This window comes from Bombina bombina, chromosome 7 (genome assembly GCF_027579735.1).
Source record: "Bombina bombina isolate aBomBom1 chromosome 7, aBomBom1.pri, whole genome shotgun sequence".
Classification (NCBI taxonomy): domain Eukaryota; kingdom Metazoa; phylum Chordata; class Amphibia; order Anura; family Bombinatoridae; genus Bombina; species Bombina bombina.
In genome coordinates, this window is record NC_069505.1 from 503,522,155 (window position 1) to 503,810,512 (window position 288,358).

General features: G+C 38.6%; 1 protein-coding gene across 1 annotated transcript; it reads left to right on the plus strand.

Moving 5' to 3' along the window:
* Positions 1–56,533: 56,533 nt before the first annotated feature.
* On the plus strand, positions 56,534–174,265 carry LOC128666895 (cytochrome P450 2G1). The gene is made up of 9 exons (XM_053721706.1): positions 56,534–56,807; positions 74,907–75,069; positions 104,906–105,055; positions 109,871–110,031; positions 114,892–115,068; positions 117,781–117,919; positions 129,627–129,814; positions 133,740–133,881; positions 174,065–174,265. Exons 1-9 carry the CDS (start codon positions 56,628–56,630, stop codon positions 174,145–174,147), a joined length of 1,383 nt encoding a protein of 460 aa, XP_053577681.1. The 5' UTR covers positions 56,534–56,627; the 3' UTR covers positions 174,148–174,265.
* The last annotated feature ends 114,093 nt before the right edge of the window (positions 174,266–288,358 follow it).

Consider the following 288,358-nt stretch of genomic DNA (forward strand, 5'->3'; position numbering starts at 1 on the left):
TATATGTTTTGAGCTGCTTTCTACGGGTCGCTCTAGCTAGCAGTTTCCCCGGTTTATTGCCTCCCTCATAGTACTGTTGTTTTATCGCTAAAAATTTACACTGAAAGGACTCTCTTAGGTGGGCCTGAAGTTCCCTCCTAGTGTCTTCTAATTTATTCTTAGCCTCCATGTCCCCTGGGGCGTTTTTGTGTGCCGCTTCGAGATGTGTAACAGTGTTCAATAGTTGGGTATATTTTAATCTGTACTGTCTGTTAAGACGGGCTCTGTGTTTAAGGAATTCTCCCCGGATAACACACTTATGGGACTCCCAAAAGCTTATTATTGAGGTCTGCGAGGGGTCGTTATGCCGTAGATAATCTGTAAGGGATTTTTGGATTTCAGAGCTTATTGCAGGATTGTCTAGTAGTGTATCGTCAAGTCTCCATATATATGTCGTGGGAGGAAGATCGGGCCATTGAACTTCACATGTGACAGGGGCGTGGTCTGACCAAGTAATCGGGCCTATAGTGCAAGATGTTACCATATCAAGTCCGATAGAGTCTATAAAGCCCCTTTAATAATTTTATGTACCCTAAAATACCTTACCTTTATGGGAAATTGTAATTTTATGTTTATTGTTTTTTATTTGAAATAGTTGATATTGTTCATTAAAATCATCACCTATTGTTCGCAAGGATTTGCCCATAAAAATGGGCTGAGTCTGCATGTAAAGCTCTATAACATTATAACTCAAAAATTGCGACATTCAAAAAGATTTAAGCCCACTCCTTGTCTCCAGTATATACAGTATATATAAATATAACTGTTTACCTCTTGGTGCATAGAATGTGTTCATTTGTGAAGGATACCGGCATTACACAAATAACTTCATAATTTTCCTGAACAAACTTAAAGGGACATAAAACTCAATTTTTTTCTTTCAGGATTTAGATAGAACACACAGTTTTAAACAACTTTCCAATTTACTTCTATCAAATTTTCTTAGTTTTTTGTAATCCTTTGTTGAAAAGCAAGGATGTAAGCTCAGAAGTGTGCAGGAGTCTGCAGAACTATATTGCAGCAGTTTTGCAACAATGTTATATATTATCAAGAGCACTAGATGGCAGCACTATTTCCTGTCATGTAGTATTAATAATATACATTAGCAAGAGCACTAGATGGCAGCACTATTTCCTGTCATGTAGTACTAATATTATACATTAGCAAGAGCACTAGATGGCAGCACTATTTCCTGTTATGTAGTACTAATGTTATACATTAGCAAGAGCACTAGATGGCAGCACTATTTCCTGTCATGTAGTACTAATGTTATACATTAGCAAGAGCACTAGATGGCAGCACTATTTCCTGTCATGTAATACTAATGTTATACGTTAGCAAGAGCACTAGATGGCAGCACTATTTCCAGTCATGTAGTACTAATGTTATACATTAGCTATAGCACTAGATGGCAGCACTATTTCCTGTCATGTAATACTAATGTTATACATTAGCAAGAGCACTAGATGGCAGCACTATTTTCTGTCATGTAGTACTAATGTTATACGTTAGCAAGAGCACTAGATGGCAGCACTGTTTCCTGTTATGTAGTACTAATGTTATACATTAGCAAGAGCACTAGATGGCAGCACTATTTCCTGTCATGTAGTACTAATGTTATACATTAGCAAGAGCACTAGATGGCAGCACTATTTCCTGTCATGTAGTACTAATGTTATACATTAGCAAGAGCACTAGATGGCAGCACTATTTCCTGTCATGGAGTACTAATGTTATACATTAGCAAGAGCACTAGATGGCAGCACTATTTCCTGTCATGTAGTACTAATTTTATACATTAGCAAGAGCACTAGATGGCAGCACTATTTCCATTCATGTAGTAATAATGTTATACGTTAGCAAGGCCACTAAATCGCAGCACTATTTCCTGACATGTAGTACTAATGTTATACATTAGCAAGAGCACTAGATGGCAGCACTATTTCCTGTTATGTAGTACTAATATTATACATTAGCAAGGGCACTAGATGGCAGCACTATTTCCTGTCATGTAGTACTAATGTTATATATTAGCAAGAGCACTAGATGGCAGCACTATTTCCTGTCATGTAATACTAATGTTATACATTAGCAAGAGCACTAGATGGCAGCACTATTTCCTGTCATGTAGTACTAATGTTATATATTAGCAAGAGAACTAGATGGCAGCACTATTTCCTGTCATGTAGTGCTAATGTTATACATTAACAAGAGCACTAGATGGCAGCACTATTTCCTGTCATGTAGTACTAATATTATACGTTAGCAAGCGCACTAGATGGCAGCACTATTTCCTGTCATGTAGTACTAATGTTATACATTAGCAAGAGCACTAGATGGCAGCACTATTTCCTGTCATGTAGTACTAATGTTATACATTAGCAAGAGCACTAGATGGCAGCACTATTTCCTGACATGTACTACTAATGTTATACATTAGCAAGAGCACTAGATGGCAGCACTATTTCCTGTCATGTAGTACTAATATTATACATTAGCAAGAGCACTAGATGGCAGCACTATTTCCTGTCATGTAGTACTAATTTTATACATTAGCAAGAGCACTAGATGGCAGCACTATTTCCTGTCATGTAGTACTAATGTTATACATTAGCAAGAGCACGGAATGGCAGCACTATTTCCTGTCATGTAGTACTAATGTTATACATTAGCAAGAGCACTAGATGGCAGCACTATTTCCTGTCATGTAGTACTAATGTTATACATTAGCAAGAGCACTAGATGGCAGCACTATTTCCTGTCATGTAGTACTAATGTTATACATTAGCAAGAGCACTAGATAGCAGCACTATTTCCTGTCATGTAGTACTAATGGTATACATTAGCAAGAGCACTAGATGCCAGAAATATTTCCTGTCATGTAATACTAATGTTATACATTAGCAAGAGCACTAGATGGCAGCACTATTTCCTGTTATGTAGTACTATTGTTATACATTAGCAAGAGCACTAGATGGCAGCACTATTTCCTGACATGTAGTACTAATGTTATACATTAGCAAGAACACTAGATGGCAACACTATTTCCTGTCATGTAGTACTAATATTATACATTAGCAAGAGCACTAGATGGCAGCACTATTTCCTGTTATGTAGTACTAATGTTATACATTAGCAAGAGCACTAGATGGCAGCACTATTTCCTGTCATGTAGTACTAATGTTATACATTAGCAAGAGCACTAGATGGCAGCACTATTTCCTGTCATGTAATACTAATGTTATACGTTAGCAAGAGCACTAGATGGCAGCACTATTTCCTGTCATGTAGTACTAATGTTATACATTAGCAAGAGCACTAGATGGCAGCACTATTTCCTGTTATGTAGTACTAATGTTATACATTAGCAAGAGCACTAGATGGCAGCACTATTTCAAATTTTCTTAGTTTTTTGTAATCCTTTGTTGAAAAGCAAGGATGTAAGCTCAGAAGTGTGCAGGAGTCTGCAGAACTATATTGCAGCAGTTTTGCAACAATGTTATATATTATCAAGAGCACTAGATGGCAGCACTATTTCCTGTCATGTAGTATTAATAATATACATTAGCAAGAGCACTAGATGGCAGCACTATTTCCTGTCATGTAGTACTAATATTATACATTAGCAAGAGCACTAGATGGCAGCACTATTTCCTGTTATGTAGTACTAATGTTATACATTAGCAAGAGCACTAGATGGCAGCACTATTTCCTGTCATGTAGTACTAATGTTATACATTAGCAAGAGCACTAGATGGCAGCACTATTTCCTGTCATGTAATACTAATGTTATACGTTAGCAAGAGCACTAGATGGCAGCACTATTTCCTGTCATGTAGTACTAATGTTATACATTAGCTATAGCACTAGATGGCAGCACTATTTCCTGTCATGTAATACTAATGTTATACATTAGCAAGAGCACTAGATGGCAGCACTATTTTCTGTCATGTAGTACTAATGTTATACATTAGCAAGAGCACTAGAGGGCAGCACTATTTCCTGTCATGGAGTACTAATGTTATACATTAGCAAGAGCACTAGATGGCAGCACTATTTCCTGTCATGTAGTACTAATTTTATACATTAGCAAGAGCACTAGATGGCAGCACTATTTCCTGTCATGGAGTACTAATGTTATACATTAGCAAGAGCACTAGATGGCAGCACTATTTCCTGTCATGTAGTACTAATTTTATACATTAGCAAGAGCACTAGATGGCAGCACTATTTCCATTCATGTAGTAATAATGTTATACGTTAGCAAGGCCACTAAATCGCAGCACTATTTCCTGACATGTAGTCCTAATGTTATACATTAGCAAGAGCACTAGATGGCAGCACTATTTCCTGTTATGTAGTACTAATATTATACATTAGCAAGGGCACTAGATGGCAGCACTATTTCCTGTCATGTAGTACTAATGTTATATATTAGCAAGAGCACTAGATGGCAGCACTATTTCCTGTCATGTAATACTAATGTTATACATTAGCAAGAGCACTAGATGGCAGCACTATTTCCTGTCATGTAGTACTAATGTTATATATTAGCAAGAGCACTAGATGGCAGCACTATTTCCTGTCATGTAGTGCTAATGTTATACATTAACAAGAGCACTAGATGGCAGCACTATTTCCTGTCATGTAGTACTAATATTATACGTTAGCAAGCGCACTAGATGGCAGCACTATTTCCTGTCATGTAGTACTAATGTTATACATTAGCAAGAGCACTAGATGGCAGCACTATTTCCTCTCATGTAGTACTAATGTTATACATTAGCAAGAGCACTAGATGGCAGCACTATTTCCTGACATGTACTACTAATGTTATACATTAGCAAGAGCACTAGATGGCAGCACTATTTCCTGTCATGTAGTACTAATATTATACATTAGCAAGAGCACTAGATGGCAGCACTATTTCCTGTCATGTAGTACTAATTTTATACATTAGCAAGAGCACTAGATGGCAGCACTATTTCCTGTCATGTAGTACTAATGTTATACATTAGCAAGAGCACGGAATGGCAGCACTATTTCCAGTCATGTAGTAATAATGTTATACATTAGCAATAGCACTAGATGGCAGCACTATTTCCTGTCATGTAGTACTAATGTTATACATTAGCAAGAGCACTAGATGGCAGCACTATTTCCTGTCATGTAGTACTAATGTTATACATTAGCAAGAGCACTAGATAGTAGCACTATTTCCTGTCATGTAGTACTAATGTTATACATTAGCAAGAGCACTAGATGCCAGAAATATTTCCTGTCATGTAATACTAATGTTATACATTAGCAAGAGCACTCGATGGCAGCACTATTTCCTGTCATGTAGTACTAATTTTATACATTAGCAAGAGCACTAGATGGCAGCACTATTTCCTGTCATGTAGTACTAATTTTATACATTAGCAAGAGCACTAGATGGCAGCACTATTTCCTGTCATGTAGTACTAATATTATACATTAGCAAGAGCATGGAATGGCAGCACTATTTCCTGTCATGTAGTACTAATGTTATACATTAGCAAGAGCACTAGATGGCAGCACTATTTCCTGTCATGTAGTACTAATGTTATACATAAGTAAGAGCACTAGATGGCAGCACTATTTCCTGTCATGAAGTACTAATGTTATACATTAGCAAGAGCACTAGATGGCAGCACTATTTCCTGTCATGTAGTACTAATGTTATACATTAGCAAGAGCACTAGATGGCAGCACTATTTCCTGTCATGTAATACTAATGTTATACATTAGCAAGAGCACTAGATGGCAGCACTATTTCCTGTTATGTAGTACTATTGTTATACATTAGCAAGAGCACTAGATGGCAGTACTATTTCCTGTCATGTAATACTAATGTTATACATTAGCAAGAGCACGGAATGGCAGCACTATTTCCTGTCATGTAGTACTAATATTATACATTAGCAAGAGCACTAGATGGCAGCACTATTTCCTGACATGAAGTACTAATGTTATACATTAGCAAGAGCACTAGATGGCAGCACTATTTCCTGTCATGTAGTACTAATGTTATACATTAGCAAGAGCACTAGATGGCAGCATTATTTCCTGTCATGTAGTACTAATGTTATACATTAGCAAGAGCACTAGATGGCAGTACTATTTCCTGTCATGCAGTACTAATGTTATACATTAGCAAGAGCACTAGATGGCAGCACTATTTCCTGTCATGCAGTACTAATGTTATACATTAGCAAGAGCACGGAATGGCAGCACTATTTCCTGTCATGTAATACTAATGTTATACATTAGCAAGAGCACTAGATGGCAGCACTATTTCCTGTCATGTAGTACTAATGTTATACATTAGCAAGAGCACTAGATGGTAGCACTATTTCCTGTCATGTAGTACTAATGTTATACATTAGCAAGAGCACTAAATGGCAGCACTATTTCCTGTCATGTAGTACTAATGTTATACCTTAGCAAGAGCACTAGATGGCAGCACTATTTCCTGTCTGTAGTACTAATGTTATACATTAGCAAGAGCACGGAATGGCAGCACTATTTCCTGTCATGTAGTACTAATGTTATACATTAGCAAGAGCACTAGATGGCAGCACTATTTCCTGTTGTGTAGTACTAATGTTCTACGTTAGCAAGAGCACTAGAGGGCAGCACTATTTCCTTTTATGTAGTACTAATGTTATACATTAGCAAGAGCACGGAATGGCAGCACTATTTCCTGTCATGTAGTACTAATGTTATACATTAGCAAGAGCACGGAATGGCAGCGCTATTTCCTGTCATGTAGTACTAATGTTATACATTAGCAAGAGCACTAGATGGCAGCACTATTTCCTGTCATGTAGTACTAATGTTATACATTAGCAAGAGCACTAGATGGCGGCACTATTTCCTGTTATGTAGTACTAATGTTATACATTAGCAAAAGCACTAGATGGCAGCACTATTTCCTGTCATGTAGTACTAATGATATGCATTAGCAAGAGCAATAGATGGCAGCACTATTTCCTGTCATGTAGTACTAATGTTATACATTAGCAAGAGCACTCAATGGCAGCACTATTTCCTGTCATGTAGTACTAATGTTATACATTAGCAAGAGCACTAGATGGTAGCACTATTTCCTGTCATGTAGTACTAATGTTATACATTAGCAAGAGCACTAGATGGCAGCACTATTTCCTGTTATGTAGTACTAATGTTATACATTAGCAAGAGCACTAGATGGCAGCACTATTTCCTGTCATGTAGTACTAATGTTATACATTAGCAAGAGCACTAGATGGCAGCACTATTTCCTGTCATGTAATACTAATGTTATACGTTAGCAAGAGCACTAGATGGCAGCACTATTTCCTGTCATGTAGTACTAATGTTATACATTAGCAAGAGCACTAGATGGCAGCACTATTTCCTGTTATGTAGTACTAATGTTATACATTAGCAAGAGCACTAGATGGCAGCACTATTTCAAATTTTCTTAGTTTTTTGTAATCCTTTGTTGAAAAGCAAGGATGTAAGCTCAGAAGTGTGCAGGAGTCTGCAGAACTATATTGCAGCAGTTTTGCAACAATGTTATATATTATCAAGAGCACTAGATGGCAGCACTATTTCCTGTCATGTAGTATTAATAATATACATTAGCAAGAGCACTAGATGGCAGCACTATTTCCTGTCATGTAGTACTAATATTATACATTAGCAAGAGCACTAGATGGCAGCACTATTTCCTGTTATGTAGTACTAATGTTATACATTAGCAAGAGCACTAGATGGCAGCACTATTTCCTGTCATGTAGTACTAATGTTATACATTAGCAAGAGCACTAGATGGCAGCACTATTTCCTGTCATGTAATACTAATGTTATACGTTAGCAAGAGCACTAGATGGCAGCACTATTTCCTGTCATGTAGTACTAATGTTATACATTAGCTATAGCACTAGATGGCAGCACTATTTCCTGTCATGTAATACTAATGTTATACATTAGCAAGAGCACTAGATGGCAGCACTATTTTCTGTCATGTAGTACTAATGTTATACATTAGCAAGAGCACTAGAGGGCAGCACTATTTCCTGTCATGGAGTACTAATGTTATACATTAGCAAGAGCACTAGATGGCAGCACTATTTCCTGTCATGTAGTACTAATTTTATACATTAGCAAGAGCACTAGATGGCAGCACTATTTCCTGTCATGGAGTACTAATGTTATACATTAGCAAGAGCACTAGATGGCAGCACTATTTCCTGTCATGTAGTACTAATTTTATACATTAGCAAGAGCACTAGATGGCAGCACTATTTCCATTCATGTAGTAATAATGTTATACGTTAGCAAGGCCACTAAATCGCAGCACTATTTCCTGACATGTAGTCCTAATGTTATACATTAGCAAGAGCACTAGATGGCAGCACTATTTCCTGTTATGTAGTACTAATATTATACATTAGCAAGGGCACTAGATGGCAGCACTATTTCCTGTCATGTAGTACTAATGTTATATATTAGCAAGAGCACTAGATGGCAGCACTATTTCCTGTCATGTAATACTAATGTTATACATTAGCAAGAGCACTAGATGGCAGCACTATTTCCTGTCATGTAGTACTAATGTTATATATTAGCAAGAGCACTAGATGGCAGCACTATTTCCTGTCATGTAGTGCTAATGTTATACATTAACAAGAGCACTAGATGGCAGCACTATTTCCTGTCATGTAGTACTAATATTATACGTTAGCAAGCGCACTAGATGGCAGCACTATTTCCTGTCATGTAGTACTAATGTTATACATTAGCAAGAGCACTAGATGGCAGCACTATTTCCTCTCATGTAGTACTAATGTTATACATTAGCAAGAGCACTAGATGGCAGCACTATTTCCTGACATGTACTACTAATGTTATACATTAGCAAGAGCACTAGATGGCAGCACTATTTCCTGTCATGTAGTACTAATATTATACATTAGCAAGAGCACTAGATGGCAGCACTATTTCCTGTCATGTAGTACTAATTTTATACATTAGCAAGAGCACTAGATGGCAGCACTATTTCCTGTCATGTAGTACTAATGTTATACATTAGCAAGAGCACGGAATGGCAGCACTATTTCCAGTCATGTAGTAATAATGTTATACATTAGCAATAGCACTAGATGGCAGCACTATTTCCTGTCATGTAGTACTAATGTTATACATTAGCAAGAGCACTAGATGGCAGCACTATTTCCTGTCATGTAGTACTAATGTTATACATTAGCAAGAGCACTAGATAGTAGCACTATTTCCTGTCATGTAGTACTAATGTTATACATTAGCAAGAGCACTAGATGCCAGAAATATTTCCTGTCATGTAATACTAATGTTATACATTAGCAAGAGCACTCGATGGCAGCACTATTTCCTGTCATGTAGTACTAATTTTATACATTAGCAAGAGCACTAGATGGCAGCACTATTTCCTGTCATGTAGTACTAATTTTATACATTAGCAAGAGCACTAGATGGCAGCACTATTTCCTGTCATGTAGTACTAATATTATACATTAGCAAGAGCATGGAATGGCAGCACTATTTCCTGTCATGTAGTACTAATGTTATACATTAGCAAGAGCACTAGATGGCAGCACTATTTCCTGTCATGTAGTACTAATGTTATACATAAGTAAGAGCACTAGATGGCAGCACTATTTCCTGTCATGAAGTACTAATGTTATACATTAGCAAGAGCACTAGATGGCAGCACTATTTCCTGTCATGTAGTACTAATGTTATACATTAGCAAGAGCACTAGATGGCAGCACTATTTCCTGTCATGTAATACTAATGTTATACATTAGCAAGAGCACTAGATGGCAGCACTATTTCCTGTTATGTAGTACTATTGTTATACATTAGCAAGAGCACTAGATGGCAGTACTATTTCCTGTCATGTAATACTAATGTTATACATTAGCAAGAGCACGGAATGGCAGCACTATTTCCTGTCATGTAGTACTAATATTATACATTAGCAAGAGCACTAGATGGCAGCACTATTTCCTGACATGAAGTACTAATGTTATACATTAGCAAGAGCACTAGATGGCAGCACTATTTCCTGTCATGTAGTACTAATGTTATACATTAGCAAGAGCACTAGATGGCAGCATTATTTCCTGTCATGTAGTACTAATGTTATACATTAGCAAGAGCACTAGATGGCAGTACTATTTCCTGTCATGCAGTACTAATGTTATACATTAGCAAGAGCACTAGATGGCAGCACTATTTCCTGTCATGCAGTACTAATGTTATACATTAGCAAGAGCACGGAATGGCAGCACTATTTCCTGTCATGTAATACTAATGTTATACATTAGCAAGAGCACTAGATGGCAGCACTATTTCCTGTCATGTAGTACTAATGTTATACATTAGCAAGAGCACTAGATGGTAGCACTATTTCCTGTCATGTAGTACTAATGTTATACATTAGCAAGAGCACTAAATGGCAGCACTATTTCCTGTCATGTAGTACTAATGTTATACCTTAGCAAGAGCACTAGATGGCAGCACTATTTCCTGTCTGTAGTACTAATGTTATACATTAGCAAGAGCACGGAATGGCAGCACTATTTCCTGTCATGTAGTACTAATGTTATACATTAGCAAGAGCACTAGATGGCAGCACTATTTCCTGTTGTGTAGTACTAATGTTCTACGTTAGCAAGAGCACTAGAGGGCAGCACTATTTCCTGTTATGTAGTACTAATGTTATACATTAGCAAGAGCACGGAATGGCAGCACTATTTCCTGTCATGTAGTACTAATGTTATACATTAGCAAGAGCACGGAATGGCAGCGCTATTTCCTGTCATGTAGTACTAATGTTATACATTAGCAAGAGCACTAGATGGCAGCACTATTTCCTGTCATGTAGTACTAATGTTATACATTAGCAAGAGCACTAGATGGCGGCACTATTTCCTGTTATGTAGTACTAATGTTATACATTAGCAAAAGCACTAGATGGCAGCACTATTTCCTGTCATGTAGTACTAATGATATGCATTAGCAAGAGCAATAGATGGCAGCACTATTTCCTGTCATGTAGTACTAATGTTATACATTAGCAAGAGCACTCAATGGCAGCACTATTTCCTGTCATGTAGTACTAATGTTATACATTAGCAAGAGCACTAGATGGTAGCACTATTTCCTGTCATGTAGTACTAATTTTATACATTAGCAAGAGCACTAGATGGCAGCACTATTTCCTGTTATGTAGTACTAATGTTATACATTAGCAGGAGCACTAGATGGCAGCACTATTTCCTGTCATGTAGTACTAATTTTATACATTAGCAAGAGCACTAGATGGCAGCACTATTTCCTGTTATGTAGTACTAATGTTATACATTAGCAGGAGCACTAGATGGCAGCACTATTTCCTGTCATGTAGTACTAATGTTATAAATTAGCAGGAGCACTAGATGGCAGCACTATTTCCTGTCATGTAGTACTAATGTTATACATTAGCAAGAGCACAGAATGGCAGCACTATTTCCTGTCATCTAGTACTAATGTTATACATTAGCAAGAGCACTAGAGGGCAGCACTATTTCCTGTCATGTAGTACTAATGTTATACATTAGCAAGAGCACGGAATGGCAGCACTATTTCCTGTCATGTAATACTAATGTTATACATTAGCAAGAGAACTAGATGACAGCACTACTTCCTGTCATGTAGTACTAATGTTATACAATAGCAAGAGCACTAGATGGCAGCACTATCTCCTGTCATGTAGTACTAATGTTATACATTAGCAAGAGCACTAGATGGCAGCACTATTTCCTGTCATGTAGTACTAATGTTATACATTAGCAAGAGCACTAGATGACAGCACTATTTCCAGTCATGTACTACTGATGTTATACATTAGCAAGAGCACTAGATGGCAGCACTATCTCCTGTCATGTAGTACTAATGTTATACATTAGCAAGAGCACTAGATGGCAGCACTTTTTCCTGTCATGTAGTACTAATGCTATACATTAGCAAGAGCACTAGATGGCAGCACTATTTCCTGTCATGTAGTACTAATGTTATACATTAGCAAGAGCACTAGATGGCAGCACTATTTCCTGTCATGTAGTACTAATGTTATACATTAGCAAGAGCACTAGATGGCAGCACTATTTCCTGTTATGTAGTACTAATGTTATACATTAGCAAGAGCACGGAATGGCAGCACTATTTCCTGTCATGTAGTACTAATGTTATACAATAGCAAGAGCACTAGATAGCAGCACTATTTCCTGTCATGTAGTGCTAATGTAATACATTAGCAAGAGCACGGAATGGCAGCACTATTTCCTGTCATGTAGTACTAATGTTATACATTAGCAAGAGCACTAGATGGCAGCACTATTTCCTGTCATGTAGTACTAATGTTATACATTAGCAAGAGCACTAGATGGCAGCGCTATTTCCTGTTATGTAGTACTGTTATACATTAGCAAGAGCACTAGATGGCAGCACTATTTCCTGTCATGTAATACTAATGTTATACATTAGCAAGAGCACTAGATGGCAGCACTATTTCCTGTTATGTAGTACTAATGTTATACATTAGCAGAGCACTAGATGGCAGCACTATTTCCTGTCATGTAGTACTAATGTTATACATTAGCAAGAGCACTAGATGGCAGTACTATTTCCTGACATGTACTACTAACGTTATACATTAGCAAGAGCACTAGATGGCAGCACTATTTCCTGTCATGTAGTACTAATGTTATACATTAGCAAGAGCACGGAATGACAGCACTATTTCCTGTTATGTAGTACTAATGTTATACATTAGCAAGAGCACTAGATGGCAGCACTATTTCCTGTCATGTAGTACTAATGTTATACATTAGCAAGAGCACTAGATGGCAGCACTATTTCCTGTTATGTAGTACTAATGTTATATATTAGCAAGATCACTAGATGGCAGCACTATTTCCTGACATGTAGTACTAATGTTATACATTAGCAAGAGCACGGAATGGCAGCACTATTTCCTGTCATGTAGTACTAATGTTATACATTAGCAAGAGCACTAGATGGCAGCACTATTTCCTGTTATGTAGTACAAATGTTATACATTAGCAAGAGCACGGAATGGCAGCACTATTTCCTGTCATGTAGTACTAATGTTATACATTAGCAAGAGCACTAGATGGCAGCACTATTTCCTGTCATGCAGTACTAATGTTATACATTAGCAGGAGCACCAGATGGCAGCACTATTTCCTGTCATGTAGTACTAATGTTATACATTAGCAAGAGCACGGAATGGCAGCACTATTTCCTGTCATGTAGTTCTTCAGGCACGTACACGCTACCTACCTAGGTATCTCTTCAACAAAAAATATCATGAGAAGGAAGCACATTTGATAATAGAAGTAAATTGGAAACTTTTTGAAAAATTGTATTCTCTATGTGAATAATGAAAAATATTTTGTGTTTAATGTCCCTTTAAAGAGACATTAAACAGATGAGTCAAACAACAGTATTAAAGGGATAGTAAACCCATTTTTTTTTTCTTTTATGAATCAGACAGAACTTGAGATTTGAAGCAATTTTCTAATTTACTCCTATTATCAATTTTTCTTTGTTCTCTTGGTATATATATTTGGAAATCAGGAATGTAAGCATGAGAGCCGGCCCATTTTTGGTTGAGAACCTGGGTTGCACTTGCTTATTGGTTTGCTAAATGTAGCCACCAATCACAAGTGCTATTGATGGTGCTGAAACAAAATTGGGCCGGCTCCTTAGCTTATATTCTTACTTTTTAAAATAAAGATAGCAAGACAACGAAGAAAAATTGATAATTGGAGTAAATTAGAAAGTTGCTTAAAATTGCTGCTCTGTCTGATTCATGACAGAAAAAATGTGGGTTTACTATCCCTTTAAGGTATTGTTTTCCCTCCTGTACCTGCAGCTCTCTTCAAAACAATTCTCTTTTTTTTTAACCCTTTACAAGTACCGGTTAGTAAAGCTCTGTAACTTCTCAGAAAATATAGTAATTTGTCATTTCTCGCACCCTGTCACAGAAGAATTGACAAGACATTGACCCCTATTTATCAAACACCAGATGGACAAGGACTGCCCAAAATCGCAGAGACCTGCAGTTATCATTGCACAAGCAAATGCTTGTACAGCCACACCCTAGTGCTCTCACACAACCAATTGCGTGAGAGCAGAGGTTGTCAATCATCCCAGTCTATCTTAAAGGGACAGTTTACCCAAAAATGTCTCTTAAATTTGTTCCCAATGATCCATTTTACTAGCTGTAGTGTCTTAAATTGTTTACAAGTAGCTTGTTTACCTTTATTTCGGCATTTGAAATATGTGATTAAGCCTGTGGTATCCCCATCTATACTGAAAGTTTCTATACTACAAAACCCCATTTTTTTCTTTCATGATTCAGATAGAGAATGCAATTTTAAGCAACTGTCTAATGTACTCCTATTATCAATTTTTCTTCTTTGTCTTGATATCTTTATTTGAAAAAACAGGAATGTAAGCTTATGAGCCGGCTAATTTTTGGTTCAGTACCCTGGATAGCATTTGCTGATTGGTGGCTAAATGTAGGTGCTGAACAAAAAAACATTACTGCTTTTTTTCCAATAAAGACAGCAAGAGAACAAAGAAAATCACAAAATCCAAAGTGGCACATCTGTAGAGCAACAGCCCAGCAACCTGGTGACCCTTGTGCAACTCTAGGTGCATTGGATCTGTAATGGTACCGAGGCGTTCATCATCACACTGTGGACTTCAGATCTCAGACTTGTATATGTGTCCTTTTTTTGATTTGCCTGTGATTTTAATCATCTTGTAAGTATAATATAGCGAATGAGGCTACAATAAATTTGATGATCTACACTTGAATCCCTCTTTTTGCGCTTCTTTTCTACCTACATTCTTTAGACTTCTGTTCGTTTGGGGATATCAGAATCACCCGTATAAAAGGAGCAGCACTACGGATCTTTTTAAGGAGCCACGCTGTTTTTTTTTCTGTTTCAGCAGGATTCCAAGTATTTGACGTTATATGTCTATATATTGGGACTTATATACAAAGTTTTTTTTCTATGAACATGAATGTAATTGTCATTTATCTGTATTTGTAATTATATAGATTTAGATCTTTTTATATATGCATTTATATTTATAATTACTGTGGGTAATTACCATTATTGAAGCGCTACTTGGTGTATTTATACACTTTTCTTTCTTCTTGTATCTAACTAATAAGATGATAATTTTCCATTGTTCTCTATAAGTATTGAGCTTTGGTTTACAGACAAATAAAAGATAAGGAAGCAAGTATGTGTACACAAAGTGATAACATAATGATATCTGACTTTACCTGCAAGCTCAACCCATTGTAATAGGTTGTGGTATTAAAGCACAAAACTAGCTACTTTGTATACACAAATAAACCTGAAAATGTAATTTATTATACAATTTATACTGTGCAGTTGGTATAACAAGTCATTGGAAATATATTAAGGGAAAAACTAAATTAGTGGGCAGTCTGCAAATGCTTAGATACAAGGTAATCATAGAGGTAAAAAGTGTATTAATATAACCGTGTTGGTTATGCAAAACAGGGGAATGGGTAATAAAGGGATTATCTATCTTTTAAAACAATAACAATTCTGGGATAGACTGTCCCTTTAAGTTTGTTAGAGTTTCAGGCCCACTCGCGCAAACCTTTTTTTATATTTGTTATGCAACTAAACTGTGTAAATCAGGGGTGTGCACTCATAGGAGGCAGTGCCTACCCTGCCATATGTGGCCAAAGCTTAATTAAAAAAAAAAAAAAAAGTCCCAAAAAAAATATTTTCCCCCCATGTAATGCTATGGAGAGGCAGGTATAGGAACGCCACTTTTGTTTTGTCTATATATTAGCAGCAAAAATTGGTACCAATAGAAGGCACCCCTCTTGATGCCTCCTAGCAAGTGAAGGATATATAGATTAATCAGAAGGAGGATGCAGTGAGCAGGGTCATGTGACACAACTGGAAGCTGAGGTAACCTAAGAACAGATGACACCAAGCAGAAGAGTAAAGTAGAATTCTACATCTCTTGCGATTCACAAATTGTGTTCAGATACAGCTCATTAACAGGGGGGACAGTAAGTGAGTATAACCCAATACTGACAGGAAGTCAAAGGGTCAATTCAAATTTAAATCCATAATTTAAAACCCAGAGTTTGAAGTTAAGTGTGCAGTGTCCACATTATTTAAACTAAAGTTTTTGACATTGAATATTGCTAAGCCTCCCTTTTTCATGGTTATTTGATTTAATTAGGTACAAACTCCATATATGTTATGTCTGTTCAGTCAGAGGATGCAGTATCTATTTTTATTTTTCTCTGTGTCTCCATTTATTTAAAGACTGCTGTTAACTTGTAATTCACAAATCAATTGAAAGCTGTTGCATTGTGTTTTTAATATGTGCTGCTTTTATACAAGTTTATATTAATAAAAAGGAGATAATGAGTCATTGAAAAAATATATGTAATTATTGCAGTTAAATGTTTTTAGAAATAATGCCACTGTAAAGTAACTGGTTAAACACATAGGGGGGTAGTTATCAACGCGTCTACTTTACCTGCCTTCGCCGGTTCAATACGCCCGCCTAAGCTCGACCTGCAAAATTTTGCCTAAGTTATCAATAAAGCTGTCAAAAAGCCACGCACCAAGTACGGGGCGATGAGCAGCGGACTGTGAGAGTTATCACTCATCCGATCTCGCTGCTCTTCGGCTTTTTGACAGCTTTATTGCTAGCCTGTCACTAAGCACCCACACTAACTACACTGTTCTACCCCCTATACCGGCGCCCCTGGAGCCCCCCCGCAACTCAATAAAGTTATTAACCCCTAAACCGCCGCTCCTAGACCCCGCTGCAACTCTTATAAATGTATTAACCCCTAAACCGCCGCTCCCGGACCCCGCTGCCACCTACATTATACCTAGTAACCCCTATCCTGCCCCCTCCTATACCGCCGCCCTCTATAATAAAGTTATTAACCCCTATCCTGCTGATCCCGGACCTCGCCGCAACTAAATAAATGTATTAAACCCTAAACCGCCGCTCCCAGACCCCGCCGCAACCTATATTAAACTTATTAACCCCAATCTGCCCACCCTACACCGTCGCCACCTATAATAAATTTATTAACCCCTATCCTGCCCCCCTACACCGCCACCACTGTAATAAAATTATTAACCCCTAAACCTAAGTCTAACACTAACCCTAACACCCCCCTAACTTAAATATTAATTAAATAAATCTAAATAATATTTATCTTATTAACTAAATTAATCCTATTTAAAACTAAATACTTACCTTTAAAATAAACCCTAATATAGCTACAATATAAATAAGAATTATATCGTAGCTATCTTAGGATTTATTTTATTTTACAGGCAACTTTCAATTTATTTTAACTAGGTACAATAGCTATTAAATAGTTATTAACTATTTAATAGCTACCTAGCTAAAATAAAGAGAAATTAACCTGTAAAATAAAAACTAACCTAAGTTACAATTACACCTAACACTACACTATACTTTAATAAATTATTTCTATTTAAAACTAAATACTTACCTGTAAAATAAACCCTAAGATAGCTACAATATAATTAATAATTACATTGTAGCTATTTTAGGATTTATATTTATTTTACAGGTAACTTGGTATTTATTTTAGCTAGTTAGAATAGTTATTAAATAGTTATTAACTATTTAATAACTACCTAGCTAAAAGAAATACCAAATTACCTGTAAAATAAATCCTAACCTAAATTACAATTAAACCTAACACTACACTATCATTAAATTAGTTAAATAAATTACCTACAAATAACTACAATTAAATACAATTAAATAAACCCCCCCAAAATAAAAAAAAATCCCTACCCTATTCTAAATTAAAAAGTTCAAAGCTCTTTTACCTTACCAGCCCTTAAAAGGGCCTTTTGCGGGGCATGCCCCAAAGAATTCAGCTCTTTTGCCTGTAAAAGAAAAATACAACCCCCCCAACATTAAAACCCACCACCCACATACCCCTAATCTAACCCAAACCCCCCTTAAAAAAACCTAACACTACCCCCCTGAAGATCATCCTACCTTGAGTCGTCTTCACTCAGCCGAGCCACCGATGGAACCGAAGAGGAGATCCGGAGCCGAAGAAGTCATCATCCAAGCGGCGCTGAAGAAATCTTCCATCCGATGAAGTCATCTTTCAAGCGGTGTCTTCAATCTTCATCCATCCGGAGTGGAGCCAATCAGATTGAAATTCAATCCGATTGGCTGATCCAATCAGCCAATCAGATTGAGCTCGCATTCTATTGGCTGTTCCGATCAGCCAATAGAATGCAAGCTCAATCTGATTGGATCAGCCAATTGGATTGAACTTCAATCTGATAGGCTGATTCAATCAGCCAATCAGATTTTTCCTACATTAATTCCAATTGGCTGATAGAATCCTATCAGTCAATCGGAATTGAAGGGACGCCATCTTGGATGACGTCCCTTAAAGGAATATCCATTCGTTGGTAGTCGTTGGGAAGAAGAGGATGGCTCCGCGTCCGCTCATCTAAAGATGACTCCGCTCCGGATGGATGAAGATTGAAGACGCCGCTTGGAAGATGACTTCATCAGATGGAAGATTTCTTCAGCGCTGCTTGGATGATGACTTCATCGGATGGAAGATTTCTTCAGCGCCCCTTGGATGATGACTTCTTCCGCTCTGGATCTCCTCTTCGGTTCCATCGGTGGCTCGGCTGAGTGAAGAAGACTCAAGGTAGGATGATCTTCAGGGGGGTAGTGTTAGGTTTTTTTAAGGGGGGTTTGGGTTAGATTAGGGGTATGTGGGTGGTGGGTTTAAATGTTGGGGGGCTTGTATTTTTCTTTTACAGGCAAAAGAGCTGAATTCTTTGGGGCATGCCCCGCAAAAGGCCCTTTTAAGGGCTGGTAAGGTAAAAGAGCTTTGAACTTTTTAATTTAGAATAGGGTAGGGAATTTTTTTATTTTGGGGGGGGGTTTGTTATTTTATTAGGGGGCTTAGATTAGGTGTAAGTAGCTTAAAATTGTTGTAATATTTTTTAAATGTTTGTAACTTATTTTTTTTATTTTTTGTAACTTAGCATTTTTTATTTTTGGTAATTTAGGCCTAGATTTAGAGTTTGGCGGTAGCCGTCAAAACCAGCGTTAGAGGCTCCTAACGCTGGTTTTTACCGCCCGCTGGTATTTAGAGTCAGTCATGAAAGGGTCTAACGCTCACTTTGCAGCCACAACTTTTCCATACCAAAGATCCCCCTACGCCATTTGCGTATCCTATCTTTTCAATGGGATCTTTCTAACGCCGGTATTTAGAGTCGTGGCTGAAGTGAGCGTTAGAAATCTAACAACAAAACTCCAGCCGCAGAAAAAAGTCAGTAGTTAAGAGCTTTCTGGGCTAACGCCGGTTTATAAAGCTCTTAACTACTGTGCTCTAAAGTACACTAACACCCATAAATTACCTATGTACCCTTAAACCGAGGTCCCCCCACATCGCCGCCACTCTATTAAATTTTTTTAACCCCTAATCTGCTGACCGCACACCGCTGCCACCTACGTTATCCCTATGAACCCCTAATCTGCTGCCCCTAACACCGCCGACCCCTATATTATATTTATTAACCCCTAATCTGCTGCCCCCAATGTCGCCGCCACCTACTTACAATTATTAACCCGTAATCTGCCGACTGGAGATCACCGCTACTATAATAAAGTTATTAACCCTTAATCTGCCTCACTCCCACCTCAATAACCCTATAATAAATAGTATTAACCCCTAATCTGCCCTCCCTAACATCGCCGACACCTAACTTCAAGTATTAACCCCTAATCTGCCGACCGGAGCTCACCGCTACTATAATACATTTTTTAACCCCTAAAGCTAATTCTAACCCTAACCCTAACACCCCCCAAAGTTAAATATAATTTTATTCTAACAAAATAAATTAACTCTTATTAAATAAATTATTCCTATTTAAAGCTAAATACTTACCTGTAAAATAAACCCTAATATAGCTACAATATAAATTATAATTATATTGTAGCTATTTTAGGATTAATATTTATTTTACAGGCAACTTTGTATTTATTTTAACCAGGTACAATAGCTATTAAATAGTTAATAACTATTTAATAGTTACCTAGTTAAAATAATTACAAATTACCTGTAAAATAAATCCTAACCTAAGTTACAATTAAACCTAACACTACACTATCAATAAATAAATTAAATAAACTACCTACAATTATCTACAATTAAACCTAACACTACACTATCAATAAATTAATTAAATACAATACCTACAAATAAATACATTTAAATTAACTAACTAAAGTACAAAAAATAAAAAAGAACTAAGTTACAAAAAATAAAAAAATATTTACAAACATTAGAAAAATATTACAACAATTTTAAACTAATTACACCTACTCTAAGCCCCCTAATAAAATAACAAAGACCCCCAAAATAAAAAAATGCCCTACCCTATTCTAAAATTAAAATAGAAAAGCTCTTTTACCTTACCAGCCCTGAAAAGGGCCCTTTGCGGGGCAATCGGAATTCGAGGGACGCCATCTTGGATGACGTCCCTTAAAGGAACCGTCATTCATCGGGAAGTCGTCGGTGAAGATGGATTTATCCGCGCTGGAGGTCTTGAAGATCAGCCGGTCGTCATCGGATTGAAGAACATAGAAGATGCGGCTTGGATGAATATGTTTGCCGGTCCGGATGTCCTCTTCTGCCCGCTTGGATCAAGACTTCAGCCGGAGGATGGACGTCACTCTTCAGCCCCCGCTTGGGCTTGGATCAAGATTTCGGAGTCTTGGATCAAGACTTCGGTGGACGGATCGGTGAACCTGGCATGGTGAAGATAAGGTAGGAAGATCTTCAGGGGCTTAGAGTTAAATTTATTTAAGGGGGGTTTGGGTTAGATTAGGGGTATGTGGGTGGTGGGTTGTAATGTTGGGGGGTATTGTATGGTTTTTTTTACAGGCAAAAGAGCTGAATTCTTTGGGGCATGCCCCGCAAATGGCCCTTTTCAGGGCTGGTAAGGTAAAAGAGCTTTGAACTTTTTTAATTTAGAATAGGGTAGGGCATTTTTTATTTTGGGGGTCTTTGTTATTTTATTAGGGGGCTTAGAGTAGGTGTAATTAGTTTAAAATTGTTGTAATATTTTTCTAATGTTTGTAAATATTTTTTTATTTTTTGTAACTTAGTTCTTTTTTATTTTTTGTACTTTAGTTAGTTTATTTAAATGTATTTATTTGTAGGTATTGTATTTAATTAATTTATTGATAGTGTAGTGTTAGGTTTAATTGTAGATAATTGTAGGTAGTTTATTTAATTTATTTATTGATAGTGTAGTGTTAGGTTTAATTGTAACTTAGGTTAGGATTTATTTTACAGGTAATTTGTAATTATTTTAACTAGGTAACTATTAAATAGTTGTTAACTATTTAATAGCTATTGTACCTGGTTAAAATAAATACAAAGTTGCCTGTAAAATAAATATTAATCCTAAAATAGCTACAATATAATTATAATTTATATTGTAGCTATATTAGGGTTTATTTTACAGGTAAGTATTTAGATTTAAATAGGAATAATTTATTTAATAAGAGTTAATTTATTTCGTTAGAATAAAATTATATTTAACTTAGGGGGGTGTTAGGGTTAGGGTTATAATTAGCTTTAGGGGTTAAAAAATTTATTAGAGTAGCGGTGAGCTCCGGTCGGCAGATTAGGGGTTAATACTTGAAGTTAGGTGTCGGCGATGTTAGGGAGGGCAGATTTGGGGTTAATACTATTTATTATAGGGTTATTGAGGAGGGAGTGAGGCGGATTAGGGGTTAATACATTTATTATAGTAGCGGCGAGATCCGGTCGGCAGATTAGGGGTTAATAAGTGTAGGTAGGTGGAGGCGCAGATTAGGGGTTAATAAATATAATATAGGGATCGGCGGTGTTAGGGGCAGCAGATTAGGGGTACATAGGGATAATGTAGGTTGCGGCGGTGTACGGAGCGGCAGATTAGGGGTTAATAATAATATGCAGGGGTCAGCGATAGCGGGGGCGGCAGATTAGGGGTTAATAAGTGTAAGGTTAGGGGTGTTTAGACTCGGGGTACATGTTAGGGTGTTAGGTGCAGACATAGGAAGTGTTCCCCATAGGAAACAATGTAGCTGCGTTAGGAGCTGAACGCTGATTTTTTGCAGGTGTTAGGTTTTTTTTCAGCTCAAACAGCCCCGTTGTTTCCTATGGGGGAATCGTGCACGAGCACGTTTTTGAAGCTGGCCGCGTCCATAAGCACCGCTGGAATTTAGAGTTGCAGTGGCGGTAAATATGCTCTACGCTCCCTTTTTGGAGCCTAACGCAGCCCTTCTGTGAACTCTAAATACCAGCGGTATTTAAAAGGTGCGGGAGAAAAAAAGCCAGCATAGCTAACGCACCCCTTTGGCCGCAGAACTCTAAATCTAGCCGTTAGTTAGTTTATTTAATTGTATTTAATAGTAGTTATTTGTAGGTAATTTATTTAATGATAGTGTAGTGTTAGTAGGTTTAATTGTAACTTATTAGAAAAAGAGATTAGATAGAGAAGTTAGGGCGCAAATTATATATTAGATTAAAACTATAAAGTGTACCTGAAGGTCTAAAAATATAAAATGGAAATAAAATATTGAATTTAAGTTTAATACTAAAAAAAAGTACTGGATAAATATAGTATTAATAAATACAATTAATATGACAATACCACTGAATAGGAATAATGCGATAATGTGCTGATTTCCCTGTTAAGGATTCAGCAGCTTTGTGTATATTGACAAAAATACAGAGATATATATGAATCCTATATCGTTTGATTACTGGGCAAAACACTTAATGAGTGTACACCATATAGGCATTCAACAGTATGGTATAGATAAATGAAGGTCTTAATAAACTTCTTGTACAAACTTTAGACAGAGATGTGTCTTATCAAAAGTGAAAACAATTAAAACAGATAACAAAAGATAACAATACATATAAAAATTAATAAAATTAAGAATAAATAAACATAATAGTGATAATGGTGGAGACTGCCCTGATCCCGGAATGCAGGTCCCCCTAGGGAATCTACTTACACTCCTTTACCTCAATCAGTATGAGGTAAGTGCCGCGTAGTATCAGTAGAAAACTCCCTTTGATCTCCAGCTGTCCAGAAAATAGGGTAATGACTTGCAGGACTTTAATCAAGATACTTGTCTTTGTTGGAGTATTATTTTCCCCTCCAGATGGCCATGAGCATGAAAGACAAATAAAAATAATAATAGTGCAACCCCGTATATAAAGTGTAACAGTTTACTTTATTAAATACAGTGCACTCACATTTAAAAACCTCAAAAGTGTATGAGGTATTTATAAGCAATACAAAATCAAAGTCTAGCTGTTCCAGCCAGCAGAGTTTATCGAGTAATGTTCTCAGATAGTTGATTCACAGCTATCGTGAGCTAAAGTCCAAAACAAATAAATAACAGTCCTGATTATCCTATTAACACTTGTTGTTCTGTCCTTACGCGTTTCAAAGGCATTCACACAATGCAGCCTTCTTCATCAGAGGAATTTACAGACAGCTGCTGTATGGGCTGTATTTCAAGCGGAGCAGCGGCACACTCCCCCTGAAAACAGTAGTTTAATTGGATGCTTAGAAGTATCACATGAACGGCTGTCGGCGTATAGTGATTCCAAGTGGTGAATTAGTAACAGCTGTTTTCAGCCAATAGTCCCATTGTGGTAACCATAGTAATTACGCTAACAAAATCTAGGATATACATCATGTGCTAGCCAAAATGATGATAAATACTATAGTTTCCTATTATGTGTAATTCATTTTGGGCACTGAAATATACATTTGGGGTAAATTTCAAATGATTACAAATTCTCTATTAATATTATTAGATTGTACATTAGCAAAGAAAGAATTGATAATATAATATAAACAAAAATCCAAGAAAAATTAGTTCGTAAGAAGGATCGAAGTACAAATAAGTATGTAATAATTTTTTAAATTTTTAAATTTCCAATTCTAATACTAGCTTTGTGCTCAAGCGAGTATTGCATTTCCACTTTGAGATTTTTGATTTAGGTCTGATAGTAATATAAAAAAGTTAAACCTGCATATTGGTTTAATTTGCCACATACAAATAGGCTTTCCTCTACTGGCCCATTATGATTATATTTCTGTACGGATACATGCACCACCTTTGACATTTAAGTTAAATCTTTACTGTAAAAAATTGAAAATTGTTTACCCTTATCACACCACGAGATAGGAATATAATTGACTCCATTTGCATATATATAAATCTATTTGATCAGTTCTTAAATCAACTAAGTTTTCACATATTTTTTACTATGGAATATCAAATTGTGAGGTGCCGAATATGTATATTTAGGGTTCTAAATTCACTATTAAACAACATTTTATAACCATAGAGATCGCTCATGCAAAAATCTCTCATGTTTTATAGTTTCAAAAGCCTGCTATAAACATTAGCTATTTTTAACCAGTCTCCCTATAAGGGTAGTATCAGGGACTTTTAGTGATACTAATTACATACTTATTTGTACTTCGATCCTTCTTACGAACTCATTTTTCTTGGATTTTTGTTTATATTATATTATCAATTCTTTCTTTGCTAATGTACGATCTAATAATATTAATAGAGAATTTGTAATCATTTGAAATTTACCCCAAATGTATATTTCAGTGCCCAAAATTAATTACACATAATAGGAAACTATAGTATTTATCATCATTTTGGCTAACACACGATGTATATCCTGGATTTTGTTAGCGTAATTACTATGGTTACCACAATGGGACTATTGGCTGAAAACAGCTGTTACTAATTCACCACTTGGAATCACTATACGCCGACAGCCGGTCATGTGATACTTCTATGCATCCAATTACACTACTGTTTTTAGGGGGAGTGTGCCGCTGCTCCGCTTGAAATACAGCCCATACAGCAGCTGTCTGTAAATTCCTCTGATGAAGAAGGCTGCATTGTGTGAATGCCTTTGAAACGCGTAAGGACAGAACAACAAGTGTTAATAGGATAACCAGGACTGTTATTTATTTGTTTTGGACTTTAGCTCACGATAGCTGTGAATCAACTATCTGAGAACATTACTCGATAAACTCTGCTGGCTGGAACAGCTAGACTTTGATTTTGTATTGCTTATAAATACCTCATACACTTTTGAGGTTTTTAAATGTGAGTGCACTGTATTTAATAAAGTAAACTGTTACACTTTATATACGGGGTTGCACTATTATTATTTTTATTTGTCTTTCATGCTCATGGCCATCTGGAGGGGAAAATAATACTCCAACAAAGACAAGTATCTTGATTAAAGTCCTGAAAGTCGTTACCCTATTATCTATACCATACTGTTGAATGCCTATAAGGTGTACACTCATTAAGTGTTTTGCCCAGTAATCAAACGATATAGGATTCATATATATCTCTGTATTTTTGTCAATATACACAAAGCTGCTGAATCCTTAACAGGGAAATCAGCACATTATCGCATTATTCCTATTCAGTGGTATTGTCATATTAATTGTATTTATTAATACTATATTTATCCAGTACTTTTTTTTAGTATTAAACTTAAATTCAATATTTTATTTCCATTTTATATTTTTAGACCTTCAGGTACACTTTATAGTTTTAATCTAATATATTATTTGCGCCCTAACTTCTCTATCTAATCTCTTTTTCTAATATTCTTTCTTACCTAGGTTTGAGGGTGTAGGGACTCTCTTACCTTGGTAGATAGATCGGGGCAGCAATTCATTTTTCTACACTATTGCTACTATTTTTATTCCTTAGCTGAGGTTTCTTTTTTGCGCCAGATGCACACTTCTCTTTTTTTCCTTATATAAATATCTCCCTAGTGCAAGGCAGCATATAAGGGCCATCAGACATTTATTAATTTTTATTAATTTTTATTATTATTATTATTATTTTTTGATACTGTTTATATTGAATTAATTAATTTTATTCCTAATACACTGTATATATAGAATTTTAACTTTAAACAATCTTCTCTATAGCTATATCCAACAATGGAGTTGGAATATGGTAATTACTTTGATCCTAGTAGTAAATCTAGAAACTTATCAATTGCAGATGAACAGCTAGCAGAATCTGAAATACTCCAAATCATTGACCCCAAGGTTCTCTTAGGGGAATTGGAAAAACTCAGTAAGAAACAAATTCTCAATTGGCATGATAGCAACAACTTGGCACAATATAAAAAATATAATGTCATTCCTAAAGGTTTAAAATTAGCAAAACAATCAATAATAGATAGTTCTGAAGTGGAACTACTTACAGAGTGGGACTCAGCACTGGAGGAATGCTCCGGCAAGTTTATAGATATTCTTATAAGATTTAGAAATACAAAGGTTGAAGCTCTCACAACTCAAATAAAAGAAGTGAGAGAGAAACTTAACATCTTTAAAGGGGATGTGTATCATAAAGAATTAGATCGGGAGAATAAAACTAAAATTGAAAGATTCGACAAACTAGTTGAGGCCAGGAAACTCAATAAGTTTTATAGGGATTACAATTTAGATAAAAAAGATAAGGAACAAACTGATGAATGTATAGTCTGGGATGCCATTAGGCCCGAGACACCTTTAGGAGAAAAAGAGGATTTTGATTGGTTACAAATCGATTCTCCTAACTATTCTGTTAATCCGCAATATAGAGAACTAAATGAAAGCCTAAACAAACAGAATACACCGAGGAGAAAACCATCTAGTAATGAATTTACATTTAATTCTAAGACTAATGGACCAAAAATAAAACAAAGAGATGGTGCAAATTATGAAGGTAGACAGAAATACCACCAAATCAATACAGGTTATAGATATCAACAAAGGGATAATAGGATGTACAAAAAGGAAACCCATTATTTGGATAAAAACAGATACCAAAATCATCGGAATCCGTATCCAAATCAGATACAGGGATATACAAGAGAACATTCCTTTAGACCCCAACCATACTATAACTATCAATACAGATTTAACAACCAAGAAGATAATGGTTATCATGGAGGTTTCCATAGAAATAATCATTATAGACAGAATGTTCGACCAACAACATTTTATGACAAAAATCAGGGTATGTGGAGAACACCATACCATAAAAATGCCCAAAAGGTAGATAGCCATATGGAAAATAGATCTGAGCATAATTTTTTAGAGAACAGCCCAAAAACCACGGACAGAAACAGAAAAGAATTGCCCCAAATACAACCAAACACTCCTCAATGGAGAGCGAGGGGGCTAAAAAGAGGAAACGACAATTCAGAGGATGTAGAGGAGGAACTAAGAATGGGAGCAAAAAGGAAAAGACAAACACACATTCTACAAACGAAGATGTAAGAATGAAAATTTTTAACTTATCAAAAAAAAAGTCTATCAAAAGAGGAGCAAAAAACACTAGAAAAAGGCTTATCGTTTGCCCCAACGAAGGGCTCAAATCCATTTCAACTCTTTGTGGATTTCAATAAATTTACCAGAAATCTCACTTTAAAAAAATATTTTGAGAAACAAAAAATAGACAAAAATGTGAACACTTCAGAACTTGAACTAGAGACCCTGTTGACTCTAGAATCACTAGAACAAGAAAGCGATATCAATAGAGAGATGAATCAACAACAAAAGAACATCCATACATCTCTCAAACCACCTTCTACCTTTTTCCCGGTTAATTCAAAAGGAAATTGTATCCCTGTTTTCACTAAACTAGTCCAAGAGGATCTGGACAATCTCTGTAGGGACTACAAAATCAAGAAAGACAATCTCTCCAAAAGAGAGAAGGATTTCATTAGACAATTAGAAAAGACAATGACATCATAATTCGGGAAGCTGATAAAGGGGGAGGTATCGTTCTACAAGATAGAAGTGATTATTTAAAGGAGGCCAACAGATTGTTATATGACATTAACACATACAAAAAACTGAGATCTAATCCGACTAACTGCTTTTTAGAACAAAATAAGCATCTACTAGACAATGCAAGACACTTAAAGGTCTTAAACGAAAATGAATGGAACTATTTGAAAAATGAAACACCAGTAGTGGCAATATTTTACCATCTACCAAAAGTTCATAAATGCCTGGAAAACCCACCAGGTAGACCGATAGTGTCAGGTATTGGCTCCCTAACATCTAAATTGTCAGAATACATTGATTTTTTTCTACAACCGCTGGTGCCGGGACTCAAATCATATTTGAGAGACACACCTGATACGATACAAGAATTGAGCAGAGTAAAGTGGAATGAAGGTTGGTTATGGGTGACAATGGACGTTAATGCGCTTTATACAAATATCCCCCATGAGAAGGGAATACAAGCCATACAGTACTGGCTGGAAAAGATAATAAGCTTCACCACAACCAACAGATCTTTTTGACTGAAGCTATAAGATTCACATTGGAGAAGAATTACTTTACTTTTGAAAAAGAATATTTTCTCCAAACTAATGGCACAGCTATGGGGACAAAATTTGCCCCTAGCTATGCCAATCTTTACTTGGGCCAATGGGAGGAGGAGGTAATTTGGCATAATAACATCTATCTCCTCAACATCAAAGTATGGGGAAGGTATATAGATGATATCATCTTCATTTGGGATGGATCAGTAAGCCAATTAGATGATTTTGTGTCGAAACTGAATATTAATGATTTTAACCTATCTTTCACTAACAAAACAAGCCCTGTGGAAATTGACTTTCTTGATGTGGTTTTCTTTCATGAAAACAACAAGATACATACAAAACTGTATAAAAAAACGACAGACAGCAATGGCTATCTACATGCCAAAAGTGGGCATGATAAGAACTGGATAAATAATATCCCAACAGGACAATTTCAGAGACTCAAAAGAAATTGTTCTAAAAAAGAGGACTTTGATATGGAAGCAAAAAATTTAAGTGATAGATTTAAGGCCAGGGGATATAATTCCTATAAAGTGGGTGAAGCACTTGAGAAGATGAAAAAGATCGACAGAAATGATCTTTTAGAAACTGGAACGAGAAGAGGTTCCAAGATGAAAAATATGAAAGAACAATTTGTTAATTTTATTACAACATTTAATGAAGGGGCGCCAGAAATTAGAAAAATTATAACAAAACACTGGCATATCCTCAAGAAAGATACCCTCCTTAATTAGATAACAACTAAAGAACCAAGAATAATTTTTAGAAAAAACAGAAATTTTAAAAACATCTTGGCACCGAGTGAACTAAAAAATGTGGATGCAAAAGAAACAAATTGGCTTAACAAGGCCACACTTGGGTTTTTCAAGTGTAACCGAAAAAATTGTGTGGCCTGCACCCATCATTTTCTCAATAATAAACCAACGAAAGAAATAATTTCAACAACGACCACAAAAAGATACAAGATTCAAAGTTTATGCAACTGTCGTACTGAATTTGTAGTGTATCTCCTACAATATGGGTGTGGCCTTCAGTACGTTGGACGGACCACAAGGCACTATAAAAAGAGGTTATTAGAACATATTAACAACATAGAGTCTGGAGAAAAAACACACAATCTCTCAGCACACTACAAGGAAAAACACAATAAAGACCCCGCATGTCTAAGAGGAACCATTATAGAGTGTGTACAAAATAACAAGAGAGGTGGAGATAGAGAACTTAAACTCCGAAAAAGAGAGACATATTGGATCTACACACTAGGAACTCTAATCCCACAAGGCCTCAAAAAAGATATTGATTTGGCGGCATTTTTAACCAAATTTTTTGATACAATATCGGTTATTATATTTTACCATATTAGGCAGTTTTTTCCATTTTAACATTTCTTCTGGATTTTAACATTTCTTATGAATTTTAGTGTACATTTATAGTGTATATAGTGTTAACTTTTAAACTATTTTAAACTATTTTACTATTTATACGCTCATTGCTTCACTGTACTAATTTCAAATAGAACTCGTTATCTATATAGTCTAATGATATATAAGCACTCCCAAGAGTGAAGGTGATATAGCAAAAATAGTAATATATATATATATGTATAGGTTCATTCATTGAGTCCATAGTCAGACTATATTAATTATTTATTACCTTAATAGTAATTTTTAAGATCATAAGACTGTCAATTATTAATTATTGGATATATATTTTTTACTTATTTTTTATTTTATTCTATTTTATTTTCTTTGTAAATTACTAGAATTATTTATTTTATTTTATCTGTATAAACATAACTTACTTCTGGAGGCTTTACAACTCTAATGCATAGAAGAATAAAATAACTACTATACTCCTGGATATGCAGGTTTTGTTGTTTGCTGATAGTAGAAAAAGTTTTTAATAATTTTTTAAATTTTTAAATGTCCAATTCTAATACTAGCTTTGTGCTCAAGCGAGTATTGCATTTCCACTTTGAGATTTTTGATTTAGGTCTGATAATAATATAAAAAAGTTAAACCTGCATATTGGTTTTACTTGCCACATACAAATAGGCTTTCCTCTACTGGCCCATTATGATTATATTTCTGTACGGATACATGCACCACCTTTGACATTTAAGTTAAATCTTTACTGTAAGAAATTGAAAATTGTTTACCCTTATCACACCACGAGATAGGAATATAATTGACTCCATTTGCATATATATAAATCTATTTGATCCGTTCTTAAATCAACTAAGTTTTCACATATTTTTTACTATGGAATATCAAATTGTGAGGTGCCGAATATGTATATTTAGGGTTCTAAATTCACTATTAAACAACATTTTATAACCATAGAGATCGCTCATGCAAAAATCTCTCATGTTTTATAGTTTCAAAAGCCTGCTATAAACATTAGCTATTTTTAACCAGTCTCCCTATAAGGGTAGTATCAGGGACTTTTAGTGATACTAATTACATACTTATTTGTACTTCGATCCTTCTTACGAACTCATTTTTCTTGGATTTTTGTTTATATTATATTATCAATTCTTTCTTTGCTAATGTACGATCCAATAATATTAATAGAGAATTTGTAATCATTTGAAATTTACCCCAAATATATATTTCAGTGCCCAAAATGAATTACACATAATAGGAAACTATAGTATTTATCATCATTTTGGCTAAAACACAATGTATATTCTGGATGTTATTAGCGTAATAACTATGGTTACCACAATTTTCTTAGTCAAATTCCATTCCTTAGAAAATTATTTTACTGCACATACATTAATAAGCCTGATACCAGTCGCTTTCGCTGCATTTAAGGCTTTACTTACATTACTTCGGTATCAGTAGTATTTTCTTAGTCAATTCCATTCCTTAGAAAAATATTTTACTGCACATACCTTAGTTGCAGGAGACCCCGCACGCCATTCCCTTTCTGAAGTTACCCCACTCCTCAGAATGTGTGAGAACAGCCAGTGGATCTTAGTTACTTCTGCTAAGATCATAGAAAATGCAGGCAGATTCTTCTTCCAAATACTGCCTGAGAAAAAACAGCACACTCCGGTGCCATTTAAAAATAACAAACTTTTGATTGAAGAGCTAATTAAGTATAAAACACCACACTCCTCTCACGACCTCCATCTATGTTGAGGGTTGCAAGAGAATGACTGGATATGACATGTGAGGGGAGGAGCTATATAGCAGCTCTGCTGTGGGTGATCCTCTTGCAACTTCCTGTTGGGAAGGGAATATATCCCACAAGTAATGGATGATCCGTGGACTGGATACACTTAACAAGAGAAACAGCTGTTACTAATTCACCACTTGGAATCACTATACGCCAACAGCCGGTCATGTGATACTTCTATGCATCCAATTAAACTACTGTTTTTAGGGGGAGTGTGCCGCCGCTCCGCTTGAAATACAGCCCATACAGCAGCTGTCTGTAAATTCCTCTGATGAAGAAGGCTGCATTGTGTGAATGCCTTTGAAACGCGTAAGGACAGAACAACAAGTGTTAATAGGATAACCAGGACTGTTATTTGTTTTGGACTTTAGCTCACGATAGCTGTGAATCAACTATCTGAGAACATTACTCGATAAACTCTGCTGGCTGGAACAGCTAGACTTTGATTTTGTATTGCTTATAAATACCTCATACACTTTTGAGGTTTTTAAATGTGAGTGCACTGTATTTAATAAAGTAAACTGTTACACTTTATATACGGGGTTGCACTATTATTATTTTTATTTGTCTTTCATGCTCATGGCCATCTGGAGGGGAAAATAATACTCCAACAAAGACAAGTATCTTGATTAAAGTCCTGCAAGTCGTTACCCTATTTTCTGGACAGCTGGAGATCAAAGGGAGTTTTCAACTGATACTACGCGGCACTTACCTCATACTGATTGAGGTAAAGGAGTGTAAGTAGACACCCCTAGGGGGACCTGCATTCCGGGATCAGGGCAGTCTCCACCATTATCACTATTATGTTTATTTATTCTTAATTTTATTAATTTTTATATGTATTGTTATCTTTTGTTAACTGTTTTAATTGTTTTCACTTTTGATAAGACACATCTCTGTCTAAAGTTTGTACAAGAAGTTTATTAAGACCTTCATTTATCTATACCATACTGTTGAATGCCTATATGGTGTACACTCATTAAGTGTTTTGCCCAGTAATCAAACGATATAGGATTCATATATATATCTGTATTTTTGTCAATTTACACAAAGCTGCTGAATCCTTAACAGGGAAATCAGCACATTATCGCATTATTCCTATTCAGTGGTATTGTCATATTAATTGTATTTATTAATACTATATTTATCCAGTACTTTTTTTTAGTATTAAACTTAAATTCAATATTTTATTTCCATTTTATATTTTTAGACCTTCAGGTACACTTTATAGTTTTAATCTAATATATAATTTGCGCCCTAACTTCTCTATCTAATATTCTTTCTTACCTAGGTTTGAGGGTGTAGGGACTCTCTTACCTTGGTAGATAGATCGGGGCAGCAATTAATTTTTCTACACTATTGCTACTATTTTTATTCCTTAGCTGAGATTTCTTTTTTGCGCCAGATGCACACTTCTCTTTTTTTCCTTAATTGTAACTTAGGTTAGGATTTATTTTACAGGTAATTTTGTATTTCTTTTAGCTAGGTAGTTATTAAATAGTTAATAACTATTTAATAACTATTCTAACTAGCTAAAATAAATACAAAGTTACCTGTAAAATAAATATAAATCCTAAAATAGGTACAATGTAATTATTAATTACATTGTAGCTATCTTAGGGTTTATTTTACAGGTAAGTATTTAGTTTTAAATAGCAATAATTTATTAAAGTATAGTGTAGTGTTAGGTGTAATTGTAACTTAGGTTAGTTTTTATTTTACAGGTTAATTTCTCTTTATTTTAGCTAGGTAGCTATTAAATAGTTAATAACTATTTAATAGCTATTGTACCTAGTTAAAATAAATTGAAAGATGCCTGTAAAATAAAAATAAATCCTAAGATAGCTATAATATAATTATTATTTATATTGTAGCTATATTAGGGTTTATTTTAAAGGTAAGTATTTAGTTTTAAATAGGATTAATTTAGTTTTATAAGATAAATATTATTTAGATTTATTTAATTAATATTTAAGTTAGGGGGGTGTTAGGGTTAGGGTTAGACTTAGGTTTAGGGGTTAATAATTTTATTTCAGTGGCGGCGGTGTAGTGGGGGGCAGGATAGGGGTTAATAAATTTATTATAGGTGGCAACAGTATAGGGGGGGCAGGATAGGGCTTAATATGTATCATGTAGGTGGCGGCGGGTCTGGGAGCGGCAGTTTAAGGGTTAAACTATTTATTTCGTTGTGGCGAGGTCCGGGATCGGCAGGATAGGGGTTAATAACTTTATTATAGAGGGCGACGGTATAGGGGGGCAGGATAGGGGTTAATAGGTATCATGTAGGTGGTGGCGGGGTCTGGGAGCAGTGGTTTAGGGGTTAATACATATATTATAGTTGTGGCGGGGACCGGGAGCGGCGGTTTAGGGGTTAACATATTTATTATAGCTTGTGGTGGGCTCCGGGAGCGGCGGTTTAGGGGTTAATCAGTTTATTATAGTGGTGGTGCGCTCCGGGAGCGGCGGTTTAGGGGGTAATAAATGTATTTAGTTGTGGTGGTGTAGGGGGGGCACATTAGGGGCGTTTTGACTCGGGGTACATGTTAGGGTGTTAGGTGTAGACATCTCCCATAGGAATCAATGGGATATCAGGCAGCAGCGATTATGAACTTTCGCTATGGCCTGACTCCCATTGATTCCTATGGGATCCGCCGCCTCCAGGGTGGCGGATTGAAAACCAGGTACGCTGGGCCGGAAAAGTGCTGAGCGTACCTGCTAGTTTTTTGATAACTAGCAAAAGTAGTCAGATTGTGCCGCACTTGTGTGCGGAACATCTGTAGTGACGTAAGAATCGATCTGTGTCTGACTTTGCCCGGCGGATCGATGCTTACGTCACTAAATTCTACTTTTGCCGGTATCTAGGGCTTGATAACTAAGGCGAATCAGCCTCGCCACAAATACGCTGTGGAATTCCAGCGTATTTGAGGTTGACGGCTTGATAACTAGGGGCCATGGTCAAAGGGAGACATTTAAAATTAAACTTTCATGATTGAGGTAGAGCATGCTATTTTAATAGACTTTTCTAGTTATTTATATTTGAGAATTAGCATCAACTGTTACTGGCCCCATGTCAGCAAATCAAATTAGTTTTTGAAAGGAACATGAAAGTCATAATTACATTTCCATCATTCAGATAGAAATTGCACAAAAAAAAAAATAAACATTCTATTTTACTTTTATTATTATGTACTTCATTCTTTTGGTATCCTTTGGTGTCATTTGTTGAAGAGCATACCTAAGTGGGATGTGCACGTGCGTTTCTTGAACACCATATTGCAGCAGCTGTGTTGGCAGTATTGATAACTTGTCCTTTGTGTAAAACTTGTATGGTAAATTATTTCTATTTTTACAATACAGTAGTGAGTAGAGAAGAGATTGTGTATCATTATAATTGCTTAGTAACTGGCACTGTGCCATAGAATTATGTGAGTGTGTATGTGAGCAGAGTGTGTGTGGGTGTCAGTGAGCAGAGTATGTGTGCTTTATTCTCCAGGTAATCAATACATTTCCTATGAGATGGTGCTTTAGTGCAGTGTTTTTCAACTATGGTCCTCAAGTACCCCCAACAGGCCACGTTTTCATTATAGCTGAATCAGTGCACAGGTGAAGTAATCAGCTGATCAGTAACTCAGTGGTTACTAGCTTGTTCTCACCCATCACCTGATTATGTCACCTGTGCACTGGTTCAGCTATCATTTAAACCTGCCCTGTTGGGGGTACTTGCAGCCCTCTGTACATGTGTTTCTCCGGCGTATCATATGTAGTGCCTCACCAGCCTCTGACCTCACTGCACGTCACTGGTGTAAATTAACCACAAAAATAGAAAGTTTCCATTCTCTAATGTGCAAGGTAATCCAAGGTGCAAAGTGCAGCAGTCAAAAAACCACTAACATCATTGCTTTGTGAAAGCACATTGCCTATCACAGGATGCGACAATACGCGCGCTACAAGTTGAGCTAAAACTGGGTTTTCATGAGGTCGCAAAACAAAAATTCTACTGTCAGAAGTCATTAAAGGGCCATGATACCCAAATATTGAAACACTAGAAAGTGATGCAGCATAGCTGAAAAAAGCTGACTAGAAAATATCACCTGAACATCTCTATGTAAAAAAGAAAGACATTTTGCCTCAAAATGTCCTAAGTATTCACACCCCACTGTAAAGGACTTTAAGCAGCAAATCAGTATGTCTGTCCTGGGACAGGCAAGGGAGTGAGCCTCATGCACACTTGTGTTATTTCCCTATTCAGTTTAAGGAAGTTTACTATGAAATCTCATGAGAGTTAAGGGAAATCTCATGATATCACAGTAAAAGAGTACATGATCTCAGCACTGTTGATGCTGATTGGCTGCAGTTCATTTCTTCATTTATTTATTTTGACCTGCAGCTGGATAGCAGCTAAAGTATAACTTTTTACACAGAACTTACTCTGCTGAGCTGAGGAAATTGTGAGGTAAAATATCTTTATTTTTAACATAGAGATGCTCAGGTGATATTTTCCTGTCAGCTTTTTACAGCTATACTGCATCAGTTTCAAGTGATTTAGCATATAAGTATTATGTCCCTTTAAGCTTTTAAACAGTTTCCGATGGCACATCTCATAGAAAATAATAGATGCTGAAAAGTGCTACATTACAGCAGGTTTCTACTGAATGTGCAAACAGTTAAAACACTGTCAGAAGCCGTCGATAAAGTGTCCAACATTTCCACATGCTCAAGAGGAAATTTAGATATTAACGTTTTCCCTTAATAAATATTTTTTGATGGCCCAGGTATAGGACTAGTTAGAGTTATGTTCCCATTTAAATATCAATATGTATTTACATCTAAAAATATAACCCAGCACATATCTCCATTATTCCAACTAGGCCTATGCCTAGGCCAGCACAAAATATTACATACATCAATTAATTTTAATGTTTAATAATGTTCAATAAAAAACAAACAAATGTTTTTTCATTAAATAAAATAAAATTTAGTTATATAGTTATCAAGCCGTCAACCTCAAATACGCTGGAATTCCGCAGCGTATTTGTGGCGAGGCTGATTCGCCTTAGTTATCAAAGGCTACAGACCGGCAAAAGTAGAATTTTGTGACGTAAACTTCGATCCGCCGGACTCCGTCCGACACAGATCGATTCTTTTTTTTTTTTTTTTTTTTTTTTTATTTTCATATCAGCAATCATGTTACAACATCAAAGTTACAGTAACAATTACAAGTCAATACCTAAGTCAAGATATATTGAGATCCTCTTCTCCTCTAAACCCTGGAGAGGGATCCTATACAAAAAATAAGTAATTCCTTCAAAATACGGTTGCTGATTTGTTTTATATTTTTTTTTTGTTGTTGTCTAACATATTATCCACCTCGGCCCAACAAAAAAAAAAAAAAAAAAAAAAAAAAGGAAGAATTTCCAAGGATGGGGAATGTTCATTCCTTCTCTCGCGTCTCCTCCCCTACCACATCCCTAACTGTACCAGCTCAGTATTTCTAAATGGAAAGATTATATTCTCTATTTCATTTACTGGGAAGCTTTTAATGAGTTTTGACCATTTATTAAAAAATGTTTTTATGTCCTTCTCATTGTTCATACTGACATCTCTTTGTTCTAGAATACATTGTTTTTTAAGGCAATTTTTCACTTCTATTAATGCTGGGGTTTTATGTTTTTTTCCAGTTTTTAACAATTAGGTATCTAACTGCTAGTATTGTTAGTATTACCAATTTTTCCTGAGGGTGTTGTCCTTCTCCCTGACCTAGGCAGAACACTATTTGCATAGGTGTGAGATCCAGAGGGGATAATCCAAGTGTGATGTTGAGCCAATATTGGATCTTTAGCCAAAGTTGGCTAATTTTTGGGCAGCTTCAGATCATGTGTTTAAAGTCTGCTGCCATAAATGAGCATTTTGGGCATTTGTTAAAATTCGGGTTGTGTAATTTGTAGCCCTTTTCAGGGGTAAAATATGCTTTGTGCAGTATTTTTAGGTGTGACTCTCTCCATGTTGTGGAGAGTGTGGCCTGGTGAACTTTGTTTATAGATCTTTGGATAACCTGTGAATCTATGGTGCTAGGGAAATTTAAACTGTTCCACTCAGAGGCCACCTGTTCCAGTATAGGTAATCCCTTAGTTCCATTCAAAGAAAGATAACAATAGGTAATTGCGGTGTGACCAGCTCTGGTGAGTATTAAGCAGTTTTCCAATTTACCCCAGCTCCAATCCCAACCCACTTCTCTTATCAGATCTGTGATATAATGCCTTAGTTGTAGATATGCGAAGAATTGATTATTCGGTAGCTTAAATTCATTTTTTATTTCGTCAAATGATTTTATACATTTTCCATCTAAATTAAGAAATTGTTGGACTGTTTTTAGGTCTAGTTCATGCCATTTGGCAAAAACTGTCGAGTTCATCCCTGGGTGGAACTCAGGGTTCCCCTTTATTGGGAGATACTTTGAAGCTTTACTGTTAATCTTCAACCGATTGGCAATCTTCCACCATGCTTTGATGGGATTAAAGATAGTTTTATATTTCTTAATTACATTGGGTAATGCTTTTGGTGAACAGTGAGTCAAACCTATTGGATGAAAAGGAAAACATATGCTTTCGTCCAACAGGTTGTTAGTTACATAATTTTTAGTACATATCCAATCTGTTATTGTTCGCGCAAGGAATGCTAAGTTATAGGATCTTATATCTGGGAGAGCCAATCCTCCATATTCTCTTCCCACCGAGAGCTTAGATAATGATATCCTCGATCTCTTGCCTTGCCATAGGAAGTTTCTAACTGCCGAGTTTAATGAGCGAATATCTTTTTCAAACATAAATAAAGGGGTATTTTGTAACACGTACAAGAGTTTAGCGAGGAGAACCATCTTGTAAAGTGCGATTCTCCCAGAGAGAGAGATTGGTAGGTTAATCCAAGTTTTCAGCTTCTCAAATATGGTTGATAAAGTTAAAGATATATTAAGTTTATATAAGTCCGCCGAGTTAACTGGAATATTAATACCTAAGTATTTAAATGACGTTGTTACTTCCTTAAATGGACAGTCACTGATTGAGTCTGACTTTTTTCTAAGCCAGTAGATTTCTGATTTTGATGCATTTATTTTGTAACCTGAGAAGGTACCATAGCTAGCTATTATATGTAAAAGTTTAGGAATATTAATCTTTGTATTCGCAATATAGAGAAGGATATCGTCAGCATACAATGCAATTTTTAATTCATAATCGGATATTCTAACTCCTTGCAAAGTCTGCCTGATCATGATTGCCAGGGGTTCTATGGCTATGTCAAATAAGAGGGGGGAGAGTGGGCACCCCTGCCTCGTACCCTTTTGTATATCGATATCTGTAGACGTAAGGTTATTAACTATTAAATTTGTTTTAGATCTTTTATATAAATTTTCTATGAATTCCCGGAACTTACCTAAAAATCCGAATTTATCCAATGATGTGAAAATGTGAGTGAATAGAACCGAATCGAAGGCTTTTTCTGCATCAATTGCCACTATGGCGAGGTCAGGTGCACCCATTTCTCCCCCCTCTCTGTCTAACCTTTGAGAAAAATATTCGGAAATCACCAGCGCTTCTCTAATTTTTGAAGTAGAGTTTCGGTTCTTCAAGAAACCTGCTTGGTCTCTATGAATTATATATGTTAAACTATTTTGAAGTCTTTCAGCTAATATTGAGGTCAAGATTTTATACTCTGAGTTCAGGAGTGCTATAGGGCGGTACGACTCTCTTTGGGTTGGGTCTTTACCTGGTTTCAAGATTAGCGTTGTAAATGAGGCTGAGAAAGTCACTGGGACCGGATTACCATTGACATAAAAGTTATTATACATACTACATAGATGGGAGGCTACTTCCGGGGCTAAGATCTTATAAACCTCATTAGGCAGTCCATCTGGGCCTGCACCTTTATTAAGTGACAATCTTGCTATCGTTTTATTTACATCCTCCTCCGAAATTGGTTTGTTTAAAGTGGTTATTACTTCCTCTGGAACTGTAGAATAAATTAACTTGCTCCAGAAATCTCTGGATTGCTCACTGTCAGCCGTTCTTAGTGAGTAAATATCTCTGTAATAATTTGTGAAACTCCTTAAGATATCCTCTGAGTTTGTGTGTGTCTGACCTTCTTGTTGTATTCTATCTATCCTAAAGGGCTTTTTTTCTCCTTTTACTAGATTGGCAAGTAATTTGCCTGATTTGTTGCCAAAACGGTACATTTTAGCCCTAAATTTGAGATCTTTTTGAGTTTCCTTAAGAAGTATTAGGGCATGTCTTTCTTTTTTAGCTTTAATATATTTGGCCCAGTTAAAAGATGACTTTGTTAAGAGGAACCTATTGTATGAGTTTATCACAAAATGAATGGCTTCTTTCTCCCTTTTTCTTAGTATCTTAGTTAACTTGGCAGCATATGCTGTTATTTCCCCTCTAATTACTGCTTTTGCTGCTCCCCAAAAGATATCCGGTCTATCTATGTAATCAATGTTAAATTGTACATATTCCTTAAATTTGTCTTTTAAAAATTTTTTAAATTTCACATCATTTACCAGATAAAACGGAAACCTAAATCTCAATGGAACATCTCTTGGGGGCTCTAGTTGAAACTCGAGTGATATTGGAGCATGGTCTGAAATAACTATTGGAGTGATTGCTGCTTTTATTTTTCTGGGGCAAAGTTTCTCATCTATTAAAAAAAGATCTATTCTGGAGAGCGTTTTATGCGCTCTAGAAAGACAAGTGTAATCCCGTAAGTCAGGGTTAAGTACCCTCCATATGTCTCTTACCATTAAGTTCTGGTATATGTTCTTGAATATCTTTGTTTCTAATTTATCCTTTTTATTTTTGAGTTGTTTACTGTTAAATCTCTTTCTGTCTAACCGAGACTGTGGGGCCATATTAAAGTCTCCCCCCATAATCAGGAATCCCTCTGAATGCAACAGTACCGTGGATTGAATTAGATTCCAAAAGTCATAATCAAGCTCGTTAGGCGCATATAAATTTAGCAGTGTGTATACTTGTTTAAAAATTCGTGTTTTCACCATTAGAAATCTCCCCTCTGGATCCCTCCTTGTTTGTAGTATCTCTGCCTCAATTCTCTTACCAAACAGTATTGCCACTCCCCTCTTTCTCCCAATACTGGGTGAGGCTACCACCTCCTTAACCCAGGAACCCTTGAGTTTCATTGTTTCTTCCATGCCCAAGTGCGTTTCCTGCAGAAACACTATGTCAGCTTGCATCTTGCGCGTGTGAGAGACAATAGCTTTCCTTTTTATAGGAGTTGTTATTCCTCCTGTATTCCATGAGACTATTTTAAAATTTCTAGAGCAATTAATCATCTAATTTGGGTGCCTAGTAAAATTTTTGATATGAGGGGAGGGAGAGGCACGAGGTGGAGAGGACAAGGGACGCGGACGAGGGAGACGCGAGAGAAGAGAGAAACAAAAACAAAAAACAAAAAAAGAAAAGGTGTATGTAATAAAAAACAACAACAAAAAAAAAGAAAAAAAATGGGGAATTTGAGACTCAATTTTATGAAAGGGGAGAGGAACCTGTCCTCTCTTTTCCCTTTTGTTGTATTCCCCCCTAGCTTCAGAGAGGTCGCTCACCATTAACTGCATATTTGTCATAAAGAAAATAACATACCTTAAAAAAGGAAACATAAATTTCTATTGCGCTTTTACTTCATAAATTCCCCTGTATAGAGGGGTGTTCAACTTGCTTTTTCTAGTTCAGCTAGCAGACTCTCAGCATCTTTTGCATTATCCACTATGTATGTACTCTCAGGAGTAAAAACTTTGAGTTTAGCTGGGTAGATAAACATTGCCCTATAACCCTTATGAATTAGCTTTGTGCATAGAGGTGCTAGCTCTCTTCTTCTCAGGGAAGTCTCAGCCGAGAAGTCTTGAAACATGTAAATTTTAGCTCCCTCTATGGTAATGGGTTGTTTCTTCCTATATTGTTGCATCATGTTAATTTTTGTCTAGATAGTTCAGGAAGTGTACTATCACTGGCCTAGGTCTGGTGTCAGAATTATTGTCTGCCTGGGGTGGACCAATTCTGTGGGCCCTTTCTATTATTATCTGTGTGTCCTTAATACCAAGAGTTAGAGCTAGGGTGTTGGTTATAAATAAGGATAGATTTTCAAATTTCTTTCCTTCCGGAATTCCTATTATCCTAATGTTATTCCTCCTGGATCTATTTTCAGCGTCTTCTAATCTAATCTGCATTTTTTGTAATTTAACTTCTGTTTCTTTTATTCTTGCCTCATGTTCAATTGAGAGATCCTCCAAATCTGATACCCTTTGCTCTGCCTCTTGGAGCCTACTTGAAAACTGTCTGACTTCTTGAGACAACATGGCGATATCTTGTTTTATTTCTCATCTTAGATCTTCAAATTTAGGCGTCAGGGCTTCTGATATATTAAGGACCAAACTTTGCATACTAAACATCTCATTTATTGGATTTAAATTTGTTGTTGGATGTGCCTCAGCAATACTTTCTACAGCTCCTTTAGATTTTTTATCTCTAAGTTTACCTGCCATTCTTGAGGGAGAGGGCTTGTGGGGTGTGTTGAGGAATTTGTCCATGTGCTAATTGTGCATAAAAAAAGGGGGGAATTCGGAGAGAAGAAAAAAAAAAAAAAAAAAGGTGGGGGGGGGAAGGGAAAGAGAAAATGAAAAGAAAAAAGAGTGAGCCAACCAATTAAGGAGATTCCTCTCTCTCCTCCTCCCTTCCTTCCGGTATGTGCAGGTGGGATTTTCTTTTAGGGTGTGTGATCAAGAATTGACAGTTTTTTGACTAAATGTAGGTGTAATTTAAACGAGAAGTTTTTCTGGTTTTTTTTTTTTTTTTCCTTTTTTCCTGCTTACCAAGTCGGAGCTTAAGGCTTCCTATCCTCTCAACTGTTTAGATTTTGTTTTGTTTAACCCTAGGTATTTACAGCGTATGAGATTCTGAGGATAACTGCTTGTACAGTTCTTAATTTAATATGCAGTTTCTCTTAAGTTATGTTTATGTCGTCTACCTTCATTTACTCCTACTCAAAAAGTACTGAGAATATTTGAACTATATTGCTGTGATGTGCTTATTAAATTTACTTTGTTAAATTTTCATATTAAACTAGTCAAGACAGCAGATATAGAAAACAACAAAAACAGAACAATAACAACAAAAACTATGCAACATTAAGAAAAATAGGAAAAAATGTAAATGTGAAAGGGAGAGAATAAATGCAATTTTAAGTCTAGCCTCTAAGGATTAATAAACAGATATGTGCTGATAATATTAAGGGTGCAAGATCAATCCTGTTGTCAGACATATCCATATAAAATCATTGTCTTCTTTATCTTCTCTGTCCCTTCCTCCCCCTTTAAAACTTCCCCTTTTTTTCCTCTTTACTTCCTTCCTTACTTTTCCTTTTTCTTTATTTTGCTTGTGATGAAGTGACAGAGCGAAATAGGGGGGGGGAGTGCGAATTTTACAGAGCGATAATGTTCTCTTTGAAAACTTTCAAATTCTTACGTCACTCCAGATGTTCCGCACACAAGTACAGCACAATCTGACTACTTTTGCTAGTTATCAAAAAACTAGCAGGTACGCTCGGCACTTTTACGGCCCAGCGTACCTGGTTTTCAAACCGCCACCCTGGAGGCGGCGGATCCCATAGGAATTAAAGGGAGTCTGACCATAGCAAAAGTACAAGTTCGCTGCTGACAGACATCCCATTGATTTCTATGGGAGCTGTCTACACCTAACACCCTAACATGTACCCCGAGTATAAACACCTCTAATCTGTCCCCCCCTACACTGCCGCAACTAAATAAAATGATTAACCCCTAAACCGCCGCTCCCGGAGCCCACCGCAAGCTACTCTATACCTATTAACCCCTAAACCGCCGCTCCCTGACCCTGCCTCAACTATAATAAGTGTATTAACCCCTAAACCGCCACTCCCTGACCCTGCCGCAACCTATATTAAATTTATTAACCCCTATCCTGCCCCCCCTACACCGTTGCCACCTATAATACATTTATTATCCCCTATCCTGCCCCCCACTACACCGCCGCCACTGTAATAAAATTATTAACCCCTAAACCTAAGTCTAACACTAACCCTAACACCCCCCTAACTTAAATATTAATTAAATACATCTAAATAATATTTCTATTATTAACTAAGTTAATCCTATTTAAAACTAAATACTTTCCTATAAAATAAACCCTAATATAGCTACAATATAAATAATAATTATATTGTAGCTATGTTAGGATTTATTTTTATTTTACAGGCACCTTTCAATTTATTTTAACTAGGTACAATAGCTATTAAATAGTTATTAACTATTTAATAACTACCTAGCTAAAAGAAATACAAAATAACCTGTAAAATAAATCCTAACCTAAGTTACAATTAAACCTAACACTACACTATCATTAAATAAATTAAATAAACTACCTACAAATAACTACAATTAAATACAATTACATAAACTAACTAAAGTACAAAAAATAAAAAAATCTAAGTTACAAAAAATAAAAAAAATAAGTTACAAACATTTAAAAAAATATTACAACAATTTTAAGCTACTTACACCTAATCTAAGCCCCCTAATAAAATAACAAACCCCCCAAAATAAAAAATGCCCTACCCTATTCTACATTAAAAAAGTTCAAAGCTCTTTTACCTTACCAGCCCTTTTGTGGGGGCATGCCCCAAAGAGTTCAGCTCTTTTGCCTGTAAAAGAAAAATACAACCCCCCCCAACATTAAAACCCACCACCCACATACCCCTAATCTAACCCAAACCCCCCTTAAAATAACCTAACACTAATCCCCTGAAGATCATCCTACCTTTAGTTGTCTTCACTCAGCCGAGCCACCGATGGAACTGAAGAGGACATCCGGACCGGCAGAAGTGATCATCCAAGGGGCGCTGAAGAAATCTTCCATCCGATGAACTGATCCTCCAAGCGGCGCTGAAGAAATCTTCCATCCGGGCGAGGTCATCTTCCAAGAGGCGCTGAAGAAGTCTTCTATCCGAGCGAGGTCATCTTCGAAGCCGGGTCCTGAATTTTCATCCCGCCGACGCGGAACATCCTTCTTTCCCGACGGACTACAGACGAATGAAGGCTCCTTTAAGGGACGTCATCCAATATGGCGTCCCTTCAATTCCGATTGGCTGATAGGATTCTATCAGCCAATCGGAATTAAGGTTGGAAAAATCTGAGTGGCTGATGGAATCAGCCAATCAGATTCAAGTTCAATCCGATTGGCTGATCCAATCAGCCAATCAGATTGAGCTTGCATTCTATTGGCTGATCGGAACAGCCAATAGAATGCGAGCTCAATCTGATTGGCTGATTGGATCAGCCAGTCGGATTTAACTTGAATCTGATTGGCTGATTCCATCAGCCAATCAAATTTTTCCTACCTTAATTCCGATTGGCTGATAGAATCCTATCAGCCAATCGGAATTGAAGGGACGCCATCTTGGATGACGTCCCTCAAAGGAGCCTCCATTCGTCGGTAGTCCGTCGGGAAAGAAGGATGTTCTGCGTCGGCGGGATGAAGATTCAGGACCCGGCTTCGAAGATGACCTCGCCCGGATAGAAGACTTCTTCAGCGCCTCTTGGAAGATGACCTCGCCCGGATGGAAGATTTCTTCAGCGCCGCTTGGAGGATCAGTTCATCGGATGGAAGATTTCTTCAGCGCCCCTTGGATGATCACTTCTGCCGGTCCGGATGTCCTCTTCAGTTCCATCGGTGGCTCGGCTGAGTGAAGACAACTAAAGGTAGGATGATCTTCAGGGGATTAGTGTTAGGTTATTTAAAGGGGGGTTTGGGTTAGATTAGGGGTATGTGGGTGGTGGGTTTTAATGTTGGGGGGGTTGTATTTTTCTTTTACAGGCAAAAGAGCTGAACTCTTTGGGGCATGCCCCCACAAAAGGCCCTTTTAAGGGCTGGTAAGGTAAAAGAGCTTTTTTTATTTTTTTGTACTTTAGTTAGTTTATGTAATTGTATTTAATTGTAGTTATTTGTAGGTAGTTTATTTAATTTATTTAATGATAGTGTAGTGTTAGGTTTAATTGTTACTTAGGTTAGGATTTATTTTACAGGTAATTTTGTATTTCTTTTAGCTAGGTAGTTATTAAATAGTTAATAACTATTTAATAACTATTCTAACTAGCTAAAATAAATACAAAGTTACCTGTAAAATAAATATAAATCCTAAGATAGCTACAATGTAATTATTAATTACATTGCAGCTATCTTAGGGTTTATTTTACAGGTAAGTATTTAGTTTTAAATAGGAATAATTTATTTAAGTGTAGTGTAGTGTTAGGTGTAATTGTAACTTAGGTTAGTTTTTAGTTTACAGGTACATTTCTCTTTATTTTAGCTAGGTAAGCTATTAAATAGTTAATAACTATTTAATAGCTATTGTACCTAGTTAAAATAAATTGAAAGGTACCTGTAAAATAAAAATAAATCCTAAGATAGCTACAATATAATTATTATTTATATTGTAGCTATATTAGGGTTTATTTTATAGGTAAGTATTTAGTTTTAAATAGGATTAACTTAGTTAATAAGAGAAATATTATTTAGATTTATTTAATTAATATTTAAGTTAGGAGGGTGTTAGGGTTAGTGTTAGACTTAGGTTTAGGGGTTAATAATTTTATTACAGTGGCGGCGGTGTAGTGGGGGGCAGGATAGGGGTTAATAAATTTATTATAGGTGGCGATGGTGTAGGGGGGGCAGGATAGGGGTTAATAAATTTAATATAGGTTGCGGCGGGTTCAGGGAGTGGCAGTTTAGGGGTTAATACATTTATAAGACTTGCGGCGGGGTCTAGGAGCGGCGGTTTAGGGGTTAATACATTTATAAGACTTGCGGCAGGGTCTAAGAGCGGCGGTTTAGGGGTTAGTAACTTTATTTAGTTGCGGGGGGCTCCGGGGGCACCGGTATAGGGGGTAGAACAGTGTAGTTTAGTGTGGTTGCTTAGTGACAGGCTAGCAAGAAAGCTGTCAAACAGCCGAAGAGCAGCGAGATCGGATGTGTGATAACTCTCACAGTCCGCTGCTCATCGCCCCGCGGCTTTTTGACAGCTTTATTTGATAACTTAGGCGTATTTTTTCAGGTCCGCGGCGGCGAAGGTAGGCGAGCTTAGGCGGGCGTATTGGGCCGGCGAAGGCAGGAAAGTTGAGACGTTGATAACTACCCCCCATTGTATCTTTGCTTTTCTCTCTCTAGAGGTGATCACAGATAAGCGCAGACACAAATGTAAATTTGATAGTGTAAGGTCCAGTTACCATAGCATCGATTTTGTTATGGCAAGATTTTCGAGAAATCAGACTTGGATTGAAGCGTTTACACAGTGTTAACTTACACCTTCATGAAAAGACACTGCATGCACTGCAAAATATTTCCATGAAAAATTGAGCCGTAAACTACTCAAAACAAACAGTAAACTTTAGAGACCATCCTGGAGTCATTTGATGATCATCAAACTACTTTAGAAGTCATTTGCAAATCATCAGACATCATCAGGCTTGTAAAGTCATCAGCTAAGGTAAAGAATTCTGGGTGATAACTTCAGAGTGATGATTAGCAGATTACCTTACTGATTTACTGATTACATCACAAGCATGAACAGCCAGTGCATGACTCTAGAGTCATCTCAATTAAATATTTTGGCCTGTGGGCCTACTTCAGGATGGCTTCTGATGACTAGTCTGGAGTCATTGATTACTTCAGAGTGACCCCAGGAAGATCATCCTTTATGACTAGAGTACTTTTAGCAACTTCGGTAGCATACGCTCTATTTTTAATGTCTCAATGATAACGAGCCCTTAGGATGCAGAACTTTATCAATTGGCTTCTGTAATGGATTAAAATATCAGAACGTCTTCAAAGAAAACTTTCTCATTCAGGAGGAAAGGCAATAGTGTGGGGGATAGTAACCCTTCTACAGAAGTTTTTCCCAGCAGTTTAATATCTCTTTAAACTGAAAAAGAAAAAAAAACTCTGCATAAAATCTGCACAAAATAAAAATAAACAATAAAAAAAGGTTAAAGAGAAATAAAAATGAGAGAAAATAATTGAGACAAATTCATTATCTTAACAATGGAAGCCACCACTGCAAAATAAGATACAACTTAAAAGTAATGAATTCTGAATGATGGGCCTAAGTGTTAAGTGAAAACTCCTGAACTTGAACCTAGAACGCTCAAGAACACCCACATCCAGCCAAGGAGGCACCTTACAGTTTATCCAGCAAAAATGCTTTACCATAACAGAATAGACCAGAGAATATTCTACAATTAGAAACATTTAAATACAGTATACCATTTTGCACATATTTTCTCAGAAGAATTGTGTTTGTATTATTGTTTTTTAATGTTGCTAGTGGTTTGCCTTTGATTTGTGAGATATTTCGATTTGGGCACTTCATAAAACTATAGATGTTCATTGTAGAAACACACGCTAAAATAGGTATGCTCAAAGAGAATCTATGGGGTCAATTTATCAATGTGTGGACGGACATGATACGATGTATTGTATCATGTCCGCCGCACATCAATAAATGCCGACACCATACGCTGTCGGCATTTATCATTGCACCAGCAGTTCTTATGAACTGTTGGTGCAATGCCGCCCGCTGCAAATTCGGCTAGCAGGGGGTGTCAATCAACCCGATCGTATTCGATTGGTTTGATTTCTGTCCGCAGCCTCAGAGCAGGCGGACAAGTTATGGAGCAGTGGTCTTTAGACCGCTGCTTCATAACTTCTGTTTCCGGCGAGCCTAAAGGCTCGCACGGAAACAAGGGCCATTCGGCCCTTGTTAAATCTACCCTTTTGAATCCAAGTCGATTTTTCATGGCTCAATTCTCTAAAGCTATTTGTGTACCTCGTTAAAGCAGGGATATCAAGTTAAATGTATCTAGGGGCCACTGGCCAAGTGTCCTTTTCCCTTGGTGGCCGCTTGAATTGAATAAGTGCTCCGGAACTGGATATACTAAGAACTGGAAGTAACATTTACCCAAGTAGAAGTGCATGTTGTAATTGTAACCCACAATAGACATACACTGTTGTGCATGGTGGGAGTCTACACTGGACACTTGTCTTTATATTATCTTGTGTGTGACTATATAGAACATCAACTAGTTACACCTCTTAGAACCCCAAACAAAATTGACAGCCCGAATGAATGGTTTACCTATTAAACAAGGGAGGGCCAGATGAAACTATCTTGAGGGCCGCATATGGCCCTGGGGGCGGTACTTTGAGACGACTACATTAAAGGGACATTAAACAATAATTTGTTTTTAGAAGCATAGAATTGAGGTTATTCCACACTTCCCTATTTTCATTGTGCACTTTTCTAAAATAGCATCTCATTGCCATATGATAATGCAGCATACGTCCCTAAGCGAGACACCCTGTTTTCAAGGTAAAAAGTGGCTTTATAGAATACCACCAGGGATCTCACCAGCCCAGAGAGCTTTAAAGAATATACCCCTAACTCTCTACATCTGTTTATCTTGTCTTTTCTACCTTCTCTCACTTTGGCCCGATTCTAAAAAAAAATGCCTATCAAGATTTGGTTTTCCACACCAACACTCACAGGAGCAGCCCACATGGAGTTCTGTATAAAAGGGGCTGTCCTTGCAAGTGGTGAGATGTCTCCCATACAAATAATAAGAGCTCTCTGCTAGGTAAAGGTTCACAATGGAGGGCAAAGGGGAAAACCGTCAGGTTTTAAAACAGGAATATTGCAATAAATACAAATTAAGTTACACTGATTAGCTGTAATTTTCATATGCATAGATTTTCCTTTCAGAATAATTAGTGTTTTGAGTATTTTGGTGAAAACTCAACACTTTTTAACTTTTTGAAATGTTTATAAAGTTTCACTGGGATTTGAGAGAAAATTTCATATACACCCATGGACGTCCATGGTCAGCCCATTTTTTCGAAAAAACAGCAATTACACTTTGTATTTTTAAGTAAAAATAGTTTTTTTGTGCACATCCAGTGTACTTAAATTATGATTTGCAATGTGCATAGTTAATATGATTTATTCCTGTGTAATTTACCTTCAAATGTTTAAGTGTTTTTAAAAAGAAATAACAATACAAATTTTTCCTGCGTATTTTTGTGGGAATTGTTAAATTATACATTTTGTATGACTTTTAAAATATAAATGTTACTGTGCATTTTTGTAATGTATGCATCTCCTTCCCATATGAAAATGCATTACCCCTCTTAGCGAGACACCCTGTTTTCAGGGTACAAAGTTGCTTTACATAATTCCACCAGGGAAATAGAAGGACTGGTAAGTATTCTTATAGAATCTCAGCAGTCTAAAGAGCTTTTTTAGAATTGGGGCCTAAGGGGCCGAATTATCAAGCTCCGAATGGAGCTTGAAGCCCTGTTTTCCGCCAGAGCCTTCAGGCTCACCGGAAACAGCAGTTATGAAGCAGGGGTCTAAAGACCGCTGCTCCATAACTGATCCGCTGACTCTGAGGCTGCAGTTTTCAATCCGCCCGATCCTATGCTAGTGGCCGATTAACCGCAAATTTGCAGGGGGCAGGATTGCACAAGCAGTTCACAAGAACTGCTTGTGCAATGATAAATGCCGACAGCGAATGCTGTTGGCATTTATCGATGTGCGGCGGACATGATACGCTACATCGTATCATGTCTGCTCGCACATTCATAAATCGGCCCCTAAGTCTCTTGTTCTGTACTTTCCTTATTATTTCTCTCTATTTCTCACGACTGCAATCTATCTCTCACTCTGCTTCTTTGGCCCCTACTTATCAAGCTGTCAACGTACCTGCATTCGACGGCCCCAATATGCTCGCCTAAGATCACCTAACATCGCCGCCGCAGACCTGAATACGTTCACCAAATTTATCAAGAAAGCTGTCAAAGCCACGCACCATGCGAAGAGCAGCAGACTGTTGTTAACTAACAGTCATCGATCTCGCTGCTCTTCGGCTTCTTCGCAGCTTTCTTGCTATACTGTCACTAAGCACCCACACTATACTATACTGTTTTATCCCCTAAACCGCCGCTCCCGGAGTCCACCGCAACTAAATAAAGTTATTAACCCCTAAACCGCCGCTCCCGGACCCTGCCGCAACTATAATAAATATATTAACCCCTAAACCGCCGCTCCCGGACCCCGCCACAACTATAATAAATATATTAACCCCTAAACCGCCACTCCCGGACCCCGCCACAACTATAATAAATATATTAACCCCTAAACCGCCGCTGCCGGACCCCTCCGCAACTATAATAAATATATTAACCCCTAAACCGCCGCTCCCGGACCACGCCGCAACTATAATAAATATATTAACCCCTAAACCGCCGCTCCCGGACCCCGCCGCCACCTACATTATACCTATTAACCCCTAATCTGCTGCCCCCTATACCGCCGCCACCTACATAAAGTTATTAACCCCTATCCTGCCAATCCCGGACCCCGCCGCAACTAAATAAATTGTTTAACCCCTAAACCGCTGCTCCTGGAGCCCACCACCACCTACATTACATTTATTAACCCCTATCCTGCCCCCCTACACCGCCGCCACCTACATTAGATTTATTAACCCCTAATCTGCCCCCCCTACAACGCCGCCACTATATTAAATGAATTAATCCCTAAACCTAAGTCTAACCCTAACACCCCCCTAACTTAAATATAATTTAAATATATCTAAATAAAATTACTATTATTAACTAAATTATTCCTATTTAAAACTAAATCTCAGCCTCTGACGAAGAAGTACTACGAAAACTTCAAAACACGTAAGGTTATTTACAAAGTGTGGCAGTGCAGTTTTTCATCCATTTATGAGTGTGACCGGCTTTTTTGGGGAACGTGTTAGTTCCAGCAGCAGACCTTGACTTAGTGCTTACTATTCTAACTACATACAGTCTGCCACTACCCTGCTTTATACTCACGCCGTATAGAATTCTATCAGGATTGTTTCACCTGTTTTTAATCATTGATGTATTTTTTAAAAAAAGTTTTTACCGTTCCTACTAAAGACATTGCTCTAATATGCAAGTAATATCTGACACATGAGAAGTGTGCTTATACTTTTATATCTTTGTGTCTTGGGAATACATTGTATATATTAGATTGACACTTGTATCCAGACCCAAATACCCTCTGGAAGTATTTTTCATTGTTGGGGATTATTAACAATTCCTTTTCAACTTGCAACTCTACTGAATTCATCTACAACACACCAACCCAAGGTGTATAAATATATGTATATGCCATTTTCTTACCTCATAACCGATTGAGGTTATTATATGTGAGTGCATTTCTTATCATTGTTATTTGAAATAAATTAATGTTTAAACAATATTACGCTATGTACTCTTTCTTTTTCTTCACTATACTCCTCTGAGTTTCTGGAGTCCAGAGGACACGATAGAAGTACCATACTCCGGGGGAGACACCAAGGCATCGACACTAAAGTCCTGGAAGTTTCAGAACAGACAAGTACCATACACAAGATCGCACAGAACAACGGATATCTTCAACATCATAAATCCATCCCTGATGGGAATACATCACTGCAAATGCAAATATTTATCCAGCAGCAAAACCACAGGTAAGAGCTTCAAGGAGTAACTACCAAACATAAGTAAACAAAAAAGAGGTAGAAGCTCTCCAGTATGCCAAAGATTCAATTCTTTATTAGAATCATGTGCAGAGTCAAACAGCCACGACGTTTCGGGGTACCATGCCCCTTAATCATGTGGGAATACATCACTGACCAGAAAGGAGGTAACAGATATTTGGTTGACGATTATACATTACCTTATACGATTGAGGTAAACTCCGGTAAGGAGACACCCATTCTTCTATTTCATCATTATTGTTATACTTATCTACAATAAGGACTTGCCATATGAACTTTTGAAAAATTAAAGTATTTATATGTATATTTCTGCTTATGTTTAAGGCCTGATTGGGGATTATTCTGCCTTTTTTAGATTTGTATTGGTGGCGCTGAATTTCTTTTGATTAAGACTCTTGCTTTCAACAAAACTAAATACTTACCTATAAAATAAACCTTAAGATAGCTACAATATAACTAATAGTTACATTGTAGCTATCTTAGGGTTTATTTTTATTTTACAGGCTAAAATAAATAAAAAATGACCTGTAAAATAAATCCTAACCTAAGTTACAATTACACCTAACACTATACTATAATTAAATTAATTAAATTAATTAAATACAATTACAGAAAATTAAAAAATTACAAGAATTTTAAACTAATTACACCTAATCTAAGCCCCCTAATAAAATAAAAAAGCCCCCCAAAATAATAAAATTCCCTACCCTATACTAAATTACAAATAGCCCTTAAAAGGGCCTTTTGCGGGGAATTGCCTCAAAGTAATCAGCTCTTTTACCTGAAAAAAAGAAATACAACCCCCCCAACATTAAAACCCACCACCCACACACCCAACCCTACTCTAAAACCCACCCAAATCCCCCTTAAAAAAACCTTACACTAACCCCCTAAAGATCACCCTACCTTGAGCCGTCTTCATCCAGCCGGGCCTAAGTCCTCAACGAATCCGGGCAAAATGGTACTCCAGATGGGCAGAAGTCTTCATCCAATCCGGCCAGAAGAGGTCCTCCAGATGGGCAGAAATCTTCATCCAGGCGGCATCTTCTATCTTCTTCCATCCGACGAGGAGCGGCACCATCTTGAAGACATCCAACGTGAAGCATCCATAGATCCAGACGACTAAACGACGAATGACGGTTCCTTTTAATGACGTCATCCAAGATGGCGTCCCTTGAATTCCGATTGGCTGATAGGATTCTATCAGCCAATCGGAATTAAGGTAGGAAAAATTAGATTGGCTGATGCAATCAGCCAATCGGATTGAAGTTCAATCCGATTGGCTGATCCAATCAGCCAATCGGATTGACCTTGCATTCTATTGGCTGATTGAATCAGCCAATCGGATTGAACTTCGGATTTTTCCTACCTTAATTCCGATTGGCTGATAGAATCCTATCAATCAATCGGAATTCAAGGGACGCCATCTTGGATGACGTTATTTAAAGGAACCGTCATTCTTCGTTTAGTAGTCGGGATCGATGGATGCTCCACGTCGGATGTCTTCAAGATGGTCCCGCTCCTCGTCGGATGGAAGAAGATAAAAGATGCCGCCTGGATGAAGATTTCTGCCCATCTGGAGGACCTCTTCTGACCGGATTGGATGAAGACTTCTGCCCATCTGGAGGACCACTTCGCCCGGATTCATTGAGGACTTAGGCCCGGCTGGGTGAAGACGGCACAAGGTAGGGTGATCTTCAGGGGGTTAGTGTTAGGTTTATTTAAGGGGGGTTTGGGTGGGTTTTAGAGTAGGGTTGGGTGTGTGGGTGGTGGGTTTTAATGTTGGGGGGGTTGTATTTCTTTTTTTCAGGTAAAAGAGCTGATTACTTTGGGGCAATGCCCCGCAAAAAGCCCTTTTAAGGGCTATTTGTAATTTAGTATAGGGTAGGGAAATTTATTATTTTGGGGGGATTTTTTAATTTATTAGGGGGCTTAGATTAGGTGTAATTAGTTTAAAATTCTTGTATTTTTTTATTTTCTTTAATTTAGTGGGTTTTTTTGTACTTTAGTTAATTTTAGTTAATTTTATTTAATTGTATTTAATTAATTTAATTTATTTAATTGTAGTATAGTGTTAGGTGTAATTGTAACTTAGGTTAGGATTTATTTTACAGGTAATTTTGTATTTATTTTAGCTAGGTAGCTATTAAATAGTTAATAACTATTTAATAACTATTCTACCTAGTTAAAATAAATACAAACTTGCCTGTAAAATAAAAATAAACCCTGAGATAGCTACAATGTAACTATTAGTTATATTGTAGCTATCTTAGGGTTTATTTTATAGGTAAGTATTTAGTTTTAAATAGGAATAATTTAGTTAATAATTGTAATTTTATTTAGATGTATTTAAATTATATTGAAGTTAGGGGAGGGTTAGGGTTAGACTTAGGTTTAGGGGTTAATAACTTTAATATAGTTGCGGCAGTGTGGGGGGCAGGATAGGGATTAATATGTATAATGTAGGGGCGGTGGGCTCCGGGAGCAGCGGTTTAGGGGTTAAACATTTTATTTAGTTGGGGCAGGGTCCGGGAGCAGCTGTTCAGGGGTTAAACATTTTATTTAGTTGCGGCGGGGTCCAGGAGCGGCGGATTAGGGGTTAATAAGTATAATGTAGGTGGCGGCGGTGTAGGGGGGGCAGATTAGGGGTGTTTAGACTCGTTGTACATGTTAGGGTGTTAGGTGCAGACATTTCCCATAGGAATCAATGGGATATCGGGCAGCAGCAAACATGAGCTTTCGCTGCTGTCAGACTCCCATTGATTCCTATGGGATCCACCGCCTCCAGGGCGGCAGATTGAAAACCAGGTACGCTGGGCCGGAAAAGTGCTGAGCGTACCTGCTAGTTCTTTGATAACTAGCAAAAGTAGTCAGATTGTGCCGAACTTGCATTCGGAACATCTGGAGTGACGTAAGTATCGACCTGTGTCGGACTGAGTCCGGCGGATCGTATGTTACGTCACTAAATTCTACTTTTGCCGGTCCGTAGGGCTTGATAACTATGGCGAGTCAGCCTCGCCACAAATACGTTGTGGAATTCCAGCATATTTGCGGTTGACAGCTTGATAAGTAAGGACCTTTGTATCTACCACTTTTTTCTCTCTCTGTCCTCTCTCCTTTTTTTCTCTCTCTCTCCTTTCTATTTTTTCTCTTTCTCCTCTCTTTTCTCTCTCTCTCTCTCTCTCTCTCTCTCTCTCTCTCTCTCTCTCTCTTTATCTCCTCTCTCTTTTTTTTGTCTCTCTTTTTTCTCTCTCCTCTCCTTTTATTTCCTTGCTCTCCTCTCTCCTTTTTTCTCTATCTCCCCTCTCTCCCTGTTTCTCTCTAATCTTCTCTCTCTCTCTCTCTCTCTCTCTCTCTCATCTTTTTCTCTCTCTCCCTCTTCTCATTTTTTCTCTCTTTTTTTCTCTCTCCCCCCTCTCTCCTTTTTTCTCTTTCTCTTTTTTTTCTCTCTCTCCTTTTATTTCTCTCTCTCCTCTCAAGTTTCTTTCTCTCTCTCACACACACACTTTTTTACTGTCTTTGTCATTTCTATGCCCTCCTTTGTTGCTTTTCTATTTTTTCTCTATTTCTTTTTCTCTGCTTTTTGTATTTTTCTCCCTTTTTTTCTCTCTCTATCTCCCTTTCTATACCAAACTATTTATCTCTTGCTCTTTTTATTTATTTTCTCTTTCATTGCCTGTCTCTTTTCTATACCAATATTTTTCTCTCTCTCTTCACTAATGTTTATTTATTTTTCATTCTCTCTCATTGTGCCAGTTTTTATATTACACTATTCCCCCTTGCCAGAGTATTATGAGCTGCTACTCCCACGCCCTGGGTTTAAATACAAAAAATGAATACCAATTATTTGCTGCATTAATGCTGTGTAGTATGTTAGGGATACTGTGGGCCTGAAAATAGAAACTGGCACAGTGCAGCTCACTTTTTGTAGAAACAAGCTTCATGTAGGCTACGCCTCTTTTTACAGAAAAAATTGTTTTGGATCCAGATGAACTCTGTCCCCCAGATTTATTGCTGGTTTGCCAAATGCAAGCTGAAGTCTAAAGCAAAAACCTCAGAAGAACTGATATTTCTCATTATTCAGTGATTGCTGAAGACATGTTAGACCTCAAGGACTCTGTAGTTCTCCTAGGGACGTTCAGCTGTCTATTGCTAATTCTCTTATTCATAAAACTGATATGGAAAAGAAGGCAGATGCCCCCAGGACCATTCCCACTTCCTATCATAGGCAACTTTCTACAGGTTCATAAGCATGGACTGGTGCCCTATTTAGTGAAGGTAAGTTCAGGGGTAAATGGGGGAGAAAATATGTGTTAGTGGCTGTATATATATATATATATATATATATATATATATATATATATATATAATATATGCTGAGGGTTTCATATTGTTTATTAGGAGCTCAAACTAGAAGTGCACTAATGACAGAAACATATTTATAGTCTATTTCTCTGGACCAAAATGTACTAATGGCAATTACATGTTTATGGTCTCAGTCCCTGTTAGGACCAACATGTTCTAATGACAGTGGCATGTTTATAGTCCAAAGTGTAATAATAATAGTGACATTTTTATGGGCTCAGCCGCTACTAGGTCCAAAGTGGACTAATGACAGTGACATGTTTATAGGCTCTGCCCCTACAAGGTCCAAAATGGACTAATGAGAGTGACACCTTTATGGGCTCATTAATTGTTATTTACGAAGTGTACTAATGATTGTGACATGCTAAAGAGTTCAGTCCCTGCTAGGACTAAAGTGTACTAATTAGTATATAAATACATAAATAAAAGTAACCTATTTATGGGCTCAGTCTCTGATAGGACTCGGTGTACTAATGATACTGATATGTTTCATGGCTCTGTTCTTGCTAATACCAACATTCTATGATGTTTAAACCCATAAATACATGTTTTATCCATAAAATATACAAATAGGAGGTTAAAAATTTACACTAAACAAAAAATGTTAGGAACATAGTTATTTTGTAATAAAATGATTATATAACTTATTATTTAAATTAAAGCATTGAAAACATAACTTTCTCACATCACCGATCACATGGCGTATTCCATCATGTGACATCACAGGTTGTATCAGAAGTGAGTAGTTATGTGAATCTTTCATAACGAATATTAGGAAAATGTGTTCGTTTTTTTTCCTGAATATTCGTGTGCTGCACTATTCGATATTAATTTTGTTTAAAACGTAACAAATACTGAATATTTGTGGAACATTTACATTAGTTTTGGTTAAAGAACGTAAATGTCTTTTCTAGTCACAGAGTCCTGGGACGCACGAATCCGCCCTGCTAAGTCTCCTATTAGCGCGGCCAGGGTCATGTGAAGAATGTAAAGCTTTGGAGTCTGAACATTTTAGGTTCAGCGCCATGGATAGTGCTTGCTTATTGGTGGCTACATTTAGTAAACCAATAAGCAAGCATAACCCAGGTTCTGAAGCAAAAATGGGCCTGCTCCTAAGCTTTACATTCCTGCTTTTTAAATAAAGATACCAAGAGAACAAAGAAAATTTGATAATAGGAGTAAATTAGAAAGTTGCTTAAAAAGACTGTAGTAATTCTGGTTATTAAAAAAACAAAAAAAAAAAAAAAAAAACTAAAAACGGACACATTGACCTAGCACCTGACATCCACGGAGAGGTCTGCTAATGTTATTTGTAACCCCATTATTTATGCTCATCTTCATAAAATGACAAATCATGTTGCATTAACGGGACACTAAACCCATTTTTTTTCTTTCATTAATCAGATAGAGCGGCACTTTTAAGCAACTTTCTAATTTACTCCTATTATAATTTTTTCTTTGTTCTCTTGCTATCTTTATTTGAAAAAGCAGGAATCTAAGCAAAGAAGCCGGCCCATTTTTGGTTCAGCGCCCTGAAGAGGGCTTGCTGATTGGTGGCTACATTTAGGCGCTGAACCAAAAATGGGCTGGCTCCTAAGCTTACATTCTTTTTTTAAATAAAGATAGCAAGAGAACAAAGAAAATTGATAATAGGAATAAATTAGAAAGTTGCTTAATATTGCTGCTCTATATGAATTGTGAAAGAAAAAAAATGGTTTTAGTATCCCTTTAATTAAACAAACACAAAACACATCTTTTAGATACATCATTTAAATGTGCAGTAAAGTCAAAATTCAGCGTTCATGGTTCTGATTAAAACATGACATTTGAAACAATGTTCTTATTTACTTCTACTAGATAATTTGCTTCATTCTTTTGGTATCCTAAGCATACTTAGGTAGATTCATGAGCGGCAATACTCTACAAGGACAAGTTACTGATTGGTGGCTGTACATAAATTCCTCATGTCATTGGTTTAACCAATGCGTTCATTGATTGCTGCACCTTCAACAAAGGATAGCCAGAAAATTAAGAAAATATAATAATTAAATAAAATTGTATGACCAATCTAAATAATGAAAGAAAACAATTGTGAGTTTCACGTCCCTTTAAAACACATATCCTATAACAAGCATTGGATTATTTAACTGTCAAGTGTATGTTTCATTTTCACTCTATAAAAGCTGGTTAATAATTTAACCTGTTCCAGTACAAGATAAACAGACAGATTGATAGGAACGCCGACTAACATTACTTTGGGGGGGGGTATATGCAATTTTACAGGCATCTATGATTCTAGACCTATGGGTTTTCTATTACTGCATAAATATAAGTAACCTCTTGAAGGGACAGTCTACTCCAGAATTGTAATTGTTAAAAAAATATAATCCCTTTATTACCTATTCCCCTGTTTTGAATAACCAACAGTTATATTAGTATACGTTTTACCTCTGTGATTACCTTGTATCTAAGCCTCTGCAGACTGCCCCCTTATTTCAGTTATTTTAAAAAAACATGCAGTTTAGCCAATCAGTGCTGACTCATAAATAACACCACTGGAGTCACTACATTGTTATCGACATGGCAAACATGAATGAGCACTGTCTAGCTGTGAAAAACTGTCAAAATGCAGATAAGAGATAAGAGACGGACTTCAAGGGATAAGAAATTAGCATATGAGCCTACCTAGGTTTAGCTTTCAATAAAGAATACCAAGAGAACAAAGCAAATTTGATTATAAAAGTAAATTGGAAAGTTGTTTAAAATTGCATGCCCTATCTGAACCATGAAAGTTTAATTTTTACAAGACTGTCCCTTTAAGCCTAACCCAAACATCCATACATTAACCCTAACCCTATAATTCATAATCACAAGCAATGCAAAAAGTAACATACAATTGACTATATATAAATTGCACGTGACATTTGTTCGCACATTTCAAGAAATAATAACAAGTTACTTAGATATTTTTTCCCCTGCACGGGGCCTCAAACAACCCAGTTGACTACATGACAAGGAATCTTTTTTTTTTCTAGCACGGAAGTATTCCAGTAAATAAAATTCCACATATGAGTTCTGTTTTTGATTTTTTTATGTTTCTTTCTTATTTCAAGGGACAAACTCACATTTCGTTAAAAAAAAAATATATATATACAGGGCTAAAAACTTTCCACCAACCCACTAGCCATTGGCGAGTGGAAATTTAACGGTGGCGAGTGAAAGTTAGTTAGCGAATGTTGAGGGGCCGAATTATTAATCTGCGAATGCAGCCGTTTCTGCGCGAGCCTTCAGGCTCGCCGGAAACAGACGTTAAGAAGTAGCAGTCTTAAGACTCCTGCTCCTTAACTCGTCCACAAACTCGGATACGATCGGGTTGATTGACACCCCATGCTAGCGGCCGATTTGTAGGGGGATTCATTGCACAAGCATTTCACTAGAAATGCTTGTGCAATGATAAATGCCGACAGCCTATGCTGTCGGCATTTATCGATGTGCGGCGCACATGATCCGCTACAGCGCATCATGTCCGCCTGCACATTGGCAAATCTACCCATGAGTCTGAAGTATGGTTGTAAGGAGCAAAGTTGGCACATTGTACAGTATTTGCAGAATGTACATTCCTATTGCAGCACTGACAAACACACATTTTGTGCTATGTGCTAAAACGATTATCTAAAGGGATAGTATATAGCCATGAAAGTGCAAGGATATATTATACTTCTAGCGTTGTAGGGGCCCCATTAGTGCTTAGACCAGTGGCGTATTTAGTTTTGTGCACAGGTTTTAGGCTTTTTTTTAGCCATAATACTTTTTGGTCAGGGTGTAACATGCCTTTTTTATTTTTCATTGCATTTTTAAAGGGACACTAAACCGTGATAAAAACTAATCTCCAATTGCAAGATGAATATATTTTACATATATTTGTAATTGGCTTTGCGTTTACAATTACTCGCGTTTGTTATATATCTTACTTTGAAAATAAATTGTTTTCCGAACCCACTGCTGGCTAGTCTTTATCAATCTCCAATCGTGACCAATAACCTAGGTTATGAAAATGACGGACAGATGTTGCTTTGCGCATGCGCGATATTCCTGACTCGTCATTGCATACGTCACACAGCATCAATCCAGCATCAAGCATTATTCCAACAGCATTCTAAGGCTAAGTGTGGTAATATATGCGCATACTGGAGACAGCGGGTCGCAATGCGCATGTGTCAAGTAACGAAATGTAGTAACATATGCGCATCCGCGAGACAGCGGGTCGCAATGCGCATGCGTCGAGTGACGAAATTAACAATTAATGATATGCAATAGATCGCATTCCGATTGGCGATGGAGTTTGCTAGGGAACGGCCCATAAAAGAGGGTTGGATTAAATGATGTCACCATGAAAATATAAAATATAATTTTAAAGTATTATGAACTATCGTTTTGCTGTAAGAGTCGGTAATTTTGGCAATATAAACGTTTGTGTTTGGAAAAGGATGGTCATGTTGTGCCGATAATATTAAAGTTTTGGAATCCTATAAACTAAATCAGAATAGTGGAGGGAGAACATGGAAGAGAATGGAAATATACCAGTTAAATGTGACAGCAGCCAATTTGCCAAAAAGAAATACACATAAGCACTCGTACTCTCACAAACACTGACACTCTCACATACATACACAAGATACTCACTTGCACACATAGACACTTTTACACACACAAAAGACACACATTTATAAAGACACTTTCACGCACACACAAATACACAAACACAAAGATACAAGAACAAACAGACATGTTCACACTCATGCATACACAGACAGACACTTACACAGAAATAAAAACATCTTTACACTCACACACAGACAAAGACACTTTCACACTCACAAAGACACACACAGTGTGTGTGAGTGTGAAAGTGTATTTTTGTCTGTGTGTGTCTTTGTGAGTGTGAAAGTGTCTTTATGTCTGTGTCTGTGTGTGTGTCTTTATGTCTGTGTGTAACTTTGTGTGTGAATGTAAGTGTCTTTATGTCTGTGTGTAACTTTGTGTGTGAATGTAAGTGTCTTTATGTCTGTGTGTCAGACAAAAATACACTTTCACACTCACACACACTAAGACACACACACATAAAGACACTTACATTCTCACACAGACAAAGACACACACACACAAAGACACAGACATAAAGACACTTTCACACTCACAAAGACACACACAGACAAAAATACACTTTCACGCACACACACTAAGACATAAAGACACTTACATTCACACACAGTTACACACACACAGACATAAAGACACTTACACACTCACAGACATAAAGACACAAACTCTCTCACAAACACACACTGGGCATTATCCATTTGGCACCATCACAGTTCAGTTTGTGTAACAGAGCAAAGTACTATACTATTCTTTTTCTTTTTTTTTTAAGAAAGGGGAACAATGCACACTTATATAACCTTTTAGCTTTCTGGTGCAATTAGTGTCCAATTAAACTTACTAATAAGTCCCTTATGCTGCCCTTTCTCCGGTCTTTAAAAGCACACAGTATAATTTATCTGCAGTGGAGAAAGGCCATAAAAACTGCAGGGGGAAAAAAACACACATCATTTTAAAGTCATAAACATACCTTGCCTCATGATCTGGTCTTCTCCATCCTGAAAGCCCCAACCCTCCCTGTCTTCACTGCTACATTCCAGCAGGGAAGTTAGACAGCATGAGAAACTAGTCCAGCTGTCAAAGGTTCCCCCCCCATCCCCCCCGCACCGGCCTGCTGGCAGAAGTATCACTCTGATTCCTGCACTTAGGGCTAGATGTATTAAAGCTGAGGCAGACAGGGGCGCGTATACGCGCCCCTGTATGCCTCAGCTCGCCTGTGGTGGGGCGAAATTACCCGCAGGTATTCGCCATTGCACACGAGCGCAATTTTGCGCTCGTGTGCAATCCCGCCCCCTGCCCGCGCACAGCCAATCACGCATGGGCAGGAGCTGTCAATCTCCTCGGTCTGACTAGACCGAGGAGATTGGATTTCGCCACCTTAGAGGTGGCGAAGATGTTAGGGAAGCGGCAGCCTAGTGACCGCTGCTTGATAAATGACGGCGAGCAAGTTCTTGTGAGAACTTGCAGCCGTAGGGCTTTAATAAATCTAGCCCTTAGTGTCTAAAGTGTACTGTTATCAATGCTCATGGCACATGGGGCAGAATAAAAAATACAGCCTTTTTAATTAGCTCAGTTTGCATGGCTAATATACTGCCGCAGTATATTAGCCACGCAGAGCACATTAAAAAGGCGGTATGTTTTAATATAGAGCCAGCCAGGATGTTACCTCTCCTTATTTTCCTCTGCAGGTTGCGGCCCTTATTTACCCCCTGCTCCCCAGTCTACTGCCGGCTCTCTTGCCACTATAAGTGGACCTGCTCCCAACACACACTCCCCTGGCCTCTAGGAGGCGATACATTGCATGCAGTATCAACTTTAGTAGGGTGCACGGCTGGATACGCAGCTGTTTGCTGTTACATAGCAAAATAAAAAAAAAAATGTTTACTCACCGATCCCCTGATAGTTACCCTTAGATAGCCGCCCGGCTGACAGCATGTCAAATAGTGCCGCCCCTCAAAATATGCCGCCCTAGGCACGGGCCTTGTGTGCCTAGGCCATAATGCGCCCCTGGCTTAGACTGTTAATTCTGAGAGCGTAAACAGGGCCGAGAGAGAGATTGGAGAAGAAGGTAGAGTTAAGAGAGAATGGAGAGAAAAAAAGAGTGAAGAGATATAAGAGAGGGGAAATAAAGATTGTAAAGAGAAGATATGGCCTGAGAGAGAAGTGAGAGGGTACAAAGAGAGACTGAAGAGATGAGGGAGTCGAGAAAGAGAGTTAAGAGGGAGAAGGAAGAGGTGATAATTATTTTTAAAAAATCTCCAGGTCTGCTATGAGCTTCCATGAGAGTCAGCACTCTGTTCAACAATTTCCTTTTCCTATCCAGCTGTTGTCTTCCCCAGAACATCTAGTTAAAGTTTCAAACTGCTATGCACTTATTTTTGTTAATTGATTACTGTATGTAGCATTATTTATTTATTTTGTAATGGTATAAAATAAAAACAATATTACAAAATGTTTCACAATGGCTAAACATATGCAAAGAGGGGGTGAAGTAGTGGGTGTGGTGTGGGTGGGATTAAAAGTAGTGAGTAACATTTTGTCCTGGCCAGTAGCGGAGCACACACAAACACACCAACATTAAACAGACTTTCATGTGAGGGCATTAAAGGGACACGTAAAGGGACAGTCTACACCAGAATTGTTATTGTTTAAAAAGATAGATAATCCCTTTATTACCCATTCCCCAGTTTTGCATAACCAGCACAGCTATATTAATCTATGTTTTACCTCTGTGATAACCTTGTATTTAAAGGGCCATAATACCCAAATGTTTAAACACTTGAAAGTGATGCAGCATAGCTGTAAAAAGCTGATTAGAAAATATCACTTGAACATCTCTATGTAAAAAAGAAAGATATTTTACCTCAAAAGTTCCTCAGTAGCCACCTCCCATTGTAAAGGATTTCTAAGCAGCATTTTAGTGTGTTTGTCCTGGGACATCTGAAGGGACTAGCATTGTGCACTCTCATATTATTTCACCAATCAGGTAAAGGAAGCTTACTATGAAATCTCATGAGAGTTAAGTCAAATCTCATGAGATCACAGTAAGAGTTCATGACCTCAGCACTGCTGATGCTGATTGGCTGCTGTTCATTTCTTCATTTTTTTAAATTTTTTTACCTGCAGCTGGGAACAGCTGAGTATAACTTTTTATACAGAACTCACTCTGCTGAGCTGAGGAGATTGTGAGGTAAAATATCTTCCTTTTTTACATAGAGATGCTCAGGTGATATTTTCCTGTCAGCTTTTTACAGTTATACTGCATCACTTTCAAGTGATTTAGCAAATGAGTATTATGTCCCTTTAAGCCTCTGCAGACTGCCCCCTTATCTCAGTGCTTTTGACAGACAGGCAGTTTAGCCAATCAGTGCAGACTCCTAGATAACTCCACGGGAGTGAGCACAATGTTATCTATATGACACACGTGAACTAGTACTGTCTAACTGTGAAAAACTTTCAAAATGCTCTGAGCTAAGAGGCGGTTTTCAACGGTTTAGAAATCAGTTTGAGCCTACCTGGGTTTAGCTTTTCAAAAATACCACCAAGGGAACAAAGCAAATTTAATGATAAAAGTCAATTGGAAAGTTGTTTAAAATTGCATACCCTATCTGAATCATTAAAGTTTAATTTTGACTAGACTGACCCTTTAACAACTGATAACAATCATTAAAAAGAATGTTTTCTTATGAATTAAAATCAAGTAATCACTACTGTCTAGTTTATTTGTTCACCTTACCCCAAAGTGTTGAAAAAAATCGATTTGAAGATGAATGCTAATAAGGTGCATGATTCTCCCATGTAAGGTGCTATATTAGAATGCACGTTACACTGGGTCACAGCAGTCATGTGACTCAATGCAGAGTCACATGACACATACTTCATATCTCCATAGAGTCCCTATAATTTATGCATATAAAAAACACAGCAGCAGCACTCAATGTTATGCAGACAATGCTTGTGCTGAAGTTTATGTTACAAATCTGTTACTGGAATAAAACATTTTATTATTATGTTTTTCTATGTAAATAAAGTTTACTTTTCAAACGTTACCACTCTGACATTCCTAATGTGTGTGAATACTCGGCACTTGGCAGGGTTATAAATGTAAATCATTCTCTGACAAGCTCCGGTCTGGAGAGGGAGGGGCCAAGGGGGGAGAGCAGAGAGACTGAGACTCCAGTCCGTGGGAGAAAATAGACTGAATAACTCATACTGCAAATACTTTTTCCTGAAGATTTGTTCTATACAATATTTAGCTTTATTTGCATACATCTACATTATAAATATAAAGTAATATATGTAATCACCTCTTCCTTCTCTCTCTTAACTCTCTTTCTCGACTCCCTCATCTCTTCAGTCTCTCTTTGTACCCTCTCCCTCAGGCCATATCTTCTCTTTACAATCTTTATTTCCCCTCTTTTATATGCACAAATTATAGGGATTCTAGGGAGATATGAAGTGAGTGTCATGTGACTCCTGCGCTGTTAAAATATGGCGGCATACATAGCTGCATCAAGCCCTGGATTTGTATACTAATAGAAACAATTTTCTTGAAATGTTTTGTGTAAGCTGAAGTTAAAGCATAAAGAGTTGTACTCAGTTTTTTATTATTACATGGTAGAAGTTAGTTTGAATGATTTTTAGCAGTCAAGTGTTTAATGTCCCTTTAAAGGGACAGTATACTATAAAATTGTTTTTCCTTAATGTGTTTCCAATTACTTTTTTTACCAGCTGCAGACTATAAAATGTATGAGATTTGCTTTTTAAGGCTTATTTGTGTATATGAATAAGCTGATTTTGTGTTTTGAAGTCACAACCTAATAAAATGGGTTGAGCTTGTAGGTATAATCAGATATCATTACTTTATCACATTGTGTACATATACCTGCTTCTTTATCTTATATCTGTCCATAAACCAAACACCAATACTTGGAGAGAACAATAGAACATTTTCATTTTATTACCTTATCTCTTCTATAACCCACTGGGAGTGTAATTTCTTCTGCTGGCTGAGTTGACACAGCTTGGCCTTGAGGCCAAAAACTTTTAGGATGGGTAGGGATACCACAGGCTAAATAAACTATTTCAAATGGAAATATAAGGGTAATGAAAATACTTGTAAACAATTTATACACTCCAGCAGGTAAAGTGGATCATTGGGAACAAATCAAAGGGGAGATTTTTTTTGAGTAAACTGTCCCTTTAAGGAGGAAGACTCCTGTTGCTGATTAGATAGATAGTCAGAAATAGACAAATAAAATCGCATAGATAGCACTGCGGAATCTGTTGGCGCTCTACAAATAAACAATAATAATAAATAATAGATAGATAAAACGTCATAAATAAACAGAGCTAGATAGACATAAACAGATACATAGAGATAGATAGATAGATAGCTATACATGTGGACATTAAGGAGGAAGACCCCTGTAGATAAACATAAATCGATAACAAGACATAGATGATAGATAGATAGATAGATAGATAGATAGATAGATAGATAGATAGATAGATAAAAAGATAGAAATAAACAGAAAAAACAGAGATAGATAGACAAACAGATACATAGACATATATAGATAGACATGTGGACATTAAGGAGGAAGACCGCTGTAGATAAACATACACCGATAACAAGAGATAGACATAAGCAAAAAAAACCACACAGAGATAGATATAAACAGAGATAAAGACATATATAGATACGGGGGGCGGAGCATAGCCATGCAGGAACATGGCTGCAGTCTGAGAAAGCTCTGTGGCATGTCCTGAGATTACAACTTCAACCTGGCGAAATAGGGGAATAAATACCTCTTATAACAACAACCGATACACTACCGAACACTAATGGGTCATCCTGTGAGGTGAACGGGTCCACGATAGTGGACTTCCGATACAGCACTGATACCGCTGAATTCTCCAAGAACAGGGAAAGGAATCACCCCAGACATTAGACCCACTCCTGGAGGATATCGGTAGACTCAGGGAGGCTGGTTCTTTACCAGACTATTACCATAACTCAGCGTCCGCCTCCATAGCTGTGAACCACGTGGAAGACATCTGAGACTTTCTGACGCACTTCCATAAACAGACGGAGTCTGGAGGAATCTTCTTGCCTCGAGAAGCGACACCGACTAAAAGAGTAAGCAATTTGTTTCATCCACTTACACCTCCCGGTAGCCCTTCTGCAGCCACAACATGGCCTAAATGGTATACATTGATTTCTGTTGCAGCAAAAATCTCCCTGCTAGATAACACCTGTTGGCAGGAGTACTCTAAGCCCTCAACTACTATAAAACCCCCCATCACTCACGCAACAGACATCAGCCCACAGAACTGAGTTTGGTACTTACTTTAGCTGCTGACACGAAAAATTTATCAACGGGTACAATGGCGGCTAGAAGGAATATTAAAAGTGATAAAAAAAACTCCCATCTACATCCGGCAACTCAGTGAGCTCCTTCTTTCATAAACATGACCCTGACAACACAGACCAATCTTTGGAAAACATGGCTACTAAGGACAATCTATCAGACCCTCAGCTTCAAACACCCTCCTCACAGAATGATCAATTGGCCCTTATCCAGTCAACCATTTCAATGTTACCATCCAAGTCTGACCTTGCAGACCTGAAATCATTTATTAAACGGGAAATTACTTCTTTGAGAAAACACATTAACGAAATGGGTACTAGGTTAGAATATTTAGAGGAAGGGCAGGACACACTGAATAACATGGTGGCGGATTCCAACCACCAGCTGATGCGCCAAGAAACCATCATACAATCTCTTCAATCGAAAGTTGAAGACCTAGATAATAGGAGTAGGAGGAGTAATTTACGGATAAGAGGGGTTCCAGAAGAAGCAACACAGGAATCATTACCCTCCTATCTCTTACAACTATTCAAATAAATATTATTCCATCCCTCAAACTCACAGAAATGTCTATGGAAAGAACCCACAGGGCACTGAAACCTGTGCCAAAACCACCTAACCCTCCAAGAGACAGTATTATTAAATTTACAAATTATCTAGACAAAGAGGCAATTTGGAAACAAGTCAGGCTACAAAGGGAGATTAATTTTCAAACATGCAGCATACAGATTTTTCAAGATATCTGCCCTGCGACAATTGAAAGGAGAAGGGAGATACGCTTTATTATACAAACCCTGCAAGACAGAAAAGTGAAATATCGCTGGGGGCTTCCTTTTAGTCTTATAGTCCAAAGAGAAGGTAAAACACATATTTATAAAGACTCAGAGGATTTGGACTCCTTCTCTAAAGGCTTAAATATCGCTTTTACTCCACCAAGCCTTTCCACGTCAAGTGTGTCTGCCTCCAGAAGTGAACCAACACCTAAACCTCAACGACCACAATGGATTACAGTCAATAACAACAAGAAGAAAAAATCTACTGATTTCACGGATGCCCTATGAGCTATGTCTTCTTCCAATAGACATTTTCACACCACGTCCTTACTCATGAGAAAAGATCAGGCCGTGTGACATCCCATAGACAGATAAGTATACATATAAGTGTCTGAAAATATGTTTTTCTACTTGTAATGCACCCAATAGACGGGTTACTCTTGATACCTACAGATATCAAATGACTGTGCAGGACTACCCACTATATTGTCACTTATTGGTGACACAATTCTCAATCGATGCTTACATACCAGGTGGCCTATTGAACCTGATTGACTGGTTAATCTTTCTTTAGCTGGCCTAAGAACCTTTAACTGATCTCAAGATATCTTGTTTTGTTAGTATAGTTGATGTATAGTTCATGATATGTTTGTGTTTACAAAAGTTTAATTGTTAATAAGTATTCAACAGAAGTTACGACCCATGAATACTTAAAGATAGATGACATATATTGGTTAAGATGGAAGATAATATCCATACAGGCACGGGGGATTGACTGGGCTATGTTTGCTTTGTCTAAGGACTTACTAGACATAAATGTAACTCCCACTGCCCATAACTGCATTTTAATACGTATTAAAAACACAGGCTTGCTGGTCTGTCCTCATTAGTTTACAACGACCAAGAACCTTGACGAGCAGATAACTCGACAGGCAATAAAGACGGCCAACAATACATGTAGTCGTTGCCTATTACTTAAAATACTTCCATCTTCATCAATTTTCCTCATAAATATTCGGATAAGACTTTATTAGATTAAAAATCGTTTTAGACTACACAAGATTAACTATTATTATTCACTAAAAAGACGTAGCGACCCATGGACATAAAGGAATAGATTATACATATAAACTAGACGGTTAATAATAAACACGTTGACACAGGGTTAAACAGATTATACTCGCTTTAACAACTGACCTATAAATTATGAAATACAACTGAAACTGTCCACAACTGTACTCTACTATTTAAAAACTACTGGCTTACTTGTTCTTCCACAACAATTTATAATGGTTAAGAATTGTATCTTGTCACATGATGTTTTGTTTTGCTGCTATGACCAATGTATGTTTAAAACCAGGGTCCCGACTGTTAAAAATTCCTGACCCTGTTCATTGACAGAAAACCCTCACCCGCTAATAACTGGACAGTGGCTTTATCACTAGATACTATGACAGACATAAGGATAAATAAAGCTGCCTGTACAAGTACTCTAATACTTAAAATATCACTAATTCACTTGTTCTCCCCTACAAATACACAGACAAAAACTAGTCCATCGACTTCACTTAGTAAATAGATACAAGTTAACTCCACCTCAAAATTAACCCCCACATGATGCAGGCTCGACATAGCTCACCTGGACATACATAGCGGGACATTGTTTCAAATATACTATCAAACTCGCCCGACTACATAGGCCAAGACTAAAGACTACTTTGTCACATATAAGGAGTACCTTTACTCTAATATATACACATACAACTGACTCTGGTGGCATACATCATGCACCACTAACGGTACGCAAGAGAACTGCATAGATGTCACTATCACAGAATATTTACAGACTGATGGATGTAAAGTAAGGTTAATGGGCACTGACCACATAGGATTAGATACTACCCCTACTCGTTCATCATTATGGTAATATAACGGAAGTTGTGCTTGGGGACATGCTACCCTATTGTTGGTAATGTGTCACTACTTACATTTTACATTTTCTATTTTTTTATTTTTTTTATTTGTTGTTTTATTATTTTGTCCTTAGGTCTTGTCTCGGCCTCGTTCTGTACTCCTGCTTTTAAAAACATCCTACACAGGTATCAAGTACACTCATATTTAATGCACACCTCATCCTTATACTATATAAAATATGACTAACTTTCGGAATCATCCCCACACAAATAATAACCTATGCATATACTCGGTTAACGCCAAAGGTTTGAATATACCCAATAAAAGATCTAGGCCACTAGAGATTTTCATAAAGCTGACCTGGTGTTTCTACAAGAGACCCACTTCAGAAAGGGTAAAGAACCTTCCACTTTCGCACGTACATATGGCACATGCTACTGGGCGTCACATAACAAGATTAAGAAACAAGGGGTAGGGATAATCATTAAAAAAGGCATTCCCTTTGTGGAATTACAAATCATAAGAGATAAAGAGGGACGTTTTATTATTGTGATAGGTCTGTTATACAATAGACCAACTACCCTCATATCTATATATGCCCCTAACACGGCACAACACACTTTCATGAAAAAAATATCCAACTATATAATAGATTATCAAAAAGGTACACTTATAATGTGTGGAGACCTTAATGTGGCACTAAACCCGGACATGGACTGCTCAACACACCACTCCTCGACACCCCTGTCACAACTTGCAAAAGTTAACTCCCACCTTAAAAGTATAGTCGCACAGGATGTGTGGAGAAACTTGAACCCTCATCGTAGGGATTATTCATTTTACTGATACCCCCACAAGATGTACTCTAGAATCGATTATATATTTACGGATGTAGGTAGTCTCTCACTTTTTCACTCTGCAAAAATTATGCCAATATCATGATCTGATCACGCCTCTATTATAAGTTCTCTAACCTGGCCATCCAAACCTATAAAAGACTATATCTGGAAACTAGACGAACATTTACTGACTGACCAACAGATCACCTTAAACTTATCAAAAATACTAGACGAGTACTTCCAGCTCAATGCCAACCCTGACACATCCCCACAAATCTTATGGGAGGCCCATAAGAGTGTAATACAAGGCGAGTTGATGGCTATAAAAGCCCACATTAATAAAACTAAACAGGAATTCGTCTCTTCTATACTCCTTAAAATTGAACACCTAGAATTAAGAAACAAACAATCCCCATTAAATAAAGACATATTGACTGAATTAACCCGCGAGAGGCAAACGCTTGCATCCCACTTAGCTAAGGAACATAAAAGAAAGTCCCTTCACACACAACAAAAATATTACGAAAGTCACAATAAATCCGGACGTCTACTGGCTAGATACCTAAAACATAAAGCACATAAGAAGTACATATTACATATGAAAGATGAAAGGGGTGGCTCCCAGAGATCCACGGAACAAATAGCACTTATTTTCCAAAAATACTTCCAGAAACTATATAACATCAAGAACTCAAATACTAATCAAACAGTAGAAACCGAACGGAGAACACAGCTTATAGATACCTTCTTGAAAGATTTGAAATGACCTCACATTACTACAACTCAAAAAGATAATTTAGACGAACCCATTACCGTTGAGGAACTAAAATTAGCTATAAAAGACCTTCCGACCGGAAAATCCCCAGGACCAGATGGTTTCGGCCATAAATACTACACCATATTTCAAGATATACTAACCCCACACCTACTACAATATTTTCAGTACATTGATACCTCCAAAGCCTTTTCCTCTAGAGCCCTAGAGGCCCATATAGTTCTGCTGCCAAAACCGAATAAATCCCCAGACCTCCCCTCAAATTATCGTCAAATTTTATTGTTAAATACCGATGTTAAACTGTATGCAAGAATACTATCCCATAGACTAAATAGAGTCTTACCCGACATTGTTCATTTAGATCAGGTTGGTTTCATCCCTGGAAGGGAGGCTAAAGACAGCACGGTCAGGGTCTTAGATCTGATACAATATGTTCGAAACAAGAATATACCGTCAATTCTTTTATCAACAGATGCGGAAAAGGCCTTTGACCGTGTTGCCTGGGACTTCTTAAAAGCCACCTTAATACATATGGGCCTTTGCCCCCAAATAATTACCAGAATCCTCTCATTATATTCCCATCCCAACGCTCACATTCTAGTAAATGGGACACTATCATCACCCTTCACTATAGCTAACGGGACCCATCAGGGATGCCCGTTATCCCATTCCCCACTACTATTTACATGTGTTATAGAGACCGTCGCTGTTAAAATCCGACAAAACCCAAAAATCACTGGTGTTAATGTGGGTCCCAAGAAATATGTCGTCTCCCTGTTTGCAGACGACATGCTCTTCTCACTTACAAATCCCGAACAATCGATCACACAATTACTTTCGGAATTTGAACAATTCCACACTCTATCAAATTTTTCAATCAATATATCTAAGTCAGAAATATTAAACATAAATCTGAACAAAACTTCCCTAGCAGAAACTAAAAAAATCACTCCGTTTACATGGTGTACACACTCTCTAGGCTATTTAGGAATCAAACTCACACCAAAGATTGAAAACATTTTCGAACATAATTACCTACCAATCAAACACACCATCGTTAGGGACCTTTCGTCATGGAGATCCAAAAACCTGTCATGGCTAGGGCGAATCAAAGTCATTAAAATGAATATATTCCCCAGAATACTTTATATTCTCCAGCCATTGCAGATCCCACTACCTAAGCTTTACCTACCCTCCCTTCAAAAAGCATTTAGTGATTTTATATGGCACAAAAAACCACCAAGGATAAATCAACACATAATGCAATCTCCCAAGCTACAGGGTGGACTAGGTGTACCAAACCTTAAACTGTACCGACAAGCTATATTCTTACAAAGAATAGTGAATTGGAACATTAATTTTCACCATAATCGTTGGGTACCATTGGAACACCTCATTGTAGATAAACCTCACCTTGGAAGGTTGTGTTGGGGTAGTCACATCATGCTTAAGCCCCTTTCATACAAAAACCCCTTGATCCAAGAAACGTTTCAAATGTGGGATAAATCTATAAAAACATCCCATTTTGTCTGTTCTATTCCATCCCCACTGACCTCCCTGATTGAAAATGGGGAATACACACACAGTTAGGCCCTTCAAGACTATCAACGTGACAAACACAACAAACAGAGACTTTACAATACACTCGCTAACCAATAACGAGACTTTACTATCACAAGCTGAATTAATAGAAAAAGGTCATGGATGCTTTAATAATTGGTTCACATATAGACAAACAAGAGATTTCATATTTAAACACAAGGGGCACAAGAATATGGTTAGACCTCTGACTAAGTTTGAGTCCCTTTGTGTTCGCATCCCACCTACCCAACACACCCTGTCCTCCATATATAGAATACTAGTACAAAACCCACCTGGATACATACCCCCATATTTAGAAAACTGGGAAACTGACCTAGGAATTGTTATTCTCCCTCAAACAAGTAAGTGTTTCTATGTTCCAGGCCACAATGAGATCCTCAATCTCCTCCTCCATTTTGGAGATAAACTTCAAGTTGTTACATAGATGGTATCTTACGCCCAAAAAGTTACATCGCTTATATCACACATGGAAGAACAAATGTTGGCGCTGCGGACATGTGGGTAGTGGCGCCGCACATATGTGGTGGTGGTGTAACACCATACAAAACTTTTGGAGGTCAGTAATTTCCGAAATTGAAAAGATACTAGAGGTCCAACTCCCATTAGAACCCCTGTTATGGCTATTGAATAAAACACCTAAAATTAAATATAAACCTCACCTTAAATTGTTCTATATTATGACCAACAGAGTAAAGGCCTTGATCTCCAAAAATTGGAGACATAAAGACGCCCCATCCCTAACAATGTGGATTGGGAAAGTGTACGATCTAGTGGATCTGGAGGAATACTACTATCTTAAGAACAATAGAATGGAAATATATGCTGAGATCTCACACACCTGGAATTATTGCATTCAAACAAAAAATGAAAGAACCTTGCAACTTTAAAAATGTTTATTGGGTAAAATTGGGGAAACAACACTTGAAAACCATAAATTAAATATATCAGACGGGGGTGTAGACGGGACGAGACATAGAGACCACCTGTTATTACTTTTATTTTTAGAAATGTAGCAGTCTAATCATGTTTTTTGAGTTTAAGATACAGATTATTTGTCTCATTTAATACTTCTGCAGATGGGTGAAGCGTATGGACCTGTGTGCACTGTTTATATGGGTTCACGACCTACAGTGGTTCTGACTGGATACCAGGCAGTCAAGGAAGCCCTGGTTGACCTTGGAGATGACTTCCTTGGACGAGGGCGTCTTCCTGTGTTTGAGCGTGTATTTAGTAATGGTGGTAAGTAATATTTTAAAATGGGACAACAAAATAAAAAAATAAAGCTTCATTGTTCAGATAAAGCATTTCATTACAATTAACTTCAGTTATCAGATTTACTTTGATCTCTTGGTATCCTTTGTTTTGCTAGGTAGGCTTAGGCTCAGGATCAGCAATGCACAAGTGGGAGCTTGCCAGTGATTGGTGGATACAGACATATGCTTCGTGTCATTGGCTACCTTGTCTACTCAGCTAGATCCCTGTAATTAATAAACGCATAGTTAAATGGGGGCAAAACAATGCAAAAGTTAAATGCTATAACATACTACAGGATTTTCTTTTTGTACTTTTGCCCTTTTAATTCTGTTAAAACCTGAAATACAGAGGATTATGTTAAATAGAGATACTTTAGGCCATTCAAATACATCAAAATTCCCACACAAAAGTAAATTGTATCGTTTTTTACTTTTTTTTTTTTTTTTAAGGGACATGAAACACAAAAGGTTTCTTTCGTAATTTATGTAGATTATACATTTTTAAACAACTTTTGTTATCAATTTTGCTTCATTCTCTTGGAATCTTTTATTGAAGAAGGAGCAATGCACTGCTTGGAGGTAGCTGAACACATTTTAAGCCAATGAAAATGGGCATAGAATTTCAGCCACTCCAAGCTCCTGAACCTATAAAGATATGCTTTTCAACAAAGGATACCAAGAGAATGAAGAAAATTAGATAATAGAAGTACAGTAGTTTAAAATTGTATGCTCTGTCTGAATCATTAAATAATATGGCTCTCATACCCCTTTAAATATGACACCATTACAATCAATTTTAAATTCCCACTATGAAACATTTATCTTACACTGTTCAAATGGATTTTTGCTACAAAATGTCTCTCAACTATCATCAATACTGCAGGATTGTCACAAATGGGGAGGTCCTTCTGAAATTCCCTCATTAGGCAAATATTTTGATTTCCTGACACTGTCTTAGCTCCACCTACCACTAGGGATGGGCGAAAGTGGTGAAAGTGCGATTTGTTTGGTAGAACGACTAGTTCTGTGGACATTCGTTTTGGAAAATCGAATGTTGATAAGAATGAAAATCCATTAAAATACAGTAATATAATGTTATTTCTGGTTTTCGAATGTTACTTTTGTTTTCGAACGTTCATAATTTGATCGAATATCCACCTTCGATTTAACAAATACTATTCAAAAGTTCAATAGTTCACGTGGTAGGAAATTTAGTAAATTGATACATAATAGATACAAATAAATCAAATCAAATATTTCTATTTCAAATTTTTCATAATTTGAATATTTAAAGAGAGCGTTAGAAAGACTATTATAAATATATCAATTTTAATTTTTCTATTTTGAATATTGCTTAATTAGAATATTACATTTAAAGAGAGGATTAGAAATAAGACATGTGCATTCATTTTTGAAAACGAAAAACCGAATAAATGCAGCAGCGAAAATTTAAAGAACACGAAAAAAAAATACTGATGAAATTTGCCAGTACTTATTCCTTTCCTGTAAAATTGATTTTTAAGGCTTACCCTAACATGCTCTGGAGAGCAAGCTAATCAGATCCTATCCTTGCCAGGTCCCTCGCTGCGCTAACAGAAGGACTTAGTGCGCTTGGCACTCAGAACGTGCACTAACTTTAGTGTAGGTCCTGGGAGCTGAACTGCTAAGCCTGATGTTAGTGCGGCTAGGGCTCTGGCAATAAGAGGATCGGGTTAGCTCGCTCCCCAGAGTGTGTTGGGGTAAATACGTAGCTACAGGGGAACTTTTCACCTGCAGCTTCGAAACATTTACATTAGTTTAAATGAAAACAAACATAAATGTTAATGGAAATTCGAATAGTGCAGGGGATGAATATTCAGGGAATATTATAATATTCGTTATGAAAATTTTGTCCGATACAAAAAAATCCCCCTGCACATCCCCATTAGAAATACTATTACAAATATATTAATTCAAATTTTTCTTATAAAAATTCAAATCAAATATTAAATTTAAAGATAGCATTAAAAATACTATTACATTAAATGAATGTTAGAATGTTGTGCAAACATACGAAATTCAAAATGAACGAACAAATCTGTTACAATTTGTTGAAAAACATTCGCCCATCTCTAAATACCACATGACCCGACTCCACTCAAACCCACAGCCCACCTGGCTCTGCACACAGAACACAGAACACGTGACCCTATTGCTCTGCCCTTCCTATTACAGCTCTGCCCACACAACATCATGATTCACTACCCACTCCTCACCCACCTATCCCAGAAAGCCTCAGGGAAATATTGTGAGGGTATGACTCTCCCTATTCATTGAACATGTCAAATTTGACAGTGAGATACATACTCCTGCTGACACTTTGCTGACCATTGGCTTGAACTCTGACTTTGGATTGGAATATCCCTTCAAGTACCTAAATTTTGGTCATGTCTTGAGTCCTACCCTCCGTGTTGGGATTGTGTTTACTTAGTCAATTCCCAACCTTAGGGTCCCTTCCTGGACAGACATTATACTACCCATGACAGTATATCCTGATCATAAGCATTTGATGATAGGCACTTCCTGTTTGTGGTCAGTTGCATTAGAAAGAAGTAGACAACTTATACTGCAGCGTTAGTTTAAATTTAAAATTTAATAGCTGTTAATTTATATTCTCAGGCAAAAAAGAAAATCATGAATGTTTACATGTTCATCTTATATTTGTAATAGATATTATCTAAACACAATAATTTGGTGCATACTCAACAGTATTCTCAAAGTCATGGTCATAGAGAATAAAGCTTGGGTGCGTTTAATCCCTCACATAAAAGATTTCTATGAGGACGCTTAGCAGAGAAGAAGAATTTTTCTTCAGATCTTAAAGGGACATGAAACCCAAAAATTTTCTTTTATGACTCAGAGCATGCAATTTGAATTTTTTTCCAATTTATTTCTATCATCTAATTTGCTTTTTTCTTTTGGTATAATTTAATAGAAAGAATGCCTAGGTAGCCTAATGCACTACTGGGAGCTAGTTGCTGATTGGTGGCTGTACATAAATGCCTCTTGTCATTGGTTTGCCCAATGTCGTCATCTAGCTTCCTGTAGTGCCATGCTGCTCATTCAACAAAGAATGCCAAAGGAATTAAGCAAATTTGAAGTAAATTGAAATTGTATGCTGAAACATGAAAGAAGAATCTTGTGTTTCATATCCATTTAAATAGCACTAAATTTGACAACTGTAGTTTAGATTGAGCAAAAACTTAACTCACCACTTGTAACACGACCACAATGAGTTCACTAATGGTGCTGTTTAAGCTATACCTGAAAATTATAGGGCACACTAATATGTTTCTACTGACAATCCACTTGTATTACCAGATTGGGCATTATTCTTTGCAAAAGCACAAAACATTATACACCTTGCGCTATTGACTGTGCTTCACTTGTAATCTATCTCATTAACGCAATAAAAAAAGTGATATCATGCAGAAGATATGATTTTTTTTTTTTTTTTTTTTAAAAGCCATATCTGTTAAAATAGAAAAATTGAAAGTGACAAATACTATGAATAGGGTTAAAGTGTTTAGCAATCATTTTTAACCAATAAACATGGATTGTTTGGCATAAAGGGGAGCACCCCCTAACAGGTGTTATTCTATGATTACGGTTAACATGACCGAAACCGGTCAGAGTTTATTTGCCTTAACCTACCCCATGTAGCTGTATGTCCCATGCATACTTCTTTTATGGAATAAATGAATTTTATTATCCTTGCTTCGTTTTTGGAATATTTTTTTCTACTATGAAAAGCTATTCACAAATAGTTTTTCAAATAATTCAAATTCCATCATAGAATTGTCTCCATGCAAAGCCATCCATTTATCCGAGGCCTAGATTTGGAGTTTTGCGGTAGCCGTGAAAACCAGCGTTAGAGGCTCCTAACGCTGGTTTTAGGCTACCGCCAGTATTTGGAGTCACTGAAAAAAGGGTCTAACGCTCACTTTTCAGCCGCGACTTTTCCATACCGCAGATCCCCTTACGTAAATTACGTATCCTATCTTTTCAATGGGATCTTTCTAACTCCGGTATTTAGAGTCGTGGCTGAAGTCGTAATTCTAACGACAAAACTCCAGCCGCAGAAAAAAAACAGGAGTTAAGAGCTTTTTGGGCTAACGCCGGTTCATAAAGCTCTTAACTACTGTGCCCTAAAGTACACTAACACCCATAAACTACCTATGTACCCCTAAACCGAGGTCCCCCCACATCGCCGCCACTCGATTACATTTTTTAACCCCTAATCTGCCGACCGCCACCTACGTTATACTTATGTACCCCTAATCTGCTGCCCCTAACACCGCCGACCCCTATATTATATTTATTAACCCCTAATCTGCCCCCTCAACGTCGCCTCCACCTGCCTACACTTATTAACCCGTAATCTGCAGAGCGGACCGCACCGCTACTATAATAAAGTTATTAACCCCTAATCCGCCTCACTAACCCTATAATAAATAGTATTAACCCCTAATCTGCCCTTCCTAACATCGCCGACACCTAACTTCAATTATTAACCCCTAATCTGCCGACCGGAGCTCACCGCTATTCTAATAAATGTATTAACCCCTAAAGCTAAGTCTAACCCTAACACTAACACCCCCCTAAGTTAAATATAATTTAAATCTAACGAAATTAATTAACTCTTCTTAAATAAATTATTCCTATTTAAAGCTAAATACTTACCTGTAAAATAAATCCTAATATAGCTACAATATAAATTATAATTACATTGTAGCTATTTTATGATTAATATTTATTTTACAGGCAACTTTGTAATTATTTTAACCAGGTACAATAGCTATTAAATAGTTAAGAACTATTTAATAGTTACCTAGTTAAAATAATTACAAAATTACCTGTAAAATAAATCCTAACCTAAGTTACAATTAAACCTAACACTACACTATCAATAAATTAATTAAATAAAATACCTACAATTACCTACAATTAAACTTAACACTACACTATCAATACATTAATTAAATACAATATGTACAAATAACTACAATGAAATAAACTAACTAAAGTACAAAAAATAAAAAAGAACTAAGTTACAAAAAATAAAAAAATATTTACAAACATAAGAAAAATATTAGAACAATTTTAAACTAATTACACCTACTCTAAGCCCCCTAATAAAATAACAAAGACCCCCAAAATAAAAAATGCCCTACCCTATTCTAAATTACTAAAGTTAAAAGCTCTTTTACCTTACCAGCCCTGAACAGGGCCCTTTGCGGGGCATGCCCCAAGAATTTCAGCTCTTTTGCCTGTAAAAAAAAACATACAATACCCCCCCCCAACATTACAACCCACCACCCACATACCCCTAATCTAACCCAAACCCCCCTTAAATAAACCTAACACTAAGCCCCTGAAGATCTTCCTACCTTGTCTTCACCCTACCAGGTTCACCGATCCGTCCTGAAGAGCTCCTCCGATGTCCTGATCCAAGCCCAAGCGGGGGGCTGAAGATGTCCATGATCCGGTCGAAGTCTTCATCCAAGCGGGGCAGAAGAGGTCTTCCATCCGATTAAAGTCTTCATCCAGGCGGCATCTTCTATCGTCATCCATCAGGAGCGAAGCGGCAGCATCCTGAAGACCTCCGACGCGGAACATCCATCCTGCCCGACGACTGAACGATGAATGACGGTTCCTTTAAATGACGTCATCCAAGATGGCGTCCCTCGAATTCCGATTGGCTGATAGGATTCTATCAGCCAATCGGAATTAAGGTAGGAATATTCTGATTGGCTGATGGAATCAGCCAATCAGAATCAAGTTCAATCCGATTGGCTGATCCAATCAGCCAATCAGATTGAGCTCGCATTCTATTGGCTGTTCCAATTTTAACTAGGTAACTATTAAATAGTTCTTAACTATTGTACCTGGTTAAAATAATTACAAAGTTGCCTGTAAAATAAATATTAATCCTAAAATAGCTACAATGTAATTATAATTTATATTGTAGCTATATTAGGATTTATTTTACAGGTAAGTATTTAGCTTTAAATAGGAATAATTTATTTAAGAAGAGTTAATTAATTTCGTTAGATTTAAATTATATTTAATTTAGGGGTGTGTTAGTGTTAGGGTTAGACTTAGCTTTAGGGGTTAATACATTTATTAGAATAGCGGTGAGCTCCGGTCGGCAGATTAGGGGTTAACAATTGAAGTTAGGTGTCGGCGATGTTAGGGAGGGCAGATTAGGGGTTAATACTATTTATTATAGGGTTAGTGAGGCCGATTAGGGGTTAATAACCTTATTATAATAGCGGTGCGGTCCGCTCGGCAGATTAGGGGTTAATAAGTGTAGGCAGGTGGAGGCGACGTTGTGGGGGGCAGATTAGGGGTTAATAAATATAATATAGGGGTCGGCGGTGTTAGGGGCAGCAGATTAGGGGTACATAAGGATAATGTAAGTAGCGGTGGTTTACGGAGCGGCAGATTAGGGGTTAATAATTATATGCAGGGGTCAGCGATAGCGGGGGCGGCAGATTAGGGGTTAATAAGTGTAAGGTTAGGAGTGTTTAGACTCGGGGTACATGTTAGAGTGTTAGGTGCAGACGTAGGAAGTGTTTCCCCATAGGAAACAATGGGGCTGCGTTAGGAGCTGAACGCGGCTTTTTTGCAGGTGTTTTTTTTTCAGCTCAAACAGCCCCATTGTTTCCTATGGGGGAATCGTGCACGAGCACGTTTTTGAGGCTGGCCGCGTCCGTAAGCAACTCTGGTATCGAGAGTTGGAGTGGCGTTAAATTATGCTCTACGCTCCCTTTTTGGAGCCTAACGCTGACATTATATGGACTCTCAATACCAGAGTTATTTTTATGGTGCGGCCAGAAAAAAGCCGGCGTTAGCTACGCGGGCCGTTACCAACAAAACTCTAAATCTAGCCGCTAGTGTACACAGACAAGATTCTCAGAAAGTGAGGATGTCTGCCCCCTTCAGGACTTCAGTTGCAGAACATTTAAGATTTTGGGATAGATTACGAGGGGTGCGATAACTGTGCTAGCGGAAAGGTCTTTATTACGGCTCTTTATGCTCGTTGGAAGTAACACACATATAACCAGTTGAAAGTTAAATCAAACGCGTGAGCGCAATCGCAATTTACGCTTGTCGGGTTAGAGTGACTTCAGAGCTCTGGTTAACTGTTAAGCTCGACTAAAAGGTTGCACAAAACACATCAAAAATACATTACACGGTACAGTTACACTCACAATAACACTATCTGATAAAAATAATGAGATAAAAAATCCATAAAAAAGCTATAAGGGTTTAAAGACACGAGGTCTCAGGTGTTTGAGGGGGAAAAAAGGCAGGCAAAGGGCTTTAACATAGAGATACATACATATAAATATCTAAATATATATGTATATATTATGGAGCCCCAGAGATGTAACAAAAGATTTTTTTTTATAAATCGTGAGCACATTTTGCTATATCGTGCGCACAATTTAGTTAAATCATGAGCACAATTTAGCTAAATCGTGCTCACGATTTAGCTATATAGTGCACCCGATTTAACTATATAGTGCTCACGATTTAGTTATATAGTGCGCACGATTTAGCTATATAGTGCACCCGATTTCACTATATAGTGCACCCAATTTCACTATATAGTGCTCACGATTTAGCTATATAGTGCGCACGATTTAGCTATATAGTGCACCCGATTTAACTATATAGTGCTCACGATTTAGCTTTATAGTGCGCACGATTTAGCTATATAGTGCACCCGATTTAACTATATAGTGCTCACGATTTAGCTATATAGTGAGCACGATTTAGCTATATAGTATTCCCGATTTAGCTATTTAGTGCGCACGATTTAGTTATATAGTGCGCACGATTTAGCTATATAGTGCGCACGATTTAGCTATATAGTGCGCACGATTTAGCTATATAGTACTCACGATTTAGCTATATAGTGCGCAGGATTTAGCTATATAGTGCTCACGATTTAGCTATATAGTGCGCAGGATTTAGCTATATAGTGCGCACGATTTAACTATATAGTGCTCACGATTTAGCTATATAGTGCGCACGATTTAGCTATATAGTGCACCCGATTTAACTATATAGTGCTCACGATTTAGCTATATAGTGCGCACGATTTAGCTATATAGTGCACCCGATTTAACTATATAGTGCTCACGATTTAGCTATATAGTGCGCACGATTTAGCTATATAGTGCGCACGATTTAGCTATATAGTACTCACGATTTAGCTATATAGTGCGCACGATTTAGCTATATAGTGCGCACGATTTAGCTATATAGTGCGCACGATTTAGCTATATAGTGCACACGATTTAGCTATATAGTGCGCACGATTTAGCTATATAGTGCGCACGATTTAGCTGTATAGTGCGCACGATTTAGCTATATAGTGAGAATGATTTAGCTATATAGTGCTCACGATTTAGCTATATAGTGCGCACAATTTAGCTATATAGTGCGCACGATTTAGCTATATAGTGCGCACAATTTAGCTATATAGTGCGCACAATTTAGCTATATAGTGCGCACAATTTAGCTATATAGTGCGCACAATTTAGCTATATAGTGCACACAATTTAGCTATATAGTGCTCACTATTTAGAATTAATTATAATCATGCTATTCCTTTAAGCATGAATCCTCCCACTTACAGATTAGGCTCACCAGCTAATATTATTTTCATTTTCAGTTCAGTAAGTGTTGTGTCAGTGAAGATCAATACAGACAGACTGGTAAGTGTGCACCTTATGTTCAATCTCATGGATTTCTAATAGCATTATGTTATGTGACAAACACTTAGCATTGCACTGCTCACAACGCATATTTATCCTTTCACAGTACAATTATATTCAAATTATTGGAGGTGGAATAGGTGTACATAAATTATATTATATTTTAAATATATATTGAACACAAATTTGTTAATTATTCAGGTTAAAAACTGGTACAGTTACACTCACAATAACACTATCTGATAAAAATAATGAGATAAAAAATCCATAAAAAAGCTATAAGGGTTTAAAGACACGAGGTCTCAGGTGTTTGAGGGGGAAAAAAGGCAGGCAAAGGGCTTTAACATAGAGATACATACATATAAATATCTAAATATATATGTATATATTATGGAGCCCCAGAGATGTAACAAAAGATTTTTTTTTATAAATCGTGAGCACATTTTGCTATATCGTGCGCACAATTTAGTTAAATCATGAGCACAATTTAGCTAAATCGTGCTCACGATTTAGCTATATAGTGCACCCGATTTAACTATATAGTGCTCACGATTTAGTTATATAGTGCGCACGATTTAGCTATATAGTGCACCCGATTTCACTATATAGTGCACCCAATTTCACTATATAGTGCTCACGATTTAGCTATATAGTGCGCACGATTTAGCTATATAGTGCACCCGATTTAACTATATAGTGCTCACGATTTAGCTTTATAGTGCGCACGATTTAGCTATATAGTGCACCCGATTTAACTATATAGTGCTCACGATTTAGCTATATAGTGCGCACGATTTAGCTATATAGTATTCCCGATTTAGCTATTTAGTGCGCACGATTTAGTTATATAGTGCGCACGATTTAGCTATATAGTGCGCACGATTTAGCTATATAGTGCGCACGATTTAGCTATATAGTACTCACGATTTAGCTATATAGTGCGCAGGATTTAGCTATATAGTGCTCACGATTTAGCTATATAGTGCGCACGATTTAGCTATATAGTGCGCACGATTTAACTATATAGTGCTCACGATTTAGCTATATAGTGCGCACGATTTAGCTATATAGTGCACCCGATTTAACTATATAGTGCTCACGATTTAGCTATATAGTGCGCACGATTTAGCTATATAGTGCACCCGATTTAACTATATAGTGCTCACGATTTAGCTATATAGTGCGCACGATTTAGCTATATAGTGCGCACGATTTAGCTATATAGTACTCACGATTTAGCTATATAGTGCGCACGATTTAGCTATATAGTGCGCACGATTTAGCTATATAGTGCACACGATTTAGCTATATAGTGCGCACGATTTAGCTATATAGTGCGCACGATTTAGCTATATAGTGCGCACGATTTAGCTATATAGTGAGAATGATTTAGCTATATAGTGCTCACGATTTAGCTATATAGTGCGCACAATTTAGCTATATAGTGCGCACGATTTAGCTATATAGTGCGCACAATTTAGCTATATAGTGCGCACAATTTAGCTATATAGTGCGCACAATTTAGCTATATAGTGCACACAATTTAGCTATATAGTGCTCACTATTTAGAATTAATTATAATCATGCTATTCCTTTAAGCATGAATCCTCCCACTTACAGATTAGGCTCACCAGCTAATATTATTTTCATTTTCAGTTCAGTAAGTGTTGTGTCAGTGAAGATCAATACAGACAGACTGGTAAGTGTGCACCTTATGTTCAATCTCATGGATTTCTAATAGCATTATGTTATGTGACAAACACTTAGCATTGCACTGCTCACAACGCATATTTATCCTTTCACAGTACAATTATATTCAAATTATTGGAGGTGGAATAGGTGTACATAAATTATATTATATTTTAAATATATATTGAACACAAATTTGTTAATTATTCAGGTTAAAAACTGGTACAGTTACACTCACAATAACACTATCTGATAAAAATAATGAGATAAAAAATCCATAAAAAAGCTATAAGGGTTTAAAGACACGAGGTCTCAGGTGTTTGAGGGGGAAAAAAGGCAGGCAAAGGGCTTTAACATAGAGATACATACATATAAATATCTAAATATATATGTATATATTATGGAGCCCCAGAGATGTAACAAAAGATTTTTTTTTATAAATCATGAGCACATTTTGCTATATCGTGCGCACAATTTAGTTAAATCATGAGCACAATTTAGCTAAATCGTGCTCACGATTTAGCTATATAGTGCACCCGATTTAACTATATAGTGCTCACGATTTAGCTATATAGTGCGCACGATTTAGCTATATAGTACTCACGATTTAGCTATATAGTGCGCACGATTTAGCTATATAGTGCGCACGATTTAGCTATATAGTACTCACGATTTAGCTATATAGTGCGCACGATTTAGTTATATAGTGCGCACGATTTAGCTATATAGTGCTCACGATTTAGCTATATAGTGCGCACGATTTAGCTATATAGTGCGCACGATTTAACTATATAGTGCTCACGATTTAACTATATAGTGCTCACGATTTAGCTATATAGTGCACACGATTTAGCTATATAGTGCACCCGATTTAACTATATAGTGCTCACGATTTAGCTATATAGTGCGCACGATTTAGCTATATAGTGCACCCGATTTAACTATATAGTGCTCACGATTTAGCTTTATAGTGCGCACGATTTAGCTATATAGTGCACCCGATTTAACTATATAGTGCTCACGATTTAGTTATATAGTGCACACGATTTAGCTATATAGTGTGCACGATTTAGCTATATAGTGCTCACGATTTAACTATATAGTGCTCACGATTTAGCTATATAGTGCACACGATTTAGCTATATAGTGCACCCGAATTAACTATATAGTGCTCACGATTTAGCTATATAGTGCGCACGATTTAGCTATATAGTGCACCCGATTTAACTATATAGTGCTCACGATTTAGCTTTATAGTGCGCACGATTTAGCTATATAGTGCACCCGATTTAACTATATAGTGCTCACGATTTAGTTATATAGTGCGCACGATTTAGCTATATAGTGTGCACGATTTAGCTATATAGTGCACCCGATTTAACTATATAGTGCTCACGATTTAGCTATATAGTGCGCACGATTTAGCTATATAGTGCGCACGATTTAGCTATATAGTACTCACGATTTAGCTATTTAGTGCGCACGATTTAGTTATATAGTGCGCACGATTTAGCTATATTGTGCGCACGATTTAGCTATATAGTACTCACGATTTAGCTATATAGTGCGCAGGATTTAGTTATATAGTGCGCACGATTTAGCTATATAGTGCTCACGATTCAGCTATATAGTGAGTCCACGGATCATCTCAATTACTGTTGGGAACCAATACCCAAGCCATAGGACACGGATGATTAGGGAGGGACAAGACAGGTAACCTTAAACAGAAGGCACCACTGCTTGAAGAACCTTTCTCCCCAAAAAAGCCTCAGCTGAAGCAAAAGTATCAAACTTATAAAACTTCAAAAATGAAGCTTCTGTGGAACAGATTTGCACACTTTTTCTAAGGCCCAAGATCAGGAAACAGCCCTTGTGGAATGAGCCGTGATTTTCTTAGGAGGCTGCTGTCCAGCAGTCTCATATGCCAAATGAATAACACTCCTCAACCAAAAATAAAGAGAAGTAGCCATAGCTTTCTGACCCTTGCGTTTTCCAGAAAACACAACAAAGAAGAAGACTGTAAATAATATTTCAATGCACGAACCACATCCAGGTTGTGCAACAAACGCTCCTTCTGAGAAGAAGGATTAGGACACAAAGAAAGGAACAACAATTTCTTGATTAATATTCCTATCCGAAACCACTTTTGTAAGGAAACCTACGGCAGTACGCTGTACCACCTTATCAGAATGAAAAATAAGGAAAGGAGATTCACACTGCAGTGCTGAAAGCTCCAAAACTCTTCTAGCCGAAGAGATAGCCACCAAAAACAAAACCTTCCAGGTTAACATTTTAATATCCAAAGTATGCATAGGCTCAAACGGAGCCTGTTGAAGAACTCTAAGAACCAAATTAAGACTCCATGGAGAAGTAGCAAACTTACATGTAGGCCGGATTCTAACCAGGGCCTGACAAAAATACTGCACATCTGGCACATCTGCCAGACACTTGTGCAACAAAATAAATAAAGCAGAAATTTGACCCATCAGGGTACTAGTAGCTAAACTCTTCTCCAGACCCTCCTGGAGAAAATACAAAATCCTAGGAATCCTAACTCTACTCCAAGAGTAGCCCTTGGATTCACACCAATAAAGATATTTACGCCATATCTTATAGTAAATATTTATAGTAACAGACTTGCGAGCCTGAATCATAGAATCAATGACCGATTCTGAAAACCCAAGCTTAGATAAAATCAACTGTTCAATCTCCAAGCAGTCAGCTTCAGAGAAACGAGATTTGGATGAAGGAAGGGCCCCTGAAGTAGAAGGTCCTTGCTTAACGGAAGACTCCAAGGTGGAAGAGATGACATCTCCACCAGATCTGCATACCAGATTTTGCAAGGCTATGCTGGAGCAATGAGAATCACTGACACCCTCTCCTGTCTGATTCAAGCAATGACTCGTGGAAGGAGAGCAAACGGAGGAAACACATACACTAGGCTGAAATTCCAAGGAACTGCCAGCGCGTCTATTAGCACAGCCCGAGGATCTCTTGACCTCGACCCGTACCTCAATAACTTGGCATTCTGATGAGATGCCATGAGATCCAGCTCCGGCTGCCCCCACTTGCGAACCTAGTTGGCAAACACCTCCGGGTGAAGTTCCCACTCCCCCGGATAAAACATTTTGCTGCTCAGAAAATCCGCCTCCCAGTTGTCCACTCCTGGAATGTGGATCGCAGACAGACAGCAATTGTGGGACTCTGCCCACTGAATAATCCTGGCTACCTCTGTCATGGCTAAGGAACTCCGAGTTCCTCTCTGATGATTGATGTAAGCAACTGACGTTATATTGTCCGACTGAAACCTGATAGACTGGGTTGAAGCTAACTGAGTTATATCCACAATGAGTAGCTGCAAAGAATTGTATTTATTGTTTCAACACAACAACATCAACAGCGACGTCTCGGTATTGCTACCTTAATCATGCTAAATATAAAACTGAATTGATTCTATTTATACTTGTTCCCCACTAGGTGGCACTACAGAGTCAACATAATATTAACCCTTTTCATACCATTATACTCAAATAATTTCAAACTAACATCACAATTGTTTTTAAAAAAAACATCATACATGTACATTGCCCTAGAATCTATCTAGAGACATAAAATGCTAATAGAAAAATAGAATCTTAGTAGAAAACTTTCATATACAGATATACGTATATAATAATTAGAAAAAACATCCTATAAGAATACAGACATATCCAGATGTCTATTTAACCCATTGGGCTCCATTGTGCCTAATTTCCAAATCCAAAAACATTCACGCTGTTTTAACAAAAGTTCTCTATCACCTAATCTACGGGGCATTAGCACTTTTTCTATTATCTGAAACCTCAACTGTCCTATTGCATGCCCTCTTTCAATAAAATAATGAGCTACAGGGGCTTTGATATTTTTAGTTCTAATATTGCTTTTATGTTCAATTATCATGTCCTTGATGACCCTAGTTGTCTCTCCTACATAACTCCGCCCACAAAGACAATTATTTAAATAGATCACAAATGATGTATGACATGTGTGGTAACCTTTAATTTTAAACTTTTTACCAGTAATTGGGTGGAAAAAATTAGGCCCTTTAATCATGTTATTACAACACGAAAAGTTAAGGCAAGGATAACTACCCTCATTTCTACAAGTGATGTAATTTTGTTTAGATTTAATATTAGAACCAACATCAGCTTTAACTAATTGCTGTTTCAAATGCAAGCCTTGCTTGTATGCCGGCATAGGGAAATTTTTTAACTCTTATTTCAGGATTACAATCTGATAAAACTGACCAATATTTTTTAACCATACGTTGAATCTGGTTAGATTGTGAGTTGAATTCAGATACAAACACTAAACACTCATCCTTCTTACTATTTTTCTTCATAGGACTCAACAGAGTCTCTCTAGAAATGGATAAAGCATGCTTAATTTCTGCATCAATCACTTCAGAGGGGTAACCTCTCTTTAAGAATCTATCTGCCATTTCTTTGAATCTTAATTTTAATAAATTATCATCAGTGATGATTCTGCGTGATCTTAAAAACTGACTTCGAGGGAGGGCCTTTAGAAGGGATACAGGGTGAGCACTCTCAAAATGCAATAAACTATTCCTATCTGTCTCTTTCCTAAAAAGATCAACTTTTAAGCCCCTTCCATTTTTTATTACTTTAGTTTCCAGAAATGTAATATCACTTTCGCTCCAAGTTAATTTAAATTTAATATGCCCAGAAGCTTCATTTAATTCAGTCACAAATGCCAACAGGGATCCAATGTCGCCCCACCATATCCCAAAGATGTCATCGATCTAGCGCTACCAACAGGCGCCATACCGATGAAACCTAGGATTGCTGAAAACAAATTTCTCTTCAAACACATTCATAAAAATGTTAGCATAATTTGGGGCGACGTTGGACCCCATGGCAGTGCCCTTCACCTGCAAAAAATACTCGTCTTCAAACAAAAAGTAATTGCAGTACAAAATCAGTTCCAACAGTTGAAGTAAAAAATGAGTCTGAGCTTTTGAATAATTTTTATCCATTCTTAACACCATTTCTACAGCTCCCATTCCACTTTCGTGGGTAATGGAGGTGTAAAGGCTCTCAACATCTAAACTCAATAAAATATAATTTTCTGTTACCATATCCAATGCGTCTACCTTTCTAAGGAAATCACTAGTATCTTTTACAAATGAATTTTATATTTCTACATATGGTCTCAAAATCCGATCTAGAAAGATAGACACATTAGTTAAAACAGACTGGGTACTAGCAACAATTGGGCGGCCTGGGGGGGCCTGCAAGTTTTTATGAACTTTTGGTAAAGTATATAGCACCAGAGTGCAAGGATGTTCAATATACAAAAAGTTATACAGATCCCTATCAATTAGACCATATTGTAAAGCTTTCTGGCATACATTACTCAATTCTTTCTGGATAGAGAATACAGGGTTACACAGCAATTTCTTATACACCTGGGAAGCATTTAATTGCTGTTTAATTTCTTCTACATAATAGCTTTTATCTAAAGCAATGATAGCTCCGCCCTTATCGGCTCTCTTCAGAATAATATCATTTCTGGACTTTAAAGATTTTACAGCAGCTACATTATTGAAAGTAAAATTACTTATTTGGTTTTTAATATGCATATTTGTATTCACTTTGCATGATGACATTTCCTTTCCACCATATTTACCCTTAATGACTTTTCCCTGTAGTTTAGCAATATCATTTTCTACTAAGTTGATATATGTTTCCACACTGGTTACTCTGTGGAGGTAAAACAGTGCTTTTGTTCTTTAACCCTAGCTGTGCTAAATTAAAGGCAGCTTTCTCTTTCTTAGTAGTTTTACCATATATTGGGTTACATATAAAGCTTTTTAACCTCAGATTCCTAAAAAATCTAAACAAATCTTTGCTCAATTGAAAAAAAGCTAACTGAGGTCAGGCCAGAAGAGTATTGAAGATTGCCCTCAGCTCTAAGATGTTTATGGGAAGAAACGACTCTTCCAGAATCCATAGACCCTGAGCCTTCAACAAGCCCTAGATATCTCCCCATCCCAGCAGGCTGGCATCCATAGTCACAATCACCGAGGAAGGCCTGTGAAAGCAGGTTCCCTGAGTGAGTTGTTCCTGAGACAACCACCACAGAAAAGAATCTCTTGTGATCCAGAACAATTCGCGGAGACAGATCTGCATAATCCCCGTTCCATTGTCTGAGCATGCATAATTGCAGAGACCTGCGATGGAACTGAGCAAACAGAAAGATATCCATAGCTGACACCATCAGACCGATTACCTCCATATACTGAGCCACTGACGGCCGAGGAGAGGACTGAAGGGCAAGACAAGAATTGAAGATCTTTGTTTTTCTGGCTTCTGTCAGAAAAATCTTCATCTCTAGTGACTCGATAATGGTTCCCAAGAATACCACCCTTGTAGATGGAACCGAGAAACTTTTTCCTAAGTTCACCTTCCAACCGTGGGAGCGCAGAAAAGACAACAACAACAATTCCGTGTGGGAGTTTGCTTGTTGAAAAGATGACGCCTGGATCAGAATATCGTCCAGATATGGAGCTACTGCAACACCCCACAATTGGAGAACTGCTAACAATGCTCCCAGAACCTTTGAGAAAATTCTGGGAGCCGTTGCCAGACCAAAAGGAAAGGCCACAAACTGAAAATGTTTGTCTAGGAATGCAAACCTCAGAAACTTGTGATAATCCTTGTGGATGGGAATATGTAGATACGCATCCTTTAAATCCACCATAGTCATGAACTGACCTTCCTGAACCAAAGGAAGGATGGAGCGAATAGTGTCCATCTTGAAAGACGGAATTTGTTTACACTCTTGAGATCTAGAATTGGTCGGAAAGTTCCCTCTTTTTTGGGACCCACGAGCAAATTGGAATAAAAACCCAGACTTTGTTCCTGAATTGGAACAGGAACTATTACTCCCAGGTCGGACAGATCCTGAACACATTTTAAAAATGCCTCTTTTTATCCGGTTTACAGATAACCTTGAAAGATGGAACATGCCCCTGGGAGGAAAACTTTTGAACTCCAATTTGTACCCGTGGGACACTACATCCACTGCCCAGGGATCCGAAACATCCCGAACCCCAGCCTGAGCGAACAGGGAAAGTCTACCCCCCACAGGATCCGCTCCCGGACCGGGGGCAGACTCCTCATGCTGACTTTGAATCAGAGACAGACTTCTTAGACTGCTTCCCCTTGCCCCAGGCCTGATTGGACTTCCAGGAGGACTTGGACTGTTCCTGCTTAGCAGAGGAAGGGGAAGGTTTACCTGAAAAGTTTTGAAAGGAACGGAATTTTCTCTGGCGACCCTTAGTCTTATTTCTCTTATCTTGAGGGAGAGAATGACCCTTACCTCCCGTTATATCAGAAATAATTTCAGCAAATTCTGGTCCAAACAAAGTTTTACCCTTGTAAGGAATAGACAAAAGCTTAGATTTTGACGAAACATCCGCAGACCAGGACTTCAGCCATAAGGCCCTGCGAGCCAAAATAGCAAAACCCAAAATTTTTGCTCCCAACCTGATGACCTGCAAAGAGGCATCCATGATGAATGAATTAGCTAACCTAAGAGCCTTAATCCTATCTTGGATCTCCTCCATAGGCGCATACGTCTGAATAGAATCAGACAAAGCATCAAACCAATATGCTGCAGCACTGGTAAAAGTAGCAATACACACCACAGGCTGCCATTCCAGACCCTGGTGAACATCAATCCTTTTAAGCAACGCTTCCAACTTTTTATCCTTGGGATCTTTAAAAGAACAGCTATCCTCAATGGGAATAGTAGTCCTCTTGGCCAAGATGGAAATCGCTCCCTCCACCTTGGGAACTGTCTGCCAAGACTCCCTAACAGAATCAGCGATCGGAAACATTTTCTTAAAAATACGAGAAGGGGAAAAAGAAACCCCTGGCTTCTCCCACTCCTGTGCAATAATCTCAGAAGCACGGTCAGAAACAGGAAAAACCTCCACCTCTGAGGGAACATCAACATACTTTTTAAGTTAATTAGATTTCTTTGGAATAACTACTAACGTAGTATCAGAATCCTCCAAAGTAGCCAAAACCTCTTTATGAAGCGCACAGAGGTGTTCAAGCTTAAATAAAAAAAATCACAGCTTCAGAATCAGAAGAAAAAACCATACTCTCTGAATCTGAAATTTCCCCCTCAGACGCTATGGAAGAATCCTCCTCCTCAGACCTATGGGAAGAAACATTCAGCATATTTTCACAAACATAGCAAGAAAGTGGATTCCCCAAATTGAGGGGTTTCCAAAAGTCTAGGCTTAATGAGCACAACCGTTAGTAATAAAAACTCAAGAAACATAAGTGTCAAAAAAAATAAAAATATCCTTTAATAAATCACACAATTCACAAACATACCACATTCATGCATGGGATCCCAGTAATAAAAAAGTCAATGGACTAAGAACAAACTTCTGGTGCACCAGGGTGAACTGGATATGTGTATGTTAACCAGTGGTATTAGATATTTGTAATCCACAAAGAAGATAGTTGCATATCTTTAGAGTCCCCAAAGTGCCGCTCTGCTGAACTAGCCAGACCAAACCCTCGACCCAAAAAAGTGATCAAGTCACCTTTCAAAGCATACTTTTTCAAGCCGTATATGTTATTCACAGGTACATCAACTGTCATATCCTTCTTGACCACATTTGGTAAACAGTACTACCTGTGTTCGTAGTGCCGACGGCAGAATCTTCAATGCTTACATGGAGCGCGGTCTTACAGGGCAGGTCGGGGCTAGTCGGGATCCAATGCTGCGGTAGCTCACAGATATGGAAAGGCTTCCTCCCTCCATAGACCCGTGGAACAAATGAAGGACTGACTAAAGTTAATCAGGCATTCAGGGTAGGGCAGCACCAAACATGAAAGGCACGGTGAAATGAAAAATCCCACCAGTTTTCAAGTGCTCAAAAGCCACCACAGCTCTACTGAAGAGACTGATGTGGAACACAGCTAGACCCCAGTAAAAAACAGAACAAACAGCTCTGCTTTAAAAATAATAATCTCTTGATTGAAGAATCTACAGACACCTAAAAACATTACCACTTCCTTGCATAGGCAAAGAGAATGACTGGGGGTTATGGGTAAGGGGGTGGAATTTAACAGCTTTGCTGTGGTGCTTTTTGCTGCCTCCTGCTGAACAGGAGTGATATCCCAACAGTAATTAAGATGATCCATGGACTCACTATATCTTAGGAAAGAAAACTATGTATTGTACAATTTCAAATACATATTTTTCTATAATTTCTCTATAAAATATTGTCACATTCTTCTGTCTTTTTTTAGGCATTATAATGTTGGTTGGCAATTCATTTTTTATTAATACTATGAAAACATGTATTGTACCATTTCAAATACATATTTTTCTATCATTTCTCTATAAAATATTGTCACATTCTTCTGTCTTTTTTTAGGCATTATAATGTTGGTTGGCAATTCATTTTTTATTAATACTATGAAAACATCCAATTTGATTCCACTACCTAAAGAAAAAAAATGGCAGTGAGAACTGTACACATTTTCATAATGGTCTGAGCACAATAGAATCATGGAAGCCTGTGTTATTGTACACACAATGCTGTACATTGCAAATATTATAAAAAAGATAGGGATTGGATTCCAAAGCAGTAAGCTGCAAAATGTTTACATTGAGACTACCTGTCTGAGTACAGTGTAAAGTTTAAAGGGACAGTCTACTTCAAATGTTTTATTGTGTAAAAAGATAGATAACGCCTTTACTACCCATTCCCCAGCTTTGCACAACCAATATTGTTATATTAATATAATTTATAAGAACTTAAATCCATAGCATTTTATAAGTTTTTCACAGCAAGACAAAAGCTAATTAATTTGTACCATATAGATAACACTGAGCTGACTCTCGTTGAATCGTGAGAGATCACTGATTGGTTAAATTCAAGTATGGGGATTGGTGCAAAGCCTTAGATACAAGGTAATCACAGATTATTTAGCATTGTATTGTGAAAGGATAAATATGCTTTGTGAGCATTGCAATGCTAAATGTACTGTTTGTCTCATAACATAATGCTAAATGTACTGTTTGTTACATAACATAATGCTAAATGTACTGTTTGTTACATAACATAATGCTAACATTGGGCTTTTAGAAATCCATGTGACTGAAGCTGAGGTGCACAGTTACTTACCAGTTTGTGCTGATCCTTACTGACACATAGGGTTCAATTTATCAATCAAGTGGCGGACAGGGGTGTACATATTCACCGTTTTCCGCTCCAGCTCTCCACTGGTGGGCAGCAACCTACCCACACACAGCCATTCACACGCGGGTAGGAGCTGTCAATCTCCCTGGTTGGACGAGAAGAGGATAGGGAAGCAGCGGTTTCATGGCCGCTGCTTGATAAATCATGACAGTAGGTTCTCTTGTAAAAACCTGCAGTCATAGGGAGGAGAAGGGCTTCATAAATCGAGCCCATAGTGATGTCCAGGTCATGAACGATGCAGTAGAATTACATGATTTACAAGTGCATAATAAAAAGACAATGCAAAAACACTTACTCTGAATTTCAAATAAGCAGTAATTTTATTCTGACAAATTCATTTTTTATCTCATATTCCGGCCCCTGTATCATGTGACAGACATCAGCCAATCACAGACTAGTATATGTATACCATGTGAGCTTGTGCACATGGTCAGTAGGATTTTGTTCCCCAGAATGTGTGAATATAAAAAGACTGTGCACAATTTGATAATGGAAGTAAATTGGAAAGTGACTTAAAACTGCTGCTCTGTCTGAATCATAAAAGGTTATTTTGACTTGAATGTCCCATTTAAATGACTCCTTTGCCATTAAACACTCTGTTAACAGTACAATGATTCAACTATCAGGTAACAGCGGTTCTCAATAGACCCCTGCCTTTACCCCTAACTGCACCTTAACACTTTGAGTGCTAATGACGGCTCTGAGCCGTCACAGAGTTTCTCACTCTGGTGCTAATGATGGCTCAGAGCCGTCATGAGCACTCTCCCACCTGTAGAGTAACAGGCATCGCCGGGGCTTCACGTGATGCGCGGTGACGTCACCCGCAAATTACGTGATGACGTCACAGCGCAACTTTATTTATACTTAACAATGTTAAGTATAGGAGGAGGGGGCATGCTGCTTAGAAGCCCCAAGACCCACTGTTGGAAAGGTAATCGCCTAACCTTTCCAACAGTGTAAGTCTTGGGGGTCTGTAAAAAAAAATAAAAAGGTTAAAAAATTTTTTTTTACAAAATTTCAAAAATAACAAAATCTATAGTAAATATTAGCACCCAGGTGGGAAATGGCTTAGCAGCCAAAGGGTTAAATGAACCCTTACTGTTCCTTACTATAAATACTCCTCACCATAACATTACCCTAATGACCCGTTAACCCTAACTGCCCCTAAATTAACCCCAAATATTGCTGTGGAGCTCTGGGATAATAGTTATTGTGTTAATGTAAATTTATTATAATACCTATTAGGTAATTAAAGTGGGGATCACTCCCCTGTGTATGATCATGGATAACCAGCCTTTTGTCAGATATACAACAGTACAAAATGCAGCATACTCTCTTCTATGCACCATGTTGTATGCATTTGCCCTGGTTTTAATATACAACATGGTTATCCATATGAAATAGGTAAGAACTAGATGTAACGCTGCAATGTGTGTCAGGACGAGTCGGACAGTGACTCAGGAATCGGATCAGTGGAGCATCTGTAAGAGGAGAATCTGCAGCTCGTCTCTCATGCATCACGTGCCCATCAAGTGAACTGATGAATTGGTTCCTGAACTGGTTCAGTTAAACGAACCGTCTGAAATGAAAGGATTCCTCAAGATGAATCAGACTTCCCATCTCTACTGACACACTGAACTGAACTAAAAGTACTAGTAGCTTGTGGGCCGGAGCTCCTCCTCCTGTAGATAGGTCAACAAAACATGACAAGCTAGGGAGGAGCAGGCTGATCTGTAAGGGGGAGGATTCATGCTTAAAGGGACACTAAACCCAAATTTTTTCTTTTGTGATTCAGATAGAGCATGCAATTTTAAACAACTTTCTAATTTACTCCTATTATCAATTTTTCTTCGTTCTCTTGCTTTCTTTATTTGAAAAAGAAGGCATCTAAGCTATTTTTTTGGTTCAGAACCATGTAAAGCCCTTGTTTATTGGTAGGTGAATTTACTTACCAATCAGCAAGAACAACACAGTGTGTTCACCAAAAATGGGCAGGCATCTAAACTTACATTCTTGCATTTCAAATAAAGATACCAAGAGAATGCAAAGAATTTGATAATAGGAGTAAATTAGAAAGTTGTTTAAAATTGCATGCTCTATCTGAATCACAATAGAAAAAATTTGGTTCAGAGTCCCTTTAACAGTATACACCAGGGACAGTATACACCAATTTTCATATAACTACATGTAAAAGACACTACTACAACGAAGAATATGCACAGATACTGATCTAAAAATCCAGTATAAAACCTTTTAGAAACTTACTTAGAAGCTCCAAATTTAGCACTGTTGATGAAAATAGCCGGAACACCCAGTGAAAGGGGCTGGGTGCAGATACTCTCCCCCCCCCCCCCTTCCCTGCATATAAAAAAAAAAAGATTAGGCAAACAGGATTCAGCATTAGACTGTCAATGCACATATACATCTGACACTTTGGGGTTTGGGTAGGAGTCTGAAAACTAGCACAATGTTATTAAAAATAAGCACAACTATACATTGTTACAAAAAAACTCCCAGGTGTACTGTATAAATGGATCATCTCCAAACATTTATACAAAGAAAAATCTAGTGTATAATGTCCCTTTAAGGTGGAATAGCACGATTATAATTATTTATAAATCGTGCTCATGATTTAGGTAAATCATGCTCACGATTTAGCTAAATCGTGCTCATGATATAGCTAAATTGTGCTCACGATTTAGCTAAATTGTGAGCACCATTTAGCCAAAAGGTGAGCAAGATTTAGCTATATCGTGAGCACGATTTAGCTATATCGTGAGCACGATTTAGCCAAAATGTGAGCACAATTTAGCTAAAAGGTGGTCACGATTTAGCAAAACGTGTGCACGATTTAGTAAAACATGCTCACGATTTAGCAAAATGTGCGCACGATTTATAAAAAAATCTTCTGTGACATCTCTGGGGCTCTGTAGAATATATATATATATATATATATATGTGTGTGTATGTGTGCGTGTACATATACATATATATATATATATTAGGGCTGGGCGATATGGGCAAAAAAAATAAATCACAATTTTTAAAAAAAAAAAAAACGCGATTGCAATTTCTTATAAATGACTATAACACCTTTATTTTGCATTCTAAAGTTTATTTAACACTACAGAATCTTAATGCACATGTTTCTCAATGTCCAATACACTCTTGGAGCATAAAAATACAAAACAAAAAATTGTTAAAATAAAATTTGCTGCCTGTGATGTGATTACATAGTAGCCACTGGCCAGTTTTTAGGTCTTATGACACACAACATTGTCAAGTTTTCTTGGACAGTAATTCTAACTGTGGACAGTGGTATAATTAACAAATGAAGCAGTGTAAGCCACATACACACACAAATATATATATATATATATATATATATATTTGTGTGTGTATGTGCACATATATATATAATATACAATCACATACACAGTTACACACACACGCACATATATATATATTCTTTTTTTCTTCTTTTTTTAAACATTTTAATTTGACTGAAAATGAGCCCTGCTCCTGTCCAGGAATCCAATACAGTCATACTAGCAGTAGGGGTGGGGGGCTGCTCCTTTCAGAAATGCTGTGCCTTGCTGATATAAAATACATTGTAGATGCAGTTAAGTTAACCCAGCAGCAGAGAGGACTGCAGTTTTAGCCTTTTTGGCAGCCGTGAGGTTAACTGCATCTGCTATGTATTTGAGCTGTTTCTCAGACCAGGAGATTGTGTGGGAGGTTCCATAGTGATTACATACCCTAAGTTTCAGACTGCAGACGTCCCTAGGGGGAAATATAAGTAAGTGGCTTACTTTTTAAATACATATGCAAACATATGAGGACTGCAGTTTTAGCCTTTTTGGCAGCCGTGAGGTTAACTGCATCTGCTATGTATTTGAGCTGTTTCTCAGAGCAGGAGATTGTGTGGGAGGTTCCATAGTGATTACATACCCTAAGTTTCAGACTGCAGACGTCCCTAGGGGGAAATATAAGTAAGTGGCTTTCCCTCCTCTTCATTCCTGCATGGGCTCTGCTTTTAGACTTCTAGATAGATCGGCTGCTTATGAGAACAGAAAGTGAAAGTAAAACAGCCATTTTGCAAAAGTGTGCTAAAAGCAACCACTAGATGGCACTGTTTTGCAAGAAATCACATACAAATCAATGTATTACAGCCACTTCTGAGGATTTTCTTTAAGCAAAAAATCGCAACTCTCGCGGTTTTTAAATTGCGGCGATTAATCGCGGTTTTAAATCGCATACGCGATTAATCGTGCAACCCTAATATATATATATATATATATATATATATATCTACATATATGTGTACAGATGTATTTATATGTGTATACATGTATTTACAGACAGATACACATTTAAATACATTAAATACATATGCAAACATATGTATGTTAATTGGAGCCCTTTGCAGTCAAGTAGCTGAAAAATTAAAAAATCATATTTATGCTATATTCATATTTATAGTGACTTGAAACCCCACATTTTTCTTTCATGATTCAGATAGAGAATACAATTGAAAAAAAAGTTTTCAATCTACTTCTAATATAACATTTGCGTTGTTCTCTTGTTATTCTTTGTTAAAGAGGTATCCAGATAGGTAGCATGCACATATCTCGACAATTACATGACAAGAAAAACAGCTGCCATCTAGTGCTCATGCTAATGTATAATATTGTTATAAAACTGCTGCCATCTAGTGCTCTTGCTAATTTATAACATTGTTATAAAACTGCTGCAATCTAGTGCTCTTGGTAATGTATAACACTGTTATAAAACTGCTGCCATCTAGTGCTCTTACTAATGTATAACATTGTTATAAAACTGCTACCATCTAGTGCTCTTGCTAATGTATAACATTGTTATAAAACTGCTGCCATCTAGTGCTCTTGCTAATGTATAACATTGTTATAAAACTGCTGCCATCTAGTGCTCTTACTAATGTATAACATTGTTATAAAACTGCTGCCATCTAGTGCTCTTGCTAATGTATAACATTATTATAAAACTGCTACCATCTAGTGCGCTTGCTAATGTATAACATTATTATAAAACTGCTGCCATCTAGTGCTCTTACTAATGTATAACATTGTTATAAAACTGCTGCCATCTAGTGCTCTTGCTAATGTATAACATTGTTATAAAACTGCTGCCATCTAGTGCTCTTGCTAATGTATAACATTGTTATAAAACTGCTGCCATCTAGTGCTCTTGCTTATGTATAACATTGTTATAAAACTGCTGCCATCTAGTGCTCTTGCTAATGTATAACATTATTATAAAACTGCTGCCATCTAGTGCTCTTGCTAATGTATAACATTGTTATAAAACTGCTGCCATCTAGTGCTCTTGCTAATGTATAATATTGTTATAAAACTGCTGCCATCTAGTGTTCTTACTAATGTATAACATTGTTGCAATCCGGGTGACATATAGTACTGCAGATACTTACACACTCCTGAACTTACTTTTCTGCTTTTCAACGAAGGATAACAAGAAAACAAAAAAATATAATAGAAGTAAATTGGAAAGTTGTTCAAAATTGGGTGCTCTGTCTGAATCATGAAAGAATCATTTTGGGTTTCATGTCCCTTTAACCCCTTAATGACCGAGGACGTGCAGGGTACGTCATAAAAAAAAAGACAGTTAACGCCCGAGGACGTACCCTGCACGTCCTCGGGCTGGAAAGCAGCTGGAAGCGATCCTGCTCGCTTCCAGCTGCTTTCCGGTTATTGCAGTGATGCCTCGATATCCAGGCATCCTGCAATAACACTTTTTGGCCATCCGATGCAGAGAGAGCCACTCTGTGGCCCTTTCTGCACCGGACATCAATGGCCGGTATCGTTGGTGGGTGGGAGCCGGTGTGGGAGGCGGGTGGTGGCCATCGATGGCCCTTGTGATGTGGAGGGGGCGGAATCGTGGACGGGGATAGCCGGGGGCGCGCATGTGCACGGGGAGGTGGGGGCGGGCGCGTGTTTTCCATTTGTCAGCCAAAATTATAAAGTCTTTTAAGGAAGTTAAAATATATAAAGATAGCCTTTCATTTATGGTATGCTTTAATTTCATTGGCTTAAAAATTGTATATAAGCTTTACATTTGTATGAGGCTATTGTTATCTTCTGCCTTCAGATTTCAAGGTATGTATTAATCTTGTTGTGATTAATAAATGATTTATGTCAACTAATATTTGATAAATATGAGTATTAATTTAATATGTTAGATACCCCAGATTAAATATGTGTCTATAGCTAATTTTATATATAGCCAAAGCATATTAATAGTCCTATTAAGAATAATTCTTACAGTATCTCTCTATCCTCTTTTGCGAGAATCATACATATACATCTGTTGCTAAATACTCATTTAGTGACAGGCCAGCCCTAAGACTGAGGTATACGACAGGAACCGTTACACTACAGAAAAACTTGGGTTAAAAGTGGGAAAAAGGGGGGGGATAGATTTTATAAAAAATGATCAGGCAGGGGGACGGGGGTTGGTCTGTGGGGGGGGGGGGAAGCTACACTACAGAAAAAAACAAAAACAAAAAAACACATTGTTTTTTGCAAACTGGGTACTGGCAGAGAGCTGCCAGTACACAAGATGGCCCCCAATAAGACAGAGGGGGAGGGTTAGAGAGCTGTTGGGGGGGGTAAAGGAGGATCCTACACAGCAGCATATGTAAATATGCTAAAAAAAATTCAAAGATACCTTTTATTTTAGTACTGGCAGACTTTCTGCCAGTACTTAAGATGGCGGGGACAATAATGGGGTGGGGGAGGGAAGGGAGATGTTTGGGAGGGATCAGGGGGTCTGATGTTTCAGGAGGGAGGCTGATCTCTACACTAAAGCTAAAATTAACCCTGCAAGCTCCCTATAAACTACCTAATTAACCCCTTCACTGCTAGCCATAATACACGTGTGATGCGAAGCGGCATTTAGCGGCCTTCTAATTACCAAAAAGCAAAGCCAAAGCCATATATGTCTGCTATTTATGAACAAAGGGGATCCCAGAGAAGAATTTACAACCATTTGTGCCATAATTGCACATGTTGTTTGTAAATAATTTCAGTGAGAAACCTAAAGTTTGTGAAAAAATTTGTGAAAAAGTGAACAATTATTTTTTATTTGATCGCATTTGGTGGTGAAATGGTGGCATGAAATATACCAAAATGGGCCTAGATCAATACTTTGGGATGTTTTCTAAAAAAAAATATATACATGTCAAGGGATATTCAGGGATTCCTGAAAGATATCAGCAGAGGCGTAACTAGAAACCACAGGGCCGAGGTGCAAGAATCTAAGAAGCCCCCCCCCCCCAAGGGCAATAAATACAAGTGCTAATTGTATTTATTGCCCTATAACTTGCTAAAAAAGCAAAGAACATGTAAACATTGGGCATTTCTAAACTCAGGACAAAATTTAAAAACTATTTAGCATGGGTGTTTTTGGTGGTTGTAGATGTGTAACAGAGTTTGGGGATCAAAGTTAGAAAAAGTGTGTTTTTTACAATTTTTTCCTCATATTTTGTATTTTTTTATAGCAAATTATAAGATATGATGAAAATAATAGTTTCTTTAGAAATTCCATTTAATGGTGAGAAAAAAAGGTATATGATATGTACAGTAAATGAGTAAGAGGAAAATTACAGCTAAACACAAACACCGCAAAAATGTAAAAATAGCCTTGGTCCCATACGGACAGAAAATGGAAAAGTGCTGTGGTTATTAAGGGGTTAATAAAGTGTTTACTGTAAATATTTCACATTTCAATGTTCTTCACATAAGGGAATATGTTCTAAGTATTTATAAATAAATATTCCTATATATATCTGTATATATGTTATTACGATATTCTAAGTTCATCATTTTGTGTGCGCCAGTTTAGCGCTTGTGCAAAAAACGTTTTATTTTGCACTTGTAAAACACACGCTGCAAAATAAGCTTACTTCTAACGGAGTTAACATGCGAGCGGGAGTGCAAACTACCGCTTCACTCCTAATCTAGCCCTTTATGAGTAATTTCTTGTGCAACCCGGCACCCTGCTCTTGTGCAAGTAATTGCATGAGAGCAGAACTTGTCAGTCATCTCAGAGGAATGAGTCTAACATCTGCAACTTCTGAGATAGTAAATATGCTAAGAAGCAGTAGTTGTACGTCTTAAAGGGACAGTCTAGTCAAAATTAAGCTTTCATGATAGGGCATACAATTTTAAAGAACTTTCTAATTAACTTTTATCATCAAATTTGCTTTGTTCTCTTGTTATTCTTTGTTGAAGGCTAAACCTAGGTAGGCTGATTTCTAAGATCTTGAAGGCCGCCTCTTATCTCAGTGCATTTTATTAGCTTTTCACAGCTAGACAGTGCTAGTTCACATGTGCCATATAGATAACATTGTGCTCACTTCCGTGGAGTTATGCATGAGTCAGCACTAATTGGCTGAAAAGCAAGTTTGTATGATGATAGGGCAGTCTGCAAGGGATTAGATACAACGTAATCACAAAGATAAAAAAATATTAATGTTTTAGTGTTGGTTATGCAAAACTGGGAAATCTGTAATAAAGGGAGTATCTATCTTTTTAAACAATAACAATTTTCAAGTAGACTGTCCCTTTAACTTTTGGATGCAGGCTTCATGAGCGAGCCTGGCCCGTAACGACGCAGAAGAGAAATTACAATAAAAAATAGTGGGAAACTGTTTTCTAATGGACTAAATTGCTGTTGCTTGTGACAATGTCACAAAATCCAATTCTTATTGTAAAGATATATCTTATACACCACACCATTGCTTTTTGTCATTATTACAAATCTTGTCACGTGCTGCACTGAGCTCTAGGACAAATCTTTCTTCAGTCCATGTAGAGGACCTTCTTAATGTCCACAATCCAACAATATCTGGAGCAAGAAATATTTATAAATGTATATACCATTCAATATTCTGGTTCATTTATAATGTAGAAAATAGTTTCCACAGCACCAAGTAAATCTTACACACTCTCAGGCGATGTTTTGGGTTTATTCACCCTTAATCATGCCATGTCATTTATAATATTCTTCAGGCTTAGCAATGGTTAATGGAACAGCTTGGAAGCAACTAAGACAATTTAGTTTGATGACGCTCCGTGATTTTGGGATGGGAAAAAAGACTCTGGAGGAACCCATACAGACCGAAGCTCAGCATCTGGTAGAGCACTTCAGAAGGTTAAACAGTAAGTACAAGAATAAAGAGAACAAAGATAACAGACAGAGTCTCTATAGAAGTGCGCAAATGGTCACAGCATGTGGCAGATGGCGGATTCGGCAACCAGCAATCCAGGCAGCTCTCTTAGAAATAGTAAGGTGGACAACGGGAACCTGTGGATGACAGATGGAAGAGGCGCCTCATGGGACAAGTATCGTTTTGGGCAACAGAGGGAAACACAATAGCAGCGGACCCCCCACACAGAGTGTTACTCACAAGAGCGGCGGTACAAACGTGTACCCAGACAAGCAGGACGGAACCAAAAGTCGCCCGTCAGACAGGCGTAAGCTCGGTACGCTAAGGCAGACGTCACTCAGCAGGCAGCGTCAGAGTCGACCCAGCAAAGGAACCAATGGAGTGGAAGGAAACTCGACACAGCGGACCTCCAAAGGGGAATCAGGAGCGTATCCAAATTGCTCCAGCGGCAATAATAATAGAAAACAGGCAGGTGTGATGTACTCAAGGATATATTTATTGAGTACAAACAGATAAAAACATGCGTACAGCAACGCGTTTCTCAACAAATAGTCGTTTCATCAGGCTGATACTAATACATGGATGTACCTGCTCTATTTATAACACACCTGTGTCAATCACAGAGCTCCAGCTGCCGACACACCTCCAAGCGAGGATAGCTAGGTGATAGGATGTGAATCGAGTAGGAGGTGTCTCAGGAGCCGGAGCTGAGGATGGACTGCGAACAACAAATGACATGCACAAATATTTCTAACATTCTGAATTTGAAACATATGTTCATAATTTATCTATCCTTACAAAAAATATATACACATTCATATCATACATATAATAAATATTTCTGTAACAGCTTACAACATGTGAGATTGTGGAGAATTAACGCTCACAAATTAAGATCATAGTTTAATAAAAAGAAATATTAACAATAATATATCATAATATCCCAGTATCATTAAAAGACTCAAAACAGATAAATAAAATGATAATGGTCCAGTTTAATAAAAAGGGGCTGAATAATAATTGTTAAAAAAATTATTAAATAGAGGGTGAGGGAATTGTTTAATAAAAAGGGGACGATCCTTGAAAGAAAAAGGGGATAAGACTAGAAGGACCAGCATAAAAAGGACAATTCCTAAGTCCAATAGATAAAAGGGGTCCTAAAAAAACCTACTAATAATAACTAAAAGCACCAGAAATAATAAATCAGACAATATTATTCTTAGTCGCTGACTATACTAGGTGCTCAGATGTATATAAAAAATATGGATTGAGTGACTGGATACAGCTCTAGTGGATGGCCCTAATTAGTGAAAGGCTGCTAGGTCAATACACAAATTTAACCCATCAGGATGCATACATTTCAAAACGTGGATCCAATACGTTTCTCTTTGTCTTAGTCTAAAATACCTATTATAGATATAAGATTTAGGTATATGTTCTAAAGGGGTCACGGAGAAGCAATTAGTATCACCATTGTGCATGATGTTGCAGTGTCTAGAGACACTATGGTACTTGCAATTCTTCTTCATATTACGTTTATGTTCAGACCACCTTATGCTGAACCGCCTACAGGTTCTGCCCACATATTGGATGCCACACAAACAGGTGAGTAAATATACAACATAGGTTGATGCACAGGAGATATGTCCAATGATCGAATAAGATCTATTAGTGATAGTAGATCGAAAGGTTTTTTGTTTGGTGTCAATCGAATGACACATCTTGCATCTGCTCGCTCTACATCTGAAAGCACCAAACTTTGGTGCAATAGACTTCGGTGTTGTAAGGGCTGGTTGTCTCTTATGTTTGACTATCTTGCTGGGAGCAAGCAGGGTCTTTAAAGTAGGAGCTCTCCTATAGACCACTTTTGGTTTGGTACCTATCGACTTACCCAAAATGGGATCCTTAGTTAGAATGTCCCAATGTTTAGCCAGCACATTTCTAATCAGTGCATGATTAGAGTTAAATTGCGTGATAAAAAGAGGATTTTCATTAAAGTTATTAGTTACTTGTCCCGAATGTTTATTTGAGTTGAAAAAATATCCCTTCCTATCATCTAATCTAGCCCTTCTGTAACCTTTGTCTATAATACTAAGTGGATAGTTCTTTTCCAAAAAACGTTCCCTCAAGACCTGACTTTGGGAATCATAGATCGTCAATGTATCATGGGTACCAGGTTCGCCCCTAGTTACGCGAATTTGTTCATGGGTCATTTTGAAAATCGTTATATATATGACTCACACTATGGGGTGAGCCTGGTATTCTATGGCAGATACATTGACGATCTGATATTTATATGGAGGGGCAATGAGGACTCAGCCACTTCTTTTGTGGATTATTTGAATTCCAACGATAGGGGCTTGACCTTCACTAGTTCAATAAATAACAAATCAATTGTATACCTGGATCTGAACTTGAGCTTTAATGAAGGAAAGGTGACTAGTACAACCTATTTCAAGACGGTTGACTGTAATAGCTATCTGGATTTCAAAAGTTGTCATTTTCATGCCTGGAAACAAAACGTACCATATGGTCAGTTCAAACGTATTCGCCGTAACTGCAGCACGTTATCTGACTATGATTCCCAAAGTCAGGTCTTGAGGGAACGTTTTTTGGAAAAGAACTATCCACTTAGTATTATAGACAAAGGTTACAGAAGGGCTAGATTAGATGATAGGAAGGGATATTTTTTCAACTCAAATAAACATTCGGGACAAGTAACTAATAACTTTAATGAAAATCCTCTTTTTATCACGCAATTTAACTCTAATCATGCACTGATTAGAAATGTGCTGGCTAAACATTGGGACATTCTAACTAAGGATCCCATTTTGGGTAAGTCGATAGGTACCAAACCAAAAGTGGTCTATAGGAGAGCTCCTACTTTAAAGACCCTGCTTGCTCCCAGCAAGATAGTCAAACATAAGAGACAACCAGCCCTTACAACACCGAAGTCTATTGCACCAAAGTTTGGTGCTTTCAGATGTAGAGCGAGCAGATGCAAGATGTGTCATTCGATTGACACCAAACAAAAAACCTTTCGATCTACTATCACTAATAGATCTTATTCGATCATTGGACATATCTCCTGTGCATCAACCTATGTTGTATATTTACTCACCTGTTTGTGTGGCATCCAATATGTGGGCAGAACCTGTAGGCAGTTCAGCATAAGGTGGTCTGAACATAAACGTAATATGAAGAAGAATTACAAGTACCATAGTGTCTCTAGACACTGCAACATCATGCACAATGGTGATACTAATTGCTTCTCCGTGACCCCTTTAGAACATATACCTAAATCTTATATCTATAATAGGTATTTTAGACTAAGACAAAGAGAAACGTATTGGATCCACGTTTTGAAATGTATGCATCCTGATGGGTTAAATTTGTGTATTGACCTAGCAGCCTTTCACTAATTAGGGCCATCCACTAGAGCTGTATCCAGTCACTCAATCCATATTTTTTATATACATCTGAGCACCTAGTATAGTCAGCGACTAAGAATAATATTGTCTGATTTATTATTTCTGGTGCTTTTAGTTATTATTAGTAGGTTTTTTTAGGACCCCTTTTATCTATTGGACTTAGGAATTGTCCTTTTTATGCTGGTCCTTCTAGTCTTATCCCCTTTTTCTTTCAAGGATCGTCCCCTTTTTATTAAACAATTCCCTCACCCTCTATTTAATAATTTTTTTAACAATTATTATTCAGCCCCTTTTTATTAAACTGGACCATTATCATTTTATTTATCTGTTTTGAGTCTTTTAATGATACTGGGATATTATGATATATTATTGTTAATATTTCTTTTTATTAAACTATGATCTTAATTTGTGAGCGTTAATTCTCCACAATCTCACATGTTGTAAGCTGTTACAGAAATATTTATTATATGTATGATATGAATGTGTATATATTTTTTTGTAAGGATAGATAAATTATGAACATATGTTTCAAATTCAGAATGTTAGAAATATTTGTGCATGTCATTTGTTGTTCGCAGTCCATCCTCAGCTCCGGCTCCTGAGACACCTCCTACTCGATTCACATCCTATCACCTAGCTATCCTCGCTTGGAGGTGTGTCGGCAGCTGGAGCTCTGTGATTGACACAGGTGTGTTATAAATAGAGCAGGTACATCCATGTATTAGTATCAGCCTGATGAAACGACTATTTGTTGAGAAACGCGTTGCTGTACGCATGTTTTTATCTGTTTGTACTCAATAAATATATCCTTGAGTACATCACACCTGCCTGTTTTCTATTATTATTGCCGCTGGAGCAATTTGGATACACTCCTGATTCCCCTTTGGAGGTCCGCTGTGTCGAGTTTCCTTCCACTCCATTGGTTCCTTTGCTGGGTCGACTCTGACGCTGCCTGCTGAGTGACGTCTGCCTTAGCGTACCGAGCTTACGCCTGTCTGACGGGCGACTTTTGGTTCCGTCCTGCTTGTCTGGGTACACGTTTGTACCGCCGCTCTTGTGAGTAACACTCTGTGTGGGGGGTCCGCTGCTATTGTGTTTCCCTCTGTTGCCCAAAACGATACTTGTCCCATGAGGCGCCTCTTCCATCTGTCATCCACAGGTTCCCGTTAAACAGTAAGTAAAAAAAATGTATAAAAAAGTAATCTTCTCAGATGGTTATGTTAATTGGATGGAATGTCACAGGGGATTCAAATCAGATGCTTTCTATGTCTATCATAGATCCCATGTTCTTTGTATGCAAATATCTGATCATTTTGTAGATGGTTGTACAGGGGAGATGTTTTTATCATATAGTTTTGCTCCTCTTTCTTCTGCAGAGCAACCAGCAGATCCAAGTGTCATCATGAACTGTGCTTCATCTAATATCCTTGCTTCAATCCTTATTGGGAAACGTTATGAATACAGTGACAAGAAGTGGATGAAAATTCTCAACAACTTGCATGATGCATTTCATATAATCAACTCTACATGGGGGCAGGTAGGATGGGTATATTTCAACAGAGAGCTAACATTATCATATAAAGAAAAAAATATTCTTGTACAAATCAATCAACATATTTTAAGGGTTTTGTTCTTTTTTTGTCCATGAGTCAGAATTTGCTTGTTAATTAAAATATGTGTGTCCCCTATTGTAAAGATAATAAGATATTACCCCATGTGCAAGAGATAAGTGAGAAGCTGATGACTGTAGAAATAAGAGTAATCAGAACCCAGGTATTGAAGTCAGAGGAGTAGACAGAGGAGTAGTCAGATTTCAGGTCAAGTTTAAGAACTAGTAATTCAATCTGTAACCAGGTTGTGATACTCAGGGGAAAACTAGAAGAAGAATCCTAAGTACAGGTACAAAGGGCAATCGGTGGGAAGTCAATAAGAAACAGGCAGTATAACCAAGGAGGAGGAAAGAAGCAAAATCCAGAGAAAGGGGTAGGGTCACACCAAATAGAAGTCAGGAAGAGTAATACCAGGAATATCACTAAGGAATAACCAATCTTAAAAATAGCTTTCTTAAGAGCCTTTAAAAACTTTCTGAACCTCTTTTGGTGCACGGTCTGCTACAAGGTCACTTCCGACGTTCAGGCCGCAAATTATGGTGTCTTCCATACAGACTTCACGGTCTATACAAAATTTAGTCCTGCTGTTGCTGTGACTCACACCTTTATTAAAGGGACAGTCTAGTCAAAATTAAAGTTTCATGATTCAGAAAAACTTTCCAATTTGGTATTCTTTACTAAAAGCTAAACCTAGGTAGGCTCATATGCTAATATCTAAGCCCTTAAAGGCCACCTCTTATGTATTGTATTAGCTTTTCACAGCCAAGACAGTGCTAGTTCGTGTGTGCCTAATAATAACACCGTGCTCACTCCTGTGGAGGTATTTAGGAGTCAGAACTTATTGGCTAAAATGCAAGTGTCTGTCAAAAAAACTGAAATAAGGGGGGCAGCCTGGAGAGGCTTAGATACAAGGTAATCAGAGAGGTAAAAACAGGGGAGGGCTGGCAGCCTTAGGCCTGGGTGGAAAATCCAGTCAAGTGGCCCATTGCACCAATGAATCAGCTCACAGCCACAGGACCCACAGCAGGACCCATAGCCAGCAGGACCCACCAGGAATAACCTTTACTGAAGGCAACTGACACAGATAGTGCATGTTCACTTCCAATTCTTGGAATTAGAAAACACTTCATTTTCAAATTCTAATTGCAGAAAAGGGTGCAAAATAATTAAAGTTTAGGGCAAAGGTGTTTTACTAGACTTTATTTAAAATTTTGTTTTGTAATCTCAAAGTGTTTACATTCCTTAAAAAATGTGGGCTGGTGGAATGTGCCAGCCAGGGGATTTTTTTTCAGGGGTTAAAGAAAAGCTTTTGAGCAGTTTTTTTCTCTGCAATGATTTTAAACCACTGATTTTTTTTTAAATGTTTTTTTTAGCACATTCATTGCCTCTTTAAAAATATGGTGACCAAGTAGGCTGGTAGAATTGAAGGTCTGTACACACCGGATTAACAACTAAATAAAAAAAAAGGATCTAACATTTCTTCTAAACTAAATAAGCTACAGTTAGAGCGATCACGTTACCTATTATTTTTCATGCTGCATGGAGTGTGTGCAGCCCTCATGTACACCTTAAGCAATGTTGTTTTCATATTTAAATTACTGATCTCTCGTATTAACACCTTGAGGCCAATTTATCAAAGGTCTTGCAGACCTGATCCGACAGTGCGGATCTGGTCCGCAAGACCTCGCGCTGAATGCGGAGAGCAATACGCTCTCCATATTCAGAATTGCACCAGCAGCTCACAATTCATACTTTAGCCAAAAAAATATCATGCCTGCGACCATGTCAAGGTAGACTCTAGCAAAGGGAAAATAAAAGACTTTCTAATATTTTTTTTCTTTACATATAGTAAACAAGAGTCCTTAAGTTTAATCTTAATACACTGGAAGGGATATGACACCCAATTTTTATCTTTCACAATTCAGACAGAGTTTACCATTTTAAACAACTTTGCAATGTACTTATATTGTGACATTTGCTTTGTTCTCTTAAAAAGTATATTAACATAACTGTGTTGGTTATGCAGAACTTGGTAATGTGTACTAAAGGGATTATCTATCTTTTTAAACAATAAGAATTCTGGAGTAGACTGTCCCTTTAAGTCCTGAATAGCATTACAATCACACTATGTCCATCAACTTCACTAGACACAACACTGACCTTTGAGCATGTTGGAATCTTAACAGCGCTATGCCCCCTGTGCCCCCTGTTTTGCACAACCAATTGCACAAGAACAGGGCTCGTTAATAATCTCAAATGGATCTGTCCAGGATAATTTACCTTCTCCATTCTTTAGGTGGTGGAGAGGTTACGCAGCAATGGTAAAATAGATATTTACATAAAAAATTGTTGTGTGTAATGAAACAACTTTGAAATATATATTTCATATATTCTAATTACATTTTCCCCCTTTCCGTGTGATTTTTCTCTTAAAAAAATGTGGATTTTCTCATTGTCAGAACGTAAAGGGCAATCTAATGACTTATTAAGGCTAACCCTGCTACACATATTTCCCTAATTGGATTTAACTGATAACTTCAAAACATGCATTTTATATTAACATTATGGGGCATATTTATCAAGCTCCGTATGCTCTGAGGCCGCGGACAGAAATCAACCCGATCGAATACAATCGGGTTGATTGACACCCCCTGCTAACGGCCAAATGGCCTTGAATCTGCACGGGCGGCATTGCACCAGCAGTTCACAAGAACTGCTGGTGCAATGATAAATGGCGAGAGCGTATGCTGTCGGCATTTATCGATGTGCAGCGGACATGATCCGCAATATTGGATCATGTCCACTCGCACATTAATAAATAATTTAACTGTGCTTAGCCTTATTGTCTGCAAACGCAAGCCCAGATTAACAACTCCAAATACCCCAAGTGTTGGGTAGAATTTGACTACTGAAAAACTAGTGCAGTAAACATAATGTTAATTTGTTTTAAAAATGTTTAAACTTGGCTGGAAACTCATTTTTTATCAACACAGGAGAAATATCTTGCAAGTACAAGGTGTTTATAGGCTATTGCTTGCTCGAATGAGGTGTCTGCAGCTTCATAAATATATCTCAACTTATTCCATCCTTATAACTAATTGTTCCATATATCCTTTTAATATAAATTATTTTGTTGCTCATTATAACCCCAAGAACTATTCCTGTTACTCCATCTAACCCCACTCTCTAACTTGCCTTATTACATAGTAACATAGATGAGGTTGAAAAAAAGAAGACAGAAGTCCATCAAGTTCAACCTATACAATTCTTGATATACTTACAATAAAAACTACAGTTAATCTTAAATTGATCCCATTAATAAAGTTGACCAATTAACACCATCAATCATATCCCTGAATTCTATTTCTAGCCAGAAATGTACCTAAACCATTTTTAAATGTATCTAGGGTATTGGCATTCACTACCTCCTTTGGTAAAGAGTTCCAATATTTGATTGCTCTTACAGTTAAATAATGTTTCCATTGCAGGAGATTAAATCCCCTTACCTCCAGCCTTAAACTGTGACCTCTTGTCACACAGAATTTTCTTGAAATAAACAGAGCTTCTACCATCTCTGTATATGGGCCCTGAATATATTTATAGAAATTAATCATGTCACCTTTTAAGCCCTTTTTTTCTAGAGAAAAGAGACCCAGTTTGGCTAACTTCTTCTCATAGCTTAAATTCACCATTACCCGTATTAGTATTGTGGCCTATATTTTTTGCGATCGGTCCCCAGAACTGCACTCCATACTCAAGGTAAGGTCTTACCAGGGATTTATATAGTGACAGAATTATGCTTTCCTCCCTTGAATCAATGCCTCTTTTAATACATGCTAGTATCTTATTAGCCATAGAAGCCACTGCCCTGCAGTGTGCACCCATCTTTAGCTTATTATCTATTACTACTTACAAATCCAGGGCTGGACTGGGAATAAATAGCAGCCCTGGAAAAATATAAAGACCAGCCCTATTTTCCGTTGAGTCGGTAGAATGCACATGCATCATTTTTTTCAAAGGGGGTTACTGGGACACTCCTTCCCCAGTATTATTTTAAGAATTAAATTATATTACTTTGTATTAAATAAAAATTTCAGATTTAAGTTATATAGGCACCCTACAACCCAGTTGCATCCATTAGTCAGCCCTTTAAATTGTAGCTTTCCAGCCCCAACTGCTGCAGCCCACCGGGAAATCTCCTGGTATCCTGGTAGGCCAATCCGGCCCTGTACAAATCCCTTTTCTCTTCTCTTTTGCTAAGTTTAGTCTCATTTAAATAATAAATCACCGGCTTATTTTTACTTCCAAAATCTAGAACTTTGCATTTCAAGTATTTAATCACATTTTCCATTTACCTGCCCATTTTTGCTCCATATAATAAGGGATAGGAAAGTCAAAATTAAACTAGCATGATTCAAATAGAGAATGTAATTTTAAGAGACACATTTAAATTCACTTGTATTTTCAAATGTGCTTAGTTCTCTATGTATTCCTTGTTGAAAAATAATACGCACATATCCTACACTAGTGGGTGCGAGCTTCTGATTGGTGCCTGCACACATTTGTCTCTTGTAATTGGCTAACTAGATGTGTTCAGCTAGCTGCCACTAGTACAGTGCTGTTCCTTCAGCAAAGGATAATAAGAGAATGAAGCAAATTTGATAATAGAAATACATTGGAAAGTTGTTTAAAATTGCATGTACAGTCCAAATCATGAAAGAAAATTAAGGTTTTGTGTCACTTTAAATCAACCACTTGTTCTTGATCACATTTTCATTATTCTACAGCTTTATGACATGTTGCCCAATATCATGAGAGTCTTGCCTGGACCACATAACAAAATATTTACTCTTATTCAAGATCTTGAGGATGTTGTGAAAGAGAGAATAAACTACAACCTTGCTACACTTGAACCGAACTGTCCTCGTGATTATATTGATTGTTACCTTAATAGAATGGAACAGGTAAATTGTAAATGGAGATATAGCACAATACATATATGTTTATTGTTTTACTGTTTAACTGAAATATAATTAAAGGGATATAAATAAGGTTTCCATTTGTGTGTCTGGGTTTGAAGCTTAGTCAGGACTGGACAAGCACATTTCTGGGTAACTGGGTTTGGTTGGAAATGTGGTGCAAATATATGCTGCCTAGTAATACTGTACTAGTACTGTTGTTCTGAGTGACAGCTTCTATAACATGCTTAGCTGTGACATAAGTGTGTGCATCTTTGTGTTTGTAAGTGTTTGTGTTAGTGTGTGTGAGAGTGTGTATTTATGTGTTTGTTAGTGTGTGCGTGTGTGTATGTGTTAGTGTGTGTGATAGTGTGTGTATCTTTGTGTTTGTTAGTGTGTGTGTTTGTTAGTGTGTGTGTTAGTGTGTGAGAGAGAGACAGAGGATGTGTGAGAGAGAGAGTGTGTGTTAGTTTGAGAGTGTGTGTATCTTTGTGTTTATTAGTGTGTGTGTGTGTGTTGGTGTGTGAGAGAGACAGAGAATGTTTTTAAAGTGAGAGTGTGTGTATATTTGTGTTTGTTAGTGTGTGTGTGTGTTAGTGTGTGAGAGAGATACAGAGAATGTGTGTGAGAGAGTGTGTGTGTGTTAGTGTGTGTGTGAGAGTGTGTGAATGTATGTGTTAGTGTCTGAGAGTGTGTGCTTTTGTGTGTTTGTGTGTATTTATGTGTGTGAGAATGAATGTGCTAATGTGTGAGAGTGTATGTTTGAATGTGTGTGTCTGAGAGTGTATGTGCTAGTGTGTGAAAGTGTGTGTGTACGAGAGTGCACGTGTGTGAGTGTGTGTGAGAGTGTGTGAATGTATGTGTTAGTGTCAAAGTGTGTGTGCTTTTGTGTGTTTGTGTGTATTTGTGTGTGTGAGAATGAATGTGCTAATGTGTGAGAATGTATGTGTTAGTGTGTGTGTCTGAGAGTGTATGTGCTAGTGTGTGAAAGTCTGTGTGTACGAGAGTGCATGTATGTGAGTGTGTGTGTGAGAGTGTATGTGTTAGTGTGTGAGAGTGTATGTGTTAGTGTGTGAAAGTGTATGTGTGCATGAGTGTGTGTGTGCATGAGTTTGTGTGTGAGAGGGTGTGCATCTGTGTTTGTAAGTGTGTGTGTTAGTGTGTGTGAGACAGAGCATGTGTGTGTGTGAGAGAGAGAGAGAGAGAGAGAGAGTGTGTGTGTTAGTGTGTGTGTGTGTGATAGTGTGTGTATCTTTGTGTTTGTTAGTGTGTGTATGTGTGTGTGTGTTAGTGTGTGAGAGAGAGACAGAGAATGTGTGAGAGGGTGAGAGTGTGTGTGTTAGTGTGTGTGTGAAAGTGTGTATATCTTTGTGTTTGTTAGTGTGTGTGTTAGTGTGTGAAAGAGAGACAGAGAATGTGTGAGAGAGTGTGTGTGTGTGTGAGAGAGTGTGTATTGTTGTGTTTGTTAATGTGTGTGATAGTGTGTGAGAGAGAGACAGATAATGTGTGTGAGAGAGAGAGTGTGTGTGTGTGTTAGTGTGTGTGCTTTTGTGTGTGTTTGTGTGTATTTATGTGTGTGAGAATGAATGTGCTAATGTGTGAGAATGTATGTGTTAGTGTGTGTGTCTGAGAGTGTATGTGCTAGTGTGTGAAAGTGTGTGTGTACGAGTGAGAGTTTGTGTGTGCTTGAGTGTGTGTGAGTGTATGTCTTAGTTTGTGAGTGTGTGTGTGCATGAGTGTGTGTATAAAAGAGTTTATGTGTTAGGTGTGAGAGTGTGTATGTGTGAGTGTGTGTACATGAGAGTTTGTGTGTTAGTGTGTGAGAATGTGTGTGTCTGAGCATGAGTGTCTTAGTGTGTGTGAGAAAGAGAGAGAATGCGTGTGTTAGTGTACAAGATTATGAGAGAAAGATATTTACATGTTCACACATTCTCTCTGTGACAGTTTGTGTTTATGTGCTATTATACGTAGTGTGTACGCTGCAAAAAAAAAGCTACTGTGCATGGCGCAAGAGTGTTCAGGTTTGGCCTGAACTAAAGGTGGAAACCCCAGATATTAAACGCCTATCGCTTTTGTGTAAATGTTGTGCTTGTGCCATATTCCCTAGTGAGCCCAGAAAGCAAATTCTGCAACTTAGGTTTTCAAAATACTGTAAATCAAATAGCTAGTTTAGGCAGTTTGCAGCATTTTGATAACCTAAGATAGCATTGTTTTGCGGCCTTTCGGGGTCACACACACAAACAAGGCTCTTAGGGGCATATTTATCTATGTGCGAGGGGACATGATACGAAGTAGCGTATCATGTTCGCCGCACATCGATAAATGCCGACAGCATACGCTTTCTGCATTTATCATTGCACCAGCAGTTCTTGTGAACTGCTGGTGCAATGCCGCCCCCTGCAGATTCACGGCTAATTGGCCGCTAGCAGAGGGTGTCAATCAACCCGATCGTATTCAATCGAGTTGATTTTTGTCCGCCGTATCAGAGCAGGCGGACAAGTTATGGAGCAGCGGTCTTTAGACCGTTGCTTCATAGGCTCACTGGAAACAAGGGGCATCAAGCTCTTTACGTTTCCAGACCATTTCATTAAAAGACAGGACATTTAAATTCAGAAAATATGTTCTATAATTTGAGACTTTTTCATTGTTTTCTATGGTCTAAAAGATACCAAATAAGTGATCTTCCTTTGCTGTATGCATTTTTCATTGTTTTCTAAGGAAAAAGATCCCAAAACACCATTTACTAAGATGAATCTTGTGGCGACAGTTACTGATATGTTAATGGGGGCTTCCGAAACTACCGGCATTACACTCAATTACGGCCTTTTGATTCTTATAAAGTACCCAGAAATTCAAAGTAAGTAACCTGTGGCCTTATTTATTATTATTACATTTAAATATTTTTTATATTTGATACATTTTCCACATTTTTAAATGAAAAAAAAATTATGTTCTAAATTTCTATTATTTTTTCTTGAGATTTAAAAGAGTTTGGCCTAGATAACAAATAGAGCAGAACAATAAAAGCACTTTGGATCGCGCACAAACAGAGCAGATCAGTTAGTGTGCTTATTACAAGTTGAAAGTAAAGCTTCAGGCCTTCAGATGTTGCATCCGTGCTAATTTTTTACCGCTTGTGCACTTACCCGAAACTGGGCTTGCTTCCATTGAGTCGTTAAAAATGGAGCCGTAAGCTACCGAAGCGGCCGACAGCTAAAAGTAATTTACGGCTCCATTTTAGTACCAGGTTTCCATTGAAATATTTTGCGGATAACGTGCAGTCGCTCTTTTCGTGTAGCTGTAAGTTAATGTTGTGTTAACGCTTCCATCTGATGTCGGAGTTCTTGAAAATCAATTAGTTGCTAAGGTAACCCGACCTTACGCTATAGAATTTATGTTTAACGTCCGTGCTCCTTACCGGTGATCACCTCTCAAGAAAAATAAAGATACACTTATCCATATTTTTAATAATCAAATACTATTTTCTAATATAATTATATTTACAACTTCATAAATATAAGTAATATTTATTGCTGCCCTAGGCATAGGTCTAGTTTGCATTCTGTAGATATGTTCTTGCATATATTATTATATTTAAATATATACTGATATTTCTATTAGAATATAAGTTCAACTATTTCTATACATGAGACAACAATAAATATTACTTATTACAATTTATTTCTACATTAAAACACTTGCATTATTTACAAGTTTTATAATTTCAATAGAAAATAGGTCTCAAAAAGCACAATTTTCCTCCTTTACACCTAGTTGAGCTGGGGGTAATATTTCTCAATGTATCGACAGCCTCCGACAGTGTATTAACGGTTAGCGCTTTCATTGGAAACCTAGTATAATTTATCGATTAACGGCTTCTATTACTTTCTTTGGGACGCGAAGATCTTTTCGGCAGCCGAAGTCCGGCTGCCGAAATTGAGGTATAACGTGCCATTGGAAACAGTCGATAAACGATATTGCTTTCGACAGCATATTTAACGGTTTGCGAGTGCACGCAAACTGAATAACGACTCAATGGAAGCGAGCCCACTGTGTTAGACCTACAGCACTAAACTCCAATATATATATATATATATATATATATAAACACACAGAAAAAGTCCAGCACTCACTCACAAGCTCTCAACTAAGATAAAAAGCAGCAATGGAAGAATTAGTTACCGCATCTGGCCAAATGGGAAAAGCCCAGGTACCTCGTCAAGGTTTCTTCCAATAAACCTGGGTCCCTAACCAGCCACACAATGCAGGCTCACAATCAAACAACTGTGAAAAAAAGCAACTGTGAAAAAATGGAGGGTGCACAGGCTTATGTAATTTCCCCAAACATATACAAAACACGGGGGTGTTATTAAAATATTTTTTTGTAATTTTCCCTGTTTGGGCCTTGCACCCAGGCCTGACTGGGGTTAACTGCCTGTGGCTCTGGTAACAGTGCAGCTTCCTGAGAGTGCTGGTTTGCACCCAGGGCTGTGCATGTTGCAGGGTCATAGGATGTGTACCCGGTCCGGCCTGAGAGTGCTGACCCCACCCCCGTGTTTTGTATATATATATATATATATATATATATATATATATATATAGAACAGAATTCAGAAATGAAGGGCACGATTTTCCCGGTTTTGGTGAGCATGGCTGATTGCCGTTATGAGTTTTGACTTGTCTTGATGAAGGCTTCTGCGAAAGCCGAAACGTCGACCTACAAATTTTGTTACTAAGAACAATAAATGAAAACCTTTTGCTGACACGCAATTATCACAAACCCTGAGAGTGCCCTTCATTTCTGAATTCTATTCTACATATTTTTTGAGGATTGCACCCAGGTTCTGAACTATTTACCAAAGTTGGAGTGCTGGAACACCCGCTGCTTCAACTATATTTATATATATATATATATATATATATATATATATATATAAAAATAAAGCAGTATAGACAAGCACTCCAGACTTTCAGATCCAATGCAACAGATAAAGTACATAAACAGCAGCAAAGAGTGCACTCACCAGGACTTTGAGAAATAGTTTTTACTAGAAAGTGAATGTTTTCGGGGGTTTAACCCCTTCCTCAGACATACAAGTACATAGATAACTTACCCCAACACCAGACACCCTAAATACTCAACAGTGCAATCCCACACGCTCTCCTGGGTAGGACGCCACCCATTAGTGACGTCACATCCCTGGCAATGATAGGGCAACATTAAAAAACAAAATTAGTAATGTAAAATACAGCAATCCCTCAATATAACAGTATAATAATATAAGGGACTGAAGAAATATATTGAATAGTTTGAGCAGAGCAGCAAAAAACATCCTATACCCGGAAGTAATCCCAGTCACCATGGTAACCCGCCTAACAAATTAGCCCAAACAGCGTAAGCCACAGTCTACCCTCAAAACATACAATGTACACAATCAAAAGCATAGAGAAGCACTATTAATGCCATAAGCATAGCCCAACAGAGACCGCAACCGCGGTATCGAAAACACCCCTGTAACAGTAGGGGGAGTGTCAATAACCATATGCTCTGGATAGCCCCGATCCGTACAACCAATAAGAATGCCTGTATAGGGACAACACCCCCACTCGCGTCATAAGCAAAACACCAGGCTGAAACATATCCAGCCATAATTCGTCAGCACAATAATCAAACAGCATATAAAGGAATGGTTCACGCAAGACATGTGTGTATAACCCACACGCCCAAAGGGAGAAAAATGCATCTAAATGTACCATCAAGACCCAAATTAGATAATCTGCCAACAAGGTAATATAACCTAATGTAATACTCAAACGTCTAATGCGATATCAAGCTAACATATCAGCAAGCCTATAGAGGAACACACCTTAACGTTCTATACCAGCAACCTAGTATGTATAGCAATCCTATTGCCCTAATATATCCACATCCTATCCGGAGCCTGTCAGAATGTACCAAGTAAATCAAAGAAGCCAAAGACAACCCTATAGCAGGTGGAGGGTATCCATGAAAACCAAACATATGTCATAGATCCTTACAGTCAAGCACCACCTGTTCACATCCGGGACAGAATAACAACATCAAAGCAAGTACTAAAGTACCAACCTTAAACGAGTAAACAAAGTGTCCAAAGCCAGTTACAAACTAGGAAACAGACAAATTCCCCATAACAATCGCCTGGACCACAAAATCCAAGCATAAGGGGAATGGTAAACCCATCAACAGTCCCCAAAGGGGGAGCCAAGACTGAATATATAGTTGATATCATACAGACCAACACTAGAGACTGATATATCCAACCTGGAGCTAAAGAGCGAAAAAGTAACAAAACAATATCCAGTAATAAGCCACAGCTAAAAGAAATATAACTAAAGAAATATATGCTATTGAGTTAGGCAGGGCACTATCCAAAGGCCAGAGGCAAAACCAGCAGCAAAGCATTAAAGTGTCCAGATTAGACCAAAAAGGGAGGGAAAAGGATGGTAATCATAGGCATCTATATAATGAGGGTACAAGCAATAGGGCAAAAGCTATAAGGCTGAGCCACGGTGACAAGTATCACTAAGTAGGTGGACCACACTGCTCAAAAGATAACCTATATACAGAGGGACAGAGCAACATACAAGGCCGTATTATACAAATGCGTAGTATTAACAAAAGGATAAGAGTCCAATCAGAAATATGGAGCACCAGAAAACTATACTCCGTAGCAAGACCTACAAACACACTTGCCAATCCAAATGGATATTCAGACCATATGGAATTAGTGTGTTAAGCACATAAGTCCAGCAAGCTTCTCTTCTTCTTAGGAGTTGTGTATTTCTGTCCCCACCCCTGGGCATGGGTGGGACATGGTCAATGATGGTATACTTTAGGTCTTTGACCGTGTGCTGTTTCTCCAAAAAATACCGGGCCACAGGTTGGTCCAACATACCCCACTTAAGCGCTGTCCTTATAGATGACCAATTATTTGCCATACGAGTACGTAAGTCATCTGTGGTCTTGCCCACATAAAAGAGGCCACAGATGCAGTGCAACAGATAGATGTGTGTGTAGTGGTACATGTCAGTCTGTATTTGTGAAAGAATTTTTGGCGTTTATGTGGATGGGTGAAGTATTGGCCTTGTCCACTACAAGTGGTGCAGCCAATACAACGAAACATACCTTTTTTCTCTGTCCTAAGCCATGTGCTCTTGGTATAGCTCATTATCGGGTCATTTTTCACCAAAATGTCTCTGATTGATCTTGAACATCTGAACCCAACCCTAGGGGGAGCCATGTGGGAAAATAGCAAGCTGGTGTCGGTAGCTAGGATGTGCCAGTTGTCCCCCAATCATGCGTTTGTCACCCATATAGGTGGTGACAAAAATCATCCTCTCCCCTGAAGTTTCTTCAGTAATAAGGGCTTGAGCATTCAACAGGGCCTCTTTCTGCTTCCTGAGTAGTCTTGGGGGGTAGCCTTTTTGGATAAATCTACTCTCCATCTCAACCAGCTGTTTCTCTTTATTGGCATCCACAGAGTTGTTACGGATGACTCGTTGTAGTTGAGATTTCGGAAGGGCACTTTTCAGTGCTGGTGGATGACAGAAGGTGAAATGTAACAACAAATTCCTGTCAGTTTCCTTTCTGAATAGGGATGATTGGATCTTATCCCTTTCCTTAAATAGGCATATAACCAGAAAATCAATGGACTGTTTAGAAAATTGCATTTTAAACTTTAGGGCCTCTGCCACCGTATTCAGTTGTTCAAACCACTGTTGTAGATCTTGTTCCGTTCCGCTCCAAATAAGCAGCAGATCATCTATATATCATTTGTAAAACTTTATACAATGATCCTTAAACAGCTCAGTATTGGACATTTCAAATTTCGCCATGTATAAATTGGCATATGATGGGGCCACATTCGACCCCATCGCTGTCCCCTGGAGCTGTAGAATAGTTGGACCGTAAACAGAACTCCAAAAGATGCATCAGCACTGTAACCGGAGGACCCACATATGGGTATTTGTTTAGATGTAAGCGGGTTGCGTCCAGACCCTCCGTATGGGGTATCACCATGTATAGACTGGTGACATCCAAGGTCATCAGTAGATCTTCCTCTATACATGTAATGGTGGACAACTGTTCCAGAAGCATAGCTGAATCTCGCAGGAAGCTGTCCATGTCCCTAACCAGGGGTTGTAAAAAAAGAATCCACGTAGCGTGCAATTGGTTGTTGGATAGAGCCTACAGCAGACACTATCGGTCTGCCAGGAGGACTGGGAAGACTTTTGTGGATCTTTGGTAGGGTATACAGGATAGTAATCCTTGGATGGCTGACAATTAAATAGTCCAAGACATTTTGGGAAAAGATGTTTATCTCAAATTGTTCCTGCAGATAGGAGTCAATTTCCTCCTTATATTTGGTAGTTGGATCACCAGGCAACTTTAAATAAGTCGAGACATCATCAAGCTGGCCCAATATTTCAGATCTATAGTCCTTGTAATTAAGGAGAACCAGTGCACCATCCTTATCCGCCTCTCTAATAATAATAGAGGTGTCCTCTGCAAGGCTTTTCAGCTCCACTCTCTCCTCCTTTGTGAGGTTGTTAAATGTGCTCCATTTCTGTTGTTCGATAGTCTGTGTCATACCCAAATTAATCAGTCGGGCATATGTTTGGATGCTCACAATCTGTGAAGCAGGGTCAAAGGTGGATTTCTTCCGAAACGTTTCCATTTCAGTTTCTTGGTTCTGGAATTTTTCTTTCAAGGGAAGTTGACGTTGGAACCTTTGTGTGTCAACATATAAGTTGAAATCATCTGTACTACAAGTGGGAATAAAAGACAGTCCTTTGTTAAGTACCCGATGTTCAGTCGGGGTTAATATGTGGTCACTTAAATTTACCACAATATCAACATTTAGTATCTCCGCTGTCTTGGGGGTCTTCTGAATGAACCCCCCCCCCGCCTTGTGTAGGCCCTCTGCCGAGTCCATTTTTTGATCTCGTCTGAAACCCACTAGGCATCTACATGGTATCACTAGACTGGCCAGAGGTCTGATCCCCCTCCGAGCCTGATCCAGAACTGTCCACGCTATTTAAATGGCATGGTCTTTGGTACGGGTGTCATCTGGGGCAAGAGTAATGGTCCCTCTGTCTCTCCTGTCCAGTTTGTAACCATCTATAATACCCTTTTGTCATGATAGTCACTGATCACAATTTCCATTTTTATTATTTTTAAAATCAATTAGGTCTGCCTCATATTTGTTTAGGTCCTCCTTCAGTTTATTCAGCCAATCCGTGGAGTTGTCCAGTTGTAGTTTGTTCAAATGAAGTTGTTCATACTGTGTGATTTCAATCCTAGACTGAGCTAGCAGTCTTGTCACCTCCTGTATATCCAAGAGTAGGAAGTCCATAGAGCATTTATTCAATATGTGACACCATCTATCACAGAAGGCTCTGCCCAGTGTGGGCACATTTCTAATCCTGAAGCCCTGAGGTATAAAGCCTTTACGGTAGTACAAATAGGTGCCATGGAGCACTAAATCTTTCTCTCTTTGTTTCAACTTAGTCAAATGAGTGAAAACATACAGTGGTTTGTCTGTTGTGGGGCCAGTCGGGAGAGCCCCGAAAAGAATTTCTGTAGCATCTGCCTCAGTGAAGTGGAAAGTTGTGGCTCCAGCCACCGTGTCCTTTGTATGAATTAACCTTTCTTGTTCCATGTTGATAACTTAGTGTATACCCGCTGTAACAACGCTGCCAGTGTAGTGTGCCAATCACCAAGTGCAAATAGACAAATAACAGTTATGTCTGGCGTTATAATCCAATCTTGTCGGGTCCTGTAGCCAAAGTTAATATAAAGCAGTATAGACAAGTACAGATCCAATGCCCGGGTGCAACAAATAAAGTACATAAACAGCAGCAAAGAGTGCACTCACCAGGACTTTGAGAAATAGTTTTTACTTGAAAGTGAACGTTTTTGGGGGTTTAACCCCTTCCTCAGACATACAAGTACATAGATAACTTACCACAACATCAGACACCCTACATACACAACAGTGCAAGCCCAAACGCTATCCTGAGTAGGACGCCACCCATTAGTGATGTCACATCCCAGTCAATGATAGGGCAACATTATAAAACAAGTCTGAACGCAACCCGCTTACATCTAAACAAATACCCATATGTGGGTCCTCCGGTTACAGTGCTGATGTATCTTTTGGAGTTCTGTTTACGGTCCAACTATTTCAAATATAAAAGTCAATTTTTTCTACAGCTCCAGGGGACGGCGATGGGGTCGAATGTGGCCCCATCATACGCCAATTTATACATGGCGAAATTTGAAACATCTGATACTGAGCTTATTAAGGATCATCATATCAAGTTTTACAAATGATATATAGATGATCTGCTGCTTATTTGGAGCGGGACAGAACAAGATCTACAACAGAGGTTTGAACAACCGAATACGGTGACAAGGGCCCTAAAGTTTAAAATGCAATTTTCTAAACAGTCCATTGATTTTCTGGATATACCCCTATTTAAAGAAAGGGAAAAGATCCAATCCACCCTGTTCAGAAAGGAAACTGACAGGAATTCATCGTTACATTTCACCTCCTGTCATCCACCAGCACTGAAAAGTGCTCTTCCGAAATCTCAACTACAACGAGTCATTCGTAAAAACTCTGTGGATGCCAATAAAGAGAAACAGCTGGTTGAGATGGAGGGTAGATTTATCCAAAGAGGCTACCCCCCAAGCCTACTCAGGAAGCAGAAAGAGACCCTGTTGAATGCTCAAGCTCTTATTACTGAAGAAACTTCAGGGGAGAGGATGATTTTTGTCACCACCTATACAGGTGACAAACGCATGATTGGGGGACAACTGGCACATCCTAGCTACCGACACCAGCTTGCCATTTTCCCACACGGCTCCCCCTGTTCAGACGTTAAAGACCACTCAGAGACATTTTGGTGAAAACTGACCCGATAATGAGCTATACCAAGAGCACATGGTTTAGGACAGAGAAAAAAGGTGTGTTTTGTTGTATTGGCTGCACCACTTGTAGTGGACTTATAACAGGCCAATACTTCACCCATCCACATAAACGCCAATAATTATTTCACAAATACAGACTGGCATGTACCACTACACACATAGTCTATCTGTTGCACTGCATCTGTGGCCTCTTTGACCATGTCCCACCCATGCCCAGGGGTGGGGACAGAAATACACAACTCCTAAGAAGAGAAGCTCGCTGGACTTAGGCCCTAAAGTTTAAAATGCAATTTTCTAAACAGTCCATTGATTTTCTGGTTATACGCCTATTTAAGGAAAGGGATAAGATCCAATAATCCCTGTTCAGAAAGGAAACTGACAGGAATTTGTTGTTACATTTCACCTTCTGTCATCCACCAGCACTGAAAAGTGCCCTTCCGAAATCTCAACTACAACGAGTCATCCGTAACAACTCTGTGGATGCCAATAAAGAGAAACAGCTGGTTGAGATGGAGAGTAGATTTATCCAAAAAGGCTACCCCCTAAGACTACTCAGGAAGCAGAAAGAGGCCCTGTTGAATGCTCAAGCTCTTATTACTGAAGAAACTTCAGGGGAGAGGATGATTTTTGTCACCACCTATATGGGTGACAAACGCATGATTGGGGGACAACTGGCACATCCTAGCTACCGACACCAGCTTGCTATTTTCCCACATGGCTCCCCTTAGGGTTGGGTTCAGACGTTCAAGATCAATCAGAGACATTTTGGTGAAAAATGACCCGATAATGAGCTATACCAAGAGCACATGGCTTAGGACAGAGAAAAAAGGTGTGTTTCGTTGTATTGGCTGCACCACTTGTAGTGGACAAGGCCAATACTTCACCCATCCACATAAACACCAAAAATTCTTTCACAAATACAGACTGACATGAACCACTACACACACATCTATCTGTTGCACTGCATCTGTGGCCTCTTTTATGTGGGCAAGACCACAGATGACTTACGTACTCGTATGGCAAATAATTGGTCATCTATAAGGACAGCGCTTAAGCGGGGTATGTCGGACCAACCTGTGGCCCGGTATTTTTTGGAGAAACAGCACACGGTCAAAGACCTAAAGTATACCATCATTGACCATGTCCCACCCATGCCCAGGGGTGGGGACAGAAATACACAACTCCTAAGAAGAGAAGCTTGCTGGACTTATGTGCTTAACACACTTATTCAATATGGTCTGAATACCCATTTGGATTGGCAAGTGTGTTTTTAGGTCTTGCTATAGAGTCTAGTTTGCTGGTGCTCCATATTTCTGATTGGACTCTTATCCTTTTGTTAATACTATGCATTTGTATAATACGGCCTTGTATGTTGCTCTGTCCCTCTGTATATAGGTTATCTTTTGAGCATTGTGATCCACCTATACCTGTCACCGTTGCTCAGCCTTATAGCTTTTGCCCTATTGCTTGTATCCTCATTATATCACCACCCCCACCACATATATCCCATGTTGCTGATGTGGAAATGTATCTCAAATAGGCCCGTGCCAAGTGGAGAAATAACAGACCAAATTATCCAGACAATGGTTAATCTTTATGGACAAATCTTTTATTTTCTGCTAGCTGGACTTCCCTTACAGACAGACAGAAGAGAAGCAAGCTCTTGCTACATTTGACAGCTTATATACTAGTAAAATTCCTAGATAACAGACATATATGGGATTAAACATTTATGAATCAAACCACCCAGCCTCATAAAAACCGTTGCCAGGCAAAAGACAGAGAAAGAAGCATTTTATTTCTCTTAGCAAAACTAAGTTCGCTATTGCTACATTTCATGTCATGGGGTTCCCTGCAGACAATACTATGGGCCTGATATTCAACATGTTGCCAGCATAGAAAGAAACCTCACAAAATCTTTGTGATTTTTTTAGACCTTGTATTGTAACGTAGGAGTCTCTGTTTCACATAAACTTCATAGCAACATAAACTTTTCTCAAGATAGAATTTGTGTTTCTAAATTATTTTTAAGGTCAACACTCCTTAGTATATCTCACCTGAGCTGCGAGCTTTGAATATTAGGCCCTATGTGACCATGGTGCTCTGACAAAATGCAGACGGACATTTGGCAGACAGCATTCTGTCAGACGGACATTTGGCAGACGGACAGATTGCCGAAGCATGTTCTGATTTCGGCCGAGGGCAGATACGCTCCAGAGTGCTCTGTTATAATCAGAGCCTTGGGCACCGCAACTGCCTCTGGGAACCTTACCATGGGTCCCAGCCAGCATGTCTTGTAATTCTCTGTCTGGGAAATTATCTATCTATCAAATCTATCTATTTATCTATCAAATCTATCAAATCTATTGAATTTATCTATCGCATCTATGTATCTATCTAATCTATGTATCTATCCATCTATCAAATCTATCTCGTAGCCGGACTGTTATCTGACAGTCACTTGTATGTCAGACTATTGTCCGTCAGCCAAATGCCCGTCTGCCAAATGTCCGTCGGCTAAAAGTCCGGCCACGGTGACCATACATCTTGGGAAAATTTAGTTTCATAGAAGAGTTACAAAAGTTGGTCAAAGCAGGCTAATATCAAATATTATATAACATTGCACTTGTTGCGTTTATGAGGGAAATAGGTTGTGTAATTTTTGTGGGGTATAATATCTCTATAAAAATCTTGAAGTACATTTCCAGTGGCTGGACAATTTCATCTTATTTAATAGTTTTAATAGAAACATAAAATTGGACATTAGACAAGAACCAAAAGGCCCATCAAGTCTAGTCATATGCATGTAGGGATGGGCGAATGTTTTGCAACATTCGGAAAATAAAACAAACTTTAACACGTTCGTTCCAGATTTTCGAATGTTTGTACAACATTCTAACATTAATTTAATGTAATAGTATTGCTAATGCTTTATTTAAATCTAATATTCAGTTCAAAATTTTCTAGTTCAAATATTGCATAATTCGAATCAAATTATGTAATAATATCAAAAAATTTGAATTGATATATTTATAATAGTATTTCTAATGCTCTCTTTAACTGTAATATTCTAATTCTGCAATATTCGAAATAGAAAAATTTGAATCAATATATTTGTATTTATTACGTATAAATTTACTAAATTCTGTACCAAATGAACTATTTAACTTATGAATAGTATTTGTCAAATCGAATATTATATTAAAACATTTGAAGGTGGATATTCAATCTAATTATGAACATTAAAAAACGAAAGTAACATTCGAAAACTGGAAATACTAAATTTTAATGGATTTTCGCTCTTATCAACATTCGATCGTCCAAAACAAATTTCCACAAGACGATTCGTTCTACCAAGTGAATTACACTTTCACCACATTCGCCCATCCCTAATTGCCTGTTAGGTGTTTGTTAGGATAGCAGTATGCAGAATACAGTTGTGTTAACCACCTCTTTTGAAAGTTTATTCTATGAATTCACCACCCTTTATGTAAAAAAAAAACCTGCTACCTCATGTTACCCCACCTTTCCATTATTCTTCACTGCTAAGATACAATTTCCCTTTATACCCCCCTGGATTTAAATACAGCAAAGCTACAAAAGGAGATTGATCAGGCAATCGGAAACGGTCGGGAACCAGTAGTGGAGGACAGAAATAATATGCCCTATCTGAATGCGTTTATCCATGAGATTCAGAGATATTCTGATGCTTTTCCAACTGGCGTAATGAGATCTACTACTAGAGATTTGTTTCACTGTGGATATTTTATTCCTAAGGTACTAAGTCCATGTATCATCTTATAAGCTTAAAAAGATCTTAAAGGGAAAGTTTCCTTGAAAATGTTTATTGTTTAAAAAGAAAGATAATCCCTTTATTACCCATTCCCCGGTTTTGCATAACCAATACTGTTATATTAAAGGGCCATAATACCCAAATGTTTAAACACTTGAAAGTGATGCAACATAGCTGTAAAAAGCTGACTATATATATATATATATATATATATATATATATACTGTATATATATATATATATATATATATATCACCTGAACATCTCTATGTAAAAAAGAAAGATATTTTGGGGGGTAGTTATCATCGCGTCAACTTTCCTGCCTTCGCCGGCCCAATACGCCCGCCTAAGCTCGCCTACCTTCGCCGCCGCGGACCTGAAAAAATACGCCTAAGTTATCAATAAATCTGTCAAAAAGCCGTGCACCAAGTACGGGGCGATGAGCAGCGGACTGTGAGAGTTATCACTCATCCGATCTCGCTGCTCTTCGGCTTTTTGACAGCTTTATTGCTAGCCTGTCACTAAGCACTCACACTAAACTACACTGTTCTACCCCCTATACCGTCGCCCCCGGAGCCCCCCGCAACTAAATAAAGTTACTAACCCCTTAACCGCCGCTCCTAGACCCCGCCGCAACTATTAAAAATGTATTAACCCCTAAACCGCCGCTCCTAGACCCCGCCGCAACTATTAAAAATGTATTAACCCCTAAACCGCCGCTCCTAGACCCCGCCGCAACACTTATAAATTTATTTACCCCTAAACCGCCGCTCCCGGACACCGCCGCAACCTACATTATACCTAGTAACCCCTATCCTGCCCCCCCCTATACCGTCGCCCTCTATAATAAAGTTATTAACCCCTATCCTGCTGATCCCACACCTCGCCGCAACTAAATAAATAGTTTAACCCCTAAACTGACGCTCCCGGACCCTGCCGCAACCTATATTAAATTTATTAACCCCTAATCTGCCCCCCCTACACCGTCGCCACCTATAATACATTTATTAACCCCTATCCTGCCCCCCACTACACCGCCGCCACTGTAATAAATTTATTAACCCCTAAACCTAAGTCTAACACTAACCCTAACACCACCCTAACTTAAATATTAATTAAATAAATCTAAATAATATTTCTATTATTAACTAAATGAATCCTATTTAAAACTAAATACTTACCTATAAAATAAACCCTAATATAGCTACAATATAAATAATAATTATATTGTAGCTATCTTAGGATTTATTTTTATTTTACAGGTAACTTTCAATTTATTTTAACTAGGTACAATAGCTATTAAATAGTTATTAACTTTTTAATAGCTTACCTAGCTAAAATAAAGAGAAATTTACCTGTAAAATAAAAACTAACCTAAGTTACAATTACACCTAACACTACACTATACTTTAATAAATTATTCCTATTTAAAACTAAATACTTACCTGTAAAATAAACCCTAAGATAGCTACAATGTAATTAATAATTACATTGTAGCTATTTTAGGATTTATATTTATTTTACAGGTAACTTTGCATTTATTTTAGCTAGTTAGAATAGTTATTAAATAGTTATTAACTATTTAATAACTACCTAGCTAAAAGAAATACAAAATTACCTGTAAAATAAATCCTAACCTAAGTTACAATTAAACCTAACACTACACTATCATTAAATTAATTAAATAAATTAACTACAAATAACTACAATTAAATACAATTACATAAACTAACTAAAGTACAAAAAATAAAAAAAGCTAAGTTACAAAAAATAAAAAACATAAGTTACAAACATTTAAAAAATATTACAACAATTTTAAGCTAATTACACCTAATCTAAGCCCCCTAATAAAATAACAAAGCCCCCCAAAATAAAAACATTCCCTACCCTATTCTACATTAAAAAAGTTCAAAGCTCTTTTACCTTACCAGCCCTTAAAAGGGCCTTTTGTGGGGCATGCCCCAAAAAATTCAGCTCTTTTGCCTGTAAAAGAAAATTACAACCCCCCCAACATTAAAACCCACCACCCACATACCCCTAATCTAACCCAAACCCCCCTTAAAATAACCTAACACTAATCCCCGGTCTACTTTTGCCGGTCTGTAGCCTTTGATAACTAAGGCGAATCAGCCTCGCCACAAATACGCTGCGGAATTCCAGCATATTTGAGGTTGACGGCTTGATAACTACCCCCCTTTACCTCAAAAGTTTCTCAGTAGCCACATCCCATTGTAAAGGACTTTTAAGCAGCATATCAGTATGTCTGTCCCGGGACAGCCAAAGGGATGAGCCTCGTGCACTCTCATGTTATTTCCCTATTCAGTTTAAAGGAAGTTTGCTATGAAATCTCATGAGAGTTAAGTGAAATATCATGAGATCACAGTAAAAGAGTTCATGACCTAAGCACTGCTGATGCTGATTGGCTGCTGTTCATTTCTTCATTTTTTTTTTTTTTTTTTTTACCTGCAGCTGGGCTGCAGCTTAGTATAACGTTTTACACAGAACTTACTCTGCTGAGCTGAGGAGATTGTGAGGTAAAATATCTTCCTTTTTTACATAGAGATGCTCAGGTGATATTTTCCCATCAGCTTTTTACACTTATACTTCATCAGTTTCAAGTGATTTAGCATATGAGTATTATGTCCCTTTAATACACATTTTACCTCTGGGAGTAGCTTGTATCTAAGACTCTGCAGACTGCCCCCCTTATCTCAGTTCTCTTTAAAGACTTGCATTTTAGATAATCAGTGCTTACTCATAAATAACTCCATGGGCGTGGGCACAATGTTATCTATATGGCACACATGAACTAGCACTGTATAGCTGTGAAAAAACTGTAAAAAAAAACTGAGATAAGAGGCGGTCCTCAAGGGTTTAGAAACAGGCAGATATTTTAAGCAACTTTTCTAATTTACGCCTATTATCATTTTTTCTTTGTACTCTTGCTATCTTTATTTGAAAAAGCAGGAATGCAAGCTTAAGAGCTGGTCCATATTTGGTTCAGAACCCTGGATAGCGCTTACTGATTGGTGGCTACATTTACCCACCAATCAGCAAGAGCTACCCAGGTGCTGAAACAAAAATTGTACGGCTCCTAAGATTACATTCCTGCATTTTCAAATAAAGATAGCAATAGAACAAAGAAAAAATGATAATAGGAGTAAATTAGAAAGTTGCCTAAAATCTGAATCACGAAAGAAAGAAATTGGGTTTGGTATCCCTTTAAAATGTTTACAATGTTGGTTGTGCAAAGCTGGGGAATTTGGTAGTAAAGATGTTATCTATCTTTTTAAACAATAAAAAAATCAAGTAGACTGTCCCTTTAACAGTTCTTCTAATCTTGAAATAGACCATCAATACAGTAGGCAAAAATAATAAATTAATTAGTATAAAGATTTGAAATAATTACAAACATATTGTGAATCTAAAAAAAGAATGAGCTAATATACAACTTTGGTCTTAAAGGGGCAGTAAACCTAGCAAACAATGTTATATAATTTTGCACATAGTTATTTAACATTAGCTCCCGCTACCAGACCAGAGCGGGAGTGAGCTACATTGAGTTTAATAGCGCAATCGGGCATGTTGTGACTAGACAGTGTGCCCACGATGCACTTAGGAAAAGAAAACAGACTTGCTCAGTAGAGCCAGGAGCGGCGTTCTGTTTTCGTTGCAAAATATCTATATAACCCTTTGCTTTAAAAACATAGCAGCAAGCTAATATTATATAATTCTGCACCTTTAATACAAGCAGGATATATATAGCGCAGAATGTAGCATGAAGGATAGAAGTTATATTTATATATAAGTAATAATATAAAGAAAATATTAGAAATTATAATAGTAAATATAGTTGTGTTTTATTTTCTATTGGTTCATTGCTAATCAGTGATTTTGATGTTTCTATAGGGAACTGATGTTATTACTCTGTTAACCACGGTGTTAAGGGACTCTTCACAGTTTAAAACACCTGGGGAATTCAACATCAAACATTTCTTGGATGAAAATGGCAAATTTAAGAAAAATAATGGTTTTCTGGCGTTCAGTGCAGGTGGGTATTGCACAAGCATTAAGGTCCAACTTACAAATGAAGCTGTATTTAACGCTCCCACTCGAGGGTTAATACCGCTGAAAAGAAAAAACAAATTATGCTTACCTGATAATTTCATTTCCATCTGTGGGAGGAGAGTCCACGGTTTCATTCATTACTTGTGGGAAATAAGAACCTAGCTACCAGGAGGAGGCAAAGACACCCCAGCCAAAGGCTTAAATACCTCCCCCACTCCCCCACTCCCCTCATCCCCCAGTCAATCTGCCGAGGTAACAAGGAAGAGTAGGAGAAATATCAGGGTATAAATGGTCCGCCCACCGGAGAAACGGGCGGGAGCCGTGGACTCTCCTCTCACAGATGGAAATGAAATTATCAGGTAAGCATAATTTATGTTTTCCATCTTAATGAGAGTTTAAGCAAAAATATATAGGGTCAAGCGCTTAACCTCTCCTACTCAGCCTGACTTAGTTAACTACCTCCTCCCTAGGTAGTTCTAATGTTAGGTCAAACAGAAAATATATAAGTCTGCCGCTTAAAGCCGTAGGATATATAGATTATTTGTAAATTACGTGTTATTCCTATACCCAAACCTTATTTGTTACTTAGAAGTGAAATTCAGCAATCAGTTTACGCTTAAGATAGTAAATTTTATTTTTATACTCTAAAATTTATAAAATAAAACTTGCATCAAAGTCTGTCGTTCAAACCACATTCACACTAAATTATACAATTCAATACTCTTGTATTAAATAAAATGACAGTATATAAAAAATGACAGTGTATATACAATAGTATACTTCATATAAACCTCTCAATTAATGATATCTATGTTACAATGTTTTAGAATGTCCCATGCTTAATTCTCCAATAGCAAGTGTCCTCTGTAAACAGATTTCAATATAGAAAATTATCGATGATGGCTCACTGAGTTAGGCTGTAAGAGGTGCTTTTTTGTAAATTCTCACTTTGTATGTTAGCACCTAAACTTTTCTCCAGTACTTAGAGTTTTTAGAAAAGGTTCCCTGTATCAGCTTTCAGAGTATTTAGGTAAAGGCTCTTTATTTCAGCGTGTGCTCCGGTATAACAAAGTCTCAATCGGCTTTCAGTATTAGCCCCTGGTTAATTTAACCAACAAAAACAAGTTGCTTTAATTAACCGACTCAAACAAGGTGCCTTCTCACCTTGTGTTTCCAGGCGCTATAAGCCGGCTCCCAGTCTCCGGGTACAAGTAGTGAGGTTTCTCTTACCTCTTAGTCGTGTCCCCCAGTCAGTATCGCTACCTGACCCGACAATCCGGCTTCTCCTCTGATCCTCATGCTCCGTTGATGACGTCACCTGTGTATCCGGTTTCCACAGGTGGCTACTTCACTTGCGCAAGTTAGATAGATGTCTCCTGAGCGTTCTCTGCACTTAGTACATCGGGTACGCAGAGTTAGTTGATCCTTCTTTTCCCTTGTTCAGGAACAATATCACAGATAGCAGGACAGACCTTCTACACGTTTCAACCCAATTTGTGGGTCTTTATTAAGATGCTGTTACCTGCCAGTTTCGCCTTTAAATACTCTTTTGTTCCAGGTGATTAAAGAGCCTCCTACTTCCTCCCAACAGGTTTCTTAATGGAGGGAAAATTTAAACACATGATATCCATTGTTCAACATTGTATATCAAGCTTAATGGGACAGTCTTTATTTTAGCATTTCTAGACATTCATAGCTCTTTTCACTGTCATAATTCATAAGGTCAATTCTTTTATTTCAGCATTTCTTTAAGAAAATGTCATAATTCAATTGGTTCATAAAACACTGTCATTATCCTATCTATGGATTTAGCAATTTTCAATATCAAAAATAAAAATAAAAAATAAAAATAAACACCAAAATCTCACATCACCTCATAAATTAAATAGTTAAAATCATAAAATCTTTCGCTTATTAATAATGGAATCATATATCCATAAGGGGGATATTCTCAGACTTAATATTATATCATATTATGATGAATTTAACTGTCATAATTCTATTAATTCATAAGTCACTGTCACTGTCCTATCCATGTGTTTAATAATTGTTAATCTCAAAATATAAATCTAAAATAAACTCCAAAATCTCACATCACCTCATAAAATAATTAAATAAATGATTAAGATGGCTATAAAATCTTTCGCTTATTAATAAGGGAATCATATATCTGTTAGGGGGATATTTAATATTATATCATAATGTAACACAGAAAATTTAAAAAATAGAGATTAATTCATATTACATCACTAAAAATATATATAAAAATGGTAAAAAAAAATCATAAAACTACATAAAAAGGTTATTTATAGATCAATAATATAACATCCACTTTGATGTAACAAGGAATTTTAAATAAACCTAGGGACTAGTTAATAATATATCTAAAAGTGTCAGTGGAATATTTTAGTTTAAAGGACCATTCTATTAATAAAAAAATTAAAAAAATTAAATTAATTAATTTAAAGAAAAGGGGCCAGTTCCAGCTCTGAATTTAATCCTTTGGGATAGAGGGTATTAAAATTATAAATTAATTCAGCTTCTTTCTTTAAAAGTTTCCTTTCAAAGTTTCCCCCTCTCCAATCTTTCCGTACTAAGCACAGGCCCCAAAATTTAAGATCTTTAATATTATTTCTGTGAACCTCCCTAAAATGTTGGTACCGGTGGGTCTCCAACTTTCCCTTCTCTATCTGCCATAAGTGTTCCCTTATCCGATCCCTAAGCATCCTAGTCGTCTCCCCTATATATAACAGATGACAGGAGCACTGTAGCATATAGACCACACCTTTATTACTACACCTGATAGTATCATTAATAATGTATTCTTTGTCTGTATCTGGGATCTGAACATTCTTCTTTTTCAACCCACACCTGCAAGCCTTACATGTGGCACAGGGAAAAAAACCTTTTATCTCCTCCCCTTTTAGATCTTTTTCCTTAATGACACTTTTCTTTTTTCTTCTGAATTCGCTAGGGGCCAGTAGTGATTTAAAATTTCCAGTCTTCTTATACACTATCCTAGGATACGGAGGTAACTTGTCTCCAATCACTGGGTCATTTTTTAATAAATGCCAGTGTTTCCTTAAGATCCTTTTCATAACCCTGTGATCATCGCTATATGTATTTATAAAGGGATCCTCTAACATATCTTTCTCATATGTCACCTTCTTCTTATACTCCAGAAGGTTATCTCTATCAGTGTCTCTAGCTCTTGTTACAGCATTCTGAATATTACTTTCCCTATACCCCCTTTCTTTAAACCTCTCTTCTAGCACTGTTATCTGATCATTAAAATCACTTATTCTGGAACAATTCTTCCTGATCCTCAAACATTGTCCAACTGGTATGTTATCAATCCACTTCTGATAACGGCAACTAGTTGCGTGAATATAATTGTTAGAGTCAGTGGGTTTAAAATGGGTTTTGGTGACAAACTCCTTATTGACAACCATTATATCTAAATCTAAAAACGTTATAAAATCCCTACTCATCTCATAAGTAAAGGTGAGGCCTCTGTCATTATTATTCATAGTTTTAAATAATTTTTTAAGGCTATCCTCACTTCCACGCCAAATTATCAGAATTTCATCTATATATCTCTTAAAAAGCACGAGACTCGCACCGAGCTCTGCAAACTGGAGAAAGCTCCTTTCCCAGTTACCCATAAACAGGTTTGCATAGCTCGGTGCGAATCTCGTGCCCATTGCTGTCCCCTCAATTTGAAGAAAATAACTACCATCAAATGAAAAGTAGTTATGTTCCAAAATATAACGTATACCATTCAATATGAAGTCTCTCTGTTCTTTCACCATATCCTCATCTTTAGACAGAAAACTCTCTACCGCTTCTAATCCTAAACCATGCTTAATATTAGTATAAAGCGATGACACATCGCAAGTGGCCATCAAAAATCCTTCTTCCCATTCCATTTCTCTTAGTAGTCTCAAAACACTTGTTGAATCCTTCAGATAGGAATCTAGAGTAACCACATACTTCTGCAAGAATTGGTCCACATACTCAGAGAGATTGGCTGTAATAGAGTCTATCCCTGAGACTATAGGTCTTCCGGGAGGGTTAATTAAACTCTTATGGACTTTTGGTAAGAAATAGAATACCGGGATCTTAGGGTACTGTGGTTTAATATGCATGTATTCTTTTTCTGTTAAAATCCCTCTCTCTCTCCCTTTATCCAACATTCGTTCTAATTTTATTAAAAATGTATTCGTTGGATCCATCTCTAATTTTCTATAGGTTTTTTTATCACTGAGTAGTCTTTCAGCTTCCTCCTTATAGTCTTTACTATCTAGGATGACGAGGCCTCCCCCTTTATCCGCCATTTTTATGGTGATATCATTATTACTTTGTAGTTGATCTAATATTTCCCTATCCTTTCTATTTAAATTCCTTTTAAATTTATTCTTCCTACTTACACTTTTTCTTAGGTCAGCTAGAACCATTTTTTCAAATGTATCCAAATTACTCCCATCTTAATGAGAGTCCACAGTTTCATTTATTACTTGTGGGAAACAAATACTTAAGCTCTAGAGGACACTGAATGAAAAAAACAGGAGGGCAAAAAAGGAGGCAGACCCTATTTTGAGGGCACCACAGCCTGCAAAACCTTTCTCCCAAAAGCTGCTTCCGCCAAAGCAAAAACATAAAATTTGTAAAATTTTGTAAAAGTATGTAAGGAGGACCAGGTAGCCGCCTTACAAATCTGCTCCATAGAGGCCTCATTTATGAATGACTATGAAGAGGCCACAGCCCTAGTTGAATGAGCCGTAATCCTCTGAGGAGACTTGTATCCCGCTGTCTCATAGGTCAAGCAGATCACGCTCCTCAACCAAAAGGATAGGGAAGTGGAAGTGCCCTTTACGCTTCCCCGAATACACAACAAATAAAGATGAAGTCTGTCTGAATTCCTTCGTGGCCTGAAGATAGAACTTCAAGGCTCGAACCACATCCAAATTATGAAGCAACCTTTCCTTTGAAGAAGAAGGGTTAGGACACAAGGAAGGAACTACTATCTCTTGATTAATGTTACAATTAGACACAACCTTGGGAAGAAATCCCAACCCAGTGCGGAGAACAGCCTTATCGGCGTGAAAAAACAGGTAAGGAGGCTCACATTGCAAGGCCGCCAACTCAGAGACTCTGCGTGCCGAAACAATAGCCAAAAGAAAAGGAACCTTCCAAGAAAGTAGTTTAATGTCAAGCGAATGCATAGGCTAAAACGGAGCCCTCTGCAAAATCTTAAGAACCAAGTTTAAGCTCCAAGGAAAAGCGGAATGTCTAAACCAGGCCTGATCCTAGACAGAGCCTGAACAAAGGACTGAATATCAGGAAGCTCTGCAAGCTTCTTGTGTAACAGTACAGATAAAGCCGAAATCTGTCCTCTTAAGGAACTGGCGGCAAGTCCCTTCTCCAAACCATCCTGGAGGAAGGACAGGATCCTGGATACCTTGACTTCATGCCAGGAATATCCATGATCCTCACACCAGGACAAGTAGGTCCTCCACACCTTGTAATAGATGCGACGAGTTACCGGCTTTATGGCTTGAATGAGAGTATCAATCACTCCCTCAGAGAATCCTCTCTTGGCTAAGACTAAACGTTCAATCTCCAAGCAGTCAGCCTCAGAGAATTGAGATTTTGGTGCAGAAAGGGACCCTGTACCAGCAGATCTCTGTGACAATGGAGGAGACAATGACATCCCCACCAGATCCGCAAACCACCTCCTCCACGGCCACGACAGAGCAATCAGAATAGTCAATGCTTGCTCCTGCATGATGCGGGCCACTACTCAAGGTAGAAGTGGCCACGGCGCAAATATGTAGACTAGGTTGAACCCCCAAGGCACTGCTAAGGCATCTATCAGCTCTGCCTGGGGATCCCTGGACCGCGACCTGTATCTGGGTAGCTTGAAGTTGAGTCTGGACACCATGAGATCTATCTCCAGCATCCCACATCTGTTGCAAATCTCCACAAACAACTCGGGTGGAGAGACCATTCCCCTGGATTAAAGGATTGTCTGCTGAGAAAATCCACTTCATAGTTGTCCACACTCGGAATGTGGATTGTGACAGCGAGCAGCCCATTCCAGAATCCGAGATACTTCCCTCATGGCTAGGGAGCTTATCATTCCCCCCTGATGGTTGATGTAAGCCACCGAGGTAATGTTGTCCATCTGGAATCTGATGAATCGGAATGACCTCAGGAGGGGCCAAGCCCTCAGAGCATTGAAGATTGCTCGAAGTTCCAGAATATTGATCGGGAAAAGCGACTCCTCTCGAGTCCACCTGCCCTGTGCCCTCTTGACACAGGGATAAAAAATTGGAATATTAGCCATCTTAACGGGAATGGGGAAAGTCTGAGGTACCACCCTGTCCTCGTACACCTTATCTAGCTTAGGAATCAAAGGTTCCTCTGGTAGTTTCAACTCCAACGTAGCAAGCACCTCTTTCAGCAATTAGTGCAAATCCTAAACCTAAAGTCTGGTTCCCCCGCAGCCGGAGGTCTAAATGTCACCGATTCCGACCCAGAAAGAGCATCCTTTGACGAGTCGGAGTCGTCTTCATCAGCGTATAATCTGTCAGAGACATCCAACGGAGTAGATGACCCCTGGGATGGATAGACATGTTTCACCTTTCGCTTGCGCTTAGCAGGGCATGGTAAGGCACTTAAGGCCACAGACACTGCCGTTTGCAACTGATCTGCAAAATCTGGCGGCCAAAGGACCCCTCCCATGGGAGAATTAGTAGTGCCCTGGGGAGCTGCATGTGTAATCGGAGATGAATGTAGGGAATGCACCTCACGGGATGGAGGACCCTCAGAGGTGGACGGCTGAGATGTACTAAATATCCTATTCTTTTTAGATATTGCAATCTTATCAAAGCATGTGGAACATAGTTGAGCAAGCGGATCTACCGGAACCTCATCACAATAAATACAGGTATTAGATTTGGTTAAAGAGGGAGTACCCTCTAATGCATCAGAGTCCTCCATAGCTTGCGCCTTTATTATGGACTAGATAGAAATTTTAAATGGCACCTTTATACCCCAATGGCCGGGGCACTCACCACCTCCTTTGACCCGGACCCACAGAGAAACCGCTTTGTCTCCTGCAACTGACGGTCAAGAAAGAGGAAGTTGAAGAGGCCACACCCGGTCACATGGAGTGCCATGCAGGCCGCGCCAAAATCTCCCAAGGAAAACCTGACGGTCCGCACATTGCCAGAGCCTCATCTCAAAAAAGAAAGAGGTGTGTATGAGAGCTACTCAAGTGTCAGAATGTAAACTGAACCCAAATGCCACACTAATCTCTCAAAAATGTGTGGTGAAAAAACTGTGTAGCTAGTGAGGAGGAGTGGGTTAGCGCTCTGCTGGAGAGCAAAACTGACTCTGATAGATAAAATTTGTGTCAGACTGATTAGCCCTGTTAAATTTGGGAGGGGTAGTGCTATTTTGGGATTGATAAAGCACAGATGTTAAAAACACACAATGGTATATAGGTAAAAAGTAATATACAAATTTATTTAAGGATGGGATATTCACAGTATCAACAAATAAGTGCCGGCACTATAAAATTCTAGCAAGAATTGATCTTTAAACCATAAAACATTGGAATCATATGGGGGTATATTTAAAAACCCCAATAGCAAAGAATAAGCAGCTTAAAACATATACATAAAATTATACATAAAAATATGCTTAAAAGTCTCAATATGGCTTTTTTTAGCAGCAGTGCCTTAGAGATCGTTAGTAACGATGTGTAGCTGAGAAAAGTCGCTATTATTTATACAGCTATAGATCGTTGGAAGATTGCTTTTATTTGTACAGCTAAGAAAGTATCTTCTGATACAATGTGTCGAACTGTGTCCGTAGTTAATGTTCCTCTGTTTTCTTCTATGTGAAGCTAGTAGCCTTTATGCTGATGATGCCAGGAGCTGGGCCGCCATGCGGTTCCAATCAGACTCGTCTGTCAGCTGTGTAAGATAATCCAAGTAATCCAAATGAGCAGCTTGTGCCTTGGAGTGGATGAGGAAAAAAGAAACAGGAACAGAGATTCTCACTGAAAGTGCTAATTAACGGTATTGCTGTGTTAAGTTCCTCATATATAACAAAGGGACAATAAACACCCATTAAACACTATGAGAGTCAGCATTCAAAAGTGAATCCGAAGTACATTAAATGATGGGGTACCAGGTAGAAAAGTGTATCTACGCGTTTCGGCTGTAGGTCAGCCTTTATCAAGATGTCCACCTTAGTTACCTGGTCGCCTTAAATAAATGAAATGATTTCAATGGCCTATGATTGACAAGTGTTTGGGCCAATCAAAAAAGGTTCACACAGGTTCCGGTTAAAATACAAAGCTGTGAGTTAATGGATTTGTATCCAACTTACTTATGTCTGATTCTTATAGGTATATTTACCTAAATACAAATGTTGCAATATCGTCCTCTACACACATATATTTTAGGTGCTAATAAATCCCATACACTATGTTCTAATGTAGGGGCTAACAGTTATTATTATTAAAAATTAAAGAGACATAAAAAAGTTTCTGAGGGTGACAATTTTTACTTGGAAAATATATATAGTTGATAAAATGAAAAATAAATATAAAAAAAAAAAAAAAAGAAATCTGTGGAAAAAACTTACGCCTAGATTACGAGTTTTGTCGGTAAAGACCCGCGGTGCTAACAAGCCTTTTTTTTCCAACGCACCCTTAAGACAACGCTGGTAATACGAGTTGTCTGAATGGCTGCGTTAGCCTCAGAAAAGTGAGCGTTGAGCCAAATTTAGCTCCACTTCAACTCTCTAGCGGTAAGCTGGAAAAACGTGCTCGTGCATAGGAAACAATGGGGCTGAGCTGGCTGTAAAAAAACCTAACACCTGCAAAAAAGCAGCGTTTAGCTCCTAACGCAGCCCCATTGTTTCCTATGGGGAAACACTTTCTAAGTCTACACCTAACACCCTAACATGAACCCAGAGTCTAAACACCCCTAACCTTACACTTATTAACCCCTAATCTGCCGCCCCCGCTATCGCTGACACCTGCATTATACTATTAACCCCTAATCTGCCGCTCCGGACACCGCCGCAACCTACATTATAGCTTTGAACCCCTAATCTGCTGCCCCTAACATCGCCGACACCTATATTATATTTATTAACCCCTAATCTGTCCCCCCCAACGTCGCCACCACCTACCTACACTTATTAACCCCTAATCTGCTGACCGGACATCACTGCCACTATAATAAATGTATTAACCCCTAAACCGCCGCACTCCCGCCTCGCAAACACTATAATACATTTTATTAACCCCTAATCTGCCCTCCCTAACATTGCCGCCACCTACCTACAATTATTAACCCCTAATCTCCCGCCCCCAACGTCGCCGCTACTATAATAAAGTTATTAACCCCTAAACCTAAGTCTAACCCTAACCCTAACCCCCCCTAAGTTAAATATAATTTAAATAAAACAAATTAAATTTACTATAATTAAATAAATGATTCCTATTTAAAACTAAATACTTACCAATAAAATAAACCCTAATATAGCTACAATATAACTAATAGTTACATTGTAGCTATTTTAGGATTTATATTTATTTTCAGGCAACTTTGTATTTATTTTAACTAGGTACAATAGCTATTAAATAGTTAATAACTATTTAATAGCTACCTAGTTAAAATAATTACAAAATTACCTGTAAAATAAATCCTAACCTAAGTTACAAATACACCTAACACTACACTATCAATAAATTAAATAAATTACCTACAATTATCTAAACAACTAATAGTTACATTGTAGCTATTTTAGGATTTATATTTATTTTCAGGCAACTTTGTATTTATTTTAACTAGGTACAATAGCTATTAAATAGTTAATAACTATTTAATAGCTACCTAGTTAAAATAATTACAAAATTACCTGTAAAATAAATCCTAACCTAAGTTACAAATACACCTAACACTACACTATCAATAAATTAAATAAATTACCTACAATTATCTAAACTAAAATACAATTAAATAAACTAAACTATAATACAAACCCACCCCCACTAAATTACAGAAAATAAAAAAAATTACAAGAAGTTTAAACTAATTACACCTAATCTAAGCCCCCTAATAAAATAAAAAAGCCCCCCAAAATAATAAAATGCCCTACCCTATCCTAAATTACAAAGTAATCAGCTTTTTTACCAGCCCTTAAAAGGGCTTTTTGCGGGGCATTGCCCAAAAGTAATCAGCTCTTTTACCTGTAAATAAAAATACAATAACCCCCCCAACATTACAACCCACCACCCACATACCCCTACTCTAAAACCCACCCAAACCCCCCTTAAAAAAACCTAACACTAACCCCCTGAAGATCTCCCTACCTTGAGTCGTCTTCACCCAGCCGAGCCGAATTCTTCATCCAAGCGGGGCAGAAGAGGTCCTCCATCCGGTTGAAGTCTTCATCCAAACAGGGCAGAAGAGGTCTTCCATCTGATTCCATCAGTCTTGATCCAAGCGGCATCTTCTATCTTCATCCATCTGGAGCGGAGCGGCAGCATCCTGAAGACCTCCGACGCGGAACATCCATCCTGGCCGACGACTTCCTGACGAATGAAAATGATGATGTCATCCAAGATGGCGTCCCTCGAATTCCGATTGGCTGATAGGATTCTATCAGCCAATCGGAATTAAGGTAGGAAAAATCTGATTGGTAGATTCAATCAGCCAATCAGATTGAAGTTCAATCCGATTGGCTGATCCAATCAGCCAATCGGATTGACCTCGCATTCTATTGGCTGATCTGAACAGCCAATAGAATGTGAGGTCAATCCGATTGGCTGATTGGATCAGCCAATCAGATTTTTCCTACCTTAATTCTGATTGGCTGATAGAATCCTATCAGCCAATCAGAATTCGAGGGACGCCATCTTGGATGACGTCATTTAAAGGAACTGTCATTCGTCGGGAAGTCGTTGACCAGGATGGATGTTCCGCGTCGGAGGTCTTCAGGATGCTGCCGCTCCGCTCCGGATTGATGAAGATAGAACATGCCGCTTGGATGAAGACTTCAACCGGATGGAGGACCTCTTCTGCCCCACTTGGATGAAGAATTCCGCTCGGCTGGGTGAAGACGACTCAAGGTAGGGAGATCTTCAGGGGGTTAGTGTTAGTTTTTTTTAAGGGGGGTTTTAGAGTAGGGGTATGTGGGTGGTGGGTTGTAATGTTGGGGGGGGGGGTATTGTATTTTTATTTACAGGTAAAAGAGCTGATTACTTTGGGGCAATGCCCCACAAAAAGTTATTTTAAGGGCTGGTAAAAGAGCTGATTACTTTGTAATTTAGGATAGGGTAGGGCATTTTATTATTTTGGGGGGCTTTTTTATTTTATTAGGGGGCTTAGATTAGGTGTAATTAGTTTAAACTTCTTGTAATTTTTTTTTATTTTCTGTAATTTAGTGTAATTTTTTTTGTATTATAGTTTAGTTTATTTAATTGTATTTTAGTTTAGATAATCGTAGCTAATTTATTTAATTTATTTATTGATAGTGTAGTGTTAGGTGTATTTGTAACTTAGGTTAGGATTTATTTTACAGGTAATTTTGTAATTATTTTAACTAGGTAGCTATTAAATAGTTAATAACTATTTAATAGCTATTGTACCTAGTTAAAATAAATACAAAGTTGCCTGAAAAATAAAAATAAATCCTAAAATAGCTACAATGTTACTATTAGTTATATTGTAGCTATATTAGGGTTTATTTTATAGGTAAGTATTTAGTTTTAAATAGGAATAATTTATTTAATGATAGTAAATTTATTTTGTTTTATTTAAATTATATTTAAGTTAGGGGGGTGCTAGGGTTAGGGTTAGACTTAGGTTTAGCAGTTAATAACTTTATTATAGTAGCAGCGACATTGGGGGAGGGAGATTAGGGGTTAATAATTGTAGGTAGGTGGCGGCGATGTTAGGGACGGCAGATTAGGGGTTAATACAATTTATAATAGTGTTTGCGAGACGGGAGTGCGGCAGTTTAGGGGTTAATACATTTATTATAGTGGCTGCGATGTCCGGTCGGCAGATTAGGGGTTAATAAGTGTAGGTAGGTGGCGGCAACGTTGGGGGGGGCAGATTAGGGGGTAATAAATATAATATAGGTGTCGGCGATGTTAGGGGCAGCAGATTAGGGGTTCATAGGTATAATGTAGGTGGCGGCGATGTCCGGTCCGAAGATTAGGGGTTAAAAATTTTTATTATAGGGTTTGCGATGTAGGGGGGCCTCGGTTTAGGGGTTCATAGGTAGTTTATGGGTGTTAGTGTACTTTATAGCACAGTAGTTAAGAGCTTTATGTTCCGGCGTTAGCCCATAAAACTCTTAACTACTGACTTTTTTTGCGGTTGGAGTCTTGGCGGTAGAGGGTCTACCGCTCACTTCTTCCAAGACTCGTAATACCAGCGTTAGGCAAATCCCATAGAAAAGATAGGATACGCAATTGACGTAAGGGGATTTGCGGTAGACTTGAGTCGCAGAAAGAAAGTGAGCAGTAGACCCTTTCCTGCCTGACTCGTAATACCAGCGTTAGATAAAAAGCAGCGTTAGGACCCCTTAACGCTGCTTTTTAAGGCTAACGCAGAACTCGTAATCTAGGGCTTAATTTGTCTTTGTGCTAAATTTACATGATTTACATAGTTGGCATGGGAAGAACCCTGAGATTTGTTTAAAACCCATTAAGATTCATGATTTTACATCTATGCTTATTATTTATACTTTTGTATTCGCTAGGTGCTAAATAGTTCTTTACATTTGTTGCTTTTCTGAATATCGTGTCTGGTTTGTTTTTTACTTTATCACCTATTATTGGGTCTTGTTTTATGTGGTTCCAATGCTTATTCATGATCTTTTTTTATTTAAAAATATTGCGAGCTGTATCTGGTGATAAATTGTATTTTTAAAGATTCCTTTATTTGCTCATTTGAATTTTCTTTTTTATCTTTCACTTTTTGTCCTTTAAGAATAGTCTCCCTATCTATAAGTTTAACCAAATCTCTTGTTGAACTTACTGCATTTTTTATCATAGCATTTGTCATTGAATCTATCAGTACGTTTGTTTGATTGTTCTTCATAAGTTTTTAGGTCTGTACAATTTCTTCTTATACTTAAGAACTGACTTTTAGGAATGTTGGATTTCCAAGGATCAAGGTGACAGTTTTTATGATGTATATAATTGTTGGAATCATTTTTTTTAAAAAAGTTTTAGTTTTTATATTTTTATATACTATTTCTACCTCTATGTCCAAAAACGTTATCAAACAATTTCTCAGCTCATGTGTAAAGCTGAGACCAAGATTCTTGATATTCAAATCTTCAAATCTTTATTAGCTGTACAAATAACAGCGATCTTCCAACGATCTTTCAGCTGTACAAATAATAGCAACTTTTCTCAGCTACACATCGTTACTAACAATCTCTAAGACACTGCTGATAAAAACAGCCATCTTGAGACTTTTAAGCATATTTTTTTTCTATAATTTTATGTATATTTTTTAAGCTGCTTATTCTTTGCTATTGGGTTTTTTAAATATATCCCCATACGATTTCAATGTTTTATGTGTTAAACATCAATACTTGCTAGAATTTTACAGTGCCGGCACTTATTTGTTGATACTGTGGATATCCCATCCTTAAAGGGACAGTCAACCCAAATTTGCAAATAGGTCATTCTTATAAAGTTGCTAACGATATTTAGTTTGCACTGTAGCATATTTTATTATCCTAAATAGTTTATAAGCATTACCACTTACTTGTTTGTTACTTGCTGTTTAAAATGCCCGCCTGCCCCCTCCCATATTTCGTCATCATGATCCTCAGTTTCTTCAGTGTCCAGCTCTAACTCGGATATTTCTCGCAATTCCACGCTCCCTGTGATTTTGCGCATGCGCATTGCGTTGCTAACACTAGGGGGAAGGAACTCAAAATACTCTCTCATGTTCCGACACGTCTGATATTTCAGACGTACCAGTGTGCTGCCAGTCATCTGTGAACAGTCTCCGGCAGTGTGTACTAATTGATCTAATAGAGGGTACATAGGAAGCAGCTAAATGATGTCTAGAGCTCTATCTTACATTAGTACATTACTGCAATTATTGCCCACCACCACATCTGCATGTTTTAAACATTTAGCTGTAACGCATCGCGTAGCAGTTCTCTGGTAACAAAGAATGTGTTGTCTTTTCTGTGTAACAGAGACAGCTGTTTATTGGCAGCTGAGTGTTCTTTCGATAACTGAATAAAATACAATTGCCATTCCTTTGACCTACCCTAGAATCACTGTTAGTAATCACCTCTTCTTGCAATCCTTCATACTTGCGTGACCTCTCTGTTACTACTTTCATTTTTACTAAAAAAAATTTATAGGCTGTATTGATCTTTATTCCGTTGTATCCTATTTTAGTATAGCCTCTTACTACTGTAAGTCGTTTGTCATGTTCCTTTATTATTTTGTTTTGGTACATTTGGTGCAAAACACATCACCAAGTCTCCCCTGCCTGAAGGATTTCTAAGCTCCCTCTATTCCCTCAATTATCGAAAGAAAACTCCGCTGCCAGTAAACAGCTGTCTCTATTACACAGAAAAGACGTAAGAGGATATTTATTGCCCACCACTGCATCTATTAACCATTTAGCTGTCAAGACATGTTGTATTATACATTTTGTTGCAAACCAATTTTCCCCTGCCTTCTCTGGTAACAAAGAATGTGTTACGTCTTTTCTGTGTAACAGAGACAGCTGTTTACTGACAGCGGAGTTTTCTTTTGATAATTGAGGGAATAGAGGGAGCTTAGAAATCCTTCAGGCAGGGGAGAATTGGTGATGTGTTTTGCAAAAAAATGTATGTGTGTTATTAAATACATACATGTGAAAAGATTAAATATATAATAGATAAGAATAGATGAACTAAGTATACTATTATCACCATCCCTCTCTTCTTCTCTCATACGTCTATAGTTATTTTTTAGGAGATTTATAAATAACTAGTAGAATATGCTGCACACATTTGAGTAACAGAGAGTCTGTTTCTAATTACTTGTACTCCAGCTGAACTTTGGCGTTTCATTTGACTTTCTACCTAATGTATGTGAGCTGTGTGCCGTGCACGGCAGAAGTGTATTCATAGACACTAAGGCCTAGATTTAGAGTTCGGCGGTAGCCGTCAAAACCAGCGTTAGAGGCTCCTAACGCTGGTTTTGGGCGCCCGCTGGTATTTGGAGTCAGTGATTAAAGGGTCTAACGCTCACTTTACAGCCGCGACTTTTCCATACCGCAGATCCCCCTACGCCATTTGCGTAGCCTATCTTTCAATGGGATCTTCCTAACGCCGGTATTTAGAGTCGTTTCTGCAGTGAGCGTTAGAGCTCTAACGACAAGATTCCAGCCGCCTGAAAATAGCAGGAGTTAAGAGCTTTCTGGCTAACGCCGGTTTATAAAGCTCTTAACTACTGTACCCTAAAGTACACTAACACCCATAAACTACCTATGTACCCCTAAACCGAGGTCCCCCCACATCGCCGCCACTCGATTAAAATTTTTAACCCCTAATCTGCCGACCGCCACCTACGTTATACTTATGTACCCCTAATCTGCTGCCCCTAACACCGCCGACCCCTGTATTATATCTATTAACCCCTAACTTGCCCCCCACAACGTCGCCGCAAGCTACTTAAAATAATTAACCCCTAATCTTCCGACCGCAAATCGCCGCCACCTACGTTATCCCTATGTACCCCTAATCTGCTACCCCTAACATCGCCGACCCCTATGTTATATTTATTAACCCCTAATCTGCCCCCCTCAACGTCGCCGACACCTGCCTACACTTATTAACCCCTAATCTGCCGAGCGGACCTGAGCGCTACTATAATAAAGTTATTAACCCCTAATCCGCCTCACTAACCCTATCATAAATAGTATTAACCCCTAATCTGCCCTCCCTAACATCGCCGACACCTACCTTCAATTATTAACCCCTAATCTGCCGACCGGAGCTCACCGCTATTCTAATAAATGTATTAACCCCTAAAGCTAAGTCTAACCCTAACACTAACACCCCCCTAAGTTAAATATAATTTTTATCTAACGAAATAAATTAACTCTTATTAAATAAATAATTCCTATTTAAAGCTAAATACTTACCTGTAAAATACATCCTAATATAGCTACAATATAAATTATAATTATATTATAGCTATTTTAGGATTAATATTTATTTTACAGGCAACTTTGTAATTATTTTAACCAGGTACAATAGCTATTAAATAGTTAAGAACTATTTAATAGTTACCTAGTTAAAATAATAACAAATTTACCTGTAAAATAAATCCTAACCTAAGATATAATTAAACCTAACACTACCCTATCAATAAAATAATTAAATAAACTACCTACAATTACCTACAATTAACCTAACACTACACTATCAATAAATTAATTAAACACAATTGCTACAAATAAATAAAATTAAATAAACTATCTAAAGTACAAAAAATAAAAAAGAACTAAGTTACAGAAAATAATAAAATATTTACAAACATAAGAAAAATATTACAACAATTTTAAACTAATTACACCTACTCTAAGCCCCCTAATAAAATAACAAAGCCCCCCAAAATAAAAAATTCCCTACCCTATTCTAAAATACAAATATTACAAGCTCTTTTACCTTACCAGCCCTGAACAGGGCCCTTTGCGGGGCATGCCCCAAGAATTTCAGCTCTTTTGCCTGTAAAAAAAAACATACAATACCCCCCCCCCCCAACATTACAACCCACCACCCACATACCCCTAATCTAACCCAAACCCCCCTTAAATAAACTAACACTACCCCCCTGATGATCTTCCTACCTTGTCTTCACCATGCCAGGTTCACCGATCCGTCCTGGCTCCAAGATCTTCATCCAACCCAAGCGGGGGCTAGACATCCACTGAAGAAGTCCAGAAGAGGGTCCAAAGTCTTCCTCCTATCCGGCAAGAAGAGGACATCCGGACCGGCAAACATCTTCTCCAAGCGGCATCTTCTATCTTCTTCCATCCGATGACGACCGGCTCCATCTTGAAGACCTCCAGCGCGGATCCATCCTCTTCTTCCGACGACTAGACGACGAATGACGGTTCCTTTAAGGGACGTCATCCAAGATGGCGTCCCTCGAATTCCGATTGGCTGATAGGATTCTATCAGCCAATCGGAATTAAGGTAGGAATTTTCTGATTGGCTGATGGAATCAGCCAATCAGAATATAGTTCAATCCGATTGGCTGATCCAATCAGCCAATCAGATTGAGCTCGCATTCTATTGGCTGATCGGAACAGCCAATAGAATGCGAGCTCAATCTGATTGGCTGATTGGATCAGCCAATCGGATTGAACTATATTCTGATTGGCTGATTCCATCAGCCAATCAGAAAATTCCTACCTTAATTCCGATTGGCTGATAGAATCCTATCAGCCAATCGGAATTCGAGGGACGCCATCTTGGATGACGTCCCTTAAAGGAACCGTCATTCGTCGTCTAGTCGTCGGAAGAAGAGGATGGATCCGCGCTGGAGGTCTTCAAGATGGAGCCGGTCGTCATCGGATGGAAGAAGATAGAAGATGCCGCTTGGAGAAGATGTTTGCCGGTCCGGATGTCCTCTTCTTGCCGGATAGGAGGAAGACTTTGGACCCTCTTCTGGACTTCTTCAGTGGATGTCTAGCCCCCGCTTGGGTTGGATGAAGATCTTGGAGCCAGGACGGATCGGTGAACCTGGCATGGTGAAGACAAGGTAGGAAGATCATCAGGGGGGTAGTGTTAGGTTTATTTAAGGGGGGTTTGGGTTAGATTAGGGGTATGTGGGTGGTGGGTTGTAATGTTGGGGGGGGGGGGTATTGTATGTTTTTTTTTACAGGCAAAAGAGCTGAAATTCTTGGGGCATGCCCCGCAAAGGGCCCTGTTCAGGGCTGGTAAGGTAAAAGAGCTTGTAATATTTGTATTTTAGAATAGGGTAGGGAATTTTTTATTTTGGGGGGCTTTGTTATTTTATTAGGGGGCTTAGAGTAGGTGTAATTAGTTTAAAATTGTTGTAATATTTTTCTTATGTTTGTAAATATTTTATTATTTTCTGTAACTTAGTTCTTTTTTATTTTTTGTACTTTAGATAGTTTATTTAATTTTATTTATTTGTAGCAATTGTGTTTAATTAATTTATTGATAGTGTAGTGTTAGGTTAATTGTAGGTAATTGTAGGTAGTTTATTTAATTATTTTATTGATAGGGTAGTGTTAGGTTTAATTATATCTTAGGTTAGGATTTATTTTACAGGTAAATTTGTTATTATTTTAACTAGGTAACTATTAAATAGTTCTTAACTATTTAATAGCTATTGTACCTGGTTAAAATAATTACAAAGTTGCCTGTAAAATAAATATTAATCCTAAAATAGCTATAATATAATTATAATTTATATTGTAGCTATATTAGGATTTATTTTACAGGTAAGTATTTAGCTTTAAATAGGAATCATTTATTTAATAAGATTTAATTTATTTCGTTAGATAAAAATTATATTTAACTTAGGGGGGTGTTAGTGTTAGGGTTAGACTTAGCTTTAGGGGTTAATACATTTATTAGAATAGCGGTGAGCTCCGGTCGGCAGATTAGGGGTTAATAATTGAAGGTAGGTGTCGGCGATGTTAGGGAGGGCAGATTAGGGGTTAATACTATTTATGATAGGGTTAGTGAGGCGGATTAGGGGTTAATACATTTATTATAGTAGCGCTCAGGTCCGCTCGGCAGATTAGGGGTTAATAAGTGTAGGCAGGTGTCGGCGACGTTGTGGGGGGCAGATTAGGGGTTAATAAATATAACATAGGGGTCGGCGATGTTAGGGCAGCAGATTAGGGGTACATAGGGATAACGTAGGTGGCGGTGGTTTACGGAGCGGCAGATTAGGGGTTAAAAGTGTAATGCAGGGGTCAGCGATAGCGGGGGCGGCAGATTAGGGGTTAATAAGTGTAAGGTTAGGGGTGTTTAGACTCGGGGTACATGTTAGAGTGTTAGGTGCAGACGTAGGAAGTGTTTCCCCATAGGAAACAATGGGGCTGCGTTAAGAGCTGAACGCTGCTTTTTTGCAGGTGTTAGGTTTTTTTTCAGCTCAAACTGCCCCATTGTTTCCTATGGGAGAATCGTGCACGAGCACGGTTTTGATGCTGGCCGCGTCCGTAAGCAACTCTGGTATCGAGAGTTGCATTTGCGGTAAATATGCTCTACGCTCCTTTTTTGGAGCCTAACGCAGCATTTGTTTGAACTCTCGATACCAGAGTTAAATTTATGGTGCGGCCAGAAAAAAACCCGCGGAGCGTTAACAGCCCTTTTACCGCCGAACTCTAAATCTAGGCCTAAGAGAATGAAAAGTCCAGACCGGCTCCTTTTGGTGCCAACAAAAATGAGGGCTAGCAGAATGTATTGACCAAAGGCAACACTTTGCTATTCACCCTAATTAGCTCAAATTGCTCCTTCGCACCAGGGATCTGAGCTCAGTTTTTTATTCCCCGAGGCTTTGCAGGAAATGCCTTTTGCTTTACAACTCCTTTATTTTTTTGCTTTAGGACTCTGCTGTCCAGAGCTTATATTAAAATATAGTACATGCTTCAACATACATGACTGTTCTGAAATAAAACTGTTATTTTATATTGCGCACTGCTTCTAATCAGTAACTGTAAGGCATATGTTGAAGCATGTACTATACCATTTACCATTTTATACAGAATAGACAATAAAATTCACTGAAATGGTTCTGTAACTTTTATACTGAAATAAATGTATCTAATTATTGCGGAAAAAATAAATATGTGGAGTTATCTGCATAAAACATATTTTTTCGGTAAGATTAATAATGATACTAGCTACTAGATGTAAAATATAGTTGTGTAGATAGACAGCCAGACCGTGTGATCATCATTATCTTCAATAGAAGAATGCAGTGCTTGCACAGTAAAGAGTGTGGCAAACACCCTAGAATTATGACTGACATAATATAAGTATTATAGTTTCCCACAATGGAATGCATGAAAATGACAAGCTCGACTTTTTCTGGGATTCATGTGTTGCTTGGTAACCAAGTGAATAAATAGTCCAGGGAAAAACCCACTGGTTTATATATAAAAAGCAACTGATATAGGACAACACATAAATACAAACACATCTGCAGTTCTGCACACATGAATCCCAGAAAAAGTCGAGCTTGTCATTTTCATGCATTCCATTGTGGGAAACTATAATACTTACATTATGTCAGTCATAATTCTAGGGTGTTTGCCACACTCTTTACTGTGCAAGCAATGCATTCTTCCCTAGTGCGAAGGAGCAATTTGAGCTAATTAGGGTGAATAGCAAAGTGTTGCCTTTGGTCAATACATTCTGCTAGCCCTCATTTTTGTTGGCACCAAAAGGAGCCTGTCAGGACTTTTCATTCTCTTAGTGTCTATGAATACACTTCTGCCGTGCACGGCACACAGCTCACATACATTAGGTAGAAAGTCAAATGAAACGCCAAAGTTCAGCTGGAGTACAAGTAATTAGAAACAGACTCTCTGTTACTCAAATGTGTGCAGCATATTCTACTAGTTATTTATAAATCTCCTAAAAAATAACTATAGACGTATGAGAGAAGAAGAGAGAGATGGTGATAATAGTATACTTAGTTCATCTATTCTTATCTATTATATATTTAATCTTTTCACATGTATGTATTTAATAACACGCATACATTTTTTTGCAAAACACATCACCAATTCTCCCCTGCCTGAAGGATTTCTAAGCTCCCTCTATTCCCTCAATTATCAAAAGAAAACTCAGCTGTCAGTAAACAGCTGTCTCTGTTACACAGAAAAGACGTAACACATTCTTTTTTACCAGAGAAGGCAGGGGAGAATTGGTTTGCAACAAAATGTATAATACAACATGTCTTGACAGCTAAATGGTTAATAGATGCAGTGGTGGGCAATAAATATCCTCTTACGTCTTTTCTGTGTAACAGAGACAGCTGTTTACTGGCAGCGGAGTTTTCTTTCGATAATTGAGGGAATAGAGGGAGCTTAGAAATCCTTCAGGCAGGGGAGACTTGGTGATGTGTTTTGCACCAAATGTACCAAAACAAAATAATAAAGGAACATGACAAACGACTTACAGTAGTAAGAGGCTATACTAAAATAGGATACAACGGAATAAAGATCAATACAGCCTATAAATTTTTTTTAGTAAAAATGAAAGTAGTAACAGAGAGGTCACGCAAGTATGAAGGATTGCAAGAAGAGGTGATTACTAACAGTGATTCTAGGGTAGGTCAAAGGAATGGCAATTGTATTTTATTCAGTTATCGAAAGAACACTCAGCTGCCAATAAACAGCTGTCTCTGTTACACAGAAAAGACAACACATTCTTTGTTACCAGAGAACTGCTACGCGATGCGTTACAGCTAAATGGTTAAAACATGCAGATGCGGTGGTGGGCAATAATTGCAGTAATGTACTAATGTAAGATAGAGCTCTAGACATCATTTAGCTGCTTCCTATGTACCCTCTATTAGATCAATTAGTACACACTGCCGGAGACTGTTCACAGATGACTGGCAGCACACTGGTACGTCTGAAATATCAGACGTGTCGGAACATGAGAGAGTATTTTGAGTTCCTTCCCCTAGTGTTAGCAATGCAATGCGCATGCGCAAAATCACAGGGAGCGTGGAATTGCGAGAAATATCCGAGTTAGAGCTGGACACTGAAGAAACTGAGGATCATGATGACGAAATATGTGAGGGGGCAGGCGGGCATTTTAAACAGCAAGTAACAAACAAGTAAGTGGTAATGCTTATAAACTATTTAGGATAATAAAATATGCTACAGTGCAAACTAAATATAGTTAGCAACTTTATAAGAATGACCTATTTGCAAATTTGGGTTGACTGTCCCTTTAAATAAATTTGTATATTACTTTTTACCTATATACCATTGTGTGTTTTTAACATCGGTGCTTTACAAATCCCTAGATAGCACTACCCCTCCCAAATTTAACAGGGCTAATTAGTCTGACACAAATTTTATCTATCAGTAAATGTTATCTATCAGTCAGTTTTGCTCTCCAGCAGAGCGCTAACCCACTCCTCCTAACTAGCTACACAGAGCCTCATCTCACTCATGTCGCAGCATCAAACACAATAAAATAACATTATGTATAGATCCTTGTTTGCTAATTCAGCAAGCAACATTCAACAAAACTACCATACTCCAGGAAGACTCAAAGGAACATCAATCTTCTGGTGGCTAAGGGCTCACCACTCAAATGCGGAACTCACCTCATATAGATTGAGGTATTTCTGAGCAAGTAGAGGTTCATAGGAGTTTACAGTCCACAGGAGGAATGGTATAATTTATTTATACACAGGAACTTGTCTACAGAGTGAAAATGGAACTATATGAAAGCTATACCAATTTTACTGCTCTGTACTAAATGGATTATAGTTCATATATTTATTCATTGTGTTTAAGTAGACTTTTAATGCTTTTATCCACCTCTTCCATGCATGTCTTTGTTTATATACACACAGGAGAGACTATATTTATCGTATATGAGTAAGGATTCTTATCAGTTTTAATATCCAATATAATATTTATTTCAGTTTGACCTCTTTGATTTCAGGCTGGTGTAGAGCCTGTGTGTCACTAAATAATTATATATATATATATATATATATATATATATATATATATATATATATATATATATATATATATATATATATACATATATTATATATATATATATATAATATATATACAATATATGATAGCCCTTTCCAATTAAATACCTTGTCATATACCATATAGATTTGATCCCTTATAACTATTGCAATTATGTATATGAGTACTTATTAGATAGTGTATATATGTGAGTATCAATGTTTATTTTAACCCCTTAATGGCCGACGTGCAAGGTACGTCCTCCAAAAAAAATTACACTTAATGCCTGAGGATGTACCCTGCCCGTCGTCCGCTTCCAGACGCTCTTACAGTATTGCAGCGATGCCTCAATGTCGAGGCATTCTGCAATACTGTTCCCGAGTGCCGGGACCGGATTGATCACTACCCCATGAGTGAGCACTTTCAGTTTTGCTCCACGTGGAGCCGGCAGTATAACAGAGCATCGGAAACAATCGGACACTCTTCCGATGCTCTGCTTATGTGCTAAGGGCCTTGGTAGGTCGAGGCAATTAGTTAGTTATAAAATAATTAAAAAAAAAAAAAAAACATTGCATACATAAAATAAAAGCCCCTATATAGCCCCCCCTCCCCCACGAGGCTTCCAATATGGCGATTCCCAGTGCATCATGGGGCCTCTGGGGGTGTCCCTAGCCTGCCTCATCATTGGGCAAAGCTAGGGTCACCCAATCTGAGCCTTCCCACACAAATGTTTTTTTTATAATAAAATATCCCATTTGTCTGATGATGTCAATATTTGTAAATACTGACTTTGATCAGTGTGGATCACCCTCCCTCTCCTCACTTGCGATTTTGATGCAGAGAGAGAGACCTGTGTTTAGGAGAGAGAGATTTATTTATTTTATTTTCTAAAAAATTAGAGATCCAAGGGCTCTTTTCAGAGCCCTTGGATCGTGTTATTGATCACTATAAATCACTGGCAGTAGCATAGCTGCACTTTTTTTGCTGTCTGTGCATTTTTTTAGGGGTTAATGTTTTTGTTATTGATCCCATCCTTCACAGCAAATCCTGGCATACATATAGATGTGGCAGGTTTTAGCCCCCAACAGTTTCTGGAGGTGTTTCTGGGCGATGATGTATTGGGGAACATTGTTGCCCAAACTAATTTATATGCCCATCAGTTCTGTGCTGCAAAGCCTGAAACATATTTGGCAAAGCAGCAATGGGCCCCCATCAATGTGCCAGAATGTAAAAAAATTCTGGGCATTGACTATGCTGATGGGCATCATAAAGAAACCCTCTGTTCGCTCCTACTTGAGCAGTAGCCCCATCTGCTCTACCCCCATTTTCTCCCAGAGTATGTCAAGGCAGAGTTATGAAATGATTTTGCATTTCATGCACTTCAGCGACAACAGCCTGTGCCCCCCTAGGGAGTATCCCCAATTTGACAGGCTGTATAAAATCCGCCACCTGATTACCCACTTTTCTGTCAGGTTTGCAGAGGCTTATACACCTGGAAGGAATATATGCGTTGATGAATCCCTGTTTAAGTATAAGGGAAGGCTAGGATTCAAGCAGTATATTCCTTCCAAGTGCTCCAGGTTTGGGGTAAAGGTGTATAAGCTCTGTGAGAGCGAGACTGGGTATACAAGGGAAATGATAGCCACCTTGACCCTCCAGGTTGCCCAGAACATATGGTAACCACTGGCAAGATTGTCTGGGACCTGATATTACCCCTAATGAACAAAGGGTATCACTTGTACTTAGACAATTTTTATACAAGTGTCCTTTTGTTCAAGCTACTGTATTGTTTTGATACAGTAGCTTGCGGTACAATTAAAAAGAACCACACAGGTTTCCCAGGACAACTTGTACGCACCCGGCTACGAAGGGGGGAGACCTCAGCTCTGCGCCAAGAGGAGCTGTTGGCACTTAAGTACAGAGACAAGAAGAATGTATACCTTCTTACCACCATCCACACAGAGAGGACGGTGGTGTTCTCTGTACGTGGCAGAGCTGAGATCATAAGGAAGCCAGTGTGCATCAAGTCTTATAAACGGCATATGGGTGGGGTTGATCTGGCAAGATTAGCTGCTGCAGCCCTACCTAATTATGCGGAAGACAAGGGCCTGGTAAAAAAAAAGGTTGTAATTTACCTAATGCAGATTGCAACCCACAACGCTTTTTGTTGTTCAAAAAAGAAAACGCAGGAATGAAACAGATTTTTTTACAGTTTCAGCTCCAGATCATTTTGGGGATTTTGTACCAAGATGCACCTGCTCCCTGGGCAGTGATGGGAGAGAGCAGAGTTGGGGCTACCCATTTTATTTTTAAAATCCCCCCTACTGCCGCAAAGCAGAGACCACCAAAAGAATCTGTACCAAGAGGGGGCAGAGATGGGACACCATATATCACTGTCCTGATTGCCCTGGACAGCCTGGACTCTGCATTGGGGACTGCTTCAAGCGGTGGTCAATTTAAAAAAAAAAATTGCTATAATTTTTTTTTTGGTTATATTTACTGTTAGATTTTTTTTTTGGTTGTTTTTTTTACTTTTACTGTGCCAGATTTTTACATTTCACTGCTCTATTTTTCACTACTTTTTTCTAAAATTGGGCCTGTTTTTTTTTTTACCAAAACCCCTGTCAAACCTATGCATGGGGGACATAGGTGTTCTTAGGGTGCCTTGCAGAAAAAAACTTGAAGTATTATTTTGCAATAACTTACAACAGTCTCTCCTAAATCATAGTCAAAAAGCAGACACCTAGATTACGAGTTGTGCGTTAGGCTTAAAAAGCAGCGTTGGACGGTCCCAACGCTGCTTTTTAACGCCCGCTGGAATAACGAGTCTTGCAGGTACAGGTGTACCGCTCACTTTTTTGGACTAACTTGGAAATACCGCAAATCCACTTAAGTCAATTGCGTATCCTCTTTTTTCAATGGGACTTGCATAGCTCCAGCATTACGAGTCTGCCAAAAAGTGAGCGGTAAACCCTCTCCTGTCAAGACTGGTACCGCATTTTAAAGTCAGTAGTTAAGAGTTTTACACTACAATGCCGTAGCATAAAACTCTTAACTAAAGTGCTAAAAAGTACACTAACACCCATAAACTACCTATTAACCCCTAAACCTAGGTCCTCCCACATTGCAAACACACACAAAAAAATAACCCCTACTCTTCCAAACTGGACATCGCCGCCACTATAATAAATATATTAAAGGGACAGTCAAGTCCAAAAAAACTTTCATTTTTCAAATAGGGCATGTAATTTTAAACAACTTTCCAATTTACTTTTATCAACAATTTTGCTTTGTTCTTTGGTATTCTAGTTGAGAGCAAACCTAGGAAGGCTCATATGATAATTTCTAAGCCTTGAAGGCCGCCTCTAATCACATGCTTTTGTATTTGCTTTTCACAACAGGGGAGAGTAGTTCAGGTAAACCATATAGATAGCATTGTGAGCACGCCCGTGGCTAGTGGCAGAAACTGCACTAACTGGCTAAAATGCAAGTCAATAGATAACAACTAAAAGTCATGTGATTAGGGGCGGTCAGAAGATGCTTAGATACAAGATAGTCACAGCAGTAAAAAGTGTATTAATATAACAGTGTTGGTTATGCAAAACTGGGGAATGGGTAATAAAGGGATTATCTATGTTTTTAAACAAAAAAAATTCTGGTGTTGACTGTCCCTTTAACCCCTAAACCGCCGCACTCCCACCTTGCAAACATTAGTTAAATATTATTAACCCCTAATCTGCCGGCCCTAACATCGCCGCCACCTACCTACATTTATTAACCCCTAATCTGCCATCCCCAACGTCGCCGCCACTATATTAAAGTTATTAACCCCTAAACCTAAGTCTAACCCTAAACCTAACACCCCCTAACTTAAATATAATTAAAATAAATCTAAATAAAATTACTATAATTAAATAAATTATTCCTATTTAAAACTAAATACTTACCTGTAAAATAAACTCTAAGATAGCTACAATATAACTAATAGTTACATTGTAGCTATATTAGGGTTTATTTTTATTTTACAGGTAAGTTCGTATTTATTTTAACTAGGTAGAATAGTTACTAAATAGTTATTAACTATTTAATAACTACCTAGCTAAAATAAATTCAAAAGTACCTGTAAAATAAAACCTTAACCTAAGTTACAATTACACCTAACACTACACTATAATTAAATTATTTCCCTAAATTAAATACAATTAAATACTATTATCTAAAGTACAAAAAACCCCCACTAAATTACAGTAAAATAACCAATTACAAGATTTTTGAACTAATTACACCTAATCTAATCCCCCCAAAATAAAAAAGCCCTACCCTACACTAAATTACAAATAGCCCTTAAAAAGGGCCTCTTTTACCTGTAAAAAAAATTACAAATCCCCCCAACAGTAAAACTCACCACCCACACAACCAACCCTACTCTAAAACCCACCCAATATCCCTTAAAAAACTAACTAACCACTTGAAGATCACCTTACCGAGAGAAGTCTTCATCCAACCGGGCGAAGTCCTCAATGAAGCCAGGAGAAGTCTTCATCCAAGCCGGGCGAAGTGGTCCTCCAGACGGGCAGAAGTCTTCATCCAGATGGCATCTTCTATCTTCATCCATCTTCAAGACATCCGACGCGGAGCATCCTCTTCTGGCGACGGCTCTTCTGGAATGAAGGTTCCTTTAAATGACGTCATCCAAGATGGCGTCCCTTCAATTCCGATTGGCTGATAGAATTCTATCAGCCAATCGGAATTAAGGTAGAAAAAATCCTATTGGCTGATGCAATCAGCCAATAGGATTGAGCTTGCATTCTTTTGGCTGATTGAAACAACCAATAGAATGCCAGCTCAATCCTATTGGCTGATTGCATCAGCCAATAGGATTTTTTCTACCTTAATTCTGGTTGGCTGATAGAATTCTATCAGCCAATCGGAATTGAAGGGACGCCATCTTGGATGATGTCATTTAAAGGAACCTTCATTACAGAAGAGCCGTCGGATGAAGAGGATGCTCCGCGTCGGATGTCTTGAAGTTGGACCCGCTCCGCGTCGGATGGATGAAGATAGAAGATGCCATCTGGATGAAGACTTCTGCCCATCTGGAGGACCACTTCGCCCGGCTTGGATGAAGACTTCTCCCGGCTTTGTTGAGGACTTAGGCCCGGTAGGATGAAGACTTCTCCCGGTAAGGTGATCTTCAAGGGGTTAGTGTTAGGTTTTTTGAAGGGGGTATTGGGTGGGTTTTAGAGTAGGGTTGGTTGTGTGGGTGGTGGCTTTTAATGTTGGGGGGGATTTGTAATTTTTTTTACAGGTAAAAGAGCTGATTACGTTGGGGCAATGCCCCGCAAAAGGCCCTTTTAAGTGCTATTTGTAATTTAGTGTAGGGTAGGGCTTTTTTATTTTGGGGGGCTTTTTTATTTTGTTAGGGGGATTAGATTATATGTAATTAGTTTAAAAATCTTGTAATTTGGTTATTATTTTCTGTAATTTAGTGGGGAGTTTTTGTACTTTATATAATTATATTTAATTGTATTTAATTGTATTTAATTTAGGGAAATAATGTAATTATAGTGTAGTGTTAGGTGTAATTGTAACTTAGGTTAGGTTTTATTTTACAGGTACTTTTGTATTTATTTTAGCTAGGTAGTTATTAAGTAGTTAATAACTATTTAGTAACTATTCTACCTAGTTAAAATAAATGCAAACTTGCCTGTAAAATAAAAAATAAACCCTAAGCTAGCTACAATGTAACTATTAGTTATATTGTAGCTATCTTAGGGTTTATTTTACAGGTAAGTATTTAGTTTTAAATAGTAATTATTTTTTAATTATAGTAATTTTATTTAGATTTATTTTAATTATATTTATGTTAAGGGGTGTTAGGTTTAAGGGTTAATAACTTTATTATAGTGGCGGAGACGTTGGGGATGGCAGAGTAGGGGTTAATAAATATAATTTAGGTGTCGGTTATGTTGGGGGCAGCATATTAGGGGTTCATAAGTATAATGTAGGTGGCGGCGGTGTCCGGAGCGGCAGATTAGGGGTTAATAAATATAATGCAGGTGTCGGCGATGTCGGGGGCGGCAGAATAGGGGTTAATAAGTGTAAGATTAGGGGTGTTTAGACTCAGGGTTCATGTTAGGGTGTTAGGTGTAGACATAAAATGTGTTTCCCCATAGTAATCAATGGGGCTGCTTTAGGGAGCTTTACGCTGCTTTTTTGCAGGTGTTGATTCCTATGGGAAAATCGTGCACAAGCACATTACACCAGCTCACCGCTAACGTAAGCAACGCTGGTATTGGAGTGAGATGTGGAGCAAAATTTTGCTCAACGCTCACTTCAGCCAATCAGGTTGACCTTGCATTCTATTGGCTGTTCCGATCAGCCAATAGAATGCGAGGTCAATCCAATTGGCTGATTGGATCAGCCAATCGGATTGAACTTCAATCTGATTGGCTGATTGAATCAGCAAATCAGATTTTTCTTACCTTAATTCCGATTGGCTGAAAGAATCCTATCAGCCAATCGGAATTCAAGGGATGCCATCTTGGATGACGTCCCTTAAAGGAACCGTCATTCGTCGCTAGTCCGTCGGTTCAAGAGTATGGCTCCATGTCGGCTGTATGGAAGATGGCTCCGCTCTGGATGGATGAAGATAGAAGACCCCGATTGGATGAAGACTTCTACCGGATGGAGGACTTGCCCCGCATGGATGAAGACTTCTACCGGATGGAGGACCTCTTCTTGCTCCGCTTGGATGAAGAATTCAGCTTGGCTGAGTGAAGACGACTCAAGGTAGGGAGATCTTCAGGGGGTTAGTGTTAGGTTTATTTAAGGGGGGTTTGGGTGGGTTAGAGTAGAGGTGTGTGGGTGGTGGGTTTTAATGTTGGGGGGTTGTATTTTTCTTTACAGGTAAAAGAGCTGATTACTTTGGGGCAATGCCCCGCAAAAGCCCTTTTAAGGGCTGGTAAAAGAGCTGCTTACTTTGTAATTTAGAATAGGGTAGGGCATTTTTTATTTTATTAGGGGGCTTAGATTAGGTGTAATTAGTTTAAACTTCTTGTATATTTTTTATTTTCTGTAATTTAGAGTTTGTTTTTTATGTATTATAGATTAGTTTATTTAATTGTATTTTAGTTTAGCTAATTGTAGGTAATTTATTTAATTAATTTATTGATAGTGTAGTGTTAGGTGTATTTGTAACTTAGGTTAGGATTATTTTACAGGTAATTTTGTAATTATTTTAACTAGGTAGCTATTAAATAGTTATTAACTATTTAATAGCTATTGTACCTAGTTAAAATAAATACAAAGTTGCCTGTAAAATAAATATAAATCCTAAAATAGCTACAATGTAACTATTAGTTATATTGTTGCTATATTAGGGTTTATTTTATAGGTAAGTATTTAGTTTTAAATAGGATTAATTTATTTAATTAGATTAATTTAAATTATATTTAAGTTAGGGGGGTGTTAGGGTTAGACTTAGGTTTAGGGGTTAATACATTGATTATAGTTACTAGCGGCGAGGTCCGGTCGGCAGATTAGGGGTTAATAACTGTAGGTAAGTGGCGGCAACATTGGGGGCAGCAGATTAGAGGTTAATAAATATAATATAGGTGTCGGCGATGTTAGGGACAGCAGATTAGGGGTTCATAGCTATAATGTAGGTAGCGGCGGTGTCCGGAGCAGCAGATTAGGGGTTAATAAGTGTAAGGTTAGGGGTGTTTAGACTTGGGGTTCATGTTAGGTGTAGACTTAGAAAGTATTTCCCCATAGGAAACAATGGGGCTGCGTTAGGAGCTGAACGCTGCTTTTTTGCAGGTGTTAGGTTTTTTTTCAGCCAGCTCAGCCCCATTGTTTCCTATGGGGATATCGTGCACAAGCACATTTTTCCAGCTTACCGCTACCTTAAGCAGCGCTGGTATTGAGGGTTGAAGTGGAGCTAAATTATGCTCAACGCTCCCTTTTCTGAGGCTAATGCAGCCATTCAGACAACTCTAAATACCAGCGTTGTCTTAAGGGTGCGCTGGAAAAAAAAGCAGCGTTAGCACCGCGGGTCTTTACCGACAAAACTCTAAATCTAGGCGATTGTGTGTGTAAAAATGAAAATTGAAAAATTACCACCATACACTTTCTCCAATTTTTTGGGCTAAAACGGTTGCATCAAAGGCATCAAAGCACACCATATACAATACCTTGGGGTGTCAACTTTTTAAATATATGCACATTCATGGAAAGCAAATAAATTGGGGTATGTTAAAAGACCCCCAAAATAGACGATAGGCAAAGAAAATATGTTAAATGTGAAAAAAAATCAAACGCATGTCAGACATTTGGCATTGCACCCCCCAAAAAAGCCAACAAACCTATGCATAGGTGGTATCAGTGTACTCAGGAGATGTTGGTGAACACATATTGGGGTCTACGTTGGCAGTAACACATAACACATGTCTAAAATATGTGTGTAAAAAATAACACAAAAAAATGAATGCCCAATAGTTTGACAAAGACTGGTGGTTGAATTAGTGCATGGAAAGTGTTAAAATACCAGCATTTGAAATACCCTAGGATGTCTACTTTTCAAAAATATATGGTTTGATGGGGGTAAATTACATTGGCTGGCTTCAGAAATGTTCTAAATTGGACATTGGTGCATGGGATGTGAAAATTCCAAGTTGTAAAACTGGAATGCGCCCCCTAAAAATAAGGCCTTTTAGCCCCCAGAGAACCCAACACATATATAAATGGGTGGTATCACTGTACTCAGGAGATGCTGCTGAAGACATATTGTGGTGTTATTTGGCAGTAACCCTTAACATTCTCAGTAAATGTATTCTTAAATTGCTAAAAAAAAATTGTCTTTTTCAAACTTTGGCATGGATTAGTGGTAAAATCGTTGCAGGAAAAAAATAAAAATACGCCAAGTTTAATACCTTAGGTTGTCTTCTTTTTAAAAATATTTACATTCCTGACAGATATCAGTGTTACAATGTAACTATCGCTAATTTTGACAAAAATAAATGGTTTTGAAATAGCATGTACTTATTGCCCTATAACTTGCAAAAAAGCAAAGAACATGTAAACATTGGGTATTTCTAAACTCAGGACAAAATTTAGAAACTATTTAGCATGGGTTTTTATGGTGGTTGTAGATGTGTAACAGATTTTGAGGGTCAAAGTTAGAAAAAGTGTGTTTTTTTAAATTTTTTCCTCATATTTTATAATTTTTTTTATAGTAAATTATAAGATTTTATGAAAATAATGGTATCTTTAGAAAGTCCATTAATGGCAAGAAAAACGGTAAGAGGAAAAGGAAATTCAAGCTTACCTGATAAATTTATTTCTTTTACGATACAACGAGTCCACGGATTTCATCCTTACTTATGGGATTTATCCTCCTGCTTACAGGAAGTGGCAAAGAGCACCCCAGCAGAGCTGTATATATAGCTCCTCCCTTCCCTCCACCTCCAGTCATTCAACTGAAGTTAGGAAGAGAAACCAAAGTTGGCAGAGGTGACTGAAGTTTATAAAAATAAGTACATATCTGTCTTAAAAATGACAGGGTGGGCCATGGACTTGTCGTATAGTAAAAGAAATTAATTTATCAGGTAAGCATAAATTTCCTTTTCTTTTACAAAGATACGACGAGTCCACGGATTTCATCCTTACTTATGGGATACAATACCAAAGCTATAGGACACGGATGAAAAGGCAGGGACAAGATAGGAACCTAAACAGAAGGCACCACTGCTTTAAGAACCTTTCTCCCAAAAACAGCCTCAGACGAGGCAAAAATATCAAATTTGGAAAATTTGGAAAAAGTGTGAAGAGACTACCAAGTTGCAGCCTTGCAAATCTGTTCAACAGAAGCATCGTTTTTAAATGCCCATGAGGAAGCCACAGCTCTAGTAGAATGAGCCGTAATTCTTTCAGGAGGCTACCGTTCAGCAGTCTCATATCCAGACGGATGATACTCTTCAGCCAAAAAGAAAGAGAGGTAGCCGTAGCCTTCTGGCCCCTACGCTTTCCAGAAAACACAACAAATAATGAAGATGATTGAGGAAAATCCTTAGTCGCCTGCAAGTAAAACTTCAGGGCACGGACCACGTCCAAATTATGTAACAGACGTTCCTTCATGGAAGAAGGATTAGGACACAAGGAAGGAACAACAATTTCCTGATTAATATTCTTATTAGTGATGTCGCAAACCTAAAAATGTGGGTATGCGAACTTCCCCAAAAGTTCGCGAACGGGCGAACCGGGCGAACCCCCATTGACTTTAATGGGCAGGCAAATTTTTAAACCCACAGGGACTCTTTCTGGCCACAATAGTGATGGAAAAGTTGTTTCAAGGGGACTAACACCTGGACTGTGGCATGCCGGAGGGGGATCCATGGCAAAACTCCCATGGAAAATGACATAGTTGATGCAGAGTCTGGTTTTAAGCCATAAAGGGCATAAATCACCTAACATTCTAAATTGTTTGGAATAACGTGCTTTAAAACATCAGGTATGATGTTGTATCAATCAGGTAGTGTCACCCCAGTGTCACTGGGGTGACACTGTGCCCTGGCAGGCAGGCCTGAAACGCACACGTGTGAAGGAAACTGACTGCTATTATTTAACACAGTCAAAAAGTGTTGTTTTTTTTAAATCTACACTACTGTTACACCAGATATGAGTTGCACTGGGGTGACACTGTGCCCTGGCAGGCAGGCCCTGAAACGCACACGTGTGAAGGAAACTGATTGCTATTATTTAACACATTCAAAAAAGGTTTTTTTTTTTTTTAAATCTACACTACTGTTACACCAGATATGAGTTGCACTGGGGTGACACTGTGCCCTGACAGGCAGGCACTGAAACGCACACGTGTGAAGGAAAATGACTGCTATTATTTAACACAGTCAAAAAAGTGTTGTTTTTTTTAAATCTACACTACTGTTACACCAGATATGAGTTGCACTGGGGTGACAATGTGCCCTGGCAGGCAGGCTCTGAAACGCACACGTGTGAAGGAAACTGACTGCTATTATTTAACACAGTCAAAAAAGTGTTTTTTTTTTTAAATCTACACTACTGTTACACCAGATATGAGTGGTGGCACTGGGCAAGTGGGCACAGTATAAGCTGTGAGCCTGACACACACGCTGGCAGGCAGGCAACTGCAATTAGATTACACAGGAAAAAAAAAAAAAGCAGACTGATGTTCTAGCCCTAAAAAGGGCTTTTTGGGGTGCTGTCCTTACAGCAGAGATCAGATGAGTCCTTCAGGACTGTATTGGACACTGAATACACTAGCCTAGCTATCAATTTCCCTATTAAATCAGCAGCAGCTACACTGTCCCTCCTCTCACTAAGAATGCAGCTTCCAAATGAATCTAAAATGGATGCTGTCCAGGAGGTAGGAGGGTCTGGAGGGAGTGTCTGCTGCTGATTGGCTGGAATGTGTCTTCTGACTGTGAGGTACAGGGTCAAAGTATTACTCAATGATGACGAATAGGGGGCGGATCGAACATCGCATATGTTCGCCCGCCGCGGCGAACGCGAACATGCTATGTTCGCCTGAAACTTCGCCGGCAAACTATTCGCGACATAACTAATTCTTATTAGAAACCACCTTAGGAAGAAAACCAAGTTTGGTACGCAAAACCACCTTATCAGAATGGAAGATAAGATAAGGTGGGTCACAATCTAAAGCTGAAAGCTCAGAAACTCTGCGAGCAGAAGAAATAGCAACCAAAAATAAAACTTTCCAAGATAATAACTTAATATCTATGGAATCCATAGGTTCAAACTCAAAAAACTCAAACTCCAAGGAGGAACAATTGTTCTAAATACAGGCCTGATTCTAGTTAGAGCCTGACAAAAAGATTGAACGTCTGGAACATCTGACAGACGTTTGTGTAACAGAATAGACAAGGCAGAAATTTGTCCCTTTAAGGAACTTGCTGATAACCCTTTCTCCAATCCTTCTTGGAGAAAAGATAAAATTCTGGGAATCCTAACCCTACTCCATGAGTAGCCCTTGGATTCGCACCAATAGAGATATTTATGCCATATCTTATGGTAAATCTTTCTAGTAACAGTTTTAGGTGCCTGTATCAAAAGTATCAATAAACTGATCAGAGAACCCTCGCTTAGATAAAATCAAGCGTTCAATCTCCAAGCAGTTAGCTGCAGAGAAACTAGATTTGGATGAAGGAAGGGTCCCTGAATGAGAAGGTCTTGCCTCAATGGAAGCTTCCACGGTGGCAGAGAGGATATGTCAACCAGATCTGCATACCAAGTCCTGCGTGGCCACGCAGGAGTGATTAATATTACTGAAGCCCTCTCCTGTTTGATCCGAGCAATCACCCAGGGAAGGAGAGCGAACATTGGAAACACATAAGCTAGGTTGAACGACCAAGGCACTGCCAAAGCATCTATCAGTTCGGCCTGAGGATCCCTGGACCTGGATCCATATCTTGGGAGCTTGGCATTCTGACGAGACGCCATCAGATCCAATTCCGGTCTGCCCCACCTGAGAATCAGAGTGGCAAAGACCTCCGGATGGAGTTCCCATTCCCCGGATGAAACGTCTGTCTGCTCAAAAAGTCCGCTTCCCAGTTGTCCACTCCTGGGATGTATATTGCTGACCGATAACAAGAGTGGGTCTCCGCCCACCAAATTATCTTGGATACTTCTGTCATCACTAAGGAACTCCTTGTTCCTCCCTGATGATTAATGTAAGCCACAGTCGTGATGTTGTCCAACTGAAACTGGATGAATTTGGCTTAAGCTAACTGAGGCCAAGCCTGAAGAGCATTGAATATCACTCTCAACTCCAGAATATTGATTGGGGAGCAGCGACTCTGAGCAAGTCCACACACCCTGAGCCTTTAGGGAATTCCAAACCGCCCCCCAACCTAGTAGGCTGGCATCCGTTGTCACTATCACTCATGAGGGTCTGCGGAAGCACATCCCCTGGGACAGATGATCCTGCGACAACCACCAAAGAAGAGAGTTTCTTGTCTCCAGGTCCAGATCTATCTGAGGAGACAAATTTGCATAATCTCCATTCCACTGTCTGAGCATGCTCAGTTGTAGAGGACTGAGATGAAAACGAGCAAACGGAATGATGTCCATTGCTGCCACCATCAATCCAATCATTTCCATGCACTGGGCCACTGAAAGTCGAGGATTGGACTGAAGAGCTCGGCATGTGTTCAGAATCTTTAACTTTCTGACCTCTGTTAAGAAAATTTTCATGAACACAGATCTATCAGAGTTCCAGGAAAGGAACCCTTGTCTGTGGAATTAGTGAACTCTTTCCTACATTCACCTTCCACCCGTGAGTCCTTAAGAAGGACAGAACTATGTCGGTATGAGACTTTGCTAGTTGATAAGATGGCGCCTGGATCAGAATATCATCCAGATAAGGCGCCACAGCAATGCCCCGCGGTCTGAGAACCGCTAGCAGAGACCCTAGAACCTTTGTGAAGATCCTGGGAGCCGTGGCCAGTCCGAAGGGAAGAGCCACGAACTGAAAATGTTTGTCCATAAAGGCAAATCTTAGAAACTGGTGATGATCTCTATGGATAGGACTGTGAAGGTATGCATTCTTTAAATCCATGGTAGTCATATATTGACCCTCCTGGATCAATGGAAGAATAGTTCGGATAGTCTCCATCTTGAAGGATGGGACTCTTAGGAACTGGTTTTAGACTTTTGAGGTCTAAAATGGGTCTGAATGTTCCCCTCCTTTTTGGGAACCACGAAAAGATTTGAGTAAAACCCCTGCCCCTGTTCCAGAATTAGAACCAGACAGATTACTCCCATAGTAGAGAGGTCTTTTACACAACGTAAGAATGCCTCTCTTTTTGTCTGGTCTACAGACAATCGTGAAAGAAGAAACCTCCCTCTTGGGAGAGAATTTTTAAACTCCAGTCGATACCCTTGGGACACGATTTCCAGTGTCCAGGGATCTTGAACATCTATTATCCAAGCCTGGGTAAAGAGAGACAGTCTGCCCCCTACGAGATCCGGTCCCGGATCGGGGGCTGCCCCTTCATTCTTTCTTGGGGGCAGCAGCGGGCTTCTTGTGTTGTTTACCCTTGTTCCAAGCCTGATTGGGTCTCCAGACGGACTTGGTTTGAGCAAAATTCCCTTCCTGTTTAGTGGAAGAGGAGACTCCCTTGAAATTTCGAAAGGAACGAAAATTACTCTGTCTACCCCTCTGCTTAGATGTTTTATCTTGAGGTAAAAGATGGCCCTTACCTCCCGTATTGTCAGAAATAATTTCCTTCAAGTCAGGACCGAATAAAGTCTACCCTTGAAAGGAATAGATAACAGCTTGGTTTTAGAGGACACGTCCGCAGACCAAGACTTTAACCACAAGGCTCTGCACGCTAGAATCGCAAAACCTGCATTCTTAGCCGCTAGCTTAGCAATCTGAAAAGCAGCGTCAGTGACAAAGGAATTGGCCAATTTCAGTGCCTTAATCCTATCCATTATTTCCTCTAAAGAAGTCTCTGTCTTCAGAGATTCTTCCAAGGCCTCAAACCAAAAGGCAGTCGCAGTTGTAACTGGTACAATACAGGCCGTTGGTTGTAAGAGAAAACCTTGATGAACGAATAGCTTCTTCAGCAGACCCTGTAATTTTTTATCCATAGGGTCTTTGAAAGCACAACTGTCTTCAATAGGAATAGTTGTACGCTTAGCCAGTGTAGAAATAGCTCCCTCCACCTTAGGGGACTGTTTGCCAAAAGTCCTTCAGGGTGTTAAGTATAGGGTACATTTTCTTGAACATAGAGGAAGGGGAGAACGGGATACCCAGCCTTTCCCATTCCTTGGTGACAATCTCCTAAATTCTCTTAGGAACCGGAAAGGTATCTGAGTAAGCAGGGACTTCCAGGTATCTGTCCATCTTACACAATTTTTCTGGCGGGACCACAATAGAGTCACAATCGTCCAGAGTCGCTAGGACCTCCCAAAGTAACAATCGGAGGTGTATCCAGTTTAAATCTAAAGGACATAACGTCCGAATCTGGTTTGGGGCAAAGCACTGCATGAATCAGACAGTTCTCCACCAGACAGAATCTCCTCTCCATCCAATTCAGAGGACTGGGAGGGTACTTCAGAAATGGCCATCAAAGCATCAGGAGCTACAGGGACCCCCTGCGTTTCTGCCCTGCTACGTTTGCCTTGTAACCCTGGCAACTTAGACAAAACCTCAGTGAGAGTAGTTGACATTACTGCCGCCATATCCTGCAAGGTGAAAGAAGTAGATGCCGCTGCAGATGGCGCAGCTTGAGCTGGCGTTAAAGGCTGTGATGCTTGGGGAGAAGATTGCGGCAAACCCTGAATCTCATGGCTAGAGAATCATTTTTAGACAAATCCTTATTACAAAATAATTTATCATTACATTGCAGAGCTCTGTCCACACAATCTTCACATAGTGTGACAGGTGGTTCCACAATAGCATCCAAACACATGAGACATGTACTTTGTTCCATGTCTTCCATAATAACAGATGCAAAAACTCAGGTCCCTTCTATAAAAATAGAAAATAAAAGGATACTGTTCCTTTAAATATTAATGAAAATCTGTGTACTGTGCTTTGTTTTTAATAAAACTTCAATTTTATTTAGCCAAGATTTATTTATAAATTTCACCTGGGCCCCGTTTAATATGAAAAAAACCAATATAAACTTCTGGTCACCCTGCCAAAGCTCCGCTGCGGCTCCTACCTGCCCTCATGCAACAGTAATCCGCTTGGCTGAGAGAATGTTCTCTCTCTCTGAAACCGTTCCTCCTCTACTGCTTGTAGCGCATGTAAAAAGCGCACTCAGGAGCTGACAGTACACAACACACTACCACCGGGTCTGATTAACTACGTAATAGCGCAGCAAAAAAGCATGCAAGCAAAGCCCCGCCCATCATGGGCGTCAACCAACCGGAACCCAGGAAAACCGGGAAAGAAAGTTTTTAAACCGCAATGTATACATCCCAGCGTCAGCCTAATAAATAATAAAGGCAAGCCCAATGTTTATAAATAAAATATCCAGCGCTTCTGGGAAAAAGAAAAGCCTGATTGTCTGAGAAAATCTACATTAAAAGAAATGTTAACATCTCTGGGAAGTATAACAAAATGTGCCATTTTATGTAATAAAGGTATACTCTGAAGGAAAACTATTTTATTAAAATCCTTCTCAACAATACCTTAACAGTGTACAGTTAGTTCTGAGTATCTGCTGCAAGCCCCAGAAATTAAAACTGCACCTACCTCATGCTGAGTAACAGCATGAAACCCATTCACAGTGTCCAGAGGTCCGCTGTCCCCCTCCAGAGGTCCTAGTGGATAAGAAGGGACTTAGGCAAGCTCACTAAGACCATCTCCAGGCAGCACCAAAAAGGGGAGGCGCAGTGAGTGTAAAAACCCACCAGTTCCCCACAATTGGGCTTCAGAAGCTGCCCAGAATAAAAACAGTACACATAGGCACCATTGAAAAATAAAAAATTCTTGATTGAAGAATCTAAACTAACACCTCACTTTACCTCTTCCTATCACTAACACAGGCAAAGAGAATGACTGGAGGTGGAGGGAAGGTAGGAGCTATATATACAGCTCTGCTGTGGTGCTTTTTGCCACTTCCTGTAAGCTGGAGAATAAATCCCATAAGTAAGGATGAAATCTGTGGACTCGTCGTATCTTTGTAAAAGAAATTGCAGCTAAACACAAACACAGCAGAAATGTAAAAATAACCTTGGTCCCTAAACGGACAGAAAATGGAAAAGTGCTGTGGTCATTAAGGGTTAATGTACTTATGTTTTCTTTGGTGCCACTTTTTTTTAACCATAACCCTTTATGCCAAAAATTCAGTGAAATACGTTTCTCAAAATATTCGGTGGCTGCACTATTCGATATTCTTTTAGTTTTAAAACAAAATAAATAAAAATGTTAGTTAAACATTTACTCACCTACTTACCTTATTGGGCTCTGGACAGCGAGCTAACTCGATCCTCTTTCTTGGCATAGCCAAAGTCGCGCTAACAGCAGGCTTAACGCTCTTGGTTCTGGGAACCAAATGTACTAAGCTTCCTATCAGTGCGACTGGGGCTCTGGCAAGCAGGAGGACCAGGTAGCGCACTCTCCAGAGTGCATTGTTTAGTTTTCTTTCATTTTCTATGTGCATTTATTTGGATATTCGTTTTGGTAAAATGAAAATGAAAATCTGATTTTCTTTATGAATGTGCATTCGTGACGACATGAATGTGCATCGCTATTAACTGGTGTGTTATATGGTGCAATAGAAAGGAGGAGATGTAAATATTTATGTTGTTGTGTTATGATAAGCAGATGTTCCAGTTGTCTAATGTCCTTCCTTTCATGTACTCTTCCAGGGAAGAGGGTTTGCATTGGGAAAGCCTGGTTCGGATGGAGCTGTTCATATTATTCTCTGCAATTCTACAGAAATTCACCTTAAAGGCAACTATCGACTCAAAAGATCTTGACATTAGCCCTGTAGAATGTGGCTTTGAGACTATACCCCCTGCCCATAAAATCATCTTTATACCTCGAGAATAAAGAGTTCTATAAATCTACATGCATCATATCTTTATAATATCACCTGGATTACATGATTATGTTAATAGCTTAATGTTTAGCTGACATGGTATGCCTTTCATTGAAAAAGTAAGTTTCTGCAATGATAATGCAAATGTAGGATTAGAATGTTGGGTTTTATTATTTATGGCAAATTACCTCTAATAGAACATAAAAAAAAAAAAATAGAGACTGCACCCTAAGTGACACCAGCACAGAAGTTTTTCTAAAAAATTTCTATCTCAGTTGAGTGGTCCTCTCTATTTTCTTTTTGTAAAAACACATCATATATACATTTCCAAAAAGTAGAGCCTTTGATATTTTATTGGTCAACGTATATACTTTGAGTTGATGCAAATATCGATGCTCACAGACATACATACCCACATACACAAAATAAAAATATATATATTAAAACAGACAGACATCTATATAAATTGTGTTCTAAATGAGAACCTATATGTCACGGATACTTTGCTGCAGGGATTGATCCCTTAGCCCCCTATGACCTCACCCCTGCTGTCTCTCGGCGGTTTTGGGCTCCTCAGAGCAACCGTGATTCCCCAGACCTTCTGTTCCTGTTGTTTTGTGTATTGAATATCATCTTGGAAGAGCTGGTCGCTGACCGTCACTTTCCCCTTCGGCTGGCCGGGCCCCTGGAACTACCGGGTCGGCCGCATCATCCAGGATTACCGGTGCCCTTTGAGCCCAGGTCGCTCCAGTGACCCTTTGTCCCAGAGCTCATGCTCTTCTGGGGTTTGCCTGCCTCTCAGGGTGGGCCAGAGGTGGGGTGATTGCCTGAAGGGCGCTCCCTTGGGAACCAGGGGTTCCGGTTACCCCTATAACCCCTATTCTCCCTGGACTTCCAGGTGGACGTTTAAACCAGCATAACTCCGGTCCCCAGCCACAGATCACATCGCTTTTTGGACTGTAGATTATGGGGACCAAGGGATTTAAAATGACAGCCTGGAAGTGCCGCCACTCCCCCGGGATCACCCTGAAAACCGCCACCTCTGGGTGTTGGGAATCTGTAGGATCATGGCTGCTATGGCCGGCGCCAGCCTGTCTGGAGGGGCGGGAATGGCGGGAAAACTGTGGCATTGTCTCATGCCTTATAAAGATGAGTTGTATGTATAAAAGATGTGTGTTTGTCACAATAAAGTCAGTTCTTATTTCACCTTAATGCTAGTCTGCCTAGTCATTTAGGTGGGCTCCTGCTAGAATCACTTTCCTGTGCTACATAGCAGCTTGTTCCAGGCAGCGGAAGGACCCATTTGGTGGAGCTACCCAGTTGGGGTAGCCGGGGATCCGTCACATTGGTTGGCAGCGGTGGGATGCTTCCGTCTATCTGGAACGTCCAAACCACCAACTGAAGATCTTGCCGGATGGAGCAGTACCATGGGCTCCGGAAGTAAGAATTGAGAACGTTGCTGCAGGCTAGAGGGAAAATCGCTGGCAACAAGACAAAGGCAGTGCTCATAGCCGAACTGATGGAGGACGATCGGGCTAGCGAACAGGCTGGTGGGTCGGACAGGGACCAAAGCGGGGGATGGCCCAGTACAGTCTCCACTCAAGGGACTACAATGTCCGACCTGCAGCGGCAGATGCATTGGGAACTGGCTCTCTATGGACCTAACCCCCCCGAGGAGATCATTACTCGGATAGTGACTGACGCCACCAAGGTACATATGTTGGAGCTTCAGAAGTCTATGGGGGGGTCATGCTGGATCCCCTGGACCCCCCTTCCCGGCCCAAGAAACTACCTCACAAGGCTTTCTGAACATTCCAGGATGATGAGAGCAAGGATATCGACCGCTGCCTACAGCTGTTCGCGACCCAGTGCCGGATGCATGGGATCACTGATGCCGACAGGGTTATTATCCTCATTGGGAAACTGTCCGGTAGGGCCCTGGAGGCTTTCCACACTTTCCCTTCTGGGGATCAAGACAACTATGACCAGGTGAAGGAGCGTATCCTTGCCCGGAGGCTCACCGGCTAAGATTCCAGGGGCTCCAAAGACAAGAGGAGCAGCCTTTTACCGAGTTTGCCCACCCCTTAGCTCGATCCTTTTACTCCTCGGTTACTGGGTGCCACATCACCACCCTAGATAGAGCTGTTCAACTCATCCTCCTGGAGCAGTTCTACAACCGCACTCCAGCGGAGATAAGGGACTGGGTAAAGAACAAGGGACCCAGAACAGCTGACCAATGTGGATGCCCGGCACCAGGTGGCCACTGACCTCCGGCCAACAACTCATTCTACTCCAGCCCAAGCTCGACCTCGTCTACCCGGCCGGAGGCAGCAATTCCCAGGGGTGTTATGGGTGTGGACACCCCGGACATGTTATACGGAACTGCCCAACTGTAACTCCACATTTGTCATATATCTCATCACCTGTGTCACATGTAAGAGGCAATATGTTGGACAAACTACTAGAGATGTAGGATCACGTATTAGAGAACATTTCTCTACAATCACAGTAGGGAAATCTATGACTCCCCTAGTCCAACATTTTGCCTCACATCATGACAAGAGCATTGACTCTTTCAGGTGGCAGGTCATTGATAAGAGTGTTCTCCCCAAAAGAGGGGGTGACAAGCATAAAATTCTGAGCAGGAATGAAATGTATTGGATCTTCAGGTTGGAGACCAGAGTCCCACAGGGCTTCAACTCTGAATATGATCTAATCAATCACTGGCAAGTTTAAATCAGTCTAGTCTGTAGATTAACAGAGTAGTCTCATCTTTCTCATACAGACTGCATAACATCATTATGTGAGGTAGTCTGAATTTTTTCAATTTATCTTTAAACATTAACTTATCGATGAATCAGTTACTTTTGGATGAGATGGTCATGTACTGTTATTACACCCCTACCTAGACCTCCTTTTTTACTATTTAGACATCATAGTCAGTTTAATTGGGGACATCTCAACTTACACTAATACCTTATTTTTTATATCCTCTTGTCTTCTTATCATATTCTTTCTCTTTACATTTAGAGTTATAATTTTAATCTAATATAATTTTCATATAATGTTTATCATTATTTAATTTAGTACCTTTTGTACAGATGTCCTAAATAGTTGATGGGACAGGAGATTTAACAACATATAGTGTAAGTTCAAGATGTCCCCAATTAGTATGTTGGGGTGTCTTTATTCTTTATTGTGTCATCTTGATAATTATGTCTATTTAATGACATCATTTTCTAATTTTAAGCATCTCTGCAATTTAACATATTGCATATCTTAGAGATTTGAGTCTTATAAACTGGTAATAATGTAATTATAATCTATACTAGATTCTAGCCAGCAGCATTCTCTACAATTTAATTTTAACTTTTTTGATAGAGCTTGGATATTACTATGGATTCCCCCCCCCCCCCATTTTTTCTCTTTTCCTTTTTCGTTTTAACTATCTATATCCTAGTTATACAGAGGTTTCCAATAACACTAGGGTGGTCTAGTGGTTAGATCTCTCACCCAGGGACCAACAGGTTGCAGGTTCGATTCCCACATGAACTAATAGAATCAAAGCGTGTGTGTATATATATATTTTTAACCAAGTCTGTACTTAATTATATAGCGATACTTTGTTCCACTAAGTTTTCTATTTATCACGGTTCATTATTAGAATGAAATAATATGTCTTTTGACTTATCCAATTATTTACTATGTGTATCATATTTATTACAATTCAGTGTATATTGAGGGTAGCTTTATCCCATTACTATTGGGCGATCATGGTTTAATAGGTTTATATCAGTTTACAATATGGTGGTCAAATCAGCTGTGTTCAATTATGTATCTTGTTTTAACCAATGGCTGTGGAATGGGGGTTATTTAACAGTATACCTCAGTTAAGCTATGTATACGGCTCAAGCCGAAACGCGTATGCCCTAATCCACAGCTGTTTTGTACCTTGAATTTTGTATGTGTTTTTATGGTGGAGTGCAATTTGAACTTTTAATACCCTGATGGGAAGAATAAATGTTAAGTTTTATACTTTGGACTGGCTCTATTTCTCTGTTTTCTACGTGTTATGGGTGTGGACACCCCGGACATGTTATACGGAACTGCCCAACCAAACAAAGAAACCCCCCAGCCCAGCCACCAAGGAACCCTGCACCAACTTCATGGGGGACTCCTCAAGCCCGCACCTATCCTGACACTGCCCATTGTGCACATACAGTGAGCTCTGACCTCTATGCTGAGTGGATAGGAGAAGAAGTGGGTGTCTTGCACCATGTCAGCTCAGTGGACCAAGACAACCGACAACAACACCGGCAAGATGTCTGGGTCAATGGGCAGACGGCTCAAGGAATGAGAGATACTGGGGCCAACATTTCTTTGATTCATCCTCACCTCGTTCCCCCTCTGGCTGCACTGGGCGAACCCTTGCTGTGGGGGTAGCAGGAGGTGCTGTTCTGAGGGTTCCTACAGCCTGGATCCATTTGGACTGGAAAACCGACGCCTGCAATGTAGAAGTAGGGGTTATGCAAAACATCGAAAGAGAAAGAACAGCACTCCATGAGATAGAACAGAAGCTGGAATAAATTCCATGCATGTTCATTTTTATTGTAACTCCTCAGGGTGCACGTTCTTTTTGCACACTATGCCTCTTCACAGAGAAAAAATATCCTGAAGCATATCAGTCTGACCCTGCCCAATGACAGTCCAGCATCGAAATACCAGGCAATTCTGCTCTGAACAAAGGAAGCAACAACCCCAGACGATCGTTTCGGCCTCCTATGGGCCTCGTCAGTGAGGTGCAGTTGTATCTCTCTAAGGGCAAGTGTGCATGGAGTCCACGTCTGGTTTCCCCATTACTCTTAGGGTGACCCAAGAGAAATTTGCATAAAAATCGAAAGAGAGAGAACAGCACTCCATGAGATAGAACAGAAGCTGGAATAACTTCCATGCATGTTCATTTTTATTTTAACTCCTCAGGGTGCACGTTCTTTTTGCACACTATGCCCCTTCACAGAGAAAAAATATCCTGAAGCATATCAGTCTGACCCTGCCCAATGACAGTCCAGCGCCAAAATACCAGGCAATTCTTCTCTGAACAAGGGAAGCAACAACCCCAGACGATCGTTTCGGCCTCCTATGGGCCTCATCAGTGAGGTGCAGTTGTATCTCTCTAAGAGCAAGTGTGCATGGAGTCCACGTCTGGTTTCCCCATTACTCTTAGGGTGACCCAAGAGCATCCCTGCCAAGGTCTTGTTGGGAAACAACCTCGGCCACCTTGTCTCCGCCTTTTTGGGGAATACCTCTCCGGACACCTGCACTGTGACTACCTGCCAGCAGGCCAGATGCCAAGCCACCTCACCAACTCTGGGGACCCAGGTAAGACCTATTGCCCTGACTCCTACCTTACCCCGACTGCCCGTTCCCACTAAACCCGAACTTGCCGACACCCCCTCCTGGGCAACCCCTTCCGACTTCGCCAAAGAGACCTTAAGGGAGCCGACCCTAGCCCCTTACCGAGACCGAGTAGGTGCTGACGCCCAGGGCCCCAGAGATGAACGGTTCCAGTGGGAGGGTGAGCTCCTGTACTGGATCTCCAAGAGGAGAAAAGGACCGGTGCCCAAACGCCAGCTGGTGGTACCGAAGAAGTTTTGGTCCAACCTGCTGAAAATAGGGCATGACATTCCCTTAGCTGGCCACTTAGGAAAGCAAAGGACCCACCACCGCTTGACTCAAACCTTCTTCTGGCCAGGCATTACAGCCGATATTAAGGAATACTGTAAATCCTTTGAGGTTTGCCAGAAGGTAGGAAAGATGGGAGATCATACGAAAGCCCCCTCCATCCCCTGCCCATTATTGATGAACCCTTTAGCCGAGAAGCAGTAGATATCGTGGGGCCATTAGCTTGGCCCAGCCCCTCAGGGAAGAAATACATCCTTACGGTGGTAGACTATGCCACCCAATACCCAGAGGCAATCCCCTTGGCCAATATCCAGGCAGAGACCATAGCAGATGCGATGCTCCGGATATTCACCAGGGTAGGCTTCCCTCTGGAAGTGGTTTCTGATCAGGGAACAAAGTTCACTGCGGAAATCACCCAACAACTCTGGAAGTTGTGCGGGATTAAACCCCTGCACAGCGCCCCTTACTATCCCCAGATGAATGGGCTGTGTGAGAGGTTTAACGGGACCCTAAAGCAACTGCTTCGGACGTTCTCGGCCACTCACAGGGACTGTGAAAAATTATTGCCGCATCTCCTCTTTGCATATTGAGAGGTGCCTCAGGAATCCACAGGCTTTTCCCCCTTTGAACTACTGTATGGTCGAAAGGTTAGGGGCCCGCTAGATTTGGTACGAGCCCACTGGGAGGGAGCCACAGGAGGGGAAGAGCACTCTGTCATGGGGTACGTACTCCAGCTCAGGGACTGGCTGCAGGACCTGGCAGCCCAGGTCCGTGAGAACCTTCAGGCCTCTCAGCACAAACAGAAGCGATGGTACGATCGCAATGCCCATACACGAACCCCGATAGTGGGACAGAATGTCCTTGCCCTGAAGCCTGTCAAAACAGATAAGCTATAGGTCTCTTGGCAAGGACTCTACCGGGTTGTGGAACAATTGAACAACACCACCTACCTGGTAGCGAAGTGTTTAGATAAAAAAAGATCCGTCGGACCTTTCATGTGAACATGTTGAAGGCATACATAGAAAGACCCAGGGATGTGGCCGCTATCTGTGCAACGGCAGTGGAGGACTCTGAAAGTCTTCCAATCCCGGAGCTTCCCAGGCTACTGATGCCCCCCAGGGGGTGGATGACATATCCCTAGACGACAGGTTAGAGCCCGGACAGAAAAGGCAGGTCTGGTGACTCCTAGAACAGAGAAGTGACATGTTCTCTACTGTCCCTGGGTTTACCACCACAGCCATCCACCGGGTGGAGACCAAGGACAGACCCCCCTGTGACAGGCTGCCTACAGTGTCCCAGAGGCCATCAGGGAAAGTATGCACAGGGAGCTCTGGGGAATGTTGAACCTCAGTGTCACTGAACCATCCAACAGTCCCTGGGCCTCACCGGTAGTGTTAGTACCCAAGAAGGACGGAACTACCCGGTTCTGCGTTGACTACCGTAGACTCAATGACAGAACCACCACTGACGCCTATCCCATGCCCCGAGTAGATGACCTGTTAGATTGAATCGCCCGGGGCCACTTCCTGACCACCCTCGACCTATGCAAGGGTTATTGGCAAATTCCCCTCAACCCTGAGTCCATCCCCAAGTCTGCCTTCATCACTCCCTTCGGTTTATACCAGTTTAAGGTCATGCCGTTTGGAATGAAGATTGCCCCAGCCACTTTCCAAAGAATTGTAGACTGCCTGTTAGATGGCCTCCAGGACTATGCCTGTGCATACCTGGATGACATCGCCATCTATAGCGAGACCTGGGAGGCCCATCTGGTTAACCAGGGTGTCGTCTTAGAGCCGCCGGCCACAACTTGAAGCCAGATAAGTGTACCATTGGGCGCTCGGAGGTTCAATACGTGGGCCACCGAGTTGGCTGCAGTAAGCAGCGACCCGAACCGGCCAAAGTCGAGGCAGTGGCTAATTGGCCCACCCCCAGGACCAAAACCCAAGTCCTTGCCTTTCTGGGTACTGCAGGCTACTACCAGAGGTTTGTCCCCAATTACAGCACCCTCGCCAAACCCCTGACTGACCTGACCCATAAACGACTTCCCCGACAGGTCCTGTGGTCCCCCGAGTGTGAAAAAGCCTTCCAGAGTCTTAAATCTGCCTTAATCTCTGCTCCAGTACTGGCTGCTCCTAACCCAGCCAAACACTTCTCTATCCACACAGATGCCTCTATGTTCGAGTTGGGGGCCATACTAAGCCAGACAGACGAGGAAGGAAAGGACCACCCCGTTGCCTACCTCAGTCGAAAACTGCTACCCCGAGAAGAAGGCTACGCAGCGGTCGAGAAAGAGTGTCTGGCGTTGGTATGGGCTTTGAAGAAGTTGCAGCCCTACCTATATGGAAGACCCTTCACTGTCCTCACTGACCATAATCCCTTTGTATGGCTCAACTGAGTTTCCGGGGACAACAGGAGACTGTTGAGGTGGAGCCTAGCCCTGCAGCCATTTAACTTTGACATTCAGTACCGACCGGGAAAAAGCAATGGGAATGCTGACTGACTTTCCCGGCAGACTGAAGTGGCATAAATTACTCGGACATCCCCAGGCCAACCCGTATGTAGATCTAGCCAGGTCTGCCGAACTGGAAGGGGGGAGTTCTCATGGATACTGGGCTGCAGGGATTAATCCCTTACCCCCCTATGACCTCACCCCTGCTGTCTCTCGGTGGTTTTGGGCTCCTCAGAACAACCGCGATTCCCCAGACCTTCTGTTCCCGTTGTTTTGTGTATTGAATGTCATCTTGGAAGAGCTGGTCGCTGACCGCCACTTTCCCCTTCGGCCGGCAGAGGCCTCTGGAACTAACGGTCGGCCGCATCATCCAGAATTACCGGTGCACTTTGACCCAGGTCACTCCAGTGGCTCTTTGTCCCAGAGCTCCGCTCTTCTGTGGTTTGCTGCCTCTCAGGGTGGGTCAGAGGTGGGGTGATTGCCTGAAGGGAGCTCCCTTGGGAACCGGGGGTTCCGGTTCCCCCTATAACCCCTATTCTCCCGCTCCCCCGGGATCACCCCGAAAACTGCCACCCCTGGGTACTGGGAATCTGTAGGATCATGGCTACTATGGCCGGCGCCAGCCTGTCAGGAGGGGCGGGAATGGCGGGAAAACTGTGGCATTGTCTCATGCCTTATCAAGATGAGTTGTATGTATAAAAGATGTGTGTTTGTCCCAATAAAGTCAGTTCTTATTTCACCTTAATGCTAGTCTGTCTAGTCATTTAGGTGGACTCCTGCTAGAATCACTTTCCTGTGCTACATAGCAGCTTGTTCCAGGCAGCGGAAGGACTCCTTTGGCGGAGCTACTCAGTCGGGGTAGCCGGGGATCCATTACACTATATAAGAGTTAAATCTAGACAACTAAAAACAGAATACACTACATAAGGAGAAATTAACCCAATATTTTACAAAATAAAGAAGATGGTGTATAATAATGTTCAATATTAATAAAATGTATTTTTAAAAATATTGCATTAAAAGAGTTATAAGGGCTCAATGATATGAGGTCTCAGATGTTAGAGAGAAAAAAGCGATTGCAAAGGGCTTTAACACAGAGATACATACATGTTGCTGTCCTTAGAGAGATCTTTCTCAGAGAATAGTGCACAACTTGGTATTATAGAGAAATGGCAAAAAAAGGTTTGCCAGAGAATCTTAAAGAGGGTATTCTATTGTCACGCATGCGATGAGTTAAAGGGACACTGAACCCAAATTTTTTCTTTCACAATTCAGATCGGCATGCAATATTAAGCAACTTTCTCATTTACTCCTATTTTCAAACTTTCTTTATTCTCTTGCTATCTTTATTTGAAAACCAAGAATGTAAGTTTAGAAGCCGGGCCATTTTTGGTTCACAACCTGGGTTGTCCTTGCTGATTGGACAGCACCAATAAACAAGTGCTGTCCAGGGCTGAACTTAAAATTGGCTGGCTCCTTAGCTTAGATGCCTTCTTTTTCAAATAAAGATATCAAGAGAATGAATAAAAATTGATAATAGGAATAAATTAGAAAGTTGCTTAAAATTGCATGCTCTGTCTGAATCATGAAAGAAAATTAGGTTTAGTGTCCCTTTAAGTTTTGCACTTTGCATTTCACTTATTTTTATACATATTAAATTTAAAACTAAGGATTTACAAAACATAATTTACAAAACATAATTTATATCCACAATTCAAGTGGAGTAAATTTATTAAAGGGACATAAACCCAACATTTTTCTTTCATGATTTAGACAGAAAATACAATTTTAAACAATTTTCCAATTTACTTATGTTATCACATTTTCTTTGTTTTCTGGTTATCCTTTGTTAAAAGCAGGGATGTACGCTCAGTATAGTGTCTGCAGCACTATATGGCAGGAATTTTGCAACTATTGTATAAATTACTAAGAGCACAAGATGGCAGCACTATTTTCAGTCATATAGTGGTCCAGACATGTGCACGCTAAGGGGCCTATTTAAGAAGGTGCGAGCGGACATGATCTGATATTGAGGATCATGTCCGCTGCACATCGATAAATGCCGACAGCATACGCTCTTGGCATTTGTCACTGCACCAGCAGTTCTGGTGAACTGCTGGTGCAATACCGCCCCCTGCAGATTCGCGGCCAATCGGCCAGTAGCAGGTGGTTTCAATTAACCCGATCGTATTGGATCGGGTTGATTTCTGCCGATGTCTGTCCGCCACCTCAGAGCAGGCGAACAGGTTATGGAGCAGCGCTCTTTAGACCGCTGTTTCATAACTTGTGTTTCTGGTGAGCCTGAAGACTCGCCAGAAACACGGGGCATCAAGCTCCATATAGAGCTTGATAAATATGCCCCTAAGTATCCAGATATCTCTTCAACAAAGAATAATATGAAAAAAAAATTAGAATTGCATTTTCTATCTGAACCACGAAAGAAAAAATGTGTTTCATGTCCCTTTAAATGAAAATACATTATGATTTGTGGGGGCTACCAAAAGGTCTAACTTTACCCTGAATAATTTATAATAAAAATTATGTATTTATGGGAACTATGCTATATTTGTATGCACATTGGGTTATAAAATCAAGTAGCATTAGAGTGTATAATAGGCTAACTGGCATGATTTCTAAACAAAGACACCCTTAGATTACATAGAACATTTGAGTCAGTAGGATCTGGCATTTATCTGAACAGTGTGTTATTAAGAATAAAATACCATGAGGTTGTGACCCTGACTAGTACCATGAGAGTGACCCTGACTATGAGCCTAATGGCCACAGCAGACATTAGATTTGACCCCTGACAATGCAGCTTCTTTATAAGTTTCATAGCCACAGAAGACCTCAGATCCTTCCCGACATTGGAACTTCTCTATAAGCCTCATGACCACATCAGAACTAAGATCAGATTCCTGATACTAGAGCTTCTCTATAAGCCTCATGGCCAGATCAGAACTCAGATCAGATGCCTGATACTAGAGCTTCTCTATAAGCCTCATGGCCACATTAGACTTCAGATTTACCCCCTTACACTAGAGCTTCTCTATAAGCCTCATGGCCACATCAGAACTCAGATCAGATGCCTGATACTAGAGCTTCTCTATAAGCCTCATGGCTGCATTAGACTTCAGACCCTCCCCCCCCCTTACACTAGAGCTTCTCAATAAGCCTCATGTCCACACCAGACCTCAAATTTGAACTTTAGCACTGCAACTTCTCCATAAGCCCCATGTCTACATCAGACCACAGATTTGACCATTGATTGTGACATTTCTATATAAGCACCATGGCCACCTTAAGATTTGACCCTTGGCACTTAAATGTCTCCATAAGCCTGATGTCCACATCCAACCTCAGATTTGACTCCTAGCACTGCAACTTTACTATAAGCCCTATGGCCATATTTGACCTCACTTTTAACCCCAGCACTTATATTTCTCCATAAGCTTCATGCCCAGATCAGACTTCAGATCTGACCCCTGGCACTGCAACTTCTCCATAAGTCCCAATGTCCACATCAAACCTCAGAAATGACCCCTAGCACTGCAGCTTCTCCATCAGTCTCATGGTCTCACCAAACCCCAGATTAGTCCCCTGACAAAGTATTCTCTCTGTAAGACTCATGGACACATTAGACCTCAGATCAAAACCCTGGACCTGCAGCTCCTCCAAATGATGATGCCTAAGGTACCTATAGGAAATAACCAAGGGATAAACCAAGATAGGATAAATCACCTTATTGCTTATAGTTATTTATTTGGCTTTACCATAAGATCTTTTTTTAGGACCTATTGTAATGTCCAACAAGCAGCATTGTAATTATTGTAAATATTTAGTTTTATAGGTACAGTGATATCTCTATTTACTGCCTGTTCAGAAGATGATATATTAAAGGGACCGTCTTGTCAAAAATAAACTTTCATGATTCAGATAGGGCATGTAATTTTAACTTTCCAATTTACTTTTATCACCAATTTTGCTTTGTTCTCTTGGCATTCTAAGTTGAAAACTAATCCTAGGAGGTTCATATGCTAATTTCTTAGACCTTGAAGGCGGTCTCTTATCTGAATGCATTTTGACAGTTTTTCACCACTAGAGGGTGTTAGTTCATGTGTGTCATATAGATAACATTGTGCTCACAAACGTGGAGTTACCTAGGAGTCAGCACTGAATGGCTAAAATGCAAGTCTGTCAAAAGAACTGAGATAATGGGGCAGTCTGCAGAAGCTTAGATACAAGGTCATCACAAAGGTAAAAATTGTATTAATAGAACAGTGTTGGTTATGCAAAAACTAGGGAATGGTTAATAAACGAATTGTCTATCTTTTAAAACAATAACAATTCTGGTGTAGACTGTCCCTTTAAATACACACTGTGTTACTAGAGTAAAATGCGGACACACATATAAAATGCTGGTGTATGAATTTCTCAGACACCAGCCCCTGGGTGACAATAATTTATAGTCCGTGTTGAATTACTATGTTTGACACACTTTACAAGTGCTAGTGTTAAAATATGCAGACGTATTATTGTCTTTACAATTAAACGGACATGAAAAACCTAAAGAAATGTTTCTAAAGGAAGACAATAGATTAAAATCCCAAATATATTAATATCATTAGGGAACAAAATGCAAACAAACTCAAAAACAAGAGTTTAATAAGATACATTTAAGAGACTCTGCCCATTATAGCTAAAGTCTGACTTATGTTGGCTAGTGTTTGTTAGGGAGGTGCAGATTTACTTATAAATACCTGTTTAGGGGCAGTACAATAATAAACTGTGAATAGCATGAAACAAAAATGTATATAATAACGCTTTAGGGATACAGTATACAGGTATACCCCGCTCATACAGCGGGTTAGGGACCGAAGTGTAAACCTCCTTAAAGTGAAACAAGGCAGTTTTAGGTTTCTTTACCCTTGCCAGTGTGTTTAAAAACTTGAAATCATGTTTGAACTAACTTATATTAGGGGTGCAATAGTGCTACATTTAGTTTAACACTAGCACAGCACAGTATTCAATTAGTATTCAATAAATACTGTACCTGTAAAATAGTGACAATTACTGTAGTAAAATTTGCCAGACTATAGCACTGAGACGCAGATTGCACTGTAATTCTATAAACAGAGTGAACTGTGCATAACAAAATGGTGTCAGTCACTTTTCTCGCAATCTCACGATGATTACAGCACTGTTTCAAAATCATTGGAGGTTGAACTTCAGCTCCACAAAGCGCTGTATTAGCGAAGCACTGTAAAGTGAGGTATACCTGTATATAGATTTGTGAATGTGATTTCAAATTCCACTCCCCCCCAAAACATATTAGTCTTGTAATCTTAATGGATTAAAGGCTTACCACTCATTACCAGCAGAGAGGGAATAACTAACATATATATATAACCATAACTTAAAACTGTAATTTAATTAATAAATAAAGACACAACCACTTTTGTATTGGTACATTTTCAACCGTCACAGGTTAAAAATTTTATTAAACATTAATAAATAAAACCATAGAACTGACAAGGCTAAGATGGCAGCAAGCAAGAGCCAACTAACCCAGCACTACTGGAGGTCCGCGGCTCAAACGGAAACTGCAGCAGAGGGGGAGGTCCCATCTGCTCAAGGAGACGCTACTAAGGGTTTGCAAGATCATGTGACCCACCCACAAGGGGAAGGAGGGGCACCTCATGTGCACCTGAGGCTATCTACCCCTCACAACTTTTAGATTGGTTACCACTCCCCCCGTTCACCTCTCCCATGCAACAGGGACGCTACCTCCTGCAGTCAATGTGCAAGGGGTCTCCACCTATGAGGGTATCTGATACACGGCCGCTTGAACCGAGTAAACAGATGTGGGAGAAGCACAGATTACCGCTATGGTCTTACTTAGCTTAAATTGACTAATCATAACTATGCCATTGGCATCTATCAGATGTTATTTGCAAGCTGCCGTTAACAAGGGAGGGAGGGAAAAACGTCTCTGCTTCAGGATCCAAGGAGAAAGAGGGACAGAAAACTGAAAGCTGTTCTTTTTAAGGTAAGGAAGGGGCTCCTCCCCAAACTTGCAACAATGTTGCACTAGCTTCTCTACCCAGCCCTCTTCTCCTATCTCACTCCCTACAGCCTTAGCCCTTAGGTTGCTACAGTCCCATGCAGGTCCTTACACTGCCTATACTTTTGTAATGATATCATGTGTCAGAACAGGGTATAATATAGGGAAATAAATAGTATACCACATTATTACATCCTTTTGTATCTGTGTCTTTAGATGTGGTTTAAAGGGACACAAAACCCCCCCAAAAAAATTATTTCACATTTTTAAACAATTTCCCAATTTCCTTCTATTATTAAATGTAATTATTTGTCTAGCATCCTTTGTTGAAGATGTACCAATGCACCATTGGGAGCCAGCTGAACACATCAGTAAGGCAAATAGTTAAACAACACAGTATTTAGCAAAATGGATTAATAACAGGGCCCTGTAAAGTTGAGAGATGATGTTTAAAGTGATGGTAAATCTTAGTGTTTCAAAAACGCTAGGATTTACCAGCACTTAAAATAAAGGTGACTTTCATGGTCCTGCGTAATCCACCAAGATAGAGAGTCTCTTGTTAAGGGATCTAGAACTATCTTCTGTGAGAGATCCAAGTGGTCTCCGTTCCATTGTCTGAGCATGCATAACTGTAGAAGTCTCAGATGGAAACGAGCAAAAGGAATAATGTCCATGGAAGCAACCATTAGACCAATTACCTCCATATATTGAGCCACTGATGGACGGATAGAGGACTGAAGAGAAAGACAAGAAGCAAGAATTTTGGATTTTCTGACCTCCATCAGAAATATCTTCATGGAAAGAAAGTCTATGGTCGGTCCCAAAAAGCATACCCTGGTGTCTGGCACCAGGGAACTCTTTTCCAGGTTTACTTTCCATCCGTGGGTACAAAGAATTGACAACAGAGTGTCTGTATGAGATTTTGCTAAATGAAAAGATGGAGCTTGAACCAAGATATCCCCTGAGATCTGACCATCGCCAAAAGGGCCCCTAGAACCTTTGTAAAGATCCGAGGAGCCGTGGCAAGGCTGAAGGGAAGAGCAACAAATTGGAAGTGTTTGTCTAAAAAGGCAAACCGCAGGAATTGGTGATGTTCCTTGTGAATAGGGACATGAAGATATGCATCCTTCAGGTCTATGGTAGACATAAACTGACTCTCCTTAATCAAGGGTAGAATGGAGCATATAGTCTCCATCTTGAATGATGGAACCTTGAGAAATTTGTTGAGACACTTGAGGTCCAATATGGGTCTGAAAGTTCCCTCCTTTTTGGGAACCACATAAAGGTTTGAATAGAATCCTTGACCCTGCTCTGCTACAGGAACTGGGACAATCACTTCCAGAGAAGATAGATCCTTTACGCAGCTTAAGAAGGCTTCTCTCTTCACCTGGTTTGTTGATAACCTTGACAGGATAAATCTGCCCCTGGGGAGACAGGACTGGAACCCTATCCTGTATTCCTTTAAAATTACTTCCACCGCCTAAGGATCTGGGACATCGCGGATTGAAGCCTTACAAAAAAAAAGAAAGCCTGCCCCCTACCTGATCCAAGCCTGGAATGGGGGCGACCCCTTCATGCTGACTTAGAGTCAGAGGAAGGCTCCTTGGACTCTTTGCTCTTGTTCCAAGGTTGGTGTGACCTCCATGAAGTCCTGGGTTGCTCCGGCTTGGAAGAAGAGGATGAAGACTTTTGTCCCTTGAAGTTACGAAAGGAGCGAAAATTAGAATTCTGCATGCTTGCATCACAGATAAAAGTATCAGCCAGCTTTAAAGCCTTGATACTATCCTGGATCTTCTCTATAGTAATCTCCTCAGAAATGAGGTCAGACAAGAAGTCGCACCAATAAGAGGCTGCTCCCATGACCGTAGCAATACTTGCAACTGGTTGCCATTACATCTTTTTTAAATAAGCTTTTCCAGCTTTTGTTCTGTCTCAGCTGAGTGCATCTCTCTCTCTCTTTTTATTTATGCAAATTGCTCTTGGGTCTCCCTAAGAGTAAAAGGGGAAACCAGACGTGGACTCCTTGCACACATGCCCTTAGAGAGATGCGACTGCACCTCACTGACGAGGCCCACAGAAGGCCGAAACGATCGTCTGGGGTTGTTGTTTCTCTTGTTCAGAGAAGAATTGCCTGGTATTTCGGCGCTGGACTGTCATTGGGCAGGGTCAGACTGATATGCTACAGGATATTTTTTCTCTGTGAAGGGGCATAGTGTGCTAAAAGAGTATGCACCCTGAGTGACACACTATAATTAAATGAACAGGCACGGAAGTTTTTCCAGCTTTTGTTCTGTCTCAGCTGAGTGCATCTCTCTCTCTCTTTTTATTTATGCAAATTGCTCTTGGGTCTCCCTAAGAGTAAAAGGGGAAACCAGACGTGGACTCCTTGCACACATGCCCTTAGAGAGATGCGACTGCACCTCACTGACGAGGCCCACAGAAGGCCGAAACGATCGTCTGGGGTTGTTGTTTCTCTTGTTCAGAGAAGAATTGCCTGGTATTTCGGCGCTGGACTGTCATTGGGCAGGGTCAGACTGATATGCTACAGGATATTTTTTCTCTGTGAAGGGGCATAGTGTGCTAAAAGAGTATGCACCCTGAGTGACACACTATAATTAAATGAACAGGCACGGAAGTTTTTCCAGCTTTTGTTCTGTCTCAGCTGAGTGCATCTCTCTCTCTCTTTTTATTTATGCAAATTGCTCTTGGGTCTCCCTAAGAGTAAAAGGGGAAACCAGACGTGGACTCCTTGCACACATGCCCTTAGAGAGATGCGACTGCACCTCACTGACGAGGCCCACAGAAGGCCGAAACGATCGTCTGGGGTTGTTGTTTCTCTTGTTCAGAGAAGAATTGCCTGGTATTTCGGCGCTGGACTGTCATTGGGCAGGGTCAGACTGATATGCTACAGGATATTTTTTCTCTGTGAAGGGGCATAGTGTGCTAAAAGAGTATGCACCCTGAGTGACACACTATAATTAAATGAACAGGCACGGAAGTTTTTCCAGCTTTTGTTCTGTCTCAGCTGAGTGCATCTCTCTCTCTCTTTTTATTTAAATAAGCTTCCAGCATTTTATCCATAGGGTCCTTGAAAGAGGAGCTATCCTTAATAGGGATAGCTGTTCTCTTAGCTAGAGTAGATATAGCACCCTCTACCTTGGGCACGGTGCTCCACGAGTCATGTACAAAGTCAGCAACAGGAAACATCTTCTTAAAAACAGGGGACGGAGAAAAAGGAATCCCCGGTTTCTCCCATTCCTGAGCTATGATTTCCGACATACGGTCTGGAACTGGAAATACCTCCACAGATGGAGGTATGACATCAAATACTCTGTTAAGTTTGTTTGATTTCTTCTGATTCTCAGCGACAATAGAGTCTGAATCCTCCAATGTAGCTAAGACCTCCTTCAAAAGCAAACAGAGGTGCTCCAGCTTAAATCTAAAATTAACCTCTTCTGGATCTGCTGTACTAGCCACCGCAATCTCAGAGTCAGAGATCTTGTCCTCATAAGTCTCTGAGAAATGATCCTCCTCAGATAACTGAGAAAGACTGACTAATGCCATTTTAGGGGAGTCAGAACTCTTTGTAAGATATATGTTCTTAGATTTCCCCTTTCTCTTACCAGCAATAGGGAAGGCTGATAAGGCTGCAGAAACCGCAGAAGTTATTTGCACAGCAAAATCTCCTGGTAAATAAACTCCCCCAGGAGCTTGTTGAGAGAAACTGCAGGGCACTGCATGTGAAACTGCTAAAGCTTGGGAGAAAGTTGAGGCATGGTACGGACAACATTATCCTGAGAGACATATGGCTCAGAAGGGGAATACTTGTCTTTGGACAACAATGTTTTATTTAAGCATGTGGAACAAAATTGCACAGGAGGAATAACTGGAGCCCCCAAGCAATATAAACACTTATTAAAATTAACAGATAAATTTGAATCAGTGTCCATAATGGAAAAAATGGATTCCCACAGAAATCAGAAAGAAAAATATATTGCAATAAACTGACTGATAAGATCTATGAGGGATTAGACAGAGTCTAATTATTATCAAATACATATATACGTTTAAGAATACAACCTCTGCACCTTTATATCCTCAGTCTAACTGAGTAGACTTACCGCTCCGGCGACCAGGAGGATTTCCCACTAGTAAACTCCAGAAGTCTTGTCCCTTGTGCAGAGGCAAAAGATCAAAATTATGGTACAAAAGACGATCTATATCGTCAAACACTCCAACCGTTATACAAATTAGGCAACAGAATAAACGAAGCTCCGTTCTCCAAGCTGGTGTGTGAAAGACTGAAGGGGAAGAGCGGAGATCGCGTGAGCGCAACATAGAAAAACTAACTGCGCCACAAATATAAAAGCTCTCGTATTCCGATGCGCTACAGAAAAATAATAAAGTGCCAATCTCAAATATAGAAAAAATGTTCCACAGAATATAAGACTCAAAGACTTTAGGTCCTATAACACCCTTCAGCCACTTTCATGAACCAGCCTCACTTAAGGGGAAAACTTTTAACCCCTTATGATCCAACAATTTTCCTCTTTATTATAGTGCCTGCAGAGCTGCCCTTAATAAATCCCTACATAAAGGGATATTGAGTCCCATATTTAAAACCACATAGGAATTTATATTATGTCCCATATACAAAGCCACAGAGGAATTAACCAATAAAGTGCTGTCCTTCAAACCTAGAAGGCAAAAGCACTTACCTGTGGATTCAGCTGCAGGGCAGGAACAGCTTCTTAGGTGTGACAGATTTACCAACTTCTGACAGGGACCTGTAGAAATATAAAAACAGAGTAACCAACCCTGGTTTTCTATAAAGGGGTTAGAAGTTAAGCAAAGACCACCTCCCCGTCTTCTAACTGCTAAAAGCCACCATTACTCTTACTAAAGAGAATTGCATGGACACAGCATTGTCCCAATTCTTGCTTGCATGGAAAAGTACCCTTCGCACATCCTCCCGATGATAAAGGCAAAGAATGACTGGGGATTATGGGTAATGAGAGTGACACTTAACAGCTCCGCTGGGGTATTCTTTGCCTCCTCCTGCTGGCCAGGAGTTGAATTCCCACTAGTAATTGTAATGGATTTGTGGACTTTCCATGCCATTGGAAAGAAATGCAGAAATGTATTTCTTTGCAGACGTTCATATGGATGTGCTCATAAATATCTAAAATATTTGGAAAAAAAACAAAATTTTTCTTATGATCAACTGCACTTTCAGTCACAGTAAAATGAACTACTTCTAACTTAGATAGATAGATAGATAGATAGATAGATAGATAGAATATTAGATAGACAGACAGAATATAGACAGATATATATAATGATAGATAGATAAATATAATGGTAGATAGAAAAATAGATATACAAAATAAAACCTTTATTTGATATGCATAATACATGGGATTTTTTTATGATCTTATTCTGTCAAGTTAGGTGAGATATTGGGGCATAACTTGTGTAATAGCTTCCGTCACTGATAGCCTGAACAGTTTCTAATACTTGTAATCAGGCATAAATCTCTCTTTGGTATCTTGCTCACTAAATTGATGTCTTATGGTACGTCCTGGGAGCATCCGGAGGTGGAGTCAGACAGCTAAGTCACGCTGTGTAGCTGTTTCTGGAGTGATCTAGCCAAGCCCGTTGGCGGAAGACGCTGTTCTTCGCATCTGAGAAGCCTGTGTGATCAAGGCAGGCAAGCAGGGCATAACCCACTGGATACCCGGCTCCTGCTAAGCGCTAATTCACCGCACGGAAACAACACCCAAAGACTGCCACCTCACTTTGGAAAGCCATTGGCTTCACCATTGGAGATCGGGTCCCCACCCACTGGTGCTGCGTGTGGAGGAGCCTCGGTTCAACAAAGTAAAGTCACAGCATAAGCGGAGGCGAAGACACAAGGTTGGTATTATTCTGCCCCATTTTGCTCAGACCCTCTCCCACTGATGCTGCGTGAGGGGGAGCTGTCTCAAGAGTCCCATCAGAGATTTCTGGATTACCTCGGGACCGGAGCTGATCTCCGGAGCTTGGCAGTCAAGACACACACATGTGAAGAGGTGGTAAGACACAGACAGGTGACTTGCTCAAGCACCAGTCTGATGATTGAAAGCTGAAAAGTTTGGCATGGATACCTGCTGGTACTGTAAACTACCTCTGTTGTATTGGAAGGGCAGAGAGGGACACTGACAATCTCGACACACACTATGACCGCAAAGTTTAAAGGTTTTAAAACAAACTAAAACAAAAGTTTTAGACTTTAGGACGGCAGATTTTTCATTAATGGGAGAATACCTAAAAAACTATTTAAAGGGGAAAACTCTTATTACAGGGGTTCAAGAACAGTGGGAATTTGTGAAAGGTGCCATTTTAGATGCAACCGCACACTGTATTAGACATGTCTGTAAAAGTAAAAGAAAGCGGAAACCAATTTGGTTTTCCAAAGAAGTAGCACATGCTGTAAAGACAAAAAAGATAGCTTATAAAAATTACAGACACACACAAGCAGATGATGATATGAAAATATGGAGACTCCAACAAAAAAAGACTAAGCAGTTAATTAGGAAGGTTAAAGCTCATGCAGAAGAGAAGATAGCACAGTCAGTAAAACATGGGGACAAAACATTCTTTAGATATATCAGTGAAAGAAGAAAAAATAAGGTAGGAATAGTAAAATTGAAATCAGTTGATGGTAGAATAATAGAAGGTGATAAGCAGATTGCAGACTGTCTCAATGATTACTTCTGTTCTGTTTTCACTAAAGATTGTGAAGATACAATGTCTACATTAAGGGATGCTACGCAAAATAGAAACAAGCTTAACAGTAATCTTTTTACAGAGGATGAGATTTTGTTAGCATTATCAAAAATAAATGTTACAAAGGCAGTGGGTCCTGATAATATTCATCCAAGGGTTTTAAAAGAACTTCGATCAGTGCTAACTGTCCCATTAACTGATCTGTTTAATCAGTCACTATTAACAGGAGCTGTCCCAGATGATTGGAGAATAGCAAATGTAATACCTCTTCATAAAAAGGGCAGTAGAGAAGAATCTGGCAACTACAGGCCAGTTAGTTTAACTTCAGTAGTAGGGAAATTAATGGAAAGCCTCTTAAAAGAAAGAATTATGACTTACATAAAGACAAACAATTAAGAGGACCAAAATCAGCATGGTTTTACTTCAGGGAGATCATGTCAGACTAATCTAATTGACTTCTTTGATTATGTAACAAAAGTATTAGACAAGGGAGGAGCAGTTGATGTAGCATATCTAGATTTCAGCAAAGCATTTGACACCGTCCCACACAATAAACTTATTCACAAACTATATCTCCTTGGTCTAGATTCAAAAATTGTAAACTGGGTGGAATGCTGGCTTAAGGACAGAAAACAAAGTGTCTTAGTAAATGGAGTTCATTCAGCAGAGGGGGCTGTTACTAGTGGTGTTCCTCAGGGGTCAGTTCTGGGGCCTGTTTTGTTTAACATATTTATCTTCGATATCAGCAAAGGGCTACAGGGGAAAGTATGTCTCTTTGCAGATGATACAAAAATTTGCAACAGAGTGGATGTTCCAGGGGGGGTAGACAAAATGAGAAGTGATATACAACAATTGGAGGATTGGACAAACGACTGGGATCTAAAGTTTAACACAGCAAAGTGTAAAATAATGCATTTAGGGAAGAAAAATCCAAATGTTAATTACAGACTCAATGACACTTTACTGACTGTTACAGACGAGGAACAGGACTTGGGAATTATTATTTCAGATGATTTAAAACTTAGTAAACAATGTAGTAATGCAGCGAGTAAGGCTAGCAGAATGCTTGGATGTATTGGTAGAGGTATTTGCAGCAGAAATAGTAAGGTTCTTATGCCACTTTATAGATCATTAGTTAGGCCTCATCTTGAGTATTGTGTGCAGTTCTGGAGGCCATATCTTTAGAAGGATATTAACAAACTTGAATCTGTGCAAAGGAGGGCTACCAAAATGGTACATGGTCTAAAAAATAAAACTTACCAGGATAGGCTCAATGACCTAAATATGTATAGCTTAGAGGAGAGAAGGGAAAGAGGTGATATGATAGCAACTTTCAAGTACATTAAAGGGTTTAGTAAAACTGAGGCTGTGGGTATTTTACATAAAATGGAAAACTCAAGAACAAGGGGTCATGAGCTCAAGCTAAAGGGTAGTAGATTCAGGAGTAATTTGAGGAAGCACTTCTTTACAGAAAGAGTGATTGATTTATGGAATAAACTTCCTCAAGAGGTAGTAGCAACAAACACTGTGGGGGACTTTAAAAATGCATGGGACAAGCATAGGGCTATCCTACGAACTAGATAAGTTTATACTGTTAGGTAAGGTCGGGCAGACTTGCTGGGCCTATGGCTCTTATCTGCCGTCAATATCTATGTTTCTATGTTTCTATCAGCCTTCTAAGAGTTAAGTAATCAATTGAAATTTATCAATACAAACACTGGGGTAAAAATAGGAAAAGGGACATTTACTCCGGACTGGTTCAACTGGAGACTTAACCCTCATCTTTTTAGTCTCATCTACCCAGATATGTCTATGGAATGCATAAGGGAAAGGGGTAGGAAAGCAAAAGGAAACTAAAGAGACTGATGTTTTAACTGCTTTGAATACCTATTTGTACCTTTACCCTTTTGAAAGGTTTCCTATCTTTCTGAGTCATAATCATTCTGGGCCAAATTGGAACTGCCAAAGATCTGCCCTCAGTTGTTAAACTTCCCAAAAAGCCAGATTAGATCAATTTAAAAAGTTGTTTTACAATTAAGACATCTTTGTTGGTCTATGCAGAGTTCATCCTGTACATAACTGACCACCACCTGGTATATAGGCAGCGCCCCTGAGCCCATGTAGAATTGCTACTGATGTTTCTTACATAAGATCAACTATAAGCACTGTACTGGGCTTACAAGGTAGCTCAAACTATACATAAATATTTACATACAAAATCTTAGGGGAGGAGCTTAACTAAGAGTAAAGTAGGTGCGAGAGCAGATGACACAATTATATAGAGGTAAATCATAACACAAAACCCATTTTTTTTATGCAGGCAATTGATCTATAGTAATTGGGATTTAAGCAGACTATTTCTTGTGTTATCCATACCTATGCCTGGCTAAGGTGGAGCTGGTAAAGGATAGTTCCTAATAACCTAGGTTGTTAAAGAGCTAAGATAGATGTCTTGTTCCTGATCCTGAGATGTTTTTTCCCTTCTGTTGTAGAGTTTAATTTTGAATAGGAGAACTGGCCTCTAGGCTTTATTAACAAGGGGAGTTATTATAAACTCATAATAATAATTTAAACTGTACTTTTAAAAAACTGATAGGGCCTAAGACCCTTTTTTCCTGCAATCTGCAAGGGTACAATGTGTTATGTAACATTTTTGGTAAAAGCCTTATAACTGATCCCCTTTTTTTTTTTTTTTCTTTTGTCTCAATTCTGTACCTAAACTGCGTTGTTTCATATATTGTCATGGTTTTTTCCCTGCCTTGTTTGCCATGTGCTGCTGGCAACCATTTTACTCACCTCTCTTGCTGACTCTGGCGCATACTGTGTGATGCTGCTCATTTCCTGCACTTCCTTTTATGGTCAGACTGGTGTGCATCATCCATGTGAGACAGGATGCAGTCTCAGAATTGTTATGTCATCACTTATTATTTAAAGGGCCTCTGTTCAGTATGCTTTGCCCTTGCGTTGTCTCAGACCTGTTTGTGAGAGCTCCTGTGTATTACCTGGTTGTCTGACGTCCCTCCTGGTTCCTGATCCTTGGCTTGTTCCTGACTCTGCTGCTCTCCTTGTTCCTGATTCCGGCTCGTCTGACTACTCGCTTTGGCTCCTGACTCGGCTCATCTGACTATTCGCTTTGGCTCCTGACTTGGCTCGTCTGACTACCAGCTCTGGTTTTGATTCCTGGCTTGTTATTTGACTTGTTGACTTTTTATTATTTTTTGCTATTAATAAAGGTGTGATTATTTTTGCACTTCTTGTCTCAGTCTGATTCCTGGCACCCTGACATATATACATCAAGCTTAAAGCATGATAGAGCTACTAAAAGTTTGTCATAGAATAAGTATTGTTCTATAGGTTGGTTTTTCATGCTCTCCCATAAGAGGTCTAATTAAGAAATATTTAAGTGTTTCTTGTGTTATAGACACGATTCTCTCGGCGCCATTCTTGGTCCTGTAATTAATTTTTTTTTAAAAAATGTTCACAAAAATATTAACTATTCTTTTTCTTTTCCTTTTTTCTTCACTCACACTTATCATTTTTTTTTTCACTATCACACTCAACTAAATTGAATATATTATCACATAAGATCACACGTATTCTGATTCCCTTTTTTTTTTATGGACAGATTTCTTAGTCCACTTCCACGCACTAAAAGCACCTCACCAGGCATGGCGAATAAACAGAGAGAGAGAAGAGCTAAAAACTCTACTGAAACACTAGCCGAAGTACACTCTGAAGGGGGTTATACTAGTAAATATAACATGCAGGAAAACCAATTAATGGTCGATAGTATTATTGAAGCCCTGAACCCTAAATTTGACACACTTAAATCTGAAATTAAAAAAGATATATCCTCCTTATCAAAAGAAGTCAAGCAATTTGCTAACAGATTACAGGAAGTTGAACAGAGAATTTCCGATTTGGAGGATATGTCAAATTCTCAAGAAACTAAAGTAGAGGGTAACCTGATTAGTAGTATCAAATTACAGAACAGAACTGAGGAGCTTGAGAACAGATCAAGAAGAAATAATATGAGGATTATTGGGGTCCCAGAGAGTATAATGTCTGAGGACTTGACAAAATGTATTACTCACTCACTTGTACAACTGTTGAATACCCCCCCCCCCTTTGGCACCAATTATTATTGAAAGAGTACACAGACTGGGGAAAGTGTATAAGAATTCGAAAGGCCCCATTAAACCTAGACCAATTTTAGCTAAATGTTTTAATTTCATAGATATAGAAATGTTTCTTCTATTTTTTCGCAAAAATCAACCAGTTATTTTCAACGAAGCTAGTATTCTATCGTTTCAGGATTTTTCCTCAGAAACCTCATTAAAAAGATGAGAACTATCCCCAGTCTGTGGGAAACTAATCAAAGCGGGATTTAGAGCCACAATTGTATACCCGCTAAACTAAGAGTAGAGATAGAAGGACAAAATCAATTTTTGACTCAGCAGCAGAGGCTGAGAAAGCACTGGCCGATTAGCTGTCATCAGAAAAATAACTGGATCTCTCTGTTATCTTTTTTTTTGGTTATATATAATAGGTAAAAATCAGCATGGGTGTCTCTCGAAATGTAGCTTTAAAATGGCTGAGTGTGTATTCCTTTTTAATCTTCTCTCCTCCCCCTCCCTTTTTTTGTTGTTGTGTTGGTTTGGTTTTCCCCTCTTTTCCCCCCTTAGAACCATCTAATTGATCTCAGATAATATACCTGAGCAATGGTTAAATTAGGTAATATTACTTTAACATCATGGAACATAGGTGGTATTACCTCCCCAATAAAACGTAAAACAATAATCTTACATCTCCAAAAGTTAAAAACCAATATTGCATTATTACAGGAAACACATCTGAATACGATTGAAGCTGCAAAGTTAAAATCATCTTGGGTCGGGGAAGTTCGAGCAACCCCAAGTTTAAAAAGGAAAAAAGACGACTTGCAATTCTATTCGGGAAAGATCTGAACTATGAAATTCTAGCAGAATTATTAGACCCTGAAAGTAGATTTTTGATCTTAAAAGTAAAAATAGCAAATTCTATTTACACATTGTGTAAGTTATATAGGCCAAATAATTTTAATGCTAATTTCTGGGTCTCTCTCCAGTCAACGATACTCCAATTCATGGAAGGCTGTCTTATACTCGCCGGCGATTTTAATATGTCTTCTCAACATCCTCTTGATAGATTTAGAACCACAGCAAAACAAGTTAAAACTAGAAAATATGCCTTAGAAACTAAAATGTTTAAAACTATTTTTAAAAATTTAGCTGTTAAGAATGTATGGAGGCTCCAGCATCCTGAGACATGAGACTTTACATGTCAGTCGAGAACTTTTAAATCCATGTCCAGAATAGATATCTTTTTGATTAATGAAAATACATGGAGACTAGGAGTAACAACAAAAATAACACCAATATGCATATCAGATCATGCCCCCGATTATTCTAGAAATATCAATTCATAAAGTACAAGCTGGACCTATACGCTTTTTCTTTCCAAAATTTTTATTCATTAACCCCAAACTCAAGAACTGGATTAATACAAACTTTGATGACTATAGGCATTTCAACCAAGAATCATTAGATAATCCACCAATCTTTTGGGAGGCAGCTAAAACTGAAGAGAACCAGCTTAGATACACAAGAGCCAAGAAACTGAGAGATACTTTTATGTCCCATATGAACTTAAAGCTCCAGTCAAAGTTTTTTAGGCATGGGACTAAAGCGGGGAAATTACTAGCCAACCTAGTTAAAAACCGGAAAAAAACCTCAGTGATTGATTTAATTAAGGACAAAGATAAAGAATGTAAAGCCCCGGAAGAAATTGCGGAGCTTTTTCATAATTATTACTCAATTCTTTATGCATTTAAAACATCAGATAAGATAAAATCAGAGGAATTCTGGAAAGGGGATATCAATACCGACATTGAGTGACCAAGCTGTAGCTAGAATTAATGCCCCTATTACCGATCTTGAGGTTACTCAAAGTATTCAGGTATTACAGCTAGACAAAGCTCCTGGACCGGATGCTTCACCAAATGAATTTTATAAAATCCTCGTTCCCAAGATTGTTCCACATCTAGTTAGTCTCTTTATTTTTTTTTATATGGTTAATAACCAAATCCATAGATCTTTTGCAGCTTCTCTTACAACATTAATTCCTAAACAAGGGATCTATTTAAAAAAGAGTCATACAGGCCAATAGCACTCCTTAAAACGGATTATAAAATACTCACGGCTATTTTGGCCGAGAGATTACAGAAGGTATTAAAATATATTATACATCCGGAACAGGCAGGCTTTCTAAATAAGCGTAACTCAGCAGCCAAAATTAGAGAGCTCTTCCTGGCCATAGATTACTTAAGAAATACAGAGGAAGGTAAGAACTCACTGTATTCAGATGCTGCAATCATTGTGATAGATGCCGAGAAGGCCTTTGATTCGGTACACTATGATCATTTACAGAATACACTCTCATGTTTTGGGTTTAAAGAAAACTTTACAAAATTGATCTAAAATCTGTATTATAACTCCTCCACGAAATTACTTATTAATGGTTTAGAAACCCCTAGTATTAAATTAGAAAGGGGTACACGTCAGGGTTGTCCCCTTTCCCCGCTATTATTTGATATTGCAATAGAACCATTAGCGTTGAAGGTTAGGACAGTGATCGAGGGCATTAGGATAAGGAATATAGAACTAAAAATAGCACTTTATGATGATGATTTTGGTTTATATCTCTAATTCTTTTTTCAACATTCCTAGACTATTAAATCTGATTCAGGAATTTGGCACCTTCTCAGGTTATAGAATAAATACCACAAAGTCTGAATTAATGTAGCTTAAAGAACAAAATAATCCAGCCTTATATCTACCTTTTAAAATAGTCACTAACTCCTTTAAGTATCTCGGTATTAACATTTCATCACAACCACAAAATTGGTATAATCTTAATATCTCTCCAATTCTCAAACAGGTAAAGGAGCACATGAAGAACTGGCAAAAGCTTCCTATTTCAATTTCAGGCAGAATTGTTTTATTTAAGATAAATTAATAAAGCGCTTATTTAGCGCTGCGGAATCTGTTGGCGCTCTACAAATAACCGATAATAATAAAAAATAATAATAAATAAGATGATCCTCCTTCCCAAAATGTTGTACATTCTCCAAAATGTTCCTGTGTTAATCAAGAGCAAATATATAAAAGGCCTTAATATTGCACTTAGATTTTTTATCTGGCAGAATAAGAGGCCAAGAATCTCAATTAATAAATTATATCTTCCAAGAGAACTCGGAGGGCTCGCTCTCCCGAATATAAGGAAATATAACTTTTTTGGGGGGGCAGAATTGCTGTTGATTGGTTATCAAAGGTAGATTATTTTACAAATAATAGATTAGAGTCAAACCTACTATACCCCCTCCTGCCCACAGCTCTTATTCACTGTCCTATTAAGAGTTTAGGTGGCCAGGTCAAACAATTTAAATCTATTTATATAGTTATACAGGCCTGGAAAAAAAGTGGAAAATTACTTGGTATTAATTTGGATATCCCTAAGTATCAGATATTTTTGGGAAATCAAGAGTTTCAAAATGGTATACAGAAGAACCCTTTATTTTCTACTTGGCAGAGGAAAGGCCTGACTTTCCTGCATCAATTTAAAGATCAGGAGTGGCATAGTATTAAAACATTTGATATATTGAAGCAGGAATTTAATCTTGAACATCGTGATTTTTATGCCTATTTACAAGCAAGGCATTATGTGTTTAGTAAGGCTAATGTTTTTTCATGGAGATGGACATGGGGAAAGATCGATGGCTGGCCGGTGCTGGCTAAAAACGGGTTGTCTTCAATTTCTATTTGGTATAATCTTTTAGTATCACAAGGGGGCGAAATGAATTTAATGGATATGGCTATGAAATGGGGAAATTAATTGCGGGAAGTAATATTTCGCTGTTAAAATAACACAGACTACATTGTCTGCTGACTGGAGAGAGACCCACCTGAAAGTATTATATTGTACCTATTATACCCCAAAAAAGGGCTATAAATGGTATAATCCTAAATTTTCTAGTGTGCCTTAATGGCAGCTGACCTAATCCATATGATATGGTCATGCCCAAAAATACGACAGCTATGGTATAGACTTGATCATTGGATTCTAAGAACTCTTAAGATTACATTTCTGTAGAAGATGTAGTTTTTTCTGATGAATTTAGACCCATTGCTAGTTAATAATAGAATTATCAACTTAATAATTGTAGCTACCAAGGATTTAATTTTCAAGAGTTGGAAAAATAAAAGACCCCCAAATTTAAGTGAGATTAAGAATTATTTAAAAAAATACTGCATTCTAGAACAACTAGATACTGATATGAACTCATAAAAAGTGTCTCATTTTTAAAAAAATGGGCACCGCTTATAAAGACTCTACCACAACAGGAAAGGGATCACCTGATCTTTCCATCTAGAAACTCAGAGATTGTCTTACTGAATATTTGGTAATGAACTGGGCAAGATCAACCCCCCTCCCTTTTTTTTGTTTTTGTTTTGCGAGGGGGAGCTGAGAGGAGTGGAGTAATATTACACCAAGGTTTTGGTTATTTATTATTGTTGTTGTTGTTCAATAGGTCCACAGCCATGATTTTTTATATTGTATGAATTAAGATAGAATCAGTAGGATGATTCAAGTAAGTACTGCTAGTTTTATCCATCCTTGCTTTCTTATTTGTACCCTCTACCTTTGGTAGAAACAAAAGGTATCTCATCTAGGTCTAGCTAAACCCTGGTAAGAATAAGGGAGAAAATACTGAGGTCAAAGTATAAGTAAGGTTTTTCTTTTTTTGGTAATATTATTGCTGTCATGTAAAAAGGAACTGTAAAGCCTTGGTAAAAATTGAGATTCTGTATAAGGCTATGCCCTTAAGAATTGTACTATAGGAGACGGTACAAGGTTTAGTTTGTCTTTGTTACTTGCTATTTAGAACTGTTGAGAATGTAGTAGTCCTAACATTAGAATAAGCAACTGACCATCAATTTTTATATAAATATGTCTGATTTCTCTTTCTTTATTTCATTTTGTAAAAAACTCTGGCCCTGTGTGGCGCTATAATATGTACTTTGCTTACTTGTATACATTGTTGGATATAAATTAATAGTTTAAAAAAATAAATAAAATGATGTCTTGTAATAGTTAATAAAACACTATTATGCTACTGTTTACACACAATTACAGAGCAGAAGGGCAAATAATTAGACATATCACTTCCAATAGTAAAAGCTGAAGTTCTTTCTGGATGATTAATACAATTAACATGTTCAGTGAAAAATTGTAAACTAATTAAAATGCTTTATTTTTAGAAATATTGTAGGGTATTGATGTACTGAAATGTCATTCTGGGTGGGATCAGACCGATATACTAAAGTATTTTTTGTGAAAAACACACCTGCAGTGGCGTATTTAGGTTTTGTGCTGCTAGTCACCTAAACCCCTCCCCCCCCCCCCCCACCACAAAGATTTTGGGCCTTTTTTCCCCTTTATATTTTTTTGGTGGGTCAGTGTGTAAAATGTTTTTAGTTTTTTTTCATAACAATTTAAAAAAAAATGGGCTTGCAAAACACTTGCATACAGGTGGGTTGAATTGCATTTATCTCATACCATTTTCTCCCTGAGAGAAGGGAGAGAAAAGATGAGGAGGAGAGAAAAGGGAGGGAAAGGAAAGAGAGAGAGAGAAAAATAGAAATAGAGAGAGAGAAATATATATATATATATATATATATATATATATATATATATATATATATATATATATATAGAGAGAGAGAGAGAGAGAGAGAGAGAGAGAGATAGATAGATAGATAGATAGATAGATAGATAGATAGATAGATAGATAGAGAGAGATAGAGAGAGATAGAGAGGGTGGGAGAGAGAGAGAGAGAGAGAGAGAGAGAGAGAGAGAGAGAGAGAGAGAGAAGAGGGAAAGAAGGGGAAAAAAAGGGAGGGAAAGAAAGGAGTGAAATAAGGGAGTAAGGGAGGGAGTTGAGAGAAAGAGGGTAGGGAGGGAAAGAAGGGAGTGAGTTGAGGGAGGAAGGGAGGGAGGAAAGGAGAGAAGGGAGAGAGGAAGGGAGGGAAAGAAGAATACACTTTGAAACAATCACTTCCCTTTACATGAAACAACATACAGTAATTACCATCATTAAAGTAATGAAACTTTTTAAGTGTCCGTTTACTATTTACTCTGTGGGTTCCTGAATGCAGACAAAGCTATTAGTAGCTAACATACATTAGCGCTGAGAGTTTATGATTAGACATCACATGAATGCAGAGAAAGCTAGCTATTAGTAGCTAACATACATTAGCAATGAGATTTTATGATTAGACATCACATGAATGCAGAGAAAGCTATTAGTAGCTAACATACATTAGTGCTGAGAGTTTATGGTTAGACATCACATGAATGCAGAGAAAGCTATTAGTAGCTAACATACATTAGTGCTGAGAGTTTATGATTAGACATCACATGAATGCAGAGAAAGCTATTAGTAGCTAACATACATTAGCACTGAAAGTTTATGATTAGACATCACATGAATGCAGAGAAAGCTAGCTATTAGTAGCTAACATACATTAGCGCTGAGAGTTTATGGTTAGACATCACATGATTGCAGAGAAAGCTATTAGTAGCTAACATACATTAGCACTGAGAGTTTATGATTAGACATCACATGAATGCAGAGAAAGCTAGCTATTAGTAGCTAACATACATTAGCACTGAGAGTTTATGATTAAACATCACATGAATGCAGAGAAAGCGATTAGTAGCTAACATACATTAGCGCTGAGAGTTTATGATTAGACATCACATGAATGCAGAGAAAGCTATTAGTAGCTAACATACATTAGCACTGAAAGTTTATGATTAGACATCACATGAATGCAGAGAAAGCTAGCTATTAGTAGCTAACATACATTAGCGCTGAGAGTTTATGGTTAGACATCACATGATTGCAGAGAAAGCTATTAGTAGCTAACATACATTAGCACTGAGGGTTTATGATTAGACATCACATAAATGCAGAGAAAGCTATTAGTAGCTAACATACATTAGCACTGAGAGTTTATGATTAGACATCATATGAATGCAGAGAAAGCTAACTATTAGTAGCTAACATACATTAGCGCTGAGAGTTTATGATTAAACATCACATGAATGCAGAGAAAGCTATTAGTAGCTAACATACATTAGCGCTGAGAGTTTATGATTAGACATCACATGAATGCAGAGAAAGCTATTAGTAGCTAACAAACATTAGCGCTGAGAGTTTATGATTAGACATCACATGAATGCAGAGAAAGCTATTAGTAGCTAACATACATTAGCACTGAGAGTTTAGGGTTAGACATCACATGAATGCAGAGAAAGCTAGCTATTAGTAGCTAACATACATTAGCACTGAGAGTTTATGGTTAGACATCACATGAATGCAGAGAAAGCTAGCTATAAGTAGCTAACATACAGTACATTAGCACTGAGAGTTTATGATTAGACATCACATGAATGCAGAGAAAGCTAGCTATTAGTAGCTAACATACATTAGCGCTGAGAGTTTATGATTACACATCACATGAATGCAGAGAAAGCTAGCTATTAGTAGCTAACATACATTAGCACAGAGTTTATGATTAGACATCACATGAATGCAGAGAAAGCTAGCCATTAGTAGCTAACATACATTAGCGCGGATAGTTTATCATTAGCCATCACATGAATGCAGAGAAAGCTAGCTATTAGTAACTAACATACATTAGCACTGAGAGTTTATGATTAGCCATCACATGAATGCAGAGAAAGCTAGCTATTAGTAGCTAACATACATTAGCACTGAGAGTTTATGGTTAGACATCACATGAATGCAGAGAAAGCTAGCTATTAGTAGCTAACATACATTAGCACAGAGTTTATGATTAGACATCACATGAATGCAGAGAAAGCTAGCCATTAGTAGCTAACATACATTAGCGCGGATAGTTTATCATTATCCATCACATGAATGCAGAGAAAGCTAGCTATTAGTAACTAACATACATTAGCACTGAGAGTTTATGATTAGCCATCACATGAATGCAGAGAAAGCTAGCTATTAGTAGCTAACATACATTAGCACTGAGAGTTTATGGTTAGACATCACATGAATGCAGAGAAAGCTAGCTATTAGTAGCTAACATACATTAGCACTGAGAGTTTATGATTAGACATCACATGAATGCAGAGAAAGCTAGCTATTAGTAGCTAACATACATTAGCACTGAGAGTCTATGATTAGACATCACATGAATGCAGAGAAAGCTAGCTATTATTAGCTAACATACATTAGGGCTGAGAGTTTATGATTATCCATCACATGAATGCAGAGAAAGCTAGCTATTAGTAACTAACATACATTAGCACTGAGAGTTTATGATTAGCCATCACATGAATGCAGAGAAAGCTAGCTATTAGTAGCTAACATACATTAGCACTGAGAGTTTATGGTTAGACATCACATGAATGCAGAGAAAGCTAGCTATTAGTAGCTAACATACATTAGCACTGAGAGTTTATGATTAGACATCACATGAATGCAGAGAAAGCTAGCTATTAGTAGCTAACATACATTAGCACTGAGAGTCTATGATTAGACATCACATGAATGCAGAGAAAGCTAGCTATTATTAGCTAACATACATTAGGGCTGAGAGTTTATGATTAGACATCACATGAATGCAGAGAAAGCTAGCTATTAGTAGCTAACATACATTAGCGCTGAGAGTTTATGATTAAACATCACATGAATGCAGAGAAAGCTATTACTAGCTAACATACATTAGCACTGAGAGTTTATGATTAGACATCACATGAATGCAGAGAAAGCTATTAGTAGCTAACAAACATTAGCGCTGAGAGTTTATGATTAGACATCACATGAATGCAGAGAAAGCTATTAGTAGCTAACATACATTAGCACTGAGAGTTTAGGGTTGGACATCACATGAATGCAGAGAAAGCTAGCTATTAGTAGCTAACATACATTAGCACTGAGAGTTTATGGTTAGACATCACATGAATGCAGAGAAAGCTAGCTATTAGTAGCTAACATACAGTACATTAGCACTGAGAGTTTATGATTAGACATCACATGAATGCAGAGAAAGCTAGCTATTAGTAGCTAACATACATTAGCGCTGAGAGTTTATGATTACACATCACATGAATGCAGAGAAAGCTAGCTATTAGTAGCTAACATGCATTAGCACTGAGAGTTTATGGTTAGACATCACATGAATGCAGAGAAAGCTAGCTATTAGTAGCTAACATACATTAGCACAGAGTTCATGATTAGACATCACATGAATGCAGAGAAAGCTAGCCATTAGTAGCTAACATACATTAGCGCGGAGAGTTTATGATTAGACATCACATGAATGCAGAGAAAGCTAGCTATTAGTAACTAACATACATTAGCACTGAGAGTTTATGATTAGCCATCACATGAATGCAGAGAAAGCTAGCTATTAGTAGCTAACATACATTAGCACTGAGAGTTTATGGTTAGACATCACATGAATGCAGAGAAAGCTAGCTATTAGTAGCTAACATACATTAGCACTGAGAGTTTATGATTAGACATCACATGAATGCAGAGAAAGCTAGCTATTAGTAGCTAACCTACATTAGCACTGAGAGTTTATGATTAGACATCACATGAATGCAGAGAAAGCTAGCTATTAGTAGCTAACATACATTAGCGCTGAGAGTTTATGATTAGACATCACATGAATGCAGAGAAAGCTAGCTATTAGTAGCTAACATACATTAGCGCTGAGAGTTTATGATTAGACATCACAAGCTGATCTAAGCAGTGCACAGACGGATCCAGTCTGTTAGTTACTAAGACCTGCAATTGCAATAAGCACTGCGCTCGTAGACCCACCACAGCTGATAAGGGGAGGCAGCATATCGGCACAAGGTCTTCTCCTCCAGCCTTACCTTGTAAGCATATCCCCGGGCAAGTTTCTCACCAAGAACGCTTCCACTGCAAAAATGCCGGGGACGCTAAATGAAGTAACGGTTTAAAGGAGCACTGCCTGTAAAGAGCGCCTTTAATAAGTGCACGTGCCTTGTCTTCTCTGTAAAAGCTGCACTTTATCGCTCACTGTACTGTGTGCTGGCTTTTAGAGAGAGGATAGGGCAGATGTGCTGCCCCTCCCAAATCTGCTGCCTTAGGCACCGGCCTTGTTGGCCTAGGCCATAATAAGCCCCTGCACACATGGGTAAAAAAAAAATGCATCCTGGGTGAGTAAATTCTCATTAGACAAGAAATTATAACTTCTGAATTCATGTTTTGCACATAAAAAAGTTTAATTACAACACATCCTTAAATCTAATAGTTATACAGGAATAAAGGTATGATACCACCTGTCTACTTGTTTTTGCAGTGTGATATCTTATTCTGCTATTTTCAGTACAGTCACAAATCCCCAAAACCGGACTTCCAAAATTCTAAAATCCAAACTTTTTAATTCATTTAAAAAAAAAAAAAAATGATCAAAAATTACCTTTTTTTCATGTAATGTCGCCGCCACAATACTAAAGTTATTAACCCCTAAACCTCTGGCCTCCCACATCACTAACACTACATAAATATATTAACCCCTAAACCTAACCCTAACGTAACCCTAACCATAACCCTAACGTAACCCTGAACCTAAACCTAACACCCCCTAACTTAAATATAATTAAAATAAATCTAAATAAAACTTAAAATTATTACCTCAATAATTCCTATTTAAAACGAAATACATACTTACCTGTAAAATAAAACCTAAGCGATCTACAATATAACTAATAGTTATATTGTATCTATCTTAGGTTTTATTTTTATTTCACAGGTAAGTTTGTATTTATTTTAACTAGGTAGACTAGTTAGTAAATAGTTATTAACTATTTAATAACTACATAGTTAAAATAAATACAAACTTACCTGTAAAATAAAACCTAGCCTGCTTTACACTAAAACCTAACATTACAATAAAATAAATTAAATTAATAAAATACAATTATCTACATCTATTATCTACTGTATAAAAAATAAATAAACACTAAATTACACAAAATAAAAAAACAAAATTATCACAAAAAAAAAGAATCACTCCTAATCTAATAACCCTATCAAAAAAAAAAGCCCCCCCCCCCAAATAAAAAAACCCCTAGCCTACACTAAACTACCAATGGCCCTTAAAAGGGCCTTTTGTGGGGCATTGCCCCAAAGAAATCAGCTCTTTTACCTGTAATAATCACCAAAAATAAGTGGAAGCGAAAACCTGCTGCAACCTCCGGGGGGGGGGGGGAACACGCCGCCCTGCATGGAGGAATAATCATAAACTGGGTTACCCGCATGTGTAGAAGTATGGAGCGGTAGGGAACTCGCCTCTCGGAGGACGGGACCCCCAGAGGCGGATGACTCAGCTGTTTCTTGATTCCCGAGCCCGAGGAACAAGGCGCTCTCATATGGCATACAGAACATAACTGGTTGACATGGGTCAACGAGGCCAATCCGGATTTGTCACCGGACGCAAAATCTGAAATTAAAACTCAGTATCAGAATCCTCCATAACTGAATCTGAAATTTGAACAGTCTCAGCATCAGAATCCTCCATAAATGGGTAGAGGATATGCAAATATGGACTAAAGATTAAAATTAAACAGCACCTGACACCCACAATGGCTGGGGCACTCACCACCTCCTATGAACCAGACCCCAGCGGACTAGAATTTCTCCTTCGCCACACGGTCAGGAATGCGGAAATGGAAGACGGAACGTAATCACGCCCGGCCACAAGGTGAACTGTACAGTCCAAAAAAGCACGCCAAAGCATAAGGTCGCCTCACTTCCAGAAGCTTTAATGTTCCAAACCATGAGCCCAATTAACACCACACATAAGCAGGTTGAATCACATAACATACATGACCAAAGCCCCCCCTGTTCAATAACCCCCCTCAGGAGATATTAACCCTTGATTCCAAGATAAAGGAGACTGACTGAGACCCTTATTTTAAGTTAGAACCGCTAGGGGGTAGCCTCTCTGGAAAACATCTGAATTATAGTACATTCACAAAGAAAGTAAAATGAAACAATCTTACCAGAATCAACGCCGTGGAACAGGAACACGGCCCTTCAAATGTGACGAATAGTAGTATCGCCTCCACCATGGACTTGAGAGAAGAAAGCAGGCAGCGGAGCGAAGTCGAACAACGCTGATTGCTTGAGCAGCTGTTAACATGAGTCGGGATGGTTTCCCAGAAAGACTCTCCCTGCATCTCCGGACTCTAACTTTCATCCAAGCCCTCACTGAGAGACTGATAGGATTACTTAAAACTCCTGTCCCATGTCGAAGAGTACTACCCTCCATAACAGACAAAATAAATTCTGACACTTCTCTGCCAACCTCCTGGGACGAAAGGCAAAGAATGACTGGGGGATGAGGGAAGTGGGAAGAGTATTTAAGCCTTTGGCTGGGGTGTCTTTGCCTCCTCCTGGTGGCCAGGTTCTTATTTCCCAAAAGTAATGAATGCTGCTGTGGACTCTTTCCATTTAAGAAGAAAATATCCAAATTCCTCAAATAGCAGTTTCAGGAATAGAAAAAAAATGCATATGCTAAATAAGCAGAAAAGCAAACAGCATAGCCCTCTAGAATATAACGAAAGCAAGGAGCATAAAGGAAGTGGGGTAATATAACCAAAAAAATATTTGGCTCCAAGTATAACGCACAATGCAAAGTTAATTTTTTTTGGCGCCAAACAACATCCGCAAAGACACAGGAAATTACGAAACTTGCGACACTAGACACGCAAATTTGCTCCAACATTTTTTGTGCCAAAAATGACCCAATAAATAACAGCAATTTGCGCCCTCGCGAGCCTAGATTTAAATTTAAGGAAAAAAACAAGTCAAATTGGAAAAAAAGACTAAATCCCAGGTAAGAAAATTTTAAAAAATGACTTCCTAAAACATGATTCTCATACTGAAACTGTTAGACTGCAAAGGGAAATATACATAGACCTGACTCATGGCAAATATAAGTAAATACATATATTTAAAACTTTATATTAATACATAAAGCACCAAACATAGCTGTGAGTGTCTTAAATAATGATAGATACTTACCGAAGACACCCATCCACATCTAGCAGACAGCCAAACCAGTACTGAAAACTATCAGCAGAGGTAATGGTATAAGAGTATATTGTCGATCTGAAAAGGGAGGTAGGAGATGAATCCCTACGACCGATAACAGTAAACCCTTGAAAAGATTTCCCATGAGTGAAACCATAAAAATCAACAGGCAATACTCTCTTCACGTCCCTCTGACAAACACTGTACTCTGAGAGGAATTGGGCTTCAGAATGCTTAAAAGCACTTATCGTAGAAGAAATCATAAAAATCAAGCACAAACTTACTTCACCACCTCCATAGGAGGCAAAGTTTGTAAAACTGAAGTATGTGTGTGGTGGGAGGTGTATTTATAGGCATTTTGAGGTTTGGGAAACTTTGCCCCCTCCTGGTAGGAATGTTTATCCCATACGTCACTAGCTCATCCATTAAGTCCATTAAGTGTCAACTAACTGTAAAGGACCTCCTTTGCCTCTACTGATATGGCCCAAATAGAAGTAACACTGTGCATTTTCTATTATATGTAGGGTTACCATATTGCCACTTTAAAAAGGGACACATGAAAAACACGTATTTCATGGTTCATATACAAAACATTTATTTAAAAAGCCCTGAAAACAGCCCTGCCCGATGTAAAGCCCTGAAAACAGCCCTGCCCAATGTATTTTTCATATGTGTCCCTTTTTAAAGCAGCAATATGGTCACCCTAATTATATGTGGGTGTTAAATAAAACAAACATGGTTCGAAATAATTAAAGACATTCAACTTTTCCTCCGGAAGATTGCTTTGAAAAGATTCCATCTAACTAAAAATGGAAGTGACTCAGATTCACTCTCTGATGAAGAAAGAACCACTTTGGAAAATTTAGAGATTCTCCTCTCTGAAAGTGAAATGCAAACTGTAACTGAAACAGGTGAACTGCAAACATCAACTAAAACAAGGGACAATTGGAGAAATAAAATTAAAAACAAATCCTCTTTTATGCCCAAAATGTGCTCCCAACTACAAGTCTACAATGATATTGTCTGTGAAAAGATAATGTCTATCCCTGAAAATAACAGAAATGTCAATCAGAATTTAACATTGAAAGAACGCAAGGCATTAAAAGATATGCAATCCTGGCAAGACGTCATCATAAGGAATTCAGATAAGGGGGGCAACATTGTTCTGTGGCCTATGAACATGTACAGATTGGAGACAGATAAGCAATTAAGAGATCAGAGTTGTTACTCAAAATTTGGGTACAACCCAACTCAAGATTACTTGAACAAGTATATTAACTTGATACAAGGGGCCAAAAATGATAACATCATAGACAATAAAGAGTACAACTTTCTTAAAGTTACAAAACCTACAGTGGCAACCTTCTATCTGATCCCCAAAATTCACAAGAATAAACAACATCCCCCAGGCCGACCAATTGTTTCAGGGATAAACAGTCTCACTGAAAAAGCAAGTCAGTTTGTAGATCACAGATTAAGAAACTATCTAACTCAAATAACATCCTATGTCCAAGATACCACAGATGTACTCAAAAGATTGGAAAACATTCATATCTCATCTGAAACATGGTTGGTAACGGCGGACGTAGAATCATTGTACACATGCATTGAACATGACTTGGGCTTAGAAGCAGTGAGGTGGTTCCTTACTATGGGATCAGAGGAAGACAGATTACATGATGAGTTTGTATTACACCTACTCCAATTTGTACTCAAACACAATTATTTTACCTTTAATAATGGCTTTTTCCTACAGAAAAGAGGAACAGCAATGGGTACTGCTTGTGCCCCTACCTACGCCAACATATTTTTGGGATGGTGGGAGCAAAAATATGTCTTTTCTGATCAAAACTCAGAGTTTCTAGAAAAAATTCCCCTCTGGATGAGGTTTATAGATGACATACTGTTTTTGTGGGAAGGTACCAAGAATGAATTAGATCTCTTTCTCCAAAATCTTAATAGGAATAGGCTCAATATCAAATTGACTCATGAAACCAGTTTAACAAAGATCAACTTTCTGGATTTAGAAATCAGTAAAACCACAGAAGGACTCTTATCTATGGATGTGCATAGAAAACCAACAGCAACTAACAGTGTTTTACACAGCACAAGTGCACATGCACCAAACACTATAAAAGCTCTACCAGTGGGCGAATTCCTCAGAATGAGGAGAAACTGTTCCTCAGACACCAACTACAACAAAAGGGCCAAAGAAGTAACAACAAGACTATTGGCCAGAGGTTACAGTAAAAGAGCAATTAAAAAAGCAGAACATCGAGCTAGATGCACTGACAGAAATGAGCTCCTACAGAAAAAACAAAAATCCCAACAGGATAACATTAGATTCATATCTACATACAATCCAGCAAGCCCACAAGTAAGGAAAATCTTACAAGATAACTGGCATATTGTACTATCAGACCCTATCCTAAACAAAATTCTAGGACCAAAAATCCTAACTGGTTATAGGAGAAGTAGTAATCTCAAAGATCTAATCAGCCCTAGCCATCTGCAAAAGAAAAAGACAGCTACGGCCTTCACTAAAGGATCCTTCAAATGTGGCACATGTTCAACATGCTGTCACATGGTGAAAACACATACAGTAAAGGACAGATTTAACAAAACCCACAAAATAAACTCACACATCAACTGTCAAACAGAGGGAATTATATATGCAATCAAATGTACATGTAACCTATTTTATATAGGGATGTCAACTAGAAAAATAAGAACAAGATTGCAAGAGCACCTTAGAAACATCAAAAATGCAGTAAAAGACCAACAAGCAGGAAAAACAACTAACATCAGTAGCAAGACATTTATGAAAAAAACACAATTGTAGACAAAGTGATCTGAAATGTTTTGGCCTACAAAAAATAAATCTGGGTATAAGGGGTGGAAACTTAGAAAACAAATTACTACAAGCAGAAAGTAGATGGATTTTCTTAATGAACTCAGTCCAACCCTCAGGTCTTAACGAGAATAATAATTTCTCTTCTTTTTTGTAAAGATTGTGATTCACAATTCCATAGGACCCCAAGTGTGAGGTTAATACTCATAACCCTATAGGACCCCAATCGGGAAATATTATACAACCATTAATCTGAATGGCTAAATGATTGCGAAGACTACTGTCTGTACCTGTCGAATTTGTACCTGTCGAATTAGTTCTTTATGTATATTAAGATCATATGCCAATGGGAACTATCAAATGTAGAACCTATTAATATACAACAAAAAGAACACATTCCTATATAAAAAGATGAATTATTACAGCCACCAAATGTAACATTGCAATGGCTAGTAAACACAACACTGTCACAATCACTTCTGTGCAAACCCTTAGACTAAGCTCAATTCACTCGACTTAAGTAAACATCAAATAAAATTGAAACTTTGTAGTAAGTTTTATATCACACAATAGATACCATCACTTAATAACAAGGGTATCTACACTAATATCTTTTTTAACTCTTAAGTTAACCCGGCACAAACACAGTCACATAACCAGACTGATTTATATGTATAAAACAAACACAAACATCCAGCTAGCACAAGTGCACAAGATACTCTATTTTTTTGCATCTTTTGGTTGACTATTCACTTTTCTCTATAAATTTTTTTTATAATTTTTATTATTTTACCACTATTTTGCCCATAAGCAACACAATTTCTGACATAAACACTGCACATTTATCTAGCAATTAATAACATAATGTTACATCTTAAAATTTAGTTAATATTAGTCATCTCTATCAAAGCAAGTTAAAAGCAAGGAAAACAGGATGACAATAATAAGTTTATTATCTCTGAAAATAAAAAATATAAAACATTGCTTTTACTGAACACATATCCCAATAAACAACGTTATGGGAATAAATATCACAATAGTTCAAAAATCGCGACCAAATAGCCTTTAATAACAGATTGACAGTTCTGATAGGAATACACCAATGTTCTGAAATTAATCGCAATACATCAATAATACTATGCAACCTCCACCAGCATTACACGGGGACCCAATAGAAAGTATTGAGAACTGTGACGTCATCAGAAGGGCGGGACCCAAAATCCTTTAAATATTCAGTCAGTGAGCGGCGCGCTCACCCTTTGAGAAAGCCGTTAGGGCGAAACATGTTAGGGACGTTAGGGAATTGGTGAGGAGTCCTGGAGCTCCTGTATTTTTTAGATGAGCCTTAGAATGCTATAGTATCAAACCTGCTCTAAGTTTATTTACATATTAGCCTTAGGTGGTTATTAATCTGGTTAGAATTTTACTAAGTTGGTTCTTTACATGCTCGATAATTACTTAAGAGACTTGATGCGCAAAATATACTAAATCTGTATATCTAGTTTTGGGGGCAGAACTGTGAGAGCCACTCGACACAGAATCAATTTTACCGGTAAATTGGGAACCAAATATTGGATAAACAATATGGGCATATAACCGAAAGATTACCGGTTAAATTACATCCACTCCACCGGCTACATACCGGGTGGTGTGGTTAGCAGTAACCCCAATTGAACCGGTCTAACCGGTAGTGCATGACTGGGCTGAAATTAAACAGCTTTTGTGTTTCGAGTGAGCTACACCTAAAACTCTTTACATAATCAGAGAACAGCTCTGCTACCCATTGGCAACAACTGCCACACTACAGTTACAAATTTACATGCAAAATGTGTCTTTACCAGTGATTTAAATTGTAACACAGCATACTCAAAATGAAAAGACAGAACAGTACATGAGTAACAATAATGTGTATGTTATTTATTAAATGAGGATTAATACAGCCTGAAAAATAAGATATACAAAGTGCACAATTTTCTCTTTTATCCAATTGATAATAACGGCTACACTACAAATATAGGTTTATAAGCTGCTGACATGTGGACTATTAACCTATTATTAAATCTGACATTTTGAATGCATTAGGTTAAAACTGCTGACTATAGTACCATTAACATCATTAACAAGATTCAAGGTAATCTTATCATCTTATGTCAGCATAAAAAGCGTACTATCCACCAGCAAACAGTATTAAGGTAACACAATAGTAATAGAGCTGTATTAACACAGGTTTAATTGAAACACACAGAAACAGTTGTGTATGGCCAAGTAATGTCTTATCAAGATTAATATTATTTAAGACTATTTCAGAATATCTGACTCTGTTAGGTCCATTACACGGATATAAACACACAACCTTTACAGGACCTCTTGTTATAAGTGTGCATCAGGTTCATTAACCTGCTGCAATAATACTTTAGAAAGGTTTCCAGTATTAACCAGAACCCACCTGGCTAGAATTTACTTATACAGAACAGGCCGACCACTGAGTCTTTAGCATCTAAGTGTGTTTTTAATTGTATTTCCAGTGTTTTATATTAAGTTTGACTCAATAAAAGTTATGTTTTAACGTGGAACACGCAAACTCACTAGACCATCAGTAACTCTATTTTGCCTAAAGGAACTAGGTCTTTCATACTATCCAGAACTATACCCTATATTAACCCCCTAGAGTGCTATACATGTAGTCTGTCGAGTTAGAGCCTACCTCTACCTAGTTTCACATGTTGAATACTACATAGCACCTTCAGCAGTCCATATCTGTATAGGGGAATTATCCCCATATATATTAAGGACAAATTGGGGCCAAATAGGGAATTACAGATATTTAAGCCACTATAGGCTAAGTAGTGCCGTTGATACCCCCTCTCTCTAGCAAAATTTGTGCATAACCTGGTTCCAGGTTTTCTCATCACAGAGCACACCTATATAAACCTTACAAAGACCTACTATACATCATGTCTTCCAAATGGGAAACAGATAGAGCATCTAGGCAACAAAAAAGAGAAACTGATTTAAATTTGGTTTTTGAAAATCCACAAACGAACACCTCACACAACCCAGATTCTATGAACCAAACATTAAAGGAAATTCACAAATTAATGTACAAACAGGATAAAGTATGGTGGAACCATCACTTTTTTGAAAAATATATTGAACTCCATTAATCCAAGAGGACTAAGAATCCAACTGTTCCCTGCTTTCGAATTTAAAAACCCAGAGCATAGTATAGAATGGGAGAAAGCTCTCTCAGAATGCTCAGCTAAATTAATGCAGATACTAATCAAGCATGATAAAGCTGAATATGATATTCTAGAGAGCAAAATACAAGAAATAAACATCAAACTACAAGAATTTGAAAAATTACAAGAATTTGAGCCACTTTACAAACAATATCAAAAGGAACTGGACAAATATGAAGAGGAAATAAAATCAACAAAACAGGGTAAACTCTCCAGAGACAAAAATGACTACGCTAACAACAAAGTATATAAATGGAAAAAGAAGTCTAACCCTAATACTAACAAACCTTCTAGGGTAAACATTATACAAAGTGATGTCTCGGACACAGAAGGAGAGGAATCAGAAACACACGAATCTGACAGTGAACCCTCTATTCCAGTAACAGATAGCCATATGAGAATCACAAGGGGCAAAAGGAAAGATTTTTTAGGAGGAAAGGCCTCTTCAAGTTCAGACATACCAGAAGAGGCAGGGGGAAAGGCAAAAAGAAACAACAAAAGCCAACCACACAACAAAACAAACAAGAAAGGCTGGAAACCATACCAGAGACCCCCAAGCCCCTTCTCACAGATGAAGTAGATTCCCTAAGAATTATCAACTTATCCTCAAAACTTTTAACAAAAGACCATATAGAGGTTCTCACAAAAGGCATGACCTTCTGTCCTACCCCTGTAACAGACAGATTCGAAATAATTAAAGACATTCAACTTTTCCTCCGGAAGATTGCTTTGAAAAGATTCCATCTAACTAAAAATGGAAGTGACTCAGATTCACTCTCTGATGAAGAAAGAACCACTTTGGAAAATTTAGAGATTCTCCTCTCTGAAAGTGAAATGCAAACTGTAACTGAAACAGGTGAACTGCAAACATCAACTAAAACAAGGGACAATTGGAGAAATAAAATTAAAAAACAAATCCTCTTTTATGCCCAAAATGTGCTCCCAACTACAAGTCTACAATGATATTGTCTGTGAAAAGATAATGTCTATCCCTGAAAATAACAGAAATGTCAATCAGAATTTAACATTGAAAGAACGCAAGGCATTAAAAGATATGCAATCCTGGCAAGACGTCATCATAAGGAATTCAGATAAGGGGGGCAACATTGTTCTGTGGCCTATGAACATGTACAGATTGGAGACAGATAAGCAATTAAGAGATCAGAGTTGTTACTCAAAATTGGGGTACAACCCAACTCAAGATTACTTGAACAAGTATATTAACTTGATACAAGGGGCCAAAAATGATAACATCATAGACAATAAAGAGTACAACTTTCTTAAAGTTACAAAACCTACAGTGGCAACCTTCTATCTGATCCCCAAAATTCACAAGAATAAACAACATCCCCAGGCGACCAATTGTTCAGGGATAAACAGTCTCACTGAAAAGCAAGTCAGTTTGTAGATCACAGATTGAGAAACTATCTACTCAAATAACATCCTATGTCCAAGATACCACAGATGTACTCAAAAGATTGGAAAACATTCATATCTCATCTGAAACATGGTTGGTAACGGCGGACGTAGAATCATTGTTCACATGCATTGAACATGACTTGGGCTTAGAAGCAGTGAGGTGGTTCCTTACTATGGGATCAGAGGAAGACAGATTACATGATGAGTTTGTATTACACCTACTCCAATTTGTACTCAAACACAATTATTTTACCTTTAATAATGGCTTTTCCTACAGAAAAGAGGGAACAGCAATGGGTACTGCTTGTGCCCTACCTACGCCAAACTATTTTTGGGATGGTGGGAGCAAAAATATGTCCTTTTCTGATCAAAACTCAGAGTTTCTAGAAAAATTCCCCTCTGGATGAGGTTTATAGATGACATACTGTTTTTGTGGGTAGGTACCAAGAATGAATTAGATCTCTTTCTCCAAAATCTTAATAGGAATAGGCTCAATATCAAATTGACTCATGAAACCAGTTTAACAAAGATCAACTTTCTGGATTTAGAAATCAGTAAAACCACAGAAGGACTTTATCTATGGATGTGCATAGAAAACCAACAGCAACTAACAGTGTTTTACACAGCACAAGTGCACATGCACCAAACACTATAAAAGGCTCTACCAGTGGGCGAATTCCTCAGAATGAGAGAAACTGTTCCTCAGACACCAACTACAACCAAAGGGCCAAAGAAGTAACAACAAGACTATTGGCCAGAGGTTACAGTAAAAGAGCATTAAAAAAGCAGAACATCGAGCTAGATGCACTGACAGAAATGAGCTCCTACAGAAAAAACAAAAATCCCAACAGGATAACATTAGATTCATATCTACATACAATCCAGCAAGCCACAAGTAAGGAAAATCTTACAAGATAACTGGCATATTGTACTATCAGACCCTATCCTAAACAAAATTCTAGGACCAAAAATCCTAACTGGTTATAGGAGAAGTAGTAATCTCAAAGATCTCATCAGCCCTAGCCATCTGCAAAAGAAAAAGACAGCTACGGCCTTCACTAAAGAATCCTTCAAATGTGGCACATGTTCAACATGCTGTCACATGGTGAAAAACACATACAGTAAAGGACAGATTAACAAAACCCACAAAAATAAACTCACACATCAACTGTCAAACAGAGGGAATATATATGCAATCAAATGTACATGTAACCTATTTTATATAGGGATGTCAACTAGAAAAATAAGAACAAGATTGCAAGAGCATCTTACGAAACATCAAAAATGCAGTAAAAGACCAACAAAGCAGCAAAAACAACTAACATCAGTAGCAAGACCATTTTATGAAAAAACCACAAATGTAGACAAAGTGATCTGAAATGTTTTGGCCTACAAAAATAAATCTGGGTATAAGGGTGGAAACTTAGAAAACAAATTACTACAAGCAGAAAGTAGATGGATTTCTTAATGAACTCAGTCCAACCCTCAGGTCTTAACGAGAATAAAATTTCTCTTCTTTTTTGTAAAGATTGTGATTCACAATTCCATAGGACCCCAAGTGTGAGGTTAATACTCATAACCCTATAGGACCCCAATCGGGAAATATTATACAACCATTAATCTGAATGGCTAAATGATTGCGAAGACTACTGTCTGTACCTGTCGAATTTGTACCTGTCGAATTAGTTCTTTATGTATATTAAGATCATATGCCAATGGGAACTATCAAATGTAGAACCTATTAATATACAACAAAAAGAACACATTCCTATATAAAAAGATGAATTATTACAGCCACCAAATGTAACATTGCAATGGCTAGTAAACACAACACTGTCACAATCACTTCTGGTGCAAACCCTTAGACTAAGCTCAATTCACTCGACTTAAGTAAACATCAAATAAAATTGAAACTTTGTAGTAAGTTTTATATCACACAATAGATACCATCACTTAATAACAAGGGTATCTACACTAATATCTTTTTTAACTCTTAAGTAACCCGGCACAAACACAGTCACATAACCAGACTGATTTATATGTATAAAACAAACACAAACATCCAGCTAGCACAAGTGCACAAGATACTCTATTTTTTTGCATCTTTTGGTTGACTTATTCACTTTTCTCTATAAATTTTTTTTATAATTTTTATTATTTTACCACTATTTTGCCATAAGCAACACAATTTCTGACATAAACACTGCACATTTATCTAGCAATTAATAACATAATGTTACATCTTAAAATTTAGTTAATATTAGTCATCTCTATCAAAGCAAGTTAAAAGCAAGGAAAACAGGATGACAATAATAAGTTTATTATCTCTGAAAATAAAAAATATAAAACATTGCTTTTACTGAACACATATCCCAATAAACAACGTTATGGAATAAATATCACAATAGTTCAAAAATCGCGACCAAATGGCCTTTAATAACAGATTGACAGTTCTGATAGGAATACACCAATGTTCTGAAATTATCGCAATACATCAATAATACTATGCAACCTCCACCAGCATTACACGGGGACCCAATAGAAAGTATTGAGAACTGTGACGTCATCAGAAGGGCGGGACCCAAAATCCTTTAAATATTCAGTCAGTGAGCGGCGCGCTCACCCTTTGAGAAAGCCGTTAGGGCGAAACCATGTTAGGGACGTTAGGGAATTGGTGAGGAGTCCTGGAGTCCTGTATTTTTTAGATGAGCCTTAGAATGCTATAGTATCAAACCCTGCTCTAAGTTTATTTACATATTAGCCTTAGGTGGTTATTAATCTGGTTAGAATTTTACTAAGTTGGTTCTTTACATGCTCGATAATTACTTAAGAGACTTGATGCGCAAAATATACTAAATCTGTATATCTAGTTTTGGGGGCAGAACTGTGAGAGCCACTCGACACAGAATCAATTTTACCGGTAAATTGGAACCAAATATTGGATAAACAATATGGGCATATAACCGAAGATTACCGGTTAAATTACATCCCACTCCACCAGCTACATACCGGGTGGTGTGGTTAGCAGTAACCCCAATTGAACCGGTCTAACCGGTAGTGCATGACTGGGCTGAAATTAAACAGCTTTTGTGTTTCGAGTGAGCTACACCTAAAACTCTTTACATAATCAGAGAACAGCTCTGCTACCCATTGGCAACAACTGCCACACTACAGTTACAAATTTACATGCAAAATGTGTCTTTACCAGTGATTTAAATTGTAAACAGCATACTCAAAATGAAAAGACAGAACAGTACATGAGTAACAATAATGTGTATGTTATTTATTAAATGAGATTAACACAGCTGAAAAATAAGATATACAAAGTGCACAATTTTCTCTTTTATCCAATTGATAATAACGGCTACACTACAAATATAGGTTTATAAGCTGCTGACATGTGGACTATTAACCTATTATTAAATCTGACATTTTGAATGCATTAGGTTAAAACAGCTGACTATAGTACCATTAACATCATTAACAATATTCAAGGTAATCTTATCATCTTATGTCAGCATAAAAAAGCGTACTATCCACCAGCAAACAGTATTAGGTAACACAATAGTAATTAGAGCTGTATTAACCACAGGTTTAATTGAATCACACAGTAACAGTTGTGTATGACCAAGTAATGTCTTATCAAGATTAATATTATTTAAGGACTATTTCAGAATATCTGACTCTGTTAGGTCCATTACACGGATATAAACACACAACCTTTACAGGACCTCTTTTTATAAGTGTGCATCAGGTTCATTAACCTGCTGCAATAATACTTTAGAAAGGTTTCCAGTATTAACCAGAACCCACCTGGCTAGAATTTACTTATACAGAACAGGCCGACCACTGAGTCTTTAGCATCTAAGTGTGTTTTTAATTGTATTTCCAGTGTTTTATATTAAGTTTGACTCAATAAAAGTTATGTTTTAACGTGGAACACGCAAACTCACTAGACCATCAGTAACTCTATTTTGCCTAAAGGAACTAGGTCTTTCATACTACCAGAACTATACCCTATATTAACCCCCCTAGAGTGCTATACATGTAGTCTGTCGAGTTAGAGCCTACCTCTACCCTAGTTTCACATGTTGAATACTACATAGCACCTTCAGCAGTCCATATCTGTATAGGGGAATTATCCCCATATATATTAAGGACAAATTGGGGCCAAATAGGGAATTACAGATATTTAAGCCACTATAGGCTAAGTAGTGCCGTGATACCCCTCTCTCTAGCAAAAAATGGTGGTATAAAGGGTGGGGCTTTTGGGGACTTTGTGTGACTCCACCTACAACCTATGCCCAATAGAGTTGCTATCTCAACCATTTTATCCTGGACATGAATAAGTTACACATATTGCAGAGTATTGTTCCTCTAAATCAGGGATGGGGAACCTTGTCCCTCCAGATGTTTCAGAACTACATTTCCCATGATGCTCAACTGGACTTCAGAGTGCCTAAGCATCATGGGTAATGTATTTCTGAAACAACAGGATTGCCAAGGTTACCCCATCCCTGGTCTAAATAGTACTATTTATTTCCTCCCATCACACCCGTACCATGTTTAATTCATAATTATACAGAAAAACATGGTGCCCAATCACTTATAACACTGATGGCTAACCTTGGAACTACATTTCCCATAATGCTTAGGCACTCTGCAGTCTAGTTGAGCATCATGTAAATGTAGTTCCAAAACATCAGGGTGCAAGATTAGCCATCACTGACCTATAGGTTGCCCTTTATTTTTAGGGAGCCCAGCTGGTAACCCTAGGCACAAAATAAATACATATATCAAAATATAAATACACTATATATTTAAAGAGATACTGAACTTATTTTTTTTTCTTTGTTATTCAGATAGATCATGCAATTTTAAGCAACTTTCAAATTTTTTTTCCTATTATTAATTTGTCTTTGTTCTCTCTGTATCTTTATTTGAAAAAGCAGGATTGTAAGCTTAGATCATTTTTGGTTCAGCATGCTTGATAGCGCTTGCTGATTGGTGGTTACATTTAGCCTCCAATCAGCAAGCACTAGCCAGATGCTGAACCAAAAATGGGCTGGCTCCTAAGCTTTACATTCCTGTTTTTCAAATAAGGATGCAAAGAGAACAAAGAATCATGAAAGAAAACATTTGCGTTTAGTATCCCTTTAAACAAAAGTTAAAGTAGCCCTGTTTGCTCTGGTGCACCCTAAATGCTAGAAAGCACAGTTATTTAGCTTACAGAGAACAGATAAACATTTAGGACACACATCAAGATAAGGTCACTAGGACCCAAACTATCGTTGTAATGTGTCCGTTGCCAGTTGCGCATGCATCCTCAAAAGGAATGTTGGCTGCGCGAGGCAGCCAAAAGAATTATGACTGCGCGCGCAGCCAAAAGAATCCACCTGGATGGAGAGAAGCAGGTGGATTCTTTCACCGCCCTGCCATTTTCGGAATCCACCTGGATGCAGCGTAGGCAAACAAAGCATTAAGGGAAAAAAAAAACACGTAACGCCCGCACAAAATAACAAAAAAACATGCAAACCGCCCACACAAAATAACAAAAAAAACCTAACCGTCTGAACAAAGTATTAACAAACACCTAAACCGCTAACCCCCATATCGCAAAATAAAGTAATTAACCCTTAATCTGCAAATTAAACACTGCAAATAACATAATTAAAATATTAACCCCTAAACCGCCAACCCCCCACATCGCAATAAACCTAATTAACCTAACAACTCCTAAACCGCCAACCCCCCACAATGGAAATAAACTAATTTAATTACAAAGCCCCCTAACCTAACCACCACCTAAATTAACCCCAATTCCCATAAAATAAAAAATCCTAAGTTACAATTAAAATAAAAAATCCTAACATTTATTTAAAAATAAAACCTAACCAATAAATTACAAAAAATAAAAAGTCTAAATTACAGAAAAAAAATAAACAAAATTATCAAAAATTAAAAAAAATTAAACCTAACCCCTAAGCAAATAAAAAAGCCCCCCCCCAAAATAAACTAATAAAAATAACAATAATAATAATAACTAAAAAACTAAACTACCAATAGCCCTTGAAAAAAAACTAGCACTAAAAAAAACTAAAATACCCATTGCCCCTAAAGGGGCATTTGTATGGGCATTCAGCTCTTTTATGCCCTTAAAAGGGCAATCGGCTCTTTTACAGCTCAAAAAAAAACCCTAATCTAAAAAAAAAGCCTTGGTCTAACACCCAAATAGGTACTCACCGTTCCTGAAGTCCGGCGGAGGTCTTCTTTGAGATGGCAGCATCTTATTCCAGCGCAGGGACCTATCCTAGCTTCATCCAGGACCAAGGCGACGCGGAGCAGAGGTGACCTCGTAACAAGACCAGCAACCGTGGAGCCATCCAGCGTGGAGAGCCTCTTCATATGATCACTGCCACAAACTGAGGATAGAATGCAAGGTACCCATTTAAAAATGGGGTACCTTGCATTCCTATTGACTGACATTTTCAAATCAGCCAATAGGATGAGAGCTACTGAAATCCTAATGGCTGATTTGAACAGCCAATAGGATTTCAGTAGCTCTAATCCTATTGGCTGATTTCAAAAGTTCAGCCAATAGAAATGCAAGGTACCCCAATTTGAATGTGGTACCTTCCATTAAATTTTTTGTGTACGACGGAGATCAAATGAAGAGGAGCCTCACAAAGCTCATGGACCGCCTCCGCTGAAGGACCACTGCTGAGAACCGCCGCTCCGGATCCGCACATCGGGGAAGGCCGCGCCGCCTTCGCTCCGGATGTAGATAGAAGATGATGGAGCCGCTTGGAAGAAGACCTTTACCACCGGACTTCAGGAATGGGTTTTTTGGGCTGTAAAAGAGCTGATTGCCCTTTTAAAGGCAGCAAAGAGCTGAATGCCCCTTTAGGAGCAATGGGTAGCTTAGGTTTTTTTAGACTTCGTTTTTTTTATTTTGGGCGGGTTGGTTGGGTGGGGGGTTTTACTGTTAGGGGTAATTGGTATTTTTTTAGATAAAAGAGCTGGTTTAACTTAGGCAATGCCCTACAAAAGCACTTTTAATGGCTATTGGTAGTATTAGATTAGGGGGTGTTTTTATTTTGTAGGGGGGTGTTATTTTTATAGGGGTATTAGTTTAGGTTTAAATTTTTTATTTTGGATACCTTTGTTTATTTTTTTCTGTAATTTTACATATTTTTTAATATTTTTTAAACATAGACTGCACTCTGGGCAGGCTTATCACCTAGTTTGTAAATAAAGCTCCAATAAATGCAGTCATTTTCAGTGCTATTTTTAATTTAATATTATTTTCTATTGTAAAATACTAAAACATCAAATCTTTGCTATGTCACACATAAAAAAGACCCAAATACTCATCAGCTCAACCAACACATTAGGCGTTTGCAATAGAGATGTGCATTTGTTTTGGACGAATGTACATTGGTACCAAAAATTTTCATTTTCTTAAAGGGACAGTCAAATCTAAAATAAACTTTAATGATTCAAATAGGGCATGTTATTTTAAACAACTTTCCAATTTACTTTTATCAAGAATTTTCCTTTGTTCTCTTGGTATTCTTAGTTGAAAGCAAAACCTAGGAGGAACATATGCTAATTTCTTAGACCTTGAAGTCTGCCTCTTATCTGAATGCATTTTGACAGTTTTTCACCACTAGAGGGCATTAGTTTATGTGTGTCATATAGTTAACATTGAACTCATACACGTGGAGTTACCTAGGAGTCAGCACTGATTGGCTAAAATGCAAGTCTGTCAAAAGAACTGAAATAAGGGGGCAGCTTGCAGAGGCTTAGATACAAGGTAATCACAGATGAAAAGTATATTAATATAACCGTGTTGGTTATGCAAAACTGGGGAATGGGTAATAAAGGGATTAATTATCTTTTTAAACAACTAAAATTCTGGTGTTGACTGTCCCTTTAAACAAATGAATTATGAGAGAGGCGGAGCTAGCCTGAGAGGAGTACAGACGTGGAGTGAATGAGCTCCTGCATACTTTTGATAATTTTACATTAAAAAGTGGACTATAGTTGATTTATTGATGCTGGCTATCTAAACTGAGACACTGGGTCTTCGGTGGCACTAAAGGATTGGGGACTATATACTCTGTTTTACTTATTTGGAGAACTAGCACAGACGAAACAGTAACCGCTCATCTGCAGCAGCGGAACCCGGAGTTCAAGCAGACAGTCCGACTCCTGCCGACTACAGAAGAGGGGACCGCCTGAAAGTACCGGTGAGTCGGAAGATAACTGAGGGATAAATACCCTAATAGTAGTCACTGCTGGCGATACGGGGCAAAAGAGCGCGAAACAGCGCCATTGCTCTGTGACGTCACAGTAGCATACCCGGAAGAGACGGAGAGAGCTGGCTCCAACAAGAGACATAGAAAGTAAAAACACACAGCTCAGCTGCTCTCTTAGAGACTGAGAAACTCCCGGTACACACATAATATAAATATCCTGCTGACACTGAGTAAGAGCAAGAGTGTGGGAACATTATAACCGCAAGGTACAAATTATAACACAGGATCTGATCGCTACGATAGCCTTAAGACCAATCTGATCACTGCATCATACTATATTGCCTTTGAATAACAGCAGCAATCAATTCTTGAACAAACTCCTATAAAGTAACATCGTACTGTCTGACAAACAAAGAGATTAATAATTAGAGTTGGAGAGGGGAAAGTCTCTGTGTGCTGCTGTGGCGGTTTGACCTATACTGAAAAAAGAAAACAAACACTGCAGGTGATCCACAATCTAACTGATTCCCAAACAACAGTGTGTTATATAATATAGACAGACTACCCTACTGAACTGCAGGCTGATATTTGCGTAGCCCAGGTGATCTGGACCCCAGTTGATAACCGGGATATATTACAATATAGGTTCCGGCTAGTGAAGGGGGAATCCCCAAATCCTTACTCTCTAACCTCGGCAGTGACTTTATACACCTTAACACTCTAACCACAAGACAGAGGCATACATTCAACTGCCACTACAAAAGAGTCCTCAAAGTAACGTTCTACAAGCACATTAGAAACACCTTATCCACTCCTTATCCACATTCTAACGTCTGCTCCTATCACTAAGTGGACATTTAAAAGCTCCCCCCAACAATCAGCTATAGCATAGCGGCAGTGCTATAGGAGGACCTCCTGTCACCTTCCTCTCCTCCCCCCTTTCCTGCCAGCCCAAAGTGGTGGCAGGTCATACCCCTTGAACCTTTTCCCGAGATCATCCTGTGAGGATAAATACCCTGAGGAGAGGGAGATCACTAATTCATAATATTCTATAACTAACCTTGAAGTCACCCTACAACTGAGAAAAGTAACCTACAGCAGACACATCGGGTGCTGAAACACATACTTCTCAGCACTCCCCAGAGTCCGACTACACTTAACCTACCTCCTGATATACTCCTGGGATAATATAACATAGGAGAACAAGTGGAATAAAATGTAAACTACATCCTAAGAAAGGAAAATTTCTAATGGGGGAACCGAAGGAGATCTAAAATAATAAACATAACACTGATATGAGTCATACCATGTTTTAAAGATTGATAAACATACCTCTTGTTATCCTAAATGAGCTGCCTCCCCGAGACAAACAATTAAAACTGAATCTGGGTTTCCACAATCAAAATACAAGTACATACACTGCAAGGTTTTTGATCTGGCAAAAAACAGCTACTCCAGAAGATAGCAGATTCATCCCTAGCAGTAAACAATACCACTCTCTTGGCTATATCTGTGATACGTCAAGATGTCCACTAAAAGACTCACTAAGGGAGACAAAAAAACCAAAACAACAGCTGTGTCCACATTCTTCAAACCATCTCAGACAGCTAAACACTTGACAGACACAGAAGCAGAGGAGGAGCTGGACGCTGACCATCAACAATCACCACAAGACAAAAGTCCTTTAACAAAAGCTGACCTCAGAAATTTAGTATCTAAACAGGACATTGCAGAGAATTTTGACAGGCTATGGGAGAAAATTGACACTATTCACTCATCTGTGACCAGCAGCCTATCCGAAATCAAATCTGACCTACAAGAGATGGGCAATAGAATTGAAACACTAGAAGATCAAAAAGACTCCATGGTGGAACAAATGGACGAAATGTCCCAAACCATATCCTCACAACAACAATTATTGGAGGAATTCCAGGATAAAATGGAAGATCTGGAGAACAGGAGCAGGAGGAATAACATTCGACTTAAAGGAGTTCCTGAGGAGGTGGGCCCCACAGAAATCCCACGCTATCTTGCCCAACTCTTCACCCAAATCACAAATTCCCCAGCTGACTATGTTTTCCACTTAGAAAGAGCACACAGGGCACTAAAAGCCAAACCCAAACCGGGCCTGCCCCCAAGAGACATAATATTAAACCTAACTTTCTTCCAGACAAAGAAAAAATCCTACAAGCAGCAAGGAAAAACCCAACTTATAAACACCAGGGCAACATCATACAATTTTACAAGACCTCAGTGTCAGAACACTGCAAAGAAGGGGATCCCTGCCGCCCCTCTTACCACATGCTCAGAAACACCAGATACCATATAGATGGGGTTCCCGTTTGCCCTACACATTATTAAAGACTCCAAAACAGTCACACTAAAGAGCCCCTGAGGATATTCCTGAGATCTGCAACATCTATCACTGGAGACACCCAGTATCCAAGCACAACACCAAATCAATAGAAAAACAAAGGCCAAGACAAACACCCAGATTCTCTAAAATGGCAGAATATCAATTATAAAAAACAAAAAATAAAGGAAACAAGGGGGAAAATCTCCTAGATGGTATCCTGTTTTGTGGCATGGATACAGGGAACTCAAACTATACTACTTTAGGAGCCTGAGAGTCGAAAGATTGACTGAGAGAAAAATATCCAGAGATAGCCTTCGGTTCACCTTGAAAGCATCTGCAACTACAAATCTTTGGACCTTTCCCACCTATCAGCCTCAGGGGGGGGAGGACTCCTGTTAAGTTTTCACTACTAGAAAATTATCAGTTGTTATGGAAATGTAATTGTCCCCCAGGGACAATTTAGTATCATACAGTTTATGTTTACTCTTAGAATGCATAATAGTTTTACTCTAGGAACCCTTCTGTTGAGGATTCCACAGCACTGTTTGCTATGTTATTAACAGTGTTTTTCTTTTCTAGCTTCCCTCCCATCCCCAGTGACGACACAACACTTCCTATCAATTACATTTCTAGATCGACTACAACCGGTAATGTCAGGTTTACAACCCGAAGATCCTCAGGTAATAAAAATCTCACTACACCAACCCAAAACAAACACACGGACATGATCCCCATAAATAAAACTAATATCCCATAATGTGTAGGGGACTAAATACTATATAAAAAAGACGGATGGCGAGGACACAGTAAACCTCTTTACATGCCAACATTCTATTTCTTCAGGTAGACCCACCTACTTAAAGATAATATCCTAAGTATTGGGCAAAAAATTTTAATACCCCATACTTCACTCAACCACCACATCTAAAAAGCGGGGGCACATCATCCTCATTCATTCTTCACCTCAATTTCAAACAGGAAGACACTATCGCAGATACTGAAGGGAGGTACATAATAGTGAAAGGTAGAATTTTCAGATACCGAAATTACCCCTATGCAATGTTTATGCTCCAATAGAGGAATCAGCACAGCTTCTTCCAACAAATTCAAACTTACTAACACAATGGTCCCACCACCAAAATATTTATAGCAGGAGATTTTAACATCACCATGAGACCTATTAACCCGACGAATCCAAACCCCTAACCAACAAACAAACAGACATATCGCATTGTCAATCAATCCAGGAACACCTACTACCTCATTCCCTCATAGAAAACCTTGGACAACACTATATGGCTCGACCAACGACACTACATTTTACTCCGCTGCACATAAATCCTACATCAGATTAGATTACATTTATGTAAGTCAGATATTACAACCCTTATTACACTACTCCCAGATACACACTTGCGTATGGTCGGACCACTCGATCCTCACTCTTCAGGTAGAGGGGTTTGTGGTGACCCAAACAGAAGTAAAACTTGGACCTTTGACAAATCATAATATTAGGAGACCCCCAAACACATGACAAAGTACTGAGATTACTAACTGAATACTGGGCATATAAATATATAGATACTGCAACTAATCCAGGGGATCACGTGGGCGGCTCATAAAGGCGGTCCTGAAGGGGATACTTATTAAGGAAAAAGCGCAGCAGATTAGAAAATATAGGACAACAACTAGAACAGTTCTATCTCAGAAATTGAGGAATTGGAAAAACGACATAAGCTCAATAAGACAAAAGCCAATGCAAATGCTCTCCACCTAAAAAAAACAGCATTAGCTACACTGCCTTCATTCGCAAGCCACCAGAACAATACAACGCCAACAATCACAATATTTTATATTTGCTAATAAGCCTGACAGATTCATGCACATAAAAATCCGAGAACGCTGTAGAGCCTCAGTAATCTCCGCGATTGAAACACCTCATAACACAGTAACCTCACAAACACCACAAGAAATTGTAGAAACCTTCGCAACATATTACGGTGCCCTATACAATGGGGAAAAAGTCCTACACAAACACAGACACTGAAAAACTTACCTCATCCTTCTTCAACACGACCTACTACAGACTATTCTAAGGAACAGTTAGAATCCCTGAATTCCCCCAGATCCACAGTAGAAGTACTAGGGGCTATCAAAGATCTCAAACCGGAAAAGCGGCGGGCCCCAGATGGCTTCCCAGGCGACTATTATAAATTGTTCAAAATAACACTGATTCCACACCTTGTCAAACTATTAGATCATCTCATGGAAGGGGGGGCCATCCCACTGAGCTCCTGGCAGCAAAAATTGTTGTAATTCCCAAACCAGGGGAGAGATCACAAAGAATGCCAAAATTTTCGCCCATTATCCCTGATTAACCAAGATCTTAAATATTTACAAAGATATTGGCAAACAGATTAAAACATATTATACCACACCTAGTCCACCCAGATCAGGTGGGCTTTGTCAAGGTAGGGAAGCTCCCGACAATATCCGCAAAGTCACCAACTTAATTCAGACCTTAAATGGAAACACAAACGCCTTCTCTTGCTCTTATCCTTAGACGCGGAGAAGGCGTTTGATAGAATGTGGACTGGAATAATATGTTTGTAGTGATGCATAAAATGGGGTTTGAGGGGGCATTCATTAAGGCATTAAAAGTTATCTATTCCAGCCGGGAGCTCAGGTTTCATCTGCAGGTACAAATCACAACACGTCCCAATTCGTAATGGGACTAGACAAGGTTGCCCTTGTCTCCATTACGTTTCGCCCTTGCATTGAACCTCTGGGCCGCCAAAAACCGCTCTCAAGTAGGACATCTCGGGAGTTAAGTTAGCTAAAGTGGGAACATAAATTGGCTTTGTTTTGCGGACGATATTTTATTGGACTGTGACTAACCCTTAGATCATACCCAACCTTTACCAAACACTAGCAACCCTTCTCTACCATATCGGGATTCAAAATAAACACAGAAAAATGTGAAGCCCCTACCCATTGCACTACCCAACAAATGATTCAGACGCTATTAGGAAACTAATTTCAACTTTAAATGGATGAACATTCAGTTAAAATACCTTGGAGTTCACCTTCCTTCCTGCCCTTCACATCTATACAAAGTAAATTATATCCATTGGTTCAAACAAATTAAAAAGATTTATCAAAGTGGAAAACCTATAGATTTTCATGGCTAGGCAGAGTGCCGCAGTTAAGATGACAATCTTGCCAAGATCTTGTATCTCTTTAGAACACTCCCTATCCAAATTGTCAAAACAGATATAGACTCATTGCAAAAGAGATACTAAATTTATATAAGAGGAGACAAAACAAACAGGATTGCTAAAATCTATCCTGACTAGACACAGGACTCTGGAGGTATTGGGGGTCCCCCATTTAATGGAATATTACCACGCCGCCAGATTAGCACAAGATAGTCTATTACTAAAAAGAAATAAAGAAATTATCTGGCCTACTCTATAAACAACGCTGGGTGGTTGGGGGGAAACGGATACCATTATTTGGGATCCTGAGAAAGCACCATCCAAACAGAATCATATAGACCCTACACTACAAACAACCACAATAACTACCTGGAAGAAAGCAAAAAACCAAATACAATCTTATTCCACAATATTCCTTATACATCCCGATAAAATATATTTTGCCCAGAGAACTCTGGGATCAACTGCAGAAACTGGGAAAATAAGGGTCTCTATAGAGTAGCATATTTTATAGAGGGAGGAACTAGCACTTGACATTTAACCAACTTCAAGGAAAAATTATCCCCTTGAAATTGAGATGGTATTATACTACAGATTCATTCAGCCACCCAGATATATCTGAAACTCCAAGAGAAAAGGTACACCGCGCCACTAGATACATCTTTGTAAATCGCAAGAACGAGATAAACATACTATTTCTTATCCTCTATACAAATATTCAAATATCAACAGAATAAAATCAAAACCCCTACTATGATAGCTTGGGAAGGGATCTCCACATTTTCTAAAGAAACTAAGAATGGGAAAAGATATTCTAAAGGCTGAGAAGGGACTTATAAGTGTAGATCTTAAGGAGAACCATAATCAAGACTATACAACCGATGGTATCTAACACCCATTAGAACGGCTCATATGCAACACACAGGGAAGTCCCTATGTTACAGAGGGTGCGGGGAGGCAGGAACATACAAACATATGTGGTGGGACTGCAAAGAAATTACAGGGATATGGCAACAGCTATCCTCCTTCCTTAGTCACATACTGAATGAAAGTATAGATCTTACCATCCAACAGGCCCTTCTACACATAAATATTAGTACACTTAATAAAGCATTATCAACACATTTATTAGGATATTGTGTACAATCACAAGGGACATGCATAGCCAGATATTGGAAGAACAGGCAGCCCAACCTGGGACGGAAATTTATAATAAAATCCAATATACATATACTATGTATGAGCTGGCATCTCACACCCTAGACAATAGAGAAACTTTCCTAGCGATATGGTATTACTGGATAGCTAAATAAATAAAAAGATTGAAACACAAAAATAACGAGTGATTTTACCTACTGCGAAATCACCCCCTAATAATCACATCAGGTTGTGTCGTCACTCCCCTCCCCCCCCCCCCATCCCCCCTTCCCCCTTTTTTTTTCTTTATATCCTATTTATATAATTTTAACTCCTAAGGAGGATATACCTCTTTAAAGTAATTTATGTAGAGTTAATTCAGGTGACCCTCAGATACTGTGAAATTGCTATCGTAACTCAACAACAGGTTAATATGGAAGTTAAATTAGATATTGCTCTACCCCTTAAGAGAGGGTCCCTAACACCACGGAAGATACTCAAATCATCATGTGTAAAAAGAGTACCTACGAATATTACCACCTATCTTTCATTCCCAGAAACCAAAAGGACATTCAAATTTCATGGGAATGAGTAGAGCTACTGTAAACCTTTCAGCATTAGCTATACTGTTTGCTATATAATGATGTTATAACTGAATGTCTTCTTCTAACCTTCATGTAGAGGGAATTACATGGAGGGGAAGGTATGTCTGTAATTGTTTTCAAAGTTTCAAAATAATGACAATAAAAATATTTAAACATAAACAATGAATTAATGCACCAGCAAAATTTAAAGAAAACGAAAAAAAAAAAAATGCTGAAATTCGTCAGTATTTATTTATTCTAGACTTGTGCAGCTTCGAAAATTCGGTTCGGATCGATTTCGAACTTTCGGGTTCGGATCGATTCGAATTCGGAAAAAATCAAATTAATTTGTTTCAGATTAATTCGGATTCTTTCGATTCGGGAAAAATTTGGTTAGATTCGGTTCGAATCGATTCGGAAATTCGGGAATTTCAGAATTTCGGTAAGTGTTAGGTGGGGATGTGCTGTGTATTACACTAGTATTATGTACTGTATATTAGGTTTAACCCATAGCAAGTGATAGAACCTAATATACTGTACAATACTAGTTGTAATACACGGCCATCCGAATCTACCGAATAAATTGAATAGATTCAGATTATTCGGTAGATTCGGCACTAACCGCAATTCGGAAATTCGAATCGATCCGAATCTCCGAATCTGACAAATTCGTCCGAATTTCGGTTCGGAACGAATCGAATTGCACATGTCGTATTTATTTCCTTTAAATTATTTAAAAGGCTTAAAGGGACAGTAAAGTCATAATTAGACATTCATGATTTAGACAGAACATACAATTTTAAACAACTTTCCAATTTGCTTCTTTTATTTAATTTGCTTCATTCTCTGGTTATCATTTGCTGAAAAATGTATCTAGGTAAGCTCAGGAGCAGCAAAGAACCTAGGTTCTAGCTGCTCATTGGTGGCTGTATATATTTACCGATTGTCATTGACTCACTCATGTGTTCAGTTAGAAACCAGTTCTGCATTGCTGCTTCTTCGACAAATGACACCAAGAGAATGAAGCAAATTTGTTAATAGGTGTAAACATTGAAAGTTGTTTTAAAATTGGGTATATTCTACAATTGTGGAAAGAATTTTGTTTGGTTTCATGTCCCTTTATACTTACCAAACTCGCTCGGCACCCAGGACCTGAACTAACTTTCACAAAGTCTCACTGAATTTGTTTACCACCATGCAGCTAGTGGAGGAAAGCTCACAATTTAGTGAGCAAGCAATCAAACAGCCACCAAATGGTACAGCAAGTGGGGTAGGTATAAAAAGTTCAAATGTATTTAAACAGCATTAGTTACATGTTTCTCAGCAGCTGTTTCATCTGGCTGCATTCACATAGTTTGATACAATAATTTGAAAACCCACAGCTGTAATTGGAAAGGCCCCACCCATCAAACATTCTAAATTTTAAGGAGGACAAAAACAGATGAATCTAAGCATATAATATACATTAATAAAAAATAAACATTAAAACAATATATGTTACATATATAATGTGTGTAAAGCTTGTGCGTGCCCCAAAAAAGCGCAGACAAAAACACTATTAAGTGCAAAATAGTGATGATGATACACTGCGCTATCGGGGACGCACGCATCACAAAATAGAAAAAGAAACACCTCATGTCATTCATAAGTGTAAAATACATGAAATACTAGTGAAAAGGTGGAAGAAAATTAAATGCTGATCCATAATACTACCTTAAACATAATACTACCTTAAAGTGAATGTCAATTTTGAGGATAAAGTGCCCGGTTTTTAAAAATTTGATTAAAAACAGGGGCACTTTAATTCATCAAAATTTACATTTCACTCGTGTTGTGTAAATACCTTTTAATCTTGACAGCCGCTGCATCGCTTCCTCCGCCCGTCGCAAAGCCTCTTCCTGTGTCTAAAATGAGGAATCCTGCTTCCTCCAATCACAGCGTTCAATCAGACACTGATTCCCCCGGGGGGAAGCCGTGATTGGAGGATGACCGATCCCTCTTTTCTGACGTAGGAAGAGGCTTACGACGACCGGGAGAAGCTGGAGCGTCTATCAAGATTGAAAGGTAAGTATTTTCACAACCGAGCACTTTATCATCATAATTTACATTCACTTTAAATGTGCACAAACTTGAATATGAAATTAAACAATGAATGTGATCAGAAGTAAAAATATCAATCATGACTATATGTAACTATGAAAAAGACCAGTGATACAGTGAATAAAAAGGAAAATAATAATATTTAATAATACTACCTAAGATGTGCACAAACATAAAAATAATCAGGGAATTTAAAGGGATACTAAAGCCTTTTTTCTTTCTTTCATGATTCAAATAGAGCAGCAATTTTAAGCAACTTTCTAATATACGTCTATTATCAAATTTAGCAGGAATCTAAGCTTAGGAGTCGGCCCATTTTTGGTTCAGAACCTGGTAGTGCTTGCGGATTGGTGGCTACATTTCATTTTCATTTATATTTAAAATTGTTGCCCATCGCTGTGCGTTTATGCCCTTCGCTGCATAAATACATAAATACAACATATATACCCTACTTTTAAATACTTTTTTGGCATCTGCAGACAGAAAAATAAAGAGAATGCTTAAATGGGTATAACATAGTAAATAAAGAATTTGTACAATATTTTCTTTGGCCTGTCTGTACAGCATAAAAACGAGTTGGTCTGGGTTCATCTGGTAGGCAAAATAGGGTTAAAGGGGACACTGAACCCCAATTTTTTTCTTTCATGATTCAGATAGAGCATGACATTTTAATTAACTTTCTAATTTGCTCCTATTATCAATATTTCTTTCGTTCTCTTGCTATCTTTATTTTAAAAGCAGGAATGTAAATCTTAGCAGCCAGCCCATTTTAGGTTCAGCACCATGGATAACACTTGCTTATTGGAGGCTTACATTTACCCACCAATAAGCAAGCATAACCCAGGTTCTCAACCAAAAATGGGCCGGCTCCTATGCATCACATTCCTGCTTTTTAAATAAAGATAGCAAAAGAACAAAGAAAAATTGATAATAGGAGTAAATTAGAAAATTGCTTAAAATGGCACGCTCTATCTGAATCATGAAAGAAAGAAAATGTGTTTAGTGTCCCTTTAAGCCAATTGCCAAGAATATTAGCTTAGAATTTTAAATTAATCTTTAAAGGGATATGGCCAAAAATCTGGCTAGTTGATCTGCACTTTTTCCCAGTTTGGTTAAAACTACGTAAGCCTCAAGCATAGATGTGGGAAATAGTTAATCCTAGACATTCAAATTAAAGGGACAGCAAACACAACAGTTTTCTTTCCTGATTTGGATAGAACATACCATTTTAAACAACTTTGCTTCATTCCCTTGCTCTCCTTTGTTGAAGGAACAGCATTGCACTACTGACAGCTAATTGAACACATTTAGTTAGCCAATCACAAGAGACAAATGGGTGCAGGCACCAATCAACAGCAGCTCCCACTAGTGCAGGATATGTGCATATTAATTGAAGTACACTTTAAAGTGTCTTAAAATTGCATGTTCTTGCTGAATCAAGTTTAATTTTGACTTTCCTATCCCTTTATATATTTTCAGAAGATATGGCATTAAAGGGACACTGAAAAAAATGTTTTATTTCATGATTCAGATAGAGCAGCAATTTTAAGCAACTTTCTAATTTACTCCTATTATCATTTTTTTTCATTCTCTTGCTATCTTTATTTGAAAAGCAAGAATGTAAGTTTAGAAGCCGGCCCATTTTTGGTTCACAACCTGGGTTGTCCTTGCTGATTGGACAGCACCAATAAACAAGTGCTGTCCAGTGTCTGAACCAAAAATTGGCTGGCTCCTTAGCTTAGATGTCTTCTTTTTCAAATAAAGATAGCAAGAGATTGCCTAAACTGGCATGCTCTATCTAAATCATGAAAGAATTTTTTTGGGGGGTTTAGCGTCCCTTTAAAATGTTTTTTAATTGCCTATATCCAAAATATGTCATTGGAACCCAGACTTTAATGTCTAAATATAATTTAGTGTGTCGAGCTGACTAATTTATTTCAGGTGTTGTCGAGGGTGTTACAATGGTGTTTAAATAAAGTTGTATAGTTTAATGTGAGATTTAGTGTTTCTGTTTGTAAATAAATTAAATTAGTAAGAATAATATGGCCTAAACATAACCACCCTTGTTTTTGTGTCTTCTAGAGGTCTGTGAGAGGAGGAAAAGAAGCTGAGGTTTGTTTATGTTCCAAAGCCCTTGCCAAAAGGCTTTCCTGATTTTATTTTTATCTTCTTCTTTGATATTTTTATTTCAGAGAGAAGGTTGTTTCTGGGACTCTTTCTGGCCACAATAGTGATGGAAAAGTTGTTTCAAGGGGACTAACACCTGGACTGTGGCATGCCGGAGGGGGATCCATGCAAAACTCCCATGGAAAATTTGCATAGTTGATGCAGAGTCTGGTTTTAAGCCATAAATCACCTAACATTCCTAAATTGTTTGGAATAACGTGCTTTAAAACATCAGGTATGATGTTGTATCGATCAGGTAGTGTAAGGGTTACGCCCGCTTCACAGTGACAGACCAAACTCCCCCCGTTGTAACGCACCCGCAAACAACCACAAACAGTCCATTTGCACAACCACGAGATAGATAGATTTGATAGATAGATACATAGATTACATAGATCAATAGATGCAATATACATTTGATAGATACAAATTACATAGATCAATAGATGCAATATACATTTGATAGATACGAATTACATAGATCAATAGATGCAATATACAGATAGATTTGATAGATAAATAGATAGATTTGATAGATATATAATTTCCCAGACAGAGAATTACAAGACGTGCGGTCTGTGACCCATGGTAAGGTTACTTCCTTTTGCACAATCGAGTACAGGTTGGGGTCCGGGATTGCCTTTTGTGCAAAGAAATTGTGGCCGGGTACCTTCCACTGCGGTGTTCCCTATCAGGGGACGTGTATATGGCATGGATTTTAGGAACCGGGAGATGGAAAAAGATGCTTGGACACCCAATACAGGTCGTTCTCCTTCAGCCTTTTTATACAAGAGTCCCCGACCCTCAACAGGCACGACAGCATGAAAGACGCCATATGCCCATGACTTCCTTTTGCAGATCAAGTACAGGTATAGGCATCGATTTTAGGAACCGCGAGATAATTGTTTTTTTTTGTTTTTTTTTAATTTTTTGTTTTATTGGATTTTTCAAAAAGAAAAAAGTAAAGTAGACAAGTAAAATAATTAGTACATCCAAAACTACAGTTTCAATTGCAAAACAAACATGAAAGATAAATAAAGAAGCGCATTCTATACGTTAAGTAGTCATAATCAGTAATTACATGGACATTAAAACAGCCAGAAGGGAGTAAAAGAAAACAGAAGGAAAAATAATGTACGTTTCTGTGACATTCAAAAGGCCGTTCTTGGGCCCTTTTTAGCATCGACGGTAATAAATGCTAGAATATAAAGTGTAACAAATGTACTATGAAAACAACTTTTCACTAGATAAACGACTATCCCTCAAGACTGTTCAACAAGTTGTTAATAAAATTCTTAGATATAAATGATACATCACTCTCATTGATTAGTCATACTATTCTTAGATATAATATCATTATATATATAAGAAGAGGAAAAAGAAAAAACAAAAGAAAAAGAGAGAGAGCACACATAACCGAGCAGAATTAGCTTTGCATTATGCTAGTTCAAAATTTAACCTAAAATTGCTACCAGTAGTTTTCTATATCAAGTATTTATTTGAACAAAAAAATATTTATCGGCTAGTGTCTTCTAGTCATATTCAAGCTGAAACCATTATAAGGACGGGCTTGGATCCCGGGGGGGGGGGGGATGGTACGCAACCGGAAAGTAAGAAGGAAGAGGAGGGGAAAGAAGAGGAAAAAAAAAAAAAGGGGGAGAAGAGAAGGGGGAGAGATTTTTCAATTAGTTATCTGAACTATTTCTGTAGCTTCTAATAAAATCTAGCCACTTGCATTCAAATCTGTGCTGTTGACTTATTCCATTATTAGAACTATCAAGCTGTTCTAATGTATATTGCGAGTGTAGCAGATAGGTTAGGTTATTAATTGTTGGTGCTCTGCTGGATTTCCAATTTTTCAAAATGAGGTATCGCCCCCCCAAAATTGCAGTGTTAATTAGCTCAATGTTAGGGGCATATTCTACCATATCGTTCCGATCTACTAGAAAGATAACGTGTTGTAAATCTAGAACTAGATGAATATTAAGTACTCTGTTCAACCAAAATTGAATTTTACGCCAGAAGTGCTGGATCTTTGGACATCGCCAGATCATGTGGACCAGGTCGGCATCAGCTGAACTGCAACGAGGGCACAGGTGAACTGAGTTTCCACGCCATCTATTTAAATTGGCCGGAGTTATATGGATACGGTTTATAAGTTTAAAATGTGATTCTCGCCATGACGCTGATAGAGTAGCGCGTTCCACCATTACTATGCTGTGTTTAATTGTATCAAGCTCTAAGGTTTGAATGTCTCTGCTCCATTTTGAATGAATATCTGACAGATTTGTTTCACCGGACTCAAGAAGCATCATTTTATACCAGTAGCTAATTGCGTGTTTACCTGCCTTAAATAGGGCAAGACCCATTTTAATGCCTAGATGTAGATGGTCTCTAGCTGGATCTTTAATGGTCTCAGTGTACCAGTGCCGCACTTGTAAGTACGCATAGAAGTCAGTATTTTTGAGGTGATAGTGATTTTTTAAAGTAGCGAAAGTGTATACCCCAAGCGTTTCTGGATCCCTAAGTTGTACTAAGTGTTTCAACCCCAGTCTGGACCATCTGCTGAATAATTTGTTCCTGATGCCTGGGGTGAAGCACGGATTCCCTACAATAGGTACAAATTCTGAGGTTTGTGGGATGTCCTTCATGCACATCCTAATAAATTGCCAAGCTTTGATAGTGTGGATTATTGTAGTTTTCGTTTTAACCTTATGTGGTAGGTCCTTTATAGGGCAGTGTAGCAGCGCCACTAGGTTGAATGGAGTGACTAGATTTTGCTCAATTTCATAGGAAGCAACGAATGAACCAGCAGTGAGCCAATCCATGGCAACTTTGGCCAAGCATAATTTATTATAGATCAGAAAACTAGGGAGTGCTAAGCCTCCGCTTTGCCTGGGGAACGAAAGTTTTTGTAAAGTAATGCGTCTCTTGCCCGTACCCCAAATAAACAGCCTGATAGAACTTTCCAGACGTCTTAGGTCGGCGTTTGTTAGGGGAATTGGAATATTTTGCATTATGTAGAGTAGTTTAGGTAATATGATCATTTTAACCAGATTGATTTTTGCCGTCAATGATAAAGGTAACTTTGCCCAGTTTTTGAGATCTAATTGAATTTTATTTAATAATGGAGAGTAGTTCAGTGGATACCATTCCGCCGGGTCTGTGCTAATTTTAATTCCTAAGTATGTAATGTATTGATCTGCCACCCTGAAAGGTGGAGAGTAGTCTATACCCATAGGTCTGGTTATCCATAATAGATCAGATTTAGAGATATTTATTTTATAGCCTGAAAATGTACAGAATTTAGCGATTATATCTATAATTGTTGGGATCTCAGATTGTGGCTTATTAAGAAAGAGTAGCAAATCGTCCGCATAAAGAAGTAGTTTAAGGTATTTGTCACCCAGAGGGATCCCTTGTAAGTGTTGTTTCAACATTGATGCCAGAGGTTCAATTGCTAAGTTGAACAATAGAGGTGAAATTGGACAGCCTTGTCTCGTCCCTGTCAGAATCTCAAAAGTTTCTGTAAGGGAGCCATTAACCACGAGTACTGAAGAGGCCTTCGCATATAAAGCATGGATACATTTAGGAAAGTGGTCCCTAAAGCCAAATTGTTCCATAGTAAAGAATAAGTGGTCCCAAATAATTGAGTCGAATGCTTTTTGAGCATCGACTGACAAAATCGCTGTTTCTTCCCTATTGGGTGCCTTATCTATATGATAAAAGTCTAACAATAATAAGATTTTCCGAATACTGGCGGCTGGGTTCCTGTTCAACATGAAGCCGACCTGATCCACATGAATCAGCGAGCCAAGTACATGTTTAAGTCTGTTCGATAGAATAGTTGTGAATATTTTGTAATCGGTGTTGAGTAGTGAGATAGGGCGGTATGAGTCGATAAGCTCTGGATCTTTGTTCTTTTTTGGAATTAAGATAATTTTAGAGGCTGCAAAATATGCTGAGGGCACCTCACCCTTACACAGATAATCATTGAATAAATTGACCAATGGGGTGTTAATCTCCTCTTTGAGAATCTTATAAAATTCAGACGGGAGCATGTCGGGGCCGGCTGCTTTATCCAAACTGAGTTTATCAATGGCTTGCATTACCTCTATAGCTGTTATAGGTATATTAAGTTTCTCTGCCTCGTCTAAAGGTAGCCTTGGGAGTGAAATTTTTTCCCAAAAACAATTTTTATTCTGTATGTGAATCTGAGGGGCTGCGTAAAGTTTTTTGAAAAAATTAGCAAAGCCATTCTTGATTGCCTCTTTCTCAGTAACTCTTATCCCGTCTACCACAATAGCCTTAATTGGTTTAGGTGCAGTATGTAGTTTCACCTGGTTTGCTAGGAGCTTGCCTATTTTACTACCATATCTATAATAGCTGGTTCTTTGACGCTGATCTTGCTTTATGGTCTGTTGGAGATTGAATGCCTCCCACTCCTGTTTTGATTTTATATATCTGTGCCAATTAGTATCATTAGGTGTCGTTATATAGGTGTTGTATGAGTTACTGAGGCAGTTAGACAGCTGAATCTCCCTTGAGCGTAAGTTTGCTCTAAGTTTACAGGTGTATTGCTTAATTTCTCCCCTGATCACTGCTTTGGCTGCTTCCCAAAATGTTTCTGGTTTGGTACTGTGTGAAAGGTTTTGTGTCCTATATTCACTCCATCTTTCAGAGATGAATCTATTAAATGTTGAATTTTTATATAAATAGCGGGGGAACGTGTACCCTCTGTTTGGTTCATATATAGTGTTATCTAGACCAATCTCCAAGGATATAGGAGCATGGTCTGAGATAGTGAATTCGCCAATTTGTGATTTAACCACTGAGCCGAGAAGTCTGTCTGACCCAAGGAAATAATCAATACGTGAAAATGATTTGAACTGTTTTGATTCATAAGTAAATTCTCGATTGTTTGGGAATATGTGCCGCCATATGTCCCTAATCTTAAGTGTTCGACAGAATGATCTAAGAATTCTTGTTGCTTTTTGAGATACTTGGACAGTTGTTTGTTTGGTGGTCTGTAATCTATCACTACTGTTAAAAACCATGTTGAAATCTCCAGCAACTATCAGAGTGGTATCAACATAGTGCAGGAGTTTGGTCCTCAAAGATTCCCAAAAAGTATTATCAACAATATTTGGCCCATATACATTACAAATAGTGTAAATGTGAAAACCCATCTTTATTTTTAAAATAATGAAGCGCTCATTGGGGTCTAGTTCTTGTGCTATAATTTTTAAATCTGTCCCTTTTTTTACAAGAATTGCTACCCCCCTTTTGCGTGAGGCGCAGGGAGTGAATATCACTTCCTGCAGCCAGTTAGCCTGTAATTTTCTATGTTCCCTATCTGTGAGGTGAGTTTCCTGTAATAAACTTAGGTCCGCTTTCTGTTTTTTAATGTAGTTTAGGATTCTCTTTCTTTTTATCGGGCTAGTGATGCCCCCAACATTCCACGATAAAACCTTCAACTGTGGTATTTTACTTTAAACAAGGATAGTTAAGAAACGTCCAACGCCACCGAGAAAAGAAAAGAAAAAAAAAAAAAAAAAAAAAAAAGGGGAGAAAGAAGGGAAAGGGGGGAAAAGGAGCAAGTGAGTAAGAGAAGGGATCCTCCGCCGGCCATCCCCCACCCTCGGGTGCCAATACCCAGCATGTTGTTAACCTTAACTTAACCACATCCTTATCTAATGTAAACTTAAATTTAGGCTCCATCAGCATAATTCTTAACTGATGCGATATACCCAGGAAAGCAAAGCAAAAAAAAAAAAGAAGACATGATAGGCGTGAGATGTGTGAAAGTGACCAGTGATGGGCATTCATATACCCTCGAGTCATTGCCCGCTAGTGGTAAAATATGTATAAACACAAATTGTGAAACCTACGGCCCTATTCCTTAACAGCGGCCCGTTGGTCGATTTTATGTTTATCTAAAAAAGTCTTGGCCTCCTGGGGCGTGTCTAATAGAATTAACTCATTATCCACGAAAAGTTTAATTCTGGCTGGGTATAATAGCCTGGCCGAGAATCCACCATTAATAAGCATGGTGCAATAGGGGGCCATGGTTTTTCGTTTACTGGCTGTCTGGAACGAAAAGTCCTGGAACAGCAGGATTCTATTTTGGTCTATTTCTAGTTGCTGTAATTTCCTGTAAGCTCTAAGAATAGAGATCTTGTCTTGAAAGTTAAGATATCTCACAACTATGGGGCGTCTCTGTACCGTGTTGTCTGATAAGCTTTTTACATTGCCAACTCTGTGTGCCCTTTCTACCTGTATGTTTTGCTTTTGTATTCCAAGTGCTTTTGGCAATATTGTATCAGCGAAATGAATTAAATCTTTATAGCTAGGGGTTTCTGGTAAGCCAATAATTCTCAAATTGTTACGACGCGATCTATCTTCTAGATCTTAAATTTTATCACTAAGATAGTTTAGTTTGCTATTGTGTTGTTGAATTATTTGCTCTGATTTAAACGTAGTGTCCTCGATCTCAGATATTCTAGTTTCCGCATCCAGCAACCTTGAAGAAAAATTCTTCATATCTGAGACCAAGGTGTTAATCTCTGTTTTAATCAGATCAAATTGGGGAAGTAATGATTGTGTTACTTGTTTCGAAATTTCTTCAATGTCTGATTTACTAATGTTAAGAGCATTCATCTCAGCCCTAGAATCTGGGTTGGCATCTAAGCTGTTTCTTGGTTTCCTGTCTTTCACTTTTGCAGGCATTGTGTGAGGTTTAGGGGATAAATATTTATCCATAAATTCTACTCATAAAAAGTGCAAGGAAAAAAAAAAAAAAAAAAAGGGGGTGGGAAGTGATCAGGAGTGAAGGAAACAATGCCGAATAAGTGCAAGTGCAAAAAATTACTAATATCGCCGTGAAGGGGGTGAGACTATGGCCCAGACCGTGTATATTAAGGAGTAACCCCGTGAACAAGTGATAGTACCTGCTCAGTGAAGTCTAGGAGTTGAAAGAATTTATCAGTTTAACCAATTTAAGATTCAACAGCTGGTTTATAAGTGACTTATATACCAAGGTTGGTGTGTGGGTATGCCAGACTAGCCCTCAAAGCATTTATAGCCTCAGAGTCTGTGTAGCTTTCTTTTTATTTTCTCCTCCCTTCTCCTCTTCTTCTACTTTTTAGAAGTGTCCTATTTACTGTTTCAGCACACAGTTTATGACCCTCTGAGAAGAGAGATCAATTAGCAGGAGAGCACTTTTATCAGCACTTAGTCAGTGAAGATTAAAGGTCACTTAAATAAACAGAGTAAAGAAGGAAGAGACAAAAACAACCCAAAGCAGAGACTGTAACCCTAGAGGGAAAAAAACAGATAAAAAATACAAAACGGAACACTTTACCCACACTCAGACAGTGATAATTAAAGACTGAGGACATAAACACAGAAAATGTTTGCATGCGATATTACTAGCTGCAGTAATAAGCAAAGCATAGGAAGCAGACAGCCTGCAGCCAGGTTAACATGAGTCCTCTGTTACCTAACACTGTGTGTTAGTGAAAATGTCCAGCTGTCGGTTGTTCCTACTGTAAGATAGCATCAGATGTTTAACACCCTAGTATAAGGCAGATTTAGGTAGCAGAGTGTAAACGATCTTCTTTTTAGCAGGAGGAAAGTCTTAGCTCGATTACACGCTGTTTCACCAGCCAAAGGTAAGCAACAAGCAAGGATAATAAGCAGACAAACTGCAGCCAGGTTGGTATGAATCCTCTGCTACCTAGAGCTAAGTGTGTTAGCGAGATTGTCCAGCTATCAGATATTCCTGCTGTATATCAGCATCAAAAAGATTAACACCTTAGTATAGGGCAGGTTTAGGTAGTAGAATGTGAACCATCTTCTTTTTAGCAGGGTAAGAGACTTAGTTCAAATACGCGCTGCTTCACCAGCCATCTCACTAACTCAGTCATAACAGTGGTTTAATATCGGCCCTACTGCAAGATTTTTCACCAGTTAGTTCCTCAGTGAAAACATAGGGATCACAGATGACATAGCTGATGCGAGGTAGGCCCAGGTTTTTAAGCCGTAGTAACAGCCCAATAGCCCCAATCCTCACTCTAGCTTTATCTTGGGGTCAGATATAAGCTCAGGGGTACACAGAATGTTAGTGTTGTTCCGGGCTATTTCTAGTCCAAGCCTTCAGGTAGTGTGATAGTGTGTTGGTGACCCCCTAGGTCAGTGCTTATCCCTTCCGCCCCTCTTTCCACTTACCTTCACCCAGTAGCCGACACCGGGACTTCCATACAAGTGCAGGGGCGGTTTCTCTCCAGGGTATAGCAGCCGACGTGTAGTTGGAGGGTGTGGATAATGGTAACAAATTTCCTCACATTGTTAGCACTACCATCCGTCACCTCCTGTCACCACCGATAGAGGATATCACGGCTTTCCAGGTCCCGTACTGTCTCGCTCCGGGGTATGTTCGTCCCGGGCAAATCAGCGTGGTCTGCAGAGAGTTCTCTTCCAATCCGTTTTACCGCAGCGCTCTCAGCCGGCAACTGAGTAGAAAGTGCGCCTCTAGCAATCCTCTCCAAGAGCCCGTCTTCCCCGTGCCCCGCTCTGTGCAGCCTAGAGCCGGGACAGGCACTCCGCTCCTCCTTGATTCACAGACCCGTCGTTCAGACTCTTAGCGTAGATGGAAAGCTTCTGATTCCTTCCTCACAGCTGGCCGTAATGCTGAGGCAAGGCGGCACTAGCCCCACAAGGCTTCCAAACGCAGACAGAGAGTGTAGTCCCTCCGGCCTGGCTAGGATATCAGCTTCCCCAGCCTAAGGCAGTTAGCGTATCGGCGTGGTGTATTCGCCGCGGTCAGGCGAGCATTCTGTGCAGAGCTGCTGCACCTACTTGCTCCTCCTACCGGAAGCCTCTCCCGGAGATAATTGTTAGGAACCGGGAGATGGAAAAAGATGCTTGGACACCCAGTACAGGTCGGTCTTTAAGCCTTTTTATACGAGGGTCCCCAACCCTCAACAGGCACGACAGCATGAAAGACCCCATATGCCATGACTTCCTTTTGCAGAACGGAGTACAGGTATGGCATCGATTTTAGGAACCCGGAGATAATTGTTAGGAACAGGGAGATGGAAAAAGATGCTTGGACACCCAGTACAGGTCGTTCTCCTTCAGCCTTTTTATACGAGGGTCCCTGACCCTCAACAGGCACGACAGTATGAAAGACCCCATATGCCATGACTTCCTTTTGCAGAATCGAGTACAGGTATGGCATCGATTTTAGGAATCCGGAGATAATTGTTAGGAACCGGGAGATGGAAAAAGATGCTTGGACACCCAGTACAGGTCGTTCTCCTTCAGCCTTTTCATACGAGGGTCCCCGACCCTCAACAGGCACAACAGCATGAAAGACCCCATATGCCATGACTTCCTTTTGCAGAATCGAGTACAGGTATGGCATCGATTTTAGGAACCCGGAGATAATTGTTAGGAACCGGGAGATGGAAAAAGATGATTGGACTCCCAGTACAGGTCGTTCTCCTTCAGCCTTTTTATACGAGGGTCCCCGACCCTCAACAGGCATGACAGCATGAAAGACCCCATATGTCAGGAATTCCTTTTGCAGAATCGAGTACAGGTATGGCATCGATTTTAGGAACCCGGAGATAATTGTTAGGAACCGGGAGATGGAAAAAGATGCTTGGACACCCAGTACAGGTCGTTCTCCTTCAGCCTTTTTATACGAGGGTCCCCGACCCTCAACAGGCACTACAGCATGAAAGACCCCATATGCCATGACTTCCTTTTGCAGAATCGAGTACAGGTATGGCATTGATTTTAGGAACCCGGAGATAATTGTTAGGAACCGGGAGATGGAAAAAGATGCTTGGACACCCAGTACAGGTCGTTCTCCTTCAGCCTTTTTATATGAGGGTCCCCGACCCTCAACAGGCACGACAGCATGAAAGACCCCATATGCCATGACTTCCTTTTGCAGAATCGAGTACAGGTATGGCATCGATTTTAGGAACCCGGAGATAATTGTTAGGAACCGGGAGATGGAAAAAGATGCTTTGACACCCAGTACAGGTCGTTCTCCTTCAGCCTTTTTATACGAGGGTCCCCGACCCTCAACAGGCACGACAGAATGAAAGACCCCATATGCCATGACTTCCTTTTGCAAAATCGAGTACAGGTATGGCATTGATTTTAGGAAACTGGAGATAATTGTTAGGAACCGGGAGATGGAAAAAGATGCTTGGTCGGTCATCCTACTTCAAATTTAGGGCACTGCACGTGCAATTTACTGTGCCACCAGATATGAGTGGTGTGTTAAGTAGTACTATTCTTAGCAGTTTAATCCCTGTTATGTGCCTTTTTTTTGGTTTGGGTTTTGAAGCCACAGTGCAGCACCAGTTGCCAGAAAAATTAGGCATGTACACATGCCTGAAAAATTAGCTATTGTTGCAGCCGCTGCTGTAGCAGCGGCCAGAAAAATTGACGTTTGTTTGACAGTTAGAAAGTGCCCTAAAACATTGCGGCTTGAACCCTATTTGTTGGCGGATAAGTCACGCAAGTCATCCGGCATTTGAAGATAAAATACAGCAGCGTGTGGACCATTTTTAGCCCAAGGCAGCTCATCTCATCAGGCCTTTTTTCCTCAAATGTATCGCCCAATGTCAGTCCCTTCGGGATCCATCACTCATTCATTTTAATAAAGGTGTGATAATCAAGACTTTTTTGACCTAGGCGACTTCTCTTCTCAGTGACAATACCTCTTGCTGCACTGAAGCTCCTTTCTGACAGGACACTTGAAGCGGGGCAGGCCAGAAGTTCGATTGCAAATTGGGATAGCTCAGGCCACAGGTCAAGCCTGCACACCCAGTAGTCAAGGGGTTCATCGTTCCTCAGAGTGTTGAGATCCGCAGTTAATGCGAGGTAGTCTGCTACCTGTCGGTTGAGTCGTTCTCTGAGGCTGGATCCCGAAGGGCTGTGGCGATGCATAGGAGTTAAAAAGGTCCGCATGTCCTCCATCAACAACACGTCTGGAAAGCGTCCTGTCCTTGCCGGCGTGGTTGTGGGAGGAGGAGTATTACTTTCATCTCTTCCCCTGTTAGATTCCCGTTGTGCTGTGACATCACCCTTATACGCTGTGTAAAGCATACTTTTTAATTTATATTTGAACTGCTCCATTCTTTCCGACTTGCGGGAATTCGGTAACATTTCAGTCACTTTATGCTTATACCGGGGGTCTAGTAGCGTGGACACCCAGTAAAGTTCGTTCTCCTTCAGCTTTTTTATACGAGTGTCCCTCAACAGGCACGACAGCATGAAAGACCCCATTTGCACAAGGTTGGATGCCGAGCTACTCATGTCCCGTTCCTCGTCCTCAGTGATGTCACTGAAGGTATCTTCTTCCCCCCAGCCACGTACAACACCACGGGTACCAGATAGATGACAACAACGAGCACCCTGGGATGCCTGTTGTGCTTGGTCTTCCTCCTCCTCCTCAAAGCCACATTCCTCCTCTGACTCCTCTTCCTCACAATCCTCTTCCTGCGTTGCCGCTGGTCCAGCAAGCGATGCTGATAAGGCTGTTTCTGGTGGTGATGGAGACCACAACTCTTCCTCTTCCTCTTCACGCTCATCTACGGCCTGATCCAGCACTCTTCGCAGGGCACGCTCCAGGAAGAAAACAAATGGTATGATGTCGCTGATGGTGCCTTCAGTGCGACTGACTAGGTTTGTCACCTCCTCAAAAGGACGCATGAGCCTACAGGCATTGCGCATGAGCGTCCAGTAACGTGGCAAAAAAATCCCCAGCTCCCCAGAGGCTGTCCTATCACCCCGGTCATACAAATACTCGTTAACGGCTTTTTCTTGTTGGAGCAGGCGGTCAAAAATTAGAAGTGTTGAATTCCAACGTGTCGGGCTGTCGCAAATCAAGCGCCTCACTGGCAGGTTGTTTCACCGCTGGATATCTGACAAGTGCGCCATAGCCGTGTAGGAATGCCTGAAATGGCCACACACCTTCCTGGCCTGCTTCAGGACCTCCTGTAAGCCTGGGTTCTTATGCACAAAGCATTGCACAATCAGATTACACACATGTGCCATGCACGGCACATGTGTCAACTTGCCCAATTTCAATGCCGCCACCAAATTACTTCCATTGTCAGAAACAACTTTGCCAATCTCCAGTTGGTGCGGAGTCAGCCACTGATCCACCTGTGCATTCAGGGCGGACAGGAGTGCTGGTGCGGTGTGACTCTTTGCTTTCAGTTTGACACTGCCGTATCCAGGATGTTGAATAGTACCTGGGGAGCTGGAGGGGTGCCGTTGATGTGGAGCAAGACGCAGCAGCAGAAGAGGACTCAGCCGAGGAAGAGGTTATGGAAGAGGATGGAGTAGGAGGAGTAGAGGAGGTAGCAGCAGGCCTGCCTGCAAGTCGTGGCGGTGTCACCAACTCCTCTGCAGAGCCACGCATTCCATGCTTGTCAGCCATCAGCAGGTTTACCCAATGCGCAGTGTAGATGATATACCTGCCCTGACCATGCTTTACAGACCAGATATCAGTGGTCAGATGGACCCTTGCCACAACACTGTGTGCCAGACATGCGAGTACAGGTTGGGGATTGCCTTTTGTGAAAAGAAATTTCGGCCGTGTACCTTCAACTGCGGTGTCCCAATAGATACAAATTTTTTGAATGCCTCAGACTCCACCAGCTTGTATGGTAAAATCTGGCGGGCTAAGAGTTCAGACAAGCCAGCTGTCAGACGCCGGGCAAGGGGGTGACTTTGGGACATTGGCTTCTTATGCTCAAACATGTCCTTGACAGACACCTGACTGTAGGCAGATAAGCAGGAACTGCTACGGAAGAGAGACTGAGTGGCGGATGGTTGAGAGGGGGCAAGGAGTACAGCAGTGGTTGACGTGGCTGAAGTTGCTGGACCAGGAGGAGGATGGCGGCTTTAAGTTTGTGTGCTGCTTCTACTCATGTGTTCATCCCATCGGCGTTTGTGATGTGAGATCATGTGCCTTCGCAAAGCAGTTGTACCTAGGTGGGTGTTGGACTTCCCACGACTCAGTTTCTTTTGGCACAGGTTGCAAATGGCATCGCTGTTGTCAGAGGCAGACACACAAAAAAAATGCCACACTGCTGAGTTCTGCGATGACGGCATTCTGGTGGTGGCAACAGCATGCGTTGATTGGCATGCTGTCTGGCTGACCCCGGGTGCCGATGCATGCTGTCTGACTGTGCCACTATCTCCTTGCGACAACCTCCCCCTGCTTCCAACTAGTCTCCTCCTCCTCCTCTCTGTCTCCCCATCTGAACTTTCCCCCTCTTCTTCTTCTCTTCTAGCGGGCACCCACGTGACATCCACTGACGCATCATCATCAACCGCTTCACTTGTATCTGACAAATCAACAAAGGAAGCAGCAGCGGGTACAACATCATCATCATCATCACACTGTACGTCCATGTCTGTAATGCTGCCTGACTGAGATATATCACTGTTATCTACATCCTCTGTCAAGCATCACTCATTTCTTCCAACTGATGTGTCAATAACTCCTCTGACAGATCAAGTGAAGTGGCTGTGGTGCTAGTGTTGGTGGTGGAGGCAGGCGGGCGAGTGGCACTGGTCACTTGAGAGGTGCCCGAAGCTAAGCTGGAGGTGGATGGTGCGTCAAGGTTACAAGCGGAAGCTGTAGAAGATTGGGTGTCCTGTGTTATTAAGTCAACTATTTCATCAGAACTTTTCGTGTTCATGGTACGTGGCCTAACCCTGGGCATTATTCTATGGCCAAAGGGAATCACAGCACCACGACCATGATGGCACCTGCGGGTTGGCCTGCCTTTGACTGTAATTTTTTTTGAAATGTAGACTTACATTACTATTATACAAAATATGAGTGGTGCCACTGGGCGCGTGGGCACAGTATACGCTGTGAGCATGACACAAAAAAACAGACTGATGTTTCACAATCCAAAAAGTTTATTTTTTTTAAATGTACACTTACACTACTATTAAACAAGATATGAGTGGTGGCACTGGGCAAGTGGGCACAGTATACGCTGTGAGCCTGACACAAAAAAGCAGACTGATGTTTCACAGTCAAAAAAGTTTTTTTTTTTTTAAATATTTACACTACTGTTATAACAAATATGATTGGTGGCACTAGTTGGCAAGTGGGCCTGGCACACATGCTGGCAGGCAGGCAACTGCAATTAGATTACACTAGCAGACTGATGTTTCACAGTCAATTTTTTTTTTTTTTAAATATTTACACTACTGTTATAACAAATATGAGTGGTGGCACTAGTTGGCAAGTGGGCCTGGCACACACGCTGGCAGGCAGGCAACTGCAATAAGATTACACTTTTTAAAAAAAAAATTACACTAATGTTACACCAGATATGAGTGGTGGCGCTAAGTAAGTAGGCACAGTATATGCTGTGAGCCTGACACACAGGCTGGCAGTGGCAGGCTGGCCTGGCAACTGAAATTAGATTACACTAGCAGACTGATGTAAACGTTTTTTTTTTTTTTAAATTTACACTAATGTTACACCAGATATGAGTGGTGGCACTGAGGAAGTAGGCACAGTATATGCTGTGAGCCTGACACACAGGCTGCCAGTGGCAGGCTGGCCTGGCAACTGAAATAAGATTACACTAGCAGACTGATGTTTCACAGTCAAAAAAGTTTTTTAAAAAAAAATATTTACATGGTGCCTTAATGAGTTCTGTGCATTCTATAACAGGAGATCTTTACATGGTGTCAAGTAAACAGATTTATTTAAGTTTGATTGTCATGGCTGCAAGCAGACAGCAAGTGCCTCCTATGGACTTTGATAAAGGCAATGTATGTGAGCACTGGACAAGATGGAGAGAGCTCATGGAATTATTATTTGCTGGCCCTGATGCTGACAAGTGGACATAGGAGCAGAAGGCTGCACAGTTTCTCATTTGCATTGGAGAGAAAGGCAGAGATATTTGCAGATCATGGATCATGGCTGAACCAATCAGCCAATCAGATTGAGCTTGCATTCTATTGGCTGTTCCGATCAGCCAATAGAATGCAAGCTCAATCTGATTGGCTGATTCACTCAGCCAATCAGATTTTTCATACCTTAATTCCGATTGGCTGATAGAATCCTATCAGCCAATCGGAATTCGACGGACGCCATCTTGGATGACGTAATTTAAAGGTACCTCATTCGTCGTTCAGTCGTCAGCCGGGATGGATGCTCCGCGTCGGAGGAGCGAAGAAAGAAGATTGAAGATGCCGCTTGATGGAAGATGCCGCCGGATGGAAGAAGACTTTGCTTCCGCTTGGATAAAGACATCGCCGGGATGAAGATTTCTTCTTTGCCGCTTGGATAAAGACATCGCCCGGATCATTATATTGGCTGTTGTGATTTTCTTATTTTTCTTTTTCTTATCATTTGTTAAAAGACATATTTTTTCTATATAATAGGCTTACATTATTTTAAAATCAGACCTGCCCTTTCAGGCGCCCACAGTATTTGTTTTTACTGTCTAAAATTATCTTCTTGCTAGTTTGTAGGGAACTAGTGTTTATCTGTGGTGCTGGTCTTTGCACTCCTAGTCTGGATTTATAGGGCAAGAAGTTTATTCTTTTTTCTATATAGCCAGAGGAGGGCTGGTTATAGGATCAGTGGTATCGGCATCAGTATAATAACACCCAGCACTATATAATGACACAGTAGTAACACTGACTCATGGGTATAGCCAGAGGAGGCTGGTTATAGGATCAGTGGTATCTGCATCAGTATAATAACACCCAGCACTATAATATGGCACAGTAGTGACACTGGCACATGGGTATAGCCAGAGGAAGGCTGGTTATAGGATCAGTGGTATCGGCATCAGTATAATAACACCCAGCACTATATAATGGCACAGTAGTGACACTGGCACATGGGTATAGCCAGAGGAGGCTGGTTATAGGATCAGTGGAATCTGCAACAGTATAACACCCAGCACTATATGACACAGTAGTGACACTGACACTTGGGTATAGCCAGAGGAGGCTGGTTATAGGATCAGTGGTATCTGCATCAGTATAATAACACCCAGCACTATATAATGGCACAGTAGTGACACTGGCACATGGGTATAGCCAGAGAAGGGCTGGTTATAGGTTCAGTGGTGTCTGCATCAGTATAATAACACCGAGCACTATATAATGACACAGTAGTGACACTAGCACATTGGTATAGCCAGAGGAGGGCTGGTTATAGGTTCAGTGGTATCTGCATCAGTATAATAACACCCAGTGCTATATAATGACACAGTAGTGACACTGGCACATGGGTATAGTCAGAGGAGGGCTGGTTATCCAATCAGTGGTATCTGCATCAGTATAATAACACCCAGCACTATATAATGACACAGAAGTGACACTGGCACATGGGTATAGCCAGAGGAGAGCTGGTTATAGGATCAGTGGTATCTGCATCAGTATAATAACACCCAGCACTATATAATGACACAGTAGTGACACTGACACATGGGTATAGCCATAGGAGGGCATGTTATAGGATCAGTGGTATCTGCATCAGTATAATAACACCCAGCACTATATAATGACACAGTAGTAACACTGGCACATGGGTATAGCCAGAGGAGGGCTGGTTATAGAATCAGTGGTATCTGCATCAGTATAATAACACCAAGCACTATATAATGACACCGGAGTGACACTGGCTCATGGTTATAGCCAGAGGAGGGCTAGTTATATGGTCAGTGGTATCTGCATCAGTATAATAACACCCAGCACTATATAATGACACAGTAGTGACACTGGCACATAGGTATAGCCAGACAAGGGCTGGTTATAGAATCAGTGGTATCTGCATCAGTATAATAACACCCAGCACTATATAATGACACAGTAGTGACACTGGCTTATGGGTATAGCCAGACAAGGGCTGGTTATACATCAGTGGTATCTGCATCAGTATAATAACACCCAGCGCTATATAATAACACAGTAGTGACACTGGCACATGGGTATAGCCAGAGCAGGGCTGGTTATAGGATCGGTGGTATCTGCATCAGTATAATAACACCCAGCACTATATAATGCACAGTAGTGACACTGGCTCATGGGTATAGCCAGAGCAGGGCTGGTTATAGGATTGGTGGTATCTGCATCAGTATAATAACAACCAGCACTATATAATGACACAATCAGAGGAGGGCTGGTTATAGAATCAGTGGTATCTGCATCAGTATAACACCCAGCACTATACAAAGACACACTAGTGACACTGGCACATTGGTATAGTCAGAGGGGGGGCTGGATATAGAGTCAGTGGTATATGCATCAGTATAATAACACCCAGCGCTATATAATGACACAGAAGTGACACTGGCACATGGGTATAGCCAGAGGAGGGCTGGTTATAGGATCAGTGGTATCTGCATCAGTATAATAACACCCAGCACTATATAATGACACAGTAGTGACACTGGCACATGGGTATAGCCAGAGGAGGGCTGGTTATAGGATCAGTGGTATCTGCATCAGTATAATAACACCCAGCACTATATAATGACACAGTAGTGACAATGGCACATGGGTATAGCCAGAGAAGGGCTGGTTATAGGATCAGTGGTATCTCAATCAGTATAATAACACCCAGCGCTATATAATGACACAGTAGTGACACTGGCACATGGGTATAGCCAGACAAGGGCTGGTTATAGGATCAGTGGTATCTGCATCAGTATAACACCCAGCGCTATATAATGACACAGTAGTGACACTGGCTCATGGGTATAGCCAGAGGAGGGCTGGTTATAGGTTCAGTGGTATCTGCATCAGTATAATAACACCCAGCGCTATATATATATGATTACGGTGCATCATATAAATGGCAAATCTCCATATCTAAATGAGTTGCTGAGCATAGCTCTATTAAAGTTAGAGAAGACACTTTGTCGGCAAATCAGAGAGAGTTTCATATGAAAATAGTCTAACAGGCATACATTACACCACAGTTACTTTTTAAGTGGATACCTATGGCAACAGATTCTTGTATTAAGTGTTCTGTGGACTCCTGACTGGATACTAGGCTTGTGCATTTGGATCCTTCATTAGGATCCAACTGTGGAAGTGATATTCGGTTCCTTTCAGAGCCGGATTGATTCTGGTGAAAGATCATGTGCAGATTCAGATCTTAACGTGGTGATCTTGCACCATAATCAATCCAGCTCCGAAAGAGCAGAATAGCTCTTACTTCTGCATTCACATCCTAATAAAAGATTCAAATGCACAAGCCTACGGGATACACTTATTATGGGATTGCCTTAAGTTAAGATGTTATTGGGGAAGGGTATCTTATCTTATATGACAGCCTAACATAATATTTTCCTTAGAGAAAAGAAGCCATTCTTTAAATATGACACATTTATAAATGAACGTAGAGTTCTGCCTTTTAAGAAATAAGTCCATAATGTTAATTCCCAGATGTTTATAGAGCAGGCAGATGTCATGGTGACTTGAAGAGGTAGACAGTTTTTACGCAAACGGCGGGTTTATCTCTTAAAGGGACACTGAGCACAATTTTTTTTCTTTATAGAGCAGCAATTTTAAGCAACTTTCTAATTTACTCCTATTATCAAATTTTCTTCATTCTCTTGCTATCTTTATTTGAAAAAAGAAGGCATCTAAGCTAAGGAGCCAGCCAATTATTGGTACAGCACACTGGACAGCACTTGTTTATTGGTGGGTGAATTTATCCACCAATCAGCAAGAACAACCCAGGTTGTTCACCAAAAATGGGCGGGCATCTAAACTTACAGTCTTGCTTTTCAAATAAAGATACAAAGAGAATGAAGAAAATTTGATAATAGGAGTAAACTAGAAAGTTGGTTAAAATTGCTGCTCTATCTGAATCATGAAAGAAAAATGTTGGGTTTAGTGTCCCTTTAAGGTATTATACCCATTCAGGAATAGCACATTCCTCTTGAAAATTGACATGGTAGATGGTGTCTCCCAGAAACAACGCAACCTGCCCAATAAGATTACATTAATTTACCATAGTTTCTGATCTCCTGTTGGGGGGAGTCCTGGGGGGAGTTCTGGAACGCAAAGAAACCTTGTTGGTCTATGGGCTTTTCAGTGGGGTGTGGGGATTTCTATCTTTATGTTAAGTAAAAGCCCTATTATGTGTGATCACTTGCATTACCCCTATATGTACCCTCTTCAGTTAGTTTATTTTCTTTTATATTGTTTTTAAACTGTTTGTATTTTTTTTTATTTATTTGTCTTTGTTTGGATTCGTTGTTTATTTTATAATGTCAAGGTTAAAAGATATAAAGAAAAAAATAAAAATAAAAACTTCAGCTGGCAATACCTTATTATTAAGTTCCTAAATAAGACAGTGGAGGGCAGAATAGCCCGTAACAAACATAAGAATTAAGGCCCTTAGGAGTGTGCTGCTGTGAAGTGGCAACAATGTTGCATTAGTGTGAGTGGGGATTTAGCTTACCTATAAGAAGCTAGGTTACAGGCCCCGGACCCTCTTTCCAGCTCATCTTCACAGCTTCCCTCCCTTCAATCTGGTAAGGTGGAAATCTTTAGGCTGGGCATCACTATGGTGTTCTCAGCAGTGGGTCTGAGGCAGGATGAGGGCTACACGGCTTGTTTCCTTAAGTCCAAGGACGGTAGTTTTTGACTCCCCAGCTAGTGGCATGCACACGCGCCTAGTCACACCTGGTCCTACTGGTTCGGAATTCTATGTTTTACACCCTGGTTGGGCGGTTGGCCCGCGCGCCGGTTTGCCATCGGAGGTAGAGTGACAGCTGTCCATGGGAGGGTAGTCTCTGCTGGCGTGCGCCTGGGGTCCCTCCCCCATTCTAAAGATGCAGAGAACTCCCTAAGCCTTCTGCGTGCAGCTAAGCTCCACTTGTGTAGGCATTCACGGGCGTTGCCCATCTTCCTAGCAGGGGGTTGCTTACTCTCCTAGCTAGATTGCCGCCACCTGGTATAGGTTTGCCTTGTTGCTTCCAGCCGGTTCTCTTGTTCCATAATAAACGTGACCCACAGGTCTTTTCCCACACTCTCGCCTAGATTTAGTGTTTTGCGGCCGCCGTAAAAACCAGCGTAAAGGGCTCCTAACGCTGTTTTTTACCGCCCGCTGGTATTTAGAGTTTCCTTACCAACACTCAAAAATTTCCTAACGCTGAAATCCTTACCGACAACCCAGACCCAATAGTTAACATCTAACGACAAAATAAACATCAACGAATCACAAAACAAATATTACACAAAGTACACTTACACTCATACAAACACTACACTATATTTATTTTTCCTTTTTAATATTTTTACGTCAAAATAGAAAGGATCAAAGTTACGAGAACTCAAGTGTTAGAAAAAAAAACGACACAAATCCATCTTGCCATTGACTTACATTGACAGACGGGAACAGACACTCATATAGCTATATCTAAATAATAGTATTATCACATACATGCACTCATCGATGCATACAAACAATATACACCACATTACATACACAAAGAAGATTTGGATTACGAAATAAATACGATTTAGCTACTTTGTCACACAAGACCATGACGTCACTCACTTTACGCTCAAAACCAGTCTTGGATTTTATTTACACACACATTTTCTCCTCCATTGACTTCTATGGGGAAGACGTGCTCGTGCACGAGACGGGCAGATTTCCCTAACGCTCGCAAAAAGCGTAGCCAAAAAACTCTAAATACCAGCGCTAGAATTCTGAAAGTAACTCATGTTTTCCTGCGTTAGGCCCAGCTATGACAAATAGATCAAGAAATGGCTATTTCCCTATGGAGTTATGGCTTTTACTTATGGGAAAATCACAACAACATTAAATTGTATGATACTTTTACATTACATCAACTACAAATCACCATCACTAGTAACAAACATTTTCAACAATTACATGAGATTTAAACGGACAGAAAAATAATTGGAACATTTCAGGATTCACAAACAGTAGACAATTGGAAACTCCTCTCATTTACCTTTATTATAGCATTTCATTTATTCAACTCATATGCTTGCAGCAACAGCATATCTACATAGGCTTAACACATGATCATTCATGGATGCACATACATTACTTTCAGCATTCACTCATACATGTGCATTTATATGATGGGGGAAAAACACATTACATTCTCTCTAGGAATCACGAAACAGAAAATAGGGATTTTACTGTACCTTTAACATCACTATTCACTCAGAATAAACCATTAGGAATTATGTACAATAAGAACATCATTAGAACATATTACAGCTGTCACTTTTTGGGAAGGAACAACAATGCGAGACCGCTTTATAGAAGTCAGCATATGTGGGACACAATCACAATATATACGTATATGTACATAACACGCATCACGCAACCACAAAGCACACATTTATATTTTAATCAGCACACAATAACAATGTAGTAAAATACAACAACACAATGAGGATTTCATAACTACACAGGCAGGTTGATAATATGATGACGTCATTAGAAGATTCAACCATACACATTACAGCTTTAGGACTGTACCGCCCCTTTTAGAACTTTAGCACTCAATACTACAATAATACATATACGTAAACAAGAGTTTGGAACATCATTATTATGGCGAGTTTAAAGGGATGCATACAATATTGACATATCGCTAATCACTTATATATACAATACTACAGATGACAGCCGGAAGTTCAGAATTATTATTGCAATTTTAAAGGGACGCGTACAATATTTACATCTCGCCAATCACTTATATATACAATACTACAGATGTCAGCTGTTACTTTATCGTTTACAAACAATATTGCAGCAACATTGATCCATCACATTCTATGCCATTATACACAAGTATGCACTTTCATGTTAGCCTGTATGTGTGCTTTTTACTATAAGATCGCGTTTATTAAATATTTATTACGCATATGGACAAACATTACGAAGATGCACTGTATATGTTAGATTTTACACTTTCACATTGCGATTAATTGGGGGAAAACAACATTTCAGCAAACACCTAAAAAAAAACGCCCACTTTGAAAGCATTCGCGCCGCTCACATACAAACAAGTGAATACAATCAGCAATCATTATGAACTCACTACCATTGGACTAATTGCACTATAAATCCCCCAAACAACATGGCCAAAGCGTCCCTTGTGATCGACATTGTATCAATTCGCTTCTGTGTTTTTGCATACCTTATTACTCCTTGTGTTGTGTTTGCTCTGCTGTTTGGCTTCGTGCTGCTAAGCTTGGCAAATATGGATGACGATCTGATAGACGCTGCTGGTGGTGCTGTTGCCGATGTAGCGGTTCATAGAATCAGGTGGGCTCATCGGCTCCAAGAGAGAGGGCTCGTTTGGTTAGAGGTCCTCGTGTCTACAGGGTAAGACCCACCTTGGAAAACATGAGTGACTTTGAGGTTTATGACAAGTATAGGCTCAATCGCGAACAGCTCATTGGCCTTTACGATGTTCTTAGACCTCATCTAGAGCCATTTATATGAATAAGGACTGCTGTCCCTGGCATAACTAAGATGCTAAGTTGTCTATACGTCCTGGCCTCCAGGAGTTTTCAATCTGGAGAGATGTACATGCATGGCCTGTCTCAAGGTACATTCTCGTGATGTTTGATCACTTTCTGGACGCAATGGTTACGTATCAGTAAGCATTACATAGGATTCCCTCAGAATGATGGGGATTGGAGGCGCCTGAAGAGGGAATTCTTTGTAATTGCTGAATTGCCCAATGTCTTGGGAGCAATAGATTGCACCCACATTGCGCTGCATGCTCCAGCTGATGACTTGCCCTTCCGAAATAGCAAACATTTCCATAGCCTCAATGTGCAGTATGTTTGTGACGCACGGATGCGGATTATGCAGGTTTGTGTCAATTTCGGCGGGGCTTGTCATGATGCCCACATCCTCTCTCTGTCGTCCCTGTGGCGGCAGTTTGAGGAAAGACAATTTCCCACTGGGTATCTAGTTGGTGAGTATTTGTGCACAACATGGTTAATTATTTAGACAATTGCCACTGTAGTCTTAAACTGTTGTTAGTGTAATGTGCAACTATAGGATGCAATTTAACCATTTATTTATCTTTCCGCAAATGTCTAGTTTTAGCTCAAAACAGATATGTAGCATGTCTTACCTTAAATGGGCAGATAGAGAATGCAATTTAACCATGTTATTGTCTCTTTCCGAAAATCTCTAGTTTTAGCTCAAAAAAGATATGTAGCATGTCTTAGCTGAAATGGGCAGATAGAGAATGCAATTTAACCATTTATTTATCTTTATGCAAATGTCTAGTTTTAGCTCAAAACAGATATGTAGCATGTCTTAGCTGAAATGGGCAGATAGAGAATGCAATTAAACCATGTCATTGTCTCTTTCCGCGAATGTCTAGTTTTAGCTCAAAACAGATATGTAGCATGTCTTAGCTGAAATGGCCAGATAGAGAATGCAATTTAACCATGTCATTGTCTCTTTCCGAAAATGTCTAGTTTTAGCTCAAAACAGATATGTAGCATGTCTTAGCTGAAATGGGCAGATAGAGAATGCAATTTAACCATGTCATTGTCTCTTTCTGCAAATGTCTAGTTTTAGCTCAAAACAGATATGTAGCATGTCTTAGCTGAAATGGGCAGATAGAGAATGCAATTTAACCATGTCATTGTCTCTTTCTGCAAATCTCTAGTTTTAGCTCAAAACAGATATGTAGCATGTCTTAGCTGAAATGGCCAGATAGAAAATGCAATTTAACCATGTCATTGTCTCTTTCCGAAAATGTCTAGTTTTAGCTCAAAACAGATATGTAGCATGTTCTAGCTTAAATGGCCAGATCGAAAATGCAATGTAACCTTTTTTTTTTTTTATTTTAGCAAAGGTCTGGTTTATGCGAAATACGCATAGGTAGCATGTCTTAGCTGAAATGGGCAGATAGAGAATAATATTTAACCAGATTATTATTTTTCATTTTAAAAATTTAGGTTATTGGATTTTCGTGTACACCAAATACATTTTTTAGAATATAATTTTAATTTTTATTAAATATTTTCATTTTGTTATGTTCATAATTTATAGGTGATTCTGGTTACATGAGCCGGCCTTGGCTCATTACGCCATTACATAACCCTACTGATGAGGCCCAGGAGCGCTACAATAGGGCACACAAGCGGACTAGGGCTGTAGTCGAGAGGATGTTTGGGCTCCTCAAAATGAGATTCAGATGCCTTGATAGGTCAGGAGGAGCCCTCCAGTACAGCCCTAGGAAGGTGGCGAAGATCGTTATAGCCTGCAGCGTCCTGCATAATATTGCACAGCGGGCTGGGATGCTGCAGACTGTCCAGGCGCCCCGACGCCTCCTCTAAGATGAGGAGGACGAGCCTGTTCTAGAGGGGCTATGCCGGGACGAGGGGCTCAATGTCAGAGCAGACATCATCAACCGCCACTTCAGACGGTAAATAATAGAAGTTAGATTGGAGTATTGTCAATATATGTGAATTCTAGGGAAATGACAAGTAGAGAATTGAGCAAACATGTTAGGATTGTTCCTGAAATGATTCCAATTTTTACATTTATTAATGTAGGTGATGCTCTGGTCATTGGGTCCTGTAACGAGTCTTTGCCACCTGTTTTTTAAAGACAACATCAGCTGGTAAGTATAAATGTATGGACTGTGGCTGGCAGGAATTTTGAACAAAAATACATCATATGGCATACATTTTCAAAACTAGTATTTAGTTGACACATTACTTAAATTTTGTATACTCAGATCCTCTAGAAAGACTATGGTTCAAAGTCAGATTCAAAGTCACACATTAGAGGTTAGGTCTGCTCAATATGACTCATCTTCACACTTGATTGATAGAACATAACACAAGATGCTACACATGCTTAGTAAGCTAGTGACAGAAATAGTTTCAGAAATGGGGGGTGGGAGAGGGGTGCAGAACTAATTCACACACTTCTATTAATTGTTTGATTCGCACTTTTTCTGCCATTAGGGAGATGACTTCATCTAAAGACTGAAAGTGAAGAATTCAAGACTGAAAGTGAAGAATTCCCAGACTGAAAGTGAAGAATCCAAGATTGAAAGTGAAGAATCCAAGATTGAAAGTGAAGAATACCAATGGGATCATGTCTGGCATTCTCTTTCAAATGTGCTGACCTGGAAAACCATACAAAGACACGTTCACATGGTAAGTGGCAACAATTTGATGGATTAAGGCTGTGGAGGCATCCTATTGGAGACACTTAGATTATTTTTTTATTTTAGATGGTATTTCACAATCCTCTATTTTGGAAATGATGAATAAGACACCTAATGAAGATAAACTGTTATTTTAAAGAGAATTGACTTTCAAAGACCATGCATAATCCAGGTTGGTTTGCACAATGCATGCTAGTTAAGAATCACAGGAAGAAGAATGTTAAAAATGAGGAAAAGATACATGTCCTATATAAGAAGTTTTATAGCTTACATCTATTACCCCTACTTTGTGCTACAGAGGAATCCAATTATGAACAATCAAACAAAGGAATACATATGATAGTTGATATAGAGGTATTATTTGAAGGGACATGAAATATTACATTTATGTTCAGCATACATTTTTTTTAAAAAAAATTTATATGCATTATTTTGTATAATTTTAAATGCTGATATTTAAATGTAATATTGATTAGACAATATAATGGTATTTTAAATGATGGATAGGTATAGATTTCATGTATGAATGGGTTTTTTTTGGTAAAATATCTTTTGAAATATTTAAAAAATGTTAGAGCATAGATACAAGATGATTTTAAAGTTATTTTATTTAATGAATATTTTAAGACATGTGTGTATAAAATAACTAATGTTTTTTTTTCTTTTTCAGAGTTTCATCTGTGATGAATTACACTTATTTTAAAAAATTTAATTTATTTTTTGTCAATAAATATTTTTTAAGACTAAACATTTTTTATTTTATTTTATTTAAAGAGCATCTTTTTAACATATTATAAGAAATATATACATCTAATCTGACAAGTTACAAAATAATTGACTCCCATGACTGGTAGTTATCTATTTGACAAGCACATGCCTGATATAAAATTATGCCTCATGGATTGAATTAATAATCGAAAATCCACTTATTCAGATAATGTTAAAGTCAAGTATCTTTTATAAAATAATTTGGGAGTTAAATATATTGATGCTTTTTAAATATTTATGCTTTTATTGTGTAATTTATAGATTGTAAAATTTGAAAATGTTTATGAGGATATGTAGTCTAAATTCGACATAACAACTTTGTTCTTTTCACTTTTAACAAAGTAAAGTGGTTAACTTACATTAAAGTGACAGTGTAGTTGAATGTCCAATTTGTTTTATAATATCTTGTCTCTTCCTTATGTATACAAAAACATTATTATAATAAATATAGTTTCAAATTTATTTTACATGTTTAAAATGTTAAGTCAGTTAATTTCATTTTAGCACAAGCTAGTTATTGTATGCCATATTGATTACTTTTCTGTTCTAGTGGAGTCATTTGAAGGGTCATTTAACTATAGCTAGTTTGTAATATAATTTCACAAAATTATTCATCTTACATCTTGGTTAGATATCACATATCTATATGTATTTTCATTCCCCTTTAGTTTATTTCTACAATGTTAACTCCACATATTCCTAATGGTTTGGTCCTTAAAGGGACATTCCAAAAATATATCAGTTATTGAATTTTACACAATACAAATTTATTTGAAAACAAATTTTAATGTACTATTATCGAATTACATGCAGTCTTTAAATATCCTTTGATAAATAAATATCAATGCACATGGCTTAGATAATGACATAAGGCATCTATGTGTAAACAACAATCAGCATCAAAAGAGCCTATCTAGCTATGCTTTTCAGCCAAGAATATAAATTTTAAAAAGCAAATGAGAGAATAAAACTAAATATGAAGTTATTTTAATATTCTATTATCCATCGAAATCAGTAAAGAACATATAGCTTAATGTCCCTTTAAGATGAAGACGGCTAAATACAGCCATTAGAATATATTACATTCACAGTGGGGAAAACAATCCAGAAGTTAAAATAAATATGCTTTAGTCACATGTTATACTAAGTTTGAGAAAGGGAGGTGCATAGGTTTATGATCTTTCAAGCATTATTGGGAAATGTCTCCTTAAAGGGACATGAACACAAAATATCCATTTGTGATTTAAAGAGTGTCTTTGACTTCTATTATCTCATTATCTTGACATACTTTTCTTGAAAAGCATATTGAGACAGGCTCAGTAGATGAAGATTGGTGGATGCACAGAGATGCCTTATGTGATTGGCTCAAAAAGAAAATATAAACAGCGCTTCACCTATATGTAAATATAGGATAGCTAGGGATGTATTATCAATTGGTCAATAAACGATGAATTAAATTAAATGAATGTAAATACATATGAGTAAAATATCTTAATATTTAATTATCAAATCAATACATACATATGCATACTGTATATATTATTAGTATATATAAAAACAATCAGAATAAAATATCAGAATAAAAAACATTCATAGATGTATCATTCAGAAGGAGAAAATTATAAATAACTTTCTAGGTAGAAACACAGAGGAGAGGACGTCTCCACCTCCTCAAACATTAAAAAATCTTCAAAGAGCAATGCGCTATACTTGAGAATAGTAGCACTCCACCTTAATTTATTTGCAAGTCACTTCTTTGCAGTATATTTATCTAATAGATAAACTTGACATCATTGATTGCTAAGCTATACTAAGAAAAAAGGTGGGCTAAAACACCAAGGAGCGAACAATACACATTGCAACAAAGTATACTGCAATTAAAAAGAGACTTGCAACTTAGTAAAGGTGGAGTGCCATTATTCTCAAGTATAGCACACTGCTCTTTGAAGGTTTCTATTGTTTGAGGAGGTGCAACATTGTAAAATATACTGCAAAGAAGTGACTTGCAAATAAATTAAGGTGGAGTGCTACTATTCTCAAGTATAGCGCATTGCTCTTTGAAGATTTTTTATTGTTTGAGGAGGTGGAGACGTCTTCTCCTCTGTGTTTCTACCTAGAAAGTTATTTATAATTTTCTCCTTACGAATGATACATCTATGAATGGTTTTTATTCTGATATTTTATTCTGATTGTTTTTATATATACTAATGATATATACAGTATGCATATGTGTGTATTGATTTGATAATTAAATATTAAGATATTTTACTCATATGTATTTACATTCATTTCATTTAATTTAATTCATCGTTTATTGACCAATTGATAATACATCCCTAGCTATCCTATATTTACATATAGGTGAAGCGCTGTTTATATTTTCTTTTTATCCTTATTTTCAGAATACTTGTGAGATTATTCTATTAAACAGCTTACAGGGTGTAAGTAAGGCGCTCCTTATAAATACATTTTTTTATGTGATTGGCTCAACCATGTGCATTGAAATTTCTTCTGTTAAGGATATCTAAATAAAAAGATAAATTGAGTTACATTTTAAAGTATAAACATTTATTCTCTCTCCGGATCATTTTAATAAAATATTTTGTTGTAATGTCTCTTTAAAAATAAAGACGCCATTGCACAATAACATATGTGAGCAGTTCAGACAAATACAAGCTCGAGGTTTATTTACTAATAAGAAACAAACGTGTATTTTAACATTTATAAACAGATTATCCAAGTTACGGACATTAGAACCAGAAATTACACATTTCAGAAATGTTGCGTGGGAAACGTATCTGGCAACACGAGATTTGCATCTTTAAATATTCTAGTCTATTGTCACGCAATAGCACACAATCGATGTGCATTATAAATACATTGAATAGTGCAATGTCAATACTTCACAATAAGTCACGAAATTGATTTAATGAACAATAAGTACATACAATGTAATATTGGTATTACTAAAACGTATTTTGTATTAAAGAAACCAAACGATATTAAACATAGAAATGTCTACAACATTTAATAATATGACAGTATTTTATTTTTAAAAATTTAAACATTAATATTCAATGGATCACGTATATTAAATCTGCGTCACACATTCGCATAACAGCCCCATGAGTTACAAATAAGTCTACATGAAAAAATGTAGTAACAGCACCCCCAGGAGGTATGTGTATGGAAGTTACTAAGATATCAAATATTAAGGAACGGCCAATCAGAGTTCATCACACAAACACAACTTGAGTCAGGATGGTCTCACAGACATGATAACAATATTTCAAAGTTTGATCCAATCAGATGTACAGATACCATGTCCCATGGTGCATTTCATGTTTACTTCACCATATAAAAGTCCATTACACGTTGCCATCTTTGTCAGTTCTCTAATGCCTGCAGGCAATATATATTATTTTTCAAAATATATTCTACAACCCAGCAGGCATGACACCTCCCAGGTTCACCAAGCAGGAGAGTGCTGCACTGGTCCACGCCGTCCAGGACTTTTATCCGCAGCTGTTTGGGAACAAGAGGAGGTCGACAGATGCGCATGTTAAGAAGGCCCTCTGGGCGTTTATCACCAATGTGGTTCAATTGGTGTTGGGCGTCCAGAGGAGCCAGGATCATTTCATGTGGAGATTCGGAGATATGAGGTTGCGATTGCACAAAAAAGTTGACCTCATAAGGGAGCGGGTACAAGCCCGTAAAAGAGGTGGCAAAAAAAATAAGCCCCCGAGGAAACTCTACCTACTCCCTTATGAGGTGACTTTATGCGAGCTCCTCAGTCTCCGGGTCCCCAGCAGATTTCGATCCTCTCCATCCTCAGCCTCCTCTTCTTCCCTCCCAGCTGCTGGATCTGAAAGTCCTGACCCGGGGGCCAGTGCAGCTGCTTCTCCATCCGGTAACCTGGGAGGAGCGGACAGAGAATCTGAACCAGGTAACTATCCAACTTCATATAATATATTAATATTTGATTAGACTTTTAAGAAATGTGTATATAGTCAGATATTCAACCTATATAGATCTCACAACATACGCTACATATGATGTTTAGATATCTGAATTTAGATTAGTCACACATGAAATAGCAATGATGTTTCTTGTGCTCTACAGAATATGCGTCACAGAGCGAAAAGGGAATTGCGCATCCATGAAATCACTATCATCCGCCATTTCATACATTAACTATCGAATCCTAAGACAGAAATATTCTTTGTTATTGTTCAATATTAACAAATATATGATTTGCATATCGTAATACACCCAATTGCAAATATATTTGAAGTCTTTATGAAATGATACTCATCACACTACTCTATCAAAATTAATTTTGATTCACGGATGCGTATTTCCGCTTTGAATAATTGCGCAATGATCATGAAAAATAGAATTGCGCACACACGTGAACATGTGTAACTGGCATCGCTTTACAAATGTTGGTAAAATCACGGATGCGTAATTCCGCTTGGAATCATTGCGCAATGATCACAAAAAATAGAATTGCGCACAGACGTGAACATGTGTTTCCTGTAACTGGCATCGCTTTACACATGTTGGTCAAATGTATAGGGAGTGCAGAATTATTAGGCAAATGAGTATTTTGACCACATCATCCTCTTTATGCATGTTGTCTTACTCCAAGCTGTATAGGCTCGAAAGCCTACTACCAATTAACCATATTAGGTGATGTGCATCTCTGTAATGAGAAGGGGTGTGGTCTAATGACATCAACACCCTATATCAGGTGTGCATAATTATTAGGCAACTTCCTTTCCTTTGGCAAAATGGGTCAAAAGAAGGACTTGACAGGCTCAGAAAAGTCAAAAATAGTTATCTTGCAGAGGGATGCAGCACTCTTAAAATTGCAAAGCTTCTGAAGCGTGATCATCGAACAATCAAGCGTTTCATTCAAAATAGTCAACAGGGTTGCAAGAATCGTGTGGAAAAACCAAGGCGCAAAATAACTGCCCATGAACTGAGAAAAGTCAAGCGTGTAGCTGCCAAGATGCCACTTGTCACCAGTTTGGCCATATTTCAGAGCTGCAACATCACTGGAGTGCCCAAAAGCACAAGGTGTGCAATACTCAGAGACATGGCCAAGGTAAGAAAGGCTGAAAGACGACCACCACTGAACAAGACACACAAGCTGAAACGTCAAGACTGGGCCAAGAAATATCTCAAGACTGATTTTTCTAAGGTTTTATGGACTGATGAAATGAGAGTGAGTCTTGATGGGCCAGATGGATGGGCCCGTGGCTGGATTGGTAAAGGGCAGAGAGCTCCAGTCCGACTCAGACGCCAGCAAGGTGGAGGTGGAGTACTGGTTTGGGCTGGTATCATCAAAGATGAGCTTGTGGGGCCTTTTCGGGTTGAGGATGGAGTCAAGCTCAACTCCCAGTCCTACTGCCAGTTTCTGGAAGACACCTTCTTCAAGCAGTGGTACAGGAAGAAGTCTGCATCCTTCAAGAAAAACATGATTTTCATGCAGGACAATGCTCCATCACACGCGTTCAAGTACTCCACAGCGTGGCTGGCAAGAAAGGGTATAAAAGAAGAAAATCTAATGACATGGCCTCCTTGTTCACCTGATCTGAACCCCATTGAGAACCTGTGGTACATCATCAAATGTGAGACTTACAAGGAGGGAAAACAGTACACCTCTCTGAACAGTGTCTGGGAGGCTGTGGTTGCTGCTGCACGCAATGTTGATGGTGAACAGATCAAAACACTGACAGAATCCATGGATGGCAGGCTTTTGAGTGTCCTTGCAAAGAAAGGTGGCTATATTGATCACTGATTTGTTTTTGTTTTGTTTTTGAATGTCAGAAATGTATATTTGTGAATGTTGAGATGTTATATTGGTTTCACTGGTAAAAATAAATAATTGAAATGGGTATATATTTGTTTTTTGTTAAGTTGCCTAATAATTATGCACAGTAATAGTCACCTGCACACACAGATATCCCCCTAAAATAGCTATAACTAAAAACAAACTAAAAACTACTTCCAAAACTATTCAGCTTTGATATTAATGAGTTTTTTGGGTTCATTGAAAACATGGTTGTTGCTCAATAATAAAATTAATCCTCAAAAATACAACTTGCCTAATAATTCTGCACTCCCTGTATATGTTAATTATTATATATGTGAAGAATACAATATACTTATTTTCAATCTTCTACATTTAAAAAAATATACTAGCAAAATCAAAATAAACAATGAACTATGTCCATCAATTGATGAGAATGAAATAACACAACAAATGAATTAAAGCTACAGTCAACAACATAACAGATTGAAAATAAGAGTACAGGATATATTTTTGATGACATTAATTGAGGAAACAATGAACTCATGTGAATAAAAAACGATTATTAGTTTGTCACTGATTTTTAAAAAAAGGAAAGGTTTTCAACATGGCCTGATTTGTATTAATGATATCCAATCCTCATTTAATATTTTACAGATCTGGATGTTGGTGCTGGAACCTCAAGCCAGGGCTTGTCACCGTATGGTATGTCTCATTTTAATTGACATACATGGACAGAACATTACATAATACATCCACATTGATCGATATTCATATGGATCCTCAAATTGTATTTTTTTAATATTTTAAATTAAGAATTAAAAAACAAATTTTGGATTAAATTGTAATACAAATCTAAAATTTGGACTATTTGAAGATATCCCTTCTATTCTTGATATCTTCATTTTACTGTAAGATTCTTTTAATGGCCAATTTATATTCTTCCCCTGTGTATTGCTTGATATTATTGGGATACATTTTGACCACATTCACACATTTTTGCATTTGTTTCAATTTGTAAAATATACATTACATATTTTTATTTTTTTCGAGTCATTTAAGGGACATGACAACTAAATTTTACATTTAATGATTTAGGCAAGTGATTTTCAAGATTTTTATAAACATTTGATTAGCTAAATTGGTTCAGTCTATTGTTATCATTATTCTAAAATCATATCTAGGTCGGTTTAGGTTAAGCAATGCATTACTGGGATTAACCGGCTGTTTTTTAATGCTGAAATTGGCCTATTTTCATATGTTCAAATCATGTGTTCAGATAACAGTAGTATATAGTTGCTCCTTTCAAAAAAGATTATAACACAATGAAGCAAACAAGTCCAAAATAAGTCTATTATCAATTATTAACAAATCACATGCTTGATTTTAATGTAAAAATTATCCAATTACACATTTGGAGCTTCATGTCCCTTTAAGAGAGGATAATTAAAGAATCTTGAGGATATCCTTAAATAACATATTAGATTGTAATTGCATGCTCCATCCCATTCATTACATCAACATATGGACTCGAGAATTCATTAACAGCGACATTGTCAAATCAATATCTTTTTATATTAAAGGGACACTGAGCAAAAATTATTACTGTTGTCATTCAGATAGAGCATGCAATATTAATCAACTTTATAATTGACTCCTAGAATAATATTTTCAATATTCTCTTGATAAATGTATTTGAAAAGCAAGAATGTAAGTTTATCTGCAGGTCCATTTTTGTTGACCAACCTGGGTTGTTCTTGCTGATTGGTGGATACCTTCAACGACCAATATTTATTGATTACAATAATTGCTTAGCTGCCTTTAAGATTAAAATGTTGCCAAATAAATATTATAATAGGAGTCAATGTAAAATTATTTTTAACAATTTGAAAAGTGAAATCACTGATTGTAAAAATTGATGTCAGTGTCCCTTTAATAAACAATAGATTAATTCATCCTTACATTCTTTGGATGAAACCATATTGATATATAATTCACATATTCACTGTTGGACTTATTTTATAGATATAAGCATACTCTAACAGCACCATGATTACATATTTTGAAAAATAACTTCTGTTTGGTATTGTGATCAATATGTGTTGTGTCCTAAACAAGATTACTGTACATTGAACAAATGGCTCGATGTGCCACATGTCTTTGTTTATATTTGTCAACAGTTGTTATTCCAAATGTTGTTTGTGTGTATTCTTTGAAGAATATTGATCAATGGGTATATTTAGATATGCATTAGAATCATATGAGATGAATTTGATGTCTAATATAGTCAGAAATTAAACATATGTTAAATACATCATTTTATTCATAATCCTCTTGATTCAATCATGCATTTATTCTTCAGATTACTGTTCTATTCTTCACATTTCGAAGTTGATTATTCTTATAAATTGATACAGATGTGATTTAGTGATGTCCAAACTGTGTTCACTAATATATATCTATATCATTCATAGAGAGAGTTGTTGTGGGGAGCCCAGAGGGATCCAGCACCGACACTGAGCTGCCTTTGCAGTCTTCTGGTAAGTCCATTGACTCATTTATATGTCATTGAAGGTGTATTGGTAATCAATATTATGAGCATGATTCTGATGAAGCATTAAATTTGAATCAAACATATAATTTACTCCTCTGATTATATATCAATTTTATTTTAATATTGAAAGATTAAGATCTCAAAGCTTCTTAGTCTACACCTTTGTTATTCAGAAGATGAATAGCATATGTTTGTTTCGATTTTCAATTTTGACAACAATCATCAAGTGATACACACATGAGAACTCTTACATGTTCCATGTACTCTGCTTTTATGATTTAAAAAATAATACAGACAATAAATTGAAAATATGAATCATTGAGAATAACAAATCTAATGTCATTTGTATGCTCCATCAAAATGATGTAAATCATAACTTTGGCTGTGTATATCTTTAATGCAACATTGACGTGTGTCTTTGAGCAACAGTAACATATGTTATAATTTCTGATCTTAACGTGTACACATGTCATGTTTTACAGAGATTGATGTAACATGTGGGATGGAGGAGGAAGAGGCTCCCTTGGAGTCTCATGGTATGTGAAATATATCTAACATGTATCCAACATGTTTTTTTTTATTGTAAAACATTTTATTGAAGAAAATTAAAGTCTACAGCTTTTGCACTTTAAAAAGTAATATTCTTTTTCTTTTAGAATACACTACTGCCCCCTTTCTATATCATGCAGCATGAACATATGCTTTGATTATTCTTTCATTTTTGTCTGATTTGTAATTCATGCCATCATGATGTCACATGCATATTACAGGCCAAACCACAATAATCTTTTTCGAATTGTACAGTCATTGCTATTCATCTGAGTGCCTATATGCATACCATATCCTTATGTCATCATTGTTTAGAAATTCAAAAACACTTCTAAGTATATTGAAAACATAATCAAGTTGAAATGCCTTGATTTGATTTCATGATGTATGAGATGTTAATATATTTTTATTATATATTTCAGATGGAGCCTCCACTCCTGGGCATCATTTTCCCACTCCTGCCCAGTCCCCTGCCCCTTCCCAGGCCCCTGCCCAGGCCCCTGCCCCTTCCCAGGCCCCTCTACAGGCCCAAGACCCTCCCGGCCCTTCCCATTTTGCCTGTCCCGTCCCTCCCAAAAAAAAACCCTTATCCCCCCTTCGCCGCCCTTCCCATATTTTGGCCTGTACAGCTACCCCACCTGCCCAGCCCCCAACTCACCACTCCCCAGCTGTACGGGCTACCCCAGAGTGGCAGCCCATCCCTCCCCAGCCCAATTCCATCCCTTCCCCCTGTCTCGACCTTCATTGTCCTGTGTGTCGGATTGTCCTTCCCAGGCACAGCTGTAAGTATCATTCAAAATCAACATTATAAGATATTTAAAGGTACACTGAAGGCAAATAGTTTCTATTATGATTCAAATAGAGCATGCAATGTTAAGCAAATTTATAATTTACTCCTCTTATCAATTCTTCTTCGTTCTCTTGCTATCTTTATTTAAAAAAACAAATGCATATAATTTGTAAAAATATTCAGAACTCTGGACATAATTTTTTTATTCTTGGATGAATTTATCAATCAATCAGCAGGGACAACCAAGGTTGATCAACAAAAATGGCCTGCCATATAAACTTACATTCTTGTATTTAAAATAAAGATAGCAAGAGAATGATATTTTAAGAATAGGAGTAAATTAAAAACTTGATTTAAATGTCATGCTCTATCTGAATCACAAAAGAAAATATTTTGGTTCAGTGTCCCTTTAATTTGATATCACTACATATACCAATCGCCACTACTTGGATCCAACAATTTCTTTAAAATTTTTCATACATGATCTCTTGTATAACCCAGTGGAAATGTAATTTCTTCTGGTTGCTATGTTTACACAGCTTGGCCTCAACGCCAAAATGTTTAAGGATAGGTGTGGATACCAGAGTATAACTAAACTATTTAAATTGCCAATGTAAGTACAATGGAAATCCGTTTACAAGATTTTATACACCCAAGCTGTAAAAGTGGATCATTGAAAACCAATTAAAGGGGAGAACATGCTTGAGTAAACTGTCCCTTTAATGGTTTATGTCTGAATAACATTTTTAATGTGTAAATAATCAATTTCCACAAATTAATTTAAAAAATGATTTGTCTTTGCTCATTTTGTATTATGTTGTGTAATTATCATTAATATTTTTAATTTTCTATATTTTAGGCTGTGACTCAACATGGCTCATGCTAGAAGCTCTAGCACGCATAGAGCAGGCCGTGTTGAGGAACGCAGTGGTCCTGAGAGGGATGAACGACACCATGCATGCCCAGCTACAGGTTCAGCGTTTGACTCTACAACGTATGATGCGTGTAGAGTCAACGCTTGAATCTGGAGCTGGACAGGCACAGGACGATGAAGGGGATTCCCAATAAGTGGAGGATCTGGAGATGCTCCAAGGGCGCAGATAAGAATATTCCGTCCACATGTTGCTGTTCTGTTTTTTAATGTTGCCATTTGGCCTTTTGTGTTTATTGTTGTGCCTATTGCACTATTTTACCTTGTCAAATGGCTCCAATGGGGCTGTCTTGGCCCTTGTCAACTCCCTCTAAGGACTGTGATGCACTCTTTTACCTTGTCAAATGGCTCCAATGGGGCTATGCTGGCCTTTGTTGTCCCTTGTCAACTCCCTCCAAGGACTGTGATGCACTCTTTTACCTTGTCAAATGGCTCCAATGGGGTTGTGTTGGCCCTTGTCAACTCCCTCCAAGGACTGTGATGCACTCTTTTACCTTGTCAAATGGCTCCAATGGGGCTATGCTGGCCTTTGTTGGCCCTTGTCAACTCCCTCCAAGGACTGTGATGCACTCTTTTACCTTGTCAAATGGCTCCAATGGGGCTGTGTTGGCCCTTGTCAACTCCCTCCAAGGACTGTGATGCACTCTTTTACCTTGTCAAATGGCTCCAATGGGGCTATGCTGGCCTTTGTTGGCCCTTGTCAACTCTCTCCAAGGACTGTGATGCACTCTTTTACCTTGTCAAATGGCTCCAATGGGGCTGTGTTAGCCCTTGTCAATTCCCTTCATGGATTGTGATGCACTCTTTTACCTTTTCAAATGGCTCCAATGGGGCTGTGTTAGCCCTTGTCAACTCCCTCCAAGGACTGTGATGCACTCTATTAGCTTGTCAAATGGCTCCAATTGGGCTATGCTGGCCTTTGTTGGCCCTTGTCAACTCCCTCCATGGACTGTGATGCACTCTTTTACCTTGTCAAATGGCTCCAATGGGGCTATGCTGGCCTTTGTTGTCCCTTGTCAACTCCCTCCAAGGACTGTGATGCACTCTTTTACCTTGTCAAATGGCTCCAATGGGGTTGTGTTGGCCCTTGTCAACTCCCTCCAAGGACTGTGATGCACTCTTTTACCTTGTCAAATGGCTCCAATGGGGCTATGCTGGCCTTTGTTGGCCCTTGTCAACTCCCTCCAAGGACTGTGATGCACTCTTTTACCTTGTCAAATGGCTCCAATGGGGCTGTGTTGGCCCTTGTCAACTCCCTCCAAGGACTGTGATGCACTCTTTTACCTTGTCAAATGGCTCCAATGGGGCTATGCTGGCCTTTGTTGGCCCTTGTCAACTCTCTCCAAGGACTGTGATGCACTCTTTTACCTTGTCAAATGGCTCCAATGGGGCTGTGTTAGCCCTTGTCAATTCCCTTCATGGATTGTGATGCACTCTTTTACCTTTTCAAATGGCTCCAATGGGGCTGTGTTAGCCCTTGTCAACTCCCTCCAAGGACTGTGATGCACTCTATTAGCTTGTCAAATGGCTCCAATTGGGCTATGCTGGCCTTTGTTGGCCCTTGTCAACTCCCTCCATGGACTGTGATGCACTCTTTTACCTTGTCAAATGGCTCCAATGGGGCTGTGTTAGCCCTTGTCAACTCCCTCCAAGGACTGTGATGCACTCTTTTACCTTTTCAAATGGCTCCAATGGGGCTGTGTTAGCCCTTGTCAACTCCCTCCAAGGACTGTGATGCACTCTTTTACCTTGTCAAATGGCTCCAATGGGGCTATGCTGGCCTTTGTTGGCCCTTGTCAACTCCCTCCAAGGACTGTGATGCACTCTTTTACCTTGTCAAATGGCTCCAATGGGGCTATGATGGCCTTTGTTGGCCCTTGTCAACTCCCTTCAAGGACTGTGATGCACTCTTTTTACCTTGTCAAATGGCTCCAATGGGGCTTTGCTGGCCTTTGTTGGCCCTTGTCAACTCCCTCCAAGGACTGTGATGCACTCTTTTACCCTGTCAAATGGCTCCAATGGGGCTGTGTTAGCCCTTGTCAACTCCCTCCATGGACTGTGATGCACTCTTTTACCTTTTCAAATGGCTCCAATGGTGCTGTGTTAGCCCTTGTCAACTCCCTCCAAGGACTGTGATGCACTCTTTTACCTTGTCAAATGGCTCCAATTGGGCTGTGTTAGCCCTTGTCAACTCCCTCTAAGGACTGTGATGCACTCTTTTTACCTTGTCAAATGGCTCCAATGGGGCTATGTTGGCCTTTGATGGCCCTTGTCAATTCCCTCCAAGGACTGTGATGCACTATTTTACCTTGTCAAACGGCTCCAATGGGGCTGTGTTAGCCCTTGTCAACTCCCTCCAAGGACTGTGATGCACTCTTTTACCTTTTCAAATGGCTCCAATGGGGCTGTGTTAGCCCTTGTCAACTCCCTCCAAGGAATGTGATGCACTCTTTTACCTTGTCAAATGGCTCCAATGGGGCTATGCTGGCCTTTGTTTGCCCTTGTGAACTCCCTCCAAGGACTGTGATGCATTCTTTTACCTTGTCAAATGGCTCCAATGGGGCTGTGTTCACCCTTGTCAACTCCCTCCAAGGACTGTGATGCACTCTTTTACCTTGTCAAATGGCTCCAATGGGGCTATGCTGGCCTTTGTTGGCCCTTGTCAACTCCCTCCAAGGACTGTGATGCACTCTTTTACCTTGTCAAATGGCTCCAATGGGGCTGTGTTAGCCCTTGTCAACTCCCTCCATGGACTGTGATGCACTCTTTTACCTTTTCAAATGGCTCCAATGGGGCTGATTTAGCCCTTGTCAACTCCCTCCAAGGACTGTGATGCACTCTTTTACCTTGTCAAATGGCTCCAATTGGGCTGTGTTAGCCCTTGTCAGCTCCCTCCAAGGACTGTGATGCACTCTTTTACCTTGTCAAATTGCTCCAATGGGGCTATGCTGGCCTTTGTTGGCCATTGTCAACTCCCTCCAAGGACTGTGATGCACTCTTTTACCTTGTCAAATGGCTCCAATGGGGCTGTGTTAGCCCTTGTCAACTCCCTCCAAGGACTGTGATGCACTTTTACCTTTTCAAATGGCTCCAATGGTGCTGTGTTAGCCCTTGTCAACTACCTCCAAGGACTGTGATGCACTCTTTTACCTTGTCAAATGGCTCCAATGGGGCTATGCTGGCCTTTGTTGGCCCTTGTCAACTCCCTCCAAGGACTGTGATGCACTCTTTTACCTTGTCAAATGGCTCCAATGGGACTATAATGGCCTTTGTTGGCCCTTGTCAACTCCCTTCAAGGACTGTGATGCACTCTTTTACCTTGTCAAATGGCTCCAATGGAGCTATGCTGGCCTTTGTTGGCCCTTGTCAACTCCCTCCAAGGACTGTGATGCACTCTTTTACCTTGTCAAATGGCTCCAATAGGGCTGTGTTAGCCTTTGTCAACTCCCTCCATGGACTGTGATGCACTCTTTTACCTTGTCAAATGGCTCCAATTGGGCTATGCTGGTCTTTGTTGGCCCTTGTCCACTCCCTCCAAGGACTGTGATGCACTCTTTTACCTTGTCAAATGTCTGCAATTTTACAGAAGTTTCAACATGTATTTTTGCCCACGTTGTTAATGTTTTATGACATACTAATAAAATACATGTCATTACACTATTCTTTGTCCTCTTTATTCATGTCATTGATTGAAATCTATATTTTATTTGGTTAATCCTTAAAGGGACTTGAAAAGAAATAATGTTCTTTCCGGAATCATAGATCTAATACAATTGTAAATGACTTTAATATTTACATCTTCAATTTAATTAGATTCATTTTCTTGATATACTTTTCTTAAAGCTTTATCTTTGCAAGATTATGATTAGCATAGGAATGAATTTCTATATCTCTATATATATATCTTGCTGTTTGTATGTATATATATATATATATATATATATATATATATATATATATATATATATATATATATATATATGTATATTTTTAATTTAACATCCATGTGTTCGTTTGTAAACTATTCGTGAATTGATGCACCTTTAACAAATGATCCCAGGATTGATAGAATGAGTTAATCTCTGTAAAGTTGTATTTTTCTGTAAATAGTATCCTCTCTGTGAATCCTGAAACAGATTTTTCTGTATTTCATGTCCCTTTAAGTGATGCTGACCACAATTGTTAAGGAATAAATCTGCATTTCTAATGCATTTTTGTCCTTTTTACATGAACAAGGACATATAATCTTATTTTAAAAAGACTCTTATTTGAATGTTGACAGCACATGTATTCCAATTTCAATTATATCTTATTGTAGTAGTATAATCAAATCAATCACTGTGTGTAATGCACATATTTTAGATGATTAATATCTTTCTATTAATATTTTGTCACTTTAATTATCCTCCGATATATGGCTATAGGTAGGCTGACCATATTTCAACTTGAATAAGTGACACATTTGATCAATACATGTGTCATTATTGTTATTCCAAAACAATATAAACATATCTGAAAACATCAATGACATATGTATTTATCATGTGTACCTTTTAAATGTTAAAGATGGACACCATAGCTATAGTTAAAGGGACAGTAAAGTCCCAAAAGATGATTCATGATTTAAATAGGGCATGCGATTTTAACCAACTTCCTAATTTACTTTTATCAACAATTTTGCTTTGTTCTGTTGGTATTCTTAGTTGAAAGCTAAAACTAGGAGCTTCATATGCTAATTTCTTCGACCTTGAAGACTTCCTCTAATCTGAATACATTTTGACTACTATAAGGCATTATTTCACAACATGTTTCATAGAGATAACATTGAGCTCATGCATGTAAAGTGACCTAGGAGTGAGCATTGATTGGCTAAACTGCATGTCTGTCAAAAGAACAGAAATAAGGGGGCAGTCAGCAGAAGCTTAGATACAAGATAATAACAGAAGTAAAAGTATATTAATATATAACTGTGTTGTTTGTTCAAAAATGGGGAATGTGTAATAAAGGGATTACCTTTATTTTTAAACAACAACATTTCTGGGTTTGACTGTCCCTTTAACATATAATATATAACACATCCCTATTTTCCAAATACATCTCCTAGCATTAACTCTCAGTTAAAGGGACATGAAACACAATAATCCAAATATTTTCATTTATTGTTACAATGTATTTCAAATTGCAAAGTCGTACATAATCGTGTAACCTTAAATGTTGTTTTCATGTCTATTTAAACCATGCTGCTTGCTAAATAGTTTAGTTAATAATCCTCTGCTTCTAATGAAATATCTCCTTATTTTCACTAAAGGATTCTATTTCATATATCACAGTATTCCTGACACAGACATTCCTAGCTAGCAATATAGACACATACTAGTTTCTAAAATATAAATAAGTTTCTTATTGATATGCCAAGCTATCAAATGAGTCCTTGTATTGGCTGAAGTTTTTAATCGATCTCGGATGCGCCATGTTGCTTAAGACGTCACCTGCCAGGCTGTCCAATGAGTCCTTGTATTGGCTGACGTTTTTACGCGATCAAGGATGCGTCTTTTATTGGATGGCGTTTTTACGCGATCAAGGATGCGCCTATTATTGGATGGCATTTTTATGCGATCAAGGATGTGTCTATTATTGGATGGCCTATCATTGGATGGCCATATTATTGGAGTCCTTGTATTGGATGGCGTTTTTATGCGATCAAGGATGCGCCATGTTAAATAAGACGTCACATGCCAAGGTGTAAAAACCGCCTGATTGTATTACGTAGTCCCGCAATATTCGAATTTTCATGTAACCCCCGTCTGTGAATGAGAAGCCAAGTTTAAAACCATGGCAAGTATGGATTGTGTGAATCATGTACATTGCTGACCCATAGCTAATAAAGAACACAACATTCTCTTTTGATGGCTGTCTGGTTGAATAAATGAATGAAAGCAAAATGTTTTTGTGAAGAAGATATTTTGAGGCAAGTGCAAATCCATGAATATAGTCCATCTTGTTTAATATTTTTGTCAACAATAGGTTCCTTTTTATGAATAATGAGTGTGTTGTGTTTAATTTTCAACATATCGAATTCCGAAATATGCGCTATTGTATTAGAATCAAGTAATCAATATGCATTTATCTTTATCATATGCTAAATATATGAGATGCCTACTTCTTCTAGATGTTATGTCTTCGTATTTTGTATTAAAGGGTCATTATACACTCATTTTAAAAACACAAATATGCTTTTTATCTCTATTTATATAGTCCTTTTTTTTAAAAAAAAAAATGTCTATTTTTGCTTATGTTCAAATAACATTGCAGTGATTTTCAGACTCCTCACCAAGCCTCAAAGTTTGATATGAGTACCATCAGCTACCTTCTCCAGCTTGCTCCTGTTTGTGTAAAGGGTCTTTTCATATGCAAATGAAGGGGTATTGTCTTATTATCCACTTGGAATGGGCTTTCCAGCTATCTTTTCAATATAGATAAACAGATTTTAAAAAAATTTTTTAAACCTTTTTCTTATGGATTTTGATATCAGTATGTGGTCATCTTGTTGTTTCTAGTAGTGTCTATTACATGCAGCTCTCTGAAAAAGATTGTTTACTGTCCCTTTAATGAAAATGTTGAGTATTGTGTCATGTATGAGTTCCACATTGGTTAATCTCCAAGTATATTATTGTGAGCATATATTTGTTTATTCACTCATAAAAGGACTTGAAACCATATTCCTTGTAAATAAAATGTCTTTCTAAAATAATTAACACAATAATGTCTCTTTAAGAAAATAGACTATATTTAACACGTCAATAGAAATCCTATTCCAATATTTCTTGTTTGAACAAGTACATGTAGATATACCAACAATCACAAAAGATTAGTATATGTTAGCATATGTCTTTTTTTAAAGGGACAGTCTTGAAAACCAATAATGATTTTTATTATGAGAAATGCATTTTTGTAAAAAAATTATCTCAAACGTTTGTCAACAATTTATCATAGTTCTCTTGTTATTCTTAGTTGCTAGTTAAACCTAGGAAGTTCGTGTGCTCCTTTCTTAGAGCTTGAAGAGTGCATCTAATTGGAATGCATTTTGACCACTAGAGGGCATTTTGATAGCATTTTCATATAGAAAACCTTGAGCTCATACAGCATATTTACCCTGGATTGATCATTGATTGTCTAAAATGTTGTTCTGTCAAAATAACATCAATAAGTTGACATTTTCCAGAGGCATAGATACATGGGTAATCACATAAGTCACACATGTATTTCTCCATGTTTTTGTTTCAAACTTGATAATGCGTAATACAGTGTTTTCTTTGTAAACTATAATGTTCTGACTGTCCCTTTAAGCTGTGTTATTGGCATTCAAACAGTAATATGCCGTCATGTATAATTGTAATGGTCATTTTGTTTGAGATTAGGGAAACAGTTTGGACATCACATCACAGAAACCAAGCAATATCATGAATAAGGCTAGGTATGTGATGATGTGGTGTCCACACACTTGTAACCCACACTCTGCAAACAATCTGCCTCCATTGACCCGGTCCCATAGAAGCAGATTATATACAGAGTGTGGTCCACAAGTGTATGAAAACACATCATCACATACCTATCCATTACACATTAAATAATTACAAAACAAACATATATCTCCAAAAATACTTACTTCCTCTTCCTTCCCCTCTTCCCACGAGACTGAGGCTCTGGGGGGGGGGAAACTGCCCCCTCTGACGAGTTCTCATCTGAGATGTTGTGGGAAGAGGGGAAGGAGGAGTACTGGGATGACCAAGATGAGGAGGAGATGGAGGAGTACCAAGATGAGGAGGAGATGGAGGAGTACCAAGATGAGATGGCTCAGCAGCAGATGGACCAGCATGCGCCTCCCGGAAGAAATTAAACATATCTTCTAGAATCTGCACACTCCGGTTTTGTCCTTGTTCAACTCCTCTAAGGACCTGTATAATTTCTCTTTGTCCTTCTCGAAGGGCACGAAGATCTTCTGTCATCTGACTTCGAGTTCGGATATTTTCCATCCGGGAGGCACACATCTGCTCGATGAAATCGAGCAACACCTGCACCTCGGCTATCTCCTCCTGTTGTTCACAGCGGCCTGCTGGTGAACGACGGCCTGCTGGTGCTTGAGGGGCCTCTTCTTCTGCTTCAGTGGCCTCTTCTTCTTGTGCAGGGGGGGCCTCTTCTTCTTGTGCAGGGGGGGCCTCTTCCATTTCTCTACAAGGTGGAGATTCATCCCCACCACTCTCATACCTGGGAAAAGGAGGAGCCTGCTGTACTGCCTCCTCCCCAGACTCTGCATATTTCAAAAATAAAGAAATGTATATATTAGCATATTTCCAAATAAAGATGTAAATGCTTTTGCTTACAATAGAATTACAAATGCAGCCTCATTAATCCACTTTGAAATCTAACAATCAATACGATTTCCGCATTTTCCAAAACGTGTTTGTGATATCTATCTGGTCAATCTGAATGTTTTTGCGTTTGTTTTCAGTCTGTTTAAATGCACACCTAACCTGTAGCCTAGATAGTAATGTAATCGCAAGGTAATTGTGAATGTGTTTACGTAATAATGTGTTAAACAGCGTAATAGCATTAACCATATCCTTAAATACATTCTTTATTTTGGATGTTAATAGATTCTTAAATGATCTTACCATCAGATGAGAGTGGCAGGTTCCCGGTATCGATTCCTCCGATCCCGACTATGGCCACCTCGGAGATGCTGGGACGCAACATTTCCTCCCATCGGGAGTACTCAGCGGTCAGTGCAGGCCCACCACCGGTCCCTGTGGCATGTTGGTACTCCCTGGTTATTTTTTTTTTCAGCTCCATCTTGCAGTCCCGGTAGCGATGTTTAATAGAGTCCATATCTCTGTTATGGCCCCCCACTGCATTAACTGCATCCATTATCTCCCGCCAGAGCTTCCTCTTGTCACTCGGGTGGTCTTCTGAGCCTGCAGCCTCTTCTACCTACCCATATATGCCTCTATGAGGGCCTCCTTCTCCTCCATAGTAAACCTCGCCTCCCTAGTCGCCTTGGCCTTCCCCTGTGATGGTGCCCTCTGTTTCCCGGACTGTGAAGCCCTACTCTGTCCGCCACTGGGCCCAGCCACTTGTTCATCTTGAACCAAGTGGCTGGGTCCACCCACCGCTTCCTCCCCGGCTTCCTGAACCCCTTCCTGTCCTCTTCCTCTCCCCCCCTCTCCCTCTCCTCCCCCCTCTCCCTCTTTCCTGACTAATCTCCTGCCTGCCCTCCTCTTCCATCTCTTCCCCCCAAAAAAGTGACTGTGCCCAAATGAAAGGGGGTCAAAATAAATAAATAAAAAGACCAAAAAAGTGCTGAAAGTGTGAAAGGGATATAAATAAAAGAGGGTAAGGACTATTTAACCAACCAAAATGTATAAGAAGACTAAAAGGAGGATATGTAAACTAAATGTAACTAGGGGATGGGATTAGAGGGAATGGGGTATGGGATTACAGGGAATGGGGTATGGGATGAAAGGAAATGGGACTACAGGGAATGGGGTATGGAGTGTAGTATGAGAGGGTATGGGGTATGGAGTGTATGTAGTGTTATTGATAACTGTATGTATGTATTGTATGTGTTTTGCACTCGCACACTCACCCAAACCAACTGTCGCTCACTACCGCTCTCTTACTAACTCACGCTCCCACTAACTAACACTCCCACTAACTCCCACTAACTCACACTCCCACTAACTCACACTCCCACTAACTCACACTCCCACTAACTCACACTACCACTAACTCACACTCCCACTAACTCACACTACCACTAACTCACACTACCACTAACTCACACTACCACTAACCCGCACAATAACACTAACTCCCTCTCTCACACTAACACTAACTCACAATAAGGCACTAAATCTCTCTAATTCTCCAAAACTCCACCAGCAACACAGTCAAAGAGAAGCCATGCTTGTGTGGTGCTTATATACCCTATGTAAATGTTTAATGATGTATGGGTTTGCCTTGTAAATTGTGTTCAGGTGTGCTTTGTTAGTAAATAGTATGCGTGCAATGTGTATTAGTTGTGTGAATTTGCGCATGCTCATTTTGAGTTAGTATTTGTGGAATGTGTAGAATGCGATGATGTCATAGTGATCGTTTTCCATGACATTGTCCAATAGTATTATCTGTAAATATTAATTGTTGATGGTGTCATATTTGTGAAGTGTTGTAAATGTATGTTTGTCCTAATATTCCGTAATGTTGAATGCGAGTATTTTGCTTGTGTATTAGTGTGCATTTATTTTTGCGTGTTTTTTTTCTCCGTATTTCCATATCGTAAGGTATATGTGTATTTCTCGTTTAGTGTGTTTGTTTGATTTGTCATTGATCTCTATGGGAGACTGTCTAACGTGGGCGTGATTACGCGTATTAAATAGACGCGTTAGGAGTCGCGTTAGAAGGTTGTTTTTAAACTCTAAATACCAGCATTAAAAACAACGTGCGTTAGAAAAAAAAAGATGCATAGCTAACACACCCCCTCGGCCGCAAAACTCTAAATCTAGGCATCTGTGTTTTGTGGTTATTTATAAAGTTATAAGTTTATAAAGTTATTTTTGTTATTGGTCAGTCAGTTCTATGACTGTTATGTTATTACAGCAAGCCAGGAGGATAGGGCATTTCATTACTTATGCCTTTTCATTTGTTAAGTACCTGTTTTCAGGATAGAGGTCACTTTAAACTGACATATACAATAACCCTCTCACACTTCTTAAGGTTACAGTAAAATTCTTCTGATTTAACCCTTTTGTTCACTATGGAAGTTAAAAGTAAATTTATGCTTACCTGATAAATTTATTTATTTTACGATATGCCGAGTCCACGGGTTTCATCCTTACTTGTGGGATATTAACCTCCTGCTAACAGGAAGTGCCAAAGAGCACCACAGCAGAGCTGTTACATAGCTCCTCCCCTAACTCCTCCCCCCAGTCATTCGACCGGAGATATTGGAAGAGAAAGGAAAAGCTAAAAGGTGCAGAGGTGACTGAAGTTTTGAAAAATAAAATAAATCCTGTCTTAAAATGACAGGGTGGGCCGTGGACTCGGCCTATCGTAAAAGAAATTAATTTATCAGGTAAGCATAAATTTCCTTTTCTTTTACAAGATATGCCGAGTCCACGGGTTTCATCCTTACTTGTGGGATACCAATACCAAAGCTTTAGGACACGGATGAAAGGGAGGGACAAGACAGGAACCTAAATGGAAGGCACCACTGCTTGAAGAACCTTTCTCCAAAAAATAGCCTCAGAAGAAGCAAAAGTATCAAATTTGTAAAATTTGGAAAAAGTATGAAGGAAGGACCAAGTCGCAGCCTTACAAATCTGTTCAACAGAAGCATAATTTTTAAAAGCCCATGTGGAAGCCACAAAAGGAAAAGGAGCCATAATCTTTTCAGGAGGCTGCTGTCCAGCAGTCTCGTATGCCAGGCGGATGATGCTTTTCAGCCAAAAAGAAAGAGAGGTAGCTGTAGATTTTTGACCCCTACGCTTTCCATAATAAACAATGAATAGAGAAGATGTTTGACGGAAATCCTTGGTCACTTGAAAATAAAACTTTAAGGCACGAACCACGTCCAAGTTATGTAACAGACGTTCCTTCTTAGAAGAAGGATTAGGACACAAGGAAGGAACAACAATTTCCTGATTAATATTCTTATTTGAAACAACCTTAGGAAGAAATCCAGGTTTAGTACACAAAACCACCTTATCAGAATGAAAGATAAGATAAGGCAAATCACATTGCAGAAAGCTCAGAAACTCTTCGAGCAGAAGAGATAGCAACTAAAAACAACACCTTCCAAGATAACAGCTTAATATCTATGGAATGCATGGGTTCAAACGGAACCCCTTGAAGAACATTAAGAACTAAATTCAGACTCCATGGAGGAGCAACAGGTTTAAACACAGGCTTGATTC

Excerpts from the sequence above, each read along its gene's own strand:
- LOC128666895 (XM_053721706.1), top strand. The coding sequence starts at position 56,628 with ATGTTAGACCTCAAGGACTCTGTAGTTCTCCTAGGGACGTTCAGCTGT. Across the intron at positions 56,808-74,906 it reads TGGTGCCCTATTTAGTGAAG|ATGGGTGAAGCGTATGGACC; the intron begins GTAAGTTCAGGG and ends ATACTTCTGCAG. Across the intron at positions 105,056-109,870 it reads GCACTTCAGAAGGTTAAACA|AGCAACCAGCAGATCCAAGT; the intron begins GTAAGTACAAGA and ends TTTCTTCTGCAG.